At 40.5% G+C, this 288,358-nt stretch overlaps 5 protein-coding genes and 1 pseudogene across 19 annotated transcripts; 2 read left to right on the top strand and 4 right to left on the bottom strand.

Annotated features, from left to right (window-relative positions):
• Positions 1 to 43,160: 43,160 nt before the first annotated feature.
• Positions 43,161 to 57,153, bottom strand: LOC309651935 (putative G-protein coupled receptor 160 pseudogene; annotated as a pseudogene). Its single transcript has one exon. The product of its transcript is annotated as a putative G-protein coupled receptor 160 pseudogene (transcript).
• Positions 57,154 to 86,251: 29,098 nt separating this feature from the next.
• Positions 86,252 to 114,954, top strand: ALAS2 (5'-aminolevulinate synthase 2). The gene is made up of 11 exons (XM_082445181.1): positions 86,252 to 91,880; positions 96,851 to 97,046; positions 97,693 to 97,815; positions 98,666 to 98,776; positions 101,179 to 101,401; positions 101,957 to 102,141; positions 104,752 to 104,931; positions 107,411 to 107,575; positions 108,151 to 108,419; positions 110,592 to 110,754; positions 114,669 to 114,954. The coding sequence occupies exons 2-11, from the start codon at positions 96,881 to 96,883 to the stop codon at positions 114,830 to 114,832; spliced, it is 1,749 nt and encodes a 582-aa protein (XP_082301307.1). The 5' UTR covers positions 86,252 to 91,880; positions 96,851 to 96,880; the 3' UTR covers positions 114,833 to 114,954.
• A 980-nt stretch (positions 114,955 to 115,934) lies between these two features.
• Positions 115,935 to 128,729, bottom strand: APEX2 (apurinic/apyrimidinic endodeoxyribonuclease 2). 2 transcript variants are annotated; one of them, XM_082445182.1, is made up of 6 exons: positions 128,443 to 128,729; positions 127,368 to 127,451; positions 126,570 to 126,750; positions 125,881 to 126,027; positions 125,065 to 125,134; positions 115,935 to 117,210 (listed from the first exon to the last, which is right to left on the bottom strand). In XM_082445182.1, exons 1-6 carry the CDS (start codon positions 128,597 to 128,599, stop codon positions 116,302 to 116,304), a joined length of 1,548 nt encoding a protein of 515 aa, XP_082301308.1. In that variant the 5' UTR covers positions 128,600 to 128,729; the 3' UTR covers positions 115,935 to 116,301. The 2 variants fall into 2 exon arrangements, with proteins under 2 accessions (XP_082301308.1, XP_082301309.1); XM_082445183.1 differs by having other exon boundaries at positions 128,450 to 128,579.
• Positions 128,730 to 136,035: 7,306 nt separating this feature from the next.
• Positions 136,036 to 204,253, top strand: PFKFB1 (6-phosphofructo-2-kinase/fructose-2,6-biphosphatase 1). Of its 6 annotated transcripts, none has more exons than XM_082445184.1 (14): positions 136,036 to 136,197; positions 169,350 to 169,475; positions 173,272 to 173,365; positions 174,209 to 174,275; positions 175,589 to 175,663; positions 176,106 to 176,162; positions 178,072 to 178,193; positions 181,112 to 181,319; positions 184,067 to 184,213; positions 187,679 to 187,783; positions 191,969 to 192,098; positions 194,866 to 194,928; positions 195,990 to 196,054; positions 196,405 to 196,728. In XM_082445184.1, exons 1-14 carry the CDS (start codon positions 136,101 to 136,103, stop codon positions 196,462 to 196,464), a joined length of 1,416 nt encoding a protein of 471 aa, XP_082301310.1. In that variant the 5' UTR covers positions 136,036 to 136,100; the 3' UTR covers positions 196,465 to 196,728. The 6 variants fall into 6 exon arrangements, 4 of the variants coding, with proteins under 4 accessions (XP_082301310.1, XP_082301312.1, XP_082301311.1 ...); XR_014258453.1 differs by lacking the exons at positions 136,036 to 136,197; positions 196,405 to 196,728 and adding exons at positions 202,823 to 203,058; positions 204,112 to 204,198 and having other exon boundaries at positions 173,257 to 173,365; XR_014258454.1 differs by lacking the exons at positions 136,036 to 136,197; positions 196,405 to 196,728 and adding exons at positions 202,823 to 202,992; positions 204,112 to 204,189 and having other exon boundaries at positions 173,257 to 173,365.
• On the bottom strand, positions 198,135 to 217,730 carry TRO (trophinin). Of its 8 annotated transcripts, none has more exons than XM_082445111.1 (13): positions 207,114 to 217,730; positions 206,444 to 206,532; positions 205,001 to 206,155; positions 204,248 to 204,352; positions 204,069 to 204,132; positions 203,730 to 203,809; positions 203,212 to 203,303; positions 202,442 to 202,521; positions 202,306 to 202,348; positions 201,827 to 201,889; positions 201,164 to 201,278; positions 198,535 to 200,372; positions 198,135 to 198,359 (listed from the first exon to the last, which is right to left on the bottom strand). In XM_082445111.1, the coding sequence occupies exons 1-12, from the start codon at positions 207,214 to 207,216 to the stop codon at positions 198,546 to 198,548; spliced, it is 3,816 nt and encodes a 1,271-aa protein (XP_082301237.1). In that variant the 5' UTR covers positions 207,217 to 217,730; the 3' UTR covers positions 198,135 to 198,359; positions 198,535 to 198,545. The 8 variants fall into 8 exon arrangements, with proteins under 8 accessions (XP_082301237.1, XP_082301243.1, XP_082301239.1 ...); XM_082445117.1 differs by having other exon boundaries at positions 200,265 to 200,372; XM_082445113.1 differs by having other exon boundaries at positions 205,001 to 206,041.
• A 27,296-nt stretch (positions 217,731 to 245,026) lies between these two features.
• LOC309651914 (G2/mitotic-specific cyclin-B3-like) lies at positions 245,027 to 287,898 on the bottom strand. The gene is given in 10 exon segments (XM_082445128.1): positions 245,027 to 248,354; positions 264,207 to 264,299; positions 265,674 to 265,772; positions 266,716 to 267,453; positions 267,455 to 268,303; positions 268,306 to 269,884; positions 275,541 to 275,638; positions 280,461 to 280,547; positions 282,797 to 282,928; positions 286,561 to 287,898. Coding segments are annotated over 9 exon segments (3,651 nt in total). The 5' UTR covers positions 282,893 to 282,928; positions 286,561 to 287,898; the 3' UTR covers positions 245,027 to 248,342.
• Between the last annotated feature and the right edge of the window lie 460 nt (positions 287,899 to 288,358).

The following is a 288,358-nucleotide window of genomic DNA, read 5'->3' as shown; positions in this document are numbered from 1 at the left end:
GTGGCCTTTCCTTTGTTTTGCTTAGAGAAGTCCCTTTAACATTTCTTGTAAATTTGGTTTTGTGTTGCCTAACTTGTTTAGTTTTTGATTTTCTGTGAAACTCTTTACCTCTCCTTCAAAATCCTTTCAACACTGAATATATCATGCCACTCTTCTGGCCTGCAGAGTTTCTGCTGAAAAGTCAGCTCAATGTCTAATGGGAGTTCCCTTGTACCTAACTAGTTGCTTTTCCCCTGCTGCTTTTAATATTTTCTTTTTATCTTTAACTTTTGCCATTTAAATTACAATGTATCTTGGTGTGGTCCTCTTTTGATTGATCTTATTTGGGACACTCTGTGCTTCCTGGACCTGGATGTCTGTTTCCTTTCTCAGATTAGAGATGTTTTCAGCTATTATGTCTTCAAATATATTTTCTGCCCCTTTCTGTCTTTTCCTTCAGAAACCCCTATAATGTGAATTTTAGTACACTTGAAATTTTCCCAGAGTTCTCTTAAACTGTCCTTATTAAATTTTTTTTTCTGTTCAGCTTGAGTGCTTTCCCCTACTCTGTCTTTCAGTTCACTAATCCATGACTCTGTATCATCTAATCCACTGTTGACTCCTTCTAGTGTATGTTTTATTTCAGTTATTGTATTCTTCAGCTCTGTTTGGTTCTTCTTTATATTTTCTCTTTCTTAACTTCTCACTGTGTTCGTCCATTCTTCTCCTGAGTTGTCTGAGCATCTTTATGATCATTACCTTGAAATGTTTATCAGGTAGATTGCTTATCTCCACTTCACATAGTTTTTCTTCTGAGGTTTTACCTTGTTCTTTCTTTTGCAACATATTCTGTCACCTCACTTTGTCTAATTTTCTGTTTTTATTTCTATATATTTGATAAGTTGGTTCCATTCCCCAATCTTAGAGAAGTAGCCTTATGTAGGAGATGTCCTATGGGGTCCAGCATCACACTCCCCTATGGTTACCAGAGCTATATGCTCTAGGGGTGCCCTCTATGTGAGCTGTGTTATCTCCTCTGTTGTGGTGAGCTGACTACTGTGGGTGCACTGGTAGGTATTGTTGACCTATGGTTTGGTTGGTTGCCAGGCTCTGCCTAGTGTGGAGGCTGCTGGCTGCTGTTGGGCAGGGCTGGGTCCTGGCACAGCTGGTTGCACATCTGAGAGAGTTCTTGTTCTGGTGTCAGCCAACTGGTGGGCAGACCTGGGTCACAAGGCTGCTGGTTGTGAAACCCTGGTGGTCTTAGGGCTAGTGCTGGCCCACTGGTGGGTGTGCCTGGTCCTGACACTGCTCCCTGTGGGACCTTGGTGCTCCTGGGGCTGTTGTCTGCCTGCTGATGTGTGGTGCCATAGCCCAGGAGGTCCTGTGGCTGGTAGCAACCCACCAGTGGGTGAGGCCATGTTCTGGCACTAGTGTTGGCCCACTAGTGGGTGGATATAAGTCTTGAGGATCTTACTACAGGGGGTTCCAGACCTGGTTTCAGCCCACTGGTTGGCAGGGCCAGGGCCCAGGGAGTCTTGGGGCTGCTGCCTGCCCTCTGGTGTGTGAGGCCAGTCCCAGGGCTAATGCTGACCTGCTGATAGGTAGAACGCATCCTGGAGTCTGTGGCTGTGGGACCCTGGGGTCCTGGAGCTGAAGTAGGCTTGATGATGAAAGGGGCTGTGGCCCATGGCATCCCATGGAAGATGCCCACCCACTGGTGTGTGAGCCTAGGTCCCAGAGCTGGTGTCAGCCTGCTGGTGGTCAGGGCTGTGTCCCAATGGCTGGCTGTGGGGCCCCAGGATCCTGGGGCTAGTGTCAGGTCACTGGTGGGAGGGGCCAGGTCCTGAGCCCTCTAGTGGATAGGGCCATGTCCTGAGGCAGCTGGGACCTCAGGGGTTCCTACAACAGCCAGTCTGCTGGTGGTTGGAGCTGTTTCCCCACCTGGCTAGCTGCTTGGCCTGGGGCATCCCAGAACTAGTGCTGATTGGCTGGTTGTCATGGCTGGGTCTTGGCCCTAATATGCTAGAGAAGGGATTTCAAAAGGGGTTTTGCCAGCAGCAGTTCTCTCCTGGTAGAATGAGCCCCTCAAAATGGCTACTGCCAGTGTCTATGTCTCCAGAAATAGTCCTAGTGGCCTCCTGCCTCTACAGGAGCTCTCTAAGATCTTAAGTTTGTCTGACCCAAGCTCCCTCCAAATTACTGCTTTTGCACTGGGTCTCAGAGCATGTGAGATTTTGTGTATACCCTTTAAGTACGGAATCTCTATTTTCTGCAGCCCTCTGGTCCTCCCAAAACTAAGCCTCACTGACCTTCAAAGTCAAAAGTTCTGGGGGTTCATTTTCCCAGTGCAGGACCTCTGGGCTCAGGAGTACAATGTGAAGGTCAGACCCCTTGCTGTTTTGGGAAAACCTCTTCAATTGTAATTATCCTCCTATTTGTGGGTCACCTACCCAGTGGTATGGTCTTGAGGTCTTGAGTATATTGTGTCTCTGTCCCTCCTACCCATCTCCTTGTGGTTCCTTCTTTATATCTTTAGTTGTAGAAGATTTTTCTGCTAATCTTCCGGTCGTTCTCATCAATATTTTCTCTGTAAATAGTAATTTTGGTGTGCCTATGGGAGGAAGTGAGCTCAGGGTCTTCCTAATCTGCCATCTTCAAATATGTGGAAATTAAAGAACACAGTCCTAATTAACCATTAGGAAATTATAAGAGAAATTAGAAAATACTTAGATAGAAGTAAAAACAAAAACACAATATACCAAAATGTATGCGATGTAGCAAAAGCAATCATAAGAGGAAAATTTATAGTGGCAAATGTCTACATTAAAAAAGGATGTCAAATCAATAACCTTACTTTACACCTTAAGGAACTAGGAATAGAAGAGAAAAATAAATCCAAAGCTAACAAAAGGAAGGAAATACTAAACATAACAGCAAAGATAAACAAAATAGAGAACAGAAAAACAATAGAGAAAATTGATGAAACTGGAAGTTTGTTCTTTGAAAAGGTGAACAAAATTAATAAACCTTTAGAGTAAAAGAGAGAAGATAAAAAAAAAGTAAAATAAAAAATGAAAATGAGAACATTACTACCAACCTTACAGAGGTAAAAAGGATTATGAGAACAACTCAACAACAAAAAACAAATAAATAATGAGCAAATGACTTCAATATAAATTTCTCTGAAGAAGATATACAAATGACCAACAAGCATATGAAAAGATGCTTAACATCACTGATATTAGGGAAATGCAAATCAAAACTTCAATGATATCACCTCATATCTACTAGGATTGCTATGATGAGAAATAACAATTGTTGGCAAGGATGTGAAGAAATTGGAAGTTTTGTACATAGCTAGTGCAAATGTAGAATGGTACAGCTGATGTGGGAAACAGTTTGGTTGACCTAAAAAAATTAAGTGTAGAATTATCACATGACCCAGCAAATCCACACCTAGGTATATACCCCAAACAATTGAAAACAGGTGTTCAAACAAAAACGTGTACATGTAGGTTCATAACAGCACTATTTATAATAGCCAAAATGTGGAAACAACACAAGTGTTCATCAAAATGTGGTATATTCATTCAATGGAATATTATTCAGTCATAAATATGAATGATGTACTGATATATGACATAAAGTGTATGAACCTTGTAATCATTTTGCTACATAAAAGATGACAGACACAAAAAGTCACATGTTGTATGATTCCTTTTATATGAAACATCCAGAAAAGATAAAGCCTTAGATATAGAAAGCAGTTTAGTGGTTACCAGAAGCTGTGGGAGAAGGATTGGAGTGTGACTGCTAAATGAATTCAGGGTGTCTCTTTTGAGGTAATGAATATGTGGAACTAGATAGAGGTGATGGTTGCACAATGTGAATATACTATATGTTATTGTATCGTATACTTTAAAATGATTAATTTTATATTATGTGAATTTTACCTCAAAAATTATAGGAGACTACATATATTTATGCAAATAAATTAGAAAACTGAGATGAAATGTATAATTTCCTAAGGAAATATGGATTATTAAAATTGACTTCATTAGGGATATAATGTTTAAGCATTGAATTTTCACACAGGAAATAGAAAAAGATATCAAAGCAAAAAGCACCAGGTCACATGGTTTCACAAGGGAATTCAATGAAAATTTCAAAGACCAATCAGGTCAAATTCTCTATAAATTGTCTCAGAAGATTGAAAAGGAAGGAAAACTGTTTTTATTCCAACTAAGAAAGAGTAAGCACACTTCACCCTTTCTTTCCCACTGAATGCAACTAACAGTTATCTAAGGACTCTTTAAATAAATAGTAAGCCTGCCACTTACAATTGGGGAAGAAAACCAGAACTCAAAGTATAACTGGACTGGTGGTGGGTTTCCAATTTTTTTCCTTCAGTATCTCCCAGTCTGGACTCAAACACAGCCTAAAATTGTGCACTGGTGTGGAAATAAAGGGCTGAAGGAAAGGTTACTGTTTCTGGTCTGAAGAGCAGGAAAGGGAAACCCTATGGGTCAGAAACAGTAGGTGATATCCTCTGTTTATTTTTCCATAAACTCCCACTCTATTTCCTAGGGAATTTTGTGGCATCAGTAGCAGCAATAGTAGCAATGTCTAGCCAGGCAACAAAACTCCAAGGGAGGTAAACCCTTCTCTTTGACCAGAATAACAATTGTCCAAAGAACATGGGGGTAATCCCTGTTGCTTTTAATTTTTCTCTTTTCTCTTGATGCTTGATCCCAGAGGCAGATGTAGTAGATGGGAAGTTCATAGCAGAGTGGGAGAAATTAAAGCCCTGGCTTTCTAGTCAGAGGACCATTGTTGGGGGGAGTGTTCTCCTGAGAACCATAAAGAGTCACAGAGATAATGGAGATGAGAGAGCTCAATAAAACCATCTCATAAATTTGTGTATGAGCTTCTGACCTTAAGCAACTTACCAAAGGCTTTGAGCACCAAACTATGGGGTAGACCACTACCCACAGCCTAGAAAAGCTGTTGGATGGCACACATGCATGACAGATTGGAATAACACTACAAAGGCTTTAAAAGTTAAATTATATTGGAAGCACAGCTCACATATCATAGTCCATTTATGGGCTGATATAACAAAAATAGCATAGACTGGGTGTCTTAAATGACAAACATTTATTTCTCCCAGTTCTGGAGGCTGGAAAGTCCAAGATCAAGGTGCTGGAAGATTTGGTGTGTGGTGAGGGCCTGCTTCCTTGTTCATAGGTGGCCATCTTCTCTCTCGCTCTGTATCCTCATGTGGTAGAAGGGGGTGAGAGAGCTCTCTGGGGAGTCTTTAATAAGGGTATTAATTCTATTCATGAGGGCTCCACTTTTGTGGCCTAGTCACCTCCTAAAGCCCCCACCTTCAGATACCCTCACACTGGTGATTAAGATTTCAACACATAAAATTTGGGAGGACACAAAATTGCAGTCCATAGCATCACAGAATGCAAGTAGAAACTTGCCACCTGAAACTAATTGGGTCAATCTTGTGTTAAAACATAAACAAAAATCAACATTCTTCATAGGATTTAAACAAGACCTAGAATCTTATAACATACTATTAAAAATGTCCAGGATTCAATCCAAAATTACTTGAAGGATAATCTCAACATCTCACAAGGGAAAAGACAAGAGTTATCACCTCTGGGGTGACACAGAATATTGAAATTATCAGAGAAATGCATATATAATCTGGTCCCAAATTTTAAAAGTACCACCCAACTAATTGCTTTTGATTCACATCCTAAGGCATTATATCCTAAGGCATATAATGTTAAATTGAGAGCTAAGGGAGAGCCATTTCTAAAGGAAATATTACAAAGAAAAAGAAGCTTTAAGTGGATGGTCTCATTCTGGATGTCCTTTTTCATAGACTGAGGAATTCAAAGGGTAGGACTGAATTCCCTCAAATGAGCTCACAGGAAACTGACTAAAATTTTAAGGAGCAACATCACCGGGAAAATCCTAAAGCTGGGTGTTTAACGTGAACTCTAGAGTATGAAGGGTTGTTTTCCTAGGATAACTATCATTGCCTCACTATAAGCAGGACCCCAATCCCATGAAAGCAGTTGTTAAAGCATGACACATTAAGAGACAGTTGGAGGGATCCTGATAGGCTGAGTGGAGAAGTGAGCCATGATGACCCCTCCCCACATACTGAACTAAACTGGTATTTAGCTGCTGAGGATCAACTCAGCTCAGCCCTTTCTATTCCTACTCTTTCTCTGTCACAAAAGGTGATTACATCAAAAGGTGCTCCCAAAAGGTGATTACATAAACTCACTTATACCCTTCCCAGGTGCATTTGACTTGTTTCATAGGGATGGAACTGTAATGGCGGAGCTCAGGAGCAATGGGAAGCTACTTCGGACAGGCTGGCAATTATAGGTGTGGTTTTGTATAATTCCCCTGGATTTCTGGGGATATTCAGGTCCTTTGCAGCCCAAGGGCATGTAACATCCTGGTTTATTGTTTATTTGGGGGACAGTGATAATGCTTTGATAGCGATAATAGGGGGAGTGGTTCCAAAGGGCAAACCCCCAGGGTTGTACTTCTGGATTTCCCCGTAGTTTACCTCCTTGCTGACCCTCTGAGGTCAGTAACCAGGCACAGCTTTTACAATAGACCTGAAACGGTTTAGTGAAAGTGGATGTATCCATTTCCTACTGCTATTGTAACAAATTACCACAAACTTGTTGCCTTCAAAGGACAGAAATGTATTCTTTCACAGCTCTGGATGTCATAAACTGCAAGTTTCACTGGGCTGAAATCAAGGTATGAGCAAGGTTGTGGCCCCTTCAGAGACTCTAGAGAAGAATCTGTTTCCTTCCCTTTCCCAGCTTCTAGAGCTATATTCCTTGCATTCCTTGGCTCACACTTTGATGTCATTATCTAAGCAATCTTTATCCAACCGAGATCACAAGGAATTTCTACTGTGTTTTCTTCTAGAAATTTTATGTTTACTTTTGGATTTATGATCCATTTTGAGTTACATTTTGTACAAGAAACTTTGTTGAAAACTAATTGACCATAGTTGTGTGGGTCTATTTCTGGACTCTGTATTCTGTTTCATTGATCTTTATGTTTGTGCTTTCTCTAACACCATGATGTCTTGATTCCTATAGCTTTATAGTAATTCTGGAGATCAGGTAGTGATGGTTCTCATATTTTCAAAACCCTGTTGGCTACTCTAGTTTCTTTGTCTTTCTACATAAATTTTAGGAGAAGCTTGCCAAATTCTACAAAAAATCTTGCTGGGATTTTTATTGGAACTGCATTAAACATGTAGATCAGTTTACCATGAATTGATATCTTAAAATTTTTGAGTATTCCAATTGGTGACCATAATATATCTTTCCAATTGTTTAGGTAGTTGTAGTGTTCGGTATACAGAACCTATATTTTAAAATATTTATACCTAGGTAATTTATGTTTTTGGTGTTATTATGAATGGTAATGTTTTATAAATTTCAATTGTTTTCAGTACATTTTCAATTGTTCCTTGCTAGTATATCAAAATTTAACTGTTTCTTGGGTATTGACCTTGTGTCCAGTGACTGTTGGGTTGAGGATTTGCCCTGATGTATGGGAGAAAGTATTCAGTCCTTCATCATAAACTTTGATGTTAACTCTAGTTTTTTTTTGTAGATGACCTTCATCAGACTGAGGTAGTTTTCTCCTATTCCTAACTTGCTGAGGGTGTTTTTTAAAAAAATCGTTAATGGTTTCAGTTTTGATGAAGACTTTTTCTGCATTGCATTAGTTTTCTATTGCTGCATAACAAATTACCACAGACTTAGCAACTTAAAACAACACCTATTTATTAGTTCACAGTTTTGTAGGTCAGAAGTCTGGCACACTGCAGCTAGGTTCTCTGCTCAGAATCCTGCAAGCCTGAAATCAATTTGTCAGTCAACTCAGTTCTCATCTGGAGGATTTGAAGAAAAAGTCACTTCTCAGCTCTTTTTGTTATTGACAGATTTCAGTCCCTTGAGCTTATAGGACTGAGGTTCCTATTTTCTTGTTGGCTGTAGGCTGGGGATTGCTTTCAGCTCCTAGAGGCCACTCTCAGGTCCTTTCCACATATACCACTCTACGTTCAAGCCAGTGACAGTGTGTCAAGTCCTTCATATGCTATGAATATCTGACTTTCTCTTCTTGGACCAGCCAGAGAAAATGCTCCGTTTTTAAAGGGTTCTTGTGATTAAGTCAAACCCACTTGGGTAATCTTTTATTCAAGTCAACTGTGCCATATAACATAACCAAATTATGGGAGTAAAATCCATCAAATTGACCATTTAAGGGACTATGGAGGGCTTGTACATGTGGAGGTGTGCTAGAAATCTTTGGAACCATTTTAGAATTCTGCCTACCATACTACACTACATTACAGATATGAAAAGAAATATTTTTCACCTTTAGTCTGTTGATGTGGTGAATTATATAGATTGATTTTCAAATGATGAATGATTCTTGCATTGTTAGGATAAACCTCAATTAGCCATGATGTATTACCCTTTTTTGTATTGTTGAATTTGATTTGCTCATATTTTGTTGAGAATTTTTGGGTCTCTGTTTATGAGGATCATAAGTGTGTATTATTATGTTTTTGTAAATTTAATGTCTAACTTTAGTATCAGGATAGTTCTGGCCTCAGAAGATAACCCTGGAAGTTACCCTTTCTTTCTATATTCTGGAAGAATTTCAATGGAGTTGGTGTCATTTCTTCCTTAAATATTTGGTAGAATTAATCAGTGAAGCCATCTGAGCCTGGGGTTTTCTCCGTTTGGAGGTTTTTGTGTTTTTGTTTTCTTAAAAGAAACTAAAAATTCAATTTCTTTAATAGATGTAGTACTATGCAGGTTACATATTTTTGAGAGTGAGGTTTGGTAACTTGTACCTTTTAAAGAATTTGTGCATTTTATCAAAGTAATTGACTTTTAGGATAAAGTTATCATGACGTCTGTTCTTTATCTTTTAATGTTTAGAGTAACTGAGTCAATTTCTCTTTTTCAATTTTTGATATTGGCAGTTTGGGTGTTCTCTTTTTTTGAGGTCAATCTGTGTAGTAATTTATAACTTTTATTAATTTCTAATAAATCAATTTTTTGTTTTATTGAAATTTTATTGTTTATTATTCTTGCTTAAATATTTTCTGATTTTGTTTTTATTATTTCCAATCTGTTTTTTTTTAACATCTTTATTGGAGTATAATTGCGTTACAATGGTGTGTTAGATTCTACTTTATAACAAGTGAATCAGCTATACATATACATATATCACCATATCTCCTCCCTCTTGCATCTCCCTCCCACCCTCCCTATCCCACCCCTGATCTCCCTGTGCTATGTGGCTGCTTGCCACTAGCTATCTATTTTACATTTGGTAGTGTGTATATGTCCATGCCACTCTCTCACTTCGTCCCAGCTTACCCTTCCCCCTCCCTGTGTCCTCAAGTCCATTCTCTACTTCTGTGTCTTTATTCCTGTCCTGCCCCTAGGTTCATCAGAACCATGTTTTTTTTTTTTTTTTCAGATTCCATATATATGTGTTAGCATATGGTATTGTTTTTCTCTTTCTGACTTACTTCACCCTGTATGACAGACTCTAGGTCCATTGACCTCACTACAAATAACTCAATTTCATTTCTTTTTATGGATGAGTAATATTCCATTGTATATGTGTACCACATTTTCTTTATCCATTCATCTGTCGACAGACCCTTAGGTTGCATCCATGGCCTGGCTATTGTAAATCGTGTTGAAATGAGTATTGTGGTACATGCTTCTTTTTTTTTTTCACAGTCTCCCACTTTTATTATAGTCTTAATGTTCTCACCCTCTGACTTCACTGGAGCGACTTTCCTATAATATTCATGTAAACGGTATTGGGGGAAGATCAGTGCCTTTCTTAGGAGTTTTTAGAAAACATCTTTATTGGGGTATAATTGCTTTACAATGGCGTGTTACTTTCTGCTTTATAACAAAGTGAAGTACCTATACATATACATATATCCCCATATCTCCTACCTCTTGCATCTCCCTCCCATCCTCCCTTTCCCACCCCTCTAGGTGGTCACAAAGCACGGAGCTGATCTCCCTGTGCTATGCAGCTACTTGCCACTAGCTATCTATTTTATATTTGGTACTGTATATATGTCCCTGCCATTCTCTCACTTCGTCCCAGCTTACCCTTCCCCCTCCCAGTGTCCACAAGTCCATTCTCTACCTCTGCGTCTTTATTCCTGTCCTGCCCCTAGGTTCATCAGAACAATGTTTCTTTTTTTTTTTTTTTAGATTCCATATATATGTGTTAGCATATGGTATTTGTTTTTCTCTTTCTGACTTACTTCACTCTGTATGACAGACTCTAGGTCCATTGAACTCACTACAAATAACTCAATTTCGTTTCCTTTTATGGCTGAGTAATATTCCATTGTATATATGTACCACTTTTCTTTATCCATTCATCTGTCGACGGACCCTTAGGTTGCTTCCAAGGTTTGGATATTGTAAATAGTGTTGCAATGAGTATTGTGGTACGTGCTTCTTTTTTTTTTTTTCTCCCAGTCTCCCACTTTTATTATGTCTTAATGTTCTCACTCTCTGACTTTACTGGAGCAACTTTCCTATAATATTCATGTAAATGGTATTGGGGGAAGATCAGTGCCTTTCTTAGGATTTTTTATAACATCTTTATTGGAGTATAATTGCTTTACAATGGTGTGTTAGTTTCTGCTTTATAACAAAGTGAATCAGTTATACATATACATATGTTCCCATATCTCTTCCCTCTTGCATCTCCCTCCCTCTCACCCTCCCTATCCCACCCCCTAGGTGGTCACAAAGCACCGAGCTGATCTCCCTGTGCTATGCGGCTGCTTCCCACTAGTTATCTATTTTACATTTGGTAGTGTATATATGTCCATGCCACTCTCTCACCCTGTCACATCTTACCCCTCCCCCTCCCCATATCCTCAAGTCCATTCTCTAGTAGGTCTGTGTCTTTATTCCCGTCTTGCCACTAGGTTCTTCATGGCCTTTTTTTTTTCACTTAGATTCCATATATATGTGTTAGCATACTGTATTTGTTTTTCTCTTTCTGACTTACTTCACTCTGTATGACAGACTCTAACTCCATCCACCTCACTACAAATACCTCAATTTCGTTTCGTTTTATGGCTGAGTAATATTCCATTGTATATATGTGCTACATCTTCTTAATCCATTCATCCGATGATGGACACTTAGGTTGCTTCCATGTCCTGGCTATTGTAAATAGAACTGCAATGAACATTTTGGTACATATCTCTTTTTGAATTATGGTTTTCTCAGGGTATATGTCCAGTAGTGGGATTGCTGGGTCACATGGTAGTTCTATTTTTAGTTTTTTAAGGAACCTCCATACTGTTCTCCATAGTGGCTGTATCAATTTACATTCCCACCAACAGTGCAAGAGGGTTCCCTTTTCTCTACATCCTCTCCAGCATTTATTGTCTCTAGATTTTTTGATGATGGCCATTCTGACTGGTGTGAGATGATATCTCATTGTAGTTTTGATTTGCATTTCTCTAATGATTAATGATGTTGAGCATTCTTTCATGTGTTTGTTGGCAATCTGTATATCTTCTTTGGAGAAATGTCTATTTATATCTTCAGCCCATTTTTGGATTGGGTTGTTTGTTTTTTTGTTATTGAGCTGCATGAGCTGCTTGCAACTCTTGGAGATTAATCCTTTGTCAGTTGCTTCATTTGCAAATATTTTCTTCCATTCTGAGGGTTGTCTTTTGGTCTTCTTTATGGTTTCCTTTGCTGTGCAAAAGCTTTTAAGTTTCATTAGGTCCCATTTGTTCATTTGTGTTTTTATTTCCATTTCTGTAGGAGTTGGGTCAAAAAGGATCTTGCTGTGATTTATGTCATAGAGTGTTCTGCCTGTGTTTTCCTCTAAGAGTTGGATAGTGTCTGGCCTTACATTTAGGTGTTTAATCCATTTTGAGTTTATTTTTGTGTGTGGTGTTAGGGAGTGTTCTAATTTCATTCTTTTACAAGTAGCTGTCCAGTTTTCCCAGCACCACTTATTGAAGAGGCTGTCTTTTCTCCACTGTATATGCTTGCCTCCTTTATGAAAGATAAGGTGACCATATGTGCGTGGGTTTATCTCTGGGCTTTCTCTCCTGTTCCATTGATCTATGTTTCTGTTTTTGTGCCAGTACCAAACTGTGTTGATTACTGTAGCTTTGTAATACAGTCTGAAGTAAGGGAGCCTGATTCCTCCAGCTCCATTTTTCGTTCTCAAGATTGCTTTGGCTATTCGGGGTCTTTTGTGTTTCCATACAAATTGTGAAATTTTTTGTTCTAGTTCTGTGAAAAATGCCAGTGGTAGTTTGATAGGGATTGCATTGAATCTGTAGATTGCTTTGGGTAGTAGAATCATTTTCACAATGTTGATCCTTCCAATCCAAGAACATGGTATATCTCTCCATCTATTTGTATCATCTTTAATTTCTTTCATCAGTGTCTTATAATTTTCTGCATACAGTTCTTTGGTCTCCTTAGGTAGGTTTATTCCTAGATATTTTATTCTTTTTGTTGCAATGGTAAACGGGAGTGTGTTCTTAATTTCACTTTCAGATTTTTCATCATTAGTGCAAGAGATTTCTATGCATTAATTTTGTGTCCTGCTACTTTACCAATTCCATTGATTAGTTCTAGTAGTTTTCTGGTAGCATCTTTAGGATTCTCTATGTATAGTATCATGTCATCTGCAAACAGTGACAGCTTTACTTCTTCTTTTCCAATTTGGATTCCTTTTATTTCTTTTTCTTCTCTGATTGCTGTGGCTAACACTTCCAAAACTATGTTGAATAATAGTGGTGAGAATGGACATCCTTGTCTTGTTGCTGATCTTAGAGGAAATGTTTTCTGTTTTTCAACATTGAGAATGATGTTTGCTGTGGGTTTGTCATATATGGCCTTAATTATGTTGAGGTAGGTTCCGTCTATTCCCACTTTCTGGAGAGTTTTTATCATAAATGGGTGTTGAATTTTGTCAAAAGCTTTTTCTGCATCTATTGAGATGATCATATGGTTTTTCTTCTTCAATTTGTTAATATGGTGTATCACATTGATTGATTTGCGTATATTGAAGAATCCTTGCATCCCTGGGATAAATTCCACTTGATCATGGTATATGATCCTTTAAATGTGTTGTTGGATTCTGTTTGCTAGTATTTTGTTGAGGATTTTTGCATCTATGTTCCTCAGTGTTATTGGCTTGTAGATTTCTTTCTTTGTGACATCTTTGTAAGGTTTGGTATCAGGGTGATGGTGGCCACGTAGAATGAGTTTGGGAGTGTTCCTCCCTCTGCTATATTTTGGAAGAGTTTGAGAAGGATAAGTGTTAGCTCTTCTCTAAGTGTTTGATAGAATTCACCTGTGAAACCATCTGGTCCTGGGCTTTTGCTTGTTGGAAGATTTTTAATCACAGTTTCAATTTCAGTGCTTGTGTTTGGTCTGTTCATATTTTCTATTTCTTCCTGGTTCAGTCTTGGAAGCGTGTGCATTTCTAAGAATTTGTCCATTTCTTCCAGGTTTTCCATTTTGTTGGCATAGAGTTGCTTGTAGTAGACTCTTAGGATGCTTTGTATTTCTGCCGTGTCTTTTGTAACTTCTCCTTTTTCATTTGTAATTTTACTGATTTGACTCCTCTCCCTCTTTTTCTTGATGAGTCTGGCTAATGGTTTATCAATTTTGTTTATCTTCTTAGAGAACCAGCTTTTAGTTTTATTGATCTTTGCTACTGGTTTTTTTCTATTTCATTTATTTCTGCTCTGATCTTAATGATTTCTTTCCTTCTGCTAACTTTCGGTTTTGTTTGTTCTTCTTTCTCTAGTTCCTTTAGGTGTAAGTTTAGATTGTTTATTTGGGATTTTTCTTGTTTCTTGAGGTAGGCTTGTATTGCTATAAAATTCCCTCTTTGAACTGCTTTTGCTGCATCCCATAGGTTTTGGAACATCGTGTTTTCATTGTCATTTGTCTCTAGGTAATTTTTGAATTCCTCTTTGATTTCTTCAGTGAGCTCTTCGTTATTTAGTAAAGTATGGTTTAGCCTCCTTGTGTTTGTGTTTGTTACTTTTTTTCCCTGTTATTGATTTGTAATCTCATAGCCTTGTGGTCAGAAATGATGCTTGATATGATTTCAATTTTCCTCAATTTACTGAGGCTTGATTTGTGACCCAAGATGTGATCTATCCTGGAGAATGTTCCGTGCGCACTTGAGAAGAAAGTTTAATCTGCTGTTTTTGGATGGAATGTCCTATAAATATCAATTATATCTATCTCGTCGACTGTGTCATTTAAAGCTTGTTTTTCCTTATTAATTTTCATTTTGGATGATCTGTCCATTGGTGTAGGTAAGGTGTTAAAGTCCCCCACTATTATTTTGTTACTCTCGATTTACTCTGTCATAGCTGTTAGCAGTTGCTTTATGTATTGAGGTGCTCCTATGTTGGGTGCATATATATTTATAATTGTTATATCTTCTTCTTGGATTGATCCCTTGATCATTATGTAGTGTCCTTCTTTGTCTCTTGTAATAGTCTTTATTTTAAAGTCTATTTTGTGCGCTATGAGAATTGCTACTCCAGTTTTGTTTTGATTTCCATTTGCATGGAATATCTTTTTCCATCCCCTCACTTTCAGTCTGTATGTGTCCCTAGGTCTGAAGTGGGTCTCTTGTGGACAGCATATATATGGGTCTTGTTCTTGTATCCATCCAGCGAGCCTGTGTCTTTTGTTGGAGCGTCTAATCCATTCAAGTTTCAGGTAATGATTGATATGTATGTTCCTATTACCATTTTCTTAATTGTTTTAGGTTTGTTTTTGTAGGTCCTTTTCTTCTCTTGTGTTTCCCACTTAGAGAAGTTCCTTTACCATTTGTTGTAGAGCTGGTTTGGTGGTGCTGAATTCTCTTAGCTTTTTCTTGTCTGTAAAGTTTTTGATTTCTCCATCGAATCTGAATTACATCCTTGCCGGGTAGATTAATCTTGGTTGTAGGTTCTTCCCTTTCATCACTTTAAGTATATCATGCCACTCCCTTCTGGCTTGTAGAGTTTCTGCTGAGAAACCAGCTCTTAACCTTATGTTAGTTCCCTTGTATGTTATTTGTCATTTTTCCCTTGCTGCTTTCAATAATTTTTCTTTGCCTTTAATTTTTGCCAATTTGATTACTTTGTGTCTCGGCGTGTTTCTCCTTGGCTTTAACCTGTATGGGACTCTTTGCGCTTCCTCGACTTGGGTGGCTATTTCCTTTCCCATGTTAGGGAAGTTTTCGACTATAATCTCTTCAAATATTTTCTCTGGTCCTTTCTCTCTCTCTTCTCCTTCTGGGACCCCTATAATGTGAATGTTGTTGCGTTTAATGTTGTCCCAGAGGTCTCTTAGGCTGTCTTCATTTCTTTTCATTCTTTTTTCTTTAGTCTGTTCTGCAGCAGTGAATTCCACCATTCTGTCTTCCAGGTCACTTATCCGTTCTTCTGCCTCAGTTATTTTGCTATTGATTCCTTCTAGTGTAGTTTTCATTTCAGTTATTGTATTGTTCATCTCTGTTTGTTTGTTCTTTAATTCTTCTAGGTGTTTGTTTAACATTTCTTGCATCTTCTCGATCTTTGCCTCCATTCTTTTTCTGAGGTCCTGGATCATCTTCACTATCATTATTCTGAATTCTTTTTCTGGAAGGTTGCCTATCTCCACTTCATTTAGTTGTTTTTCCTGGGTTTTATCTTATTCCTTCATCTGGTACATAGCCCTCTGCCTTTTCATCCTGTTTATCTTTCTGTAAATGTGGTTTTTTGTTGCACAGGCTCCAGGACTGTAGTTCTTCTTGCTTCTGCTCTCTGCCTTCTGGTTGATGAGGCTATCTAAGAGGCTTGTGTAAGTTTCCTGATGGGAGGGACTGGTGGTGGGTAGAGATGGGTGTTGCTCTGGTGAGCAGAGCTCAGTAAAACTTTAATTCACTTGTCTGCTGATGGGTGGAGCTGGGTTGTTTGGCCTGAGGCGACGCAACACTGGAGCTTACCTGGGCTCTTTGGTGGGGCTAAAGGCGGGCTCTGGGAGGACTCAGGCTAAGGAGTACTTCCCAGAACTTCTGCTACCAGTGTCCTTGTCCTCACGGTGAGCCACAGCCATCCCCCACCTCTGCAGGAGACCCTCCAACACTAGCTGGTAGGTGTACTTCAGTCTCCTATGGGGTCACTGCTCCTTCCCCTGCATCCCGATGTGCACAATGCTTTGTGTGTGCCCTCCAAGAGTGGAGTCTCTGTTTTCCCCTGTCCTGTCGAAATCCTGCAATCAAATCCCGCTAGCCTTAAAAGTCTGATTCTCTAGGAATTCCTCCTCCCGTTGCTGGACCCCCAGGTTGCGAAGCCTGATGTGAGGCTCAGAACCTTCACTCCAGTGGGTGGACTTCTGTGGTCTACGTGTTCTCCAGTTTGTGAGTCACCCACCCAGCAGTTATGGGATTTGGTTTTATTGTGATTGCGCCCCTCCTACCATCTCATTGTGGCTTCTCCTCTGTCTTTGGATGTGGGGTATCTTTTATGGTGAGTTCCAGTATCTTCCTGTTTATGAGTGTTCAGCAGTTAGTTGTGATTCTGGTGCTTTCGCAAGAGGGCGTGAGAGCATGTCCTTCTACTCCACCATCTTGAACACTGTACTGTTGTTTTTGGGTGGAATGTTGTATAAATATCAATTAAGTCTGTCTTGATTAATGTATCATTTAAAGCTTCTGTTTCCTTATTTATTTTCATTTTGGATGATCTGTGCATTGGTGAAAGTGGGGTGTTAAAGTTCCCTAATATTATTGTGTAACTGTCAAGTTCCCCATTTATGGCTGTTAGCATTTGCCTTATGTGTTGAGGTGCTCCTATGTTGGGTGCATAAATATTTACAACTGTTATATCTTCTTCTTGGATTGATCCCTTGATCATTATGTAGTGTCCTTCTTTGTCTCTTGGAATAGTCTTTATTTTAAAGTCTATTTTGTCTGATATGAGAATTGCTACTCCAGCTTTCTTTTGATTTCCATTTGCATGGAATATCTTTTTCCATCCCCTCACTTTCAGTCTGTATGTGTCCTTAGGTCTGAAGTGGGTCTCTTATAGACAGCATGTATACAGGTCTTGTTTTTGTATCCATTCAGCTAGTCTTTCGGTTGGGGCATTTAATCCATTTACATTTAAATAGTTATTAATATGTATGTTCTTATTACCATTTTCTTAATTGTTTCGGGTTTATTATTGTAGGTCATTTCCTTCTTTTGTGTTTCCTGACTGGAGAAGATCCTTTAGCATTTGTTGTCAAGCTGGTTTGGTGGTGCTGAATTATCTTATCTTTTGCTTGTCTGACAAGATTTTAATTTCTCTGTCGAATCTGAATGAGATCCTTGCTGGGTAGAGTAATCTTGGTTGTAGGCTCTTCCCTTTCATCACTTTAAATATGCCCTGCCCCTCCCTTCTGGCTTGCAGAGTTTCTGCTGAAAGATCAGCTGTTAACCTTATGGGGATTCCTTTGTATGTTATTTGTTGTTCTTCCTCTGCTGCTTTTATTATTTTTTCTTTTTCTTTAATTTTTGATAGTTTGATTAATATGTGTCCTGGCATGTTTCTCCTTGGATTTATTCTGTATGGGACTCTCTGCACTTCCTAGACTTGATTGACTATTTCCTTTCCCATATTAGGGAAGTTTTCAACTATAATCTCTTCAAATATTTTCTCACTCCCTTTCTTTTCCTCTTCTTCTTCTAGGACCCCTATAATTCGAATGTTGGTGCATTTAATGTTGTCCTAGAGGTCTCTGAGCCTGTCCTCAATTCTTTTCATTCTTTTTTCTTTATTCTGCTTTGCAGTAATTATTTCCACTATTTTATCTTCCTGGTCCCTTATCCGTTCTTCTGCCTCAGTTATTCTCCTATTGATTCATTCTAGAGAATATTTAGCTTCATTTATTGTGTTTTTCATCATTGTTTGTTTGCTCTTTAGTTCTTCTAGGTCGTTGTTAAACGGTTCTTGTATTTTCTCCATTCTATTTCCAAGATTTTGGATCATCCTTACTATCAGTACTCTGAATTCTTTTTGAAGTATACTGCCTATTTCCTTTTCATTTGTTTGGTCTGTTGTGTTTTAACCTTGCTCCTTCATCTCTGTGTGTTTCTCTGTCTTCTAATTTTGTTTAATTTACTGTGTTTTGGCTCTCCTTTTTGCAGGCTGCAGGTTCGTAGTTCCTGTTGTTTCTGGTGTCTGCCCCCAGTGGTTAAGGTTGGTTCAGTGGGTGTGTAGGCTTCCTGGTGGAGGGGACTGCTGCTTGTGTTCTCTAGGATGAGGCTGGGTCTTGTCTTTGTGGTGGGCAGGACTGTGTCTATTGGTGTGTTATGGGGTGTCTGTGACCTTATTATGATTTTAGGCAGCCTCTCTGCTAATGGGTGGGGTTGTGTTCCTTGCTAGTTGCTTGGTATGGGGTGTCCAGCACTGTAGCTTGCTGGTCATTGAGTGGAGCTGGGTTTTAGCATAGAGATGGAGACCTCTGGGAGAGCTTTCGCCATTTGATAGTACATGGAGCCGGGATATCTCTGGTTAACCAATGTGCTGAACACGTCTCGCCCCCCTCAGAGGCACAGGTCTGACTCCTGGGTGGAGCACGAAGACCCTTTCAGCCACATGGCTCAGAAGAAAAGAGAGAAAATAAATAAATAAATAAATAAATAAATAAATAAATAAATAAATAAAGGAAAGTTATTAAAATCAAAAAAATAATTTAAAAAGTTAAAAAAGTAATAAAAAAAGAGAAAAGAGAAAAGAAAAAAATAATGGACAAACAGAACCCTAGGACAAATGGTAAAAGCAAAGCTATACAGACAAAATCACAGAAAAAAGCATACACATACACACTCCCAAAAAGAGAAAAAGGAAAAAAAATATATATATATATAAAAAGGAAGAGAACAACCAAATCAATAAACAAATCTACCAATGATAATAAACTCTAGATACTAAACTAAGATAAACATAAGACCAGAAACAAATTAGATGCAGAAAGCAAACCCCAAGTCTACAGTTGCTCCCAAAGTCCCCTGCCTCAATTTTGGGATGATTCATTGTCTATTCAGGTATTCCAGATATGCTGGGTACATCAAGTTGATTGTGGAGATTTAATCCACTGATCCTGAGGCTTCTGGGTGAGATTTCCCTTTCTCTTCTTTGTTTGCACAGTTCCTGTGGTTCAGCTATGGATTAGGCCCTGCCTCTGCATGTAGGCCACCTGAGGGCATCTGTTCTCCACCCAGACAGGATGGGCGGGTTAAAGTAGCAGCTGATTTGGGGGCTCTGGCTCACTCAGGCTGTGGTGAGGGAGGGGTACGGAATGTGGGGTGAGCCTGAGGTGGCAGAGTCCGGCGTGACATTGCAACAGCCTGAGGCACGCCATGTGTTCTCCCAGGAAGTTGTCCCTGGATCATGGGACCCTGGCAGTGGCGGGCTGCACAGGGTCCACAGAGGGGAGGTGTGGATAGTGACCTGTGCTTGTACACAGGCTTCTTGGTGGCTGCAGCAGCATCCTTAGCATTTCATGCCTGTCTCTGGTGCCCATGCTGATAATTGCAGCTCACTCCTGTCTCTGGAACTCGTTTAGGCAGTGCTGTGAATCCCGTCTCCTCAGGCACCCTGAAACAATGGTCTCTGGCCTCTTAGGCAGTTCCAGACATTTTCCTGGACTCCCTCCTGGCTAGTTGTGGTGCACTAGCCCCCTTCAGGCTGTGTTCACGGAGCCAACCCCAGTCCTCTCCCTGGGACCTGACCTCTGAATCCAGAGCCTTAGCTCCCAGCCCCCACCCGCCCCAGTGCATGAGCAGACAAAACTCTCAGGCTGGTGAGTGCTGGTTGGCACCGATCCTCTGTGTGGGAATCTCTTCTGCTTTGCCCTCTGCCCCCCTATTGCTGTGCTCTCCTCTGTGTCTCCGAAGCTTTCCCCCTGCAAACCCCCGTCTCCACCAGTGAAGGGGCTTCCTAGTCTTTGGAAAATTTTCCCCTTCACAGCTCCCTCCCAGAGGTACAGGTCCTGTCCCTATTCTTTTGTCTCTGTTTTTTCTTTTTTCATTTGCCCTACCCAGGTACGTGTGGAGTTCCTTGCCTTTGGGGAAGTCTGAGGTTTTCTGCCAGCGTTCAGTAGGTGTTCTGTAGCAGTTGTTCCACATGTAGATGTATTTCTGATGTACTTGTGGGGAGGAAGGTGACCTCCACCTCTTACTCCTCCACCATCTTGAAGGTCTTCTCCCATGCTTCTTTTTCAATCATGGTTTCCTCAGTATATGCCCAGTAGTGGGATTCCTGGGTCATATGGTAGTTCTATTTTTAATTTCTTAAGGAACCTCTATACTGTTCCCCATGGTGGCTGTATCAATTTACATTTCCACCAACAGTGCAAGAGGGTTCCCTTTTCTCCACACCCTCTCCAGCATTTATTGTTTGTAGATATTTTGATGTTGGCCATTTTGACCGGTGTGAGGTGATACCTCATTATGGTTTTGAATTGCATTTCTCTAATGATTAGTGATGTTGAGCATCCTTTCATGTGTTTGTTGGCAATCTGTATATCTTCTTGGGAGAAATGTCTACTTATGTTATCGGCCCATTTTTGGATTGGGTTGTTTGTTTATTTGACATTGAGCTGCATGAGCTGCTTGTATATTTTGGAGATTAAACCTTTGTCAGTTGCTTCGTTTGCAACTATTTTCTCCCCTTCTGAGGTTTCTCTTTTTGTCATGTTTATGGTTTCCTTTGCTCTACAAAAGCTTTTAAGTTTCATTAGGTCCCATTTGTTTATTTTTGTTTTTATTTCCATTTCTCTAGGAGGTGGGTCAAAAAGGATCTTGCTGTGATTTATGTCATAGAGTGTTTTGCCTATGTTTTCCTCAAGAGTTTTATAGTGTCTGGCCTTACATTTAGGTTTTTAATCCATTTTGAGTTTCTTTCTGTGTATGGTGTTAGGGAGCATTCTAATTTCATTCCTTTACATGTAGCTGTCCAGTTTTCCCAGCACCACTTATTGAAGAGGCTGCCTTTTCTCCAGTGTATATTCTTGCCTCCTTTATCAAAGATAAGATGACCATATGTGTGTGAGTTTATCTCTGGGCTTTCTATCCTGTTCCATTGGTCTATATTTCTGTTTTTGTGCCAGTACCATACTGTCTTGATTACTGTAGATTTGTGGTATAGTCTCACGTCAGGGAGCCTGATTCCTCCAGCTCCGTTTTTCTTTCTCAAGATAGCTCTCACTATTCAGGGTCTTTTGTGTTTCCACACAAATTGTGAAATGTTTTGTTCTAGTTCTGTGAAAAATGCCATTGGTAGTTTGATAGGGATTGCATTGACTCTGTAGATTGCTTTGGGTAGTATAGTCAGTTTCACAATGTTGATTCTTCCAATCCAAGAACATGGTATATCTCTCCATCTGTTTGTATTGTCTTTAATTTCTTTCATCAGTGTCTTATAATTTTCTACATACGGTCTTTGGACTACTTTGGAAGGTTTAATTCTAGGTATTATATTCTTTTAGTTGCAATGGTAAATGGGATGGTTTTCTGTAATTTCTCTTTCTGATTTTTCATCATTAGTGTATAGGAACGCAAGAGATTTCTGTGTATTAACTTTGTATCCTGCTACTTTACCAAATCCATTGATTAGCTCTAGTTGTTTTCTGGTAGCATCTTTAGGATTCTCTATGTATAGTACCATGTCATCTGCAAACAGTGAACGTTTTAATTCTTCTTTTCCCATTTGGATTCATTTTATTTCTTTTTCTTCTCTGATGGCTGTGGCTAACACTTCCAAAACTATGTTGAATAATAGTGGTGAGAGTGGGCAACCTTGTCTTGTTCCTGATCTTAGGGGAAATGGTTTCAGTTCTTCACCATTGAGGACGATGTTGGCTATGGGTTTGTCATATATGACCTTTATTATGTTGAGGTAAGTTCCCTCTATGCCCAGTTTCTGGAGAGTTTTTATCATAACTAGGTGTTGAATTTTGTGAGACACTTTTTCTGTGTCTACTGAGATGATCAAATAGTTTTTTTCTTCAGTTTGTTAATGTGGTGTATCACATTGATTGATTTGCGTGTATTGAAGAATCCTTGCATCCCTGGGATAAATACTATGTGATCATGGTGTATGATCCTTTTGATGTGCTGTTGGATTCTGTTTGCTAGTATTTTGTTGACGATTTTTGCATCTATGTTCATCAGTGATATTGGCCTGTAGTTTTCTTTCTTTGTGACATCTTTGTCTGGTTTTGGTATCAGGGTGATGGTGGCCTCGTAGAATGAGTTTGGGAGTGTTCCTCCCTCTGCTATATTTTGGAAGAGTTTGAGAAGGATAGGTGCTAGCTCTTCTCTAAATGTTTGATGGAATTCACCTGTGAAGCCATCTGGTCGTGGGCTGCTGTTTGTTGGAAGTTTTTTAATCACAGTTTCAATTTCCGTGCTTGTGATTGGTCTGTTTTTATCTTCCATTTCTTCCTGTTTCAGTCTTGGAAGTTTGTACTTTTCTAAGAATTTGTCCATTTCTTCCAGGTTGTCCATTTTCGTGGCATATAGTTGCTTGTAGTACTCTCTTATGATCGTATGTATTTCTGCACTGTTAGCTGTTACTTCTCCTTTTTCATTTCTAATTCTGTTGATTTGAGTATTTTCCCTTTTTTTCTTGATGAGTCTGGCAAGTGGGTTATCAATTTTGTTTACCTTCTCAAAGAACCAACTTTTAGTTTTATTGATCTTTACTATTGTTTACTTCATTTCTTTTTCATTTGTTTCTGATCTGATCTTTATGATTTCTTTCCTTCTGCTAACTTTGGGGTTTTTTTTTTTTTGGTCCTTCTTTCTCTAACTGCTTTAGGTTTAAGGTTAGGTTGTTTATTTGCGATTTTTCTTGTTTCTTTTTCTGGTATTGCTATAAATTTCCTACTTAGAAAAGCTTTAGCTGCATCCCATGGGCTTTGGGTCATCGTGTATTCATTGTCATTTGTTCCTAGGTATTTTTTGATTTCCTCTTTGATTTCTTCAGTGATCTCTTGGTTATTTGGTAGCATAATTTTTAGCCTCCATGTGTTTGTATTTTTTCCAGTTTTTTTCCTGTAATTGATATCTAGTCTCATAGCGTTGTGGTCGGCAAAGATACTTGATACAATTTCAATTTTCTTACATTTACTGAGGCTTGATTTGTGACCCAAGATATGATGTATCATGGAGAATGTTCCATGAACACGTGAGAAGAAAGTGTATCCTGTTGGTTTTGGATGGAGTGTCCTATAATATCAATTAAGCCTATCTGGTCTAATGTGTCATTTAAAGCTTGTGTTTCCTTATTGATTTTCATTGTGGATGATCTGTCCATTGTTGAAAGTGGGGTGCTAAAGTCCTCTACTATTATTTTGTTACTGTCGATTTCCCTTTTTATGGCTGTTAAAATTTGCCTTAGGTATTGAGGTGCTCTTATGTTGGGTGCATACATATTCACAATTGTTATATCTTCCTCTTGGATTGATCCCTCAATCATTATGTAGTGTCCTTCTTTCTCTCTTGTAATATTCTTTATTTTAAGTCTATTTTGTCTGATATGAGCATTGCTACTCCATCCTTCTTTTGATTTCCATTTGCATGGAATAACTTTTCCCATCCTCTCACTTTCAGTCTCTATGTGTCCCTAGGTCTGAAGTGGGTCTCTTTCAGACAGCATATATATGGGTGTTGTTTTTTTATCCATTAAGCCAGTCTGTGTCTTTTGGTTGGAGCATCTAATCCTTTTACATTTAAGGTAATTATCGATATGTATGTTCCTATTACCATTTTCTTAATTGTTTTGTGTTTGTTATTGTAGGTCTTTTCTTACTCATGTGTTTCTCTCTCAGAGCAGTTCTTTTAGCATTTGTTGTCAAGCTGGTTTGGTGGTGCTGAATTCTGTTAACTTTTGCTGTCTGTAAAGGTTTTAATTTCTCCATCGAATCTGAATGAGATCTCTGCTGGGTAGAGTAATCTTGGTTATAGGATTTTCCCTTTCATCACTTTAAATATGTCCTGCCACTCCCTTCTGGCTTGCAGAGTTTCTGCTGAATGATCACCAGTTCACCTTATGGGGTTTCCCTTGCATGTTATTTATTGCTTTTTCCTTGTTGCTTTTAATATTTTTCTGTGTCTTTAATTTTTGCCAATTTTATTACTATGTGTCTCGGTGTGTTTCTCCTTGGGTTTATCCTGTGTGGGACTCTCTATGCTTCCTGGACTTGACAGACTATTTCCTTTCCTATGTTAGGGAAGTTTTCAACTATAGTCTCTTCAAATATTTTGTCAGACCCTTTCTTTTTCTCTTCTCCTTCTGGGATTCGTATAATTCGAATGTTGGTGTGTTTAATGTTGTCTCAGAGGTCTCTGAGACTGTCCTCAATTCTTTTTATTCTTTTTTCTTTATTCTGCTCCACAGCAGTTATTTTGGCCATTCTATCTTCCAGCTCACCTATCCATTCTTTTGCCTCAGTTATTCTGGTATTTATTCCTTCTAGAGTATTTTAAATTTCATTTATTGTGTTTTTTATCACTGTTTGTCCTTGTTAAACGTTTCTTGTGTTTTCTCCATTCTATTTCCGATATCTTGGATCATCTTAACTATCATTACTCTGAATTCTTTTTCGAGTAGACTGCTTATTTCCTCTTCATTTTTTGGTCTGCTGGGTGTTTACCTTGCTCCTTCATCTGCTGCATATTTCTCTGTCTTCTCATTTTGTTTAACTTACTCTGTTTGGTGTCTCCTTTTCACAGACTGCAGTTTCCTAGTTCCCGTTGTTTCTGGTGTCAGCCCCCAGCGGCTAAGTTTGGTTCAGTGGGTTGTGTAGGCTTCCTGGTAGAGGGGTCTGGCCCCTTGTTCTGGTGGGTGGGGCTGGGTCTTGTCTTTCTGGTGGGCAGGGTTGCATCCATTGGTGTGTTTTGGTTTGTCTGTGAACTTAGTATGACTTTAGGCAGCTTCTCTTCTAATGGGTGGGTATGTGTGCCTGTCTTGCTACTTGTTTGCCATGGGGAGTCCAGCATTGGAGCTTGCTGGCTGTTGGGTGGAGGTGGGTCTTAGTGTTGAGACAAAGATCTCTGGGAGAACTCTCGCCAAGTGATATTATGTGGGGTCAGGAGTTTTCTCATGGTCCAATATCCTGGACTCGTCCCTCACACCTCAGAGTCTCCGGCCTGACAGCCAGCCAGAGCACCAAGATGCTGCCAGGCACACCGCTTAGAAGAAAAGGAAAAGAAAGAAAAGAAAAGAAAAGAAAGAAAACAAAAACGTAAAAACGAACAGACAGAACCCTAGGACAAATGGTAAAAGCAAACCTATGCAGACAAAATCTCACCAAGAAGCATACACATACACACTCACAAAAAGAGAAAAAGGGAAAAAAATGTATATATAAAAAAGGACGTGAGCAATCCAACCAATAAACAAATCCACCAGTGATAATAAGCGCTAAATACTAAACTAAAATAAACATAAAACCAGAAAAAAACTAGATGCAGAAAGCAATCCGAAAGTCTACAATTGCTCCCAAAGTCCACCTCCTCCATTTTGGGAACATTCGTTTTCTATTCAGGTATTCTTCAGATTCAGGGTTTATCAAGTTGACTGTGGAGATTTAATCTGCTGCTCCTGAGGCTGCACGGAGAAATTTCCCTTTCTCTTCTTATTTCTCATAGCTCCTGGGGTTCAGTTTTGGTTTTGTCTCTGCCTCTGCCTATAGGCTGCCCTCAGGAGTCTGTTCCCCACCCAGACAGGAGGGGGTTAAAGCAGAGGCTGATTAAGGCTCTCTTGCTCAGTCAGGCTGGGGGTAGGAAGGGGTATGGTAGTCATAATTGGAATGCGGGTTGAGCCTGAGGCGGCAGAGGCCGCCATGACATTGCAACAGCCTGAGGTGCACCATGTGTTCTCCCAGGGAACTTGTCCCTGGATCATGGGACCTTGGCAGTGGCATGCAGCACAGGCTCCTGGGGGGGGGTGTGGATAGTGACCTGTACTTGCACACAGGCTTCTTAGTGGCAGTGGCAGCAGCGTTATTCTCTGGGGTCTGAGCTGATAGCCAAGGCTCACACCCATCCCTGGAGCTCGCCCTGGCGGTGCTCTGCCTTCTGTGGACACCCTGGGAAGGAATCCTGTCTCCTTGTGAACCGCAAAACAAAGGTTTCTTGCCTCTCCGGCAGGTCCAGACTTTTTCCTGGACTTTGTCCCAGCTGGCTGTGGTGTACTAGCCCACTTCAGGCTGTCTTTACACAGCCAACCCCAGTCTTCTCCCTGGAGTCTGACTTCCAAAGCCTGAGCCTCAGCTCCCGGCCCCCACCCACCCCAGCAGGTGAGCAGGCAAGCCTCTCAGGCTGGTGAGTGCTGGTCAGCACCAATTTTTTGTGCAGGAATCTCTCCACTTTGCCCTTTGCACCCCTGTTGCTGCACTCTCCTTTGTGGCTCTGAAGCTTTTCCCCTAAACACCCCCGTCCCTGCCAGTGAAGGGGCTCCCTAGTGTGTGGAAACTTTTCCACCTTCACAGCTCCCATCCCTATTCTTTTGTCTCTGTTTTTTCTTTTGCCCTACCCAGGTACGTGGGGATTTTCTTGCCTTTTGGGAAGTCTGAGGACTTCTGCCAGGGTCCAGTAGGTGTTCTGTAGGAGTTGTTCCACATGTAGATGTATTTTTGATGTATTTATGGGGAGGAAGGTGATCTCCATATCTTACTCCTCTGCCGTCTTGAAAGTCTCTTCCAATCTTTGGTTTTCTTCTCATTTAGTTTGCTCTTTTTTTCTTCCTTCATAAGATTAAATCAAAGATAATTAATTTGACATCTTCTTAATCTTCTTATATAAAAGCATTTATGATACAAATTTCGCTTGATGCACTGGTTTAGCTGAATTCCATAACTTTTGATATATATGCTTTTAAAATTCAATTCAAAATCTATTCATATTTCTTTGTGATTTCCTCTTTCAAATATGGGTGTTGTTTAATTATCAAATATTTGGCTGTTTTTCAGACACTCTTCAGTCATTGTTTTCCAGCTCAATTCCATTATACTATAGGACACACATTACATACTGTCAATTGGTTTAGATTTGTTAAGTTTATTTTATGGCTCAGAATATGGTTAATCTTGGTGCACATTCCCTGTGCACTTGAAGAAAAGCATATATTCTGCTGTTGCAGGTTAGCGTGTTCTAAAAATGTCAATTAGATACAGTTAGTTGACAGTGTTGTTCAGTATTTCTCTATTCTTACTGATTTTCGCTTTACTTGTTGTATAAATTGAGAGAGGAGTGTTGAGGTCTCCAGCTATAATTGTGGATTTGTCTACTTCTTATAGTTCTATTTGTTTCATGTATTTGGAAGTATTTTTTAAGGGCATATACATTTAGTATTGTTAGGTCTTCTTGGAGAGTTGATCTCTTCATCATTATATAATGTGTCTCTTTATCTCTGAGAATATTTCTGGTGTTGATGCTGATACAGACTGAATGTTTGTGTCTCTCCCATCCCCTGCCAAATTCGTATGTTGAAATCTAATCCCAGTGTGATAGTATTTGGAGGTGGGGGCCTTTAGGAGGTGATTAAATCATGAAGGCAGAGACCACATGAATGGAATTAGTGCCCTTATAAAAGGGACCCCAGAGAGATCCTTCATTCCTTCTACCATGAAAAGATACAGAGAGAAGGTGGCTATCTATAAACCAGGAAGCAGACCCTCACAACACAGCAAATCTGCCAGTACCTTGATCTGGACTTTTCAGCCTCCAGAACTGTGAGAAATAATTGCTTGTCATTTAAGACAGATAGTGTATGGTGTTTTTGTTATAGCAGCCAGAATAGACTAAGACAGAAATTAATACTGAGAAGTGGGGTGTTATTGTAACATATACCTACAAATGTGGAAACTTCTTTGTAGCTGTGTACTGGGTAGAGGATGAAAGAGTTTTGAGGTGCATGCTAGAAAAAGCCTACATCTTCCTGAAAGGAACTTTCAAGGCAATTCTGGTGAGGGCTCAGGAAAAGTTAGGAGAGTGGTAGAAAAAGCCTCAGTCTTCTTAGAGAATACCTAAGTAGTCCTAAACAGAATGCTGGTAGAAATATGGATGGTAAAGACCATTCTGATGAGGTCTCAGCTGTAAATGAGGAACATGTTACTGGACAATGGAGGAAAGGTAATCATTGTCATAAAGTGGCAAAGCACTTGGCTAAATTGGGTTTGTGTTTTAGTGTTTTTTGGAAGATACAACTCATAGGAAATAAAATTGGATATTTAGCTGAGGCAATTTCTAAGCAAAGTGCTGAAAGAGTGGCTTGGCTCCTTCTGGCTATAATAAAGTGTGAGAAGAGAGAAATGCCTTAAAGATGGAATTGTTACTGAAACCACAGAAAAACAAAGGATCATAAGAGACTACTACAATCAACTCTATGAAAATAAAATGGCCAACCTAGAAGAAATGAACAAATTCTTAGAAAAGTGCAACTTTCTGAGACTGAACCAGGAAGAAATAGAAAATATGAGCAGACTAATCACAAATATGAAACTGAAACTCTGATAAAAAAAATATCCAACAAACAAAAGTCCAGCACCAGATGGCTTCACAGGTGAATTCTACCAAATATTTAGAGAAGATTTAACACCCATACTTCTGAAAGTCTTCCAAAAAACTGCAGAGGGAGGAATACTCCCAAGCTCATTCTACAAGGCCACCATCACCATGATACCAAAATGAGACAAAGATATCACAAAAAAAAGAAAATTACAGGCCAATATCACTGATGAACATAGATGAAAAAATCCTCAACAAAATATTAGCAAACCAAGCCCAACAACACATTAAAAGGATCACAAACCCTGAACAAGTGGGATTTATGCCAGGGATGAAAGGATTCCTCAATATATGCAAATCAACCAATGTGGTACACTACATTAACAAATTGAAGAATAAAAACCATACAATCATCTCAATATATGCATAAATATCTTTTGACAAAATTAAACCCTATTTAAGATAAAAATTCTCCAGAAAGTGGGCATAGAAGGAACATACCTCAACATAATAAAGGCCATATACAACAAACCCACAGAAAATATCATTCTCAAAAGTGAAAAACTGAGAGCATTTCCTCTAACATCCGAAAGAAGACAAGGATGTCCACTCTCTCCACTTTTACTCAACATAGATTTGTAAGTCCTAGCCATGGCACTCAGAGAAGAAAAAGAAACAAAAGAATCCAAATTGCAAAAGAAGTAAAACTGTCACTGTTTGCATATGATATGATAGTATACATAGAATATCCTAAATATGCTACCAGAAAATTATTGGAGCTCACAAAAGAATTTGGTAAGATTGCAGGATACAAAATTAATGCACAGAAATCTCTTGCATTCCTATACACTAACAATGAAATATCAGAAAGAGAAATCAAGGAAACAATCCCATTTACCATTGCATCAAAAAGAACAAAATACCTAGGAACAAACCTACCTAAGTAGGAAAAGACCTGTACTATTAAAAGTATAAGATACTGATGAATGAAATCAAAGACGGAGGACCTGTCAGATGGCAGAGGAGTAAGACGTGGAGATCACCTTCCTCCCCACAAATACATCAAAAATACATCTACATGTGGAAAAACTCCTACAGAACACTTACTGAACACTGACAGAAGACCTCAGACTTCACAAAGGGCAAGAAACTCTCCATGTACCTGACCGTGTGGCTGACAGGGTCTTGGTACTCTGGCCAGGTGTCAGGCCTGAGATTCTGAGGTGGGAGAGCCGAGTTCAGGACATTGGTCCACCAGAGACCTCCTGGCTCCACATACTATCAAACTGCGAAAGCTCTCCCAGACATCTCCATCTCAATGTTAAGACCCAGCTTCACTCAATGACCAGCAAGCTACAGTGCTGGACACCCTAGGCCAAACAACTACCAAGACAGGAACAAAACACCACCCATTAGTGGAGAGGCTGCCTAAAATCATAATAAAGTCACAGACACCCCAAAACACGCCACCACACATGGTCCTGCCTACCAGAAAGACAAGATCCAGGCTCATCCACCAGAACACAGACACTAGTCCCCTCCACCAGGAAGCCTACACAACTGACTGAACCAACCTTAGCCACTGGGGACAGATACCAGAAACAATTGGAACTACAAACCTGTAGCATGCGAAAAGGAGACTCCAAACACAGTAAGTTAAGCAAAATGAGAAGACAGAGAAACACACAGCAGATAAAGGACCAAGGTAACAACCCATGAGACCAAACAAATGTAGAGGAAATAGGCAGTCTACCTGAAAAAGAATTCAGGGTAACGATAGTAAAGATTATACAAAATATTGAAACTAGAAGGAAGAAAATACAAGAAGCGTTTAACAAGGACCTAGAAGAACTAAAGAGCAAACAAACAATGATGAACAAAACAATAAATGAAATTAAAAATTCTCTAGAAGGAATCAATAGCAGAATAACTGAGTCAGAAGAAGGTATAAGTGACCTGGAAGATAAAACAGTGGAAATAACTACCACAGAGTAGAATACAGCAAAAAGAATGAAAAGAATTGAGGAGAGTCTCTAAGAACTCTGGGACAACATTAAATGCACCAACATTCGAATTATAGGAGTCCCAGAAGAAGAAGAGAAAAAGAAAGGGACTGAGAAAATATTTGAAGAGATTTTAGTTGAAAACTTCCCTAATATGGGAAAGGAAATGGTCAATCAAGTACAGGAAGTGCAGAGAGTCCCATATAGAATAAATCCAAGGAGAAATATGCAAATATACATATTAATCAAACTATCAAAAATTAAATACAAAGAAAAAATATTAAAAGCAGCAAGGGAAAAACAACAAACAACATACATGGGAATCCCCATAAGGTTAACAGCTGATCTTTCAGCAGAAACTCTGCAAGCCAGAAGGGACTGGCAGGACATATTTAAAGTGATGAAAGGTAAAAAGCTACAACCAAGATTGCTCTACCCAGAAAGGATTTCATTCATATTCGATGGACAAATTAAAATATTTAGAGACAAGCAAAAGCTAAGAGAAATCAGCACTACCAAACCAGCTTTACAACAAATTCTAAAGGAACTTCTCTATGCAGGAAACACAAGAGAAGGAAAAGAACTACAATAACAAACCCAAAACAATTAAGAAAATGGTAATAAGAACATACAACTTGATCACTACCTTAAATGTAAATGGGCTAAATGCTCCAACCAAAAGACACAGACTGGCTGAATGAATAAAAAAACAAGACCCGTATATATGCTATCTACAAGAGACCCACGTCAGACCTAGGGACACATACAGACTGAAAGTGAGAGGATGGAAAAGATATTCAATGCAAATGGAAATCAAAAGAAGAGTGGAGTAAAAATTCTAAAAACAGACAAAATAGACATTAAAATAAAGACTATTACAAGAGACAAAGAAGGACACTACATAATGATCAAGGGATCAATCCAAGAAGAAGATATAACAATTGTAAATATTCATGCACCCAACATAGGAGCACCTCAATACATAAGGCAAATGCTAAGAGCCATAAAAGGGGCAATCGAGAGTAACACAATCAAAATAGGGGACTTTAACACACCACTTTCACCAATAGACAGATCATCCAAAATGAAAATAAATAAGGAAACACAAACTTTAAATGATACATTAAACAAGATGGACTTAATTGATATTTATAGGACATTCCATCCAAAAACAACAGGATACATTTTGTTCTCAAGTGCTCATGGAATATTTTCGAGGATAGATCATATCTTGGGTCACAAATCAAGACTTTGGATATTAAAGAATATGGAAATCATATCAAGTATCTTTTCCGACCACAACTCTATGAGACTAGATATCAATTACAGGAAAAAATTTGTAAAAAATACAAACACATGGAGGCTAAACAATACACTACTACATAACCAAGGGATCACTGAAGAAATCAAAGTGGAAATCAAAAATTACCGAGAAACAAATGACAATGAAAATGCGACGATCCAAAACTTATGGGATGCAGCAAAAGCAGTTCTAAGAGGGAAGTTTATAGCAATACAATCCTACCTCAAGAAACAAGAAATATCTCAAATAAACAACCTAACCATACACCTAAAGCAATTAGAGAAAGAAGGACAAAGAAACCCCAAAGTTAGCAGGAGGAAACAACTCATAAAGATCAGATCAGAAATAAATGAAAAAGAAATGAAGGATACAGTAGCAAAGATCTATAAAACTAAAAGCTGGTTCTTTGAGAATATAAACAAAATTGACAAACCATTAGCCAGACTCATCAAGAAAAAAAGGGAGAAGACTCATATCAATAGAATTAGAAATGAAAAAGGAGAAGTAACAACTGGCACTGCAGAAATACAAAGGATCATGAGAGATTACTACAAGCAACTGTATGCCAATAAAATGGACAACCTGAAAGAAGTGGACATATTCTTAGAAATGCACAACCTGCTGAGACTGAACCAGGAAGAAATAGAAAATATGAACAGACCAATCACAAGCACTGAAATTGAAACTGTGATTAAAAACCTTCCAACAAACAAAAGCCCAGGACCAGATGGCTTCACAGGTGAATTCTATCAAACATTCAGAGAAGAGCTAAAACCTATCCTTCTCAAACTCTTCCAAAATACTGCAGAGGGAGGAACACTCCCCAACTCATTCTATGAGGCCACCATCACCCTGATACCAAAACCAGACAAAGATGTCACAAAGAAAGAAAACTACAGGCCAATATCACTGATGAACATAGATGCAAAAATCCTCAACAAAATACTAGCAAACAGAATCCAACAGCACATTAAAAGGATCATACACCATGATCAAGTGGGGATTATTCCATGAATGCAAGGATTCTTCAATATACGCAAATCAATCAACGTGATACACCATATTAACAAATTGAAGGAGAGAATCCATATGATCATCTCAATAGATGCAGAGAAAGCTTTTGACAAAATTCAACATCCATTTATGATAAAAGCTCTGTAGAAAGTAGGCATAGAGGGAACTTTCCTCAACATAATAAAGGCTATATATGACAAACCCACAGCCAACATTGTCCTCAATGGTGAAAAACTGAAACCATTTCCACTAAGATCAGGAACAAGACAAGGTTGCCCACTCTCACCACTATTATTCAACATAGTTTTGGAAGTTTTAGCCACAGCCATCAGAGAAGAAAAAGAAATAAAAGGAATCCAAATTGGAAAAGAAGAAGCAAAGCTGTCACTGTTTGCAGATGAGATGATACTATACATAGAGAATCCTAAATATGCTACCAGAAAACTACAAGAGCTAATCAATGAATTTGGTAAAGTAGCAGGATACAAAATTAATGCACAGAAATCTCTTGCATTCCTATACACCAATGATGAAAAATCTGAAAGTGAAATTAAGAAAACTCTCCCATTTACCACTGCAACAAAAAGAATAAAATATCTAGGAATAAACCTACCTAAGGAGACAAAAGACCTGTATGCAGAAAGTTATAAGACACTGATGAAAGAAATTAAAGATGATAGAAATAGATGGAGAGATATACCATGTTCTTGGATTGGAAGAATCAACATTGTGAAAATGACTCTACTACCCAAAGCAATCTACAGATTCAATACACTCCCTATCAACCTACCACTGGCATTTTTCACAGAACTAGAACAAAAAATTTCACAATTTGTATGGAAACACAAAAGACCCCGAATAGCCAAAGCAATCTTGAGAACGAAAAATGGAGCTGGAGGAATCAGGCTACCTGACTTCAGACTGTATTACAAAGCTACAGTAATCAAGACAGTTTGGTACTGGCACAAAAACAGAAACATAGGTCAATCGAACAGGATAGAAAGCCCAGAGATAAACCCACGCACATATGGTCACCTTATCTTTCATAAAGGAGGCAAGCATATACAGTGGAGAAAAGACAGCCTCTTCAATAAGTGCTGCGGGGAAAACTGGACAGGTACATGTAAATGTATGAAATTGGAACACCCCCTAACACCATACACGAAAATAAACTCAAAATTGATTAAAGACCTAAATGTAAGGCCAGACACTATCAAACTCTTAGAGGAAAACATAGGCAGAACACTCTATGACATAAATCACAGCAACATCCTTTTTGACCCAGCTCCTAGAGAAATGGAAATAAAAACAAAAATAAGCAAATGGGACCTAGTGAAACTTAAAAGCTTTTGCACAGCAAAGGAAACCATAAAGAAGACCAAAAGACAAACCTCAGAATGGGAGAAAATATTTGCAAATGAAGCACTGACAAAAGATTAATCTCCAAGATATACAAGCAGCTCAATAACAAAAAACCAAACAACCCAATCCAAAAATGGGCAGAAGACCTAAATAGACATTTCTCCAAGGAAGATATACAGATTGCCAACAAACACATGAAAGAATGCTCAACATCATTAATCATTAGAGAAATGCAAATCAAAACTACAATGAGATATCATCTCACACCAGTCAGAATGGCCATCATCAAAAAATCTAGAAACAACAAATGCTGGAGAGGGTGTGGAGAAAAGGGAACACTCTTGCACTGTGGGTGGGAATGTAAATTGATACAGCCACTATGGAGAACAGTGTGGAGGTTCCTTAAAAAACTAAAAATAGAACAACCATGTGACCCAGCAATCCCACTACTGGGCATATACCCTGAGAAAACCATAATTCAGAAAGAGTCATGTACCAAAATGTTCATTGCAGCTCTATTTACAATAGCCAGGACATGGAAGCAACCTAAATGTCCATCATTGGATGAATGGATAATGAAGATGTAGCACATATATACAATGGAATATTACTCAGCCATAAAAGGAAACGAAATGGAGTTATTTGTAGTGAGGTGGATGGAGTTAGAGTCATCATACAGAGTGAAGTACGTCATAAAGAGAAAAACAAATACAGTATGCTAACACATATATATGGAATCTAAGGGAAAAAAATGGTCATGAAGAACCTAGTGGCAAGGCGGGAATAAAGACACAGACCTACTAGAGAATGGACTGGAGGATATGGGGAGGGGGAAGGGTAAGCTGTGACAAAGTGAGAGAGTGGCATGGACATATATACACTACCAAACATAAAATAGATAGCTAGTGGGAAGCAACCGCATAGCACAGGGAGATCAGCTCTGGGCTTTGTGACCACCTAGAGGGGTGGGATAGGGAGGGTGGGAGGGAGGGAGATGCAAGAGGGAAGAGATATGGGAACATATGTATATGTATAACTGATTCACTTTGTTATAAAGCAGAAAGTAACACACCATTGTAAAGCAAGTATACTCCAATAAAGATGTTAAAAATAAAAAAAATAATAAAAAATATCCAAAAAGATGATTTTCCTAGCTCAAGGGTAAAAATCTGAAACCTCCAGTGGCATAAAATAGTGAAGTTATGAATATTTAAAAATAAGTAGGTATTACGTTGGATAAGAAACCCACCGCACACACTTTGGTTTCTCTTAGTTGTCTTTCCTGATTGTTTTTTGTCACAGGTACTTTCTGAAAAACAAGGTAAGAACTATAACCAGTTTCTGGTGAATCAAATTTCATCTCATATGACAACATATCCATTTTATACTATAGTGTAACACTAGGTGATGCTAGACTATGAAATGGTACATTAAAATTAACAAGCTAGAAGAGATTTCTGTAGAATAATTGTTAAGAAAAAATAGATCTCCTTCCAATTTCTAGTTCATTTAAAGTGTTTTCAAACCCAGTCGTGTAGAGACATAAGTGCAAATGTTCATTGTGACACTGCTTATAATATCAGCATTGTTGTTAATAGCTGAAAATCAGAAACAATTAAATGTCCAAAAGCAGGAAAGTGGTTAAGTTATAGTGCATCCATTCATACAATGCGATTTTGTCAGCCATTAACAATGATGATATAGTTGTATTTATACTGATATAGAAGGATGTCCCTGACATCATGTTTGTTTGTTTATTTATTTATTTATTTAAAATTTGAGACTTTGGATCCTTTTTTATTTTTAAATTTTTATTTATTTTTTATATTTTCACTTTCTAAAGCATTCACAAGAAATGTATTTATTTTGTGGAAAACAACTATTTTATTTGCAAGTAAGTAACCTAGAGAATGCTACTACGAGACCAAGGCACATCTCCTGCTTTTGCATTCAGTTACTTCTGACTTCAAAACAAAGACTTGAAATGGACTGTGATGCTGTAAATGAGATTGCCTTTAAACTACTAAAGAACATCTAAAGCGTCGTATCCACTAGCATTTTCTAGGCCAATAGAGCTGATTAGCTAATAAACATAGCCTACGTTATACAACCCTGGGCCTTGTCTCATCTCACCCTTTTGAATGTACTTCATATAAGATATCCCACTTAATGAGTTCTATTATTGTCAGAGTGCTTGGGATGAAAAGGTCTCTCCTTGATAGTGTATGGTTTTGACACTTGAAACTGCTATCTTACTACAGAAGCTTTTTCCTTACTGCACTTGATTTTAGAAAGAGAGCAAATTCTTTCATCAGAAGAGAAATGAGATTTTAAACGCTTCAGGATTGAGAAAGACCCATAAAATATAAATCATTTTCACCATGCTCCTGATACCTGAAAGAAACTTCTCATCAGAATGCTTATCCTATTTACCAGTTACAAAGCTCATTCTTTTTCCTCTGACCATTCGATATAAGCTTAGTGCTGATGCCTGTGGAAGACAAATGAGAACAGGCCCATGCTCTGCAAAACTGAAACCTTGCACGTTCAAGTACATGGCAAAATAAAATTACATTTATAAAAGACTCTGACCAAGGGTCTCTCACTAAATGACATTCACAAAAGCACCACACAAAAGTCCTAGGGTCTAGGTCTGTGTGAAAAGGCAGGATTTTAGATTAGTTCAGGCCATAATGAAATCTGCCTGCTTACACTGTAACCAAAGAAGTTTCAGTTGAGTCCAGCAGAGATTTTCCATAGCACATTCTATTTGGAGATAGGCATCAGGACCACCTGTGGGGTTTTTGTTAGTTTGATTCACATGCACATGCCAGGTCCCCATCCTGAGAGGTTATCTCAGGTAGGCACAGGTTGTTCTGATACCCAACCACTATCCAAACAATTACTTGTGTGCCTTCTATGTACAAGCAGGTACTTTGCCAAGGATACTTAGGGACTCAACCAACAGGTAATTCCCGAGCACAATCAAGAACCCATCCTCTTTGAGGATGACAGTGTTAAGCTATTGCAGTGACAGGAATGTAGCAATGAATGCGGACCAGGAAAATAGAAGAGGCTCCTTAAAATGAATGGCATCTGAACTGGGCCTTGGAGGATGGGAAGAATATTAATAGGATGGGTGTGACAAAGGGAGAGAACAACAGGAGCACAAGCAGGGTGAAGAGGAGTCTTCAAGGAGACAAAGCTAGTAATACAATGTGGCTGGGGCTTCCTGGAGAGGAGTTTGTGGGAGACAAAATATGCATGAGAAGGTAGAGCTAGGTTATCAAGGGCCTTGAATGTCATGCTGAGAAGTCTGTCGGAATAGGTACTTGAGCCTAAGAGACATGCTCATGCTCGGATCTACATTTAGGAAAAGGATTCTAATGGATGAATGGAGTAGGAGGAGAATGAGAGCACAGAGACCATGGAGGGAATTTCTGCAATACATTTAGCAAGAGGTAATGCAGGCCTGAATTAGGATTGTGGAAATGTAAAGGAAGGCATATATGCGATACACATCAGAAGTAGGATAGGAGGAGTCATGGAGGAAATGACAGAGACATTTAAGTTTACCCCAAGCACCCAGGACAGGTGGGGTCTGAGGAGCCAAGTTTTAGTGAATAGTTGCATGAAGGGGATGAGAAATAACAGGCAGTGAAAGCAGATTACAGCTGGGAGGTAAAGGGGGAGAAACGATCCATTAACTTGAGAGAAGAATAAATTAGTTAGGAGAGAGAAAGAGCACCTTATCAGGCTAATGAAAGAACAAGTGAATAAATAGAATCTGAAGAGACGAGGAGGAATATTAATTACAGAGCATCTTCAACAAAACAGAATGGGAATGCATGTGTATATTTACAACAGAGAATTATGTAAATCTCCTTAATTGTAAAAGCAGATTAAGCTGGTATTTTATATTCTCTTAAGCCCTAGCTTCCCTCTCAACTCCATCCCTCCATGCCTTAGAGCTTTTCATTTATGTGAACCTCAACAACAACAAAAGTTTTCACCCCTAGTACATATCCCATACCTAGAATTGTAATATGATGTTTATTCTAAGGCAGCTGCAGAAACTAAATTAAGCAAGTCCACCCAAGCAAGTATGTGCTCCCAAAGTTCCAACACATTTGAAATAAAGGCTCGTTCATGTTCGCTAAAACAAATGAAACACTGTAGAATCTTATGAGCCATAGGATACCAAATCAATTTGGCTGCTGAATTACAATTACTTTCCAAATTAGCAAGGCAAAGGTACTCATGTGTTAACTTCTCTGTGTCAATGGGATAAATAATCTACACTTTTCTGTAGCTCAGTTTCCCTCATAAAATGAAGTTGAACTAGGCATTGAGCTCTAAGTTGTTTTCCAGGTCAAAATTTATATTTATAATAGAATCTATATAAGTATAAAACAATTTAAACAACTTCACTTTGTTTCAACTCAGTTAATGGGATTTGAACAGACAAAAGATTGATAGGTAACCATCATCTGTAGAAAAACATGAGTGCATGTGTATCTTCAATTCTTTAAAACAGCTTAGATTTTAACATCCAGTTGGAATATAAAACTGCTCGGGATTGCTTGGTATACAACACGAGCAAAGTTTCGTAAAATGCATGCAACAGATTAGGCCATTTTTGGAAAGGGTTGTCCCTGCATTTTTGAATGTATCTTTTAAATGGAGGATAATTTCAGAAGTTAACATTTTGCCATGGGTTATAAAAACAGGACTAATGACCATTATTTTGTTCAATGACAGTTTCATCCGAAATAAGGTCTCCCAAAGCAGTTCTGTGTCTTAGAATGTATATAATTAAAGGCGATGTGAATGACCCAAATCTATAGTCAACCTAAGAGAAAACATTTTTCAAAAATTATGCCAAATGTTCTAGTTGTCTTATGAATTGACACTACTTTAAACAATGACCTGACAAAGAGACAGCTCCTACCAGCTTAAAAAGGGGGTGGAGTAGATTTTATAGAATTCTAATTTTTAAACATAGGTGGGGCTCCTGGTTCTGTTTCTCTCTCATTAGTCTCGCTTCTGATGCTCCCTTGGAATTCTAGCATTAGGATATCAAATCTTTTCCAATTCAGGTACAGAAGAGAAAAAGGCAGAGATATGTTCCCGATAAGCCAATTCTGTTCATATCTACACATTTTTTCACTCTCAATTTCTTGCTACTACTTGGCAATCTGAAATATAAAATGAATGGTCTTGGCAAGTAAGAGAGACTAATACAAAAAACATGTGTCTTTGTGTTTGCACTTTCTAGAAGGCTTATACTTATGTACAAGGGCACAGATTTACAGGAAAAGTGGTGATGTAATTTGTAAAGATGTAAGGTTGAGCAAAAAAGAGCAGTACTCCTGAACATGCAAAGATATTCAACGAAAAAGGCCAGCATCTAAGAGAGCAAGTTACATGAGTTATACCTAGCTACAATTTACCCATCCAAGTAGCTGCCCAGGATCTGGGACTATCACCACCTGCGTACAGGTTCCAGGAGGAGGACAGGGATCGATAATCATTTCACTTTTTGCTCACAAAAGGGACAAGTGAGCACTACTTAGTCATTAACTAATAGGATTCATACATAAAGACTTAACAAGGTTCCTTTAATCCTCTCCTAGTAAACTATACCTCAATTAAAACAATACTATGCTAATGCCACAAGTCATTAAAATTCAAGCTCTTCCATTCAAGCACCATTAAAGCTTTGCAAAATCACCAGACTACCCCATCCTCAATTTCATTTTCACTTTTCCTAGCCAGAAATCAAGAATCTCCTTCTAGCCAATAACACATCATTATACTCCTGAAAATTTATTCTCCATCTAAAAATAAGGGAGGGGGGTAAGATGATTATTCCCTGCTCCTATGACTAGAGAAAAGTCTAAGACCTAGCTTTTCCTGATAACATTTTCACTAAGTCTTTTTCTGTGCTTCCTTACCACCTTTTGTGAGATACTGCATACCATGGCTAAGGGCTCCAGCTCAAAAGCCACTGCAATCAAGTAAGAATACTTTTTTGAAGGTTTCCTGGAATGATACATTTCTTTTAATTGCAGGGCACCAATTGGATAATGTAACTTAGGCAGTGGATGAACTAGAGAGAGGCTATCTGACCATATTCCTACCTCTGCATCCTGAGACTCCTGAAAGACAGGGTTTCTCTTACTCCTTTTGGACTGGGGAGAATGGTGATTGTCCTCTTTATTATGATTCCTTCTTCTTTTCCTGAAAATAAACCACAAGAGAGAGGAGAAAATATCACCCAACAATTGATCTTTTGGACACTTAATTTGCGAGCCAGTGTCATATATATATGTGAAATCTTGTCAGAGAAAATACAAGTCATCATCTGCTACTCCAATAATTTAAAGTCGGAAGCACACTTCACCCGGCATGAAGAAGGAAAATATGAAACAGGAACTCTAAGTTGAAAAGTCAAGCTGTAAATTTCATTTCTAAACATTAGCTTCATAATTTTAAATGACTCGTTTCCTGAAGTTACAATTCCAGGTTAAGTGATTTTTTAAAAATTTTATTTATTTATTTATGGCTGTGTTGGATCTTCATTTCTGTGCAAGGGCTTTCTCCAGTTGCGGCAAGCGGGGGCCACTCTTCATCGCGGTACGCGGACCTCTCACTATTGCAGCCTCTCCTGTTGCGGAGCACAGGCTCCAGACGGGCAGGCTCTTTAATTGTGGCTCATGGGCCCATTTGCTCTGCGGCATGTGGGATCTTCCCGGACCAGGGCTCGAACCCGTGTCCCCTGCACTGGCAGGCAGATTCCCAACCACTGCGCCACCAGGGAAGCCCCCAGGTTAAGTGATTTTTAACCCCTTCTACATAACACTTAAGACAGGTGTGGCTGCCTGTGTCTATTTACTGTTAATGCTCCTGTGAAAGTGGTATAGGGACAGACAATGGAGAGACGCTCCAAGTGTGCTGTTAGCCAATTATTGTTGCCGTACCAACTACTATTATGACATAATGGTTACTTCACTAGATTGTCATCATGAGATTGTGACTGATTACTAACTTGAAATAAGGCCTCTCAAAAATGTTTTTAATGGTTGGTAAGATTACATCTTCAGCCCCAATTCCCCTCTCAGAAAGTAATCAGATTGCAGCATTTGACAGTACAGTTCTTGCAGACACCCTATAATTGAACAGACATTCTTCCAAGCCATCTACTTAGAGAGTACTTTTAAGTTTATGGTACCCCTAAGGATGGCTGAGTCTACCCATTTTTATAATTTCATTTCTCTTCAATCTTTCTCCCATCTCTGGGAGACTGAGTACTGATAACATAAACCAGTGATTTCAAACTCTTTGTTAAAGTAAAAGAAATTCCTTTCTTAACAAAACAAACATACAAACATACAAACAAAAAAAAAGCAGCAATAAATAAGAGAAAAAAGAGGAGTCACTGCATGGAGAACACAGGGTCTTTAACCACACCCTCCCCTGGATCCCCCTCCCTGCGCTACCCATTAGCTTAGCCTGATTTCTTAAAACTGAGGAAACAGCAGGCCCAAAGAAGCAAAGTGACTCAGAGTAAAATAAAAGGCTGGTAGAGCTGGAACTGCAAGGGAAGTTCTCTTGAGCCCTGGCCCAAGGGCCTCCACAAAGCCCTACAGGAGGAAAACTTTAGTAAAGAACTGCACGTCCAATCAAACGATGTCTTTATGATAAAGAATTTGTCAGGATAAATTAATTCAGATAATTTGTGTGCAGTGCTGTTAAGAAAACTTTTTTTTTTTGGTAGAAAATATGTGCTATTTTTTCAGATGTATGAGCATGCCAAGGAACCTTCAGAAATGTTAGCTGGACTTGGTAAGAGAAAGACCATTGCAATCAGTTCAGACTTCATTTGTACATACTGCTTATTGTCCAGTGACTGTGTTCCTAATTCCAAAAGCATGTCCGTAATTGGGCCCCTACGTTCATATTTAGGACCAGAGAACACACTAGTACCAGCCGAAGCGTGGCGATATTGGCCGAAGAAGCAAAGCGGGATGATGGTGAGGACCAGAGATGGACCGGTACAGGCCACAGTTGCCCTGACAAACCTTCCCGGCACTGCAGCCTTCCTTAGTCCGGCCCCCCGGAACCATAGCAACAGGGGCAGGAAGTCCTGGTGCCCCGGAAAGTCGCGAGCCCGGGGGGCGGGGCTGTGCGCCGGGGGGCGGGTTCTGGGCCTGCGCGCCTGTGCCCAGTAACGTCAGTGCTAGTCTCCCCGCCCGGGTCCGCTAGAAGTTTGCTCCCGGGCCCTGTTTCGAACTCTCGGCTAAGGGACCTGACCGGTGGTGTCCGGGTCCCGTCGCCCACTGCCCCAGCCCCTCACGTGCGGGACCGGTACCAATCCCCTGGTCATTCTCCTCCCGCCCACCCCTGGCCTGTGAACGCCCTCGTCCCGTGGCACACTGAACTGTGCTCCTGTCAGCCCTCACTCTTCTGATCCGTCCCGGCGACCTCAGTGCCCGCGAGGCTCAGCCGGTCACCCCGGAGCCTCTCCGACCTCAGCGATGTTCTTCTCCTCCCCACCCGAGCATCCCCCTGCCCACAGTCACGCCCTGGGTATCAGGAAGACCGCGGCCCTCATGGTGTATAGCATTCCTCCCTCTCATCACCCCCAACACGACGTCCTGTCCTCCAGCTCCCTCGCTCTAGTGCTCCTGCATTGATAGCCCCAACCTCCTGGAAACCGCCAGCTCACCGACCACACATCCTTCCACACCATCCGCCAGGCCCCTCCTTACTCCGCTGACCCAGGGCTGGAAACTGTCCCCCACAAACACACCTCCTGTGCTCCTTAAACCCTCCTCCCCACTCACCCCCTGCCTGTATCTGAGCACCTCAGCACTGAGGACGAAACTTTGAAACTTTACGGAATTGTTTTATCTTAAATCCATGACCAGGGGAGAATTGCTTTTCATTTTCACTCTCACCTACAATACTACATTACACACTAGCAACCCTCCTCCATTCTAATGACCACCAGTCTCCCCCCAACCCCCAATAATTCGTGGAGAAGACAGAAGCAGTCCCGTGGATTTTTCAAGCTTCCCATTCCCATTCTGCCTGTTTCTACCCTGGCACTCTGCTGCCCCTCTGAAGGAAGTGACCAGATCCCATGTGAGGCCAAGCCCTTCACCTGGATCCCATATCCTTTCTCCTTCTCGAGGAGTGGGCCTTTGCAATGATCATCCCTTTTTCTTGAATCGTCACGTTCCCCATTTCTTCTGGATCATTCCATCATCTACAAAGTGGGCAGAAGGATGGCTGCAGTTTAGGAATTTAGCCTTCTGGAACTGATCCTGGTTCCTGCCGTGGTGGTGAGACCCCTAGGGCCTTCATTCCCTGTAGCGGGAATGTGGAAATTGGTTGAGTCCAGAGCCAGGGGTTCTACCATGAAGGAAACCTAACCTGTCTAAGGGGCTTAGATGACCCTGCAGCTGAGGCTGTGGAGTCAACACCCTGCGCAGGGGTGGGATGGAGGATGCGACCCAGATTCAGAGGGGTCTGCAGATGCCAGCAGAGTGAGCTGAGGCTGAGTTGGCCAGGGAGCACCAGGACCCGACCAAGAGGAGAGAGACAAAAATGCAAGTTTCATCAGCCCCACCCATGGGCGGTGCAGGTCAGCATCACCAGCTGGACCCGGGAGAGGAGAGTCATCCTTCCCTCAGAAACCACCAAGGATACTGTGAGCAGCGTTAAGAATTTCATAGACCTCCACCCCTTCCCACATCACCCAGGAGATTTGTAAACCATACATACGCCTTCCCCACCTTGGAAAGGAGCAGGGAAGTGGGGTGGAAATCTGAGAGACTGAGCATTTCACCAAAACAGACAGCATTGTTTTAAATGAACCATTCACATGATAGCATCAGATTGCACTTACCAGATTAGATATAAATTCAGTGGGTTTTTTTTTTTTTTTGTCACTTACTATCCACTCCAGAGAGCGGGCACTCATGATAAAGATCAGATCAGATCGGCCAGAGAGAATAAGTTAACCAAAGTGCCCATGCCGTCTGAGGAGTGCGAGTGAGTCTGTGATTTCAGCACACCATCCCCACCAACTCCTCCTCTGCCCACCATCTCATCGGTCCATGTTTGAGGAGATTGGGGCATCCTCGCCTCATCCTCCCCTTTAACTGAGGACAACGTTTCACATACCATAAAGAGACCCCCCCCCGCCAAAAAAGGGAGCACAGAGGGAAGAACAGACCAGACAGACACACAGAGTGGAGTAACAGATGAGAGTTGTCACTGAGGTGAGCAGGGCCTCCTCAAGGCCATCCTTGCCCTCCATAAGCGATGTCAGGCTCCATTCTCCTTTAACAAACAACACAGGCCCCATTTTCCGAGGCCTGAGGCATGGAGCTTGGCTTCAGAAAATGGTTGTAGCACTGTGTACTGCTGGAGAAAATCACGGAACCACACGTTAGAGCCACTGTGCTTTCATAGTCTTCATTGTCTCCCGAGATCGCAGTGCTGTACACAATGCTTTCTTTGTGACTCCCGCACCTCCCCCAGTCCCTTCTGAAGGCTCCCAAGATTTCACCTCCCTCCTTAAATTCTCTACCATGCATCTATCTCTTCACTCTTAGCCAAAGCACATTCCCATTCTCAGGTGAGATCCAAGCGTGCAGGGAGGGGGAGGGAGAAGTGCCTCAGTGCTGGACAGGAGTGTGGGATTCTGTTGTCTTGGCAACATTCTTCTGCTCATCCTCACTGGATCACTCATCTCAGGCGACAGCCCAGCTGGAAGGGCCAGGACCGATGGGAGATTCTTCTCTCCATCTTGCTGTCTTTCTGTGACCAGAGGCTGAGATAAAATACCGGTGTTGGTTACCAGGGAAACTGAAGCTTAATCCATCTGACTCAAGAGAAAAAGAAACCAACAAAAGAGTGGAAACTAAGACACAGGATGTATTGTGGGAGGCCACGCACAGACATGGAATTGTGATTCTCAATAGATGCGCTTCTCCCAAGTGTCCTGTGCATGCACAAACATGTGTACTCACGAGCACCCCTTCCAGCCCAGAGCAGCACAGTGACTGTGGCATAAGGTTCACAAGGGGGAGGCAATGAGGCAGGAATGGAGGCAAAAGCCAGATCTTGAGAGAGGAGGAGGAGGCACTACCTATCCTTTGATATTATTGCCTATCATTTATCTCAACGTTTTAAAAAAAATAATAGACTTTATTTCTTTTAGTGGTTTTAGAGTTACAGAAAAATGAGCAAGAAGTACAGATGATTCCCAAATCCTCCCACCCTCACCTCCATATCCAGTTTCCTCTATTAGGAACATCTTGCATTAGTGTGGTACACCTGTTACAAGGGATGAGCCAATGTTGATACCTTATTACTAGCTAAAGTGTATATTTTATATTCGGTTTCACTCTTTGACTTGCACTCTCTGGGTTTTGACAAATGTATAATGTATAATGACGTGTATCCACCATCATAGCTGGTGAGTAAATATCATTTGAGTAAATATCGAGGAGCACAACTATTGGATCATATGGTAAGTGGATGTTTAATGTTGTAAGAAACTGCCAAACTGTCTTCCAAAGTGGCTGTACCATTTTCCATTGCCACAAGCAATGAATGAGAGTTCCTGTTAACCCACATCTTCAACCACCATTTGATATATTCAGTGTGTTGGATTTAGCCATTCATATAGGTGTGTAGTGGTATCTCACTGTCGTCTTAATTTGTAGTTCCCTAATGATACATGATATTGAATATCATTTCATAGGCTTAATTGCCATCTGTACATCTTATTTGGTGAGGTGTCTGTTCAGATCTTTTGCCCATTTTAAAACTGTGTTGTTTTCCCATTTTTGAGTTTTAAGAGTTCTTTGTATATTTTGGGATACCAGTCCTTTATCACATATTTTTTACAAATATTTTCTCCAGTCTGTGACTTGCCACTTCATCCTCTGAACAGTGTCCTTCACAGAACAGAAATATTTAATTTTAACAAAGTCCAATTTATCAATTTTTTTCTTTTGTGGGTTGTGCTTTTGGTGGTGTTTTTAAAAGGTCATTCATTGCCAAAACAAAGTCACCTACATTTTCTCCTACGTTGTCTTCTAGGAGTTTTATGGATTTGCATTTTACATTTAGGTCTGTGATCCATTTAAAGTTAATTCTTGTGAAAGTTGTAAAGTCTGTGTCTAGATTTTTTTTTTTTTTTGGCATGTGATGTCCACCAAGTCTTACGTTGACGTTGCATTAGGTTCAGAGTCTTATCTACAATTATTTACAACTATTTATTTAGAGAAAACTCTACACTAAACCAACTTCATCTAAAAGAAAGTGCAGCCCTCTTCCAAACAGCTTAGGAACAGAAAAAGCAAACATATCCTCTCTTCAGATAAATCAGGCTGGAAATTTACCTAGTGATAAACCGAATGAGCAAATTGATGGTGAGACGGTTGTTCAATACAGCAGCAGACTTAACCTACACTTCCAAAAAAAAAAAAAAACTGACCCCCAAATTGTACCTTTTTGAACACGGCTTTAGATGTTGCACTTCCTGCTCCAGGATGCATATGAGTTGAAAAGCATCATTCACGTGGATATGTGGCTCTTAGGTCATGTGGTACTAGGGACTTTCTAGTTATTTGCTCTTGGTCAGTAGGAGGAAGCCCAATGATCTACCACCTGGAAAGATGTGTAAAAAGCCTGGTTGCATCTGAAATATTTTGTTTATGAGCTGGAGACAAATATGTCACAGAAAACTCAAAGGAGGCAATGGGCCCAGAAGAGACCACAGAGGATCAGAATTTCAAAATTAGGGAAAAAGTCCTTTCAAAGGGTCCCTCATAGGATGATGCTGAAGCTTTTTAGTGCCATGTGGACTGTAGTTCAGTTCATGGCCTATGGAGGATCTCAAAACATAGTTTTTGGATGGATAGATGGATGGAGTCATGATATCATGCAGGCATGGATGGATCGCTGGACACTTAAATTCCTAGCTTCTCTGATGAGGTCACAAGGGTGCTTTCCAGTCCCTGTTAATTTACATGTTTTATATTTGCTTTTAAGCTTAAAGTAATAATCATTGGTGTTCACCAAGAAGAAGTTCTCTGTGCCAATCTAGTTGCCCATCAGAAGAATATTGTGATCTGGGCTGAGTGCCTATCAGAGGACGCTACAGAAAACCAGTTAATCAATATAATCCGTCATGCATCATGAAAAGTAGAGATACACATCTATAAGCTAATGTATATGCACATGCTCTAGTATCTATGAAGCCAGTGTGACAATTTTATTCATTTCATCCCACAGGGGAACACCCAGGCACAAGGACTGGTGTCTGAAGTTTCCCAGCTAAGAGCAGGAGCCACAACATGCCAGGGTTCACCACTGTGGGGAGGAATCTCTGATTCCCACTGCGGGGAGAGTGTACCACCTGCCTGTCTCTGAAGGCACTTCTTCTGTCCAATGCCTGGTTTTGGGTTTAGTTTAGTCATTCACTCAGATTATATCTTTTTTTCCCATGTTTGAGTCACTGCTCCTAAGTTCTGACCTTCAGTGGAACCCAGGAGGGTTTTAGTGAGTTTTAGGACACACTAATTTAAAATAATCCACTCACCATCTTAGTATTTTATAACTTCAAATAGAATCTAGAATCCAAAAATGTATTCAGACCACCAGCTTGACACAACTTTCAATTGAGCTTTATCCTCCATAAACTCCCATGAGGAGATTCTGCTTCTGGCTACCATGGAGTAAGCCCAGTACTGCCTATCTCTCCTGCTGATTACAACTAAAGACTCTAGACAAATACACAAAGCATGTATGTACCTGAGGAGTCAGAAAAGTAGGCAAAATAGATGAACTGTGGTAAAGAATCAAAACATGGAATCCATCCAAATGACCCAGACTTGTCTAACCTACCTGACTTCCCTGTTTGGATGACTCAACATGTCTGAAACAGATCTCTTGGGTTTGTTGTATATTGTTTGTTTTTTACTAATATCCATCAGCAAGTCGTATTGATTCTATATTCAAAATATATCCTGAGGGCAGCTATTACTACCACCATTCTACAAGGAATTCCCATTTTCCTTTGAATGAAATCCATTCTCCTTAGCGCGGCCTGCCAAACCCTACACTTTCTGGCTTCTGCCTACCTCTCCAACCTCTCCCCTCATTCAGTACAATCTAGCCACACTGGTCTTTAACTGTTCCTTCATCATTCCAAACTTGTTTCCTTCATAAGGCTTTTCAATTTTCTGTTTCTCTGATGTGTTATTTTTCTATTGATGCTTTCAAATTTTCCTTTCAGGCTTTGACTTTCAGCTTGTGCTTTTCTTTGTTTCTCCTGCTTAGAGTTATTTATTTCCTTGATCAGTAATTTAATCATTTTACCAAATTTGGGAATTTTTTGGCCATTTTTTTTCAAAAAATCTCTTCTGCCCCTTCTGTTTCTCCTGTCCTTCCTGTATTACAATTGCACATATGTTGGGATGTCTGATATTTTCCAACAGATCTCTGAGGCCTTGTTCACTCTTTAATCTCTGTTCTTCAGATTGAATAATTTCTATTGATCTATCTTCAAGTTTTGTGATTGTTTCTTTTGTTTGTCTGTTTGTTTTATTGAAGTATAGTTGATTTACAATGTTGTGTTAGTTTCAGGTGTACAGCAAAGTGATTGTGATTGTTTCTTTTGCCATCTCAATTATGCTCCTGAGCAAATCTAGTGTTTGGTTTTTTTTTTTATTTCAGTTATTACACTGTACACCTCTAGAATTTCAATTGTTTTTCTCTCATAGGTTTTTATTTCTTTGTTGATATTCCCGATTTTTGACCCAGATCCACAATTGTTTTCCTTGAATTTTTAAACATTTATTTCTTAAATTGGTTTGACATATTTATAATAACTGCATTGAAGACGCTATCTGCTAAATTCAAAATCTAGTCTCACATAGAGTCAGATTCTATTGACTCATTTATTTTCTTGACAATGGGTTATACCTTCCAGTTTTTTTCACTATTCTTGTTAATTTTTTGAAAGATGAACGTTATAGATAAAATGTTCTAGTGACTTTGTTTTGTGTTTCCGAACGTTGTTGGCTTTTTTTGTTTTGTATTAACGGATAATTATCGTGACCTCACCTGGACTCATACTGCTAAAACTGTCTCCCACATCCTGTGTAGGTAGTGATATCTCCACTTGGCTTTTTTTTTTTTGCCTAGAACTTTGGCAGTCTCCCCTTCACCTGTGTAGTTTTGTATTCAGCCAATCATCTGGGTAGAGTTTATGTTCATACACCTCAATCCTAGGGTTGCCAGATTAACATACCAGATGCCCCATTAAATTTGGATTTCAGATAAGCAATGAATACTATTTTAATATCTTTAAAATTCAAATTTAACTGGGCATTCTCTATTTTTATTTGCTAAATCTTGCAACCCTACTCAAGCCATAAGGTCGCCTCTCTCTGCCACACAAGTGGCATGTGGGTTGAGGAATACATCCAAATGCACAGCAACATCCACCCCTCACAAGCTGTCCCAGACTTTCAATTTTTGCCTGGCTCCCTGGGGTCTCCCGCATGCATGCATATTTTAGCAGTCAGAGGGGTGGAGAATTTAACTTCTTGGCCCTTTCATGACTCTTCACTTCCAAACTCTCCCTGTAAAATTTCTATCTGGCCTGCCAACATCCCCAGATTGAGTCCACCACCTTTATACAGTAAAGGTGTGGATTTTTACCTTCTGAGCTGGAGTGTAAGGATGAGACCACCCCCAGGAAAAAGGCCACAAAGTCACCTTCTTACCCAACACAGTAGCAGTGTTTCATAAAGAAACACTTCTCAGGTTATTGTCTGTCAGTGCCATGAAATAGTTGTTTTCAATAATTTTGCCCAGGTTTTTACTTGTGTTCTGTGAACATGAATTGTGCAAACTCCTCACACCACCATTCCTGGAAGGAGAATCTCCACAGGGTCGATTTTTAAAGACAAACAGAAAGCCCAGATAAGTGAGTCAATCAGTGCTACTTGAGTACCTACAATGTGCCTACATCCACTTAACTGGATGTCAGAGGTACATAAGAGTGATGCATTGTGGTCACTGTCTTCAATAAGCCTACGGTTGACCTGGGAAGTCGTCTGTAATGACATTGTACATTGCTAAAACAAAGTACAGTTTTTCTGAGCAGAAAGGTTTTGCAGTTGCTTATGAGTGAAGGTGGATTTTAAATTACCAAAGCCTGGTATATGCGGCCCTAAGCTATTCTGGGTACTGAAAACTGTGATTCTCTCTGTGTGAGATGGCCAAAAAAGGTCAAAGTTGTAGCCATGCAAAGTATTCACAACTCAATACAGGAGCCTCTCTAGCACCTAGGACCTACACAGATAATATCTACATTAGAATTTACAGAAAAAATCGGGTATTCCTTCTATCAGAGCCATCACAAAGATAAATTTGTCTTTGTAATGTAAGCAAATAGTTATGCCCACCATGTTCCAGGGATATTCTAGAAGTGGGAAACGAAAGAAGAATAGATCCTAGTCCCTGGCATCTGGGATCTCACAATCACTTGGGGCAGACAGACATATAAACAGAAAAGCAGTGGAAGTGCAAAGAAAGGACACAGGGGAAGGGGACCCTGTAAGAAAACACACACAGAAGTTGTGGCCAAAGAAGCAGGAGGAAGGCAAAGAGTGAAGTTTCGTTTTGAGTTTGAAGGAGCTCACCTGCACTCATCCAAGGTCACTGAGCACTGAGGTCATGTCCTTGATTATGCTGTTGTAAGCCTGAGTGACATCTACAACCACTCACTGAAGAACTAAAGTAACCTGATGGCAGTGTTATATTCATCAAACAAGTATTTATTGAAGCCCAACTCTGTTCATCAGTCATTTTGTATTTAGGTTTATGAAAGGGAAAAAGTGGAGAATACAATGGTATCAGAGTATTCTGGACAAAATATGGGGATACAAGCCATCACCAATCACTACCACCCCTAACCGCATTCTCATGAACATAAATTTAAGCAGAGACTTTCTATGTTCACTCATTTTCAATATATTATTTCCTATGAACAAACTGAACCTATAATAATAGCTATAGTGTTTTGGGTGAGTAACATGTGTCACCATCACTCATCTGCTGGGTACCAGGCTCCAGGCACTGGGTCAAGCAGGACCTGGAGACACAGCGATGATTCTTTCAGGGAAACAGTATTTGAATAGCTCATAGTCTAGTAAGCAGACAGCCACAAATTAAATAGTTGAAAAATAAATGTGATGAGAGCTGTGGCAGGAGTGAGCTAGGGACTCTCAGAACACAGAGAAGAACCATGTAATCCAGGTGGTCTGGAACAGCTTCACAGAGGGAGTAATATAATATTACTACTCACATTTACAGATGAGATAACTGAGGATCAGAGAGGTTAATTCATTCACTCAGCATTATATACCCAGACAGTGATGGAGACGGTTATCCACCTAAGCCTGTTTAAACGCAAGTACTATGAAAATGCACCATACATTACAAGAATCCTTCCCTCTTTTAAAAAAAAAATTATTTATTTATTTATATATGTTTGGCTGAATTGGGTCTTTGTTGCTGCGTGTGGGCCCTCTCTAGTTGCAGCGAGCGGGGCCACTCTTCATTGCGGCGCACAGGCTTCTCATTGCGGTGGCTTCTCCTGTTGCTGAGCACGGGCTCTAGGCACCGAGGCTTCAGTAGTCATGGCACGCGGGCTCAGTAGTTGTGTCTCGCGGGCTCTAGAGTGCAGGCTCAGTAGTTGTGGCCCGTTGTGGCACACGGGCTTTGTTGCTCTGCGGCATGTGGCATATTCCCGGACCAGGGCTCAAACCCGTGTCCCCTGTATTGGCAGGCGGATTCTTAACCACTGCACCACCAGGGAAGTTCCCTTCCCTCTGATTATTATCCTCTTTTTCAATCCACATTCACCACCTCTACTTCAGCTTGGTCCTGCTTTTCCTTTGATTCTTGCCTTCCTATTTTTTATTTTGAGATTTTATTGCAACAGTTGTAAATCCACATGCAGTTGGAAGAAGTAATACCGAGAAGATTTTGTAAAACTACAGTACAACATCACAAATTGATATGGGTGCAGTCCACTGATCTTATTCAAATTTCCCAGTTGTACTCCTTTGTGCGTGTGTGTGTGTGTGTACTTAGTGCTATACAATCTTATCACATGTGTAGGTTTGTGTATCCAACACCACAATAAAGATACTGAAGTGTTCCTTCATCACAAGGATTCCACCTATGATTCTTTGATAATGACACATATTTCCCCACCATACCAACCTTAAACCCCTTAACCTGGCAGCTACAAACATGTTTTATGTTTCTAAAATTTCGTCATTTCAAAAATGATGCAATAATGAAATCATACAGTGTGTAACCTTTGGGGTTGTCTTTTTTTTTTCCTTCAGCATAATTCCCCGAAGATTAATCCAAGTTGTTGAGTGTATCAAGAGTTTGTTCTTTTTTATTTCTGAGTAGTACACTGTGAAATAGATGTATCACAGTTTGTTTAACCATTCACCTGTTGAAGGACATCTGGGTTGTTTCTAGTTTGGGGCTATTACAAATAACACTGCTATGAACATTTGTATAACAGATTTTTGTGTAAACATAAATTTTTATTTCTCTGGGGTAAATGCCTGAGAATAAAATTGCTAGGACCTATGGAAATTGCATAATTAGTTTTGAAGAAACAGCCAACCTGTATTGCAGAGTGGCAGTATCATTTTACACTCCTATGGAAAATGTATGAGAATGAGCGATCCAGATTATCCACATCTTTACCAGTGTTTGGATTGTCACTAGTTTTTATTTTGGCCAGTCTGATAAGTGTGTAGGGCTATCTTTTTGTCATTTTCATTTGCTTTTCTCGTGGCTAACAGTGTGTAATATATTTTCATGTGTGTGTGTGTGGGGGGGGGTCTTTTTTTGCCATTTTATATCCTCTACAGTGAAATAGCCATTCATATCTTTTGTCTATTTTCTATTTGGTTTATTTTTTAACTTTGCTTTTTAAAGAATTCTTTATGTATTCTAAATACTAATCCTCCTTCAAATATGTGGCTTGCAAATATTTTCTCCCGGTCTGTAGCTTGTCTTTTCATCATATTCACATGAGTTTTCTCAGAGCAAAAGTTTTTAATTTTGATGAGGTTCAATTTATCATTTTTCCTTTTATGTATCATGCTTTTGGTGTCAAGCCTAAGAACTCTTTTCCTAGCCCTAGACCTCAAAGATTTTTCTATGTATTTGAAATATTTTTATTGTTTTATGTTTTACTTTTATATCCATAATCTATTTTGAATTAACTTTTATATATTGTGTGAAGTTTAGGTCCAGATTCATTTCTTGAGCCTATGGACATCTGATTGCTCTAGAATCATTTATTGAAAAAGCTATTCTTCTTCCATTGGATTCCTTTTGTACCCTTCTCAAAATTCAATTCAGTGTATTTGTGTGGTTCTATTTCTGGACTCTCTATCTATTCCACTCACATATGTATCTATCCCTCAGCAAGTGTCACACTGTCTGGATTACTGTAGTTAAATAGTAAGTCTTAATATAACGCCTATTTTACTCTTAATCAAGATTATTTTAGCTGTCCTTGGGCCTCTGAATTTCCATATAAATTTTAGAATAGATTCATCTATATCTACAAAACATCCTTCCTGGGATTTCGATAGGAATCACATCAAACCTATAAGTCTGTTTGGAGAGCCTTGACTTCTTTTCTAGTAGAACCTTCCAATCCATGAACATGGTAGGTCTCTCTGTTTAGGTCTTCTTTAGTGTCATTCGTCAATATGTTATGATTGTCATCATGTGGATCCTGCATATGTTTTATCAAGTGTATAGGTAAGTGTTTCATTTTTTTGGAGTGATTTTAAATGGTAATGTGGGTTTAATTTTGGTTTTCACTAATCATTTTTAGTGTATAGAAATGCAATTATTTTTTAACCTTGATAAAAATGTTTATTTAAAGTCATATTTTAAAGATGGCAGTGAATCTCAGATTTACAGAACAGTTTGCAACCAGCAGTGTTTTGGGTAACAGAAATATCAACATGGCCAAAAGGTTAATTTTTTTCACTTTAGTGTTAATAACAAACTAATATTTGTAATATAAAGTGTTACTGAGCAGGTATAAACACTGGAATTATTTTGTTTTGCTTTTAAAATCACTATTTAATAAATAATATCATAGCCCCAAAAGGTACATTCTGAAAAGTTATGAAAATTAGGGGAGAGGAAGATTCAGTTCCATTTTTTCGCATGTCTCAGTCGTCATTCTTTCCTGTTTGTTAAAGTATGATTTTTGTTGTAGTTGTAAGTTTTGATTCATTTTAACATGACAACATATTAACAAATTAATTTTTCCCAGCTTTACTGAAATATGAACGGCATATAATAAATTATTTTTTGTGTAGGCTTTTCAGTTTGCTCAAGATTATGAATTGTAAGTGGAATGAAGCAGCATTTCCAGTTGATAAGTGGATCTACAGGTAATGCGGTATCTCCCAAAGTAAGCTTGTGGCAATCAAACCAATAAACTGCAGCAATGAGAAAACTATTGAGAAAATACAGGCAGGGAATGTTCATCTCAGTGTAGGCTGGAATGTGTACTTTAAGTAAAAGGATGGTTACTTGAAGTAGTGCAAATGGCAACCGGGTACCAAGAAAACAGATACTAGCTTGGTCAGGAATACTCGTTTAGAGCTCACAGTGTAACTAGCAGAATGAAAGGGAAAATATAGGATAGTCTCATTCATATAGGAAGTTATCCTAATAGCCTGTACCAAGGTAATGACTTCTGACCAAGAGGTTATAAAAGCCACAGATAAAATCATCACCATGGAAAATGACAGACAGTAACTGAACACTGAAGTAGAAAGGACATTGAAAAGAATAAACATTCTGTGCCTTCAGGCTTTGGTAGATAGCTGCATCTCCCAAAAGATAAGCAAGGACTGAAATATAAATTCAAATTACTGTGAAGAAATAAAATCATTTTTGACGATTAAATGGAAGCTTGGCAGTTTTGGAGAGATTCAGGTAATAACTTGTACAAACTCTCAGGAAAACTGTATAATAGAAAAAGCCATAAGTAAAGGAAATAATTTGAGTAAATAGGCAGATGTGGTATTTAGTAAACCTAATGTCTAAAAGTACAAGACTCCATGAAGTATGATAGCATGGAAATGTTTACCAAAAATAAAAGACGAATGCTAGTGAGATGCAAAAAAAGAAAAGAAAACAAACAAACAAAAAACCTGTAAAATTCTGTTATGTGTTTTTTTCTTCTCATTCCTAGCTGGAAGATATTTAATAATATGTTCCCAAGTATAATCAAGAATAACAAACAGCTGACATCTAGGGTCTGGTTGGTTTGATTGAAGTGGCAGTGAAAAGAGCAGTCCTCTAAAGAAAAAGTAGTCATGTTTTTTAAATTTCAAAAGGCCTGCTGAAATACATATGATAAAACACTGCTTTATTTTATTTTCCATGCTTTGCTTTCTCCAGTGGGTCTTTCTGATGATGTTTATGTTTTATTTCAGCTTTACTGCCTTCAATTATCTTACTTTTGATTCCTTGCATTTCATTTTGCTACACCACAATGCCCAGTGAATAAGTTCCGAGTCACTTGCACAAGTGTGGAGGAAGGCAGTGCATTTCCTCTTAGCTATACTTTTCCCAGCAGGCCAGCTCCACCTGGTTGCATCCCCCTGAATGTGGAGGAATGGCCCTGCAGCCACCTCTGGACACCACCCCAGACATAGCTTCTCTGGCTGGTGCTGGGCTTCCCAGGCGCTGGGGGCCTGACCAGATGTGCCATGAGGTCACTGCCCCAGCACCAGCAGCCCTAGACCCCAGGTGACTGACCCAGGGAGGGGCAGGAACCCCTCACACCCTCTTGGCTCTGTCCTGCCCACCCCGTGCAGTGCCCTGGAGCAGAGGCAAAGGTGTGGGCCAGGGAGCAGGGCCACTAGGACCAGTTACAATCCTGTCCAAGTTCTGAGGGTTCTGAGGGCTCTTGACCAGGAAGTGCAGGCCTAGGCTCCAAGCCACAATTGACTTCTGAGTGCTGATTTTATATCCACAGACCTGATTTAACTCAATTTTTGTTTTTGCTTTTTGTTTTGGGGGTTTGTAGGTGCTTGGGAGTGTTTTTTTTGTTTAGGTTCTTTTTTGTAGTTTTCTTGCTATTTTCTATGTAGACAATGTCATCTGCAGATACGGGCAGTTTTATTTCTTCATTTCCCATCTATATGTTTTTCATTTCTTTTTCTTATCTTACTTATTTTAGGGGCTAGAACTTCCTTTTTTTGAATAAGAGTGGAGAGGTTGGTCATCCTTTCCTTGTTCCCAATCTTAGTGGTAACCATTCAGTCTCTCACTATTAAGTATGAAGTTAGCTGTAGGGTTTTTGTCGATGTTCTTTACCAAGCTTAGGTAATTCATCACTATCCCTAATGTTCTGAAAATTTGTTATCATGAATTGGTGTTGGATTTTGTCAATAATCTTCTCTGTTCCTGGATGTAATCATATTATTTTTGTTCTTTAGCCTTTGTGGACTACATTAATTGATTTTTTGAATGTTGAAACAACACTGCAAACCTGGAAAAACTCTCACTTGGTAATGATGTATAATTTTTTTATACAGTGTTAGATTTGGCTTGCTAATATTTTGTTAACAATTTTTGTGCTTATATTCATGAGAGATTTGATACATAATGGCTTTTTTGGTATTGTCTTTGTCTGGTTTTGGTGTCAGGTTAATATTGGCCTCATCAAATGAGTTGGGAAGATTTTCCTCCTTTTAATTTTTGAAAGAGGTTGTGTGGATTGGTGTGACTTTTTTAACTGATTCATATAATTTTCTATTTAAATCATCTGGGCCTGGAAATTTTTTTTTTCACACATACACACTGTATTTTATTTTTACAAGAGATGAATAGGCTGACACCAAGCATTGTACATGGATGACCACAACAAAAGCAACAATGATTGCAATTACCAAACATGAGACACACTCATACTATGTCATAATATTGACATTCAGTCCAGTAATCCTCCACTGTAACAGCTCCTTTACTTTGCAGTGAAAATTGATTTGTATATTCTTTGCCTCTGAGTCCTTGTGGGATTTTTTTTTTTAATTCAGACAGAGAGTCACAAAAATCATACTCATCCTCATCAGTTCACTCAGTCCCATGTAATTAATTTTTTTTCATCTTGATCATTTGTTAGCACTTTTATGAGTTCATCAGTTTTTCATTAGAGTTCTGAAAATGCTTATTCATTCAATTCAGCAGTACAGTCAGTTACCAGAAACCTGTACTTGTCAGAGTCTTTTCCATGAATTTCTTGAAGATGAAACCCTTTTATATGAACATATTTGCAAAAGCATCAGAGTACACCCAGAACTGTCTGTAAATGACAAAAGACTTAAAAATGACCACCGTTAAAGATTTGATGAAAGTTCATAATAATGCAGTTGACAAGAAAATTCGTTATTTCTGAGATATACATTTTAAAGTAATAACTAGGATTATGACTTATAACATTATACCAGAACATATAAGATTTTTAGAAATTTCATGTAATGTCTAAAACATTTATATTAACATATTTCCATACAAATAACCCAATGAAAGTTTAGTATTAGTTGTTTTGTTTGTTTTTTTATACTGCAGTTTCTTATTAGTCATCAATTTTATACACATCAGTGTATACATGTCAATCCCAATCACCCAATTCAGCACACCACCATCCCCACCCCACCACAGTTCTCCCCCCTTGGTGTCCATATGTCCGTTCTCTACATCTGTGTCTCAACTTCTGCCCTGCAAACCAGCTCATCTGTACCATTTTTCTAGGTTCCACATACATGCGTTAATATATGATATTTGTTTTTCTCTTTCTGACTTACTTCACTCTGTATGACAGTCTCTAGATCCATCCACGTCTCAACAAATGACTCAATTTTGTTCCTTTTTATGGCTGAGTAATATTCCATTGTATATATGTACCACTTCTTCTTTATCCATTCGTCTGTTGATGGGCATTTAGGTTGCTTCCATGACCTGGCTATTGTAAATAGAGCTGCAATGAACATTCGGGTGCATGTGTCTTTTTGAATTACGGTTTTCTCTTGGTATATGCCCAGTAGTGGGATTGCTGGGTAATATGGTAATTCTATTTTTAGTTTTTTAAGGAACCTCCATATTGTTCTCCATAGTGGCTGTATCAATTTACATTCCCACCAACAGCGCAAGAGGGTTCCCTTTTCTCCACACCCTCTCCAGCATTTGTTGTTTGTAGATTTTCTGATGATGCCCATTCTAACTGGTGTGAGGTGATACCTCATTGTAGTTTTGATTTGCATTTCTCTAATAATTAGTGATGTTGAGCACCTTTTCATGTGCTTCATGGCCGTCTGTATGTCTTCTTTGGAGAAATGTCTATTTAGGTCTTTTGCCCATTTTTGGATTGGGGTGTTTGTTTCTTTAATACTGAGCTGAATGAGCTGTTTATATATTTTGGAGATTAATCCTTTGTCTGTTGATTCGTTTGCAAATATTTTCTCCCATTCTGAGGGTTGTCTTTTTGTCTTGTTTATGATTTCCTTTGCTGTGCAAAAGCTTTGAAGTTTCATTAGGTCCCATTTGTTTATTTTTGTTTTTATTTCCATTACTCTAGGAGGTGGATCAAAAACGATCTTGCGGGCCTCCCTGGTGGCGCAGTGGTTAAGAATCCGCCTGCCAATGCAGAGGACACGGGTTCGAGCCCTGGCCCGGGAAGATGCCACATGCTGTGGAGCAACTAAGCCCGTGCACCACAACTACTGAGCCTGCGCTCTAGAGCCCGTGAGCCATAACTACTGAAGCCTGCGTGCCGAGAGCCCATGCTCCGCAACAAGAGAAGCCACCACAATGAGAAGCCCGCTCACCGCAATTAGAGAAAGACTGTGCGTAGCAACGAAGACCCAATGCAGCCAAAAATAAATAAAATAAATAAATTAAAAAAAATAGTGAATAGTTTAAAAAAAAAAACGATCTTGCTGTGATTTATGTCAAAGAGTGTTCTTCCTATGTTTTCCTCTAAGAGTTTTATAGTGTCCAGTCTTACATTTAGGTCTCTAATCCAATTTGAGTTTATTTTTGTGTATGGTGTCAGGGAGTGTTCTAATTTCATTCTTTTACATGTAGCTGTCCAGTTTTCCCAGCACCACTTATTGAAGAGACTGTCTTTTCTCCATTGTATATCTTTGCCTCCTTTGTCATAGATTAGTTGGTCATAGGTGCGTGGGTTTATCTCTGGTCTTTCTATCCTGCTCCATTGATCTATATTTCTGTTTTTGTGCCAGTACAATATTGTCTTGATTACTGTAGCTTTATAGTATAGTCTGAAGTCAGGGAATCTGATTTCTCCAGCTCCGTTTCTTTCCCTCAAGACTGCTTTGGCTATTCGGGGTCTTTTGTGTCTCCATACAAATTTTAAGATGATTTGTTCTAGCTCCGTAAAAAATGCCATTGGTAATTTGATAGGGATTGCATTGAATCTGTAGATTGCTTTGGGTAGTAGAGTCATTTTCACAATGTTGATTCTTCCAATCCAAGAACATGGTATATCTCTCCATCTGTTGGTATCATCTTTAATTTCTTTCATCAGTGTCTTATAGTTTTCTGCATACAGGTCTTTTGTCTCCCTAGGTAGGTTTATTCCTAGGTATTTTATTCTTTTTGCTGCAATGGTAAATGGGAGTGTTTCCATAATTTCTCTTTCAGATTTTTCATCATTAGTGTATAGGAATGCGAGAGATTTCTGTGCATTAATTTTGTATCCTGCAACTTTACCATATTCATTAATTAGCTCTAGCAGTTTTCTGGTGGAAGTTTTAGGATTCTCTATGTGTAGTGTCATGTCATCTGCAAACAGTGACAGTTTTACTTCTTTTCCAATTTGTATTCCTTTTGTTACTTTTTCTTCTCTGATTGCCGTGGCTAGGACTTCCAGAACTATGTTGAATAATAGTGGTGAGAGCGGACATCCTTGTCTCGTTCCTGATCTTAGAGGAAATGCTTTCAGTTTTTCACCATTGAGAATGATGTTGGCTATGGGTTTGTCATATATGGCCTTTATTATGTTGAGGTAGGTTCCCTCTATGCCCACTTTCTGGAGAGTTTTTATGATAAATGGGTGTTGAATTTTGTCAAAAGCTTTTTCTGAATCTATTGAGATGATCATATGGTTTTTATTCTTCAATTTGTTAATATGGTGTATCACATTGATTGATTGGCGTATATTGAAGAATCCTTGCATCCCTGGGATAAATCCCACTTGATTGTGGTGTATGATCCTTTTAACGTGTTGTTGGATTCTGTTTGCTAGTATTTTGTTGAGGATTTTTGCATCTATATTCATCAGTGATATTGGTCTGTAATTTTCTTTCTTTGTAGTGTCTTTGTCTGGTTTTGGTATCAGGGTGATGGTGGCCTCATAGAATGAGTTTGGGAGTGTTCCTTCCTCTGCAATTTTTTGGAAGAGTTTGAGAAGGATAGGTGTTAGCTCTTCTCTAAATGTTTGATGGAATTCACCTGTGAAGCCATCTGGTCCTGGACTTTTGTTTGTTGGAAGATTTTTAATCACAGTTTCAATTTCATTACTTGTGATTGGTCTGTTCATATTTTCTGCTTCTTCCTGGTTCAGTCTTGGAAGGTTATACCTTTCTGAGAATTTGTCCATTTCTTCCAGGTTGTCCATTTTATTGCCATAAAGTTGCTTGTAGTAGTCTCTTAGGATGCTTTGTATTTCTGTGGTGTCTGTTGTAACTTCTCCTTTTTCATTTCTGATTTTATTGATTTGAGTCCTCTCCCTCTTTTTCTTGATGAGTCTGGCTAATGGCTTATCAATTTTGTTTATCTTCTCAAAGAACCAGCTTTTAGTTTTATTGATCTTTGCTATTGTTTTCTTTGTTTATATTTCATTTATTTCTGCTCTGATCTTTATGATTTCTTTCCTTCTACTAACTTTGGGTTTTGTTTGTTCTTCTTTCTCTACTTTCTTTAGGTGTAAGGTTAGATTGTTTACTTCAGATTTTTCTTGTTTCTTTAGGTAGGCTTGTACAGCTATAAACTTCCCTCTTAGAACTGCTTTTGCTGCATCCCATAGGTTTTGGGCCATCGTGTTTTCATTGTCATTTGTCTCTAGGTATTTTTTGATTTCCTCTTTTTTTTTTTTTTTACCATGGTGTGTTAGCTTCTGCTTTATAACAAAGTGAATCAGTTATACACATACAATATGTTCCCAAATCTCTTCCCTCTTGCATATCCCTCCCTCCCACCCTCCACATCCCACCCCTCTAGGTGGTTACAAAGCACCGAGCTGATCTCCCTGTGCTATGTGGCTGCTTCCCACTAGCTATCTATTTTACATTTGGTAGTGTATATATGTCCATGACACTCTCTTACCCTGTCACATCTCACCCCACCCCCTCCCCATATCCTCAAGTCCATTCTCTAGTAGGTCTGTGTCTTGATTCCCGTCATGCCACTAGGTTCTTCATGGTTTTTTTTTTCCTTGTAATTCATTTCTAATCTCATAGCGCTGTGGTCAGAAAAGATGCTTGATATGATTTCAATTTTCTTAAATTTACTGAGGCTTGACATGTGACCCAAGATGTGATCTATCCTGGAGAATGTTCCGTGTGCACTTGAGAAGAACGTGTAATCTGCTGTTTTTGGATGGAATGTCCTATAAATATCAATTAAATCTATCTGGTCTATTGTGTCATTTAAAGTTTCTGTTTCCTTATTTATTTTCATTTTGGATGATCTGTCCATTGGTGTAAGTGAGGTGTTAAAGTCCCCCACTATTATTGTGTTACTGTCAATTTCCTCTTTTATAGCTGTTAGCAGTTGCCTTATCTATTGAGATGCTCCTATGTTTGTGTATATATATTTATAATTGTTATATCTTCTTCTTGGATTGATCCCTTGATCATTATGTAGTGTCCTTCCTTGTCTCTTGTAACATTCTTTATTTTAAAGTCTATTTTATCTGATATGAGTATAGCTACTCCAGCTTTCTTTTGATTTCCATTTGCATGGAATACCTTTTTCAATCCCCTCACTTTCAGTCTGTATGTGTCCCTAGGTCTAAAGTGGGTCTCTTCTAGACAGCATATATATGGGTCTTGTTTTTGTATCCTTTCAGCAAGCCTGTGTCTTTTGGTTGGAGCATTTAATCCATTCACGTTTAAGGTAATTATTAATATGTATGTTCCTATGACCATTTTCTTAATTGTTTTGGGTTTGTTTTTGTAGATCCTTTTCTTCTCTTGTGTTTCCCACTTAGAGAAGTTCCTTTACCATTTGTTGTAGAGCTGGTTTGGTGGTGCTGAATTCTCTTAGCTTTTGCTTGTCTGTAAAGCTTTTGATTTCTCCATCAAATCTAAATGAGATCCTTGCCAGGTAGAGTAATCTTGGTTGTAGGTTCTTCCCTTTCATCGCTTTAACTATATCATGCCACTCCCTTCTGGCTTGTAGAGTTTCTGCTGAGAAATCAGCTGTTAACCTTATGGGCATTCCCTTGTATGTTATTTGTCGTTTTTCCCTTGCTGCTTTCAATAATTTTTCTTTGTCTTTAATTTTTGCCACTTTGATTACTATGTGTCTCGGCGTGTTTCTCCTTGGGTTTATCCTGTATGGGACTCTCTGCGCTTCCTGGACTTGGGTGGCTATTTCCTTTCCCATGTTAGGGAAGTTTTCGACTATAATCTCTTCAAATACTTTTTCTGGTCCTTTCTCTCTCTCTTCTCCTTCTGGGACCCCTATAATGTGAATGTTGTTGCGTTTAATGTTGTCCCAGAGGTCTCTTAGGCTGTCTTCATTTCTTTTCATTCTTTTTTCTTTAGTCTGTTCTGCAGCAGTGAATTCCACCATTCTGTCTTCCAGGTCACTTATCCGTTCTTCTGCCTCAATTATTCTGCTATTGATTCCTTCTAGTGTAGTTTTCATTTCAGTTATTGTATTGGTCATCTCTGTTTGTTTGTTCTTTAATTCTTCTAGGTCTTTGTTAATCATTTCTTGCATCTTCTCAATCTTTGCCTCCATTCTTATTCCGAGGTCCTGGATCATTTTCACTATCATTATTCTGAATTCTTTTTCTGGAAGGTTGCCTATCTCCACTTCATTTAGTTGTTTTTCTGGGGTTTTTTCTTGTTCCTTCATCTGGTATATAGCCCTCTGCCTTTTCATCTTGTCTATCTTTCTGTCACTGTGGGTTTTGGTCCACAGGCTGCAGGATTGTAGTTTTTCTTGCTTCTGCTGTCTGTCCTCTGGTGGTTGAGGCTATCTAAGAGGCATGATGGGAGGCTCTGGTGGTGGGTAGAGCTGACTGTTGCTGTGGTGGTCAGAGCTCAGTAACACTTTAATCAACTTGACTGTTGATGGGTGGGGCTGGGTTCCCTCCCTGTTGGTTGTTTTGCCTGAGGCAACCCAACACTGGAGCCTACCTGGGCTCTTTGGTGGGGTTAATGGCAGACTCTGGGAAAGCTCACGCCAAGGAGCACTTCCCAGAACCTCCGCTGCCAGTGTCCTTGTCCCCACAGTGAAACAGAGCCACCCCCCGCCTCTACAGGAGACCCCCCAACACCAGCAGGTAGGTCTGGTTCAGTCTCCTCCAGGGTCACTGCTCCTTCCCCTGGGTCCCGATGCGCACACTACTTTGTGTGTGCCCTCCAAGAGTGGGGTCTCTGTTTCCCCCAGTCCTGTCAAAGTCCTGCAATCAATTCCCACTAGACTTCAAAGTCTGATTCTCTAGGAATTCCTCCTCCCGTTGCCGAACCCCCAGGTTGCGAAGCCTGACGTGGGGCTCAGAACCTTCACTCCAGTGGGTGGACTTCTGTGGTATAAGTGTTTGCCAGTCTGTGAGTCTCCCACCCAGCAGTTATGGGATTTGATTTTCCTCTGATTGTGCCCCTCCTACCATCTCACTGTGGCTTCTCCTCTGTCCTTGGACGTGGGGTATCCTCCTTGGTGAAGTCCAGTGTCTTCCTGTCGATGATTGTCCAGCAGCCAGTTGTGATTCTGGCGCTCTCGCAAGAGGGAGTGAGAGCACGTCCTTCTACTCTGCCATCTTGGTTAATCCCTGGGCCTGGAAATTTTTTTTTAATTAAAAATTCAAGTTCTTGAATAGTCTTAGTGCTATTCAGATGTCTATTTATTTAATCTTATTTGAGTTTTGATACTTTTTGGTTTTCGAGGAATTGGTCCTTTTCTTCTAAATTGTTGAGTTTATGAGCGTATTCATAGTATTCCCATATTATACTTTGTAATAGCTGGAGACTCTGGAACCATATCCTCTGTTTAACTCCTGGCACTGGTGATTTGTGTCATCTCTCTGGTAGTTTTGTCAGTCTTGCTAGAGGGTTGTCAATTTCAGTGACAGTTTTGAAAAAATAACAGTTTCTTTGATAGTGTCTGTTGTTTTCCTATTTTCAATTTGATTTCCATTCTGATGTTTATTATTTCCTTTTTTGTGATTTCTTTTGGTTTATTTTTCTCTTTTTTCCTAGTTTCTTGGGATAGAAACGTTTACTTGAGACCTTTTCTCTTTTCTTTATCCTGCTCTGCAGTAGTTATTTCCACCATTTTATCTTCCAGGTCACTTATCCTTTCTTCTGCCTCAGTTATTCTGCTATTGATCCCATCTAGAGTATTTTTAATTTCATTTATTGTGTTTTTCATCATTGCTTGGTTCCTCTTTAGTTCTTCTACGTCCTTGTTAAATGTTTCTTGCATTTTGTCTATTCTATTTCCAAGATTTTGGATCATCCTTACATCATTATTCTGAATTCTTTTTCAGGTAGACTACCTATTTCCTCTTCATTTGTTAGGTCTGGTGTGTTTTGACCCTGCTCCTTCATCTGCTGTGTGTTTTTCTGTCGTCTCATTTTGCTTATCTTACTGTGTTTGGGGTCTCCTTTTCACAGGCTGCAGGTTCGTAGTTCCCGTTGTTTTTGGTATCTGTCCCCAGTGGCTAAGGTTGGTTCAGTGGGTTGTGTAGGCTTCCTGGTGGAGGGAACTAGTGCCTGAGTTCTGGTGGATGAGGCAGGATCTTGTCTTTCTGGTGGGCACGTCCACGTCTGGTGGTGTATTTTGGGGTGTCTGTGGCCTTATTATGATTTTAGGCAGCCTCTCTGCTAATGGATGGGGCTGTGTTCCTGTCTTGCTAGTTGTTTGGCATAGGGTGTTCAGCACTGTAGCTTGCTGGTCATTGAGTGATGCTGGGTCTTGATGTTGAGATGGAGATCTCTGAGAGATTTTTGCCGTTTGGTATTACGTGGAGCTGGGAGGTCTCTTGTGGACCAGTGTCCTGAAGTTGGCTCTCCCACCTCAGAGGTACAGCCCTGATGCCTGGCTGGAGCACCAAGAGCCTTTCGTCCACATGGCTCAGAGTAAAAGGGAGAAAAAATAGAAAGAAAGAAAGAAAGAAAGAGGTTATAATATAGTGAAGTAAAATAAAGCTATTATAAAGCAAAGCTATACAGACAAAATCTCACCCAGAAGCATATACATATACACTCACAAAAAAAAGGAAAAGGGGAAAAATTAATATATCCTGCTCCCAAAGTCCACCTCCTGAATTTGGGATGATTCGTTGTCTATTCAGGGATTCCACAGATGCAGGCACATCAAGTTGTTTGTGGAGTTTTAATCCGCTGCTTCTGAGGCTGCTGGGAGAGATTTCCCCTTCTCTTCTCTGTTCGCACAGCTCCTGGGGATCAGCTTTGGATTTGGACCCGCCTCTGCGTGTAGGTCGCCTGAGGGCGTCTGTTCCCCGCCCAGACAGAACGGGGTTAAAGGAGCAGCTGCTTCGGGGGCTCTGGCTCACTCAGGCTGCGGGGAGGGAGGGGTACAGAGGAGGCGGGGCGAGCCTGCGGCAGCAGAAGCCTGCGTGACGTTGCAGCAGCCTGAGGTGCGCCATGCGTTCTCCCGGGGAAGTTGTCCCTGGATCACGGGACCCTGGCAGTGGCAGGCTGCACAGGCTCCCGGGAGGGGCGTTGTGGAGAGTGACCTGTGCTTGCACACAGGATTTTTGGAGGCGGCAGCAGCAGCCCCAGCGTCTCACGCCCGTCTCTGGGGTCCGCGCTGATAGCCGCGGCTCGCGCCCGTTTCTGGAGTTCGTTTAGGCGGCGCTCTGTATCCCCTCTCTTTGCGCGCCGCGAAAAAAATCGGCAAGAAAAAGTCTCTTGCCTCTTTGGCAGCTGCAGACTTTTTCCCGGACTCCCTCCCGGCTAGCACCGAAGCCCGAGCCTCAGCTCCCAGCCCCCGCCTGCCCCGGCGGGTGAGCAGACAAGCCTCTCGGGCTGGTGAGCGCTGCTCGGCGCCGAGCCTCTGTGCGGGAATCTCTCCATTTTTCCCTCTGCGCCCCTGTTGCTGTGGGATCCGCGCTGATAGCCGCGGCTCACGCCCGTTTCTGGAGTTCGTTTAGGCGGCGCTCTGAATCCCCTCTCCTCGCGCACCAGGAAACAAAGAGGGAAGAAAAAGTCTCTTGCCTCTTCGGCAGCTGCAGACTTTTTCCCGGACTCCCTCCCGGCTAGCTGTGGTGCACTAACCCCTTCAGGCTGTGTTCACGCCGCCAACCCCAGTCCTCTCCCTGTGATCCGACCGAAGCCCGAGCCTCAGCTCCCAGCCCCGCCCGCCCCGGCGGGTGAGCAGACAAGCCTCTCGGGCTGGTGAGTGCTGGTCGGCGCCCAGCCTCTGTGCGGGAATCTCTCCGCTTTGCCCTCCGCAGCCCTGTGGCTGCGCTCTCCTCCGTGGCTCCGAAGCTTCCCCCCTCTGCCACCCGCAGTCTCTGCCCGCGAAGGGGCTTCCTAGTGCGTGGAAATCTTTCCTCCTTCACAGTTCCCTCCCACTGGTGCAGGTGCCGTCCCTATTCTTTTGTCTCTGTTATTTCTTTTTTCTTTTGCCCTACCCAAGTACGGGGGGAGTTTCTTGCCTTTTGGGAGGTCTGACGTTTTCTGCCAGCGTTCAGTGGGTGTTCTGTAGGAGCAGTTCCACGTGTAGATGTATTTCTACTGTATCTGTGGGAAGGAAGGTGATCTCCGCGTCTTACTCTTCCGCCATCTTCTCTCCTCCCCCTCTCTTTTCTAATATAAGCATTTAGTGCTATAAATTTCCCTGTCGGCACTGTTCCAGCGACTTCATTTTTATTCTGTTCCATGTATATTTTATTTCCTTTGTGATCTCCTTCTTGAGCCATGGACTATTTATAAATATGTTGTTTCATTTCAATGTGTTCAGAGATTTTTCCTGTTGTCTTTCCATTATTGATTTCCCGTTTTGTTCCATTATGGTCAGAGGACACACTCTGTATGAATGATATCATTTCTTTTCAACTTGTTAAGGTTTGTTTCATGGCCCAGGATAAATGTCTATGTTGGTGAATGTTCTGCGGGAACTTGAAAAAAAATGTATCCTGCCTGTTATTGACTGGAGTGTTCTATATATGTCAATTAGATCGTGTTTTAGTTGACTGTTTTTTCAGATCTACAATATTCCTTTTGATATTCTATTTATCAACAGTTGTTTTATCAGTTGCTCAGAGGACTTTGATTTGTCTAATTCTCCCTTGATGACTCTTCTCTCTTTTCTGCTCTTGGGGAAGCTGTTCAGGTAGACAGCAGGTCTGGATGGCACCAGGGCTGAGGGTCAATTTGCTAGGACAAATTAATTAATACCTACTTAGCTTCAATAGTGTACAAAATACAGCTCCTACACAGCTCTTTCCATTATTTCTTCAAATATTCTTTCTGCCACTTTCTCTCTCTCCTCCTTCTGGGATTTCTGTAATACATGCATTGGTGCTAACGATGGTGCACCATAGTTCTCTTGGTCTCTTTTCATTTTGCTTCATTATTTTCTCCTTCTGCTTCATTATTTTCTCCTTCTGCTAGTCAGAATGGATGATCTCAAGTGCCTGACCTTCAAATTTACTGATTCTTCTGCGATTTTAAATCTGCTATTGAAAACCTCTACTGAATTTTTTTAAAAAATTCTTTCACCTCTTTTTACTTAATGTGGCCACAAGAACATTTAAAATTACCTATGTGGCTCGTGTTATATGTTCCTGTGTGTATGTGTGTGTGTGGTGTGCATGTTTATTTATTTTTAAGAGCAATTTTGGCTTCACAGCAAAATTAAGAGAAAGGTACAGAAATTTCCCAATTACTCCCTGCCTCTACATATGCATAGCTTCCTGCATTATCAACATCCCTAACCAGAGTGGTACATCTGTTACGGTTGGTGAACTCGCATTGTCACATCCATCATAAGCACCCAAAGTCCATAGTTTGTATGAGGGTTCACTTGGTACTGTGCATTCTATGGGTTTGGAAAAATGTATAAATGACATGTATCCATCATTATAGAACCATATAGAGTGTTTTCACTGCCCTAAAATTCCTCTGTGCTCCACCTATTCATGCCTCTCCACCTGAAACCCTGGCAACCACTGATCTTATTGTCTCCATAGTTTTGCCTTTTCCAAAATATCATGAAGCTGGAATCTTACAGGTGTGTAGCTTTTTCAGATTGGTTTCTTTCACTTAGTAATATGCATTTAAGGTTCCTCATTGTCTTCTCATGGCTTGACAGTTCATTTCTTTTAAGCACTGAATAATATTCCATTGTCTGGATGTACCACAGTTTATGTTTCCATTATACCTACTGAAGGTTGAACTTGAAGGTTGCCTCCAAATTTTGGCAAACATGAATAAAGCTGCTATGAACATACATGTGCATGATTTTTTTGTGGACATAAGTTTTTAAATTCTTTGGGTAAATACCAAGGGGTGTGATTCCTGGATAATATGTTAGAGTGTGTTTAGTTTCATAAGAGATTGCCAAACTGTCTTCAAAAGTTGGCTATACCATTTGTATTTCCACCAGCAATGAATGAGAGGTCCCATTGCTGTACATTCTCACCAGCATTTGTTCTTGTCAGTATTCCAGATTTTGCCCATTCTAATAGGTGTATAGTGGTATTTCATTGTTTTAATTGGAATTTTTCTGATAACATATGATGTGGAGCATCTCTTCCTACCTTTATTTTCCATCTGCATATCTTCTGAGATGAGATGTCTGTGAAGGTCTTTGGCCCATTTTTTTGATTGAGTTTTTTGGTTTTTTATTGTTGGGTTTTAAGTGTTTGTATATTTTGGATAACAGTCCTTTATCAGATATGCTTTTGTAAATATATTCTCTCAGTCCATGGTTTGTGTTATCATTCTCCTGATAGTGTCTATTGCAGAGAAGATGTTTTAAATTTTAATTAGGTCCAACTTATCAATTGTTTTTAATGGATTGTGCCTTTGCTGTTGTATCTAAAAAGTCACTGCCATATCTAAAGTCTTCTAGACTTTTTTTCTTACATTATTTTCTATGAGTTTTACAGTTTTACATTTTACATTTAGGCCTACAATCTATTTTAGTTAATTTCTGTGATGTAGTGAATTTTTCATTTGTTATCTGACATTCCAGCTCCAGAATTTTATTGGTTCCTTTTCACAGTTTCAATCTATTTATTACAATTTTCTATTTTGTGAGACATTGTTCTCCAGATTTCCTTTAATTCTTTATTCATAGTTTCCTTTATCTTTTTGAGCATATTTAAAGCACGTATTTAAATGCCTTTTCTAGTAATTCCAATATCTGTTCTTCCTCAGGGACCGTTTCCACTAATTATTTATTTTGTAAATGGTACTGTGGACAAAGAATGTCACCTGCCATATCAGTAAACAAAGGATGTTGCAGCCATCAAGCCATAAACCACTGCAGATGCCCCCCACCCTGAAGGTGTACCCTGAGGGGATTCAGGATGGAGAAAACAGGATACTGCTCCTAGACAGTTAAGGTGCACATCAAAGGAATGATTTCAATGAGCCCCAACTCTTGCATCTTCCCATACATAGAAAAGTGCCTAATTCATTAACTTGAGATGTCTGTTTTTTCCTTCCAACTACCTAGTGTTTTTTGGCAGAAACTCCTATATATCCTGGCTCCTTCCTTACCTCACTGGAGTAGTCCCTGAGAGCTGAGAGGCTGTCTCCCAGGCTTAAGTCCTCATTATGTCTGCTGAATAAAACATATTTCTCAACTGTTAGCTTGTGCGATTTTTTTCAGTTGACAGTACATAGGTTCTTATCTCTTCTCATGCTTTGAAATTTTTGTTGAAAACCACATTTGGAATGTTATAAAGAGGCAACTCTGGAGATGAGATTCTCCTCCCTTTCTTGAGTTTATTGTTGTTTGTATTTTTAGGAACTTTAAAAATTATTTTTGAGAGACTCTACCCTTTGCCATATGTGGTCATTGAAGACTCTATCTCATTACCTTTGTTCATTAGCTTTTATTAGTTCATTTATTTGTTCATTAGCTTTTATTTCATTAGCCAGTGTTTTCACATAGAACCCCTTAAATGTCTGGATAAAAAAAAAAAAAACTCAGTCTTTTCAGGTAGGCTATGTGTGTGTATTTGGGCACAACTTCAACATTTACCTAGGCAGATTACAACTCTGCATTCACCTTCATTTCTTGTTTATACACACACACACACACACACACACACACACTGCACATACATAAAAAGAGAGAAAGAGAGAGAGAAGAATTTAGTATAAGGAATTGAAGCATATAACTTGTAAGACAGAACAGCAGGCTGAAAATTCAGGTGAAAGATGATTTTACAGTCTTGAGTCTGAAATGTGCAGGAAAGGCCATCAGGTAGGAAACTCAGGCAGGATTTCTATGCAGCAGACTTGAGGAAGAAAAAAAGCTTGTTCAGGAAACGTTAGACTTTGCCCTTAGAGCTTCGCTTTGGATGATACCCACCCAAATAATGAAGAGTAATCTGCTTTACTCCAAGTCTACTAACTGTAAATATTAATCACATCTAAAAATATCTTCACAGCAACATCCAGACTGGTGTTTGGCCAAACAACTGGGCACCATAGCCAGGCATGTTGACAAAAAATATTAACTATCACAATTTGCATGTAAATGTTTTTGAGGAACACTGTCCCCAAAGTCACTTCTCTGACATGAGAGAGATCAGAATTAGGTGAAAAAAAGGTAAGTCCTTTGCATTAGACCTTCAGGGAGCCACCAGACATTTCCAAATGGACAATCACAATTCTTTGAGAACAAGGATCTGCTGCTTTCACCAGCACCAGGAAACCACACTGGGAACATGGGTTGACATCAAACCCGGGAGGTGGGGTGGGACAAAAGTAAGTTAAAATGTCACAATTCACTCCTACCAGGTTTTAGTCACCTTTTTCTTGTTTAAGCATTTGATTGGTTGCTATAAACCTTTGACTGTTTTCCAGACATCTGAAAAGTTGATTTTGACGTTCATTTTACCAGTGTTTTTGTAGAGGGATGGTCCGTTGGAACTCCCTACTCTGGCATTTTTGTTGATGTCACTACTATCAAGATGCATTTTAAGGAACATTTAAAAAAAAAAAAAAGAATGTTTTTAAAAGAAAGCTTATCCTCCATAGAATGCAGTGTATTTTTCACCATCAGTCGACCACAGTCTGGAAATTTTTACAGTAGTGGACTTACTCATAACCATAGTACTGACTAGAATTAATATGATTTGTTGAGCATTTTACTCTGTGCAATTGATGCCCAAATTGCCTCACATGTGTGATCTCCTTTGATCCACACAGACACTGAAGCAATATGTTCTATTTAACCTAAGAACAGAAGAGGCAGATCATATAGGAACGTTCCCTATTTTATTGAATAAGAAACTGAGGATTAGCCACTGACACAATATCAAAAGGAGAAAATCTAGCAAAATTAGGTTTGTCACTCAATTTGGGACAAGTCAACTTCTTGACCCTTCAGTTTCTTCATTGTAAAATGGGAACAAGAATATCTACATTCTAGGAAAGTTCTGAAGGTATAGTGGTATGACATATGTTCAATTGCTAGCAGACATGTGCTCAACTAATATTTAGACTAATATTTAAACTAACAATGATAATGAGGATTAGGGCTGCTATGTTCTCAGCCTCCACTATGAAAGTCCAGCACTAAATAGCTAATTTCATTAAATAAACTGCCAAATTGCACTGACTGTACAGGAGAAATAACAAGTCATTTCATGTTGTCATTCATCAGAATATTGCAATATGGACCTAGCCTCAAAGGAAATTTATGTTTGAAAATTAATATTCAGGCATTGAGATGTAACACAGGGCCCAAAGAGTTGGAATATTGTTGCTTAATTTGGTGAAAAATCTAACCTTTCTAATTCTCAGTTTACAATTTACTGTAAAAAGACATCATAAGAAATCATTGGAGAAAATCTGAAAACCAAAAGCAAATACTTTGAAAAGACCAATATAATTGACAAGCCTCTATCCAGGCTAGCTAAGAAAAAAAGAGGATATAAGTTGCTAATATAAGAAATGAAAGAGAGGAGATCACTACAGATCCCATAGGCACTGAAAGGGTAACAGTATATAATGAACAACTCTATGCCCACAAACTTGATAACCCTGACCAATTCCTAAAAAGACACAATTATCCACAAGAAGAAATAGACAATCTGAATAGGCTTCTATTTATTAAAGGAGTTAAATTAATTATTAATACTTTCCAAAGCAGAAAACCACAGGCCAAGATGGGTTGGCCATTGAATTCTAACAAATATTTGAAGAAGGAATTATACCAGTTCTGTAAAAGCTACTCCAGGAGATAGAACAAGGTAGAATACTTCCTAACTCATTCTATGAGGCCAGCCTTGTTCTAATACCAAGCCCAGGCAAAAACATTATAAAAAATATACACATCAATATCTTTCATTAACACAAATGCAAAATCCTCAATAAAATAGTAGTAAATCAAATACTATAATTTATAAGAACAGTGCATATATCATGAACATGTGAGATTTTGAATTTACCAAGAGAAAAGTGACTCATTCCCTACAAGAGAAACTCCATAAGACTGGGTTTCTCAGTAGAAACCTTACAGGTCAGGAGAGAGAATGATGTATTCAAAATGTTAAAAAAAAAAATGCCTACCAAGAATACTTTACTTAGCAAAGCTGTCCTTTGCATATAAAGGAGAGATAAAACTTTGCTAGCCAAACAAAAAACGAGGTAATTAATCACCACTAAACCTGCCTTTACAAGAAATCCTAAAGGGAGTCTTCAAGCTGAACCAAAATGATGCTAATTAGTAACATGTAAACCTGTAAAAGTATAAAACTCACTGGTAAATGTAAGTATATAGTCAAACTCAAAATACTCCAAAACTGTAATGGCAGTGTGTAAATCACATTTAACTCGAGTGTAAAGGTTAAAAGACACACACACACAAATAAATTAAAAATAACTTTAGCTAAATAATTTGATAATGGATACACTAAGTAAAACAATATAAATCGTGACATCAGAAACATAAACGTGATGGTAAAGTAAAAGTATAGAGTTTTTGTATGCAATCAAAATTAAATTGTTATTGCCACACAGCTCGCAGTGCCATGTTGGCAGGGGTGTCTGGAATGACTCTGTTTCAGAGGAGAGAAGACAAGATGGTGGAGTAGAAGATCTTGAGTTCACCTCCTCCCACAAGAACATCAAAATCACAACAAACTGCTGAACAATCAACAATAAAGAAGACTGGAACCTACCGAAGACAAAGAAGAAATCACAATGAGATGGTAGGAGGGGTGGACTCACAATATAATCAAATCTCATACCCCCTGGTGGGTGACCCACAAACTGGAGAATAATTATATCACAGAAGTTCTCCCATGGGAGTGTGAGTTCTGAACCCCATGTCATGCTCCCCAGGCTGGGGGTCTGGCTACAGGAGGAGGAGCCCTAAAAGCATTTGGCTTTGAAGGTCACCAGGTCTTGTTCGCAGGAGCTCCAGAAGAGTGGGGGAAACAGAGACTCCAATATTGGAGGATGAACACAAGGTCTCATTTGCACTGGGACCCAGGGCAAAAGCAGTGACTTTGTAGGAGCCTGGGCCAGACCTACATGCTGGTCTTGAATTTATTCAGGTATGCAAGAGTGGTTCAAAATTTGAAAATCAATTGATGTAATCTGTCCTATCAACAGTCTGAAGAAGATAATTGCATGAATATATATGAATATATATATATGCAGTAATTGTATTGAACAAAATCCAATGCCCATTCAGCAAAGTAGGAACATGGGAACTTCCTCAATTTGACAAGTTCATCTACAAAAACCTACAGTTAATATCACATTCAGCAAGATGGTGGAATACCATCCTTCCTACCATTCTCTTCCCACAGAGGTATAGATTTTCATAATCACCCCAGCATAAGAGTACCTTTGTGGAAGTCCTGGAGTCCAGAGAAGTTCCAGCACACCAATGGAGCAAAAAAAATCCAAGAATAGACACACTGAAGCGGGTAAGAAGCACAGTTTCACCTGACCCACATCACCCCTCCCCCAAGGCAACACAGCTCATTGCCAAGAGAGATCCCGTCAACACAATTTCTCCCACAAGGGAGAGTGAAAACATAGTGAGTGAACTTATGGCTTCCCCAGCAAGAAGTCCACTTCTTTCTTACCCCACCCAGAATACTGAGGTAGGTGGAAGAGTTTGGGTGCAGGGAAAAGAAGTGGGGACTCACAACAACCAGCGCTCAGAATTCAATAATGGGCCATAGATCCTATTGTCAGCTTCACAGACTGCAACAGGAGGCATACTCATGAGTCACTTGGTATGCCTCACCTTCAGAACACTCCCTCTCCCAACTGGCCCACAGGAATTCCCAAAACACAGCTCTATTCAGCCTCCCCTGTGTCCAGCTCCCATTGCTTGACTCCACAGATGGCCAGTGTGATCCTCTGCAGACAGCTTGAGAAAACATGTCAACGGCCATCTCAACTCTGAAGAATTGGGAGAAGGCACACAAACTTGAACATTTCAGGGCACTTCACTATAGAAAACAAACAGGAGGCTCTCAGCACCTTGCCTGGTATTGTGGGATCAAGAGAGGCATAAAATCTTAGGAATTCCCTCCTCCTAAGAGGGAACAAGAAGTGCAGAGTTGATGCATCCATAGAAATGGTCTGAAAGTGCCTCAAAATCCATAGCTGGGCTGACTGGTGAAGGTGTTTCTCTCCTATAGCCAGTCAGTAAGAACTGTAGGAGGTGACTGCATCTTCAAATGTGAAAACAGCAACACAGGACTTCAAGGTTAATGGAAAATCAAGAAAGCATGATACTACCGAAGGAACATAATAATATTCCAGTAACTGACCCCAAAGAAATGAAGAGCTATGAACTGTCTGACAAAAATTCAAAATAGTTGTTTTAAGGAAGCTGGTGAGCTACAAAAGAACACAGATAGATAACTCAGCAAAATCAGGAAAACCATACATGAACAAAATTGGAATTTCAATAAAGAAATAGAAATAATGAAAAAGAACCAAAGAGAAATTCTAGAGCTGAAGAAAACATCGAATAAAGAAAAATTCCATAGAGAACACCAAAAGCAGACTTCACCATGCAGAAGAAAAATCTGTGAACTCAAAGACAGGTCATTTGAAATTATCATGTCAGAGGACAACAAAGAGTGAAAGGATCAAAGATAGCCTACAGGATTCATCAGACACCACGAGGGAACTAATATACAGATTATGAGAGTCCCAGAAGCAGAAGAGAGCAAGAAAGAGATGTAAAGTTTACTTAAAGAAATAATGGCTGAAAACATTCCAAATCTTGAAAGAGCTATTTATGGATATCCAGGAACATGAAGGTCAAAGGTGCCCAAAGAGGTTCAACTCAAATTGAATTTCACCAAGACACATTACAATCAAACTGTAAATAATCAAAGACAAAGAGAATTTTGAATTCACCAACAGAAAAGTGATTCATTCCATACAAAAGAAACTCCATAAGATTCTAGATTTCTCAGTAGAAACCTTGCAGTCCAGGAGAGAGTGAGATGATACGTTCAAAATGCTGAAAGAAAAAAAAAAGCCTACCAAGAATACTTTACCCAGCAAAGCTGTCCTGTGGAAATAAAGAAGAGATAAAACTGCCAGCCAAACAAAAAGTGAGGTAATTAATCACAACTAAACCTGCCTTTACAAGAAATTCTACAGGAAGTTCTTCAAGCTGAACCAAAATGATGCTAATTAGTAACATGTAAACCTATAAAAGTATAAAACTAAAAGTATAAAACTCACTGGTAAATGTAAGTATGTAGTCAAACTCAAAATACTACAAAACTTTAATGGTGGTGTGTAAATCACATTTAACTCGAGTGTAAAGGTTATAAAAACAAAAGAATTAAAAATAACTATGCTGGGAGGACCTTCAAGATGGTGGAGGAGTAAGACGTGGAGATCACCTTCCTCCCCACATATACATCAAAAGTACATCTACATGTGGAACAACTCCTACAGAACACCTCCTGAACACTGGCAGAAGATCTCAGACTTCCCAAAAGGCAAGAAACTCACCCCGTACCTGGGTAGGGCAAAAGAAAAAAGAAAACACAGAGACAAAAGAATGCGGACTGGACCTGCCCCTCTAGGAGGGAGCTGTGAAGGAGGAAAAGTTTCCACAAACTAAGAAGCCCCTTCACTGGCAGAGACGGGGGGATGGGCGTGGGGGGGAAGCTTCGGAGCCATGGAGGAGAGCACAGCAACAGGGGTGCAGAGGGCAAAGTGGAGAGATTCCTGCACAGAGGATCGGTGCCGAACAGCACTCACCAGCCTGAGAAGCTTGTCTGCTCAGCCACTGGGGTGGGTGGGGGCTGGGAGCTGAGGCTCGGGCTTCTGAGGTCAAATCCCAGGGAGAGGACTGGAGTTGGCTGTGTGAACACAGCCTGGAGGGGGCTAGTGCACCACAGCTAACTGGGAGGGAGTGCAGGAAAACGTTTGGAACTGCCTAAGAATTAAGAGACCATTGTTTCAGGGTGCACGAGGAGAGGAGATTCAGAACACCACCTAAATGAGCTTCAGAGATGGGCTTGAGCCATGGCTATCAGTGTAAACACCAGAGACGGGCATGAAATGCTAAGGCTGCTGCTGCAGCCACCAAGAATCCTGTGTGCAAGCATAGGTCACTATCCACACCTCCCTCCCTGGAGCCTGTGCAACCCACCACTGCCAGGGTCCCGTGATCCAGGGACAACTTCTCTGGGAGAACACATGGCACACCTCAGACTGTTGCAACGGCACATGGGCCTCTGCCCTCACAGGCTCGCTCCATATTCCGTACCCCTCCCTCCCCCCAGCCTGAGTGAGCCAGAGCCCACTAATCAGCCACTTCTTTAACCCCCTCCATTCTGGGTGAAAAACAGACGCCCTCAGGAGACCTACATGCAGAAGCGGGGCCAAATCCAATGCTGAACCCCAGGAGCTGTGCAAACAAAGAAGAGAAAGGGAACTTTCTCCAGGCAGCCTCAGGAGAAGCGGATTAAATCCCCACAAGCAAGTTGATGTACCCTGCATCTGTGGAATAACTGAATAGACAATGAATCATGCCAAATTTGAGGTGGTGGACTTGGGGAGCAACTGTAGACTTGGGGTTTGCTGTATGCAACTGACTAGTTTCTGATTTTTATGTTTATCTTAGCATAGATTTAGCACTTCTTATCATTGGTGGATTTGTTTATTGGTTTGGTTGCTCTCATTTTTATTTGTTACTTTTTAAAATTTTTAATAACACTTTTTTAGTTTTAATAACTTTATTTTTTTCTTTCTTTTATTTCTCCCTTTTCTTCTGAGTCATGTGGCTGACAGGGTCTTGGTGCTCCATCTGGGTGTCAGGCCTGAGCCTCATAGGTGGGAGAGCTGAGTTCAGGACATTGGTCCACCAGAGATCTCCCGGCTCCACGTAATATCAAACAGTGAAAATCTCCCAGATATCTCCATCTCAATGCTAAGACCCATCTCCACTCAACAATCAGCAAGCTACAGTGCTGGACACCCTATGCCAAACAACTAGCAAGACAGGAACACAACCCCACCCACTAGCAGAAAGGCTGCCTAAAATCATAAGGTCACAGACACCCCAAAACACACTACCAGAAGCGGACCTGCCCACCAGAAAGACAAGATCCAGCCTTATCCACCAGAACACAGGCACTAGTCCCCTCCACCAGAAAGCCTACACAACCCACTGAGCCAACCTTAGCCACTGGGGGCAGACACCAAAAACAACGGGAACTACCAACCTGCAGCCTGGGAAATGGAGACCCCAAACACAGTAAGTTAAGCAAAATGAGAAGACAGACAAACACACAGCAGATGAAGGAGCAACGTAAAAACCCACCAGACCAAACAAATGAAGAGGAAATAGGCAGTCTACTTGAAAAAGAATTCAGAGTAATGATAGTAAAAATGATCCAAAATCTTGGATTTTTCTTTGTATTTAATTTTTGATAGTTTGATTAATATGTGTCTTAGTGTGTTTCTCCCTGAATTTTTCCTGTAGGAATGGGACTCTCTGTGCTTCCTGGACTTGGTTGACTGTTTCCTTTCCCATATTAGGGAAGTTTTCAACTATAATCTCTTCAAATATTTTTCAGTACCTTTCCTTTTCTCCTCTTCTTCTGGGACCCCTATAGTTCGAATATTGGTGCATTTAATGTTGTCCCAGAGGTCTCTGAGACTGTCCTCAATTCTTTTCCTTCTTATTTCTTTATTCTGCTCCGCAGTAGTTATTTCCACCATTCTATCTTCCATGTCACTTATTCGTTCTTCTGCCTCAGTTATTCTCCTATTGATTCCTTCTAGTGTATTTTCCATTTCAGTTTTGTGTTCTCCATCACTGATTGTTCTTTAGTCCTTCTAGGTCTTTGTTAAATATTTCTTGTATCTTCTCAATCTGTGCCTCCATTCTATTTTCGAGGTCTTGGTTCATCTTTACTATGATTACTCTGAATTCTTTTTCAGGTAGATTGCCTATTTCCTCTTCATTTATTTGGTCTTGTGGGGTTTTACCTTGCTCCTTCTTCTGTAATATATTTCTCTGTCATCTCATTTTGTCTAACCTACTGTTATGGTCTCCTTTCCTCAGGCTGCAGTGTCTGTAGTTCCTCTTGCTTTTGTTGTCTGCCCCCAGTCAGTGAGGTTGGTCCAGGGGCTTGTGTAGGCTTCCCAGTGGGAGGGACTGGTGTCTGTGCTTGGGGGTGTGGAGCTGAGTCTTTTCCCTCTGAAAGACAGGGCCACATCAGGTGGTGTGTTTTGGGGTGTCTGTGATCTTAGTATGACTTTAGGCAGCCTGTCTGATGATGGGTGAGGCTGTGTTCCTGTCTTGCTGGTTGCTTGGTGTGAGGTGTCCAGCACTGGAGCCTGCAGGTTACCTCCGGAAGTACGCACACCGATTAATATTCCCTGGGCCCAGGTATTCTCTGGTGGTCCAGTGTCCTGGACTTGGCACTACCACCTCAGAGGCCCAGGCCTGACCCCTGGATGGGGAACCAAGTGCCCACAAGCTGCCCAATGTAGCCAGAGATAAAAGAAAGAACAGAAAAGAAACCCAAGGCAAAGAGCAAAAACAACAGCAAACAAACAGCAGCAACAACAACACAACACACACACAGAGAATAAAATAAAATAAAAAAATTTAAAAAAACAAGAGAACAAACAAAAGAATTCAAACATGAGAACAGTCAATAAGGCCTTAACCAACAAAAATAAAAAATGAAAAATAAAACAAAAACAGATAGCAAACAAACATCAAGAAAAGTGAAGAAAACAAAATATACACATATAAACAATCAAAAAAATAAAGAAAAAATAAAATGAAAAAACAAAGAACAAAACAAGTAAAACTAGAAAATATATATATATTTAAAAAATAAAAATAAATGATAAAAAAATAATAAAAGGAACAACACCAACAACTGAACAAAATGAAACAAACAAAAAAAGAATAATAGAATTAAGAATATTTTCCTGGGCCCTCCTCTGTCAGTGTCCTTGCTCCCTCAGTGAGCCACAGCCAATCCCCACCTTCCCATGAGGACCTCCAATACCTCTAGGTAGGTCTCTGGACCTGCTGTGGGCACTGTGGGGCCAGCTCAGACTCTGACCTGGCTTGACTCCCACATGTATGTTCCCTCAAACTCCAGTGCTGTGAAGGCTAGATCAGTCTCAATTGTGGGAACACTCATTGTCTATTCAGGTATTCCACAGAAGCTGGATTTACCAAGCCAATCTTGGGGATTTAATCCATGGCTTGTGCAGCTGCATGGAAAGATTTCCATTCCTCTTCTTTAGTCGCATGGCCCCTGGGGCTCAGTTCTCGTTTTGACCCCACCTCTGCATGTGTGCCACCCTCAGGCATCTGTTCCTTGCCCAGGTGTGAGTGAGTGAAACAGTAGCTGCTTGGGGCACACTTACTCAGGCCAGGGAGGGGTACGGCGGCCATAACTGGGGTGTTCATGAATTTCCTGTAGCAGCAGGGACCAGCAGGCAGTTGCAACAGACTGGGGCATGCTCACTCTGGTGGGAGTGCCTGGCAGTGCCTGCAGAGGCAGGAGCTGGCATGTGGGGACAGTGGTGGCCCCGCCCCCCTCACGCCTCTCAGCAATGGTGCCCCACTTTCCAGGCAGTGCATGCTTCCTCTAGGGGCATTCCCAGCTGCGCATCCCTTCACTCCTGTCCCCACTGCTATATACGTGCAGCTTACAGCACTCCTCTGCCCGGATCTGTTCTCCCAACCCCACGCTTTAGCACTCAGCCCCAGCCAGCATCGGCAGACTCTCATCCCAGGCAGGGGAGCCCAGGGCTGATTCCCAAGGAGGCTTTGGGATGGGCAGCACTCAGGCCCCTGGAGCCCACATGGGCAGAGGAGACCCTGGCCTGAGGGATGAGCGTGCCCGCTCAGATGGGAGCCCTTCCCAATGCCCATGGAGGCTGAAGAAGCTGGCAGGTGGGGAAAGGGGTTATAATGGCAGTTCTGCCCCTTGTATGCCACTCGAAAATGATGCCTTTCTTTTATGGTGTCCCAGGTTTTTTCTGCAGACTTTCCCGGTTGTGCAGCTCCTTACTCTTGTCCCTTCAGGCTATCTTTTCACAGCCAACAGCTGTCCCCTCCCTGGGTCCGTGCTCCAAACCCCAATTTCCAGCACCCAGCCTCCCTTCGCAACAGGTGACTCATGACTCAGGCTGGAATGTGCAGAGCTGCAGTGTAGACCATGCAGTTCTTACTTTTTCCTGCCTTCCACAGATTGTCCACTGCATTCTCCTTTGATTCCCTGAAGGTCCTTTTCTGTCCCAGCTGATTTCCCCACCATGAGAGAGATTTTCTGAGTGTGAGGACCTCCCCTCACCTTCAGCTTCCCACCAGGGTTGTTGGTCCCTTTTTTGATTCCTCTTTTCTTTTTTTCTTCTTTCTTTCATCCTAGTCAGTTGTAAGGGGATGTTTCTTGTCCTTTTAGGTGTCCAAAGTCTTCCACTAATGTTCAGCAGGTGCTCTATGAGAACTGTTCCGTTTGTAGATGTATTCTTGATATACTTGAGGAGCGACGAATTCCGCATCCTCCTATTCCACCATCTTGACTCCTCCCCTCTCTTGTTTCTTGATGTAGGCATTTATCAGTATAAATTTCCCTCTTATAACAGTTTTCGTAGAAACACATGGGTTTTGATGTGCTTCAATTTTAGTTTCAAGATATTTCTTGATCTCGCTTTTAATTTCTTCTTTGACCCATCAATTGTTGCTGAGCATGTTGTTGTTTTTGTTGTTGTTGTTAACATCTTTATTAGAGTATAATTGCTTTACAATATTGTGTTTCTGCTGTATAACAAAGTGAATCAGCTATACGTATACATATATACCCATATCCCCTCCCTCTTGCATCTCCCTCCCACCCTCCTTATCCCACCCCTCTAGATGGTCACAAAGCACCGAGCTGATCTCCCTGTGCTATGCAGCTGCTTCCCACTAGCTATCTATTTTACATTTGGTAGTGTATATATGTCCACTGAGCATGTTGTTTAATTCCCAACTATCTGTTAATTTTCCAGTTTTCCTCCTGCCATTGATTTCTAATTTCATACCATTGTAGTCAGAAAATATACTAGCTATAATTTCAATCTTTTTTAAAATTTGGTAAGACTTGTTTTGTGACATATTATATAATCTATCATGGAGAATGTTCTGTGTGTGCTTAAGAAGAATATTCTGCTGCTCTTGGATGGAATATTCTGTACATGTCTGTTAGTTCTATTTATTCTGTAGTATGGTTCAAATACAATGTTTCCTTATTTATTTTCTGTACAGATGTCCTATCTGTTGTTGAAAGTGGGGCATTGATGTCTCCTACTATTATTGTATTGCTGTCTATTTCTCTTTTCAGAACTGTTAGTATTTGCTTAATATATGTAGATTCATATATATTTACAATTGTTATATCTTCTTTTTAATTTAATTTATTTTATCTTATTTTTTATTGGAGTATAGTTGCTTTACAATGTTGTGTTAATTTCTACTGTACAGCAAAGTGAATCAGTTATACATATACATATATCCACTCTTTTTAAGATTTCCTTCCCATTTAGGTCACCACAGATCATTGAGTAGAGTTCCTTGTGCTATACAGTAGGTTCTCATTAGTTATCTATTTTATACATAGTAGCATATATATGTCAATCCCAATCTCCCAATTTGTCCCACTCTCCCTTCCCACCTTGGTAACCATAAGTTTGTTCTCTACATCTGTGACTCTATTCCTGCATTGCAAATAAGTTCATCTGTAGTATTTTTCTAGATTCCACATATAAGCTATATTATACAATATTTGTTTTTCTCTTTCTGACTTACTTCATTCTGTATGACAATCTCTAGGTCCATCCACTTCTTCGCAAATGGCACTATTTCATTCCTTTTTATGTCTGAGTAATATTCCCTTGTATATATGTACCACATTTTCTTTATCCATTCCTCTGTCAATGGACATTTAGGTTGCTTCCATGTCCTGGCTATTGTAAATAGTGCTGCAATGAACATCAGGGTTCATGCATCCTTTACAATCGTTATATCTTCTTGATCCCTTTATCATTACATAATTACCATATTTGCCTTCTGCTACTATTTTTTGCTTAAAGACTATTTTGTCTGATATACATATAGCTACCCCTCCTCCCTTTTGGTCTCCACTTGCATGGAATAACTTTTGTCATCCCTTTACTTTGAGCCTATGTGTGTCCTTAAAGTTGAAGTGAGTCTCCATAGGCATCATATAGTTGGGTCCTATTTTTTCATCCATACAACCACACTTTGCCATTTTATTAGAGAATTCAATCCATTTACATTTAGAGTAATTCTTAATAGGTAAACGGTAGGTAAAGACTGACTAATGCCATCCTATTAATTGTTTTCTGGCTATTTTGTAGCTTGATTGTTCTTTTCTTCCTTTCTTGCTGTCTATCATTGAGGATTGATACTTTTCCAAAGTGATATTGTTTGATTCCCCTCTTTCTATCTTTTTTTGTAACTGCTTTGCAGTTAACAAGGAGGCTTACATAAATCTTCTTATATATATAACAGTCTATTTTATACTGATAACAATTTAACTTTGATTGCATGCAAAAACTATATACTTTAATCCCCTTTCCTTTTATACTTTTTATGTCACTATTTTAATCTTTTTTTATTGTGTATCCATTAACAAATTGTTGAAGCTATAGCTATTTTGGGTACTTTTGTTTTTTAACCTTTATGCTAGAGTTAACTAGTTAACACATCACGATATTACAGTATCAAGCTGTTTCGAGTCTAATTATATGTTCACTTTTGCCAGTGTGTTGCTTATTTTCTTATGTTTTCATGTTAGTAATTAGCATTCTTTTGTTTCAGCTTCAAGAACTCCTTTCAGCATTTCTTGTAAGGTAGCTTTAGTGGTGATGAAATCCCTCAGCTTTTGCCCAGGAAACTCTTTATCTCTCTTTCATTTCTGAAGGACAACTTTGCTGGCTAAAGTATTCTTGGTTGGCAGTTTCTTTTAGCACTTTGAGTATATCATCCCACTCTCTCCTAACCTGTAAGTTCACTGCTGAGAAATCCACTGATAGCCTTATGGGTGTTCCCTCATTGGAGAAATTTTTTTTTCCTGTTGTTTGTAAAATTCTCTCTTTGTCTTTGGTTTTAAACAATTTTATTATTATGTATCTTGGAGAACATTGTTTTGGACTGAAATTTTGAGGTGACCTATTAGCTTCATGAACCTGAATATCTATATCCCTTCCCAGGTTTGTGAAGTTCTCAGCCATTATTTCTTTAAATAAGCTTTCAGCCCTCTCTCCATCTCTTCTTCTGGGACTCCAGTTAAGTATAACATTTCTTTTGATGGTATTTCATAATTTCCATAGGCTTTCTTCATTCCTTTTCATTCATTTTTTTTTCTTCTCTGATTGGATAATTTCAATTGATCTGCCTTCTAGCTCACTGATTCTCTCTTCTGTTTGTTAAAGTGTGCTGTTGGAGTTCTCTATTGGATTCTTCCATTCAGTGATTGTATTTAGCTCCAAAATTTCTGTTTGTTTATTTTTTTATGTTTTCTATCTCTTTATTGAACTTCTCCTTTTGTTCTTGCACTGTTTCCCTGACATCATTAAATTGTTTATCTGTGTTCTCTTGTAGCTTTCTGAGCATCTGTAGAATAATTATTCTGAATTCTTTGTTGAACACTTCCTTGAGCTCTATTTCTCTGGGGGCAGTTGTTGGTGGTTTACTGTATTCCTTTGGTAGAGCTGTATTTTCCTGATTTTTTTCATAATTCCTGTAACCTTGACTATGTATCTGCACATTTGAAGGAGTAGTCAACTCTTCTAGACGTTATGGACTGACTTCAGTAACAGAAGCATTTCACCTATGAATAGAGGCACACTGTATCATGCTGTGACTTGGGTCTAGTGGTCCAGGGCGCCAAGTATGGGGGTTTGTGGTGGCACTGCATCTGGGAAGCATGATGTCTCTTCAGTTTAGGCCAATTTGGTCCACAGCACTGACAACTATGTGGTCCTTGGTGAGCACAGAACAGTGTGTGGGGGGGTACGCAGTGGATGCAAGGACTATTGGACTCCTTAGTGGCACCTCCAGATCTAACAGCTAGGGACCAGGGCAGGCAGTGGTGCTGGTCAGAGCCAGTGGTGTGCACACACTCAGCTGCAGAGGCTAGCTGCAGACACCTGTGCCTGCACACTTTTTCCTTAAGCATGTGTGCTTCAGTGGAGGCTGATGGTGGGAGTTGGGCTAGGGACATGCAGGTACACAGCTAGAAGGGCTAGCTATGGGTAGGTGTGATGTTGCCAGCCAGTGATTAGTCTAGGCCCACAAACAGCTGCAGGGGCTGTGGCGTTCCATGTGATCACCTGTGGCTCCAACTCTCCCTGCCCCTCTCACCCTGGGCATGTGTACTGCAGTGGAAGCTGATGGCTGATGACAGGATCCAGGCTGGAAGCATGCAGGCACACAGCTGAAGAGGTTAGCTATGGGTGGGTGTGGTAGTGCTGGACAGTGACAGAAGACAGGGTCTGATCTGGGCTCAGAAGCTGCTCCACAAGCCCTGGTTTTTGGTGTGCCCACTGTGGCTGCACGCTCTTCCTCAGGGTATGAAAGCTACAGTGGAGGCATCAGGCTAGTTCCATGTAGATGCACAGATGGAGGCCCCAAGCAGAAGCACAGTGGTGAAAGTCACCCAGGGTGCTTAGGCTGGCATTTTGCACTCATGCAGATGCAGAGGCTCAACACGGCTATGGGTGTGGCTCCTGGGCTCTGGCAGTAGCAGGGAGGGACTCAGGCAGCTGGCAACTTATACTTGCATAGCTTCAGGATCCTGGATGGCTGTTGGTATGGTTCCTGGGTTCTGGCAGGGGTGGGAGGAGGAAAGGAGTGGGAAGGAACTCAGATGGCTGGCATCAGCAAATGCAAATACCTGTGGAGTGAAAGCTGGTGAAATATGCAGGCAATCCACAGCAACTGTGCTGGCTGTTGGTTTCCTCAGTGGTGAAATTTGCTGAATTCGTCTGCAGAGTAGGTCTTTGTGAACTATGATTGCTCCTGCTGCATGTCTGCTAATAATAGCCTCTGCTTTTCTTCCTTGTTCTTAGCTGGCTCTATACATTTCAGCTTTTCTGGTCTAGGTGGAGTGAACCAAAGTGGGAACTTTCTGCAATGCCTCAAGAAGCTGGATAAGCTGTTTGCTCACCCCTACTCTTCATTTCCTAGAGAGAGGAACTCTTTCTTGGTGGAAGTTCTTTCTTGGTGCTGAACAATGCTGCTTTGGGAGATGGGATGTTGCAGGTGGAATGAAGTTGTCTTCTATCTCTGCTTGTGTGGTTCTCAAAAATTCTCAGTTTTTTGTTCCACTGTGTTGCTAAAATTCCTAGGTGGACTCTAGAGGTTTTCCAGAGCTGTTTTTATTCATGGATAGCTGTTCAATCATTGAACTTTTTGGGGGGTGTGTTGGGGAAGCAGGGTTCTCCTGCATTTCAGTTTTCCCCAGAAACTAATGGCTGATTTTTCATCAAAAACCATGGAGGCCAGAAGGCATACTTAAAGTGTGAAAAGAAAAAAATAGTCAACTAAGAATTCTGTATCTGCCAAAACTGTTCATCAGAACTGAAGGAGAAATCAAGACAGCCCCAAACAAACAAAATCAGAAGAATTTGTCACCAGTAGACTTGCCCTACAAGAAATGCAAAACGGAGTCCTTCAGGCTGAAAGGGAAGGATGCTAGATAGCCATACACAGAAATAAAGAACACTGGTAAAGGTAATTAAATAGGTAAATATAAAATTCAGTATTATTTTATTATTGGTTTGTAACTTTTCTTTTTTACTACATGATTTGAAAGACAAATTCATAAAACAATAATTATAAGTCAATGCTAGTGGATACACATTGTATAAAGATGTAAGTTATGACAATAACATCATAAAGGGGAAAGGACAGAGGTGTCTAGGAGTATAAGAGCAGAGTTTTGCATGCTACTGAAGCTGTTAGTATTAATTCAAACTAAAATGTTATGAATTCAATATGTTACTTATAATCCCCAGGATAACCACGAAGAAAATAACTCAAAAATATACAAAAAGGAAAATGAGAAAGGAACCAAAATGGAACACAACAACAAAAAATCAATTAAACACAAATGAATGCAGTAATGGAGGTAATGAGGAAGGAAAAGCTATAAGACATATAGAAAAAAATAGCAAAATGGCTGAAGCAAATTCTTCCTTATCAGTAATAAGTTTAAATGTAAATAGAGTAAACTCTGTAATCAAAAGGCATAGATTGACAGAATGGATGAAAAAATTATGATCAAACTATATGCTGCCTACATGAGACTCATTTTAATCAAAAGAAACTGGTAGGTTGAAAGTGAAATTATGGAAAGAATACTCCACGCAAATAGTAACCAAAAGAGAACTGGGGTAGTTATACAAATATCATACTAAACAGACTTTAATTCAAAATGTGTTTCAAGGTACAAAGAAGGACATTACATATTGATTAAAAGGTCAATTCACCAAGGAGCTGTAATTATAAACATACACACAACTAACAAGACCATCACAAAATATATGAAGCAAAAACAGGCAAAACAGAAGGGAGAAATAGTTCTACAATAATAGTTCTATACTTCAATACTCCACTGTCCTTAATGGGTAGAACAACAACCCATAAACAGAAGATCAATAATAGAGAACTTGCAAAACACTATAAACCAACTAGAACAAATAACATATACAGAATGCTCTGCTGGCAATAGCAGAATACATATTTTTCTCAAGTGCACATGGAGCATTCTCCAGGATACACCATAAATTGAGCCTCAAGTCTCAGTTAATTTAAAAAGAATAAAATCATACAAAATATCTTCTGTGGTGACAAAGGAATGAAACTGAAAATCAATAACAAGTGAAACTGGAAAATTCACAAATATGTGGAAATGGAGCAACACACTATTAAACGATTAGTAGGTCTAAGAATACATCACAAGGGAAATTAGAAAATACTTAGAACTGGATTAAAATGAAAATACAACCTATCAAAACATATGGGATGCAGCAAGGCAGTGCTCAAACAGAGATTTATAGTTATAAAAACATATTTTTAGAAAGAAACAATATATCAAACCAATAACCTAACTTTACACCTTAAGGAAATAGGAAATTAAAATAGCAAACTAAATCCAAAGTTAGCAGAGGGAAGGAAATAATAAATATTAGTTATAATATTGTAAATTAAGTATACTTCAGTTAAGTAATTAATTAAATTTTTTAAATGGTGTTGGCAAGTTTATGAGAGAACAGACACACATACTCTTTTTTTTAGTTTTACAATTTTTATTTAGTTTTATTGAAATACAGTAGATTTACAATGTTGTGTTAATTTCTGCTGTACAGCAAAGTGATTCAGTTATATATATAAGTTTTTTTTCATATTCTTTTCCATTATGGTTTATCATAGAATATTGATTATAGTTCCCTGTGCTGAATAGTAGGACCTAGTGGTTTACTGCATCTGCTAATCCCAAACTCCCACTCCATCTCTCTCCCACCCTCCCCCACTTGGCAGCCACAAGTCTGTTCTCTATGTCTGTATGTTTCTCTTTCAATAAAAGTTCATTTGTGTCATATTTTAGATTGTACATATAAGTGATATCATATGGTTTTATCTTTCTGTGTCTGACTTACTTCACTTAGTATGATAATCTCTAGTTCCATCCACATGGCTGCAAATGGCATTATTTTGTTCTTTTTTTATGGCTGAGTTGTATGCCATTGTATATATGTTCCACATCTTCTTTATCCATTCATCTGTCGATGGACATTTAGGTTGTTTCCATGTCTTGGCCATTGTGAATAGTGCTGCTATGAACACTGGAGTGTATGTATCTTCTTGAATTATATTTTTGTCCAGATGTATGCCCAGGAGTGGGATTGCTGGATCATATGGTAGTTCTATTTTTAGTTTTCTGAAGAACCTCCATACTGTTTTCCATAGTGGCTGTACCAACTTACATTCCCACCAGTAGTGTAGGAGGGTTCCCTTTTCTCCACCCCTCTCCAGCATTTGTAATTTGTAGACTTCTTTTTTTTTTTGAAGATTTTTTTTTTGATGTGGACCATTTTTTTTAAGTCTTTATTGAATTTTTTACAATATTGCTTCTGGGTTTTTTTTATGTTTTGTTTTTTTGGCCAAGAGGCATGTGGAATCCTAGCTCCCCAACCAGGGATTAAACCCATACTCCCTGCATTGGATGCACTGGACCACCAGGGAAGTCCCTGTAGACTTCTTTTTTTTTTTTTTAACATCTTTATTGGAGTATAATTGCTTTACAATGGTCTGTTAGTTTCTGCTTTATAACAAAGTGAATCAGTTATACATATACATATGTTCCCATATCTCTTCCCTCTTGCATCTCCCTCCCTCCCACCCTCCCTATCCCACCCCTCTAGGTGGTCACAAAGCACCGAGCTGATCTCCCTGTGCTATGCGGCTGCTTCCCACTAGCTATCTATTTTACATTTGGTAGTGTATATATGTCCATGCCACTCTCTCACCCTGTCACATCTTACCCCTCCCCCTCCCCATATCCTCAAGTCCATTCTCTAGTAGGTCTGTGTCTTTATTCCCATCTTGCCACTAGGTTCTTCATGACCTTTTTTTTTCCCCTTAGATTCCATATATATGTGTTAGCATACTGTATTTGTTTTTCTCTTTCTGACTTACTTCACTCTGTATGACAGACTCTAACTCCATCCACCTCACTACAAATACCTCCATTTCGTTTCGTTTTATGGCTGAGTAATATTCCATTGTATATATGTGTCACATCTTCTTTATCTATTCATCCGATGATGGACACTTAGGTTGCTTCCATGTCCTGGCTATTGTAAATAGAGCTGCAATGAACATTTTGGTACATGACTCTTTTTGAATTATGGTTTTCTCAGGGTATATGCCCAGTAGTGGGATTGCTGGGTCGTATGGTAGTTCTATTTGTAGTTTTTTAAGGAACCTCCATACTGTTCTCCATAGTGGCTGTATCAATTTACATTCCCACCAACAGTGCAAGAGGGTTCCCTTTTCTCCACACCCTCTTCAGCATTTATTGTTTCTAGATTTTTTGATGATGGCCATTCTGACCGGTGCAGACACACATACTCTTATGCACCATTAATGGGGATGTATAGCAAATGTATAGGGCAAATTGGCAGTATCAAAAATTTTAATGTCTATATATCCTTTGACCCAGGAATTTTTTTTTGATGCTACTATATAAAAAATATCCTCCCATAAGCCCAAAGATATTTATTGCAACATTATTCATAATGGAGGGGGGAAATCCCTGGAAGTAACTTAAATTTCCATTAATAAGTGAGTGTTTAAATAAATTATGTTAACATTCAGATTCTTGAATAGTATGACTCCACGAAAAATAAAGAATTTATATGGAAAGACCTACATGGCATATTGCCATGTGGTCAAATGGAAAAAAAGGAAATTGCAGATCATTATAGAGTATGATTCCATTTATGTTAATATACTATTAATGATGATAATCTGCTCCACAGATGAAATTGCCTGGTTACGACATAGTCCTACTGCCTTAGGATTGAGAAGGAAAAGAGAAGATAGTGAGGAGAAGAAAATTACAAAGGGATAAGGAGTTGGTAATAAAAAGAGGAAATAGAGAACTTCAAATTTTTAACTGTATATCCTGAAAGGGAGAATAGTGCTTAAAGAGTATAGGTTCTGGAACCAGACTGCCTGAGTTCATAGTTGGACTCTGAACTTACTATCTGGGTAATTATCAGTTAGTTGTCTCACTTCTCTGAGCCCTAGTTTCTTCATCTGTAACATGGGAATAATAGTACCTTTCTCATAAGGTCCTTATGAGGATGGGCTAAATTAATCCATGTAAAGCACTTAACAGAGGTGCATAGTAAGCACTCAATCAACATTAGCTGTTATTTCTTTGGACCAGGCACTGTGTTGTGTTTTCTGTACATGATGTTATCGAATTGTTACAATGACCTGGATGTCATCTATGGAAGCTAACTGTTACAGAGCCCTTCCCTTTTGTGCTACAGTTGCTTCTGACTTTTACTGCCCTCCTTTTATAGTTGAGGAAAATGAGGGTCAGAGAGATAGATGGTTTTGCTCAAGGTGCCATAGCCATATAGGGATGGTCTAATTCCAAAGCCCAGCAAACTCATTTTACTACTCCAGAGGGAGAAGGGAAAGAAAATAGAGAGGGGAGAGCCGGTGCTGGGTGAGGGGGGAGACAAGAGGGGACTGCATTGGGTTTTATCTCTAGCAAGGGCTTGAGATACCTTTGGGGCCAATGCAGGGCCAGGCCAGCAGAAGGCGGGGTGGGTGGAGCTAAGCCAAGGGAGAAGGGATAAAAACCAGGTCCTGACCCACAGCACTCAACCCGTCGTTCGTTCGTCCTCAGTGCAGGGCAACAGGTAAGTGTTGCTTTCAGCCTGGTGCCCTCTTTCTTGGTCTGCTTGCCCACCTCAAGGCTGTATATGCTGACTCTCTGGCTTGACTAGATCTGACTTTGTATGTTCCTTAGAATCTGTCACTCTGTCATTTTCTGTTCCCCCCCTATGTCTCTTCCTGTCTTTCCCAGTTTTCAGCTTTCCTTTGTCTTTTTTCCTCCTTGTTTCCTCTCCTCTGTTAGTTTTCAAGATCACTCACTTTACTTCATCATTCTCTGACACTCTAGCTTTCTCTTATTTTTCCTTCGTCTGAGGTCTATATGTATCTTTTCCTCTAAATCTCTCTCTCCCTTTCCATCTCTTTCTTCTACTCTGCATCTCTCAGTCTCGCTGTTTTCTATCTCTTCCATTCCTTCTCTGTCTCCCAGGAAGAGGTCTTGGTATTTTTTTTTTTTTGGCAATTCTCCATTCCTCCCTCACTTTGACTCCTTCTCTCTCCTTGGCTGACAGCAGAGCTCAGTGGGTCAGACCCCAGAGGGCCAGAGGTAGGGAGAGAAAACAAAGTGAATGTGGGGTGGTGGGAATGATGAATTGGGAAGGGAGAGATTTGAGGGAATTGAGAGATGAATAATTAGCAGAAATAAGGAGAGACGGTGGGAGAAGAATGGGGCCCTATGCTGAAAGTCAATTGATTTGTTTTCTCATCCTAATTCACTGTGAGGCAAATCATTCACCCTTTGAAAAAAAGGGCTTGGCCTATGATTTCCACAACCTCTTCTAAGTTTGATTTCATGGTCTTCTAAATTTTTGTTTCTAAGAATTTCTGATTCTGATTCCAGGAATCTAAAATTCTTTATGATTCTTCCATGATGGGGAGAGGGTGCTAGGAAGGGAAGTAAATCCTGATGCTTCCAACTCCTGAAGAGAAGTTACCACATCCCCTCCAGACTTAACTGATTCTTTCAAAGCAGGCCACAAAGGGGAGAGAGGGATCGAGGAATGCTGCAATGAGTGGTTTCTGGCTCTCTGCTGGGGTAGAGCTGTGGTTGGCCCCTCTGATCTCTGGGACTGCAGATTGGCTGCTGACACGAGAGAGGATTTTAAGGTGTAGGGAAAATCTTCTAGTAATGTTCTATCACTTGGCCCAAAATTTCACAGTTTTCTCCTTGGGTAAAAGCATTGTTTTAAGAAGACCCTGGCAAAGATTGGTGCATAAGTTGTTAAATAATGGAATGAATGAATGTACGAATGAATGAATGTTCACCAGTGCCTGAAATTCCGCTTCAGTTAGAAATCTGTTCCTGTGGTAAAGGCATTGGTTACAACTCAAAATCAAGTGTCCCAGAAAGGGACCTGTTAGTGTAGGAGAGTAGATTTAGGCCTGGAGTCAGGCTCTCAATCAGGATAATGTGTAGTAATATTAGAATCATAGATCCACAGTGGTTAAGTTAGTAGGCTCTGGAACCAGATTGACTAGGTTCAAATCCTGGTTCTCCTACTTAGTAGCTCTGTGACCTGAACAGGTTACTTAATCTTTTGGGCCCTCAGTTTCCTCATCTTTGAAATAAAGTTGATATTAGTATATAACTCACAGGGTTGTCATGAAGATTAAATAAGTCAATGTATGTGAAGCATTTACAAAGGGGTATGGCACAGTGAGAACTCTGTGAGTGTTTGACTGTTAGAACCAGACGGAATCTATGGAGCTATCTAGTCCAATGTTTTTGGAGAAACTGAGGCCCAGAGAGGGAAAATACAGAGCCCAAGTTCATATAGTAAGTTGTAACAGAATCAGGACAAGAATCAAGATTGAGACAAGAATCAGCTTTCCAGACCTTTTCTGGTGTATTCATGATGTTACTTCCCTTGGCTATACCTTCACTTTCCCTACATAGAAAATGTAGAATATAAAAAATAACAGATAACACTTTTTCAGCATTTACTCTAGGATAGGCACTCTTCTATATACTTTATATAGATTATCTTACTGAATCTTCACAACATCCCTGTGAAGTAGATTGTCCTTGTTATTATCTACATTTTAAAGATATAAGACATAGAGCAGAGACATGACTTTTCTAATGTCCCAGAGCTAGTGAGTGGTAGAGCCAGGATTCAAATGCAAGTAGTCTGGCTCCAGAAGCTGTGCTCTTAATACCCTAAATTGCCTAAAATACTCCTTTGATTCGATTTTACTCACTCCAGTCTCATGATAGGTAGTAAGATAGAATGGAAACAGAGCCCAAGATGGGCAGGCAGAGTGAGGCAGGGCAAATTCCAGGAAAGGAGTGTCAGAACAGAGAAACTGGAACTGAAGCTTGAAAGAACTTGATAATTCCACAAATTCCAAGAAGTAGCCTATATTTTCCCAGGTCCCTGAGAATATCATGGCTAAAAGCCCTTTAGAGATGATGTGTGTACTGAACTTCTGTTTTTATACCTGGGGGTGGGATTCACCATCATCCCAAGGCAGGACTGGACTTTGCTTCCAATCTTGGGGGTTTTTCTTCACATTACATACCCCAATGTTGTCATTATTGTTGTTAATGTTGGGAAAGGAATTTGCAGGAGCCTGGAACCTGGCCATCTGCTTTGCCTCCTCTCCCTGGGCCATCCGCCCCCCTCACCACCAATAGCTAGGGTCAGCCCCAGCCAGATGCACAGACATGATTCTAGAAAGGAACTCCTCTCCTCTTCCACACCCTGGTCTCAGCTTGGGGAGTGGTCAGACCCTAAACGTGATAAACTCTGGGAGCCTTATCTGTGGTCTGCAGGCTCAGTCCCAAGCACTTTAGCTTTTGCAGGAAGGCAGGAGAAGGGAAACTCATATCTCCAGATATAAGGTAGGCATCAAATCCAATTCATTACCTATCATATGAGGTAGACATAAATACCTTACATTTGACAGTTGATGAAAGCTGAGACCCAAAGAGGGGAAGTGACTTCCCAAGAACGTCCAACAAGGAGCTGGGGAGCTGGAATTGAAATAAGAAAAGCTAAGATTTTCTTTTAGGCACTTTCCTAAAGTCTTAACATGAGTTTCATTAGTCCTTTCAACACCCCTTGGCCTTTTCCAATTTCAGGACCCACACACCCTACCCCACATACCAACTTATGCTCTTATGACAGCCTGTGAGAGTTGGAGGGGGGTTGCTCTGGGGTGGAACAAGGGGAAGAGGTTGCTTTGTGAGTTAGGAGGAGGGTGTTTGCTCTATGAGATCTAGAAGGGAGGGGTGTTGCTCTGTAAGAGGTGAAGGAGGTTGTCATATGATGACATGGCCACGAGCTCCTCCTGTTCACTTTTCCCCCCACAACATAAAGCCTTAAATACTAGAGGTGCTGTTAGGTTCTACTAAGTAGCTCTCCTGGTGGTGGGAGGGCCTTAGTCTTGCCACATTCCTCCATCTCTCTCCCATTATCCTGTCCCATATCTTGTCTCACCCTCTGATGCTGGATCTCTAGTTTGTCCTTTTTCTTTTAATCTATTTCTCCCTCTTGCTATCTCTAGCTCTCTTTGTCTTTATATGTCTCAGCCCTCCCTCATCCCAACCCCCAACCCACAATAGCCATCTCTCTGTCTCTATCCTTTGATCTTAGCTCTAACTCAGTCTCACTCTCATCTCCTTCAGTAGGGAGGGCCAAGATCCTCTTCCCCTAACTCTTCTTTGTTGTTCTCCCCCACCCACACAATCTCTGATAGAATTTCTCCTTTACCTTTGTGCCTGACTGACTCTCTGCCTCTGCTGGATTCTCTCCTCTCCTGCTCTCAGTATTCTGAGTCTTTGTATATTCTTCCATGCTTCTTGATTTCGCCTCATATCCCTTTTTTGTCCCTCTGTCTATCTGTCTCTAACTCTACCTCTGCTCTGTTTCTCTCTCTCTCTTCTCTCATCTTCTCTCTTTCATTCTCTCTTTCTCTCATCTCAGTCTCTTTCCCTACCTTCTGTATTTCCCATAATCCTCTTGTCCTCTGCTTTTCTGGATCAGTCCTCTTCTCCTTGTTCTTATCTCTACCTGTCCCCTTTCCTCTGGCTTTGATCTTTCTCTCTCCCGCAATTTCTGTTGTAACTCCACTACTACCATTGTACCTTTGTTCTCTATTACTTTCCTCCTTTTATCTTTCCGAATTTTTCTTTCTTTATGACTCTTCCTCTATTCTCTTTCCTCCATTTAAGTCCCTGCTCATTCATTAATTTACTCCCAAATTCAATAAATATTTATTGAATGCCTACTATGTGTATTTTTTTTAATTATATTCTCCCCACCCTGATTCTCTCCTCTGTCTTAGCCTCTGCCTCTTTCATTCACCCATAGACTTGTTACCCAGATTCCTTGGGTCTTGCTTTCACCTACATCTCTATCTGCTTTTCCAAAATCCAGGAGAAAATCCAAAGGCAGTAAAATACCTGTCTGGTGGCACATGGTGCCCTTTTGTCCTATTCCCTGAATCTACTTAAGCTGATACCTATGGCCTCAAGCTCCTTGTCTCTCTGACTGGGCCTGCTCAGGAAACACTCTGAGTGAAGCCTCATGAGCCCTGGTCAATGGCATCTGTCTGCATTAGCAAGTTGAATCTTCATTTGGCTGAGGCCAATATTCTTAGAGAGAGTCTTAGCCTTAAGTGTTGATCAAAGGGTTGGTGGGTTGTCAACTCTCATCCTGCCACACACAATCACACTTCAATGATCCTTACTATCACAGAGGGGGTCAGTGGCAGAGTCTGAATCAGAATTCAGGCTTTCTGACCTCCAGTGGGAACTCTTTTCTTCACCTCTTTTGTCTAATGATCAGTTTCCTGTTTCTTCCTCTCTGATGCCTTATTAGTACATTTTAATATTTGGAAAGTTCTTACCCTGAAATGACAATAAAGGCATCTCTGGGGAGGGAGGCAAGCTGGGTGAGAAGCTAAAGGCAAAGGATCAAACACAAGAATGACCCTTGGCTTTCAGCCAGGTCTTCATGGTGGAATCTCATCTCTTCCACATCTTATGCAGAACTTCGGGCTCAAGAGGGTGGCAGCAGCCATGTTGCTACAGCGTTGCCCAGTGCTTATCCGGAGCCCCACAGCCCTCCTGGGCAAGATGATTAAGACTCACCAGTTCCTGTTTGGTATTGGACGCTGTCCCATCCTGGCCACCCAAGGAACAACCTGTTCTCAAATCCACCTTAAGGCAACCAAGGCTGGAGGGGGTAAGAAGTCACTGCTGGCAAATGGGGGAGAATGTCTGGGTCCTAGAGATAAGGTTCCAAGTCATACTGGTCATCGTTACCTAATAATTGGAAGGGTTCATGTGAAAAGTATCAAGGAAGAATGAGCTTGCCTAAAAATACACTGGCCTCTGACTTCTGGCAGTATCTCTAAAAGGAGTTTCACTCTCATGCCCCTCACATTCTATATACTCCAGTCACGCTGAAACTACTTAAAGTTGTCTGGATTAACTCTGTTTTCTTAAGTTTCTGTGTCTTTGCACCTGTCAAATGACTCTCTCCCATTATCTTTACTAGAGTATCTCATACTTCTCATGCAACATTTAACTTGGCCATCATCTCCTCTATGAAGTCTAGCTAGACTTCCAGCCTGTCCAAATCCAATTCTGGGTCATGTCCCTTTCCTCTTCTAGCCCATGTCCTCCCTCCCATCCCAGCACTGTTCATAATGTGTCTTCAGTATGTGCCATTCCCAACAACTCAGGAACTCCCCTAGGGACCAGATACATCCATCTCTGTGTCTCTACCATAGCCTGAGATAGAGCTTTGAGATATAGTACTTCTTAGTGACCACTGTTAAACTTACAGCTAGAAGCTCACTGCCACTTACTCTCTTAACTTTGCATAGACTCTCCATCTTGGGCCAAGAGCCACTGTCCCTTCATGCTGTTGGAACTCCAGGATGGGAAGAGTAAAATTGTGCAGAAGGCAGCCCCAGAAGTCCAGGAGGATGTGAAGACTTTCAAGACAGGTTGGAGTTAAGTTCCACCTCATGTAACCTCTACACCTAATGCTTGATTTCACTTTATTACGATCCTGAGCTAGGCAGCTCAGGGCAGCTAGTATACATTTCATGATGGAAGTCCAGTCTTTTCCAGGGGAACCATGGTACTCAATAGCATAGACTGTGCACTGAAATGCACCCTCCCCAACACACATACATGCTTCTGTAACTTTTAGCTATTAGTCTAAAATGAGCCTTCTAGAGTTCTGCCTCCTCTCTCCCAAGTGGCTAAATGGATTCCAACAGGCTGGGCTCCCACATTTAAGCAATACCACTCTATGACAATCTGGATTTGCATAAAAGAGTGAGTTTTGGAAGCAGGTACATTCTTTAGAAGGGTATGGAGCCCAGGTGAACTCAATTGGTGCAGACCACTGAAGGCCACACTTGAGAGTTGGCCACACTTGAGAGTTGGCCATACAGTCAACATCTTTCGTAGACCCTTTTGGGATATAATTAAGAGTAAAAATTTCAAAATTGAATTTTAATGACTTTCAGAAACGAAGAGTAAGGTACACTGTCCTGCATCTACCTTCCATGTGCAAGACTCAGCATTGCTGCTCCAGTTATCTCACCCAAGGGAAAGTCCTAGTGAAGAGAAGTGTAATTCAGCCTATGGATGGTTTTCTGACATATAAGTCTCCACTTGGGGAGATGAGAAAGGGCTCACTTTGCAGAATATTTCTTCTCTCTGCACAAGGCTTCCCTACTTCCTAACCTTGAATTTTTATATGTTGTATTGTGTTTAAAGAAGATATCACATGCTTTCCTTTTCCCCCCTTTTTTCATGGCCAATGAATCCCATACTCCTTCTCAGACCTGCCCATCTTCCTGGCCTCAACCAGCCTGAGGAAGCCATTCTTCAGTCCCCAGGAGTCAGAGAAAAATTCAGAGAAGGTCACGCACCTGATTCAGAACAACATGGCTGGTGAGTTTGCTGAGGAGGAAGTAAAAGGGGTAGGAATATGGAAGGAATGCTGAAAGGGCTTCTGACACAGTAGAGGCAATGGCAAGGAAGCACTTTAGAGCCAAAGGGAGTCTGAGTTTAAATTTTAATGCTGACACTTGTTGTATCTGCATGCTTTAGAAAGTAATCACTTACCTCCAGTGAGATTTTAATAACTCAAGTTATTATGAGAAGGAAATAAAATTACACTTATGGAAGCGCTTCTAACTTGTTATGAAGCTTCATTAAATATTAGGTGTATTCCTATTATTTCTTCTCCATGTTTCCCTCAAAAACTCTCATCCTTCGCAGAGAGCCTTTTTCCCCTCTCTTATATGTGTTTATATTCATTTTTCATAATAGAATTTGTTTTATTTTCCCAGTATAAAAAGAATATAAAAAGGGAAATTTAAAGCACTCAGAGTTCCACCATCCACCATTAGCTTTTTGTCATACTTTTTCCAGATATTTTCCTATGACTAAACACACACACACACACACACACACACACACACACACACACACACACACACACACAAAACTACACTTCCCTCCACACACATGTTTTTATTAGAAATGTGATCTTACTCCACCTGGAGTTTGTTATTACGCTTTGTCACTTAACAATATGTCATGGGCATTATTCCATGTCCCTAAACATAGAGCTGCATAATAATTATTAATGGTTGAAATGTGTTCTGTAGCATGAATGCAACATCATTTAGTTAACCAAGCACCTATATTTCAGGTAATTGTTTCCAATTTTTTGTGTGTATTCTTCCACTCTACATTGTATGTTGGTTTTACATACATATAAATATATCCAAAGATAATATATAGTATTATCTTAGACTTAGTGTGGCTGTACTAGAGAGTATTTAGCTATTCCTCTATTGGGTTGCTTCCAATTTTTCCTATTACAAACAGAGGTGCAACAAACATCCTTGAGTGTACCTTTTCATGTACATAGGTAAGTGTTCCTCTAGAATAGACACTAAGAGGTGACAATTCTCAGGACATAGGGGTGTGTACATTTTCAATATTAATAAATATTGCCAATTAGTCCTCCAAAGTGGTGTACCAGTTATCAAAGAGAATCCATATTCTCACACGCTCTCCAGCACTTAGTATTATCACATTTTAAAATCTTTATCAATTTGATGAGTGAAAATTTGTTTTTGCAGTTTGATTTTCCCTGATTAAGCATCTTTTTCTACATTTATTGAATTGTCTGTTTATATTCTTTGCCCACTTTTCTATTGGGTTAAAACTTTCCATAGTAATTGTGCAGAGTTTCTAAAAAATAAATTCTGGATATCAATTTTTCTGTTAAACATGCTGCAAATATTCCCCTAGGTATGTCAGCATGTGCATTTTAAAAACTTTTGGTACATATTTCCAAACATCCCCGCAGCAAAGATGTTTCCAATTTACACCCCTACCATATAAGTTGCCATCTGAAACAATCATGATTTTTGTCTCATGGATAGAGTTCTGGAGTTCAACAAGCCCACTGGCATACATTATTTCAATTTATCCTAAAAGTAGGGTTGCTCCATTTTGTAGTGGTAATGGTTAAAGAAGTAGACTCTAGGTCACTTATTTGTAGGCCACTTATGTGCCGTATGACCTTGGTCAAGTTACCTAACCTCCATAAGCCTCTGTTTCCGCACTTGTAAAATGGAGATACTAATAGAACTTTCCATATAGGGTTGTTATGAGGAATAAATAAAATAATATTTATATGTTCCTAAGAGAGGGTATTAGATGTAATAGGCACTTATTAAATGTTGGCTATAATAATATTATTTAAAATTATTATTATTATTATTACTACTACTACTATATTACAATAATCACAATACTACTACTATGTGCCAGACACTAGTTTGGGTGTACTACATTCTGTTTGTCATCAGATGGTCACAGTTCTGCATGGAAGATATTATTAATCCCATTCTACAGATGAGGAAATTAAAACTAAGAGGATTCATGACTTGCTCAAGATCACACAACTAGGAAGTGCCAGAGCTATGACTAGAAACTAGACCTATCAATATTCTTCCACTGAAACTAGAAGTAGTGATTCTAGTAAGGAGGGTGCCATACTAACCTTGGGAAAAGAGATGAGGCCATGCCAAGTGTAGGAAGCCTGAGTGAATGTATAAATAAATTACTAAGTGAATGAGCCAGTGAGTAAGCAAAGGGATGGTTGAATGAAATAGTAGAGAGTTAATGTGACCCAGTAAGTTAATGACTGATCAAATAAATGAATAAATGGAAAGAGAATTGGAGAACACCAAATCAACAGCATGAATAAAATATGGACTAGCCAGGAAGTCATTTAAAATGAATTCTTCTCATCCACATTTCTACTCCTGCAGGAAACCATGTCTTTGGTTATGACCAGTTTTTTAGGAACAAGATCATGGAGAAGAAACAGGACCACACCTACCGTGTTTTCAAGACTGTGAACCGCTGGGCTGATGCATACCCCTTTGCTGAACACTTCTTTGAGGCATCTGTGGCTTCAAAGGATGTGTCTGTCTGGTGCAGTAATGACTACCTGGGCATGAGCCGGCACCCTCGGGTCTTGCAAGCCACACAGTGAGTAGTAGGGTCTGAGCCATGAGCTGTGGGGAGACATCCAGAGAAGAGCCAAAGCCACGCATGGAAAGAAAAGGCAGAGCTGACAGTGGAAACCTTGTTTCCACGCAACACCCCTTTTGTCCAAGGTCCTCCAGCAAATCTAATCCTCAGACATGGACTAAGTCAACAAGCCATGTTTTCCAAACTCTTTGGTGTCCAGTGCTACAAAGGAAAGGATGAGAACCCGAGCAAGGCCCACTCTCTATGAGTTCTTACTCTGGCTGCAGAATGAGTATTACCAGAGATGATGTGCGAACTCCTCTAGAAGGTCTTCCAAGCTAATCAAGCTCAACCTGGCTTCTCCCTCCATCCCTGAGTGCTTTCAGCCTGAGAAGGAAGGTCCATTTCTCCCCATTGTCCCCAGCCTCCCCTCTACTTGGTCATATAGGACACAGCTCATAGAGAATCACTAAGTCAATACTGACCCCCTTCAAGGAAGAGAAACCTCCCCAGTTCCTCAGAATCTGACAAGAGTTTCTTCTCCTTGTCCCCCCTCTGTTTTCTCCTGGTCAGAGAGACCCTGCAGCGTCATGGAGCTGGAGCTGGTGGCACCCGCAACATCTCGGGTACCAGCAGGTTTCATGTTGAGCTGGAGCAAGAGCTGGCTGAGCTGCACCAGAAGGACTCAGCCCTGCTCTTCTCTTCATGCTTTGTGGCCAATGACTCTACTCTCTTCACCTTGGCCAAGATCTTGCCAGGTAAGCCTGGGGCCTGAGCTTTGTTCAGTGGGTGGTATCCTGCACTACAGCATCCAGGTTTACTGCTTCCATCACTCCTTCCCTGTCTTCTGAGTTCACTTGCTCCCATTGCCCTTCCTTCTAACCAACCTTGCATCTCCTCAACACTTGATGACTATATCGCAACGTCACAGAAGGGTAACATCATAAATTTATCATTTCCCAACTCAACTGCACTCTTAACACTTATAAACAGTCCTTTTATGTCCCTACATCAACTTTTTCAAACTTTCTTCCCCCTTCTAAAACCTGTAGCTACCTCCTCCTTCACTCTTAGCAAATAACCTCATATCTTACAACACAAAGAAAACAGAAGCCACCAGACAGGAGCTCCTTTAACTTATAGCCACCAAATCCACAAATTCATCTGACTGTTCATGTACCCTTCTTTCATTCTTTCCTTCTACAAATTGAAAGCGCATCTCTCCTTCTGCCTAAAGCCAATCCCTTCACTTATACACTAGATTCCATCTGAATCCCATCTTCCCACTCCCCCATTCTCTAGCCAATAATGTCTTCAACTAATATGCCTGTCATCCTTCCATCATAGCCCAACCCTGGATGAATATAACTCTCTACCTTCTTTATGTCAATCCTGGTCTTATATAATTGCTCAGATGGGAGCCACTAAAAATTCATGATCCCCAACCTCTACCAGGTCCTCTATGCTGCCTGGCAATCCTGTTTTCATAGTCAGCTCTCCAAGTCTCCAAGGTAACTTTGCCAAACCCCGCTCTCCTCAGCCTTCTTACACCTTCACCTCACCTTCAACCACAGCAAATGACTTCACCTCCTACCACACGGAAAATAGAAGACCCCACGCAGTAATGTCCTCAACTTCTTGCCTCAAACTACTTATAGACTCATGAGCATTCCCCCATGTCCTCTCCTCTCTCCTTCTCTCCTGTCACAGTAGAAGAGGTGCCCTTTTTCTTGTTGACTAATTCTTACATTGGTGCTCTGTGTCCTCTACCTCTTCAGGAACCTTGATCTATGAGTTCTCTCTCTCCCTCCTGTATCTTTAGCCTCTCCCTCTCTTTAAAAATGTTGAAGTCTTTTGCATCTCAAAAAAAAATTTCTCTCATCACTCTCTAGATACTGCCCTTCTCTCTCCTCCTTATAACAGGCAAACTGCTTGAGAGAAGTCTCCACACTTGTTATCCACTTCCTCACTTCCTGTCGATTTTTCAGCACACTGTAAACACCTCCACTGCTTCTCAGAAACTTTTTCCGAGATCACACATAATCCCAGCTAAAGCCAACATCTTTGGGAATGTTTTCAGTGAACCCCCTCTTCAGCCATTAGAATTCAACTTCTTTCCATTTCCTCTGCAACCATCCTCACCTAGACCAACATCATTTTCTTGATTTCACCTTTGCCCTCCTACAATATATTCTTCACAACAATCAGATCATATTTTTAAAATGCAAACCTATCTTTGTTACTCTCCTGCCCCAAACCCTTTAATAGATCCCCACTGCCCTTAGGACCAAATCCAAACTCTTTATAATGCTTTCTAAAGCCCTCAAAATCTGGCCTCTACCTATGTCTTCAGGCTCATCTTTTGACACCCCTCCTCTCACTCTTTCATTCAGTAATATATTAATTCATATATTCATTCACTCACTTAAAAATCAGGAATTTGGTTTTTTATCCATTCATTCAGGAAAGGTTTGCTTAGCATCTAAAGTACACTTAGCCTTAATCTGGGTACCAGAGACAGAAAAATAAAAAGATGTGGCTCCTGCTCCCTAGAAACTCCCAGTCTACTTATCTTTCACAGCAGGTCCTCCAGGAAGTCATGCCTGATTTCCACAGGTAGAAGTGATCCCTTACTCTAATGAAAGGCCACAGTTCCTTGATGTCAGTGCAGTTTTTGGGGCCCAGGAATCAACTCCATCCACCAACGTCCCATCTCTACCTGTTCTCCCAGCATTGTCCAGTAAAAAGCCCTGCATTCCTCAGGTCCTAGAGAAAGGTCTTCCCCTCTCTGGACCTTAGCTTCCTCACTTGTACAGTAAAGGGATTAGATTCCATGGTCACCAATGGCCCTTCCAGCTCTGACTTGTCATGAGCTTATGATTCAAATTGTGAAAGTCTGATGAGTGTCTACCCTGTAACTATAAGCAGAGTGATGATACCTGGAAGAGGTGGGATTTCATCTAGATCAGGAAGAATCTAGCATCAGTCCAAATCAGCAAACATTCCCTGGGATAAACTCCTTTCCAAGGCTTAATCTTGGTGTCTAGGAGAAGGAACATAGGCCCGCCCTGTCCTCAGGAAACTCTGGAGCTTCTTGGGAAATTCAAATTTCCTCCACCTCAAGATAGTCAAAGGCCAGACCAGAGTTAGAAATGCCTGGAGGGAAGAGTGTAGGGGTCAGAATTTCAGGGCAGAGGAGTTCTTCCAAGAGAGGAAGAGATGTTACAAAGGCTTCCAGAGGATGGAGAAGCAGAGCAGAGTCTTTAAAGGGAGGAAAGGGTTGGCTCTCTGTCCCTGCCAGGTCAATCCTGAGGTTGAAGTGTGAACACTGGGACAGAAGCTTAAGCATTATGCATCTGGTTCTTCAGGGTGCGAGATTTACTCAGATGCAGGCAACCATGCTTCAATGATCCAAGGTATCCGCAATAGTGGAGCAGCGAAGTTTGTCTTCCGGCACAATGACCCTGACCACCTGAAGAAACTTCTAAAGAAGTCCAACCCTGAAACACCCAAAATTGTGGCCTTTGAGACTGTTCACTCCATGGATGGTATGTATATGTGTGAGTGTATGTTTACTAAAGTTGGTCTCACAAAAACTATGATGATAATGATAACAGCTAACATTTATAGAGTGCTTATTATGTGCCAAGCAAAATTATTAGTATTTTACATGTATTAATTCACTTAATCTTCACCATGATTCTATGAGGTAGGTGCTATCATTATTTCTGTTTATTTATAAGAGGAAACTGAGACATAAACAAGTGAAGTGACTTGCCCTAGGTCACACAGCCAGTAAATGCCAAAGGATGGAGGCAGCTATTACACTGATCTCAAAGGTTAAGAAACTAAAGTGCAGAGACAGTACACAATTTGTCTTGGTTGGCTCAGTAAATTGGTGCCAAAGTGAGTACCTGAACCCTAGGATGTACGATTCCAATTCCTTCACATGACACTCCCTCCATTAGAAGTGCAAATCAGTCATCCCAGTGTCTGGTTTCTGCAACAGAAAATTTCACAAACCATTGCCTGGGAGATTTTTCAGGGTCCAATATCTTCCTACCTCTTTTCTTTCCCCAACTGAAACAATGTTCAAATCATTCTATTGTTGTCCCTTTTAAGCAGAAATCATGGGTTTTAGGCATAACCTTCTGGATTTACTAAAAGGAAGAGGTCCTCACTTCATTTCAACTTGTCACTTTTCCAAGTGAAACAAAGCAGAGTCCACTGTATTCTCTGATTTAGCCAATGTAAGTGCCATCACATCAAGCAATGGTGATGCACAGGCTGTTGCACCAAACTATCCATGTTCAAGTCCCAGCATGACAACTTACTAGCTTGGGCAAGTTTCTTAATTGCTCTGTGTCTCAGTTGCCTTACCTTTAAAAATGGAGATGATAATAATAGAGTAGCTGCGAGAATTTAAGTAAGTTAATTTATATAATGAACTTATTGTCATGCCCTCTTTCACAGTTCTACAACTAACAATGATTATATTTCTACCACCGAGACTACTCTAATTCATTCTTTTTTTTTTTTTTTTTTTTTTTCGGCCACACTGCACGGCTTGTGGGATCTTAGCTCCCCGACCAGGGATCAAACCTGCGCCCTCAGCAGTGAGAGCACAGAGTCCTAACCACTGGACCAGTAGGGAATTCCCTCTAATTCATTATTTCTGTAGTGAAAGCCATGTTGGAACCATTCTACTTCCTTACATTTGCAAATGAATGGTTCCTTATTCTTTTGGTGGAGACCCTGCCTAAACTGTCAACCATAGGGCTGAATTCCTCCCACTGAAATGATGTTTGAGCCATCACACTGTCCTCTTTGTCTTGGGCTCCAACTCCTGTGGTTTTCTCCCCTCCTGTTGTCCCAGCTCATATACTTTAATCCAGGCCTGGAGTCCCTGTTCCCACCAGAAGAAGTTTCTTCTGTATTCCAACTCCCTGTACCATTAGTTTCCAGGGATAGGGAATGGCAGAAGTGTGGTTCTTGTATATGTAGACTGGCCAAAAAGTCTATACATGAGATTCACAGCCATTTGAAGACCTTATAAACGACTATCAGCATAGAAGATGTCTAGAATAACAGGGAAAAATGGTAAATCTGCATGGAAAATGTACAGGAACATACAGATTACTTCTAATTCACTTTCATTCAGTATACTGAGACTGAGTCTGTGGGTGGGGGCCCTCAGGTAACAACATTGACAGAGATGAGAAAGAAATATATTCCCACAGAGACACAGAAAAGACAGAAACAGAGGCACAAAGAAACTCAGAAAGAGACAAAGATATAGAGAAAAAAAGTCTGAAGTCAGAAAGGTAGATAAAAAAGGGACACAAACAGTAAGAAAGAGAGAAGTGAGAGAGGAAGGTGAGGGAGGGAGTGAGAGAGACACTGACAAAGAGACAGAGGGAGGAAGGGGAGAGGAGAGAGAAAAACAAAGGCAGAGATAGAAAAATAGAGACACAGAAACAAAGATGAAATAGCCACAAAAAGAGAGATAGTGACAAAAAGCCAGAAAGACAGAAATAGGGAGGACCAGTGAAGAATAACAATATTGACAGGGCTGCCAACAGTAGTTGGCTGAGGGGGTGAGCAGGATCTAAAATCAGGACTACATTAACTTGGAGCAAAAGGTTACTGTTTTTCAATTTATTTAAACAAAGGCATCATATAGGCTAGTGCCAATCCTAGATGGAAATACACAGACTTGTATGGAAAAAAAAAGAAGCAGAGAGAGGCTGGCAAATAGCATAAACAAGACGACAGATATCAGAATGAAGTAAAAATAGAAAGAGAGGCAAGCCTTAATCACAGGCTGGGGAAAACACACACACACACAGCTTGGGTGGGAGTGGGGTGAAATTCGTCAACACATATAAAGAGGTTTGGCATAGCCCCAACTGACAGTGCACACCCACCTCCTTTCCCAACCTAAAGTAGTCATGGGTCACAAATTCCATGCTGGAGATGGAGCTGGGGAAGGGTTATGATCTACCTCTATTTGTTGGCTTTGCTCAGGTGCCATCTGTCCCCTTGAGGAGTTGTGTGATGTGGCCCACCAGTATGGGGCTCTGACCTTCGTGGATGAGGTTCATGCTGTAGGACTGTATGGGTCCCGGGGTGCCGGAATTGGGGAGCGTGATGGAATTATGCACAAGATTGACATCATCTCTGGAACTCTTGGTGAGTGAGTCCCTTGGGTTGACCTTATATACAATCCAGAAAGGAAGCCCCTAGAAGACCCTTTTCTTCCTCCTCCCCACAACTGCAGGAGCTATTCGGGTAGAATTTACAGCCCCAGGCTATGGAACTCCTGGATTCTCTCCTCCCACTCCCACCCCACTGCAGAGTTGCTGAGAAAGTCTGGGAGGGTTTTCTGAGAAGACCCCTGAGCCAGGCCAAATAGCCAAGTTCAACTCAGTGAGTGGAGAGTTGTGGTTCTAAACTCCTCCCCCACCCCAGCCCTAAGCTTCATTTTAGCTCCACTTTTGGGCCTAACCAGTTGATGGTCCCCACCCAGCTCCTGCGTATCTAGTCATTGCATATGGCAGGGCTTGAAAGTCCTATCTCAAAGCAGCAGAATTATCAGCTCTGTCTGCCTTGTCATGGACAGGGGAGATGAACAGAGGCCTGTGAAGGGAGTCTGGAGCTCCAGCTTTTGGTATACCTCCTTGTGTTACCTGGTGCATGACTCTGTTCCTTGGGGGATTGATAATGGGGTCTGTGCATATCCTCCTCATTCTCCTCCTTGTCTCCAGGCAAGGCCTTTGGCTGTGTGGGCGGCTACATCGCCAGTACCCGTGACTTAGTGGACATGGTGCGCTCCTATGCTGCTGGCTTCATCTTCACCACTTCACTGCCTCCCATGGTGCTCTCTGGGGCTCTGGAATCCGTGCGGCTGCTCAAGGGAGAGGAGGGCCAAGCCCTGAGGCGGGCCCACCAGCGCAATGTCAAGCACATGCGTCAGCTACTAATGGACAGAGGCCTTCCTGTCATCCCATGCCCCAGTCACATCATCCCCATTCGGGTGAGAGCCCCACACTGCCCATTGCCTTCTTCACCTATCTCTTCTGGGAGCCTTCTCACACCCAGCAAACCGACACCTGTCCCTGCCAATTCTGCTTTCTTGTTAACCATCCTCCTTATTGCCAGTTTTGTTACCCTTTTTGAAAAATTATCAGTCATTCTGGATTAGCCAGTCTTTTTTTTTGTTTGCATTATCTCATGCTTATTTTGCATTAGCTATTATCTCATGCTTATTAGACTGTCCTGACCCTCAGTTTTTTCAAACTGTGGATCAAGACCATTAATGTTTGGTGGGTTATGATTAGCATTAAAAAATAGAAGAAATAGAATAGGAAATGTTGGAGCACATCACACATAGTAAGGGTATCGTCTTATAAGAAATTTGTTTCAGTTGCATATATGCACGTTTATGTGTATGTGTGTATAGTACGGTCATGGTGTGAAATGTATTTCTTAACGGAGAACTGAAGTCAGAAAATAGAGAATCAAAAGCCATGGGGCTAGCTGCTACTTTGGATTCCCAACTATGTGTGTGTTTACTGCCTTTAAAAATGAACCGCTATTGTATGTATGTGCCACATCTTCTTTATCCATTCATCTGTCGACGGACACTTAGGTTGCTTCCATGTCCTGGCTATTGTAAATACAGCTGCAATGAACATTGTGGTACATGACTCTTTTGATGGACCTAGAGACTGTCATACAGAGTGAAGTAAGTCAGAAAGAGAAAAACAAATGCCGTATGCTAACACATATATATGGAATCTAAAAAAAAAAAAAAAAAGAAGGTTCTGAAGAACAGAGGGGCAGGACAGGAATAAAGACGCAGACGTTGAGAATGCACTTGAGGACATGGGGAGGGGGAAGGGTAAGCTGGGATGAAGTGAAAGAGTAGCATAGACATATATACATTACCAAATATAAAATAGATAGCTAGTGGGAAGCAGCTGCATAGCACAGGGAGATCAGCTCGGTGCTTTGTGACCACCTAGAGGGGTGGGATAGGGAGGGTGGGAGGGAGATGCAAGAGGGAGGAGATATGGGGATGTATGTATATGTATAGCGGATTCACTTTGTTATACAGCAGAAACTAACACACCAGTGTAAAGCAATTATACTCCAATAAAAATGTTAACCAAAAAAATGGACCGCTAATTCTTTCTTAAATGACATCTATTTGTGTGTGTCGGTAAGCTGGGGTATGGTAAGGACAATTTTTTGTGACCTTTATGGATGAGAATGGTCACTGTTCTTGGGCTAACCCAGTGTTCCCTTGAAAGACTGCTTTTGTAAATATGTTTTTTTAATTAACCCAGTGACAGCACCCCAGAGGTGGCTAGGGAGGGGGGTTTATCTTCTTACCCAGAACCACCCCAAATTAACATACTAGCTAAGTATGCTTGCTCTGCCAACAGCTTCAAGACAAGGTCCCTAGTGCCACCTCCACGTCCTTTCTTTTTTTTTTTTAATTGCAGTATAGTTGACTTACAATATTGTGTTAGATTCAGGTGTACAGCAAAGTGATTCAGTTATATATATATATATTTCAGATTATTTTCCATTATAGGTTATTACAAGATAGTAATAGTTCCCTGTGTTATATATTTAATAGTTCCCTGTGACTATAGTTCCTTGTGTTATGTAGTAAATCCTTGTTGCTTATGTATTTTATGTATAGTAGTTTGTATCTGTTAATCCCATACTCCTAATTTATCCCTCCCCTCCTCCCTTTCCCCTTAGGCATCCATGTTTGTTTTCTGTGAGTCTGTTTTCTTTATAGATTCATTTGTATTATCTTTTAGACTCCACATATAAGTGATATCATACAATATTTGTCTTTCTCTGTCTTACTTCATTTAGTATAATATTCTCCAGGTCCATACATGTTGCTACAAATGGCAATATTTCACTCTTTTTTATGGCTGAGTAATATTCCACTGTGTGTGTGTGTATGTGCTGCTATGAACATTGAGGTACATGTATCTCAAATTTGCTGCCTCTGAGCAACTCCTTGATGGAAATTCTAGACCTGCCACTGACTAAGCCTCTTATGAAAAAATATGTCCCAAAATTCAGTGGTGTTCCTTGATCTGGCTCCCTCCACCTACTTTATGGAGCTAGTGATAGTGATACCAGGGTGGCAGATACTGACAGCCTTTTCTCCTGAGCCCAGGTGGGTGATGCAGCGCTGAACAGCAGGATCTGTGATCTCCTGCTCTCCAAGCATGGCATCTATGTGCAAGCCATCAACTACCCAACTGTTCCCCGGGGTGAGGAGCTGCTGCGCTTGGCACCCTCCCCACACCACAGCCCTCAGATGATGGAAGACTTTGTGGGTAAGTCCTCAACATGGGTGCCTACAGTACTCTCCTTCCCTTCAGCCCCAGTATGTGAAGAAGTTGAGAATGGATGCCATTCAGTTTAAAAATATATTCCTGGAACATCTATTATGTGCCAGACCCTACACTAGGGTCATAAATGAATGAGAAACAGTCCTTATACTCATAGGGCTTCAGTTTGGTTGAGGAGATCATAGCAGATCCAAACAATGACTTCAAGGGCTGATCAAAGTTCAACAAAGACAATGTATGGGGGAGTTGTGGGAGCAGAGAGGAGCGGCCTGACCCAACCTGTGGGATTCAAGACAGGCTTCCTAGTGGAGGTGACACCTGAGTTGAGTCTTACAAAGCTGTGTGGTATTGGACCAAGAGAAGAAAGAAGGTGTAGAAGGGGTATTCCTAGCAGAAGGAAGAGCATGAAGAAAGGCAAGGAGGAGGGTGAGAAGTAGCCTGGGACTTATCAAGAACAATAAGCAGGTGTTACTGGAATGTAGGGTAGTAAGAATGGAGTGGTGGAGGGGAGTGTTTATCTATGAACCTGCAAAGACAACACAAGATTTAGAGGCTTGTAGAGCTGAGTAGCTTGGGTTTTATCCTGAAAGATGCCAGTTTAGACGCTCCCTGGTGGTCTAGTGGTTAGGATTCGGTGCTCTCTGAAAGATGTCAGTTTAGTCAATTCACCTAAAGTTTACTGGATTCCTGCTGGGTGCAGGGCCTGGCATAGAGCAGGTTCTCATTCTAGGTCTGTTGGGTGAAAGACACATAGGCAGTTGATGGTATAGCAAAGGAGACAGACATAAACATGGATCGTACTGGTCCAGTGTGATGATTCCAGTACTCTGGGAACTGGAAGGAGAGTGCTCCTTTATGGCTAGAGAGGGTATAGGAAGGGTGAAATTAAAGAGGCTTTATTGGTAAGGAAGTCCTGCTGCACCTTGAAGTACATGTGGTATGGTGTAAGGACATTCCAGAATAAGGGAATTCCACGAGCATGGACCTAGAGATAGGAAAACAGAGGGCATGCATGGGCAACAGTCATTCTGTTTGTCTGGAGCATAGGCAGAATGAGTCCCGGGAAGACAAGACAGGTAGGCGCCATTCATTCATTCATTTAAAAACATCAAATAATGCTAGCCAACATTTATTAAGTACTTACCATGTGCCAAGAACTGTTCTAAACACTTTACATGTATTAACTCATCTAATCCTCATGGGGTAGAGATGGTATTATTAGTATTTCCATTTTATACATGTAGAAATTGAGGCATAAAAATATATAATAACTGGTCCAAAGTCACACAGCTATTAGATTTGAACTGGAGAGTCTGTTTCTACATCCATGCTCATACCACTAGATCTATATACTACCTCTGTGAGCTAATGATCTAGACTTCTGGACCTTTTGCTCAGTCCTCTCACTTGCTCCAGGCTTCAATTATAGACCTCTCAGTACTCTCAGTTCTCCAAGTGTCCATTTATGCTGGGCTTTTGCAGAAAAGAAATATGAGAGGCATCCACCATGACTCCACCAGTCAGTCCTTCAATGTCATAGCCAACCCATCATGAAATCTTGCAAATGTTCTCTACAATCGCTCTCAAATGTCTTTTCTCCACTGCCACTTCTTTAAGCCATGTCAATGTGATTTCTTCCTAACTAATTTTCCTGCTTCTCTCTTGCTTCCTTCTAATCCCTTATCCATATTGACCACTAGAGGGATTTTTCTAAAAATCTGACCATATAGCTCTCTTGCCTAAACCTCTTCATTTTTCCCTATTGTCTAGACTAGAGCAGTGGTCTCCAAGGTGAGGTATGCAAGATGATCCATAGGGTAAGGGGATTTATTAGAATTTTATGTTTACTTTTTATCTTAAAAAATAGGAAATTAAGCATGACTGATATTGATCTCTAATATATAGAGTGACAATGATATATGTATATAGTATATAAAAATACATACATTGGAGGTACATACTACAACTTTTATACTAATAGGATGTATAAGCCCCCAAATTGGAGACAACTGGCCTGGAGAACAGTCAAAGCTCCTTGGCATGGCATTCAGTGCCTTCAACATGGTGATCTCTATGCCCTCACTTCTTGCCCACATTCATTTTGTTTCTCCAGCTACACTGAATGATTTATAGTTCCCTCATTTTGCTATAGCCTCTTACCTCTGAGATTTTGCTAATGATGCTCCCTTCTGATTGGAATGCCCTCCCTCACCCTTTACTCTGGTTTACTTCTTTTCATCTTCTAGACTTAATCAGGCATCCTTTCATTCATTCTTTCGACACATATTTATTATCTACTGTGTGCTAGACACTGTTCTACGTGCTGGGGATCCAGTAGTAAACAAAACAGACACAAATTCCCTATCCTTCTGGAACTTACATTCTAGTGGAAGGAGATAGTCAAAAAACACTTTAAAAAGTAAGTGCAAATTAAATAGCATGGTAGTTCTAAGCACTATGGAAAAAAAATAGAGCAGGAAAAAGGGGATAGAACGTGCTGGTTGGGGGGGTACATGGGCTAGCTTGGAGGAGGGTTGTAGCACTAAATGGAGTGTTATGGGTAGAGACCACCAAAGTGACACTTGAGCAAAGATATGAAGGAGGTGAAGGAGTTAGCTGGGCAGAAATCTAAGAGAAGGCCATGCCAGGCAGAAAGAACAGCCTAAGACAAGGAAGACCCTAACACAGCAGTATTCCTTCTGTATTTGAAGAACAATAAGTAGATGAGTGTGGATGGAGTGGTGTGAGCAAGAGGGAAAGAGACAGAAAACTGAGGAGGGGCAATGTGGGCTAGACTGTGTAGGGTTTTATAGGCCACTGGAAGGGTTATGGCTTTAACTCCGAAATGGAGAGCCTTCTGAAGGATTTAAGCAGAGGAGTAACATATCTGATTCAGGTTTTAAAAGAATTTCTCTGACTTCTATGTCGAGAATAGACTGAAAGAAAGACTGGGAGCAGGGAGATCCATTAGGGGGCTACTGTAATATTCTGGGTTAAGAAATGATGGTGGCTCAGACCTGAAAATAGCACTGTAGGTGATGAGACGTGGTCAGATTTTGAAGGTAGAGCCAATGGTATTTGTTGATAGACTGGATGTATAGTAGGAGAGAAAGGGAAAAATAAAGGATGGCTCAAACATTTTTGTACTGAGCAACTGGAATTGCCATCAACTGAGATGGGTAAGGCTGAAAGTAGGGTAGACTTGGTGGAGAGTATGGAGATCAGTAGCACAGTTGTGCTCATGTTAAGTTACAGATGCCTACTAGATATCCAGGTGGAGATATAGAAAGGCAATTGGATATACAAGTCTAGAATTCAAGATATAGCTTTGGGCTAGAGATGAAAATTTCAGAATCATTCAGCATACAGATGGTATTTAAAGCCATAAAACTAGATGAGATCACACAGGGAGTAGGCATGAAAAAAAGCCAGGGACAGAGACACAACTGAGGTACTTCTGACAGCAAGGTCAGGTTCTGTCCTCTGGGCTCCCACTCCCTCTAGGAAAAACCCTTGCCCCAGGCTCCCAGGTCACAATACTGACGACACTGTGTGGGTAGTGTCAGTGTCATCTTCCTCACCAGGTTAGGAGTTTCCAACTAGATGGATTCACTTCTTGAGCCACAGCATGTCCTGTACTTAGGGCTTGGTTCAGGCCAGGCCAGTATAGCTTCAAATTATGTCACATGAGTGCTTCTCAAACTTTTATACAACACAGCACCCATACACAAATGCTAACATTCATAGCACACAGTGGAGCAAACTGAGGAGGATACTTCTGGTTCCAAGACATCTCAAAGGGTTGAGGGGATCAATATCTTGGCACATCTGTAATGTGACACAGGGATTAAGACCTACTCTAACCAATTATTTCCCTCCCTTCCCCTCACTACCTTCAGAGAAGCTGCTGGCAGCCTGGACTGAGGTGGGGCTGCCCCTCCAGGATGTATCTATAGCTGCCTGCAACTTCTGTCGCCGTCCTGTGCACTTCGAGCTCATGAGTGAGTGGGAACGTTCCTACTTTGGGAACATGGGGCCCCAGTATGTCACCACCTATGCCTGAGAAACAAGCTGCCTTGTATCCCCACCACACCTGCACCTCTCTTGGGGCTGGGCCGCCTCCTGTCCTCTGCTTTGTTGTGTGCCTCTAGCTGACTTGAGCCTGAAAATAAAGAGCAAAGTGTAGCATTTGTAGCCCTTTGTTTGACAGAGAACAGACAACTACATTATACCTGACCCCTTCAGACAAGTGGCAGAGACATGAGGAAACCACTGATCACCTGTTGGTCTGACTGTCCCATTTTACTGATAGCGAAACTGAGATCCAGAGAGAGGAAGAGGCCAAAAACTACACAGTGAGTTACACAAAGATCCAGGACATTTGGCAGGTTTATATCAAATGGCTCTTTCCCCATGGTTTCAACAAAAATCCAGGGATTGACTCTTCATGCATAGGCCCAGAAACTCAGGCCCCAGGTAGCCTCTGAAGCCAGGAGGTGGAATCAGCCCAAACCAATCTGCCTGGAGGAAAGGACTGGTTCCCCAAAACTCTGGAGGTATTTTCCAACAGAGAGAATGGATGTCCTCCTCAATCCATTATCCTTTTTGCTTCTGACAGCACCTTACAGAACAAGACTTATCAGTTCTGTTTCCCAAGGTGAGAAAGAGGCTTGGCTATAGCAAGCAACTTGTTCAAGGCAATGCTCCCAAACTTTCTAGGTCATAATACACTGAAAACATTTGCATGGCACGCTTGGGTGAATTAATGGTATTACTTGTCTAGGAGGCAATCTTTCCTGACACTTGTGCAATTCCTGGTCCTGCCTGGCAACTCTAGGGTTGAGGGACCCATTTCTTTCCACCCTGTAACCCATTTGTGGCAGCTGTGAGACACATCAGTTGAGAAACATTGGTTTAAAGCTACACAGCCCACCTGAGCTTTCTGCCCCACCACACCCACCTCCCTTGCTGATCCAACCTCAGCAGTGCAGGGAACCCCAACAACTCAACAGAGCACCTTAATGGTGAGCACCACTCCTCCTTCCTCCCCTCTCCCTGGAAGTTATATCATCAGGTTACAGGCAGCTGGCAAACCCGGGACTGAGATAACATCTCTGACTCAGCTTTATGGAGCACATCCAAAATGTCCACATAACATGGTGCACTACAACAAAGACACGGACTTTATTTAGGCACAGATACATTTCCCAGCAAGGAAGGAAGGGGTTTAAAATCACAACTTCCTGGGGCAACTGGTTCTTCTGTAATTCTGAGAGAAAGGTGGGAAGTGGGGTGGGGGACTGGGTCACAGTATTAAGGCAAAAGAAGCTCACCAGTGAGGAGGAGCTAGGCAGGAAGAAAAGAGAGGAAGGGAGGCCTTGGAGGAAGAAGAAAAAGAGGAAAGGGAAGGGTCCCTGAGGAGGTGGAGGAGGAAGAGGCGGTCCTGAGGAAGGAGGAGGTAGCTTAGGAGGAAGCTGGCCTCAGACCATGTACAAGGTTAACCATGCCAGACATCCCTAGGCCTGGGTTGGTTCAGTTGGGCCTGCTCCAGAGGAAGAAGCTGCAGCGGGAGGAGGGGTCAGTGGGAGGACCCTGGGGCCTGGCACACATGTAGAAGTGGCGGCCCAGGTTGGGTCCTGGCTTCTTCACAGTTCGCATTACACACGGCTCCCTGTGGCCCCCACACAGGGGCATGGGCAAGGGCCCCCCCAGCAGAGACTTCCAGAATGAGGTCCGTACCTCCTTTTCATTCTTGGCCTCTGAAGCCTTGGCCCGCCCCGCCACCACACTGGCCATCACGTCCTCTTCTGAGGTCTTTGGGGTCACGAGGGTGCCCAGGCTAGGAAGCTCCAAGTTAGGAGAAGCTTGTGGACGACTGGAGGATGGCTGGAAGTAGCTCATCAGGTTTTTTTGGCCTCTACTGGAACCAGCTTGACTTGGCCGAGACCTGGTCGAGCGCACACGGGCTTTGTTTTGGCGCATCTGTACCGGTGTTTGATTGCTGAGCTGCAGCGCTGACTGCCTGAACACAGGATCTTGTTCGAGACGAACTAGGAATCTAAGGATCTTGAGCTGGGTGCCTGCAAACTCAGGGAGGAAGCGGGTGCACAGAGGTGGGCACTGTTTTGCCGGCACAGAGGACACGCTTAAGACTGCACCCACGGGGCAGTGGTCAGAGCCCATCACCTCAGGCAGCAAGAAGGAGGCCTGAAAGGTGTCCATGACCAGGGTCCTGTCCCCCAGCACGTAGTCAAGCCGAGAGCCATAGTTCAGATGGCGGGCGCCACTGACTGTGGACCAGCAGGTGAAGGCCCCCTTCTGCTTTGGGTGGAAGTATCGGTAGCTATCAATGAAGGGTCCCGTATGGGAACCAGCCTGGCACCCCAGGTTACTGAGCAAGTGGTCCATCCACTTGCGACCTGGGTCCTCTTCAAAGCATTCCTGGGGAAAGGGGAAGGAGACAAAGAAAGAGGCAGAACTAGATGCCTAGAACTGGAAGGGACTTAGATTAACTGCTTCATTTTACAGACAAGAAAATGTGGTTGTTTCAAAGAAAAATGCTCAAGGTCATACAGTCCAGAACTGGCTGAGCTGAGATTCACTTTCCACCCTTACTGATTTAAAAGGCCATGCTTCTTTTTCCCCTCTGCATCAGGCTACCTCTACCTTGCACTGGGCCATAAATTCCAGATCTGAAAGCTTGCTGTTAATTAATCAAAGCAATTCTCAGAACTGCTCATCAAGAGAATGGAAAACAGCAAGTTAAAAGTGGTTACCGACCAGAGCCTACCATCAAGCCTCTTAGATAGCCTCAACCACCAGAGGGCAGAGAGCAGAAGCAAGAAAAACTAAAATCCTGCAGCCTGTGGACCAAAAACCACAGTTACAGAAAGATAGAGAAGATGAAAAGGCAGAGGGCTATATACCAGATGAAGGAACAAGAAAAAACCGCAGAAAAACAACTAAATGAAGTGGAGATAGGCAACCTTCCAGAGAAAGAATTCAGAATAATGATAGTGAAGATGATCCAGGACCTCGGAATAAGAATGGAGGCAAAGATTGAGAAGATGCAAGAAATGATTAACAAAGACTTAGAAGAATTAAAGAATAAACAAACAGAGATGACCAATACAATAACTGAAATGAAAACTACACTAGAAGGAATCAATAGCAGAATAACTGAGGCAGAAGAACGGATAAGTGACCTGGAAGACAGAATGGCGGAATTCACTGCTGCGGAACAGACTAAAGAAAAAAGAATGAAAAGAAATGAAGACAGCCTAAGAGACCTCTGGGACAACATTAAACGCAACAACATTCGCATTATAGGGGTCCCAGAAGGAGAAGAGAGAGAGAAAGGACGAGAGAAAATATTTGAAGAGATTATAGTCGAAAACTTCCCTAACATGGGAAAGGAGATAGCCACCCAAGTCCAGGAAGCGCAGAGAGTCCCATACAGAATAAACCCAAGGAGAAACACGCCGAGACACATAGTAATCAAAGTGGCAAAAATTAAAGACAAAGAAAAATTATTGAAAGCAGCAAGGGAAAAACGACAAATAACATACAAGGGAACTCCCATAAGGTTAACAGCTGATTTCTCAGCAGAAACTCTGCAAGCCAGAAGGGAGTGGCATGATATACTTAAAGTGATGAAAGGGAAGAACCTACAACCAAGATTGCTCTACCCGGCAAGGATCTCATTTAGATTTGATGGAGAAATCAAAAGCTTTACAGACAAGCAAAAGCTAAGAGAATTCAGCACCACCAAACCAGCTCTACAACAAATGCTAAAGGAACTTCTCTAAGTGGGAAACACAAGAGAAGAAAAGGACCTACAAAAACAAACCCAAAACAATTAAGAAAATGGTCATAGGAACATACATATCGATAATTACCTTAAACGTGAATGGATTAAATGCCCCAACCAAAAGACATAGACTGGCTGAATGGATACAAAAACAAGACCCATATATATGCTGTCTACAAGAGACCCACTTTAGACCTAGGGACACATACAGACTGAAAGTGAGGGGATGGAAAAAGATATTCCATGCAAATGGAAATCAAAAGAAAGCTGGAGTAGCTATACTCATATCAGATAAAATAGACTTTAAAATAAAGAATGTTACAAGAGACAAGGAAGGACACTACATAATGATCCAGGGATCAATCCAAGAAGAAGATATAACAATTATAAATATATATGCACCCAACATAGGAGCACCTCAATACAAAAGGCAACTGCTAACAGCTATAAAAGAGGAAATCGACAGTAACACAATAATAGTGGGGGACTTTAACTCTTCACTTACACCAATGGACAGATCATCCAAAATGAAAATAAATAAGGAAACAGAAGCTTTAAATGACACAATAGACCAGATAGATTTAATTGATATATATAGGACATTCCATCCAAAAACAGCAGATTACACGTTCTTCTCAAGTGCGCACGGAACATTCTCCAGGATAGATCACATCTTGGGTCACAAATCAAGCCTCAGTAAATTTAAGAAAATTGAAATCATACCAAGCATCTTTTCTGACCACAACGCTATGAGATTAGAAATGAATTACAGGGAAAAAAACGTAAAAAAGACAAACACATGGAGGCTAAACAATACGTTACTAAATAACCAAAAGATCACTGAAGAAATCAAAGAGGAAATAAAAAAATACCTAGAGACAAATGACAATGAAAACACGACGACCCAAAACCTATAGGATGCAGCAAAAGCGGTTCTAAGAGGGAAGTTTATAGCTATACAAGCCTACCTAAAGAAACAAGAAAAATCTCAAGTAAACAATCTAACCTTACACCTAAAGAAACTAGAGAAAGAAGAACAAACAAAACCCAAAGTTAGCAGAAGGAAAGAAATCATAAAGATCAGAGCAGAAATAAATGAGATAGAAACAAAGAAAACAATAGCAAAGATCAATAAAACTAAAAGTTGGTTCTTTGAGAAGATAAACAAAATTGATAAGCCATTAGCCAGACTCATCAAGAAAAAGAGGGAGAGGACTCAAATCAATAAAATCAGAAATGAAAAAGGAGAAGTTACAACAGACACTGCAGAAATACAAAACATCCTAAGGGACTACTATAAGCAACTTTATGCCAATAAAATGGACAACCTGGAAGAAATGGACAAATTCTTAGAAAGGTATAACCTTCCAAGACTGAATCAGGAAGAAACAGAAAATATGAACAGACCAATCACAAGTAATGAAATTGAAACTGTGATTAAAAATCTTCCAACAAACAAAAGTCCAGGACCAGATGGCTTCACAGGTGAATTCTATCAAACATTTAGAGAAGAGCTAACACCCATCCTTCTCAAACTCTTCCAAAAAATTGCAGAGGAAGGAACACTCCCAAACTCATTCTATGAGGCCACCATCACCCTGATACCAAAACCAGACAAAGACACTACAAAAAAAGAAAATTACAGACCAATATCACTGATGAATATAGATGCAAAAATCCTCAACAAAATACTAGCAAACAGAGTCCAACAACATATTAAAAGGATCATACACCACGATCAAGTGGGATTTATCCCAGGGATGCAAGGATTCTTCAATATACGCAAATCAATCAATGTGATACACCATATTAACAAACTGAAGAATAAAAACCATATGATCATCTCAACAGATTCAGAAAAAGCTTTTGACAAAATTCAACACCCATTTATAATAAAAACTCTCCAGAAAGTGGGCATAGAGGGAACCTACCTCAACATAATAAAGGCCATATAAGACAAACCCACAGCAAACATCATTCTCAATGGTGAAAAACTGAAAGCATTTCCTCTAAGATCAGGAACAAGACAAGGATGTCCACTCTCACCACTATTATTCAACATAGTTCTGGAAGTCCTAGCCACAGCAATCAGAGAAGAAAAAGAAATAAAAGGAATACAAATTGGAAAAGAGGAAGTAAAACTGTCACTGTTTGCGGATGACATGATACTATACATAGAGAATCCTAAAACTGCCACCAGAAAACTGCTAGAGCTAATTAATGAATATGGTAAAGTTGCAGGATACAAAATTAATGCACAGAAATCTCTTGCATTCCTATACACTAATGATGAAAAATCTGAAAGAGAAATTATGGAAACACTCCCATTTACCATTGCAACAAAAAGAATAAAATATCTAGGAATAAACCTACCTAGGGAGACAAAAGACCTGTATGCAGAAAACTATAAGACACTGATGAAAGAAATTAAAGATGATACCAACAGATGGAGAGATATACCATGTTCTTGGATTGGAAGAATCAACATTGTGAAAATGACTCTACTACCCAAAGCAATCTACAGATTCAATGCAATCCCTATCAAATTACCAATGGCATTTTTTACGGAGCTAGAACAAATCATCTTAAAATTTGTATGGAGACACAAAAGACCCCGAATAGCCAAAGCAGTCTTGAGGCAAAAAAATGGAGCTGGAGGAATCAGACACCCTGACTTCAGACTATACTACAAAGCTACAGTAATCAAGACAATATGGTACTGGCACAAAAACAGAAACATAGATCAATGGAACAAGATAGAAAGCCCAGAGATTAACCCATGCACTTATGGTCAACTAATCTATGACAAAGGAGGCAAAGATATACAATGGAGAAAAGACAGTCTCTTCAATAAGTGGTGCTGGGAAAACTGGACAGCTACATGTAAAAGAATGAAATTGGAATACTCCCTAACACCATACACAAAAATAAACTCAAAATGGATGAGAGACCTAAATATAAGACTGGACACTATAAAATTCTTAGAGGAAAACATAGGAAGAACACTCTTTGACATAAATCACAGCAAGATCTTTTTTGATCCACCTCCTAGAGTAATGGAAATAAAAACAAAAATAAACAAGTGGGACCTAATGAAACTTCAAAGCTTTTGCACAGCAAAGGAAACCATAAACAAGACGAAAAGACAACCCTCAGAATGGGAGAAAATATTTGCAAATGAATCAACGGACAAAGGATTAATCTCCAAAATATATAAACAGCTCATTCAGCTCAATATCAAAGAAACAAACACCCCAATCCAAAAATGGGCAGAAGACCTAAATAGACATTTCTCCAAAGAAGACATACAGACGGCCACGAAGCACATGAAAAGCTGCTCAACATCACTAATTATTAGAGAAATGCAAATCAAAACTACAATGAGGTATCACCTCACTCCTGTTAGAATGGGCATCATCAGAAAATCTACAAACAACAAATGCTGGAGAGGGTGTGGAGAAAAGGGAACCCTCTTGCACTGTTGGTGGGAATGTAAATTGATACAGCCACTATGGAGAACAATATGGAGGTTCCTTAAAAAACTAAAAATAGAATTACCATATGACCCAGCAATCCCACTACTGGGCATATACCCAGAGAAAACCGTAATTCAAAAAGACACATGCACCCGAATGTTCATTGCAGCACTATTTACAATAGCCAGGTCATGGAAGCAACCTAAATGCCCATCAACAGACGAATGGATAAAGAAGAAGTGGTACATATATACAATGGAATATTACTCAGCCATAAAAAGGAACGAAATTGAGTCATTTGTTGAGACGTGGATGGATCTAGAGACTGTCATACAGAGTGAAGTAAGTCAGAAAGAGAAAAACAAATATCATATATTAATGCATGTATGTGGAACCTAGAAAAATGGTACAGATGAGCCAGTTTGCAGGGCAGAAGTTGAGACACAGATGTAGAGAATGGACATATGGACACCAAGGGGGGAAAACTGCGGTGAGGTGGGGATGGTGGTGTGCTGAATTGGGCGATTGGGATTGACATGTATACACTGATATGTATAAAATTGATGGCTAATAAGAACCTGCAGTATAAGAAAACAAACAAAACAACTAATACTAAACTTTCATTGGGATATTTGTATGGAAATATGTTAATATAAATGTTTCAGACATTACATGAAATTCCTAAAAATCTTATATTTGTATTTGTATGGAAATATGTATGGAAATATGTTAATATAAATGTTTCAGACATTACATGAAAAAAAAAAAAAAAAAAAAAAGTGGTTACCTCCAGGAAGTAGGGCTGAGGTTAGGAGTTAAGAAGCCTGTTGCCTTTTCATGTAAACCCTCTGGTACTATTTGGCTTATCTTGTTGTGTGTGTCAAAGCCTTCACTGACCAACCCCCCTTCCTGAGCTGAGGGACTCCAGGGTTTCAGGTCTGAATACTTCCTTTGGCTCTGATCCCTAATTCATCATCCATGCAATCCACTCACCCACTCATTCAATGCAACAAATGTTCAAAGAACACTGATTATGTGCCAGGCATGATACTAGAGACAAAGTGGGACCATGATCTTATCTTGGGGACCAACAAGGCTTCCTTTCAGGAAGTGATCTGGAGCTGAGAAGTGAAGGCTGAGCAAGAGTAACCCAGGCAGAGGGTGTTACAAATTGAGAGAACTACTTCTGTGATGGGTCTGTGGAGGGAGGGGACAGTATACCCAAAAGACTTGAGGGGCAACCGGACTGACTATCAAGAGATGATGGTCACTTAGACTAGGGTGGTGCCAGAGGAGACAAAATGAAATTAAGAGATGATTTGGAGCTAGAATCAACAGTACTCACTGACCAATTGAATGGGAGAGGTGGGTAGAGAAGAAGAACACTAACACAATTCCCTAGCTTCTGGTTGGAGCAACCAAGAGGACGATGGTACTATTTAGGGAGATGAGACTAGAAGAGCCGGTCTTGTGGGAAGTAGACATATTCTGTTATTTTGGAAAGATTGTGTTTCTCATGTGATCTGGTATTATTAGTTCTCTTTCCTTGGGAAAAAAAGAATGTAGGAAGTGCACTCGAGATATCTAAGATATTTCTAAACTAAGAAGAGAAGGCATAAAGGTATATAACACTATCACAGGAAGCAGCAAAAACAGACTAAGTAAACACGGATAAGGAATAAGGTAGGGAGGATTGAAGGCTTGCAGTCTGTAGTGTACACTCCCTTCCCCACCGCCACCACCACCACCACCACCACGTCTCTCATTATCCCATTTCTGCTCATTTTCCCAGCTGGGAGACACATCTATGTTCCTGTGGCTCTTCTGCAAACTAATCAAGGAATCTTCCTACAGCCTCTTCTTTGAGCCAAGCCTACTGCTGAGTTGGACTGTGCCAGTATAAGTTACTTATCCCTCCCCTTATGAGGCAAGCTATGATGAGAACTGACTTGGAGATTCTAGGGCAGTGGTCCTCAAGCCTGAATATACAATAAATCAGCCTGGGAGCTTTTAAAACATACTGCTACCCTGGCCCCACACCCAATAGATTCTGATTTAATTGGTCTAGGGTTGTACCAAGGTATTGACATTTTTGTAAAAGCTCCTTGTACTAACGTACTTTCAGGGGTTGAGAACCATTGGCCTAGAGGGACTCAGAGATGAGAGGTTCATACAAGAAAAGAAAACAGAGGGAGGGGATGCCTACCAATTCAGGGGACAGTGAGAAAAGCCAAAATGAGAATAACTTTTGCAATGGGCAGAGGAGACGACCTGGCTGGAGTGGATGGAGTGTGTAGCGGTGCTGAGGATGGAAACGGAGACTGGGCACAGACAAGAAAGAGTTTTGAATGCCAGGCCTGTGTGTTTTCTCTGCATCACAAAGGTAATAGGGAGGTGTTGAAGGTCCATGAGCAGGAAACATAGTATATTAGGGAAATGATCAAGGCAATGTGGAGTTCCAGGCCCTTGAAATCTGACTGAAACTCTCCAGCCCCATCTCCTGCTACTCACCTTCCTTCTCTGTCACCCCCTAACAAGAATGGGACTTGTAGTTCCCAATGCACACCAGCCGAATTCTCACCTTGCAGCCTTTGCTCATCATGCTAGAATTCTTTGCTCCCCACCCCAAAGCTCTGTTCTACTCATCTTTTAAGATTCAGCCATTTTAAGATATCTCCCCCGATGTCCTGGCTGGCCCGAATCCTATTTCCGGGCTCTCCTAACCTCCTGGGCTGCTGTCTCTGCCTCAGCCCTGAAAACACCATTCTATAATTGACTGGTCATGTGTCCATACCCCACCACCATGCTGAAAGCTCTGAGGGGTCGAGCCAGAACTGACTACTAGTTGAGTCCACAGCACAATCCTCAGTGCTTTGAGAATAGAATTTCAAACTAAGCTCTGCTTTTCCATGAAGGAAGCTTGCCCCTGGGCCAAAAAACCAGCATTGATTGGCTGGCTAAACAGAACCATAGTCAGGAGTGAGGTCAAAGGCCTAGAGGGAGCCTTACCAGGTTGACTGCATCCCAGTGGTCAATAGGGCGGTGAGCTGTATTCAGGTCCCCCAGAATGATAACATGGCTGAAAAACATAAAATGAATGTCCAGAAAGGGAAGCAGTAGTCCTGGCCCATCTACTTTCTCCTGGGCCCAAGATCTCAGATAGGCCACCTGCCATATAGAGGTCAAGGTGGGATCCAATGGCAAGTCATAATAACCTGCCTCTCCAATTTCAGTATAACCTTGACGCCTTTTACAACTGACCAACCCAATTCTGATCTCCAAAGGTAACCCTGTTCCCTGTTTGACATGATTGTCTCACTTATCTCTACCTAATGGCATCTTTCTGGTCCTTCAAAGATGAGCTCAGGTACCACTCCCTCTAGGAAGCATCCCTCGATTACGCCAACCTACCCTCACTTTCCTGTCCCTCCCTGGGATAAGACTTTTCATTTGTTCCCAAGTACGTTACCTTCCTCATCTCATTTCATCCTTAAAACTATACTCTGAGGTAGGGATTCATACACTTATTTTACAAAAGAGAAAATAGAGGCAACACTAGCCTTCGGGCTCACAGTGAGTAAAAGGAGGAGCTGGGATAGGTGCTCAGAGGTATCTGAGTACAAAACCCATATTTGTGTTACTTTACCTGGTCCCCACAGCTCTTATAGACAGCAGGGCCTATTCTGGTGGGCATGCTGGTGTCTACAACTAGGCTATAAATGAACTCAAAAGACAAAGATCCCATATCCCTCTCAGTGGACCTTGACACGGGGCTGGGCACCCAGGACAAGCTCAAGGAAGCCTTGCTGCCCAGGTTTGCAGTACCTGCCAGCTGCCAGGAGGGCTTCTGCTCGGATCTGCAGCAAGCGATAGAAGCGCATCTTAAAGGCGAGCCGCTCAGGCTTCCCAGGGTCCGCATGGGGGCAGTACACGTTGATTAGGGTCAAGGTCTTCTCCTTCCCTTCCCATGTGCTGGGGAGAATAGAACCGGCCCCCCAAAAAGGGGTCACTTTCAAGCCACCCTTCCCCTCCCCACACCATGTGGTTTCCACTTAATGATTGTCTGTGGGATGGAAGTGAAAGAAAGGGATAGAGAGACATGAACAAGCTGGCATACACAGGACTTGAGGACTGACTACATCTAGGATGACACTCAGGTAAACCAGGTGATGGTCCTGCCATTCACAAAGATAGGACACAGAAAGAAGCAACCTGGGGCAGTAAAGTTGGCTAACTTGCTTCTGAGGCACCTGTGGTAAAAAAGAGAGCTAGTCCTCCCGGCCAGGCTCCCTCTCCCCCCGCCCTGCCACAGAAATAGAGAACTCAAGGCTCAGAAGAGAATATGATTTGTTCAGGGTCACATAGCAGGTTGCCTTGCCAGGACTGAAGTCTAGGAAAGGCAAGTTTGGGAAGTTTTCCATGGTGAATGCATGTTTATAAGGCAAGCCTTAGAATCACCACATTCACAGAGTTGAACCAGCGATGCTCGGTGACAGGCGGATGTGGGCTATTACCAGATCTTGTGTTGTGTGAGGAGGGCCCGGCCCTCACTATCCAGAGCTCGAAGCTCCTCTTGGGTGAAGTCATCCATGTTTCCGTAGCAACCCACGTCCCCATTCTGAGTGGCAAGTAGGCCACTCAGGCCTTCTTCAGCAGCCACTGGGGTAGCACTGTCCTTACAGAAGGTGGCTACACCTGGAGACAGAGAGGGTACTCTGAGCAGGCCTGGCAGCCAACAGCCTATTGCCCCTGCAGAGGTCACCCGACTCATCTTCATCAAGTGCGGCTCTCTTGATGACTCCCCCAACTCAAGGGCCATGGATGCCTGAGGCAACTCTACTCAAACCCTGGAGTTTCAGTTCCTTCATCTAGAAAAGCTGCAGATTAATAACAGCTAATATTCTAAGTGCTTTACATGGTAGGTGCTCAGAAAATGTTAGCTATTATTATTATCACATGGATTAATTAGTTTAGTCCTTGTAATAGCCCTAAGAAGTACACATTATCCCCCTTTTCCAACTGAGGAATTTGAGGCATAAAGAGGTTAAGTAGCTTGCCAGAGGGTACGCAGCTAGGAAGTGAGTTAGGATCCAAACTCAGGCAGTCTGGCTCCAGAGCTCATACAACTAACCATCACACTACTGTGTTTCTGAGATCCAATATTATACATAAAAACTATCCTTCATATAACCTGATATGGCTTTAGCTCTGTGGATGAAAAGCCTACATTTCTTATTACCTTCTCATTAAATATTGAAAACCCTTTCCCACCTGTCTCCATCACTTTAAAGTCCCCAGAAAGCCCCATTTACCAGAATAGCCACTACGGTTGCGGCTGAAGCTGAAATAGGAGTTACAGCCCTCAATGATAGCCAGGGGCTCTGTCAGCACATCCCCTGGAAAAAAAAACATGTAAGATTACATCAGAGATAAAACTAGGACCCAGGACACAGAAAGGCTTGGAATTACAGCTATAGGCTAATTTCTTGCACACATCAGAGCCAGGGTAGAAGGGAATATCAAGTATCTATGATAAGAAGAGAAGCTAAAAGAGTGGGGACTAGAGAGAGAATTGTTATCAGAATTACGAGAAAGGGGAAGACTACTGAATGGGAGGTGAAGAATTACGTGGGAGGAGGCTAGGTGACTAGGTGGCTGGAGGAAGTTGGGGGTGGGAAATGGACATATGGGAGAGAGAACTGGGAATCTGAGCTGGGAGTAGGAGGTAGGAGAGGGAATTCAAGGATTTGAACTGAGGATGGAGGGAAAGTAGGTAATGGGTCTTAGAGGGAGATGGGTGGGAGAGGGAAGGAATCAGGGGATTGAGCTGTGGGGGAGAGGGAATTAGAGGGTCTAAGTTTGGGGTAGGACATGAGGTAGAAATGATGAGAAGCTCTCAGTTGGGGAGGAGAGATGGCGGTAGAGATAAGGGGAACTGGGGATCGGAGACAGAAGTTTAAAAAGGAGGAAATTAGGGAGTCTAAACTGGGGGCAAAGATGGTGTGAGAATTAAAGGATATGAACTGGGGTCAGAAAAGGGGAATTGGGGGTGTCTGACTTGGGAGTGGGAGATGTAAAGTGTGTGGCGGGAGGAAATTTGGGGGACTGAGCTGTGTCAGGAGAATGAGCAGGAATTAGAGGATCTGAAAGAAGATGGAGATTGCAAGGGGGAGGGAATTATGGTTCTGCTGAGGCCAGGAGATGACGTTGGAATTAGGAGATCTAGCTGGAGTGCGAAATACAGAGGGGGGATCGGGATTCCAGACGGGCTCTAAGGGGAGGACTCTAAGGATAGAGAAATGGGAAAGTGAAATGATATGGAGCAGAGAGCAAAAGTTAGCGGAAAAGGGAAAGTGTGGTAGGGATCCTGAATCCTTGAGCGCTCACTGGTTACTTTGGTCTCCTGAAGACAGACGATGTCAGCATCCAGCTTGTCCAAAATGCGCCCCATGGCCATGGCGGTACAATTGCTGGGTTCCTCGTATCCCACCCCTTGCACGGGGCTCCGAATCCCATTGATGTTCCAGCTCACCACGCGCAACATGCTGACAGCTAACTGCAATGCCTTTAAGCCCGCGCCCCACGTAGGCGCGAGCAAAAAACCGAAAACGAAGTCCGCCAGGCCTGGCCTTCCGCGCGCGCACTTGCGCAGGCGTTCTTGTGCGTGCCGCAAAAGCGTCGGACACACATGGGGCGGGGATTCAAGCCCTTCAGTTTTCATTGGCGGGAGAAGCGGAAGCTGCAGGGGGCGGTGAGGTCGCTTAGGGGCAATGAATAGTGGGAGGAAGGCCAGTGGTTGGGTTCCTGTCCCTACCACCCAACAATGGATTACGTGCCTGAGTCTGAGTGCGTTTCTGCTCTGCTGAAAAGTCCCCTTGGTGCTTTCGATTACTTACAAACGAGATTTTACCACTTTTTAAGTGGCGGAACCTTAAGCGGAACCGCGCAGCGACCGAAGCCCCGCCCCCAGTGTTCAGACTGCAACCCTGAGTACGAGGAGGGCTGCGGCACCCAGCGACTAGGGAGTGGCTGGCGTAACCGCGCTTGTAAATGTGGGAGGGGGAATGCGCGAAGGGAACTTTGCGGCCGGAGGAGGGAGCAATAAGAAATAAGAAACGCACTCCATTTTGGAAATTAAGATCTTGCTGGTCGTCGGTCATCGTTTGCAAATACTTTCTCCCAGTCCTTAGGTCATCTTTTCATTTTGTTTATGGTTTCCTTTGTTGTGCAAAAGCTTTTAAGTTTGATTAGGTCCCATTTGTTTATTTGCTTTATTGCTTTTGCCTTGGGAGACTGATCTAAGACGATATTACCAGGAGTTATGTCTGAAAGTCTTTAAACCATTTTGAATTTATTTTCATGTATGGTGTGAGTCTTCTAACTTCATTGATTTACATAAGGCTGTCCAGCTTTCCCAGCACCACTTGCTGTAGAGACTGTCTTTTCTCCGTTGTAAGTTCTTGCCTCCTTTGTCCAAGATTAATTGAAAGTAGGTGTGTGGGTTTATATCCAGGCTTTCTATTCTGTTCCATTGATCTATATGCTTTTGTGCCCAAAGAATCTTAATTAAAAATGTTTAAAATGGTAAATTTTTATGTTATGTATATTTTACCATAATTAAAAATAATAATAATAAAAGGAATGAGGAACCATCACCTCTACCTAGTTCCAAAACATCACCCCAAAGGGAAACACATACCCATTACGCATTAAGCAGTTAGTCCCTATGCCCTCCACTGCCAGCACCTTTATGGCATCAATTTGCTTTCTGTTCCTGTGGGTTTACCTATTTTTGATATTTCATATAAATGAAATCTTTGCAAAATGTACTAAATACCACTTAATTGTACACTTTAAAATTGTTAATTTTATGTTCAAATTTACCTCAATTTTTTAATGCATATACACACTACAATATATAAAATAGAGAAACAACAAGGACCTACTATACAACACAGGGAACTTAATACTCTGTAATAACCTATATGGGAAAAATCTGAAAAAGAATAAACAGTATATGATGTATTTTGCTGTACACCTGAAACTAACACAACATTGTAGATCAACTATACTCCAATATAAAATATTTTTTTTAAAAAGGGGGGGAATAATGAAATGTTCTATGTGTAGTGATATGGAAAGATCCCAAAACATATTGGGCAGTGGCAGGCTGCAGAATAGTGAGTATTGAACCTTTTCAATAAACCACGGGGAAAATGAGGGGAAAAAAGAAGCACTCTAACGGAGTAAGATTTAGAAGAGGGCCTCTGGCTTTATTGGGCTGGGGGAGGGGGATGGGGAAGCTGTATCAAGCCCACCCTGTAGTCATTATTTGTCTTGGGCCTTATAGCATCCCTTAGGATGTGGCCTGACAGGTGCTTTCTCTTTGCTCCATTTCTCAGATGATTAAAGTCAAGGCCAAGAGAGTTTAAGTGGGCTACCCAAGTTCCAGAGCAGCACTGTCTTCCAATATAACCCATGGCTCTTCCATATGCATTATCTCATTTCATTATCAGGGCAACACTGTAAGGGGCATTGAGGCTAAGTAAGAGAGGTTCAGTGAATTCACCCCAGTATCACAGTATCACAGAAGCAGTAGAGCCAGGATTCAACCCCTGTCTTAATCAGCCCAAGGAATACTTTCCTGAGTAAGTTTTTTCTAACCTCCCCAGTTAGATCTTTTCCTCTGGGCCCCCCACACCACCCTATGGTCCATTCTGTCACAGCACTTACAATGCACAGCTACCACTGATTTCTATTTCTGTCACTAGACTGCTAACAGCTTGAGAGCAATGACCATATCTGATTCATCTTGTTAGCCCCATCCCCTAATATAGCGCATAACACATATTAGGAGTTAATAAATATTTGTTGAATGAATGAACAAATAAAGGGCAATAGCAAGAGCATCAACAGGTTAGTGACTTGTTTTTGATAACATAAAAATAGAAATAATAGACATGCCCAATGTCCAGGGAAAAGCATAACTTCGCATCCTTAGGTTCCTCACCCAGAACTGTGGCATAATTACTTTTCCCCCAGAATTCCATAGCCTTAAAACCATCATTCTCAGTGTCTGCAAAAAAGGCCCAAAGAGACGCTTTTCCTCCTGGAGGACTTAAAGGTTACATTCCAGTTGTTGCCATCAGAAAATAGCCCTGCAATTAAAATTAAGATGTTGGTGCTTTAAGCTTTTCCATGTTTTGGTGGTTATTGGCTTAGGATTGAGTCCCCAGAGTGGAATAATTAGGACAAAGGAAATGAACATTTTTATTGCTCTTGCTTCATATTGCCAAATCACTTTCCAGTAGGGGATCATGCTGATTTACACTGAAGACCAATCTGAACCAGCCCTAAGGAAATCCAGATCTTGCCTGTTTACATTGCTGGTTTTCATTTCCCCATTCTGCAGTAGCTTGTTAATATTAGTTCTGACCTTTGGGGCAAGGCGAACACATGGTTGGCCTGAAGAGAAAAGGCTCTGGGTGACTCAGGAACTTCTTTGGCAGCTGATATTTCAACAGCGGGCACACACCCCCTCTTACCAAGGGCACTTCCCCAGCCTTCCCAGGGAAGCAACGAGTGCCTCCAGGCTCCCTGCTTGATGCCACTCTCTGGACCTGCTTTGGGGGTCTAAATGCAAGAGAGCCGTGTGTCGTGTGTTGGATAACTAGCGATGGAAGAAAAAATCTCTAGGAGAACAGGTAGGTGAAACAGAAGGAAAAATAGATAGGAGTTAACACAAGCCCAAATCCATTCTTTAGGCTCTCTGGAAAGTTTTCTTGGAATAGGTGGTCACTCAAACTGTTCACTAAAGTGTATGGGAAGTTGGGGATAACATGATTTCTATATCTCATTATCTATCATCCATTCTGGCCTGCCTTTGTGGAACACTGGCCCAAAGGGCAGTTCCCTAGCACTTTAGAAGTCTCTCTAACATGGTCTAGTCCAGTTTTGAATGAACTGGATGATAGAGATTGTATCTCTTACCTCCCAACTGGTGTATAAAGTAGGGCTGGTTTGCTGTGGCACTTTGAACAAGGCTTTTAGCTCCTCTGGGCTTCAATAGCCTCCTCACCAAAATGAAATTGAAGTCCCTCCTATTTCCCTCAGAGGACTGTCACAAGGTGAAGAGGAGTGGGATGACAGGAACTAAAGCTCTTCTGAAATATTTCAGGACTTCCATGCTCTGTCTTAGTGATCCTACTTTTTCTATAGCCTCCACAGGCAATACCACCCATAACCATCTAGCTGCTCTTCTCCCTGAGTGACTATGGTCTGTGGAGGGCTACTCCTAGGACTAGGATAGAGCAAACCTTCGGCCCCAGGCATGGGGCTGAAAGTAGTGGGGGGATGGTGGGCCAGGGCAGTGGCCAAGAAGGAAGTGGATCCTAGGCTGCTGCCGCAGAAGGCCTGATATTCACATATAGACACCTGACCTGTAAGCATGCAATCTCCCCTCCTCACCCTAACACAAATGCATTCACACCCACACACTCCAAGAATTACCAATAAGAAGACCCCATTTGTGATTTTGATACCCATCAGTACTGTCTTGATACTGCTTTTAATGAGATTCTCCCATACACCCCATACTTTGGGAGGATGGTCAGGATCTGTGGGCCTCAGGTAGTCACACTTTATGCTTTTCCTCCATAGAGCTAACCCCAAATTAGAATTTGTGACTCAGCTCTTGGTCTTGAGTGAGTCTCTGATACTGAGTGAACAATTTTTTCTGTAACCAGTTAATTGGAACTTTTTTTGGGGGGTGGGGACTTCATTCTTTTGTTCTTTCTGTTCTGCCCCGTTCAGGGTTGAGAAACTTTCTAGATCCTACTACCACCTTCTACCTTCAGACCAAGTTAGTTCCCCCACCCAGTTCCCTGCATAGCTCTCTTTTATAAAATTTACCTTGTTGAATGGGGATTATTTGTACACATGTTCATCTCATCTAGGGCAGAGAGATGTAGATTGAGCAAGTCTCCTCTGTGCCAGGGCCTGAGCTGGACACCTGGAAACAGATCACAGATAACTGAGATCCAGTCCCCATCCTTAAGGAGCTCACAGTCTAGTAGGAAAGTAGACCGGTAAAAGATGGATACTTGCTCAGATAAGCAGAAGCATATAGGCAATGTGGGAACCAAAGCCAAGGCTTCTCAGAGGAGGTGAGCATTGAGCCTGGCCTTGAAGAGTGAGTCAGATTTCACTGAGAATGGAAGGGAAGAGAAGGCATTCCAGGCTGAGCAAAGGCCCAGAGGCAAAAAAGTACACAGTAAGTTTGGGGGCCTAGTGAGTCAGCTGGAACAATTTAACCACAGGGGTCTAAAGAGAGACATGACTGGAGAGACAGGTTTGATTGAGAAGAGCCAGGGCTGAGGCCTTTCCATAAAGCTTGTTTAGTTTTCCTACTTCTGGGGATCAGAATTGATAACAGTGGTTAAAACACACACACACACACACACACACACACACACACACACACACACAGACACAGAGCTAGTTTCAGGTAGTTTTAAGTTGGGTTTTCAAGCCTGGACCCCAAGTTTACCCTTTCAGACCTTGTCAAAAACCCGCTAAGCTCCTATCTCAGATTTCCTGCTGCTAAATTTATCTTTCTGCCTCTTGGCAGGGTCATGAGGACAAAACTGTAAACATAGAAGAGGGGTTCACGTGACTGGATTGATTACCTCGGACAAGCCACTTCCCCTCCCTAGACCTCAGTTTCCCTGTGAGTCTAGTGAGAATGTTTGGAAGGAGCAACTATGATAAGGAATATGTTTCTTTGTGGGCCATGGGAAACATACATGTAAAGGGTTATTATTCAGATTATTAGCCTTAGCAGAGTGATACCAGTTAGGAGACTTATTAGGATTAAGAGAGTTGCATCTCTTCCAAACTCTAGTTCTAAGACTCTAAATGTTCTGAGCTAATCTAGAAGACCACATTCTTAAATCAAGCTTGATTGATCAGTTAACCAAAGAAATACCCTGGACTGGAGAAATCAGATCCCCAGTGTTCTATTTCTGACTTGGTGACTTAATTTACTATAGGACCTTAGGAAAATACTTCCCTCTCTAGGCCTCCATCTTCTTACCTGAGAGGGTTGGATGCAATGATTTCTAGGGGACTTCTGTATCACAAAACCAAAAAAGTAAAAGTGAATTCATCTTTCTAATTGATTGGCATGAGCTCTTTATTTATTATAAATGTTAACCCTTTGTCATAATTTTGTAAGTTTCCTTTACTGAGAGTTTCCTGAATGCTCAGCGTTACACCAGAAGTTGCAGATTAGCCAAAGAGCTAACTGACCTTTTACTTCACAAACGGAATCAGAGTGTTAGGTAATATATAATGCATATTTTCCAGGTTACTTTATATGTGTTAACACACTGAATCTTCAACAACCCTAAGGGAGTAGGTACTCTTATGAGATGAAAACACCACAGCACTGAAAAATAAAGTCTTCTACTCAGGGTCTCATAGCAAGGGGCAGAGGTGGGATTCCACTCCAGTAGTGTGACTCCAGAGCCCATTGCTTTTAACCACTGTGATCCACTGCCTCAGTAGATTCATTTAGAGGGGCAGGCTTTGAAATGTATTGAAAGTTTGGTATGATTTATACACAACAACTGGGGGGAATCTAACCCTTATGTAGACTAGAATTCTGAGAATGTATTTTAGGGAACTTCTTAAAAGGCAAAGTGGAGCTGAGAGCATTGGAGGTCAGGGATTAGAGATTGCTACCCCCATGAGATTGCCCCAGTGTTGCCCAGCTCAGTGGAAGAAATTGAGCTCCCTTGTAGCCAATCACTGGAGGTTCATCAAGGGGTGGGAAGGTTGCAAAAGAATGAAGTAAGAGCACACTTGGACATCTTCCAGGTAAGCTATGCTGTTAGATGAGCACTACACATAAAAGCTTCAAAACAACCAGGGGGATGGGGGAGGGTAAAGCAGAGACATCTGGGTAGGATGGCTCTGGCCTATGGACTTGTCCTACTTTGAGGCCATTGCTCCCAACTCACCACACTCTGCCTGCTGCAGCCTCCCCCCTAAGCCTCCATCCCCATGACTTGGCATGAAGAACTTTAGTCTGGTTCTGGGTCAGATCACAATGCCTTTCTCCCTAGGGGACCTGATGGCAGTTGGCAGTCATGTGAACAGTGCTTATCATCTCTCCCCCTAGCAATGGCTGCATTCACTTCTCTTCCCAAGGTGTCCGATTTACTCTGATTTATTTAGCTTTGGCTGGAGAGAGCATAAAGATGATCAGATAGTGCCCATCTCTTCAAGAGTGTCCTGGGCAGCACATTTTAGGAGAGAGAGGCCCTTCGGTAGGAAAGGTAGCAGAATTCAGGGAAGACAAGGGTTGCAATGCCATTTGCGGGGGAGGGCATTGAGGCAGTAAACCTTCCACTTCCAGTTCAGACCTAGGATTGCTAGCTCAAAACATTGCGTTTTTCAGTAGGGACTTTGTGTTTGTACTTGGGAATCTTGCATTTCTGATGTGGATCTCTGTTTCTGGGTTGGAACTTGACATTCTACTTAGGCCTGTTTTTTATTTCGAAGCTATGAAAGCTGCTGAGATCTGCCTGCATCACCTTTGCCTCCCCATCCCACACAGGATATAAGCACATGATCTTCGGTCTTTTATTTGCATACTCTACTAGTCCTGTCTTCATTGGAGGGAAGTGACTGGCCAGACCTGGGCTGTCTTGCTGGCTGCCTTCCTTGCTGGGCTCCAACTTATCTCCTATGTACACAGCCCTTGGAGTTCAGAGGCCTCTGCTGACCTCTGTCCAACCTCTCCTCTGCACCCAAGCCCCCACTGGTACATACAGGAGCAGAGGCAGACAAGGCAGGCAATGACTAGGAGACAGGAGAGGGGCTGGAGACAGGCTGCTAGAGGGCTCAGAACCCCAGCACACCTCCCTGTCACAACTCTGTCCACCACCTGCTGTGACCACAGCAACAGAAGAGACAGCTAATAAGACAAAGTGAGGCCCGGTACCTTGTGGACAGTGGTGTCATTAGCTGCGACGCCTAAGATGTCTCGAGAGATGGGAGAACTCACCCAAACCAGATTGCAGAAGATCTGGATTCCACACAACGGTGGCAACAGCAGGCTGCAACGCAGGAGGGGCTGTAAGTGGGGTTTGCTTCCGTGGGCTTCAAGGTGGTGGTGGTAGAGTGGATGTAGAAGAGCAAAGGACATGCCCCCCAACCACCCCCTCCCCAACCTGAAAGTTGGAATAGATGAGCAGCTGGATGAAATAGCTGTAGGATAGATAACAAGAGGCTAATGTCAAAAAGGTAGAGAAAGAAAGACAGAAAGAGAGAGATGAAGACAGAGAAAGAATGAGGATTATATAAAGACCATCTTAATCAGAGGGATTTTTGACTAGTAATTTTTTCTTTCTTATCCAGAGCTTGTTTGGAATACTTCTTGTTTGAAATTTGACGTTTCTAGTTCAGTGTTAGCCTAAATGTTTTATTTTGGTGACCTCAGTGAAATGTCTGAAAATTAGTACTGTCTGATAGTGCTTGGGTGAAATAAGGTGATGGTTCCTGGCATTGTTTCTCAGAGGACAGGTGCTGGGTACACAACAGTACCATATCATTGGTCGGTTTTGCTCCTCCCCTTTCTCAGGCCTCTTCTAATAAGCCTCTGACTGGGTTGGGAAAGGCTGGGTGTCCTGTCTCCTTCATTGCCTTCTTGGCACATATGAACACTTCTGCTGCTCTGGGGATTTGAGGGAGAAAACATTCAGGGAAAGCCTGCTGGTGTAATGTTCACTTTGAAAATTTAAGAAAGAGCAGGTTCAAAGGGGAAGCAAACAAAACCTGTAAAATATATATTTTTAAGTAGAGTATACCATTTCCCATAGATAACAGGGTACAGTTGCGGATCAAGGTACTGCCAGCCCAAGAATTTTGGCCTGAGGAGCCATAAGGTGTGCAGAGATAAGACAGCTGTGGAGTGTGGGACCCAGACATCTCAAGGACCAGCTGACCAAGCTTCCACTATGCTAATGCTAGAGGAGGTCCAGGCTCAGGGCTAGTGAGGGGAGGATCCAGGAAGATGTAGGATGTTAAATATACTATGCAGAATGGAGGGTGTGGATAGAGGGAGAGGGGTAAAAACCAACCTCCTGTTCTTCTTCCTCCTCCTCTCCCCCAGCAGTTTCAATCTCTCATCTGGTGATCTAGGAGCCTGGATGAGACTGAGAATTATACCCCACCCTCACTCACCAAGCCACTCTTTATCCTTTCTAAGGGGCTGTTGGGTTTAGCTGGCAAGCAGGCAAGCCACTCTCTGCATACCTGGGTCCTCCATTGTTAGGACCCTTATATTCCTGGGAACTCTGTCTTTCAGGTTGGAGAAATAATAGATATAAATCACCTATTATAGTGTTTGTCATATAGAGGGTGCAAAATAAATATGTGCTCACTTTATTTCTGAGCCTGTCTTTCCTCAGCTGTAAGACAGAATTAATACCTACTTCCCCATATTGTTGAGGTGATTCAGTGATTCAGACTGCCTAGCTTTGAGTCCCAGCTCTGCCACCTCCTGCCTCTGTGACCTTGGACAATTCTCTTAACTTACCTGTCCCTCCATTTCCTCATCTGTCAAAAGAAGTTAGTAATAGTGTTGTTGTGAAGATTAGAGAGCTAAAGCATATAAAATGCTTAGAAGAATGTCCAGTGCATAGTAAATACTCAATAAATATTATTATTATTATTATTATTTAAACAAGAAGGTGGGTGTGTGGTCTTTTTGCCCATCATATCCCCAGCATCAAGCCCGAAGCCTGGCACATAGCAGATACTCAGTAAATGGTCGCTCTGTGCTACTTCCACTCTACCCCTCACCATAGCCAAGCATGGGGCTCTGTGTATACAAGACAGTAACTCATTAGTGATTGACTGAATTATGTCAGACCGCAGATATAATAAACTTAGATAGTGCCCTGGGCAATGTCTGCCTCACCTCCCTTGCTGAGGAGGCCAGGCTATTTACCCCAGAAAGATCTGAATTACCTCCTGCTTGGAGCATCCTCTCTAGAAGACCTGCCCACCCCAACAGTGGGCAGTGGGGGAGGGGAGGCACACAATCACTTAATGAGGGTTTTGAGGATTAAATGCATTAACGTGTGTAAAGTGCTTGAACAGCTGTGTATATTCATCTGTGACTTGGATTTTTGCATTCAGTGTTATGTTTTTTTGTGCCATGTATAATATTGTTGCATGCAGTTGTAGTTTGTTTATTCTCCTTGCTGTGTAATATTACATTTTGTGAATATCCCATGATTTACTTATCCATCTTACTATTGATGTACCTTTAGGTAGTTTCGTTTTGGGTTATGAACAATTATGTAATGAGGATTTTTGTCTCCATAAATTTTGGAATCAGTTTTTCAAGTTACACACACACACGCACACACACACACACAACTTTTGGGATTTTGATTGGAATTACAGTCAATCTGTATATCAATTTAAGGAGAATTAACATATCGTGATATCGAGTCTTCTGTAAACATGGTGTGCCTCTCTATTTAGACTTTTTTGATGTTATTTGAGTGAAGTTTTATAAGTTAAAAGGGCTTATACATCATTATAAGACTTTTTTTGCTTATTTTTGTTGCTATTGTATACCTTCTTAGAAAATTACATTTTATACCAAGTTATTGCTAATGAGTACAAATATAATTGTGGGGTTTTTGTATATTGCATTTGCAACTAGCAAACCTGATAAACTTTCTTATTATTTTTGATAATTTATATGTAAATGACAGTTTTCTTTTTTCCCTTCCAATCCTTATTTTTTTAAATCTCTTTTTCTTATATTACTGCACTGCTGGGATCACCTACCTTCGATACATGCACACCAACGTCGAATAGAAATGTTAGTACTGTGCATGTTTATGTTGAACCTAATTTTAAAGGTAATGCTTTTAAAGTTTCACCATTGAGTAAGTTTGCTATAATTTTTTTTTGTAGATACCATTAACAGGTTAAGAAAGTTCCAATTTGTTCTTAGTTTGCCAATAGGATTTTTTTTCTCCTATCTACTTTATTTACTATTATTATTATCCAATAATAATTATTTAACAAAAGATTTACCTTCTTAGCAATTTTTAATGTGTACAATATTATTAACTATAGGCACTATGCTGTACAGTAGATTTCTAAGATGTATTTTTCTTGCATAACCAAAACTTTGTATCATTTGACTAATACCTTCTCATTTCCCCTGCCCCATCCCAGCCCCTAGCAACCACCATTCTATTTTTTGCTTTTATGAGTTTGACATTTTTAGATCCTTCACATATGTGGTATCAAGCAGTATTTGTCATTCTGTTCTTGGTTTATATCACTTAGTATAATATTCTCCAGTTTCATCCATGGTGTTGCAAATGGCAGGATTTCTTTCTTTTTAAGGCCCAAATAATATTCCATTACATATATGCATGTATATGTACATTTTCTTTATCCATTCATTCACCAGTGGGCACTTAGGTTACTTCCATATCTTGACCATTGTGAATAATGCTGCGGTGAATATGAGAGTGTAGGCATCTCTTTGAGATCCTGATTTCAATTTCTTTGGATATATACCCAGAAGGGAGTTTGCTGGATCACATAATAGTTCTCTTTTTAATATTTGGAGGATTCACCATACTGCTTTCCATAGCAACACCGATTAACATTCCCACCAACAATGTATGAGGTTTTCCTTTATTTCCACATCCATGTCAACAGTTGTATTTCATTTTTTTAGGATAGCCATCCTAACTAGTGTAAGATGATATCTCACTGTGGTTTTGATTTGCATTTCCTTGATAATTGATGATGTTGAGCATCTTTTCATATACCTGTTGTCCATCTGTATGTCTTCCTTATAGATAGAAGAAATATCTATTCAGGCTCTTGCCCATTTTTAAAGTAGGTATTTGGTTTTTGGCTGTTGGGTTGTAGTAGTTCCCTATATATTTTGGATATTAACTCTTTATCAGATATAAGGTTTGCAAACATTTTCTACCATTCCACAGGTTGGCTTTCATTTTGTTGTTTCCTCTGCTGTACAGAAGTTTTTAATTTGATGTAGTCCTACTTATCTATTAGGATTTTTTAAAGATGAGTAGATGTTGAATTTTATAAGCATGTTTTCTGTATCCACTGAGATGACAGGTTGATTTTCTATTTTAATCTGTTAATGTGAATTGCATTAGAGATTTTTCTTGTTTGGAACTTATCTTGCAATCCTAGGATAAATAAAAACTGCTGGATTTAGTTCATTAATATTTTGTTCAGGAATTTGGCATTTTGTTTATGAATGAGAGTGACCTGTACATTTTCCATTCTCATAGTTGCAGTTCCCTGTTTGACTTTTGTGTCATAAAATGAAGTGGGAATTATTTCCTTTCATTCTATTTTCTCACAGAGTTTGTCCAAGGAACTATTTTTTCTTTAAATATTTAGCACAACTTCCAGGTAAAAACATCCGGGCTTGGTGTCTTCTTTGTAAGAAAAATTTTAATGGATACAGCCTTTTAAATAGCTATAGAATCATTCTAGTTTGTTATTTCTTCTTGTCAGTGTTGTTAAATTATGGTTTTCTAGGAATTTTTCTATTTCATGTCATTTTTCAAATTTATTTGCATAAACTTCTTATCTCCGTATTTTAAAAAACCTCTGTTGCATTTGCCATTATATCCTCTTATCCTTGTTTATTTGTACCTTCTCTTTCTTCCTCTTGATCAATCTTGCCAAAAGTTTGTCACTTTTATAAGTTTTTTAAAATAGTCAACTTTTGGCTTTCTGATTCTTTCTGTGATGTCCTTTGTTTTTTATTTAGCTATTTTCCTTATCATTATTCTTTTCTTTTCACTTTACTTGGATTTATTCTGTTGTTCTTTTTTTAATTTCTGGAGCTGGATGCACAGCTTATTAATTTTCAGACTTTCTTCCTTTTGAATATAAGCATCTGATTCTATTATTGGCCTACTAAACAGGGCTGATATTCCACAGATGCACAATTGTATGGACATATGAATTTTAAAAATATTTCCTGACCATTTGGTAAATAGGCACTGCTCCAGGCTTTCTTAGTTTCTCCATCACTTACCCAGTTGCCCTGGCCACCTCAGTCCCTTTCCTAGGACTGCTAAGACCTACAGATTATCATCGAGCAACTAAAGGGTTAATGCCTGACACAGAAGGAGGCTTCTACCAATTGGTGCCAAGCCCTTGGGCCAGCTTCTGTTTTGACAGATCAGTGCCCTTGCCATTTCCAGTTTAATTCCATTCTCCTTAGAGAACAAGCTTTGTACAATTTCAATTGTTTGAAATCTATCGAGATTTGCTTTATGGACCAACGTGTGATAATTTTTGGTAAAAATTCCATGAGAACTTGAAAAAATGCACATTTTACAACTGGGTTCAGAGTACTATATACTTCAATTAAGTCATGTTTGTTAATCTGGCTCAAATGCTCTATATTCTTCCAGGATGTTTTCTGCTTGTTGATATGGAAAATTTGTTAATGTCTCCTTGTAACTATGTCAATTTTGAAGCTTTGTAAATAGTTCCAAATTTAGAATTGCTACATATTTCTGGTATATTGAATACTTATCAATGTGTAAGGAAATTATTTCTGGTAATCTAGTATCATTGGCATTTTGTCCTACAATTTTTTCCTGATATTAATATATATGTATATATATTTGCTTTATTTAGCTTTATATTTGCCTGGTATATCTTTCTTACACTTTTTAAAAATGTTTTTAACCATTTTTATTGAAGTAAGTTAATTTACAGTGTTGTGTTAGTTTTAGTTTCAACTGTACAGCAAAGTGATTCAGCATATGTATATATGTATTCTTTTTCAGATTCTTTTCCATTATAGGTTATTACAAGATATTGAATATAGTTCCCTGTGCTATACAGTAGGCCCTTGTTGTTTATCTATTTTATATATGTTTGTATATGTTAATCCCAAACTCCTAATTTATCTCTCCCCCTTACCCCTGCTATCCCCTTTGGTAACCATGTTTGTTTTCTATGTTTGTGAGTCTATTTCTGTTTTGTAAATAAGTTCATTTGTATCATTTTTTTAGATTCCACTTATAAGTGATATCATATGATATTTGTCTTTCTCTGTCTGACTTACTTCACTTAACATGATAATCTCTAAGTTCATCCATGTTGCTGCAAATGGCATTATTTCATTCTTTTTTATGGCAGAGTAATAGTCGATCATATATATGTACCACATCTTCTTTATTCATTCATCTGCTGATGGACACTTAGGTTGCTTCCATGTCTTGGCTATTGTAAATAGTGTTGCTATGAACGTTGGAATGCATGTATATTTTCAAATTAGATTTTTCTCTGGATATATGCCCAAGAGTGGGATTACAGGATCATATGGTAACTCTATTTTTAACTTTGTAAAGAACCTCCATACTGTTCTCCACAGTAGTTGCACCAACTTACATTCCCACCAACAGTATAGGATGTTTCCTTTTTCTCCACATCCTCTCCAGCATTTATTATTTGTAGACTCTTTAATGATGGCCATTCTGACTGGTATAAGAAAAATGTTTTTGATAGAGATATAATTCACATACCATAAAACTCACCATTTTAAAGTGTACAACTTAGTGATTTTTAGTATATTTTCATGGTTGTATACCATCATTACTAATTCCAGAACATTTCATCACCCCCAAAAGAAACCCCATCCCCTTTAGTGTCGTTCCAGATTCCCCTGTCCTCTCAGCCACTGGCAACCACTAAAATCTACTTATTTTTTCCATAGTTTTGCCTATTCTGGACATTTCACATTAATGGAATCATACAATATGTGGCATTTTGTAACTGACTTCTTCCATTGGGCATAACATTTTCAAAGTTAACCTATGTTGTAGCATGTGTAGGTACTTCATTCCTTTTTATAGCTGAATAGTATTCCATTATCTAGATACACCACATTTTGTTTATCCATTCATGAATTGATGGAAATTTGGTTTGTTTCTGCTTTTGGCTATTATGAGTAATGCTGTCATGAACATTCTTGCACAAGTTTTTGTGTGCACATATGTTTTCATTTCTCTTGAATATATACCTAGGAGTGGAAATGTTGAGTCCTCTGGTAATTCTATCTATAATGTTTTGAGGAACTGCTAAACTGGTTTTCAAAGTGGCTTCACATTTTACATTCCCAAAAGCAACATATGAACATTCTAATTTCTCTATATCCTCACTAACATTTTTAAAATTATAGTCATCCTAAGTGTGTATGAAATGATATATCACTGTGAGTTCCATTTGCATTTTATTAATGCCTAATGATGTTGAACATCTTTTCATGTACTTACTGGCCATTTGTATATCTTCTTTGGAGAAAAGTCTATTCAGATTCTTTGCTCGTTTTTTTTTTTTTAACATCTTTATTGAAGTATAATTGCCTTACAATGGTGTGTTAGCTTCTGCTTTATAACAAAGTGAATCAGTTATACACATACAATATGTTCCCATTTCTCTTCCCTCTTGCATCTCCCTCCCTCCCACCCTCCCCATCCCACCCCTCTAGGTGGTCACAAAGCACCGAGCTGATCTCCCTGTGCTATGCGGCTGCCTCCCACCAGCTATCTATCTTACACTTGGTAGTGTATATATGTCCATGACACTCTCTTACCCTGTTACATCTCACCCCACCCCCTCCCCATATCCTCAAGTCCATTCTCTAGTAGGTCTTTGCTCGTTTTTAAACTGGGTTATTAGTCTTTTTATTTGGGTTGATTTTTCCTTTTTATATTCTTGGAACTAGACTCTTGTCAAATATATGGTTTGCAAATATTTATTCCCATTCTGCGAGCTATCTTTTCACTTTCTTGATAGTGTCTTTTGAAGCACAAAAGTTCTTAATTTTAATGAAGTCTAATTTACTTATTTTTTCTTTTGTTGTTTGTGCCTTAGGTGTCATGTCCCTGAAGCCATTGTCTAATCCAAGGTCACAAAAATTTATGCCTAGGTTTTCTTCTTCTAAGACATTTATAGTTTTAGCTCTTACATTTAGGTCTTTAACCCATTTTGAGTTAATTTTTGCATATGGTGTGAGGTAGGAGTCCAACTGCATTCTCTGCATGTGGATTTTCAGTTGTTCCAGCACCATTTGTTGAAAAGACTTCTTTCTACCACTGACTTGTTTTGGCAGCCTTGATGAAAATCAATTGACCATAAATTAGAGAGTTTATGTCTGAGTTTTCATTTCTGTTTCAATGGTTTATATATATATATCCTTATGCCAGTACAACACTGTCTTTATTACTATAGTTTTTAAAAATTAAGTTTGGAAATTGGGAAGTGTGAGTCCTCCAACTTTGTTCTTTTTCAGGATGATTTTGGCTCTTCTAGGCCCCTTGAATTTCCATATGAACTTTAGGATCAACTTGTCAATTTCTGCAAAGAAGTCAGCTGAGATTTTGATAGGGCTGTGTTGAATCTGTAGACCAGTTAGAGAATACTGACATCTTAACATTAAGTCTTAGGTCCATGAACATGGGTTGTTGTTCCATTTATTTAGGTCCTCTTTAATTTCAACAGTGTAAGTTTTCAGAGTATAAGTTTTGCATTTCTTTTAAGTATTCCTAAGTATTTTTGACGCTATTGTAAATTGAATTGTTTTTATTAATTTCATTTTGCTTGTTCTTGCTTCTTTATGGAAATATAATTTTTTATATATTGATCATGTATCCTGCAACATCGCTGAACTCATTTATTAGTACTAATAGATTTTTAGTGGATTTCTTGGAATTTTCTACATGTAAAATCATGTCATCTGCAAATAAAGATAGTTTTATTTCTTTTCTTTTTTTTTAATTTAATTAATTTATTTATTTAGCATCTTTACATATACATATATCCCAATATCTCCTCCCTCTTGTGTCTCCCTCCGCAATCTGGGGGTCTTTTACTTCTTTTTCTTGCCTAATTACCCTCACTAGAACTTCTAGTACAATTTTGAAAAGATGAAGTGGTAATAGACATCCTTCTCTTGTTTCTGATTTTAGTGGATTAACATACAATCTTTCACCATTAAGTGCAATATTAGCCATGAGTTTTTCATAGATGTCCTTTATCTGACTGAGGAAATTCTCTTGTATTCTTAGTTTGTTGTGTGGTTTTATTATGAAGGAGTGTTTAATATTTCAATTGCCTTTTCTATGTGCACTGAGATGATCATGTGGTTTTGGTCCTTTATTCTAGCGATGTGGTGTATTACACTACTTGATTTTCAGAGGTCTAATTAACACTGCATTCCTATAATAAAGCTAACTTGGTGACAGTGTATAATCTTTTATATTTTTCTGGATTCAATTTGCTAATATCTTGTTGAAGATTTTTGCATCTATATTCATAAAATATTGGGCTATAATTTTATTTCTCTCTGATATCTTTGTCTGCCTTTGGTATCACAGAAATACTCAAGGAATGAGTTAGGAAATATTCCTTCCTATTTTATGAAACAGCTTTTGAAGAATTGGTGTTAATTCTTTAAATGTTTGGTAAAATTCTTCAGTAAAACCATCAAATCCTGGACTTTTCCTTGTGGCAAGTTATTTTGGTTACTTAATCAATCTCTTTACTTGCTATAGATCAATTAGATTTCTTCTTGAGTCAGTTTTGGGAGTTTGTATTACTTTAATAATTTGTCCATTTCGTATAAGTCATCTACTGTGTTGGCATACCGTTGCTCATAGCACTCCATTACAATTATTTTTATTTCCATAAAGTCAGTAGTAATACCCATCTTTCATTCCTGAATTTATTTATTTATTTACTTTAACGTTTTTATTGGAGTATAATTGCTTCACAATGGTGTGTTAGTTTCTGCTTTATAACGAAGCGAATCAGCTATACATATACATATATCCCCATATCTCTTCCCTCTTGCGTCTCCCTCCCTTCCACCCTCCCTATCCCACCCTTCTAGCTGGTCACAAAGTGCCGAGCTGATCTCCCTGTGCTATGCGACTGCTTCCCACTAGCTATCTATTTTACATTTGGAAATGTATATATGTCCATATATACACTACCACTCTCTCACTTCGTCCCAACTTACCCTTCCCCATCCACATGTCCTCAAGTCCATTTTCTAGTAGGTCTGCGTCTTTATTCCCATCTTGCCCCTAGGTGCTTCATGACCATTTTTTATTTCTTTTAGATTCCATGTATATGTGTTAGCATACTGTATTTGTTTTTCTCTTTCTGACTTACTTCACTCTGTATGACAGACTCTAACTCCATCCACCTCACTACAAATAACTCAATTTCGTTCCTTTTTATGGCTGAGTAATACTCCATTGTATATATGTGTCACATCTTCTTTATCCATTCATCTGTCAATGGACACTTGGGTTGCTTCCATGCCCTGGCTATTGTAAATAGAGCTTCAGTGAATATTGTGGTACATGACTGTTTTTGAATTGTGGTTTTCTCAGGGTATATGCCCAGTAGTGGGATTGCTGGTTTGTATGGAAGTTCTATTTTTAGTTTTTTGAGGAACCTCCATACTGTTCTCCATAGTGGCTGTGTCAATTTACATTCCCACCAACAGTGTATGAGGGTTCCCTTTTCTCCACACCCTCTCCAGCATTTATTGTTTGTAGGTTTTTTGATGATAGCCATTCTGACTGGTGTGAGATGATATCACATTATAGTTTTGATCTGCATTTCTCTAATGATTAATGATGTTGAGCATTCTTTCATGTGTTTGTTGGCAATCTGTATGTCTTCTTTGGAGAAATATCTACTTAGGGCTTCTGCCCATTTTTGGATTGGGTGGTTTATTCTTTTGATATTGAGCTGCATGAGCTGCTTGTAAATTTTGGAGATTAATCCTTTGTCAGTTGCTTCATTTGCAAATATTTTCTCCCATTCTGAGGGTTGTCTTTTCATCTTGTTTATGGTTTCCTTTGCTGTGCAAAAGCTTTGCAATTTCCTTTAGTCCCATTCATTTTTTTGTTTTTAATTTCATTTCTCTAGGAGGTGGGTCAAAAAGGATCTTGCTGTGATTTATGTCATAGAGTGTTCTGCCTATGTTTTCCTCTAAGAGTTTGATAGTGTCTGGCCTTACATTTAGGTCTTTAGTCTATTTTGAGTTTATTTTTGTGTATGGTGTTAGGGAGTGTTCTAATTTCATTCTTTTACATGTACCTGTCCAGTTTTCCCAGCACCACATATTGAAGAGGCTGTCTCTTCTCCATTGTATATTCTTGCCTCCTTTATCAGAGATAAGGTGACCATATGTGTGTGGGTTTATCTTTGGGCTTTCTAAACTGTTCCATTGATCTATATTTCTGTTTTTGTGCCAGTACCATACTGTCTTGATTACTGTAGCTTTGTAGTATTGTCTGAAGTCCAGGAGCCTAAATCGTTCAGCTCCGTTTTTCTTTCTGAAGATTGCTTTGGCTATTCGGGGTCTTTTGTGTTTCCATACAAATTGTGAAATTTTTTGTTCTAGTTCTGTCAAAAATGCCAGTGGTAGTTTGATAGGGATTGCATTGAATCGGTAGATTGCTTTGGGTAGTACAGTCATTTTCACAATGTTGATTCTTCCAATCAAAGAACATGGTATATCTCACCATCTATGTATCATCTTTAATTTCTTTCACCAGTGTCTTATAGTTTTCTGCATACAGGTCTTTTGTGTCCTTAGGTAGGTTTATTCCTAGATATTTTATTCTCTTTGTTGCAATGGTAAATGGGAGTGTTTTCTTAATTTCACTTTCAGATTTTTCATCATTAGTGTATAGGAATGCAAGAGATTTCTGTGCATTAATTTTGTATCCTACTACTTTACCAGATTCATTGATTAGCTCTAGTAGTTTTCTGGTAATATCTTTAGGATTCTCTATGTATAGTACCATGACATCTGCAAACAGTGACAGCTTTACTTCTTCTTTTCCAATTTGGATTCCTTTTATTTCTTTTTCTTCTCTGATTGCTGTGCCTTAAACTTCCAAAACTATATTGAATAATAGTGGTGAGAGTGGACAACCTTGTTTTGTTCCTGATCTTAGTGGAAATGGTTTCAGTTTTTCACTATTGAGGACGATGTTGGCCATGGGTTTGTCATATATGGTCTTTATTATGTTGAGGTAAGTCCCCCCTATGCCTACACTGTGGAGGGTTTTTATTATAAATGGGTGTTGAATTTTGTTGAAAGCTTTCTCTGCATCTATTGAGATGATCATATGGTTTTAATTCTTCAATTTGTTAATATGGTGTATCACATTGATTGATTTGTGGCTATTGAAGAATCCTTGCATTCCTGGGATAAACCCCACTTGATCATGGTGTCTGATCCTTTTAATGTGCTGTTGGATTCCGTTTGCTAGTGCTTCGTTGAGGATTTTTGCATCTATGTTCATCAGTGATATTGTCCTGTAGTTTTCTTTTTTGTGTTATCGTTGTCTGGTTTTGGTATCAGGGTGATGGTGGCCTTGTAGAATCAGTTTGGGAGTGTTCCTTCCTCTGTTATACTTTGGAAGAGTTTGAGAAGGATAGGTGTTAGCTCTTCTCCAAACGTTTGATAGAATTCGGCTGTGAAGCCATCTGGTCCTGGGCTTTTGTTTGTCGGAAGATTTTTAATCACAGTTTCAATTTCAGTGCTGGTGATTGGTCTGTTCATATTTTCTAATTCTTCCTGGTTCAGTCTCGGAAGGTTGTGCATTTCTAAGAATTTATCCATTTCTTCCAGGTTGTCCATTTTATTGGCATATAGTTGCTTGTAGTAATCTCTCATGATCCTTTGTATTTCTGCAGTGTCAGCTGTTACTTCCACTTTTTCATTTCTAATTCTATTGATTTGAGTCTCCTCCCTTTTCTTCTTGATGAGTCTGGCTAATGGTTTATCAACTTTGTTTATCTTCTCAAAGAACAAGCTTTTGGTTTATTGATCTTTGCTATCGTTTCCTTCATTTCTTTTTCATTTATTTTTTATCTGATCTTTATGATTTGTTTCCTTCTGCTAACTTTGGGGTCTTTTTGTTCTTCTTTCTCTAATTGCTTTAAGTGTAAGGTTAGGTTGTTTATTTGAGATGTTTCTTGTTTCTTAAGGTAGGATTGTATTGCTATAAAATTCCCTCTGAGAACTGCTTTTGCTGCATCCCATAGTTTTTGGGTTGTCGTGTTTTCATTGTCATTTGTTTCTAGGTATTTTTTGATTTTCTCTTTGATTTCTTGAATGATCTCTTGGTTATTAAGCAGTGTATTGTTTAGCCTCCATGTGTTTGTAATTTTTACAGATTTTTTCCTGTAATTGATATCTAGTCTCATAGCATTGTGGTCAGAAAAGATACTTTCAATTTTCTTAAATTTACCAAGGCTTGGTGTGTTACCCAAGATATGATCTATCCTGGAGAATGTTCCATGTGCACTTGAGAAGAAAGTGTATTCTGTTGTTTTTGGATGGAATGTCCTATAAATATCAATTAAGTCCATCTTGTTTAATGTGTCATTTAAAGCTTGTTTTTCCTTATTTATTTTCATTTTGGATGATCTGTCCATTGGTGAAAGCGGGGTGTTAAAGTCCCCTACTATGATTGTGTTACTGTCAATTTCCCCTTTTATGGCTGTTAGTATTTGCCTTATGTATTGAGGTACTCTTATTTTGGGTGCATAAATATTTAAAATTGTTATATGTTCTCTTGGATTGATCCCTTGATCATTATGTAGTGTCCTTCTTTGTATGTTGTAATAGTCTTTGTTTTAAAGTCTATTTTGTCTGATATGAGAATTGCTACTCCAGCTTTCTTTTGATTTCCATTTGCATGGAATATCTTTTTCCATCCCCTCTCTTTCAGTCTGTATGTGTCCCTAGGTCTGAAGTGGGTCTCTGGTAGACAGCATATGTACGGGTCTTGTTTTTGTATTCATTCAGCCAGTGTATGTCTTTTGATTGGAGCACTTAATCCATTTACATTTAAGGTAATTATCGATATGTATGTTCCTATTACCATTTTCTTAATTGTTTTGGGTTTGTTATTGTAGGTCTTTTCCTTCTCTTCTGCTTCCTGCCTATAGAAGTTCCTTTAGCATTTTTTGTAAAGCTGTTTTGGTGGTGTTGAATTCTCTTAGCTTTTGCTTGTCTGTAAATGTTTTAATTTCTCCATCAAATATGAATGAGATCCTTGCTGGATAGAGTAATCTTGGTTGTAGGTTCTTCCCTTTCATCACTTTAAATATGTCCTGCCAGTCTTTTCTGGCATGCAGAATTTCTCCTGAACGATCAGCTGTTAACCTTTTGGGGATTCCCTTGTATGCTATTTGTTGTTTTTCCCTTGTTGCTTTTAATATTTTTTCTTTGTATTTAATTTTTGATAGTTTGATTAATATGTGTCTTGGCATGTTTCTCCTAGGATTTATCCTGTATGTGACTCTCTGTGCTTCCTGGACTTGATTAACTATTTCCTTTCCCATATTAGGCAAGTTTACAACTATAATCTCTTCAAATATTTTCTCAGTCCCTTTCTTTTTCACTTCTTCATCTGGGACCCCTATTATTCGCATGTTGGTGCGTTTAATATTGTCCCAGAAGTCTCTGAGACTGTCCTCAATTCTTTTCATTCTTTTTTTTTTATTCTGCTCTGCAGTAGTTATTTCCACTATTTTATCTTCCAGGTCACTTACCCGTTCTTCTGCCTCAGTTATTCTGCTATTGATCCCTTCTAGCGAATTTTAAATTTCATTTATTGTGTTGTTCATCATTGTTTGTTTGCTCTTTAGTTCTTCTAGGTCCTTTTTAAACGTTTCTTTTATTTTATCTATTCTATTTCCAAGATTTTGGATCATCTTTACTATCATTATTCTGAATTCTTTTTCAGGTAGACTGCCTATTTCTTCTTCATTTGTTAGGTCTGGTGGGTATTTACCTTGCTCCTTCATCTGCTGTGTATTTCCATGTCTTCTCATTTTGCTTAACTTACTGTTTTTGGGGTCTCCTTTTCACAGGCTGCAGGTTGGTAGTTCCTGTTGTTTTTGGTGTCTGCCCCCAGTTGCTAAGTTTGGTTCAGTGGGTTGTGTAGGCTTCTTGGTGGAGGGGACTAGTGCCTATGTTCTGGTGGATGAGGCTGGATCTTGTCTTTCTGCTAGGCAGGTCCACGTCTGGTGATGTGTTTTGGGGCGTTTGTAACTTTATGATTTCAGGAAGCCTCTCTGCTAATGGGTGGAGTTGTGTTCCTGTCTTGCTAGTTTTTTGGCATGGGGTGTCCAGCACTGTAGCTTGCTGGTCGTTGAGTGGAGATGGGTCTTGGCATTGAGATGGAGATCTCTGGGAGATTTTCACCATTTGATATTACATGGAGCTGGGATGTCTCTGGTGGACCAATGTCCTGAACTTGGCTTTCCCTCCTGAGACGCACAGCCCTGACCCTTGGCTGGAGCACCAATAGCTTGTCATCCACATGGCTCAAAATAAAAGGGAGAAAGAAAGAAAGAAAGAAAGAAAGAAAGAAAGAAAGAAAGAAAGAAAGAAAGAAAGAAAGAAAGAAAAAAATAATAAAAGAAAATAAGATAAAATAAAAGATAAAAAATAATTATTAAAAAAATTTTAAGTAATTAGAAGAGAAAGAAATAAAGAAGAGAACAAGCAAACCAGAAAACAAATCCACCAATGATATCAACTGCTGAAAACTATACTAGAAAAAAACAAATGAAACAAAAAAAAAACAAAAACAAACAAAAAAACGGACAGACAGAACCCTAGGACAAATGGTAAAAGCAAAGCTATACAGACAAAATCACACACAGAAGCATACACATACACACTCACAAAAAGAGAAAAAGGGAAAATATATATATTTATCGTTGCTCCCATAGTCCACTTCCTCAATTTGGGATGATTCGTTGTCTATTCACGTATTCCACAGATGCAGGGTAAATCAAGTTGACTGTGGAGATTTAATCCACTTCTCCTGAGGCTGCTGGGAGAGATTTCCCTTTGTCTTCTTTGTTCGTACAGCTCCTGGGATTCAGCTTTGGATTTGGCCCTGCCTCTGCGTGTAGGTCACCTGAGGGCTTCTGTTCTTCACTCAGACAGGATGCGGTTAAAGGAGCAGGTGATTAGGGGGCTCTGGCTCACTCAGGCCAGGGGGCTGGAGGGGTACGGAGTGCAGGACGAGCCTGTGGCGGCAGAGGCCAGAGTGACGTTGCAACAGCCTGAGGCACACTGTGTGTTCTCCTGGGGAAGTTGTTCCTGGATCATGCAACCCTGGCAGTGGCAGGCTGCACAGGCTCCCGGGAGGGGAGGTGTGGTTAGTGACCTGTGCTTGCACACAGGCTTCTTGGTGGCTGCAGCAGCAGCCTTAGCGTCTCATGCCCATCTCTGTGGTCTGTGCTGATAGCCGTGGCTCACGTCCGTCTCTGGAGCTCCTTTAAGCGGCGCTCTTAATCCCCTCTCCTCGCGCACCAGGAAACAAAGAGGCAAGAAAATGTCTCTTGCCTCTTCGGCAGTTCCAGACCTTTTCCCAGACTCCCTTTTGTCTAGCCGTGCTGCACTAGCCCCCTTCAGGCTGTGTTTACGCAGCCAACCCCAGTCCTCTCCCTGGGATCTGACCGAAGCTGGAGCCTCAGCTCCCAGCCCCCGCCCGCCCCGGCGGGTGAGTAGACAAGCCTCTCGGGCTGGTAAGTGCTGTTTGGCACCAATCCTCTGTGCAGGAATCTCTCTGCTTTGCCCTCTGCACCCCTGTGGCTGCGCTCTCCTCCATGGCTCCGAAGCTTCCCCCCTCTGCCACCCACAATCTCTGCCCGTGAAGTGGCTTCCTAGTGTGTGAAACCTTTCCTCCTTCACAGCTCCCTCCTACTGGTGCAGGTCCCGTCCCTATTCTTTTGTCTCTGTTTTTTCTTTTTTCTTTTGCCCTACCCAGGTACGTGGGGGGTTTCTTGCCTTTTAGGAGGTCTGAGGTTTTCTGCCAGCGTTCAGTAGGTGTTCTGTAGGAGCTGTTCCACATGTAGATGTATTTCTGATATATTTGTGGGAAGAAGGTGATTGCCGCGTCTTACTCTTCTGTCATCTTGCAGCTCCTCCCCATTCCTGAATTTATTCATTTGAGTTTTTTCTCTCTTTTTTTCTTGGTCAATCTAGCTAAAAGTTTGTTGAGTTTGTTAATCTTTTCAAAGAACCAATTTGGGGTTTGTTGATTTTCTTTAATGCTTTTCTATTCTGGATCAAATTATAATATCCCTCCTTATGGTTCACATACTTGTGAATTTCCCAAAGTTCTTTTTGATGTTAATTTCTAATTTCACTCCATTATGACTGGAGAACAAACTTTATATGATTTCAATACTTTTACGTTTACTGTAGCTTATTTTATGACTTAGACTATGATGTATCCTAGAGAATGTTTGATGTGCACTTGGGAAGAATGTATATTCTACTGTTTTGAGGTGGAGTGTTTTATAGATGTCTGTTAGGACTGGTTTGTGTACAGTGTTGTTCAAGTCTTCTGTTTCTCTGTTTATCTCCTGTGTAGTTGTCCTATTCATTATTGAAAGTTCCATCTTAATGTCTCCAAATATTGTCATCAAATTGTCTATTGCTTGCTTCAATTGTCAGTTTTTGCTCCACATATTGTGGGGCCCTCTTCTTAGACATAATTATAATATATTCCTTACGGATTGACCCTTTTGTCATTATATAATGTCCTTACATATCTCTAGCAATGTTTTTTAGCATCTGTTCTTAGTATAGCCACTCCAACTTTCTTCTGGTTGGTCTTTGCATGATATATTTTTTACATTCTTTTACTTTTCATCTATCTGTGTCTTTGAATCTAAAGTGTATTTTCTGTAGGCATCATATATTTGGATCTTGTTTTTAATCCAGTTAGACATTTTCCACCTTTTGATTGGGTTGCTTGATCCATTAACATTTAATGTTATTATTGATGTAGTTGGATTTAAATGTGCCACTTTTAAATTTTCTATATAGATTATGTCTTTTTCCTTCTATTCCTCCTTTCTTTTGCATTAAGTTAATGTTATCTAGTTTAATATTTAATTCCTTTAATAATTTTTTCACTGTATATTTTTGAGATATTTCCTTAGTGGTTGCTCTAGGGCTTTCCATATACATCTTAACTATTAGAATCTACTTTAGATTTATACTAACTTAATTCCAATAAGATATAGAAATGTTACCACTATGTATCTCTATTCCATTTTCTTTTTTGTGCTATTATTTCATACATATCATATCTTTACATGCTAAAAACCCAACAATATATTTTTGTAATTCTTTATTTTATTTATTTTTATTTTTGGCTGTGTTGGGTCTTCGTTTCTGTGCGAGGGCTTTCTCCAGTTGTGGCAAGCGGGGGCCACTCTTCATCACGGTGCACGGGCCTCTCACTATCGCGGCCTCTCTTGTTGCGGAGCACAGGCTCCAGACGCACAGGCTCAGTAGTTGTGGCTCACGGGCCCAGCTGCTCTGTGGCATGTGGGATCTTCCCAGACTAGGGCTCAAACCCATGTCCCCTGCCTTGACAGGCAGATTCTCACCCACTGCACCACCAGGGAAGCCCCTAACAATATATTTTTATAATTGTTATTTTATATAATTTTATGTTTTAAAGAAGCTGAGAAAATTAAGGAGAGCACATATATATTTATAAAGTTTTTTTTTATATTTACTGTCTGATTCTGTTCATTTTTTCTATGGGTTTGAATTAACTTCTTATGTCATTTCCTTACTCTAATATAACTCTTTGCTTTGTGACTTGGTTAGGCTATTTTAGTGAATTCTATTTCTCTGCAGTGTGAAGCCTTTGGTGTTACTTCTTGGAGGGCATAGACTTTGGGCTCACTTTGACTATCTCTTTCCCTGATTACTAAGCTGTCAGTCTCATCTGGTATTACACTCTGGGATCCACTAATTATTAGCTGATTGCTATTATTTTTTATATTGTCCCAAGGCGTACATTGCTCAGCAGTGTTATCTAATTAAACTCTGGCAAAAGTTGTCTTTGAGGTTAGCTCTGACCCAAGGAGGGCTCTTCTTAATTGGTTCTTTCTCTGGTTCTCTCTGGTGAACTAGCTGGTCTATGGTTTAGCTTGTTGCTCTTAATTAAGTGGACCTATTGTTTTCAAGAGCACCCTTAGGCTCTTGTCTTATGGATTGCTTCTCTCCATGGGCAAACCTTCTGATCCACTGCTGTGGGTGCTGGGTGGGGCAGTGGCCTCTGGTCTTCTCTGTTTGCCTATCTTGGTGTAGTACTTCTGGCCTCTGAGCAAGTTGGAGTAAGGGTGATCAGGAACTCAGTATTCTCAGCCTACTGCACCTGGGGTATAACCTTCATCCTCTGAGTAGGGACTGGATGGGGGAAGGGCATCTCCAACCTCTGAGCTACATTTGCTACTGCAACTTGGAGCTGGAAGGGATGTGAGGTGCTGACTATCTGCCCCTCCCACTGAGGTACCATATCATTTGATTGGGTGAACTCTCTGAGGGGGAAGGGAGCCCCATCTTTTTGGTCACACACACACCTGGAGTGGAGGTTCCATTAAACTAAACTTGGGGAGCAGGAGTGAGGATCATGGCAAAAATGCCACAGATTCTCACTGTTCTTACTGAATTTTGGTTGATTTTTTTGAATAAATGCTTCATGTGCTGTATCCCATTAAGATAATTTTCAGAGACTTTAAAAGGTTATTTTTTTAAATAATATTTGACAGTTTTGCTTTTTTCACTGAGGAGTGGGTTCTCAGAACTCCTAATGATGGAAGTAAAAGTCTCACAATTGATTTTTTTGTGTTGATCTTGTTCCTTCATCCTTGCCGAACTCACTTGTTAGTTCTAAGAATTTTTATACTTTTGGGGAATTTCTATATAGATAATCATGACATCTACAAATAGGAAATATTTTATTTATTCTTTTCTAAACCGTATGCCTTTTATTTCCTTTTACTGCCTTATTGCAGTGGTTAACACTTCCAGTACTATGTCAAAAGAGTAGAGAGAGTGAACATCTTTACATTGGTTCTGATCTTAGGGGGAAAGTATTGTCTTTTACTTTTTTAAAATTTATTTATTTTATTTTATTTATTTTTGGCTGCATTGGGTCTTCATTACTGCATGCAGGCTTTCTCTAGTTGCAGAGAGCAGGGTATACTCTTCGTTGTGGTGCATGGACTTCTCATTTCAGTGGCTTTTCTTCTTGTGGAGCACAGGCTCTGCACACGGGCTTCAGTAGTTGTGGCTTGTGGGCTCTAGAGTGCAGGCTCAGTAGTTGTGACACACGGGCTTAGTTACTCCGTGGCATGTGGGATCTTCCCAGACCAGGGATCGAACCCATGTCCCCTGAATTGGCAGGTGGATTCTTAACCACTGTGCCACCCGGGAAGTCCAAGTCTTTCACTTTTAAGGGTAATAATGACAATAGGTTTTTGTTGTAAAGATTGCTTATCAAGTTTAAGTAATTCATTTCTATTCCTAACTTGCCAATAATTTTTATCACTAATTAGTGTTTAATATATGAAGTGTTTTTTCTACATGCATTGACATATTTTTCTTCTTTAGCTTATCAATATTGTGGGTTGCATTAATTGATTTTTTTGAATGTTCATCTAGCCTTACATACTTGCACTGAATGCCACTTAGTCATTGCATATAATTCTTTTTATGCAATGTTGGATTCTATTTGCCAACATTTTCTTGATGATTTTTATATTTAAGTTCATGAGAGACATTGACCTATAGGGGTTTTTTGGATACTCTATTCGTATTGTTTTGGTATCAGGGTAATTCTGACCTCATAAAATTAGCTGGGAATCCTCCCTTCTCTTTTTGTTTTCTTGAAGTTATTGTGTAAAATTTGTGTTAATTCTTCTTTAAATGGGTGGTAGATTTCTCACATGAATACATCTGAGCCTAGAGATTTCTATTTCTGGAGATTTTAATTTTAATTCAATTACTTTAATGATTATAGGACTATTCAGATTGCCTATTTCATCTTGGTTGAGTTGTGGGAGGTTGTGGTTTTCAAGGAATTGGTCTATATATTCTAAGTAGTCAAATTTATAAGAGTAAAATTGTTTGTAGTATTCCCTTACTGGCTTTTAAATGACTGCAGGATATGTAGTGATATAACTTATTTTATTTCTGATAATGGCCATTTGTGTCTTCTCTCTTTTTATATTTGTCAGTCTTGCTAAAGGTTGATCCATTTCCTTTATCTTTTTTAGGAATCAGCTTTTTATTTTATTCATTTTCTCTATTGTTTTTCTGTTTTCATTGATTTCTGCTCTTATCTAATATTTCTTTCCTTCTGCTTGCTTTTGTTTATTTTGGTCTTATTTTTCTAGTTTTTTAAAAGTGGTAACTTAGATTACTGATTTGAGACTTTTCCTTTTTCCAATGTAAGGACTGTAGTGCTATAAATGCCCCTATCAGTACTGCTTTAGCTGCACCCCTCATATTTTGAGAAGTTGCTTTTTAACTTTAAATCAGTTCTATGTGTATTTTCAAAATTTCTTTTGAGACTTCTTTTTTCAGTCATGGATTATTTAGAAGTATGTTCTTTAATTTCCAAGTGTTTAGAGACTTTGCTGTCTTCCTTCTTCTGTTGATTTTTACTCTGATTCAATTAGGATCAGAGAATACACTATGTTTAATGTCAATCACTTTTGATTTACTGTATTGTTTAATGGCCCAGGACATGGAAATGTACCATGAGCACTAGAACAAAATATTTATTCTGTTGTTTCTGGGTGTAGTGCTTTATAAATGTCAATTAGATACTGCTGATTTATTGTGCTGTTTAATTCTTCTATACTGTTGCTGATTTTCTGTCTAATGATCCTATTAATTCCTGAGAGTGTATGTTGGAGTCCTCAGATATACTTGTGCATTTGTCTATTTCTCCTTTTAGTTTTTGCTTCATTTATTTTGAGGCTCTGTTGTCTGGTATGCATACACTTTGGATTATTATCTATTCCTAAGGGATTGATCTTTTATCATTATGTAATTCCCTTTTGTATGTAGTAATTTTCTGTGCACTGAAGTCTAATTAACTGAATAGTAACAGCTACTCTTGCTTTTTTTAATTTAATGATTTCATGGTATATTCTTTTTTCTTTATAATATATATTTATTAACCCACTTAAACATGAAAATAATAAACCTACTACATGATAACATAAATAGCACATTTTTCATAAAAATAACTTTATTTCCCCTCAAAGAAGGTAAAGAAAAATTGTTTTATGAATTTGCAAATCTCTTTTATGTCTGGCTTAATAGAAGATAGATGTATTTTCATACCTTCTGCATTCAATCTGTTGCAATGTGTTATCTTGGTTGAAATATATGAAGAAAATTTGTCCTCCTATACCATAGCTTGGGAAAACAGCAATATGCTAATAGCCTTTATTTTTAGATAATTGTACTTTTCTTTGATATTACATAAAAATTAGACAATTGGTAGTTGCTTTCTTATATTGTGGCAAGAACACAACATGAGATCTAACCTCTTAACAATGTTTTAAGTGCATAATAAAGTATTATTAATTATAGGTACTATTACAGTAGATCTCTAGAACTATTCACCTTGTATGACTCAAACTCTATACCCATTGAATAGCAACTCCTGATTTCCTGGCAACAACTATTCTACTCTCTGCTTTTGAGTTTGACTCTTTTAGATATCTCATATAAGTGTAATCATGCAGTATTTGAACTTCTGGAACTGGCTTATTTCACTTAACCTAATGTACTCCAGGTTCATCCATGTTGTCACATATGACAGGATTTCCTTATTTTTTAAGGATGAATAATATTCAATTATATGTATATACCATATTTTCTTAATGCATTCACCAGTTGATGGATATTTAGGTTATTTCTATATCTTGGCTATTGTGAATAATGCTTCAATGAACATGGTAGTGCAGATAATTTCTTGATGATCCTGATTTCAAGGATAGTCTCTTAAACAAATGGTAGTGGGGAAACTGGATATCCACATGGAAAATAATAAAATTGGACCCTTATCTTACAACATACACAAAAATCAAGTCAAAATTCATTAAATATTTAAATATAAGACCTGAAACTGTACAACTCTTAGAAGAAAACTTAAGGAGAAAGCTTCATGACATTAATCTAGGCAGTGATTTCTTGGATATGACACAAAAAGCACTAGCAACAAAAGCAAAAATAGACAAGTGGGACTACATAAAACTAAAAAGCTTCTGCATGGAAAAAAAACTTAACTGTATTTGAGTGGATCTATTTCTGGTTTCTCTATTCCATTCTTTTGATCTATATGTCTATCCTTTGCCCATACTACACTGTACCTTTATAATAAATCTTAAAATCAAGTAGGAAGTTTCCTCCAAAATTGTTCTTATCTTGCAATTATTTTAGTCAATCTAGCTCCTTTTACTCTCCATATTTTCAGAGTACAGGTATTTTTCCTCTTTAGGTAGGTTTATTCCTAAGTATTTTATTATTTTTGATGCAATGGTAAATGGGATTGTTTCCTCAATTTCTCTTTCTGATCTTTTGCTGTTAGTGTACAGAAACGCAACAGCTTTTTGTATATTTATTTCATATCCTGCAACTTTACTGAATTCATTAATGAGCTCTAGTAGTTTTCAGGTAGCATCTTTAGGATTTTCTATGTATAGTATCAAGTCTGCAAACAGTGACAGTTTTACTTCTTGTCCGATTTGGATTCCTTTTATTTCTTTTTCTTCTCTGATAGCCATGGCTAGGACTTCCAAAACTATGTTGAATAAAAGTGGTGAGAGTGGACATCCTTGTCTTGTTCCTGATCTTAAAGGAAATGCTTTCAGCTTTTCACTGTTGAGTATGATGTTAGCTGAAAGTTTGTCATATATGGCCTATATTATGTTGAGGTAGGTTCCCTCTATGCCCAATTTCTGGAGAATTTTTATCATAAATTGTTGTTGAATTTTGTCAAAAGCTTTTTTTGCATCTATTGTGGTGATCATATGGTTTTTATTCTTCAATTTGCTGATGTCATGTATCGCACTGATTGATTTGCAGATATTGAAAAATCCTTACATCCCTTGGATAAATCTCACTCGATCATGGTGTATGATCCTTTTAATGTGTTGTTGGATTTGGTTTGCTAGTATTTTGTTGAGAATTTTTGTGTCAGTGTTCATCAGTGACATTGGCCTGTAATTTTCTTTCCTGTGGTATTTTTGTCTGGTTTTATTATCAGAGTGATGGTGGCCTCATAGAATGAGTTTGGGAGTGTTCTTTCTTCTGCAATTTTTTGGAATAGTTTCAGAAGGATAGGTATTAATTCTTCTCTAAATGTTTGATAGAATTCGCCTGTGAAGCCATCTGGTCCTGGGCTTTTGTTTGTTGGGAGTTTTTAAATCACAGTTTCAATTTCATTACTTGTGATTGCTCTGTTCATATTTTCTATTTCTTCCTGGTTCAGTCTTGGGAGATTGTACCTTTCTAAGAATTTGTCCATTTCTTCCGGGTTGTCCATTTTACTGGCATATAGTTGCTAGTAGTAGTCTCTTATGATCCTTTGCATTTCTGTGGTGTCAGTTGTACCTTCTCCTTTTTCATTTCTAATTTTATTGATTTGAGCCCTCTCTCTGCTTTTCTTGAGTCTGGCTAAATGTTTATCACTTTGTTTATCTTTTCAAAGAAGCAGCTTTTAGTTTCATTGACTTTTTCTATTGTTTTTTTTGTCCCTATGTCATTTATTTCTACTCTGATCTTTATGATTTCTTTTCTCCTACTGACTATGGGTTTTGTTTGTTCTTCTTTATCTAGTTGCTTTAAGTATAAGATTACATTGTTTATTTGAGATTTTTCATGTTTCCTGAGGGAAGATTGTATTGCCGTAAACTTCCCTTTTAGAACTGCTTTTGCTGTGTCCCATAGGTTTCGGATCTTCTTGATTTCATTTTGATTTGTCTCTAGGTATTTATTGATTTCCTCTTCAATTTCTTCAGTGATCCATCGGTTGTTTAGTAACATATTGTTTAACCTCCATGTGTTTGTGTTTTTTACAGCTTTTTTTTTAAATTGTAGTTAATTTCTAATCTCATAGAGTTGTGTCGGAAAAGTTGCTTGATATGATTTCAATTTTCTTAAATTTACCAAGGTTTGCTTTGTGGCCCAGCATGTGATCAATCCTGGAGAATATTCCATGTGCACTTGAAAAGAATGTGTATTCTGCTGCTTGTGGGTGGAATGCTCTATAAATATCAATTAAGCCCATCTGGTCTAATGTGTCATTTAAGACCTCTGTTTCCTTATTGATTTTCTGTCTGGATGATCTGTCCATTGATGAAAGTGGGGTGTTAAATTCCCCCACTATTATTGTGTTACTTTCAATTTCTCCTTTTATGGCTGTTAGTATTTGCCTTATAAATTGAGGTACTCCTATTTTGGGTGCATATATATTTACAATTGTTATATCGTCTTCTTGGATTGATCCCTTGATCATTATGTAGTTTCCTTCTTTGTCTCTTGTAAGAGTCTTTATTTTAAAGTCTATTTTGTCTGGTATGAGTATTGCTACTCCAGCTTTATTTTGATTTCCATTTGCATGGAATATCTTTTTCCATCCTCTCACCTTCAGTCTGTGTGTCCCCCCAGATCTGAAGTGGGTCTCTTGTAGACAGCATATATAGGGGTCTGTTTTTTTGGTATCCATTCAGCCAGTCTATGTCTTTTGGTTGGAGCATTTAATCTGTTTAAATTCAAGGTAATTATCAATATGTACATTCTTATTGCCACTTTGTTAATTGTTTTGGATTTGTTTTATTAGTGTTTTTCTTCCCTTCCTCTTTTGTTCTCTTCTCTCTGGTTTGATAATTATCCTTAGTGTTGTGTTTGTATTCCTTTTTCTTTTTTGTGTATGTATCTATTGTAGACTTTTGTTTTGTGGTTATCATGAGGTTTTGATATAGCAGTCTCTATATATACTATATACAAGATTGTTTTAAGTTGCTGGTCTCTTATTAATTTCAAATGCATTTCCAATGCATTTGTAGTCTCCTCACAATTTCTGGTTTTGATATCATTTGTGTGCAGATGATTTCCTACTTTTACTGTATGTTTGCCTTTACTGTTGAGCTTTTCCATTTGTAATTTTCTTGTTTCTAGTTGTGGCCTTTTCTTTTCCACCTAGAGAATTTCATTTAGCATTTGTGTTAAAGCTTGGTTTGGTTGTGTTGAATTCTCTTTGCTTTTGCTTTACACTTTTGATTTCTCTGATGAATCTGAATGAGAGCCTTGCTGGGTAGAATATACTTGGTTGTAGGTTTTTCCCTTTTATCACTTTAAATATATCCTGCCACTCCTTTCTGGCCTGCATGATTTCTGCTGAAAAATCAGCTGATAAGTTTATGGAGATTCCCTTGCATATTATTTGTTGCTTTTAATGTTTTTTCATTGTCTTTAATTTTTGTCAGTTTAATTAATATGTGTCTTGGTGTGTTCTTCCTTGGATTTATCCTGTATGGGACTCTGTGCTTCCTGGACTTCGGTGACTGTTTCCTTTCCCATGTTAGGGAAGTTTTCAGCTATTATCTCTTCCAATATTTTCCCAGGCCTTTCTCTCTCTTCTCCTTCTGGGACTCTTATAATGTGAATGTTGTGCATTTAATGTTATCCCAGAGGTTTCTGTGACTGTCCTCATTTCTTTTCATGCTTTTTTCTTTATTCTGTTCCACAGCAATGATTTCCACCATTCTGTCTTCCAGCTCACTTATCTGTTCTTCTGCCTCATTTATTCTGCTATTGATTCCTTCTAGTGAATTTTTTATTTCAGTTATTGTATTGTTCAACTCTGTTTGTTCTTTATATCTTCTAGCTCTCTGTTAAACATTTCTTCTACTTCTCAGTCTGTGCCTCCATTCTTTTTCCAACATCTTGGATTATCTTTAGTATTATTACTCTGAATTCTTGTTTGGGTATTTTGCCTATCTCCACTTCACTTAGTTGTTCTTCTGGGGTTTTATCTTGTTCTTTCGTCAGGAACATATTCCTCTGCTGTCTCATTTTGTCTAACTTTCTGTGTTTGTGATCTCTGTTCTGCAGGCTGAAGGATTGTCATTTCTTTTGCTTCTGGTGTCTGCCTCCTGCTGGGTGAGGCTTGTCTAGAGGCTTGTGCAGGCTTCCTGGTGGGAGGGACTAGTGCCTGACCACTGTTGGTTGGAGCTGGATCTTGTCCCTCAGGTGGGCAGGGCTGTGGCAAGTGGTGTGTTTAGAGGTGGCTGTGGGCTCAGGAAGACTTTAGGCGGCCTGTCTGCTGATGGGTGGAGCTGTGTTACTGCCCTGTTGGTTGTTTGGCCTGAGGCCTCCCAGCTCTGTAGCCTACAGGATGTTGGGTAGAGCCAGGTCTTGCTGCGAAAATGGCAGCTTCCAGGAGAGCTCATGCCAATGAATACTCCCCAGAGTCTCTGCCTCCACTGTCCTTGTTCCCACAGTGAGCCTCAGCCACCCCCTGACTCCCCAGGAGACCTTCAAAGACCAGCATGTAGGTCTGAACCAGGCTCCCCTCTGAAGTCACTGCTTTTCCCTGGGTCCTGGGGCACATGAGAACTTGTGTGCACCCTCTAAGAGTAGAGTTTCTGTTTCCACCAGTCCTGTGGAGTTCTTGTGATCAAGCCCCACTGGCCTTCACAGCCAAATGTTCTGGGGGCTCCTCCTCCTAATGCCAGACCCCCAGACTTGTAAGCTTTATGCAGGGCTCAGAACTCTCACTCCTGTGGGAGAACCTCTGCAATATAATTATTTTCCAGTTTGTGGGTCACCCACCTGGTGGATATGGGATTTGACTGAATTGCGAATGTGCCTCTCCTACCATCTTTTTGTTGCTTCTTCTTTGTCTTTGGATGTAGAATATCTTTTTTGGTAGGTTCCTATCTTTTTTTTTAATGGTTGTTCAGCAGTTAGTGGTGATTTTGGTGTTTCTGTGAGAGGTGGTGAGCTCAAGTCCTTCTACTCCACCATCTTGTCTCCAACCCCCGTAACCAATCTTCTTTTATGGAGGAACCCTGAAGTATGAACAGGTGGTTTCACGCAATTCTAAGGTACAGCTTTCTGGAGGGACAGGAATAGACCAGCAGTTCACTGAGTTCTCATTACCAGGTTCAGTGACACCCCTTGCTCTTCACCACTTCTTTTGGTTCTCCACAGCATACCTTTTCTGGCCCATTTCATGAAAAGGAAAGGTATCATGGAAAATATCTTAGAGGGTAGTTGAAGGCACTAGTGAATGCAGGTCAATGAATACCTGCAGTTGAACCATCCAATTCTGCCTGGCTCATACCTCTTTGGGTTCCCAATGGGCAGTGTTCCCTCTGTTGTCTCTGCACCCTGGAATAATGTGACAAGGTAGCTCCGATACCATCTGTGCAGGTTTCTCTCTGTTCTGGCTGCTGCAAACTAGCTGCTGCACTCTCCTCCAAGGCTCTGAAGCTCTCCCCCTGTCCTGGCTGATCTCCCTGCAGGTGAGGGGACTTTCCAGGGTGTGGGACCTTTTCCTCTTTCACAGCTCCCTCCCAGGTGTGCAGGTCCTGCCCCAATTTCTTTCCCTCTTTCTTTTTTTCTTTTTTCTTTTGTCCTACCCTGTTACATGGAGATTTTCTTGCCCTTTCAGGAGTCTGAGGTCTGAGTCTGCCAGCGTTCAGTAGATATTCTGTGAGAATCATTCCACATGAAGGTGTATTTTTGATGTATTTGTGGGAGGAGGTGAGATTCATATTCTACTGCTCTGCCATCTTGATCTGCTCTCTCATTCAAGAATTTTTATAATAGATAATTTTAGACAATTCCATCGTCTGTGTCATCTCATCATTCATGTCTTTTGATGGTCTTTTTTCATGTGAGTTGAGATTTCATAGTTATTTGTATCTTGATTGATTTTAGTTTGTATTGTGGACATTGTTAATATCATTTGAGAACAAGAGTATTGTTTTTATCCTATGGAGGTTGATATTTTTGTTTTACCCTTCTGTGTATTGGGGTTCCAACATCAGTTAAGTTTTTGAAACTTTCATAGTACTATTTAGACCAGTACGGTGTGTGCACCACATAGTGGTCAGTGTGGGACTTGGGATGATTCACTTTACAAATCTTTGGTAGGCTAATTAGGGTCACATCAAAGCACTCACAGATCAAACGTGAACCCAGCGGTTCAAAACCACTTTTTGCAATTTCTTTTCTAAACTGCTCCCTCTCCCATAGTTTTTCAGTACTTTCCATTTCTCTATGCTCCCATTTTCTGTCCTCTGTTCAGAAACCAGCCACTTTCTTGTTAGTATCACTTCCAGAAACAAGTTGCAGGAGAGAGAGAGGAAAAATTAGTATGAAGTTTAGTTTTGTCCCCTTGATGACATGGCTCCACCTAGAGAAAGGACCTTATCCCTGAGATTTTTGATTCCTGGAAGTTCCCTTTATGGACCACTCTTGCTTCTGGACTACTTTTGCTGTCACTACTCCCACTGTGGGACCAAAACAGAAGTAGAGTAAATAAAAACCTGAGGAATTTCTCACATTCTCACATTCTCACATTTAGGAGTTCTCTTTTCCACTCCTTAGGCCATAACATCAAGGCTTCTCCTGTATTGCACTCTGTCTGTTAAACAATGCTCACCTCTGGGTTTCATATCATGTCCAATTCAGGCTTAGGATGCTAGAGGGAAAAAAATAATGTTGAACTCATAACTGTTTAGGTGGTATTTCAAACTCTAATTTTTTCCCAATCCATCTGCCTATATTTACTTTTCAGTTTTCAAATAGGTGTCCATGAATTCTATCAAGGTTTTATATTCGAGTTAGTTAGTGAGAGATAAAAGAAGGTCCCAGAACTGGACCCAGCTGCATGTGTTTTGTAGATGGCTTCTAGTTGATTCTTGCTTTTTTGTCCACTCTGACAATCTCTGTCTTTTAACTGGTGTGTTTAGAAAATTCACATTCAAAGTGTTTATTAATACAGTTGGATTAAAATCTACCATCTTGCTGTTTTTCTATTCATTGCATTTGTTCTTTGTTTGTTCTCTCTCTCTCTCTTTCGACATTTCTTATTTTATTTGAGTATTTTTATGATCCCATTTTATCTCCTCTATTTACTTATCATTTATATATCTTTTTTAAAAAAAATTTAGTGGTTCCTTAGGGTTTACAATGTACAGTTTAAAATAGTTGGGTTCATCTTCAAATAACATTATATTGTTTTGCATGTAGTCCAAGTACCTTACAATAGAATATTCCCAATCTTACTCCCTTCCCTTGTGTCACTATTGTAATCATTTAATTTTTACATTTGCTATAAATACCCAATACACTGTTACTATTATTGCTTTAAACAGTCAGGTTGTTTTAATTGGAAATATAGTTGACATACAATATTATGTTTCAGGTTTACCACATAATGACTTAACATTTGCATATATTATGAAATGATCACCATGATAAGTCTAGTAACCATCTGTCCCCATACAAAATTATTATTATTACAATATTATCAACCATATTCCTTATGCTGCATATTACATCCCTGTGGCTTATTTATTTTATAACTAGAGGTTTGTACCTCTCAATCCTCTTTACCTATTCACCCCCCACCTCCCCTCTGACAACCATCCATTTGTTCTCTGCATCTATGGGTCTGTTTTCATTTTGTTTTGTTTGCTTTTTTATTTTTTGGATTTTGCATATAAGTGAGATCATATGGTATTTGTCTTTCTCTGTCTGACTTATTTCACTTCACATAATACCTTGTAGATCCATCCATGTGGTCGCAAAGGTCAAGATTTCATTTTTTATGGCTGAATAATATTCCATTGTGTGTGTATACATATAACATAAATTATATATATATGTGTGTATATATATATATATATATATATATATATATATATATATATATATATATATATGACAGACCTTCTTTATCCATTCATCTATTGATGGACACTTAGACTGCTTCCATATCTTGGCTATTTTAAATAATGCTGCAATGAACAGGGGGGTACATATATCTTTTGTGATTAGTGTTTTTTGTTTTCTTCAGATAAATACCAAAAAGTGGAATTGCTGGATCATATGGTAGTTCTAGTTTTAAGTTTTTGAGGAAACCCTCACTGTTTCCATAGTGGCTGAACCAGTTTACAATCCCACCAACAGCACACGAGGGTTCCCTTTTCTCCACATCAGTCAGTTATTTTTAGAACAATTAAAAATATGGAAAATAAAAAGATATATTTTGCCTTCAAGTATTCCTTTTCCAATGCTCTTACTTTAATTATGTAGATCCAATTTCTGACCTATATCATATCCCTTCTGCCTAAATAATGTCCTTTAATATTTCTTATAAGACACGTCTGCTGATGATGAATTTCCCATTTTTGTTTGAAAAAAAGTCTCTATTTTGTCTTTATTTTTGAAGGACATTTTTGCTGAATTTAGAATTGGATTGGCAGGGTTTTTACTTTTAATATTTTAAAGGTTTCATTCCACTATTTTTGGCTTATTGACTCTGATACGAAGTCTCATGTAATTCTTCTTGTTCCTCTGTAAGTAAGGTGTTCCCTCCACCCTTTTTCCCTGACTGCCTTCAATATTTTATTTTGCCTGATTTTCTGCAGTTTGAATTTGATATGTCTGGGTGTGGTGTGGCTCTTTTAAAATTTTTACTTACCCTGCTTTGTGTTCTCTAAGGTACTTGGATCCGGGGTTTATATCAATTGTTAATTTTGAAAATTTTCAGCAATTATTTCTTCAAATATTTTTTTCTCCATTCTCTCTCTCTTCTCCTTCTAGTATTCTAACTTGATAGTGTCCCAAAGCTCTTGGATGTTTTGTTCTGTTTTCTTTTTTTACCCTTTGTTTTTTCTCTGCATTTCAGTTTATGTACTTTCTATTGTTCTAGCTTCAATTTCACTTATTCCTCAGCTGTGTCTAGTTCACTAATAAGCACACTGAAGGCATTCTTCAGATCTGTTAATATGTGTTTTCTCTTGTATTTACATATGATTCTTTCTTATACATTTTATCCCCTGCTGCTATCTTATCTGATCTTGCATGTTGTCTAACTTTTCCAATATAGAAAAGTATTTAACATATTAATCGCAGCTATTTTAAATTGCCTGTCGGAAATTCCAACACGTGTCATAACTGAGTCTTGTCCCGATGATTTTTTTGTCTCTTCAGACTATGTTTTTTTCTTTCCTTGATTCTTCCCTTTGTGCTGCTCTCTGGAGGCAACTTACCTCTTGCATTCTTTAAAAATAAAGTCTGCTATTATTTTACTTGATTTATTTTAGCCTTGTAGTGGAGAATAGGGGACTAGGGACATACTATGTTATTTTGATTAAGGCTCAGTCTTAGGTAGGCTTATCCTGAGTCATAGAGGTGTGACTTTCCCAAATGTTCCTGCCCCTCCTCTAAATATAACTGTGGGCCTAGCACATATTCCTATCCCTCCTGGGTTAGAGCATTTTTTCAAATTTTCTCCTTCACCTGTGGTGAGTTTCCACCTGTGCCCTCAGTTCCTATTGCCATTCCTTCTGCAGAGCAAAGCTTGTTTTCCCTAGGGGAGATAGAGTAGATTGGTCTGGGCAGAGCTTTAGTGGCGTTGGGTATTCCTCTCTGCTAGCTGCAGTGAATTTCCACCAGTGCGCTCAGACTACAGTTTTATTGCCTTTCCCTGTGAAGGTTAAGGCCTTTGTTCCGCAGTGTATGAAGGCAGAATGCTTTGGGCACAATTTCAGCAATGGATGCTGTTCTATTTCCCTCCCCAAACCAGAGCTATAGGATATCTTTCTGTGGGTTCTTCTCATTCTTCCCTGCCAGCACCTGGTGGAGTTCCTAGGGGGAAAGTCTGCAAGAGGATTCAAAACCACCTATGTCTGCAGCCCACAGGGGTTTCACAATCTCACACTAACACACAACCAACTTTTAGCAATTCATTAACAAATTTTAGCTGTATCTTCTTATGACTTTACATATTATTCAGTAGTGTCTGCAAAAGATAAGCAAGTACCTGGGCCCTGTTGCTCCCTGTAGATGCCTGTGTCTACAGATTTTGGGTTAGCTTTTTGCACTGCAATCTCAGTTTGCTCATGAATTCAAGAGAGGACAATTTGCAATTTTCCAGTTTTTTTTTTCCTTGTTATAATGGTGGGCGAGATGCTCATTCCAATTCTACATCTCTGAGTTGATACCAGAATATCATGTGAACCTGGGGATAAGATTTGAGGCTCTGTTTGTCTTCCAGCATCCATACCCCAGTTTACAAATTCCCCCACGATGGTGATAATGGTGGGTTTACCAGCTCGAGGAAAGACCTACATCTCCACGAAGCTCACACGATATCTCAACTGGATAGGAACACCAACTAAAGGTATGTCCCTGAAACCCTTTGTTCTACAGCCCTCTATAGGCCAATAAAGGGCAAAACCACGAGTACAGGAATGTCTCAAACCATTATTACCAGTATTAGGACTAATACTATTACTGCTGCTGCTGCTGGTTTACTACTACTACTACTAGCACCACCATCACCACCACCACCACCACCACCAACACCACTAACCTCATAAATTTTTACAATTTCTTAAGTACGTAATCTGTGCCCAATACGGTGATAGGTGCTAAGCATAAGAAAACTAGAAAGATTAAATATCTGTTTTCAAGGAGCTCTATTTTTGTAAGACTTCAAAAAAACCCTATGAGTAACATACTACTTTTATTACCTTTATTATTACTTCTACACCAATAATACGATTCTTATTAGCATTACCATTTCTTGACAACGTTAAGGTTTTCTTTAAACTTGAGGGGTGTGTGGAGTCAAGCACGTCAAGGCCCCAGCCTGGAGTCCCCCACAAGGTCTTCAGTAAAGCAGGGCACTTTAGCTCACCTCTCCTGTCCAGAAGGCGTCCGCTCTCTCCAAGCCTCTCCTTAGGTCTGAGCCTGTCTGCTCCCCCTCCCCAGCCGGAAGTGATCCTGCCTCTTTCCGCCTCCAGAGGGGTCTCCTTCCCTGCCTGTCAGCCTCCTCCCTCACTCCCTACGTCCAGCTTTCCTTTCTCCCCAATGTGATCTCTTTTCTGCTTACTACCTCTTATTCAGCAATCATTCTTTTCTATTCTCCATTTGATTTCTCTATCCCCCACCCTGTATCCCCATTCCTATTTGATTCCTCTGTTCCCCGTAGGAGGACTGTGTTTCTCTGGGCTCCCACACCAATGCTTCCTACAGACCCCTCTATGCCAACCTTAGTTACGTAGTGTGTTGTTGTAGTGTGTTGTGTGTCTGGGTCTCTCTCCCCAGGAGCTGCTCTGGGGTAGGGGACTAAATCATATTAATTTCTATTGCTTAATAGGACCAAATTAAGACATTTAGAGTCTCTAAACTCTAAAAGTTAGGGTGCCCCCTGCATCATATGTAATTCAGAATAAAATCAGTAAATGTAAGAAAGTCTACCAAAAGTTCTTATTTATCCCCCAATGACTATATTGATGCTTTTAACGTATATCAACTTAGCTGAAAATTTTTACTGGGACTGTGTTCCTCCTTTACTGGTACACTGGTACACAGGTGCTTAGCCCCTCTCTCTTGTGGAATGGAGCACTGCTCCGCAGTGTGGAAAACAGTTCTTCTTGGGCAATCACTTACTCACTCAGTCAGTAATTATTTGTTGAGCACACAGTTGTGCCAAGGCCCTTGTTGGATGTTGGATCCCTGCCCTCAAAGAACTCACATCTATTTTTTTTTAACTTTATTGGAGTATAATTGCTTTACAATGTTGTGTTAGTTTCTGCTGTAAAACAAAGTGAATCAGCTATAAGTATACATATATCCCCATATCCCCTCCCTCTTGCATCTCCTTCCCACCCTCCCTATTCCACCCCTCTAGGTGGTCACAAAGCACAGAGCTGATCCCCCTGTGCTATGCGGCGGCTTCCCACTAGCTATCTATTTTATATTTGGTAGTGTATATATGTCAATGCCACTCTCTCACTTCGTCCCAGCTTACCCTTCCCCCTCCCCGTGTCCTCAAGTCCATTCTGTACGTCTGCGTCTTTATTCCTGTCCTGCCCCTAGGTTCTTCAGAATCTTTCTTTGTTTGTTTTTTAGATTCCATATATATGTGTTAGCATACGGTATTTGTTTTTCTCTTTCTGACTTACTTCACTCTGTATGACAGACTCTATTCTTAAGTTCTAAAACACCCATGTAGGAAGGACTAGTATTATCATCATTCCACAGTTGATGAAATTAATGCCCAAGAGGTGACGTGTCTTGTCTAAAGGCACATGGTCACTAAGTGATGGAACCAGAATATGAACCCACATCTGGTTGATTCCAAAGCCTGACACTCACTGTGGCAGGTCTGATACTTGGTGCTACTGATGGGAAGAAGAAAGAACCCACATTGGCCCTGTACTCTCCTCCACGCTCTTCCTCTTATTTCCCTTGACCATACCAACACCTTATCTCTCTGCCCCCTTCCTTCCCTCTCTCCAAGTATTCTCCTCCCCTTCTCCCATTTCTTCTTTCTCTTCATGTACTTTCTCTTTCTCTAATTCACTGGTGAAGAGTTCCCCAGTGGTTTTCCATGTGCCAAAACCCATACTATGTATGCACTGGAGATGCAAAACTGGATGAGATTCACAACGTGTCCTTGAAGATTTCTCCATCTGGCTGGGATGCATGAGAATACAACATGTCACTGAAGAATCCCAGAGCAGGGTACTGAGGGGCCTCACAGAGGAAATCACCTTCTAGAAGGCAGTGAAAGCTTCCAGATAGGGTGTATTTGAGCTGGGTGTGTCCTGTGGGAGGAGTAGAACATTGGCAGAAGAGAAGGGAAGAAGGAGTAGTTCTTGTAGGACTGCAGGCTCTGAGCAGCCTCTGCTGAGCATAGGGGCACATGGGACAGTGGCAGATGGGTCTCTGCTCTAATGCACCTGCTTCCCACCTGCTCCACTTGCACAGAGGCCCTCAGAGCCATGTTTCAAATGCAAAGCTGACCATATCTATAGCCACCAAGGGTTCCCTTGGCCTGCAGGTTTAAATCCAAGCTCCTTAGCCTATCATTCAAGGCCCTCCACAGTCAGCCCCGGACAGCCTCACAGGCCTCAGTCACAGTGGATGACTCATGTTCTGCCTCCTGCCAATGCCATACCTTTGTTCAAACTCTTCCTCTACCTGGAATGTCTTTGTTCCCCTCTCCCACACCCCATGCCTGCTAATAAAAGGCCTGCCTTCCTGTAAAGACTGGTACAAATGCTGCTTTTCCCAAGAAACCATCTTAGATCACCCCAAGCTTAGTTAGTCTTTCCTTCCTCCTTGCTCTTTTGCATGGCTCTGTCAGAGCACTTAACAAACGGGGTGAGAGCTCTCTGTTTACTGGCTTACTGTTTACTCTCTTTCCTACATGCTAGATTGTGAGCTCCTTGGGGCCCCATCATGCAGATCTGGTTCATCTCTGACACCCCAGAACTCATGTCCTGATTCACAGAATAGACATGAGAAACTATTTATTGGATGAGTGAAGAAAATATTACATTACCTCTTTGCCTATTATCCCCTCTTTCCCCCTTTCCTTCCTTCCTCTCTGATTTTTCACCATTACAAATGAGAAAGTGTGGCCTAAAGAAGGCAATAAATCTAGATTCTCTGTCTTGATACAGAAAATGTAATAACATTGGACTAGGTTTCAGGAGGCCCAGTCTAGTTATGTCCCCATCTGACTCAATGTTTGCCCCTTGATGACTGATTTTACTCCCTGGGTCCCAATTTTTTTATCTTTCCAATGCAGTAATGTACAGAACACAGTAATTATGTATATTAATACTATGGGCATTAAAAGTTTTGGAGTTTATGATAAAATTGAATAGTGGAAAGATCACCAGCTTTGGAAGCAAACAGTCCTGGGTTTGAATCCCAGCTCTCCACTTATTAACTATGAGAGTTACTCCCTTGATTTCCTCATTTATAAATGGGAATGATGATTCCTACTTTTCAGGGTTGTTGTAAGGAGTAAATGAGCTGGTAGCCATAATATGAAGCTTTGTAAACATATTATATAGCTACAAACTATACCTTCTTTTACCTCTGAGCTACCTCCCAGAAAGGACATTATTTTGCCACTGGGATCTTCCCAACCTCTTCACCAGGGCTCCTGCTTTCAGTGTTTAATTTAGGCCAGTATCGACGAGAGGCAGTGAGCTACAAGAACTACGAATTCTTTCTCCCAGACAACATGGAGGCCCTACTTATCAGGAAGTGAGTACCTAATATTTTAAAGACCTGTGCTGCCCCCTGGCTGAGGGAGACCTTTGTTCAAATGATGGGGGAGTAGGACAGAGCAACTTGGGTTAACAAAGAGTTCATCTAGACTCTCAAAGGGTGGTTAGGACAGCCCTTCTACTCTCTTAACCGAAGCTTATTTCTGGTCATATCCATCCCCTGCTTAAGAACGTTTAACAGTTTCCTACTTCTGACAAGAGAGAGTGGAAACTTAGCCTAGAATTTAAAATAAGAGTCTCAGTAGCTTGGCCCACTCCAGTCTCATCCATTCAACCTCAAGTTGTCTCTCCTCTACAAGACTCTGAGCACTTCCAGAACAGAGCCTGGGTCTCATTTTTTGATCCATATCCTCTTAATAGAATTCAGCAAAGAGTAATCACTAAACAGATTTTTGCCAAAAGCATAAATACATTTCCACATTCTTACCTGTGCTTGCCCTGTTACATATGCCAGGAATGCCTTCTCCTTCACAGACCATATATTCAGGCTCTTCTTGGGTTCAAGAACCAATTCAGCTTGAGCGCTATTAGTTCAAGGTTTGGAGCCCTTAATATTATGGCTCTGTCATTAGTCAACTTTTCCTGGGTATGTTACTTTATACCTGCACCTAAGATGTCTACACAGAGCCATTTTCAACTGTGTGACCTCTCTGTGCTTGTCATAGTACCTAGAATATAGGACACCCTTTGTAGATATTCAACAGATGAATAATTTAATGTAGGACATCTGAGAGATAGTGCAAAAGATAATGCAGAAAAATAGAGAGGAACCCATCTTGGGTATAATGGTTGTTTCTGTTCCTTTCTTCATCTTTTTCAGGCAATGTGCCCTAGCAGCCCTGAAAGATGTCCATAACTATCTCAGCTGTGAGGAAGGTCATGTTGCGGTAAAGAAATTTGCATTTTCTCTTAGGTTTCTGCTGGGATGGAGAAGAGCTAATATATATTGAGCACTTACTATGTTCTAAACATTGTTCTAAGCACTGTGCACATATTTATTTAATTCCACCCTCCCCCACGAGATAGGTATTGTTATTATACTCCGTTTTATAGCCCAGAAGAATGTCGTGCAGAGAGATTAAATAATTAAATATTTTACCAAGGCGGCAGGCCAGAACTGGAATACAGGTTGTATAGCTCCAGAATCTACACTCCTTTTTTCTTTCTTTTTTTAAAAAAAATTATTTATTTGTTTTTTTGTTTGTTTGTTTGTTTATTGGCTGTGTCAGGTCTTAGTTGCAGCACATGAGATCTTCGTTGAGGCATGCAGGATCTTTTGTTGCAGTACGCGGAATCTTTCATTGCGGTGCATGAGCTATTCACTGCGGTGCACAGGCTTCTCTCTCATTGTGGCATGCGGGTTTTCTCTTCTCTAGTTGTGGCACACAGGCTCCAGGGTGCATGGGCTCTGTAGTTGTGGCACGCGGGTTCCAGAGAGTGTGGGCTCTGTAGTTTGTGACACGCAGTCTCTCTAGTTGAGGCACGCGAGCTCAGTAGTTGTGACACATGGGCTTAGTTGCCCCGCGGCATGTGGGATCTTAGTTCCCTGACCAGGGATCGAATCTTCATCCCCTGCATTGGAAGGCTGATTCTTTACCACTGGACCACCAGGGAAGTCCCCAGAATCTACACTCTTAACCAGTATACACTACCACTCCATCCCCAAGAATTCAGCAGGACTACACTAGAATTTGACTGCAATACAAACACTTTTAAGTTCTAGAGATTTAGCTAAACATTTAATCAATTTAATCTCATAGACCTTTGGGATTTGCAAATTCTAAAAGGGCTTCAAAGAGCTCCAAAGTGATAGGGAAGGAGGAAGCTTCACCTAGGAGTTGAGAGAATCAGTTCCAGCTCTGCTTTGTCAGAGTTTGTGACAGTTTTTCTCTCTGTGACGTTGGTTAAGGCAAACCCTTCCTCTAAGCCTCAGCTACTTTACCTGTAAAATAACCCTAATAAAACCCCACCATTTTCCTCTTGCTTTATTATGTCTACAGAGTCTGCTACATTTCTGGGCAGGCAGTGAGGGCTCAATGAGTGCTTGAGAAATTGATATAAGCCATTTCCAAATCCTTCAAAACCCTGTTCAAGTTTTATCCCCTTCTGGAAGCCCTCCACTTAGCACAGGGATGGTCAAAGAGTAGGCATTCCATCAGAGCCAGATTCAGAGCAAACCAATCTCATCGTATGCCTCTAGGTTTTTGATGCCACCAACACTACCAGAGAACGACGGTCACTGATTCTGCAGTTTGCTAAAGAACATGGTTACAAGGTAGAGTAACTCTCCAACTCTTACCTAGAGCCTACTCATTTAACAAACACCAAAGAAAGGCAAACCAGGGGATGCAGAGATGTCAAATCAGCGATCATAGGGTCAGCATTTTAATTTAGTTGTAGGGCTTTCCAGATCACAGTTAGAAGCAGCAAAACAGAACAGAACAGGAAAGAAGAGGTGCCACATTAGGCAATGGAAGATAATTGCTGACAAGCTGATACTGTGGGGGTGGGTATGAGGAAGGAGGAGAGAGAACCACTACAATTCAGGGCCAATCTGCCTCATAAAACTCAGAATCCTGAAAGCACCACTGTATAAAATTATGTTGTCAGAGATACCTCTAAAGATGACTCAGAGCCATTGAGAAGGGGTCAAGCTATGTTTGACTCCTACCAAACATAATTCCTTGCTGGAAATCTTTCTTCTGTTTCTTTTATAGGTCTTTTTCATCGAGTCCATTTGTAATGACCCTGACGTCATTGCAGAAAACATCAGGGTAAGGAGCACCAGTCACCTTTCCTTCTTATTTTGTCTCAGATTTGGATCATACCTAGAAATACCTCTGTGCAGTTAAAGGAGGTATTCTTCCCTGAGCTTCTCCTCCCACTTACTATAGGAAGTATTCCCTGACCACCCTGGCATACAATGATTCTGTGAAATTCCTTTAAGTATTGGAGAGGAAACTAAGGTTCCAAGAGGAGAAGTAAGTTGTCAAGGGTTCATACAGCCAGGAAGAGGTGGAACTGGGACTGGACCTCAAGCCTGGATGTCTGCCTTGAAAGCTCTTTTTCCTGTCCCACAATTGATATCAGAGCTATCACTGCTCTTTTCTACAGTTTCTAGGCATGTGGTCTAGATTTAGATCACTCACTACATTTTATTGTTCCCTATTTCATTAAATTACTGTATCTTAGGGACAGAGGAGACCTTAAAGGTCACATCCTTCAACACTTCATCAGAAACTTGAAATCTTAGCTAATTGTGCAGATTTTCTCTTTGTACCTCCAGTGTGGAAGCTCATTCCCTTCATTAAGTGCAGTCCAATCAAGCTGAAATCTGCCTCCCTGTAATTTCCACTCATTGGTCCTAATTTTGCCTCTTGAGGCATAGAATATGTCCAAGTCCTCTCTTTCCTTTTCATCCATCCACCTATCCATCCATTTGTTGATTAAACATAAATTGAATACATACACCTGGGCTGAAACATTCTGGGTACTAGAGACAGAAATAGATAGAGAAGAGCCTGGCCCTTGAGCTCACAATCTAGTGAGGGAGACTGACAATTTTATAGACATAATTCTGTGAGATCAGTGCTGAGATGAAGAAACAAAGGAGGCTGTGGCCGCACAGTGTTGAGGACCTAACCTTGCATGGGAAGGCTTCTCAATGAAGGTAATAGCTGACCTGCATCTTGAAGAATGCATAGGAATTTGGCAAGTAAAGAATGGAAAATAGGGGAATAGCATATACTAAGTATGGCATCTATGGGGAACTAGAAATAGCTTAGGTTGTCTAAAGCAAAGTGTGTGGAGGTCTAGAGGAGCAAAGGGAGAGGAGGATGAAGAAATCATTTGGGGCCTAATCATAACAAGCCATGAGTCACCTGCTAAAATATTTCATACTTTGTCCTAAAAGATGTGAGGAAATGGTGAAGGGTTTCAAGCAGAGGAATTCCGTATTCAGATGTGCATGTTAGAAATATCCTTCTGGCTGCTAGTATGGGAAAGTAACTAGACTATAGACAGTAACCAGTCACAAAGCTAGAGTGAGCATCCAGGAAAGAGATAATGGAGGCCAGTTGGAGAGATATTTAGAAGATACAGTGGGGAAGATTTGGTACCTTCTAAGAGGTAGGGGATGATAGAAAGAGACACATCTAGGATGACTCCCAGATTCATTTTAGGCTCAGGTGACTTGAGTAGATGATAGTGACATTCACTGAGATGGGGAATGTGGGTGGAGAAGGTAGATATATTAAGGGATTAGGAGTTGCCAGCCCCTCAGAAATCTAAAGCCAATATATGCCATGTTATCCCAGTAAACACTCAACACATGTAAGCCATTATGACCCCCGGCCAAGATCCCCTGTTCCTCTTCTTCAACCATTTCTCACACCACAATTTGCAGGCCACTTATAAATGTTTCTCTTAAACAGTGTGTGAACTGAATATAATGTAACAGACCTTGTTTGAGCACACACGGATAAGGAATGAGGAGTTAACACAGTTCAGATTCTCTTCAAATGACTGATTTTGTAAACTTGGGCAAGACCCTTTCTCCAAGTCTCAACTTCCTCATCTTTATGATGAGGAATGTTGTACTCAGTGATCTCTAAGGGCTCTTCCCAAGGGCACTGTCAGAGTCTCTGTCTCCCGTGGTTCTTTTGTCTTTCTCCCTTCTTCCAGCAAGTGAAACTTGGCAGCCCTGATTACATAGACTGTGACCATGAAAAGGTTCTGGAAGACTTTCTAAAGAGAATCGAGTGCTATGAGGTCAACTACCAACCCTTGGATGATGAACTAGACAGGTAAGAACCCAGAACCCCAAAGTAAAGGTCAGGATCCTTAGCCCGGTTTTGATGTCTTGTAGGACCTGGAGGAATTCCTTCCTTCTCTGGGCCTCAACTTTATTTGTAACATCAGGAAACTGTACTTGATTTGTCTTCAAGGGCCCTCCCAGCTCTAATTATCCATGAGATGGTGATTCCTTGATGTGTAAGGTGTTCATAAGAGGCTTGAAGTAGTGTTTTCCTGAACAATATGGACATATTAGGACCCTGATCTCAGGGGGGGAAATGCCTCTCTCCTGTGGTTGTTGCTATTATGTTTTCAAAAGTATTCTTCACACATGGATGACATTTCAGTTTCCAAACATGTTCACCTTTTTTGTTTCATTGAATCCCCTCGGCATCCCTGTTAAGGAGGCTGAAATAGGTCTTATGATCATAAATTTTCAAGAAGAGGAAATTGCATCTTAGAGAGCTGAAACCGCTTGCTCAAGCTTCCACCACAAGTCAGAGGGTAGAGCTAGGATTCTAACCACATATTCTGTCTCTTAATCATGTCTGTTTTCACAACATGCATGCACCTTCAATCAATAAGTATTTGGATTCTTTGGGCTATGGTGTACATCGGGGGTGTAAATAAGGGAAAGAGAGGTAGGTTCTATCCTCAGGTAGCTTCCATAGTGCTTTGACATATGGGAAGATACATGAAAAATATGAAACTTTCATTCATAATACCAACTAAAGATTGGAGAGGTGTTAGCTGGCAGTACAGGGAAGATGTGAGTTTTAGACGTAGGGTATACCCAGAACCTCACTTTCTTTCAAAATGGATTGTGATGAGAAGAGACCCTGGTCACTCAGACCCTTTGGGCTCCAAGTAACAAGTATAAGGAGGCTGCTAACAGTCATCACCACCCTAAGACGTTTAAAGAGCATCATTCCAACTTTGTCCAACCAAAGTCTCCAGAGGTGAGCATTGTTACTGCCTCACTTCTTAGATGGGGAAACAGACCCAGGGCAGGGCAAGGGCTTACCTGAGGCCACACAATGAGTGAGTAGCAGAATATATACTCAAATTCTTGTCTTCAAACTTCCATCATGGTTATCCTCCTCCCACATCCCTATATCATAAAAAGTGTCACATGAGGCTTAGACACTCAGGGCAAGGGGCAGGACCTTGTGTACAATTGTGAATATTGTTCACTGTGCCAGGTCATGGGTACACTTACTTTTCTCACCAAGACACATGTACTGGAGTGGGGGAAACTTTTTCAAATTTCCACAAAGACACTGTATGAATAGTAGCATATGGTGGAAGAAGTTTGAAGGAGGGGAGCTAAAATGAAAGAACAACATTGAGAAAGCCCCTAGCCTTTGGCCTAGACTGCTGCAGGTACTCGGTGTTTGATGAATCAGTTTGGGTCTGAAGACAACTGATTCTGAAAGTTGGTTTTATCTAATCGTTTTTCCATCAACAGACATTTACAATCCATGCATCAAGGCCCCCCCCTAAGCTGTGCCCTAGGAACCCAAAGAGGGAAGGGCTATCTATCTCTGTTCTGATAGAATGCCCACTTGGTTGAGGAAGACAATGAGTATGCAGTTGACCAGAATTGTGGGGATGGTAAAGCAAGTGGGGTGGGGGAACACAGAAGAGGGGACCCAGTCCAACTTGGAGGAAAAGGTCTGGAAGAGCATGTTTACCCAGCAGGTAGACTAGACATGCGTTTAGGGCACCAGCAAGGTAGAGTCCACCAAAAATAAGAAAAAATATTCTTGAAAGCTTTTAATAGTTTGTATTTCAAAAACAGCATCAAGGTAGTCAAAACAGAAAAAAATATAACCAGAACTCAGTAGAACTTCTTCATATTATAATATAGCTTATAATTTTTATTTTAAATTACACATGATGGGGGTAAGCATTAGCTACTATAATACTTTTGATGTGAAGTACATTTAAATGACTTCACATAATCCTGGGCTCAAAGAAAACTGTCTAAAGAGAGTGAATGTACTGGTTCTTGAAGGATGGATGCATAGGAGCTCAACTTTGGAAATCAGGCAAATAACATCTTTTCAAGGAAAGAGAACAGTACCTTGTAATGGCCTAGTTAAATCTGAATAAAAGTAGAGGAGTACAGAGAATATTTAAGCAAAAATATTAAGGCTAGAATGAATCAGAGAAGTTATGAGCATGGACATGGAACACTGAGGTGAGGCAAAGCAGGACTAGTGTGTGAAGGCACCTAGAATGTCAGACTAAGCTACGGAATTTGGAAGTTCTCCTAGAGCCACTCAGGACCTAGTGCCAGGAACAAGACAACAAGGCTACATCAGATATTTCCTACTTAGGTTCTGAGAGTCATAGATGAGATGGTTGGAGTTTGACATTAGGCAAATCAATTCCTCTCTCTGTGTTTCAGTTTCCTCACCTATCAGAGATAATAATCTCTGCTTCCTAGGATGGTTATGAGGATTTATGCACTTTGAAGCCCCCACCCCTGCCAGATGCACACACACACACAAAATGGTCAGCAAATGCAAGTGGCCTGTGAGATGTTGGAGACAGTCAGGGACACAAAGGATTACTGTTTCTCTCTGAGTATGTCAGCAGTGTGAACCACAAAAGAGGGAACCCTAGATGACTGAAGTGTGAGGAGTGAAAGTAAAAAGACAGTCTGGCTCAAACTGAGATTGAGGAAAGGAGACAAAAGGAGATGGTAGCAGGCAGTGAGCTCCTCAGAGTGGCCATGAACCAAGTCTCTAGAACAGGTACCCAGAACAGGGCAAGGCATAGCACCTTGTTAGAGGAAAGGTAGGTGAGAGCTGGGTTATGGAGGAGGCTTGAAGGCAGGGTGTGTGGTTGGGGCTTTCTCTTGGGATCAGCCTCTCCACCATCAGCCCCTGAGCTGCCCTTGCTCCTGCTTGGGCTGGCCCAGCCACCTGTCCTACATCAAGATCTTCGACGTGGGCACACGCTACATGGTGAACCGAGTGCAGGACCACATCCAGAGCCGCACAGTCTACTATCTCATGAACATCCACGTCACACCCCGCTCCATCTACCTATGCCGGCACGGTGAGAGTGAACTCAACCTCAGAGGCCGCATCGGAGGTGACTCTGGCCTCTCAGCTCGGGGCAAGCAGGTAGGGATGGCCCCATGCACTCAGAGGTGTTGGCTGAGCTGGTCCAGGTGGGCTGCGGGTTGGTGGGGTGGCTGCTGCCTGGGTCCTGAGGATGGGGGTACTCAGTGGCAGGATAAAGGCAGGTTCTGGTCACTCTTGCTCTTCCACCCCATCAGCCACTCAGTTTTGACCCATTGAATAGCTCCCAAGTGCCAACAGCATCTGCAAGTCCGATGGCTTGGTCCTGGTGCTCCAGGCCTTCCCAGATCTGGCTGCTCCTCCAGCCCCATTACAATAAGCACCCTCTCTCTTGCTTGACTGGTCCCCTCATCTTTCTCACAACTCTGTGCTTTTGCTTGTGCAGATTCCCCACCGAGGCTGTCCTCCTCTGTCCCCTCTGTCAGCTGGTGACCATCATTTGCACAGATAGCTGCCTTAAAGTGCCCCACCTTTGAATCCGTCTTCTCCTCCATTACTCAGGGCTGATGCTACTCCCCCAATCCCCCACTACAGGTCATCACAGGGTCAGCACTTGTCCCCCACCAGTTACCGCTTCTTTTCTGCCCTCCCTCCTCCACCCCTTCCAGGACCCATCTCCTGCTCCATGAGCTGGTCCAGGAAGCCCTCCCCCTGTCCTTTCCTGCTCTCCTAGGCAGGTCACCTGGGCTCCATCCCCACCCAGTTCTGGCCCATCTCTGACCCTCACGGTGGGAGTCTCTTCTTTGTAGCTGAGAATAGTGAGCTGCACATTATGGGTGCTGGCCAATTAAAGAGACACATTTTCCCATGTTTGGCCCTGTCCCTGGGCTTGTTAACACAGTTATTGTTCTTGCTGGGAGGATGGCTTGGGGTGGAACAAGTGGGAAAATAAGGTGCAGGAGGGAGGGAGTGTCCTCTTTTATTGGACACCTCTGCACATTCATGGCACCATCTGCTTCCACATGTGTGGCCTCATTTAATCTTCACAACAGCTCTGTGGGGTGGCCATTACCGTCACTGATTTATGGATGAGGAGGCTGAGGCCCACACAGGAACAGAGAGTGGCCCCTGGTCACACAACCAGTAAAGGACAGAGCCAGGACTGAAAACCAGGCCTTCATGCTTGCTCCTCAGCCTCCCCCACTGCAGAGCTGGCAGTGTCACAGGCAAGGCATCGCACTGGAAGGCCTGGTCCTCCTGGATCATTTTTTCTTACCTTCAGACTGGTAGCCTCCCCTCGAGGTAGACTCTGACCTCTGACTCTCGCCTCTCTCGCAGAGTCAGAGACCACTGGAGGAGCCAACCTAGCCCGTGGCACCACCTACAGCCAGGGGTCTCTTGGTTAGGGCTGTCCGTGGCTTTGCCTGCACAATTTAGCACCCAGTTTGGACACATGGCCATCTCCACCCAACATGCCTCCTTGAACACAAGTGTGCGCATGTACATGCACACGCCTGGCCCCAACCTTCATGATAAAGGGCACAGTGCACCATGCATTGTTTACAAAGCACTTTCCCATCAACTGTCACCCACCACCAATCACAGTAGCTCTCACTTACTATGTGCCAGGGAGCGCTCTGGGTTCTCCCCGTCCACTATCCAACGTGACACTCACAGAGACCAGGCTGAGTGAGCTAATGCTGTTTGCATTTTATAGGCAGGAGATATGAGGCCAGAGACGGCCAGGGACATGTCCCAGGCCACACAGGCATAACCCCCATTGCCTGTCTCCCAGTCAGCACTCCTTCCACCAGAGAACACTGACTGCTGACTCATAATCCATAATTAGAATGTGTGTACACAATGCCTATATTTGTACATAAAAATGTGTGCCTGTATCTGTACATTTGTGCAGATGTTCCTCACACACCATCTGTGATGAATAACATGCCTATATGCAGAAGAAAAGCGAACCACTTGCTCATCTGGGCTCCCACAAACCTAAAAGTGGTTCCTTTTGGTGCTGTCACTGTTTCCCTCACTGGACTGGCCATGTCTTAATAACAGGACAGCCCAGTACCCAGCACATGGCCACACACACTCAGTAAATGTTTGAATGCCCTTAGAACCTGGGTACCAGGTCCCCTGCTCAAACAATGAGAATTCACAGGGTCAAAGAGAAATGTACCCCACATCCCACCCCCATACACTTCCAGACCACACTCAGAGTACCCAGAACACTAGAATTTCCTGCCCAGAGTCTGCTTCCATTACTTACACGGGCACATCCCAGAGTCTGTTCACCTGAGAAAAGGCCACGTCACAGAAGTGTTCACCCCTAGGCAAAGGGGTGGCCAAGGGGTTACTGTTTGTGTGTCATGGAGATTGGTGGAGATATGGTATGGACAGAACTTGTTCCTGTGACTGGATTATCCATAAACGTGTACTCAAGGCACCTAGGAGTGCAGGATGGAGCAGAAATGGGAAAAGGAGGGAAGTAGACTATGAGTGGAGTGCTTCCATTTGTACTTTTGTCCCAGGCTCCACAAATGTTAGAGGTGGGTTGTTTGAATGAATGAACAATCAAGTAGGGGGTTCTGTGAGCACACACACACACACATATGCACATATACACACATAAATACACATATTCTTCTCTATTCCCTTGGTCCTTAGTCACATGGACAAGAGTATGACTTTTTATAAATTGGGAATATTTAAACTCTACTTTTGCTTGTTCATCATCACTCCATTATTTGTGGCAGATCTGAAATTCTTCTCATGGTTACCCTGTCTTCTTTCATCTCTCTTTCTCCCCTGCTCTCCTCCTTTGCACCCTTACTCCCCAGTATGCCTATGCCCTGGCCAACTTCATTCAGTCCCAGGGCATCAGCTCCCTGAAGGTGTGGACCAGCCACATGAAGAGGACTATCCAGACAGCTGAAGCCCTGGGTGTTCCCTATGAGCAGTGGAAGGCCCTGAATGAGATTGATGCGGTGAGATGGAGGGGGATGGATTTCCTGGTGGGTGGTGAGGCTTGACTCTAGGCTTATCCCCTGGATTGCCTCTACTCTGGCTCATATGGGGAACCTAATTAATTCAACAAACATTTTTTACGCTAAACACTGTTCTGTGTCTTGGGGATCCAGTGAAGGCCAGAACAGACAAGGTATTTACTCTCATGGAGCCCAAAGGCAGACTGTGAATAAGACATTGCATTGCATGTGACAAAAGTTTGTGAGAGGGGAAGTACAAGGGACTATAGAGTCTCAGAAGGTGAGGGTACTCTTGACAAGACAGTGGTGGAAGATTTAGAAGGAAAGCTTCCTAGAGGAAGCTGGAGATGAGACAAGAAGCAGGCAAAATGGGCTGGGGTGAGGGAATAATTTTAATTCGAGAAATAGGGAACAGTTCATGTGAAAGCCCAGAGGTGAGAAGAGAGCATGACATGTTTAGGGAACTGAGGAAAAATAGCAGAGAGTCTGGGACAATGAGTGTGAGGTCTGGAGAGAAGGGAGATGAGGTTGGAAAGGAAGACAGCTTATAGGGCTTTATAGTCCATGTTGAGGGATTTGGATGCTGCCCTAAAAATGGGAAGCCATTGATGTGGTCTAAGTCAAGGAAGAGTGGCCTGAATGTGATTCACATTTTCTTAAAAAAAACGACCACTCTGGTCATGTGTGGAGACTAGGTGAGAAGAAGGCCAGAATGAGAATGCATACAAGTATGGAGATGGCTGCATTAGTCTAGGCAAGAGGTGAGGGTGTGATGGCCAATATGTATATTGGAGATGAAATGAAGAAGAAAAATTTGGTAAATATTTCACCTGACCCTCGTGACATGGCAGTCTCTCTTTAGAGTCAGGTTTTTCCATGAGCTTTTTGAGAAGGTGTTTCCTCTCCATTGTCTCACCTGCACTATAGGTACACTGATCTCAGGTTAGACACTAAAGTAAAAGCTTCACCACAGATGTAGATAACTTGTGTGTAGGTAGGTTAATCTGATTGCCTGCTAGATAAATACAGAGAAGTATGTTTGTGTATACATAATACATATATGCTTAACTGTAGATGTACAGAGACACACATATTTAGAAAAGGGATATACAGCATTGTTATACATATCACATATATTTGTTATAAAATACATGCAAGCAACAGTTCATCATAATTGTTCAGTTATTGTTTGTTTCTGGCCCACATGTGGTGTAAACATTTATTGGATACCTACTCCATTTCAGGCTCTGGAGTAGTGCTGGAGACAGAGATTTGTTCCTGTCTTCACTGGGTTTTCAGAAAAAAACAGGGTAGACAGAGGAATGCAAAATAGCGTGTGTGATACAGGCTCTGATGAGTTAGAATGTGGGCACACAGATGTTGGGGCAAGGCATCTGACCCAGCCATGATCTACCTAGAGGAAGTGATGCCTAGCTAAAACCTAAGGGGTGAGTAACAGTGAGCCAGATAGAGAGGATCAGGGATAGTATGTCACGCAGAGAAAGCAGCATAAGCAAAGAGGGAATTCTGTGTGTGTGTGTGTGTATAGAACTACTAAGGTCATAGCAGTGGAGATGGAGAGGGAAGAAAAAGGAATAGATCTGAGAGAAATTTAACAGGTAGAATCTCAGAAATTAGCTATGAGGGGATGGGTAAGGAAGAAGGAAGAATTTAGAATGATGTCTAATTTTCTGGTTGCTTTTCCATTCAGTAATATATTAATAATTAGATATATTAATCTAATAATATTAGATTAAATTAATCTATTTAAATTGCTATATAATCAAAATAATATTAATTAATATAATAATATATTCCATTGATTGAGTTTTCAAAATGTGCCTTGTACATTCTGTACTAGTCTCTTTTACATATATTATCTCTAATATTCAAACTACTGTTGTGAGGTAGTTATAATTATCCTTATTTTGCAGATGAGGAAAATAAAATTCAGAGAAGTTAAGCAATTTTCCTTAAGTCAATAAAGAGTCAGTGGCCACTTCCACAGGCAACAGGCTCCCAGCATGCCTCAGAATAGAAAGTCAAAGCCAATCTGGAAGGACCTTGTGTATATACAGGGTGTACTTTCTCCTATGGACAGTGTCAGTTGCAGGTTTGACACTGCCTGTCTTCTTGTAGGTTGGGGCAGGGGTGAACCTAAACCCTAAGGGAAGCTTGGTTGACAGCTCAAAAGCACATTGCTCCCCTACAGGAAGGTCTACTTGGAATCTACACAACCAAAAGGAAATCTTACAAACCCAACATCACTTCCCACCTCTACCAGCAGCCACCTCACTTCTGTGGATTTCTCAGTGGGAACTCATTCTCTGAGCCCTTGATTGCTTCTTTGGGTGTGGAGAGTGTATCTCCCCAAGGACCACTCTGAAACTGTTAGGAATTTACTAATTCTTGCCTTCTGAGAAGTCTGTGGACACCTGTTTCTTTATTTGCCAGAGGTCCTGGAGCAGAGGTGTGGGCAGGAGGAATGGGAAATGCTATAACACAAGAAAGCACTGCTGTGGATGTGTGCACATACGTGCGCCTGCCTACACAGTCACAGACATCCACCATAGGTATGTTTACACTCACAGACCTGCACTTTACAGACACATGGACCCAGTAGTCAAACACAGGTTCCCTCTCAGATGCATCTACCAATCATATTTGCACCACTCATGCACACACATACACACTTACAGAGAGACACACCTAGAGATACATATCACACTCACCGTAGACACACATGTAGTCTTTGCATATATCTACATCACATAGACACATAGAGGCATACCGGGGACATATAAACAGTACAGACACATAACCTCAATCATATTACCACAGATTCACGCAGACCTCAGACATAGGTACACAGATACTCACACATATAATCAGGGACATACACACTCACAGATACACATACCACAGATACACTGAGACCCACATGGAGAGACAGACCACAGAGACACCCATGCAGGCACATTCTTAGATGATCAGACAGTCTGTATACACACACACTCACACCAATACACTATACATATGCTGAGACAAATACACAACCAACAGCATAGGACCTTAAACATACCACAACTACACACCATAAGCATGCTGCACACACACAGATAAACACAGTCACAAATCCCCACAAATTTATAAAAATACACACTCATATATACAATGTACACCTATAAACCTATTGGGACAACCATAGAGAAACACCACAGATACCCACCATACACTCAGCCTGAACACACCTATACACATGCACTCATTCTCACATCCACACAGCTACACACCTTGTGCATACATACACACATACATTGACAACAGACGCAGACCTAGAGCTGTGTTCACAGAAACCCAGGTGCTTGTGTGCTAACGTTCCACAATCATTGGCTTCAGAACTATGGTAAAGGCTGTGGGGATTTCAACTTGTGAATACTTTTGTTCCCAAATAATTTTTCTCAGGGTGTCTGTGAGGAGATGACCTACGAAGAAATCCAAGAACACTACCCTGAAGAATTTGCACTACGAGACCAAGATAAATATCGCTACCGCTATCCCAAGGGAGAGGTAAGGTTTGGAGGGGTGGCCAGACTCTTAGGACTCCTCCCCAGTATCTCTATTCCAACTACCAGGATTCCATATTTTCCCAGACAGCTTTAAAAACAGGATAAAGCAAATTTTTCAGCATCTTCCATCCCACAAGGCACATGATTATCTGGCCCTTGGCTGTCTCATTCTTAGCTATAGGCAACAGATTCCTCTTTTTTTAAAAGCTACACATTTGCCTGATTATTTTCCTGTCTTCTTTCAGGAGGGTTCACTTTGTCCTAGACTTTGTCTTTGATATCCTTACACTAAAGGTATTTGAAATAGTTCAATATACTCTAATTTCCTGACATTTTATTGCCAAGTTGCCTAAAGCTCCAGCCTCTCTGGACTGTGGGTTGGAGTCCCAAGGGACAATGGCTAACGGTTTATCCAACTTCTTTACCACCACATGAACCAGACTATCAATTCCCTATTCCCATGTGAGGTAAATCCTCGTTGTTTTCAACCCAGTCTCCATTTAGCCAGTTCCACATGTTAGAATATTTATTAGTCATACTCCATTTCTGATACAGATCCCAGGGAACAATGATCAGAAAGCAGGATATCAGAGAAGAAGAAACAATAGATATCCTGTGTTACAAAGCACTTTCACATTTGTATTTTCATCCTCAAAAATGACATTATGAAGTCAGTCTGACTTTGCCCTCATTTTCCTTTATATATTTTGAAGCTATGTTGTTAGAGGCATACAAATTTAAAGCAATTATATCTCCTTAGTGAATTGTATATTTTATTATTACATAGTGAGCAAGCCTCTTTCCCACTAATAATGCTTTTTGCCTAAAAGTGTATTTTATATGATATTTATATAGCTATATAAGATTTCTTCTGGTCAGTATTTGCCTAGTTCATCTTTAGTCATTTACTTTCAACTTCTCTGTGTATTTTTGTTTTGTTTCTTATAGACAGTGTATAGTTGGCTTTTATTGGTTTTAATAAAAACTGAAAACGTATGTCTTTTGAATGGTAAATTTGGTACACTTACTTTTATTGTAATTACTGATTTATTTGAACTTCTTTCTATTCTCTTATTTTGAGCTCTCTAGGCTTAGTTTATCTTTTCTCTTTTCCTCCCTTCTTTAGAATTGATAGAGTTTTTACATCTATATTTGACTTACACAATCTCTTTCCATTCTTTTAGAGTTACTCTTAACATTTTAATATGTGTGATTGACAAAATCTAAAAATCAATATCTCCACCCACCCCCTAAAACGATATAAAAATGTTACAACTCTGGTCACTCCCTCTCTTAACTTACATGTTAATTGTTGTTTTGTATTTTACTTCAAACTTGTGTCTTATCCCCCAAATGAATTATTACTGTTATTAATAAATTTATTATTGTAAGCACAACTTACTAAGTAGATGTTGACTGAATTAATGCTTACTGAAGCACTTCAATTTACAACAATCTATCAGAATATATCACTATTTGTTCCTATAATATCAACATATTATATTTTTTAAGTTAAATCAATATTACCAGAGTAGAATTATTATAAATGTTAGACAAAATAGAGCTACTTCCAAACGAGTAATAAACTTTGTACCCACATAGATGGATTTTTTTTCTTTTTTAAAAATTTTGTTGGATTATAGTTGATTTACAATGTTGTATTACTTTCAGGTATACAGCAAAGTGATTCAGTTATACATATACATATATTCATTCTTTTTCAGATTCTTTTCTCATAAAGGTTATCACATAATATTGAGTAGAGTTCCCTGTGTTATACAGTTGGTCCTTGTTGGTTATCTATCTTATATATAGTAGTGTGTGTCTGTTAATCCCAAGCTCCTGATTTATTCTCCCCCCCCCCAATTTTCCCCTTTGGTAACCATAAGTTTGTTTTTGATATCTGTAGGTCTGTTTCTGTTTTGTAAATAAGTTCATTTGTATCATTTATTAAAAATGAGATTCCACATATGTGTGATATCATATGATATTTGTCTTTCTCTGACTTACTTCACTTAATATGGTAAGTGAAGTGAAGCATCCATGTTGCTGCAAATGACATTATTTCATTCTTTTTTATGGCTGAGTAATAGTTCATCATATATGTATACCACATCTTCTTTATCCATTCATCTGTTGATGGACATTTAGCTTGCTTCCATGTCTTGGCTATTATAAATAGTGTTGCAGTGAACATTAGGTGCATATATCTTTTAGAATTATGGTTTTCTCTGGATATATGCCTACGAGTGGGATTGCTGGATCATATGACTGTTCTATTTTTAGTTTTTAAGGAACCTCCATACTCTTCTAGATGGATTTTATATAGTGGAAAAGGGGTAAAATCACTTATCCAATTAAAATATAATTCTTATTAGCTAAAAAATAATATTGTATACAGTCAGTGTTTATTTAGATTTAATCACATATTTACCAATTCCCTTGATCATTCTTTCTCCTTACAGCTCAAGTTTTCCTTCTGGGTTCAATGTCTATCTTCCTTTAGAAGTTTCTTTAGGAGGATCTGTTGGTAGTAGACTCACCTTTCTTTTTGTCTAAAAATGTCTTTGGGAGGGATGGTCCTTAATCCTAGATGGTATTTTGGCAAGGTATAAAACTCTAGGATGACAGTTTTCTCTCGGCACTTTGGAGAAATTATCCCCACTGTCTTCTGGCTTCTAACATGGTTAAGAAGTCTCCTGCAAGTCTAATTGTCATTTCTTTTCTCTCTGGCTGCTTTTAGGGTCTTTGGGTCTCTATTGCTTTTAAGTTCCACTCTGATATGTCTAAATATTAATTTCTTTTCATTTATCTTGCTTAGGGTTAATTGGACTTCCTGAATCTGAGGACTAGGATTCTTCATCGATTCTAGAAAATTCCCAGACATTATATCTTTAACTATTCCTCGCTCATATTTTCTCTATTATCTCCTTGAAATGCAATTAGATGTGTGCTAGTCCTGTCTCTATCCTTTATGTCTCCTAACTTCTTCTTATTTTCAATCTCTTTGCTACATTCTGAGTAATTTCTTCAGCTCTATCTTCCAGAACAGTATTTCTTAAATTGTATCTAATCTGCTGTTTACTCTATGCATTGAGTTTTCCATTTTAATGACTATACCTTTCATTTATAGAAATTCTACTTAGTTCTTTTTCAAATCTAGATCATATATTCAATAGCAACTTATTTCTTCCTTACATTTTTGATTCAATCCTTTATTTCTTTCAAAATCTCAAGCATATTCGTTTTATATTGTGGATCCTTTATCTTAAGTTGTTAGGGTTCTTGTTGTTTCTGCTTATTTTTACTCATGATAGCTTATTTTCCTTGCATGTTATGTGAGCTTCAGTTTGATGAAAATTTATCCGTGGGAATCTCATTCAGTCTGAGTTGAGAGAATCCAGAGAGAATTTCCATTTGCTTCTTCCAGACACTCTTGGCAGCTAATGACTTGAAATCACTTTTTATTAAACTCTCAGCTTAGCATTTTCTAAAACACAGAGGTAGTATAATTCTGAACCACAAATCTACCTGAGGATAGGCTTGTGGTTATACATTCTTACAGGAGGCTTTTCCTAATTTTTTCCACCAAGAGTCAGGCAGAGACAGATATATTTTCTTACTGTTTCCCTTTGCCTGTGGATATATTTTTTAGTTTATACTTTTGCTGAGGATGTAGTCCTTTGAAGGTCTCAGATTTTTGTGAGAATCTCAGTCCCAAATCCCCACTTCGTATACACCTAAGGCCTTGTCTCATGTTTTAAAAGCTCAAAGCTCTTGGATACTGTGATTGGCAAATGCCCTCATGGGAGTTGTGGCTTCTATATCCATTTATCACTCTTTTTTCCAGTTTTTCTTCATTTTGGAACCATATATTCATAATGTTTCCTTCATTTTCTTGAAAGATCAGCAGTGCAGACATTTATTTTATCCAGATTTTCTAGGGAATTTCAGTGGAAATTTTATTATTGTTATTGTTATTTACTCCACTATATTGGTTGCCCCATTTAATAGATGAGAAACTAAGGCTCTGAGAAGGAAGTGAGTTGCCTAAGGTCATACTGCTGGACCAACAACTGAACTGGCACCACAACCAAGTTTTCCTGATTCCTAGTGTAGAGTTCTTCTCCTCTGGGCAAATGTGCCTCATCTCCTCTTCTTACCCAAGTGTTTCTCTCCCTTTTAGTCCTATGAGGATCTGGTCCAGCGTCTGGAGCCAGTTATAATGGAGCTAGAACGGCAGGAAAATGTATTGGTGATCTGCCACCAGGCTGTCATGCGGTGCCTCCTGGCCTACTTCCTGGACAAGAGCTCAGGTACCACTGTTCTCTCTGTTCCTGGCACGGGACCTGCATGTGAGTTGAGACCCTAACACCAGAAATTGGTGGTTTATATCTTAATAGTTAAGAGCACAGGATCTAGAACGAGGGTGCATGTGTTCAAGTTCTTGCTCTGTCACATAATACCTTTGGCAAATTACTTTAACCTCTCTGTTCTCAGTTTCCTTATCTGTAAAATGGGGAGAATAATGATGAAGTTTAAATAAATGAACATATGTAACATAAATAGCTTAGAACAGTTCATGACACAAAGTATGGGCCATATGTGTTAGCTGCTATTATTAATATCAGTGTTATTCTGAGATAACATTTTCAAAGACAACCTTAACAGTCTGCCTCAACCTGAAAAAGCTGAGCCAGTATTTGTCTGCGGCATGCTGTTCTCAGGTGGAATGGGACCTCTTGTGGCCGCTTGATTTTGATTATAGGTTTCTGTCTTTGCTATAGGGATGATTTCCCCAAGATATTGATGTTTTCATTTACAATTTTTAAATGATAATTTCTTTTTATAAAAAACATCTAGGTATTTTAATTTACCGAGTATCTACACTGACTACAAATACTGAAATGCAAACTAAGGCAGCTGGCCTGGCAAGGGACTGTTGTGTCACCTTCAGGTGGGAGAAAAACATCTAGGTATTTTAATTTACCGAGTATCTACACTGACTACAAATACTGAAATGCAAACTAAGGCAGCTGGCCTGGCAAGGGACTGTTGTGTCACCTTCAGGTGGGAGAGTCCATTTCTGACATGGATGCTGAAGCATTGACATCTCCAGGATACTGGAGGGAGGGAGTGTGAGGACAATGCAAAGTCATATTTGAAGTGTACAATATCCTGCAGACTTGGATCTTCTCTATGATGCTAGCTTCCAAACAAAGGGCACTTGTAATATGGAGTCATCTAGAATTGGAACACTTGGGACTTGAAAACTTGACATTGAACAAGTAATTTCCTCTGCTTGGTCCTCAATCTCTTCAATGGAAAAAAGATGACAGGGGTTGGGGTGGTGCTGCTAGATTTCTGATACTGTCCACATCTCTACTGCTCAGTACTATTTTTGAGACTGTGAGGCCAGCCCTGTAACCCCAACTGTGCAGAAGAGGAAATGGAAGCTCTGAGGGATGGAGGAATTGCCCAAGATCACAGGGCTCAGTGGGGGCAGGGAGAGGTACCAATCTCAGGTGCATTCCAGAGGCCCCTCACTTCAGACACATGTGAGGTGCATGGGAAACGCATGCATCTCTCGTTTGCACACTGCTTTACCCACTTACTACCCACTTTCATGCACAGGTCATGCCAGCTTCTCACAGCTGTCCTAAGAGCTGGGCCAGGCAGGGCTGGGCACATGCTCTTTCCCCTATCACTCAGGTGAGGAAACTGAGACCCAGAGAGATGGTGTGACTGAGAACTCAGACCCATAAGACCTCAGAGCTGGGTCCAATCCTGTGCTATGAAAGATAGGAACTTCGGGGACCAGAAAGAGAAAAGACAAGGCTGAGGTCACATGTCCAGGCAGTGGCAGAGTTGGGTCAGAGACCTCAGGCAAGTCGCTTCCCTTCTCTGAGTCTATTTTGTCATGTGTGCAGTGAGGAACAGTAACTCCCGCAGAGTATCAGTGAGGGTGGAATGAGATAGTGCACCAAAAGCACTGGGCCCAGCACCTGAAGATGATGGTGACAAAAGCAAGGAGGAGGAGCAGACTGGTTGCCCAGGAAATTGCCAAATCTTATGTGTCAGGAGGCTGAGTGGGCAGTGGCAGGCCTTAAAAGCCTAGGGTGAACCTCAGGGGCAGGGAGGCCGTGAGGGGTGGGGTTCTGGCTCAATGAAGGGAGATGGGGAGCTGTATAGGTTGCCTGAGTGGTCAGGAGGGTGGGTGTCTGCAGAGAGGAGTGAGGTGGGGGTGTCACCCCACAACACTGTGAGCCCCTCGAAGGCAGTGGCAGCAGACTGCAGTGGGCAGAGCACACATTTGGCCTCAAAACATCCTGGGCTCGAGTCCCAGCACTGCCACTTCCTGGCTGTGGGACGTGGGGCAAGTGTCCTCCCTCTCAGAGCCTCAGTGTCCTCATCCATGGAATGGTCCTGATCATCACCTCCCATCAGGGCTGTCTGGTGAATGTCATCAAGGCCATACGAGTAGTGGCATGCGAATATTCAGAACGACTTTATACATAATCCTCAGTAACTGGAAACAAGTGAATTGGTGAATGCTTGTCCATTGACAAGTGTCCCAGGAGTCAAAGGGCACAGGCCTGGGCTGGGGAGAAAGCTGTGGGAGTTGCCAAGGTGCACGCACACCTCAGCCAAGGCCCCGGCGCATAGTAGGGCCTCAGAAAACACTTGCTGAGACCTGTTGTGGGCCTTTGTGGTGGGGGAGCCCGTGGAAGGGCTGAGGTTGGGGCCGGGAGGGAGGCCTGCCTTGGTCTTATGTTTGCCCTGTGGGTGAGGAGGTCGGCCACCTCCGAGGTGACCATCCTCAGCTTCTGGGGGACCCAGGGTCTGTCTGTGATCCCCAGGGCCCTCTTTCCTCCCTGCTCCTGAGGCCGCCTCTCTGCTCTCTTCCTCCCTCCCCACCCTGCTCTCAGCACTGTCTCTGCAGAGTGTGGGGGAGTAGGGCCCAGGTGAAGACAACCATGGGAAAGGGGGTGGAAGGGGAGAGTGCTGCAAGCCTGGAGGCCTGGGGAGGTGGTGCCTTCCCCAGCACCCTGTCTCTGAGGGCTGCTCTCTCCTCCTTTCTAGATGAGCTGCCGTATCTCAGGTGCCCTCTGCACACAGTGCTCAAACTTACACCTGTGGCTTACGGTGAGTGCCCCACCTTCATCTGGGGAAAAGCACATAGACACCATGAGCATGCCTGCAGTGCCTAGCATTTGCCCAGCAGAGTCCTGAGAGAGATTTCCTTGGTGGGTAGTTGGATGTCTTGGTAGAGGCAGGACTGGTGGTAGAAAGATGAGAATGGGGAAGGACTGAGGTGGCCTCTAAATCTGGGACCTGGCCCCAGCTTTCTCTGTCTCTACCAGAGGGCCAATCATACAGCACAAAACTGTAGAAGAGGGGGTCCCCAAAAGGGACCAGATGAATAAGCGTACGTTGGGGCCAGATTTGAAGAAAGGGTTCAAAGACCAGCCCGGGCAGTTGAGACTCTCTTTGGAGGCATTAATCAGCTCTGGAATGTTCATGAGCAGTGAAGGGAAAGAATTAAATCTCTTCTGGGGTATTAACAGGGCAGATGGTGTACTGAAGCCTGGATTAGGGTTCAATCCACAGGGATGGAGCTAAGGGGGCTTCCATAGGCACTGGGCCTCCTCTGCCAGCTCCAGGCCCCAATGATACCACCCTCCTCTTTCTTCAGGCTCCCTAGAACTCCCTTGTGACCTTCCACACCTCTGATGTTGCCATAACCGCATAGTTCTAGAAATAAACTTTACCTGGGACTGGTCGCCGCAAGGCAGAGGCCCCAGGACTCTTCCACCACTTTAGCACCTAACACAGCTGGGAGGATGCATGGAGCTCCATTGTTATTATTAGGTTTCTGTCTCACAGACAAGAGCTGGGGAGGGGTGCAGAAATCATCTCTTGCCATCTCTCATTCCCACTGACAACTGGGCAAGGGAGGCTCACAGAAATCTGAGACTATTAGGGGCAGAGCTGGGGGGATGCCCCGTTCCTGTCTCTTAGGCCTAGTGTCTTCCCCTGACATCACACACGTGGTCTAAATTCCCCTCCCTAAAGGGCAGTCACAGTCTGCACACAGCGTGGAGCTGGGGGTGTCGGTGGTGACGGGTGGAGGAGGGAATGACACCTCAGGGAAGACCTGTGCTTACCCGGGTGGCTTATGGATGAACGGGTTGTTCTTTTCTGAGGCTGCAAAGTGGAGTCCATCTACCTGAACGTGGAGGCTGTAAACACACATCGGGAGAAGCCTGAGGTAGGTGAGGGACTCTGTGGCCTAAGCTGGAACGTGGTGAAAGCACCCTCCCCTGCAGAAAGGCAGCCCCAGTCCCACAGAGCTTGGGTGTTTCCACCAACAGGTAGAATAACCAGCATCCAGAAATGCAGGAACCGCAGCCCAGACCCGAGGCACCATAGACACGCACAGCTAGAGCAACCCTGCCTAAAAGGCCTCTGGCTGAGGTTCCCCCAGGCTTGCCTGAGAAAAGGGTCAGGATCCAGGCCTGGCTGAAAGAGGGGAGCCTGGCAGTGAGGACAAGAGGCAGGGAGGGGCGGGGGCTCCACACTCTGGCTGCTTCCTGCTAATACTGGGTTCTCTCCTCTCAGAATGTGGACGTCAGCCGGGAACCTGAGGAAGCCCTGGACACTGTCCCTGCCCACTACTGAGCCCTTTCTAAAACATAAAACTGCCTCTGTCCTCGCTATCTTTCACGTTTAGGAGCTACTATTGTTGCCCTTCTCTTACACTGAGAACACTCTGGAGTTGGCCTCACTGGAAGAGACCTGCTTCCAGTGAAGAAACCCTCATCAGCTCCAAAACAGGTCTTGATTTCTAGCTACAACCAAGGAGCTATCTAGGTCAGGATGAAACTTTTTCCTTCTTAATTCCTATTCCCTGATCAATAAAGACTTCTCTTACTGCCTACAAAAGGGGAAAGGAGGTCATTGTGAGGCTTTCCCCACAAGATCCTCTTAAGATCCTGACCCTATGAAATGGCTCTGGTGCTGTCGGGGTATGGACTGGGTGAGAACTTCCTAGAGAGAAGCGCTTTGGAGTAGTACCTCCAAATGTGAGGGTGGAGATAGGTCCATGTGAGTGCTTATGGCCTTGTTCCTTCATGGGCAACATGGCTGGGAACATGACACCTTCATCCCTACATTCAAAGAAGAATCTGCACTCAGACCACAGTTCTCCTTCCTTCTCCAACTCTTGTTCCCATCCTGAGTGATTTCACTGTCCATATAAATGATTCAGACAATACCCTGGTCTCCTAGTGCCCTGCCCCCTCAACTTCAGTGATCATCTTCCCTTCAGCCACTCACTCCTTGGTTGGCATCATCTAGACTTCTCTCCAGTCTGACTTCTTAAATACAAGCATCCCACTATCTGACCACTGGCCCCCCAGTCCTCACAACTCTCTGTGTCATCCACAGGATCCCTAGCAGCATGCCTCCCACACAGCAGGCATGTATGTAGTATATCTTGAATGAACAATATTTGTTCTTGTACTGCATCAAGAGTATAGTTCTTTGATTCCTCCATTATCTCCCAATCCACCAGTCCTCTTCCTCTTCACTGTTCTTCCATACCTGGCCAGCTTGGATCCTACATTCTATCTCTTCAGTCAATCTCCATGCAGCTACTGTGGGCAGATAGCAGCAACCCAGTTGTGAAGAGACAGACTCATACACCCCCTGCCTTTGTTTGTCCTTCCATCACAACCGCCAGCAAGACCCAAACCTTGGATAATCCATATCGCCTTTTTTATTGGGATCACTGCTTGAAGCAAATCTACATTTATCTCCTTCTAGAGCCACCCTTAAATCCTGTTCAAAGTCAAGGTCACCCTCTATTCTCTGGTATTCTATCCATCCCACCTCCCCAAGGATGGGTTGATTCAGTCAGTTCCTGACTATTCCATATCTATATCCTGTCCTTCTCTATTGGCTTTTGCCCCCACAGTCTATGCAACATGTCCAGGTCTCTCTCCTATCCCAAGAAAATCCTCCCTTGTTCCTATGTCCACCTTTAGTTACGTCCCTCTATATCCCTCCCATTCTTACACAAATATCTCAAAATGAATCTATACTTACTCTCCAGAACCCTCTCCCTTTGCTTTCTGTTCCAGGCTTTCCCCTTCTAGATCCTGACTTAAGGTATTATCCCCTTGCCTGCTATGCTTTCCCCACGTCTCTACCCCACTGAAGTCATACTTGCCTTTTAGCCTAAAGCTGGAGCCCACCTTCCCCAAAGAGCTATGCTGATCTCTAGCTCTTCTATGAACCCAAAATGTCACTCACAACAACTTAGGCACATTAAGACAGAACAAACTGCATTCATTTTTCAAATTTAATGTAACTCATATCAAATATGACAGGACACAGAAAGCAAACAACAAAGCAGGATTGGCAAACAGATTTTTTTCATAGCGTGTCACCCTCAGCTGATTGGTATATCTGCTTAGATTGCTGTGTGGACAAAGATTCCAAGGATGTACCTTGGCTCCATGGGAAGGACTGCTGCAATTCATTAGCGGTATCTGTAAACATGCGAAATAAATCTGAAAACAAAACACCAAACAGAAACACATTTTAGCACCAAGTATACTATTTTCTCATACTTCCTTCATTGTACTCATCTCCCCACCCTGCCCTCCCACCTGGGGGTTTCTTATAACATCTCCCAGCTCTTATACCCATCCCCATCGGCCTTGGCTGTGGAATTGTTGTAATTACCTGAAACCTCACTAGCCATAGGAGAAGCTACAGGCACCAAGGCTGGTGGATCCACCACCAAAGCCAGCAGCATTGCTCGGTCCACCGCCATAGCCAACACTACTGCTTGGTCCACCGTTGCAGTCAGCATCGGTGCTCAGTCCACTGCCAAAGCCAACAATAGAAGTGGGTCCACCAATAAAGCCGGTGCTGGTGAGGGGTTCACCAGTAAAGCCAGTGCTGGTGTTGGAACCACTGCCAAAGCCAATGATGGTGCTCAGTCTTCCGTCGAAGCTGGTATTAGGCCCACCGCCAAAGCCATCACTGATGCTGAGGCCACTACTAAAGTCAGCACTGATGCCAAGTGTGCTGCCAAAACCAGCATTGGTGCCCAGCCCACCACCAAAGATATCACTGGAGATCAGTCCACCACCAAAGCCAGAGTTGGTGCTCAGTCCAGCACCAAATCCAGGGCTGGTGCTTAACCCATCACAAAAGCTGAAACCAGCACTGGTGCTGAGTCCATCACCAAAACTGGCACTGGTAGGACCACTAAAGCAGGTGCTGGTACTAGGAGGCCCACCAAAGCATAGGTTGGTGTTAGACACACTGCCAAAGCAGAAGCTGGTGCTGGGGGCTCCACCAAAGCCAATGCTGGTGCTGGGAGCACTGCCAAGGTCAGTAGTGGTTTTAGGTGCCCCACTGAAGTCAGTACTGGTGCTGAACACACTGCCAAAGCCAGAGTTGGTGCTGGGTGCACTGCTGAAGCCAGTGTTAATGCTGACAGCACTGCTAAAACCAGCACTGGTGTTGAGTGCACCACCTAAGCCAAGACTGGTGCTGAGTGTACCACCAAAGCTGGCACTAGTGCTGGGAGAATCACCAAAGCAGAAGCTCGTGCTTAGTGTACCACCAAAGTCAGTGCTATTGCTGAAAGAGCTACCAAAGGAGACACTGGTACTGAGTACACCATCAAAACCAGTGCTGGTGCTAGGAAAGCCACCAAAGCAGATACTGGTACTGAGTGTGCCACCAAAGCTGGCACTGGAACTGGGAGAGCCACCAAGGTAGACACTAGTGCTGAGTGTGCCACCAAAGCCAGGGCTGGTGCTAAGTGCACCACTAAAGACTGCACTGGTGCCGAGTGTACTGCCAAAGCTGGTGCTCATACTGAGTGCATTACTGAAGCCAGCAGGGGTACTGAGCATGCTTCCAAAACCAGAGCTGGCTCCACCACTGAAACTTGTACTGGTGTTGAGTGGGCCACAGAAACTAGAGCTGACCCCACCACTGAAGTTGGTACTGGTGCAAGGTGTGCCACCAAAGCTAATGCTGGCTTCACTGCTGAAACTAGAGCTGGTGCTGGCTGCACCACCAAAGCTAATGCTGGCTCCACCACTGAAAGTGGAGCAAGTGCTGGGTGTGCCACCAAAGCAAATGCTGGCTACGCTGCTGAAGCTGGCACTGGTGCTGCATGTGCCACCAAAGCCATTACTGGGGCTGGGTACACCACTGAAGCTAATACTAGCACCATCGCTATAGCTAGCCCTGGTGCTAGCTCCTCTGCTGAAGTCAATGTTGGTGCTGGCATTTGCATTTTCTTGGGCTCTGGCCTCAATTTCAAGTGAAAATCTGCCCCAGGCCTGAGCATCATCGCCTAGCTCTTCCCTTGTTAGGCAGTCGATATCCATGTCATCCCAATTCCAGGGCCCAGCCACAGCTTCCTCTCCAATCCCCATTTGGGCTCTTGCCTCAGCCCTGGCCTCAGCCTCAGCTACAGCCACAGCTGCAGCTTGGACTTCCATCTCCACTGCCTCCCGATACTGCACGGCCCAGTCCTTGGGGTCTTTCTTCTGCACCTGAAATGAGAATTACAATCATTATACGAAAAATAACATTTGTAATTATGTATTAAATACCTACCATGGGCTTTGTATAAAACTAATAGTAGCATTAAAAAAAAAGTCTTAGCTGTTGGGACTCTATCATGGGTCAGTCCTGAGATCCAATTTCAGTTCGATAACTTAGGTGCTGTGTGACCTTGGACAAGCTACTTAATCTCACTGAGCCTAAGTGTCTTCATCTGTAATATGGGAAACGATAAGAGAGTATGTTGTGGATTGAATGTTTGTGTCCCCCAAAATTCATATTTTGAAGTACCAACCTCGAATGTGACCATATTTGGAGGTAGGCCTTTATGGAAGTAAAGTTTAATGAGGTCATAATGGTGGGTCCTTGATCCAATAGGATTAGTGTCCTTATAAGAAGAGACCCTCTCTCCACCATGAACACAGCAAGAAGGTATTCAGCTGCAAGCCAGGAGGAGAGGCTTCACTAGAAACTAAACCTGCTGGACCTTGATCCAGGACTTCCAGCCTTCAGGACTATGATAAAATAAATTTCTGTTGTTTAAGCCACCCAGTCTATAGTATTTTGTTATGGCAATTGAGCAGACTAATACGAAGTATGAACAATGAATGAAACAATGTAAACTTTATGCCAAGCAGCATTCGGGGACATAAATGAAGTTCCATATGCTTATATATGAACTGCAGACTGCCCTATACCTGCCCATCCCTGTACACTGCCTACCCCAGCCAGGGACATCCTGTACCCTTAATATGCCAAGTCAGGGCAGCTCTCCTATTACCTTGCATGCAAACTTGAGAACTTTCATCTTGCTAGTCTCATGGTAGGAGCGCAAGCCCCAGAAGAACTCATATTCAGGTGGTCTGCTGTTGGGGACCCTCTTGTATTCCAGGTACCTTGAAGAAAGGAAATGAAACTTGCTTCTAACCAAGCAAACCTGTTGTCTAACCACTTGGGACCAGGTGGCAACCTCCTCCAAAGAAAAACTAAACTCAGCTCCTGGAGAAGGATTTCCAAGGCCCTCCTTCCCTAGACTCACTCCAAAACACAGTTCATGGTCTTGACCTCCAATACTGAGCCATTTCCCATTGGCCCTGTGCAAAGTAGTCACTTGGTGTTGCAGGGGACGCATGTATAGGGCATGGTGTCACAGGGAGGCCAAAGTATCCTGCCACCTGTGAGGAGTAAACCCAAGTTTCTATCGGGTGTGTTGTAAACAGAGGAGCCATTCTTTGGGCATTCTGCTCTGAGCACACCCCGTAGCAAGGGCCTTGTGTTTGGTCTGGCCCAGCCCTGGTATGGTCCACCATGGACTCAGTTCTAGGGAACAGGATGCCCATACCTCTAAAGGTAGTGTAAGAAAAGGGCAATCGAGCACTTTCTGGACCCGACCGGCATGCTCAGAACACTTCATGGCCTGACAAAGCCCCAAAACACCACTTACTTCTGCTTCACAAACTCGTCTGTGATGAGCTTCCTCACTTCCCCAAAGAGCGAATGCCTTACCCTGACAATGGGAAAAATAACCCATGAACCAAGATCAGAACTTCCCACATGAGGGCAGAGGCATTTCCCAACATGGAAGAGACCTCTTTAGCACATGAGGCCATCTCAATGAACTCAGGAAAGTAATGAACACATGGTCACTAGAAGCAGGCAGTTGAGGCTAGATGGTTCTTTATCAGGGGTGCCCTGAAGGTTTATCTTATATATCAGCTTAGAACAGAAAAAGGACATAGGAGAAAGGGGAAGCAGAGAGTTCAGGACCATTTCCCCATCCACTCAGGTCAGAACACTGGACCCTCTACCCAGTCCAGCAACCCCGCCCACTCCACCAGACCACCAGGCTGATGCAATCCTGGGACCATCCTCTCTTCCCAAAGGACAACACGGACAGCAAGTGCTGACAGAGCCCAATCATACCCAGGGTGCAGCCCCAACTTGCGCAGCACGTCCCAGATGACAGCTGCAAGGGGAGGCAAAAGGAAACAGGGATAGAAAATGAACATGTGGAATTCCGACCATGACCCCCCATTCAGCTGCCAGCCCAGCAACTCACCCTCATTGGCCTTGTTGCCATTCATAAAAATGACACTCAGAATAACCATGAGAAGACCTAGTTTGGGTGTGTCCTTGGTCCTAGGGGAATAATGGGACAGAGAGAAGGTTTACATCCAGCAGCCATCTGCAAAAAAATACACACCAGCCAGCCTACTAGGCTAGCTTCTCCCAGATTCTTCAGATATGAGAGAATTCTGCCCAGTCTATGCTTCAAGCTCTATGTGACCCTGGGCAAGGCACTTAGACTCTCCTATTCATAAAATGGGAAAATCACATTCTCCTCTCCCCAGGTTGCTGAGAGGATAGAATTGTACTTGTATTTGTCAACCCAGTACAACCCGGACACCCAACCAATGTGAGTCCCTTCTTTCTCTTCCAGACCCCTCAGCTCCAAAAGAATTCTAGGCACGGCCCCACTGATGTTCCTGCCCTTCAACCCTCATGATTCACCCATACCAGGAAGCCCTCCCTTGAGAACCACTCTACCAAGGTCAATAGGAAGAGACAAGCAACAACAGGGAAGCTTCTGGAGATACAGAAAACTTGACAGTAGGAATGACCTGCCTCAGGCTTCTACAACCTCCAGTCAATCATAATCAGGCACCACTACTATGTGTAGGGCTCCAACTACGTGTGGGATATGGAAAAGGGGTTTTTAGGCTCTGTCTTTCCTGACTTCCTAGGGGATGCGGGGAGAGGACAGGGGTGGAGTAGTACCATGGACAAAAGCAGAAGCCTCCCTCCCATCCCAGCCCTTTCCCAGCTTACGTTCCCAGGATGCCTGCAGAGGATTCCTGAATGCTGATGAGAATATACAAGCTACTTTGTTTATCAATTTCCTTCAGATTGACTCGAAACATCTGCCAAGTAAAAGAATAGCCTGTGAGGTCACAAAATTCAGCCTAGGCAGTGAAATAATGCATGTAAAGCACTTAACTAACACAGCAAACAGGTAACAAATGTACTATTGTTATCAAAATAGTCTTTATGCTTAGTGAGACTCTAGGGAGACAGAGAATGGGGGATGGAAGGGAGAGGTGAGCATCTGAAATATACTACAGGACATATCCAGCAGTAGACAGAAGCCAGGACTAAGCTGGGTGGCTTGGGTCCTAGTTGTACTTGCTGTGTGACCCGAGGCTAGTCTACGTCCCTCCCTAGGCCATCATCTGCTCATTTGCACAGTGATAGGGCTGGATTAGGGAGTCTCTGTGGTCCCCCCAAAGGGACGTGTAAACCTTTGTTCCATTCAAGACTTCCCCATCCCACAGAGGATGTCCCTTCACCTTCTCCAGAGCATAGCTTGCTCGTTCAATGATCTCTGGGAAGTATTCATCATATTCTTGGATGACATCCTTCAGCATGTCTGCAGGAAGGGAGAGGTGGGAGCAGCTGGGCTGAGAAGGGGCCACAGAGCTGCAGCCCTTTGCCAGCCCTATGGGGTTAGTGTGGTCTGAGTCCTGAACTGTGTTAATGGGAGATGCCAGCCATGACAGAGTGTGAAAAGGGCAGGGGAGGATAGATGAGAGAATGAAGAGGCCATAAAACTAAATGGTTACCCCCAGGGCAGGGAGGAGAGGGGAGTAGAAAGGAGATCTCAGGGAGGAGGGTTGGTATGACTCTACCTGAGCGCTTGATGGGGATCTTTGTCTGGTCCTTAACCAACAGGTATTTCACCAACTTATTTGCCTGGGAGAAGAGGAATACATGGGGACATCTCAATATGTTTTCATAAAACTTGGAAGAATGACAGAGAAGAGGGCAGGTGAAGAAGAGAAGAGACTGGGCAGCATTGGATTCTTACCCTTTCTTGCAAAATGGCCACATCTCGGGATAGCGGAGGCCTCCGGCCCCATGGAATCCACCTATAATTACCACCACCTCTCTCATCCCCGTTCAGATGCTTGGACTGCATCATCAGAAAGAAGGAAGGTCCAAAATCACCAGGTGAAAGAGATGGCTCTGTCTCCTCACGCTGACTGTTCCTGAAAGTCCCCTAAACCCTCCCTGTAGGGGTCCTTACCTTACCATTAGCCACACTGAGTTCTAGATTTGTCTTTCACTGCCTTCCGGGCAGGAGTTTCATTTCCCTGCCAAGACAGGAGCAACCCAAGGGCAGGGTCTGGTTCTTCTTCTTCTTTTGGCCACCACTGGCTCTACTAGCTGTACCCCTTCAACAAGTCACTTCACCTCTCTGGGACTTGGTTTTCTTATCTATAACACTGGGACCTAGCTGGTAAGAGTTACCTTAAAACATAAAAGCATAACCTGTGTGACTATACCCAACACAAAGCCTGGTGCATGCTAACTACTATGTATTGATAAATACAAGTTGATTTATATCCAGTTTGTAGCTAAGTGTATGGATGTCTTATTTCCCCACCAATCTGTGAACTGCCAAGCAGCAGGAACTATATCACATTCTTCTCAGCATCTCTCACAGCCAATGTGAATGCGGGGACTGGCTCAGTAAACTTAAAAGAACAAGTGAACAAACCAGAAGGATAGGAATGGAAAAGAAGTACAGAGTTAAGGATGGTGATGTCACAGATCTCACCTTTCGGTTCCTCTTGTCCCGGGTCCTGGTTGTGGGCTCCAGACTCAACTGAGCCAGGTAGTCATCTGCCAGGGCCTGGACAGCAGCAACAACCTGAGTCTCAAGGACACTTATGTTGATCTGAGGGGTAGACATCTTGGCCTGGGCCCCTTTGTCAATTTGAGTCTGGCTTTCAGTTGTCCGGGCTTTAGTGTCAACCTTCCAAGCCCTGTACCCTCTCTTGACCCGGACGGTGGCTGCTAGGGCTTGTTTTGTGACCATTTGACTGGCAGGTGGGGCCTCAGATATCTCACAGGCAGAATTTGGGCCCTTATAGGCAGCCTTCTTGCCCTTGGATTTTTTGGGCCAGATAGCTGCTGCTGAGGCCTCAATCTGCCTGGTAGCTGTCTCAGTGGCATCTGGGGCCTCTAGGAGTTCAGTGTCAGTATTTGTGCGCTTAACAGTTGCTTTCTTGGCTTTGGAGGCTTTCTTAGTTCGGATGGAGGTAATTTGGCCTTGGGTGGTAGCTGTGTAGGTGGTGGATGGAGCCAGTGAGATCTCAGTGGCACTAGCTATGGCCTTATTGTTAGCCTTCTTAGCCTTGGGAGCTTTCTTAGGCTTGATGGAGGCTAACAAGGCTTGAGAATTGGCTGACTCAGTGGCAACTGGAGCCTGGATAGTCTGTGGGATGACTGGCACGTTTAGGGCCTGCAAGGGTAACTTGATCTGTGTAGTAACACTCTCACTGCCAGTTGGAAATTGGGAGCCTTGGGCTGCCTTATCAGTAACTCTCTTTGTCTTGTTGGCTTTCTTAGGCTGAGCGGTGAATGAAGAAGCCTGAGTATTGGCTGCCTCAGTGGTAGCTGAAGCCTGGTTGATCTGGGGGATGATTGGAAGGTTTAAAGCCGGAAAAGTTATTTTAGGCTTGTTGGTGGTAATCACATTGGCAGATGGAACTGGAGGGGCAGCGCGTACTGTCTTAGTGATAGCCTTAATAGGGGCCTTCTTGGTCTTGCTTTTCTTAGGCCGGTTGGCAACTGGTGGGTCCATAGCCAGGGGGTCCTTTGTTGATGACAAGAGGGTATGCATCAGCAAGACACTGTCTTCTTCTGTTGTCTCAGCCTGTACATCTGGAGGGAAGTGAAGCCCCAGGCTCCCAGGGGGAGGCAGAGGGCCCTACACACTTAAGATTATAACATGCTGAGCCATCTGGCCTACCTACAACCCACCCTTTCTATAAAACCTCCCCCTCCTCTGAATGGTGACTGATTGAAGGGGACGGTGAAGGAAGAGGAAGGGAGCAAGAAATAGGCAGGTTTTCTTCACCTCCTCCTCCACCATGCAGGGGAGGACTGAAACAGGTTAGGCAGGAAATTATGTGACTACAGAGTGGTAAGGGCTCAACAGCCTTAAATGAACTCAGAATAGGGCAGATGGCCTGCCAAGAATGCAGAGGGGCCTCACCTGGAACGGGGTCATCTTATAATCGGAGTCATTTCTCCTATCCATTTTTCTGGAAGGCCGAGAAACAGCTGAGACTGATGGGAAGGGGCCTGAGTCAGGAAAGAATAAGAGGGAGGTGGACATTCATCAGGTCTCCTGCCAATCCTGAAGGAGGGGGTTCTGATCAAACCTTGGGCCCCAAACCCTTCAACTACTGGGTTCTCATACCTAGAAGCCCAGACCATCTGGCTTCCAAATCCTACCTCCTTTTGCCTCCAAGAAACCGCAAGTCAGCTCTCGACCCCACCCCTTTACCCTACAAACACCCTTACGGCAACTTGCAACTCGGTAGTGTGCATGCACATCAACCAGAGGCGTGAGGGCAACCGCAGGCGCTCAGCGCGCATGTGCTTTGGTGGACTGGACAGCCCGACCACCTCAATCTCACATAAGCCCTCTGCCCTCAGAGCAGCAGAACATCTTGACGCCACCCCTGACCCACTCTTTCTAACTGCATCTCGTCTCATTCCAACCCTTCCCCCAACACCGGTCCCTCTCCATCCGCTCTGCAGCACCTCTTCGTTCCGCCCCTTCCCCAACACCATAAACCTCTCCTCTGCAGTACAGCCACGCAGCGCACCGCCCCTTCCCGAAACGCCCCCTCCCTCCGCTCTGCAGTACTTCTCCGCACCTCCTCTTCCCTTTATATGCCCCCTCCCTCCGCTCTGCAGTAAGTGCCTGCACCGCCCCTTCCGCAACACCGCACCCCTACTTCCATGTCTGCAAGTGACCATCCCGCCCTTACTGCAACATGGTTACCCCACCCACAAATCCTATGGTATTAGGCTTTTGTGTAATCCTTCTCAAACGCTACCAGGTTCTGTCCTTTTCTTTTCAAACCGGTATCAACCGGGTCCTAGCCCCTCTTTTCTCCCCTCTGAGCCAGGTCATTTCAGATGTATAATAAGGATTCTGCCCCTTACTTTTTCTAGCTCCCAATCTCTACTTTCTGTGGCCCAAACCAGGTCCTGCGACCTCTCTCCAGTTTAAACGAAGCCTCCTATTGCCTATCTCCCTGCCTAATTGGATGGTGTTCCATTCTTTCTACGGCCTGAACTATTTCTCCATCTCTCTTTTCTGTAGTCCCAACCGGGTCTGCATCCCTCCTTTCTGCAGCCCGAACAGAGTCCAGATCTCTCTTTCCGTTGCCCAAAGGGGATTCTGCCCCCTCCTTTCTCCCTTGCAAACCGAGTCCAGGCACCTCTAAATCCGACCACTTCTATGCGGTTAGCTCCTGAACCTCTAGCAGGTTTCCTTCAAACCCTAGGGGTGTGTGGAGTCAAGCACGTCAAAGCCCCAGCCTGGAGTCCCCCACAAGGTCTTCAGTAAAGCAGGGCACTTTAGCTCACCTCTCCTGTCCAGAAGGCGTCCGCTCTCTCCAAGCCTCTCCTTAGGTCTGAGCCTGTCTGCTCCCCCTCCCCAGCCGGAAGTGATCCTGCCTCTTTCCGCCTCCAGAGGGGTCTCCTTCCCTGCCTGTCAGCCTCCTCCCTCACTCCCTACGTCCAGCTTTCCTTTCTCCCCAATGTGATCTCTTTTCTGCTTACTACCTCTTATTCAGCAATCATTCTTTTCTATTCTCCATTTGATTTCTCTATCCCCCACCCTGTATCCCCATTCCTATTTGATTCCTCTGTTCCCCGTAGGAGGACTGTGTTTCTCTGGGCTCCCACACCAATGCTTCCTACAGACCCCTCTATGCCAACCTTAGTTACGTAGTGTGTTGTTGTAGTGTGTTGTGTGTCTGGGTCTCTCTCCCCAGGAGCTGCTCTGGGGTAGGGGACTAAATCATATTAATTTCTATTGCTTAATAGGACCAAATTAAGACATTTAGAGTCTCTAAACTCTAAAAGTTAGGGTGCCCCCTGCATCATATGTAATTCAGAATAAAATCAGTAAATGTAAGAAAGTCTACCAAAAGTTCTTATTTATCCCCCAATGACTATATTGATGCTTTTAACGTATATCAACTTAGCTGAAAATTTTTACTGGGACTGTGTTCCTCCTTTACTGGTACACTGGTACACAGGTGCTTAGCCCCTCTCTCTTGTGGAATGGAGCACTGCTCCGCAGTGTGGAAAACAGTTCTTCTTGGGCAATCACTTACTCACTCAGTCAGTAATTATTTGTTGAGCACACAGTTGTGCCAAGGCCCTTGTTGGATGTTGGATCCCTGCCCTCAAAGAACTCACATCTATTTTTTTTTAACTTTATTGGAGTATAATTGCTTTACAATGTTGTGTTAGTTTCTGCTGTAAAACAAAGTGAATCAGCTATAAGTATACATATATCCCCATATCCCCTCCCTCTTGCATCTCCTTCCCACCCTCCCTATTCCACCCCTCTAGGTGGTCACAAAGCACAGAGCTGATCCCCCTGTGCTATGCGGCGGCTTCCCACTAGCTATCTATTTTATATTTGGTAGTGTATATATGTCAATGCCACTCTCTCACTTCGTCCCAGCTTACCCTTCCCCCTCCCCGTGTCCTCAAGTCCATTCTGTACGTCTGCGTCTTTATTCCTGTCCTGCCCCTAGGTTCTTCAGAATCTTTCTTTGTTTGTTTTTTAGATTCCATATATATGTGTTAGCATACGGTATTTGTTTTTCTCTTTCTGACTTACTTCACTCTGTATGACAGACTCTATTCTTAAGTTCTAAAACACCCATGTAGGAAGGACTAGTATTATCATCATTCCACAGTTGATGAAATTAATGCCCAAGAGGTGACGTGTCTTGTCTAAAGGCACATGGTCACTAAGTGATGGAACCAGAATATGAACCCACATCTGGTTGATTCCAAAGCCTGACACTCACTGTGGCAGGTCTGATACTTGGTGCTACTGATGGGAAGAAGAAAGAACCCACATTGGCCCTGTACTCTCCTCCACGCTCTTCCTCTTATTTCCCTTGACCATACCAACACCCTATCTCTCTGCCCCCTTCCTTCCCTCTCTCCAAGTATTCTCCTCCCCTTCTCCCATTTCTTCTTTCTCTTCATGTACTTTCTCTTTCTCTAATTCACTGGTGAAGAGTTCCCCAGTGGTTTTCCATGTGCCAAAACCCATACTATGTATGCACTGGAGATGCAAAACTGGATGAGATTCACAACGTGTCCTTGAAGATTTCTCCATCTGGCTGGGATGCATAAGAATACAACATGTCACTGAATAATCCCAGAGCAGGGTACTGAGGGGCCTCACAGAGGAAATCACCTTCTAGAAGGCAGTGAAAGCTTCCAGATAGGGTGTATTTGAGCTGGGTGTGTCCTGTGGGAGGAGTAGAACATTGGCAGAAGAGAAGGGAAGAAGCAGTAGTTCTTGTAGGACTGCAGGCTCTGAGGAGCCTCTGCTGAGCATAGGGGCACATGGGATGGTGGCAGATGGGTCTCTGCTCTAATGCACCTGCTTCCCACCTGCTCCACTTGCACAGAGGCCCTCAGAGCCATGTTTCAAATGCAAAGCTGACCATATCTATAGCCACCAAGGGTTCCCTTGGCCTGCAGGTTTAAATCCAAGCTCCTTAGCCTATCATTCAAGGCCCTCCACAGTCAGCCCCGGACAGCCTCACAGGCCTCAGTCACAGTGGATGACTCATGTTCTGCCTCCTGCCAATGCCATACCTTTGTTCAAACTCTTCCTCTACCTGGAATGTCTTTGTTCCCCTCTCCCACACCCCATGCCTGCTAATAAAAGGCCTGCCTTCCTATAAAGACTGGTACAAATGCTGCTTTTCCCAAGAAACCATCTTAGATCACCCCAAGCTTAGTTAGTCTTTCCTTCCTCCTTGCTCTTTTGCATGGCTCTGTCAGAGCACTTAACAAACTGGGTGAGAGCTCTCTGTTTACTGGCTTACTGTTTACTCTCTTTCCTACATGCTAGATTGTGAGCTCCTTGGGGCCCCATCATGCAGATCTGGTTCATCTCTGACACCCCAGAACTGATATCCTGATTCCCAGAATAGACATCTGAATGAAATATTACATTACCTCTTCTTTTTAAAAAAATCTTCTTGGAGTATAGTTGCTGTACAATGTTGTGTTAGTTTCTACTATATAGCAAAGTGAATAAGCTATACATGTACATATATCCCCACTTTTCTGGATTTCCTTCCCATTTAGGTCACCACTGAGAATTGAGTAGAGTTCCCTGCGCTATACAGTAGGTTCTCATTAGTTATCTATTTTACACATAGTATCAAAAGTGTATATATGTCAATCCCAATCTCCCAATTCATCCCACCCCCTGTTCCCCTTGGTATCCATGTTTGTTCTCTACGTCCGTGTCTCTATTTCTGCTTTACAAATAAGATCATCTGTACCATTTTTCTAGATTCCACATATATGCATTAATATACAATATTTGTTTTTCTCTTTCTGACTTACTTCACTCTGTATGACAGTCTCTAGGTCCATGCACATCTCTACAAATGACCCAATTTCGTTCCTTTTTATGGCTGAGTAATATTCCATCATATATATATGTACCACATCTTCTTTACCCACTCCTCTGTTGATGGACATTTAGGTTGATTCCATATCCTCGCTACTTTAAATAGTGCTGCTATGAACATTGGGGTGCATGTATCTTTTTGAATTAGAGGTTTCCTCAAATATATGCACAGGAGTGGGATTGCTGGATCATATGGTAACTCTATTTTTAGTTTTTTAAGGAACCTCCATCCCAATCCATTACCACCAACAGTGCAAGAGGGTTCCCTTTTCTCCACAACCTCTCCAGCATTTATTGTTTGTAGAATTTTTGATGATGGTCGTTCTGACCAGTGTGAGGTGATACTCCATTGTAGTTTTGATTTGCATTTCTCTAATAATTACTGACACTGAGCATCTTTTCATGTGTTTGTTTCCCATCTGTATGTCTTCTTTGGAGAAATGTCTATTTAGGTCTTCTGCCCATTTTTTTGATTGGGTTGTTTGATTTTTGATATTGAGCTTCATGAGCTGTTTGTATATTTTGTAGATTAATCCTTTGTCAGTTGCTTCGTTTGCAAATATTTTCTCCCATTATGAGGGTTGTTTTTTCATCTTGTGTATGATATCCTTTGCTGTGCAAAAGCTTTCAAGTTTAATTAGGTCCCACTTGTTTATTTTTGTTTTTAATCTAGGAGGTGGATGAAAAAAAGGTCTTGCTACAATTTATGTGAAAGTGTGTTCTACCTATGTTTTCCTCCAAGAGTTTTATAGTATCCAGTCTTACATTTAGATCTTTCATCCATTTTGGGTTTATTTTTCAGTATGGTGTTAAAGAATGTTCTAATTTCAGTTTTTTATATGTAGCTGTCCAGTTTTCCCAGCACCATTTACTGAAGAGACTTCCTTTTCTCAATTGTACAGTCTTGCCTCCTTTGTCATAGATCGACTGTATCTGCATGGGTTTATTTCTGGGCTTTCTATCCTGTTCCATTTATCTATATTTATGATTTTGTGCCAGTCCCATACTGTTTTGATGACAGTAGCTCTGTAGTAATGTCTGAAGTCAGGGAGCCTGATTCCTCCAGCTCCACTTTTCTTTGTGAAGATTGCTTTGGCTATTCGGGGTCTTTTGTGTCTCCATACAAATTTTAAGATTTTTTTGTTCTAATTCTGTGAAAGATGCCATTGGTAATTTGCTAGCGATTGCACTGAATCTGTAGATTGCCTTGTGTAGTAGAGTCATTTTCACAATACTGATTCTTCCAATCTAAGAGCAAGGTATGTCTTTCCATCTGTTTGTGTCAAGTTTGATTTCTTTCATGAACATCTTATAGTTTTAGGAGTACAGGTCTTTTGTCTCCTTAGTTAAGTTTATTCCTAGGTATTTTATTCTTTTTGATGCAATGGTAAATGTGATTGTTTCTTTAATTTCTCTTTCTGATCTTTCATTGTTAGTCTATAGAAATGCAAAGGTTTCTGTATATTAATTTTGTAACCTGCAACTTTATTGAATTCATCGATGAGCTCTAGTAGTTTTCTGGTAAGGTCTTTAGGATTTTCTATGTAGCATCATGTCATCTGCAAACACTGATAGTTTAATTTCTTTTCCTATTTGGATTCCTCTTATTTCTTTTTCTTCTCTGATTGTCATGGCTAGGACTTCCAAAACTATGTTGAATAAAAGTGGTGAGAGTGGGCATCTTTGTCTTTTTCCTGATCTTAGAGGGAATGCTTTCAGCTTTTCAACCTTGAGTGTGATGTTACCGGTAGCTTTGTCACATATTGCCCTTATTTTGGTGAGGATTGTTCCCTCTATGTCCACTTTCTGGAGAGTTTTTTTATCATAAATGGTGGTGAATTTTGTCAAAAGTATTTTCTGTATCTACTGAGATGATCATATGGTTTTTATTCAATTGGTTGATGTGGTGTATCACACAGATTGATTTGTGGATATTGAAAAATCCTTGCATCCTGGGATAAATCCCACTTGATCATGTTGTCTGATCCTTTTAATGTATTGTTGGATTCACACTGCTAGTATTTTGTTGAGGATTTTTACATCTATGTTCATCAGTGATATTGGCCTGTAATTTTTTTTGTGTGGTATCTTTGTCTGGTTTTGGTATCTGGGTGATGGTGGCCTTGTAGAATGAGCTTGGGAGTGTTCCTTCCGCTGCAATTTTTTGGGAAGAGTTTCAGAAGAATAGGTTTTAACTCTTCTCTAAATGTCTGACAGACTTCAACTGTGAAGCCATCTGGTCCTGGATTTTTGGTTTTTGGAAGATTTTTAATCACAGTTTCAATTTCATTACTTGTGATTGGGCTGTTCATATTTTCTATTTCTTCCTGATTCAGTCTTGGAAGGTTGTACCTTTCTAAGAACTTGTCCATTTCTTCCAGGTTGTCCATTTTTGGGCATATAGTTGCTTGTAGTACTTTCTTATGATCCTCTATTTCTGTGGTGTCAGTTGTAACTTCTTTTTCATTTCTAATTTTATACCCCAAACACAGTAAGATAAGCAAAATGAGAAGACAGAAAAACACACAGCAAATGAAGGAGCAAGGTAAAACACATCAGACCTAACAAATGAAGAGGAAATAGGCAGTCTACCTGAAAAAGAATTCAGAATAATGATAGTAAAGATGATCCAAAATCTTGGAAATAGAATAGACAAAATGCAAGAAACATTTAACAAGGATCTAGAAGAACTAAAGAGGAACCAAGCAACGATGAAAAACACAATAAATGAAATTAAAAATACTCTAGAAGGGATCAATAGCAGAATAACTGAGGCAGAAGAACGGATAAGTGACCTGGAAGATAAAATAGTGGAAATAACTACTGCAGAGCAGAATAAAGAAAAAAGAATGAAAAGAACTGAGGACAGTCTCAGAGACCTCTGGGACAACATTAAACGCACCAACATTCGAATTATAGGGGTCCCAGAAGAAGAAGAGAAAAAGAAAGGGACTGAGAAAATATTTGAAGAGATTATAGTTGAAAACTTCCCTAATATGGGAAAGGAAATAGTTAATCAAGTCCTGGAAGCACAGAGAGTCCCATACAGGATAAATCCAAGGAGAAACACGCCCAGACACATATTAATCAAACTATCAAAAATTAAATATAAAGAAAACATATTAAAAGCAGCAAGGGAAAAACAACAAATAACACACAAGGTTTGAGTGTGTGATTTGAGTCCTCTCCCTTTTTTCCTGATGAATCTGGCTAAAGGTTTATGAATTTTATCTTCTCAAAGAACCAGCTTTTAGTTTTATTAGTCTTTGCTATTGTTTCTTCATTTCTATTTCATTTATTTCTGCTCTGATCTTTATGATTTCTTTCTTTCTACTAACTTTGGGTTTCATTCTTTCTCCTTTCTCTAGTTGCTTTAGGTTGCTTTCTCTAGTTGCTTTAAGCTGTTTATCTGAGATTTTTCTTGTTTCTTGAGGTAGGATTGTATTGCTATAAACTTCTCTCTTAGAACTGCTTTTGCTTAATCCCATAGGTTTTGTATCTTCGCGTTTTGATTGGCATTTGTTTCTAGGTATTTTTTGATTTACTCCTTCATTTCTTCAGTGATCTCTTGGTTATTTAGTAGCATATTGTTTAGCCTCCATGTGTTTGTGTTTTTATAGGTTTTTTTCCTGTAATTGATTTGTAATCTCATAACATTGTGGTCAGAAAAGATGCTTGATACGATTTCAACTTTCTTAAATTTACTGAGGCTTGATTTGTGACCAAAGATGTGATCTATTCTGGAGAATATTCTGTGTGCACTTGAGAAGAAAGTGTATTCTGCTGCTTTCTGATGGAATGCCCTATAAATATCAATTGTCTGTCTGGACTAATGTGTCATTTAAGGCTTGTGTTTCCTTATTAATTTTCTGTCTGGATGATCTATCCATTGCTGTAAGTGGAGTGTTAAAATCCCCCACTATTACTGTGTTACTGTCAATTTTCCCTTTTATGGCTGTTAGCATTTGCCTTATGTATTGAGGTGCTCCTATATTGAGTGTATAAATATTTACAATTGTTATATCTTCTTAGATTGATCCCTTGATCATTATGTAGTGTCTTTCCTTGTCTCTTGTAGCATTGTTTATGTTAAAGTCTATTTTATCTGATATGAGTATTGCTACTCCAGCTTTCTTTTGATTTCCATTTGCATGCAATATCTTTTTCCATCCCCTCACTTTCACTGTGTATGTGTCCATAGGTCTGAAGTAGGTCTCTTGTAGATAGCATATATACAGGCATTTTTTTTTTGTTTCCATTCAACGAGTCTATGTCTTCTGGTTGGAGCATTTAATCCATTACATTTAAGGTAATTATCAATTGGTATGTTCCTATTACCATTATCTTAATTGTTTTGTGTTTGTTTTTGTAGGTCTCTTTCTTCTCTTGTGTTTCCTGCCTAGAGAATTTCCTTTAGCATTTTTTGTAAAACTGGTTTGGTGGTGCTGAATTCTCTTAGGTTTTGCTTGTTGGTAAATCTTTTGATTTCTCCTCTGAATCTGAATGAGATCCTTCTTAGGTAGAGTAATCATGTCTTTATGCTTTTCACTTTCATCACTTTAAATATGTCCTGCCACTCCCTTCGGGCCTGCAGAGTTTCTGCTGAAAAAATCAGCTGATAACCTTTTGGGGATTCTTTGTATGTTATTTGTTGCTTTCCCCTTGTTGCTTTTAATATTTTTTCTTTGTATTTTATTTTTGTTTGTTTGATTAACATGTGTCTTTGTGTGTTTCTCCTTGGGTTTATCCTGTATGTGACTGTCTGTACTTCCTGGACTTGGGTCACTATTTCCTGTCCCATGTTAGGGAAGTTTTTGACTATAATCTATTGAAATATTTTCTCAGACACTTTCTCTTTCCCTTCTTCTTCTGGGACACCAATAATTCAAATGTTGGTGCATTTAATGTTGTCCCAGAGTCTCTGATACTGTCCTCATTTCTTTTCATTCTTTTTTCTTTTTTCTGCTCCATGGCGGTTATTGGCACCATTCTATCTCCCAGTTCACTTATCCTTTCTTCTGCCTCAGTTATTCTGCTATTGATTCCTTCTAGTGTATTTTTCATTTCAGTTATTATGTTGTTCATCACTGATTGTTTGTTATTTAGTCCTTCTAGGTCCATGTTAAACATTTCTTGCATCTTCTCAATCCATGCCCCTATTCTATTTCCAAGATCTAGATCATCTTTTTTTTTTTAACATCTTTATTGGAGTATAATTGCTTTACACTGGTGTGTTACTTTCTGCTTTATAACAAAGTGAATCAGTTATACATATACATATATCCCCATATCTCTTCCCTCTTGTGTCTCCCTCCCTCTGGCCCTCCCTATCCCATCCCTCTAGGTGGTCACAAAACACAGAGCTGATCTCCCTGATCAGCTGATATCTCATGTGCTATGCGGTTTCCTCCCATTAGCTATCTATTTTATATTTAGTAGTGTATATATGTCCAAGCCACTTTCTCACTTTGTCACAGCTTACCCTTCGCCCTCCCCATATCCTCAAGGCCATTCTCTAGTAGGTCTGTGTCTTTATTCCCGTCTTTCCCCTATGTTCTTCATGACCCTTTTTTTCCCTTAGATTCCATATATATGTGTTAGCATACGGTATTTGTTTTTCTCTTTCTGATTTACTTCACTCTGCATGACAGACTCTAGGTCCATCCATCTCACTACAAATAACTCAATTTCGTTTCTTTTATGGCTGAGTAATATTCCATTGTATATATGTGCCACATCTTCTTTATCCATTCATCTGTCGATGGACATTTAGGTTGCTTCCATGTCCTGGCTATTGTAAATAGAGCTGCAATGAACATTTTGGTACATGACTCTTTTTGACCTATGGTTTTCTCAGGGTATATGCCCAGTAGTGGGATTGCTGAGTTATATGATAGTTCTATTTTTAGTTTCTTAAGGAACCTCCATACTGTTCTCCACAGTGGCTGCATCAATTTACATTCCCACCAACAGTGCAAGAGTGTGCCCTTTTCTCCACACCCTCTCCAGCATTTATTGTTTCTAGATTTTTTGAAGATAACCATTCTGACCGGTGTGAGATTATATCTCATTGTAGATTTGATTTGCATTTCTCTAATGATCAATGATGTTGAGCATTCTTTCATGTGTTTGTTGGCAATCTGTATATCTTCTTTGGAGAAATGTCTATTTAGGTCTTCTGCCCATTTTTGGATTGGGTTGTTTGTTTTTTGATATTGAGCTGCATGAGTTGCTTGTAAATTTTGGAGATTAATCCTTTGTCAGTTGCTTCATTTGCAAATATTTTCTCCCATCCTGAGGGTTGTCTTTTGGTCTTGTTTATGGTTTCCTTTGCTGTGCAAAAGCTTTTAAGTTTCATTAGGTCCCATTTGTTTATTTTTGTTTTTATTTCCATTCCTCTAGGAGGTGGGTCAAAAAAGACCTTGCTGTGATTTATGTCATAGAGTGTGCTGCCTATGTTTTCCTCTAAGAGTTTTATAGTGTCTGGCCTTATATATAGGTCTTTAATCCATTTTGAGCTTACTTTTGTGTATGGTGTTAAGGAGTGTTCTAATTTTATACTTTTACATGTACCTGTCCAGTTTTCCCAGCACCACTTATTGAAGAGGCTGTCTTTTCTCCACTGTATAGTCTTGCCTCCTTTATCAAAGATAAGGTGACCATATGTGCATGGGTTTATCTCTGGGTTTTCTATCCTGTTCCATTGATCTATATTTTTGTTTTTGTGCCAGAACCATACTGTCTTGATTACTGTAGCTTTCTAGTTTAGTCTGAAGTCAGCGAGCCTGATTTTTGCAGCTCCATTTTTCGCTCTCAAAATTGCTTTGGCTATTCGGGGTCTTTTGTGCTTCCGTACAAAGTGTAAAATTTTTTGTTCTAGTTCTGTGAAAAATGCCAGTGGCAATTTGAGCAGGGATTTCATTGAATGTGTAGATTGCTTTGGGTAGTAGAGTCATTTTCACAATGTTGATTCTTCCAATCCAAGAACATGGCATATCTCTCCATCTATTTGTATCATCTTTAATTTCTTTCATCAGTGTCATAATTTTCTGCCTACAGGACTTTTGTCTCCTTAGGTACGTTTATTCCTAGATATTTTATTCTTTTTGTTGCAATGGTAAATGGGAGTGTTTTATTAATTTCACTTTCAGATTTTTCATCATTAGTATATAGGTATGCCAGAGATTTCTGTCCATTAATTTTGTATCCTGCTATTTTACCAAATTCATTGATTAGCTCTAGTAGTTTTCTGGTAGCATCGTTAGGATTCTCTATGTAGAGTATCATGTCACCTGCAAACAGTGACAGCTTTACTTCTTCTTTTCCTATTTGGATTCTTATTATTTCTTTTTCTTCTCTGATTGCTGTGTCTAAAACTTCCAAAACTATGTTGAATAATAGTGGTGAGAGTGGGCAACCTTGTCTTGTTTCTGATCTTAGTGGAAATGCTTTCAGTTTTTCACCATTGAGGATGATGTTGGCTGTGGGTTTGTCATATATGGCCTTTATTATGTTGAGGAAAGTTCCCTCTATGCCTACTTTCTGCAGGGTTTTTATCATAAATGGTGTTGAATTTTGTTGAAAGCCTTCTCTGCATCGATTGAGATGATCATATGGTTTCTCTCCTTCAGTTTGTTAATATGGTGTATCACATTGATTGGTTTGCGTATATTGAAGAATCCTTGCATTCTTGGGATAAACCCCACTTGATCATGGTGTATGATCCTTTTAATGTGTTGTTGGATTCTGTTTGCTAGTATTTTGTTGAGGATTTTTGCGTCTATGCTCATCAGTGATATTGGCCTGTAGTTTTCTTTCTTTGTGACATCTTTGTCTGGTTTTGGTATCAGGGTCATGGTTGCCTCATAGAATGAGTTTGGGAGTGTTCCTCCCTCTGCTATATTTCCAAAGAGTTTGACAAGGATAGGTGTTAGCTCTTCTCTAAATGTTTGATAGAATTCGCCTGTGATGCCAGCTGGTCCTGGGCTTTTGTTTATTGGAAGATTCTTAATCACAGTTTCAATTTCAGTGCTTGTGATTGGTCTGTTCATATTTTCTGTTTCTTCCTGGTTCAGTCTCGGAAGGTTGTGCATTTCTAAGAATTTGTCCATTTTTCCCAGGTTGTTCATTTTATTGGCATATAGTTGATTGTAGTAATCTCTCATGATCCTTTGTATTTCTGCAGTGCCATTTGTTACTTCTCCTTTTTCATTTGTAATTGTATTGATTTGACTCTTCTCCCTCTTTTTCTTGATGAGTCTGGCTAATGGTTTATCAATTTTGTTTATCTTCTCAAAGAACCAGCTTTTATTATTACTGATTTTTGCTATTGCTTCCTTCATTTCTTTTTCATTTCTTTCTGATCTGATCTTTATGATTTCTTTCCTTCTGCTAACTTTAGGGTTTTTTTGTTCTTCTTCCTCTATTTGCTTTAGGTGTAAGGTTAGGTTGTTTATTTGAGGTGTTCCTTGTTTCTTAACGTAGGACTGTATTGCTAAAATCTTCCCTCTTATAACGTCTTTTGCTGCATCCCATAGGTTTTGTTTCATCATGTTCTTATTGTCATTTGTTTCTAGGTATTTTTTCATTACCCCTTTGATTTCTTCAGTGATCTCTTGGTTATTAAGGAGTGTATTTTTTGGCCTCCATGTGTTTGTATTTTTTACAGATTTTTTCCAGTAATTGATATTCAGTCTCACAGTGCTATTCTCAGAAAAGATACTTGATATGATTTCAATTTTCCTAAAATTACCAAGGCTTGATTTGTGACACAAGATATGATATATCCTGGAGAATGTTCCATGAGCACTTAAGAAGAAAGTGTATTCTGTTGTTTTTGGATGGAATTTCTTATAAAGATCAATTAAGTCCATCTTGTTTAATGTATCACTTAAAGCTTGTGTTTCCTTAATGATTTTCATTTTGGATGATGTGTCCATTGGTGAATGTGGGGTGTTAAAGTCCCCTACTATGATTGTGTTACTCTCAATTTCACCTGTGATGGCTCTTAGCATTTGCTTTATGTATTGAGGTGCTCCTATGTTGGGTGCATATATATTTACAATTGTTATATCTTCTTCTTGGATTGATCCCTTGATCATTATGTAGTGTCCTTCTTTGTCTCTTGTAATAGTCTTTGTTTTAAAGTCTATTTTTCTGATATGAGAATTGCTACTCCAGCTTTCTTTTGATTTCCATTTGCATGGAATATTTTTTTCCATCCCCTCACTTTCAGTCTGTATGTGTCCCTAGGTCTGAAGTGGGTCTCTTGTAGACAGCATATATACGGGTCTTGTTTTGGTATCCACTCAGCCAGTCTACATCTTTTTGTTGGAGCATTTAATCCATTTACATTTAAGGTAATTATCAATATGTATATTCCTATTACCATCTTCTTAATTGGGTTTGTTATAGTAGGTCTTTTCCTTCTCTTGTGCTTCCTGCCTAGAGAAGTTCCTTTAGCATTTGTTGTAAAGCTGGTTTGGTGGTGTTGAATTCTCTTACATTTTGCTTAACTGTAAATGTTTTAATTTCTCTGTCAAATCTGAATGAGATCCTTGCTGGGTAGAGTAATCTTGGTTGTAGGTTTTTCCGCTTCATCACTTTAAATATGTCCTGCCACTCCCTTCTGGCTTGCAGAGTTTCTGCTGAAAGATCAGCTGCTAACCTTATGGAAATTCCCTTGTGAGTTATTTGTTGTTTTTCCCTTGTTGCTTTTATTATTTTTTCTTTGTATTTAATTTTTGATAGTTTGATTAATATGTGTCTTGGTGTGTTTCTCCTTGGATTCATCCTCTATGGGACTTTCTGTGCTTCCTGGACTTGATTAACTATTTCTTTTCCCGTATTATGGAAGTTTTCAACTATAATATCTTCAAATATTTCCTCAGATACTTTCTCTCTCTCTTCTTCTTCTGGGACCCCTATAATTCGAATGTTGGTGCATTTAATGTTGTTCCAGAGGTCTCTGAGTCTGTTCTCTATTCTTTTCATTCTTTTTTCTTTATTCTGCTCTGCAGTAGTTATTTCCACTATTTTATCTTCCAGGTCACTTATCCGTTCTTCTGCCTCAGTTTTTCTGCTCTTGATCCCTTCTAGAGAATTTTTAATTTCATTTATTGTGTTGCTCATCACTGTTTGTTTGCTGTTTAGTTCTTTTAGGTCTTTTTTAAACGTTTCTTGAATATTCTCCATTCTATTTCCAAGATTTTGGATCATCTTTACTATCATAATTCTGAATTCTTTTTCAGGTAGAGTGCCTATTTCCTCTTCACTTGTTTAGTCTGGTGTGTTTTTACCTTGTTCCTTCATTTGCTGTGTGTTTCTCTGTCTTCTCATTTTGCTTAACTTACTGTGTTTGGGGTCTCCTTTTCACAGGCTGCAGGTTGGCATTTCCCGTTTTTTTTTGGTGTCTGCCCCCAGTGGCTAAGGTTGGTTCAGTGGGTTTTGTAGGCTTGCTGGTGGAGGGGACTAGTGCCTGTGTTCTGGTGGATGAGGCTGGATCTTGTCTTTCTGGTAGGCAGGTCCACGTCTGGTGTTGTGTTTTGGTGTGTCTGTGGCCTTATTATGATCTTAGGCCTCCCTGCTATGGGTGTACCTCTGTTCCTGTCTTGCTAGTTGTTTGGCATAGGGTGTCCAGCACTGGAGCTTGCTGGTCATTGAGTAGATCTGGGTCTTGGCGTTGAGATGGAGATCTCTGGGAGATTTTCGCCATGTGATATGACGTGGAGCTGGGAGGACTCTTGTGGACCAATGTCCTGAACTTGGCTCTCTCACCTCAGAGGCACAGCGCTGACTCCTGGCTGGAGCACCAAGAGCCTGTCATCCACACGGCTCAGAATAAAAGTTAGAAAAAAAAAAAGAAAGAAAGAAGGAAGAAGATAAAATAAAATAAAATAAAGTAAAATAATATTAATTAAAATAAAATAAAGTTATTAAAATGAAATTAATAAAGAATTATTTTAAAAAATTTAAATATAAAAGAAAGAAAGAAGACAGCAACCAAACCAAAATACCATTACACCAATGATAACAAGTGCTAAAAACTATACCAAAAAAAACCCACTAAAAAAGTGGACAGACAGAACCCTAGGACAAATGGTAAAATCAAAGCTATACAGACAAAATCACACACAGAAGCATACGCATACACACTCAGAAAAAAGCGGGAAAAAATATATATACCTTTGCTCCCAAAGTCCACCTACTCAATTTGGTATGATTCGTTGTCTATTCAGGTATTCCACAGATGCAGGGTACATCATGTTGATTGTGGAGATTTACTCCACTGCTCCTGAGGCTGCTGGGAGAAATTTCCCTTTCTCTTCTTTGTTCACACAGCTCCCGGGGTTCAGCTTTGGATTTGGACCCACCTCTGTGTGTAGGTCGCCTGAGGGCGTCTGTTCTTTGCTCAGACAGGACGGGGTTAACGGAGCAGCTGATTTGGGGGCTCTGCTCACTCAGGCCGGGGGGAGGGAAGGGTACGGATACAGGGCGAGCCTGCGGCAGCAGAGGCCACCATGACGTAGCACCAGCCTGAGGCAGGTCATGCATTCTCCTGGGGAAGTTGTCCCTGGATCACGGGACACTGGCAGTGGCGGGCTGCACAGGCTCCTGGGAGGGCAGGTGTGGATAGTGACCTGTGCTTGCTCACAGGCTTCTTGGTGGCGGCAGCAGCAGCCTTAGCATCTCATGCCCACCTGTGGGGTCCGTGCTGATAGCCGCACCTCGCGCCCATCTCTGGAGCTCCTTTAAGTGGTGCTCTTAATCCCCTATCCTCACACACCAGGAAACAAAGAGGCAAGAAAAAGTCTCTTGCCTCTTTGGCAGCTCCAGACTTTTTCCCGGACTCCCTCCCAGCTAGCCGTGATGCACTAGCCCCCTTCAGGCTGTGTTCATGCAGCAAACCCCAGTCCTCTCCCTGGGATCCAACTGAAGCCCGAGCCTCAGCTCCCAGCAGCTGCCTGCCCCAGTGAGTTTGCAGACAAGCCTCTTGGGCTGGTGAGTGCTGGTCGGCACCGATCCTCTGTGCCAGAATCTCTCTGCTTTGCCCTTTGCACCCCTGTTGCTGCACTCTCCTTTGTGGCTCTGATCATTCTCCCGCAACCACCCCCTGCCCCCACCAGTGAAGCGGCTCCCTAGTGTTTGGAAACTTCTTCTCCTTCACAGCTCCCTCCCAGAGGTGTGGGTCACATCCCTATTCTTTTGACCCTGTTTTTTCTTTTGCCCTACCCAGGTATGTGGGGATTTTCTTGCCTTTGGGAAGTCTGAGGACTTCTGCCAGGGTTCAGTAGGTATTCTGTAGGAGTTGTTCCACATGGAGATGTATTTTTGATGTATTTATGGGGAGTAAGGTGATCTTCATGTCTTACTCCTCCACTGTCTTGAAGGTCTCTTCCTATCTGGTTTTCTTCTCATTTAGTTTGCTCTTTTTTTCTTCCTTCATAAGATTAAATCATAGATAATTAATATGAGATCTTTTTAATCTTCTTATATAAAAGCATTTATGGTACAAATTTCCCTTGATGCACTGGTTTAGGTGAATTCCATAAGTTTTGATATATATGCTTTTTAAATTCAATTCAAAATGTATTTATATTTCTTTGTGATTTCCTCTTTCAAATATGGGTGTTGTTTAATTATCAAATATTTGGCTGTTTTTCAGATACTTTTCAGTCATTGTTTTCCAGCTCAATTCCATTATACTGTAGGACACACTTTACATGCTGTCAACTGGTTTAGATTTGTTAAGTTTATTTTATGGCTCAGAATATGGTTTATCCTAGTGCACATTCCCTGTGCACTTGAAGAAAAGCATATATTCTGCTGGTGCAGGTTAGAGTGTTCTAAAAATGTCAATTAGATCCAGTTAATTGATAGTGTTGTTCAGTACTTCTCTATTCTTATTGATTTTCTCTTTATTTGTTCTATAAATTGAGAGAGCAGTGTTGAGGTCTCCAACTATAATTGTGGATTTGTCTACTTCTTATAGTTCTATCAATTTTGTTTCATGTATTTTGGAAGTTCTTTTGTTAAGGGCATATACATTTAGTATTGTTAGGTCTTCTTGTAGAATTGATCTCTTCATCATTATATAATGTGTCTCTTTATCTCTGAGAATATTTCTAGTGTTGATGTTGATACAGACTGAATGTTTGTGTCTTCCCCATCCCCTGCCAAATTTGTATGTTGAAATCTAATCCCCAACATGATAGTATTTGGAGGTGGGGACCTTTAGGAAGTGATTAAATCATGAAGGAAGAAACCACATGAATGGAATTAGTGCTCTTATTAAAGGGACCCCAGAGAGATCTTTCACCCCTTCTACTATGAAAGGATACAGAGAGAAGGTGGCTAGCTATAAAACAGGAAGCAGACCCTCACCACACAGCAAATCTGCCAGCACCTTGATCCTGGACTTTTCAGCCTCCAGAACTGTGAGAAATTATGGTTTGTCATTTAAGCCACATAGTCTATGGCATTTTTGTTATGGCAGCCAGAATAGATTAAGACAGAAACTAATACTGAGAATTGGGGTGCTATCATAACATATACCTACAAATGTGGAAGCTTCTTTGCAGCTGTGTACTGGGTAGAGGATGAAAGAGTTTTGAGGTGCATGCTAGAAAAAGCCTACATTTTCATGAAGGGAACTTTCAAGGCATTCTGGTGAGGGTTCAGAAAAAAAGAGGAGAGCTCTAGAAAAAGCCTCAGTCTTCTTAGAGAATACCTAAGTAGTCTTAAACAGAATGTTAGTAGAAATATGGATGGTAAAGACCATTCTGATGAAGTCTCAGTTGTAAATGAGGAACATGTTACTGGACAATGGAGGAAAGGTAATCATTGTTATAAAGTGGCAAAGCAGTTGGCTAAATTGGGTTTGTGTTCTAGTGTTTTTTGGAAGATACAACTCATAGGAAATAAAATTGGATATTTAGCTGAGGCAATTTCTAAGCAAAGTGCTGAAAGAGTGGCTTGGCTCCTTCTGGCTATAATAAAATGTGAGAAGAGAAACATGCCTTAAAGACGGAATTGTTACTGACACCACAGGAATACAAAGGATCATAAGAGACTACTACAATCAACTATATGACAATAAAATGGCCAACGTATAAGAAATGAACAAATTCTTAGAAAAGTACAACTTCCCAAGACTGAACCAAGAAGAAATAGAAAATATGAACAGACTAATCACAAATACCGAAACGGAAACTCTGATTAAAAGATATCCAACAAACAAAAGTCCAGCAACATATGACTTCACAGGTGAATTCTATCAAACATTTAGAGAAGAGTTAACACCCATACTTCTGAAAGTCTTCCAAAAATTGCAGAAAGTGGAATACTCCCAAGCTCATTCTACAAGGCCACCATCACCATGATACCAAAATGAGACAAAGATATCATAAAAAAAGCAAATTACAGGCCAATATCACTGATGAACATAGATGAAAATATCCTCAACAAAATATTAGCAAACCAAGTCCAACAACACATTAAAAGGATCATACACACTGATCACGTGGGATTTATCCCAGGGATGCAAGGATTCCTCAATATATGCAAATCAATCAATGTGCAACACCACACTAACAAACTGAAGAATAAAAACCGTATGATCATCTCAATATATGCAGAAATATCTTTTGACAAAATTAAACCCCATTTAAGATAAAAATTCTCCAGAAAGTGGGCATAGAAGGAACATACCTCAACATACTAAAGGCCATATATGACAAACCCACAGAAGATATCATTCTCAAAGGTGAAAAACTGAAAGCATTTACTCTAAGATCAGAAACAAGACAAGGATGCCCATTCTCTCCACTTTTACTCAACATAGATTTCGAAGTCCTAGCCATGGCTATCAGAGAAGAAAAAGAAAGAAACGAATCCAAATTGGAAAAGAAGTAAAATTGTCACTGTTTGCACATGACATGATACTATACATAGAAAATCCTAAATATGCTACCATAAAACTCTTAGAGCTCATCAATGAATTTGGTAAAGTTTCAGGATACAAAATTAATGCACAGAAATCTCTTGCATTCCTATACACTAACAATGAAAGATCAGAAAGAGAAATCAAGGAACCAATCCCATTTACCATTGCATCAAAAAGAATAAAATACGTAGGAACAAACCTACCTAAGGAGGCAAAAGACCTGTACTAAGAAAAGTATAAGATACTGATGAAAGAAATCAAAGATGGAGGACCTTCAAGATGGCAGAGGTGTAAGAAGTGGAGATCACCTTCCTCCCCACAAATACATCAAAAATACATCTACATGTGTAACAACTCCTACAGAACAGCTACTGAACACTGGCAGAAGACCTCAGACTTCCCAAAGGGCAGGAAACTCCCCATGTACCTGGCCGTGTGGCTGTCAGGGTCTTGGTGCTCTTCCCGGGTGTCAGGCCTGAGCCTCTAAGGTGGGAGAGCAGAGTTCAGGACACTGGACCACCAGAGACCTCCTGGCCCCATGAAATATCAATTGGCCAGAGATCTCCATCAGCTAAGGCCCAGCTCCACTCAATGATCAGCAAAATCCAGTGCTGTACACCCCATGTCAAACAACTAGCTAGACAGGAACATAATGCTACACATTAGCAGTGGCTGCCTAAAATCATAATTAGGTCACAGACACCCTAAAACACACTACCAGATGTGGTCCTGACCTCCAGAAAGAAAAGACCAGCCTCATCCACCAGAAAACAGGCACCAGTCCTCTCAAAAAGGAAGACTATACAACCCACTGTACCAACTTAACCCACTTGGGGCAGACACCAAAAACAATGAGAACTATGAACCTGCAGCCTGCGAAAAAGGAACCCCAAACACAGTAAGTTAAGCAAAATGAGAAGACAGAGAAATACACAGCAGATGAAGGAGAAGGTTAAAAACCCACCAGACTAAACAAATGAAGACAAAATAGGCAGTATACCTAAAAAGAATTCAGAGTAAATAATAAAGATGATCCCAAATCCTGGAAATAGAATGGAGAAAATACAAGAAACGTTTAAGAAGGATTTAGACGAACTAAAGAGCAAACAAATAATGATGAACAATGCTATAAATGAAAATAAAAATTCTCTAGAAGGAATCAATAGCAGAATAACTGAGGCAGAGGAACGGACAAATGACCTGGAAGATAGAAGAGTGGAAATAACTACCGCAGATCAGAATAAAGAAAAAAGAATAAAAAGAAATGAGGACAGTCTCAGAGAATTCTGGGACAACATTAAATGAACCAACATTCGAATTATAGGGGTCCCAGAAGAAGAAGAGAAAAAGAAAGGGACTGAGAAAATACTTGAAGAGATTATAGTTGAAAACTTTCCTAATATGGGAAAAGAAATAGTCAGTCAAGTCCAGGAAGAACAGAGAGAGCCATAGAGGATAAATCCAAGGTGAAACACACCAAGATATATATAATCAAACTATCAAAAATTAAATACAATAAAAAATATTAAAAGGAACAAGGGAAGAGCAACAAATGACGTACAAGGGAATCCCCATAACGTTAACAGTTGACCTGTCAGCAGAAATTCTGCAAGCCAGAAGGGAGTGGCAGGATATATTTAAAGTGATGAAAGGGAAAAACCTACAACCAAGATTACTCTACCCAGCAAGGGTCTCATTCAGCTTCGATGGAGAATTTAAAAATTTTACAGACAAGCAAAAGCTAAGAGAATGAAGCACCAGCAAACCAGCTTTACAACAAATGCTAAAGGAACTTTTCGAGGCAGGTAACACAAGAGAAGGAAAAACCTACAAAAACAAACCCAAAACAATTAACAAAATGGTAACAGGAACATACATATCGATAATTACCTTAAATGTAAAAGGATTAGATGCTCCAACCAAAAGACACAGACTGGCTTAATGGATACTAAAACAAGACCTGTATATATGCCGTCTACAAGAGACCCACTTCAGACCTAGGGACACAAACAGACTGAAAGTGAGGGGATGGAAAAAGATATTGCAAGAAAATGGAAATCGAAATAAAGCTGGAGTAGCAATTCTAATATAAGACAAAAGAGACTTTAAAATAAAGAATATTACAAGAGACAAAGAAGGACACTTCATAATGATCAAGTGATCAATCCAAGAAGAAGATGTAACAATTGTAAATATTTATGCACTGAACATTGGAGCGCCTCAATACATAAGGCAAATGCTAACAGCCACAAAAGGGGAACTCAACAGTAGCACAATAATAATAACGGATTTTAACACCCCAGTTTCACAAATGGACAGATCATCCAAAATGAAAATAAATAAGGAAACAGAAGCATTAATGGACACATTAAACAAGATGGACTTAATTGATATTTATAGGACATTCCATCCATAAACAACAGAATACACTTTCTTCTCAAATCCTCATGGAATATTCTTCAGGATATCTCATATCCTGGGTCACAAATCAAGCCTTGGTAAATTAAAGAAAATTGAAATTGTATCAAGTATCTTTTCCGACCACAGCAATATGAGAGTAGATATCAATTACAGGGAAAAAATGTAAAAAATACAAACACGTCATGGCTGAACAATATGCTACTAAGTAACAAAGAGGTCACTGAAGAAATAAAAAAATACCTAGAAATAAATGACAATGAAAACACAACTACCCCAAAACTATGGGATGCAGCAAAAGCTGTTATAAGAGGGAAGTTTATAGCAATACAATCCTACCCCAAGAAACAAGAAAAGTCTCAAATAAACAGCCTAACCTTAAACCTAAAGCAATTAGAGAAATAAGAACAAAAAACCCCCAAAATTAGCAGAAGGAAAGAAATCATAAAAATCAGAGGAGAAAAAATGAAAAACAAATGAAGGAAACAATAGCAAAGATCAATAAAATTAAAGCTGGTTCTTGGAGAAGGTAGACAAAATTGATAAACCATTAGCAAGACTCATCAAGAAAAAAAGGGAAAAGAATCAAATCAACAGAATTAGAAATGAAAAAGAAGTAACAACTGACACTGCCGAAATACAAAAGATCATGAGAGATTACTATAAGCAACTATATGCCAATAATAAGGACATTCTGGAAGAAATGGACAAATTCTTAGAAAAGCACAACCTTCTGTGACTGAACCAGGAAGAAATAGAAAATATAAACAGACCAAACACAAGTGCTGAAATTGAGACTGATTAAAAATCTTTCAACACTCAAAAGCCCAGGACCAGATGGCTGCTCAGGCGAATTGTATCAAACATTTAGAGAAGAGGTAAAATTTATCCTTCTCAAACTCTTCCAAAATATAGCAGAGTGAGGAACACCCCCAAACTCATTCTAAAAGTCCACCATAACCCTGATACCAAAAGCAGAAAAAGATGTCACAAAAAAAGAAAACTGCAGGCCAATATCATTGATGAACATAGATGTCAAAATCCTCAACATAATACTAGTAAACAGCATCCAACAGCACATTTAAAGGATCAAACACCATGATCAAGGGGGTTTTATCCCAGGAATGCAAGGATTCTTCAAAATGCGCAAATCAATCAATGTGATACACCATATTAACAAATTGAAGGATAAAAATCATATGATAATCTCAATAGATGCAGAAAAAGCTTTTGACAAAATTCAACGCCCAATTATGATAAAAACCCTCCAGAAAGTAGGCATAGAGGGAACTTGCCTCAACATAATAAAGGCCATATATGACAAACCCACAGCCAACATTGTTCTCAATGGTGAAAAACTGAAAACATTTCCTCTAAGACAGGAACAAGACAAGGTTGTCCACTCGCAGCAGTATTATTCAACATAGTTTTGGAAGTTTTAGCCACAGCAATCAGAGAAGAAATAGAAATAAAAGGAATACAAATTTGAAAAGAAGAAGTAAAACTGTCCCTGTTTGCAGATGATATGATACTACACATAGAGAATCCTAAAATGCTACCAGAAAACTACTAGAGCTAATCAATGAATTTGGTAAAGTAGCAGGATACAAAATTAATGCACAGAAATCTCTGGCATTCCTATACACTAATGATGAAAAATCTGAAAGTTAAATTAAGGAAACACTCCCATTTACCATTGCAACAAAAAGAATAAAATTCCTAGGAATAAACCAACCTAAGGAGACAAACAACCTCTATGCAGAAAACTATAAGACACTGATGAGGAGGAGATGGAAGATGGCAGAAGAGTAAGATGTGGAGATCACCTTCCTCCCCACAGATACATCAGAAATACCTCTACACGTGGAACTGCTCCTATAGAACACCCACTGAACTGCTGGCAGAAGAACTGAGACATCCCAAAAGGCAAGAAACTCCCCAGGTACCTGGGTAGGGCAAAAGAAAAAAGAAAAAACAGGGACAAAAGAATAGGGACAGAACCTGCACCAGTGGGAGGGAGCTGTGAAGGAGGAAAGGTTTCCACACAATGGAAGCCCCTTCCCAGGCAGAGACTGCGGGTGGAGGAGGGGGGAAGCTTCGGAGCCACGGAGGACAGCGCAGCAACAGGGGTGTGGAGGGCAAAGCGGAGAGATTCCTGCACAAAGGATCGGTGCCCACCAGCACTCACCAGCCCGAGAGGCTTGTCTGCTCACCCGCCGGGATGGGTGGGGGCTGGGAGCTGAGGCTCGGGCTTCGGTCGGATCGCAGGGAGAGGACTGGGGTTGGCGGCGTGTACACAGCCTGAAGGGGGCTAGTGCTCCACGGCTAGCTGGGAGGGAGTCCGAGAAAAAGTCTCGAGCTGCCGAAGAGGCAAGACACTTTTTCTTGCCTCTTTGTTTCCTGGTGCGCGAGGAGAGGGGATTCAGAGCGCTGCTTAAAGGAGCTACAGAGACAGGCGCGAGCCGCGGCTACCAGTGCGGACCACAGAGACGGGCATAGGACGCTAAGGCTGCTGCTGCAGCCACCAAGAAGCCTGTGTGCAAGCACAGGTCACTATCCACACCTCCCCTCCCGGGATCCTGAGCAGCACGCCACTGCCAGGGTCCCGTGATCCAGGGACAATGTCCCCGGGAGAACGCACGGCATGTATCAGGCTGCTGCAACATCACGCCGGCCTCTGGCGCCGCAGGCTTGCTCCGCATCCGTACCCCTCCCTCCCCCCGTCCTGAGAGAGCCAGAGCCCCCGAATCAGCTGCTCCTTTAACCCCGTCCTGTCTGAGCAAAGAACAGACGCCCTCAGGCCACCTACAAGCAGAGGCGGGTCCAAATCCAAAGCTGAATGCCAGGAACTGTGCAAACAAAGAAGAGAAAGGGAATTCTCTCCCATCAGCCTCAGGAGCAGCAGATTAAATCTCCACAATCAATTTGATGTACCCTGCATCTGTGGAATACCTGAATAGACAACGAATCAACCCAAATTGAGGAGGTGGACTTTGGGAGCAAGATATATTAATTTTTCCCCTTTTCCTCTTTTTGTGAGTGTGTTATGTGTATGCTTCTGTGTCATATTTTGTCCGTAAAGCTTTGCTTTCACAATTTGTCCTAGGGTTCTGTGCATCTGTTTTCTTTTTCTTTTTTTTTTTTGGTTTTTACTTTTAAAAATTTTTTCTTAATAATTATTTTTTACTTTTTATTATAACTTTATTTTATTTTATCTTACTTTATATTATTTTATCTTCTTCCTCTGTTTCTTTTTTTCTCTCTTTCTTTCCCTTTCTTTCTTTCTTTCATTTTTTCTCCATTTTATTCTGAGGCATGTGGATGAAAGGCTCTTGGTGCTCCAGCCAGGAGTCAGTGCTGTGCCTCTGAGCTGGGAGAGCCATCTTCAGCACACTGGTCCACAAGACACCTCTTAGCTTCATGTAATATCAAATGGCGAAAATCTCCCAGAGATCTCCATCTCAACACCAAGACCCAGCTTCATTCAACGACTAGCAAGCTACAGTGCTGGACACCCTATGCCAAACAACTAGCAAGACAGGAACACAGCCCCATCCATTAGCAGAGAGGCTGCCTAAAATCTTAATAAGGCCACAGACACCCCAAAACACACCACAAGATGTAGACTTGTCCACCAAAAAGACAAGATCCAGCCGCATCCACCAGAACACAGGCACCAGTCCCCTCCACCAGGAAGCCTACACAACCCACTGAACCAACCTTAGCCACTGGGGACAGACACCAAAAACTACGGAAACTACGAACCTGCAGCCTGCGAAAAGGAGACCCCAAACACAGTAAGATAAGCAAAATGAGAAGACAGAAAAACACACAGCAGATGAAGGAGCAGGGGAAAAACCCAGCAGACCTAACAAATGAAGAGGAAATAGGCAGTTTACCTGAAAAATAATTCAGAATAATGAGAGTAAAGATGATCCAAAATCTTGGAAATAGAATAGACAAAATGCAAGAAACATTTAACAAGGACCTAGAAGAACTAAAGAGGAACCAATCAAGGATGAAAAACACAATAAATGAAATTAAAAATACTCTAGATGGGATCAATAGCAGAATAACTGAGGCAGAAGAACGGATAAGTGACCTGGAAGATAAAATAGTGGAAATAACTACTGCAGAGCAGAATAAAGAAAAAAGAATGAAAAGAACTGAGGACAGTTTCAGAGACCTCTGGGACAACATTAAATGCACCAACATTCGAATTATAGGGGTCCCAGAAGAAGAAGAGAAAAAGAAAGGGACTGAGAAAATATATGAAGAGATTATAGATGAAAACTTCCCTAATATGGGAAAGGAAATAGTTAATCAAGTCCAGGAAGCACAGAGAGTCCCATACAGGATAAATCCAAGGAGAAACACAACAAGACACATATTAATCAGACTATCAAAAATTAAACACAAAGAAGACGTATTAAAAGCAGCAAGGAAAAAACAACAAATAACACACAAGGAAACCCCATAAGGTTAACAGCTGATCTTTCAGCAGAAACTCTGCAAGCCAGAAGGGAGTGGCAGTACATATTTAAAGTGATGAAGGACAAAAACATACAACCAAGATTACTCTACCCAGCAAGGATCTCATTCAGATTTGATGGAGAAATTAAAACCTTTACAAACAAGCAAAAGCTGAGAGAGTTCAGCACCACCACACCAGCTTTACAACAAATGCTAAAGGAACTTCTCTAGGCAAGAAACACAAGAGAAGGAAAAGACCTACAATAACAAACCCAAAACATTTAAGAAAACGGGAAGAGGAAAATACATATCAATAATTACCTTAAATGTAAATGGATTAAATACTCCCACCAAAAGACACAGACTGGCTGAATGGATACAAAAACAAGACCCGTATATATGCTGTCTACAAGACACCCACTTCATACCTAGGGACACATACAGACTGGAAGTGAGGGGATGGAAAAAGATATTCCATGCAAATGGAAATCAAAAGAAAGCTGGAGTAGCAATTCTCATATCAGACAAAATAGACTTTAAAATAGAGACTATTACAAGAGACAAAGAAGGACACTACATAATGACCAAGGGATCAATCCAAGAAGAATATATAACAATTGTAAATATTTATGCACCCAACATAGGAGCACCTCAATACATAAGGCAAATACTAACAGCCATAAAAGGGGAAATCGACAGGAACACAATCATAGTAGGGGATTTTAACACCCCACTTTCACCAATGGACAGATCATCCAAAATAAAAATCATTAAGGAAACACAAGCTTTAAGTGATACATTAAACAAGTTGGACTTAATTGATATTTATCGGACATTCCACCCAAAAACAACAGAATGCACATTTTTCTCAAGTGCTCATGGAACATTCTCCAGGATAGGTCATATCTTGGGTCACAAATCAAGCCTTGGTAAATTTAAGAAAATTGAAATCGTATCAAGTATCTTTTCCGACCACAATGCTATGAGACTAGATATCAATTAGAGGAAAAGATCTGTAAAAAACAGAAACACATGGAGGCTACACAATACACTGCTTAATAACCAAGTGATCACAGAAGAAATCAAAGGGGAAATCAAAAAATACCTAGAAACAAATGACAATGGAGACACAACGACCCAAAAACCTATGGGATGCAGCAAAAGCAGTTCTAAGAGGAAAGTTTATAGCAATACAAGCCTACCTCAGGAAACATCTCAAATAAACAAGCTAACCTTGCACCTAAAGCAATTAGAGAAAGAAGAAAAAAAACCCTAAAGTTAGCAGAATGAAAGAAATCATAAAGATCAGATCAGAAAGAAATGAAAAAGAAATGAAGGAAACGATAGCAAAGATCAATAAAACTAAAAGCTGGTTCTTTGAGAATATAAACAAAATTGATAAACCATTAGTCAGACTCATCAAGAGAAAAAGGGAGAAGACTCAAATTAATAGAATTAGAAATGAAAAAGGAGAAGTAACAACTAACACTGCAGAAACACAAAGGATCATGAGAGATTACTATAAAGAACTCTATGCCAATAAAATGGACAACCTGGAAGAAATGGACAAATTCTTAGAAAAGCTCAAGCTTTCAAGACTGAACCAGGAAGAAATAGAAAATATGAACAGACCAATCACAAGCACTGAAATTGAAACTGTGATTAAGAATCTTCCAACAAACAAAAGCCAAGGACCAGATGGCTTCACAGGCGAATTCTATGAAACATTTAGAGAAGAGCTAACGCCTATCCTTCTCAAACTCTTCCAAAATATAGCAGAAGGAGGAACACTCCCAAACTCATTCTATGAGGCTACAATCACCCTGATACCAAAACCAGACAAAGATGTCACAAAGAAAGAAAACTACAGACCAATATCACAGATGAAAATAGATGCAAAAATCCTCAACAAAATACTAGCAAACAGAACCCAACAGCACATTAAAAGGATCATACACCATGATCAAGTGGGGTTTATTCCAGGAATGCAAGGATTCTTCAATATATGCAAAACAATCAACGTGATACACCATATTAACAAATTGAAGGAGAAGAACCATATTATCATATCAATAGATGCAGAAAAAGCTCTTGACAAAATTCAACACCCAGTTATGATAAAATCCCTGCAGAAAGTAGGCATACAGGGAACTTTCCTCAACATAATAAAGGCCATATAGGATAAACGCACAGCCAACATCATCCACAATGGTGAAAAACTGAAAGCATTTCCACTAAGATCAGGAACAAGACAAGGTTGCCCACTCTCCCCACTATTATTCAACATACTTTTGGAAGTATTAGCCACAGCAGTCAGAGAAGAAAAAGAAATAAAAGGAATCCAAATAGGAAAAGAAGAAGTAAAGATGTCACTGTTTGCAGATGAAATGACACTATACATAGAGAATCCTAAAGATGCTACCAGAAAACTACTAGAGCTAATCAATGAATTTGGTAAAGTAGCAGGATACAAAATTAATGCACAGAAATCTCTGGCATTCCTATACACTAATGATGAAAAATCTGAAAGTTAAATTAAGAAAACACTCCCATTTACCATTGCAACAAAGAGAATAAAATATCTAGGAATAAACCTACCTAAGGACACTAAAGACCTATATATAGAAAATTATAACACACTGATGAAGGAGATTAAAGATGATACAAATAGATGGAGAGATATACCATGTTCTTGGATTGGAAGAATCAACATTGTGAAAATGACTCTACTACCCAAAGCAATATACCAATTCAAAGCAATACCTATCAAACTACCACTGGCATTTTTCACAGAACTAGAACAAAAAATTTCACACTCTGTATGGAAACACAAAAGACCCTGAATAGCCAAAGCAATCTTGAGAACGAAAAATGGAGCTGGAGGAATCAGGCTCCCTGACTTCAGACTATACTACAAAGCTACAGTAATCAAGACAGTATGATACTTGCACAAAAACAGAAATATAGATCAATGGAACAGGATAGAAAGACCAGAGATAAACCCACGCACATATGGTCACCTTATCTTTGATAAAGGAGGCACGCATATACAGTGGAGAAAAGACAGCCTCTTCAATAAGTGGTGCTGGGAAAACTGGACAGCTACATGTAAAAGTATGAAATTAGAACACTCCTTAACACCATACACAAAAATAAGCTCAAAATGGATTAAAGACCTAAATGTAAGGCCAGACACTATCAAACTCTTAGAGGAAAACATAGGCAGAACACTCTATGACATAGATCACAGCAAGATCCTTTTTGACCCACCTCCTAGAGAAATGGAAATAAAAACAAAAATAAACAAGTGGGACCTAATGAACCTTAAAAGCTTAAAAGCTTTTGCACAGCAAAGGAAACCATAAACAAGACCAAAAGACAACCCTCAGAATGGGAGAAAATATTTGCAAATGAAGCAACTGACAAAGGATTAATCTCCAAGATTTACAAGCAGCTCATGCAGCTCAATAACAAAAAAACAAAGAACCCAATCCAAAAATGGGCAGAAGACCTAAATAGACATTTCTCCAAAGAAGATATACAGATTCCCAGCAAACATATGAAAGAATGCTCAACATCATTAATCATTAAAGAAAGGCAAATCAAAACTGCAATGAGATATCATCTCACACCAGTCAGAATGGCCATCATCAAAAAATCTAGAAACAATAGATGCTGGAGAGGGTGTGGAGAAAAGGGAACCCTCTTGCACTGTTGGTGGGAATGTAAATTGGTACAGCCACTATGGAGAACAGTATGGAGGTTTCTTAAAAAACTAAAAATAGAACTACGATACGACCCAGCTATCCCACTTCTGGGCATATACCTTGCGAAAATCATAATTCAAAAAGAGTCATGTACCAAAATGTTCACTGCAGCTCTATTTACAATAGCCAGGACAGGGAAGCAACCTAAGTGTCCATCAGCAGATGAATGGATAAAGAAGATGTGGCACATATATAAAATGGAATATTACTCAGCCATAAAAAGGAATGAAACTGAGTTATTTGTAGTGAGGTGGATGGACCTATGGACTGTTATACAGAATGAAGTATGTCAGAAAGAGAAAAACAAATACCATATGCTAACACATATATATGGAATCTAAGAAAAAAAAGAAGAAAAAAGAAGAAAAAATGATCAGAAGAACCTAGGGGCAAGACAGGAATAAAGATGCAGACCTACTAGAGAATGAACTTGAGGATATGGGGAAGGGGAAGGGGAAGCTGTGACAAAGTGAGAGAGTGGCATGGACATATATACACTACCAAACTCAAAATAGATAGTTAGTGGGAAGGAGCCGCATAGCACAGGGAGATCAGCCCGGTGGTTTGTGACCACCTAGCGGGGTGAGATAGGGAAGTTGGGAGGGAGGGAGGCGCAAGAGGGAAGATTTATGGGAACATATATATATGTATAACTGATTCACTTTGTTATTAAGCAGAAACTAACACACCATTGTAAAGAAATTATACTCCAATAAAGATGGTAAAAAAAAAGACACTGATGAAAGATATTAAAGATGATACAAACTGATGGAGAGATATACTGTGTTATTGGATTGGAAGAATCAACATTGTGAAAATGACTATACTATCCAAAGCAATACACAGATTCAATGCAATCCCTATCAAAGTACCAATGACATTTTTCACAGAAGTAGAAAAAAATTTCAGAATTTATATGGAAACACAAAAGACTCTGAATAACCAAAACAATCTTGAGAAAGGAAATCGGAGCTGGAGGAATCAGGCTCCCTGACTTCAAACTATACCACAAAGCTACATTAATCCCGACAGTATGCACTGGCAAAAAACGGAAATATAGATCAATGAAACAGGATAGAAAGCCCAGAGATAAACCCACGCACATATGGTCACCTTATTTTTGATAAAGGAGGCAAGAATATACAATGGAGAAAAGACAGCCTCTTCAATAAGTGGTGCTTGGGAAACTGGATAGCTACATATAAAATAATGAAATTACAACAGTCCGTAACACCATACACAAAAATAACCTCAAAATGGATTAAAGACCTAAATGTAAGGCCAGACACTATACAACTCTTATTGGAAAACATAGGCAGAACACTGTATGACATACATCACAGCAAGATCCTTTTTGACCCACCTCCTCGAGAAATGGAAATAAAAACAAAAATAAACAAGTGGGACCTAATGAACCTTAAAAGCTTAAAAGCTTTTGCACAGCAAAGGAAACCATAAACAAGACAAAGAGACAACCCTCAGAATCAGAGAAAATTGGTGCAAAGGAAGCAACTGACCAAGGATTAATCTCCAAAATATACAGGCAGCTCATGCACCTCAATATCAAAAAAACAAACCCAATCCAAAAATGGGCAGAAGACCTAAATAGACATTTCTCCAAAGAAGATATACAGATGGCCAACAAACACATGAAAGGATGCTCAGCATCACTAATCATTAGAGAAATGGAAATCAAAACTACAATGATGTATCACCTCACACCTGTCAGAATGGCCATCATCAAAATTTCTACAAACAGTAAATGCTGGAGAGGGTGTGGAGAAAAGGGAACCATCTTGCACTGTTGGTGGGAATGTAATCTGATATAGCCACTATGGAGAACAGTATGGAGGTTCCTTAAAAACTAAAAATAGAACTACCATACAACCCAGCAATCCCAGTACTGGATGTATACCGTGAAAAAACCATAATTCAAAAAGAGTCATGTACCAAAATGTTCATTGCAGCTGTATCTACAATAGCCAGGACATGGAAGCAACCTAAGTGTCCACTGACAGATGAATGTATAAAGAAGATGTGGCACTTATATACAATGGAATATTACTCGGTCCTAAAAAGAAACGAAATTGAGTTATTTGTATCGAGGTGGATGGATGTAGAATCTGTCATATGAGTGAAGTAAATCAGAAAGAGAAAAACAAATACCATATGCTAACACATATATATGGAATCTAAAAAAAAAAAGGGTTCTGAAGAACCTAGGGGCAGGACAGGAATAAAGACACAGACATAGAGAATGGACTTGAAGACACAGGGAGGGGCAAGGGTAAGCTGAGACGAAGTGAGAGAGTGGCATGAACATATATACACTACCAAATGTAAAATAGATAGCTAGTGGGAAGCACCTGCATAGCATTGGGAGATCAGCTCGGTGCTGTGTGACCACCTAGAAGGGTGGGATATGTAGGGTGGGAGGGAGTCGCAAGAGGGAGGGGATATGGGGATATATGTATACGTATAGCTGACTCACTTTGTTATTCAGCAGCAACAAACACAACAATGTAAAGCAATTATACTCCAATAAAGATGTTTAAAAAAATACATCTGTCACAAAAACCATCTCAGAAACAAAAATGATTATTGAAAGGGAGAAAAAAATCACATTTTTTCCTTAGAACCAATAAATGCGTTTCAATTAATCATTAAAAAAAAAGTGGAAATAGCCTAAATATCCATCAGCTGATGAATGGATAAACAGAATGTCGTATATCATTATATTTTTCAGCCATAATGAAGAATGAAGTACTAATACATGGCACAACATGGGTGAACCTTGAACACATTATGCAAAGTGAAAGAAGCCAGGCACAAAGGACTACATATTTTATGATTCCATTTATATGAAATGGCCAAAATAAGCAAATCCTTAGAGACAGAAGATAGATTAGTGATTGCCAGGGCCTGGGAGGAGGGGAGAAGGGGAAATAACTGTTAATGGGTACTGGGTTTCTTTAGAGGAGGATGAAAATATTCTACAATTAGGTAGTAGTGATGGTAGTACAACTTTGTGAATATACTAAAAAAAAAAAAACCACTAAATTGTACAGTTTTTAAAAATCCTATAATTCCCTTTAAGGGCACATTTTCTAGTTACCTCTTGTGATGAGTGAAGCATATCTTTTAACTTTTGAAGCCTTCCTGAATGTATATGCTTCTGGACACCTGTACAAAATGGACCTTCTTCGTGTTTCTTGTCTTTGTCCCATGTTCTTCTGCAGACACAGCTTCAATGTCTTCTATCTTGGTATCTTAGTCCATTAATTATGACTGCCAAATGGTGATGGAGGCCCAAATAGAGGAGTTGAGAATGTATCATGGGCCACTTTGTATAATAACTTATTTCAGGTCATATTGTAATGACTACAAAATACCCTAAATTTAGGAATTATGTTTTCTTCTTTCCTTCTCTTCTGCTTTCCTCTATGGACTGAGAAAATGTAATTGTCATAGCCTCTGGTTAGTTTTAATCACATGAAGTAAACCCAGAAGGCCCAAAATTGCATTCCTAATGCCCTTTAGCTCTCTCTGCTTCACCATCTACAAATATGTAGCTTGTGTTTGATTTCTCTCAAGCAAGGCTTCCCAAAAGTGTCTGATCTACCAATCTCCAATAAATGGGTTGACTTGAAGATGGTAAGAGCTTCATGTTTTACCTTTCTCACTGCCGCTAACATTTTACCAAAGGTCTACTGTTAATAGATGTTCTAAACCAGCCATCCTCAACCCTAGATACACATTCAAATAACCTGGGAAATAATTTTTGAATATTGATGCCTGAACCCCAGACCCAATTAATTGGTATAGGTTGGGGCCTGAAAATTGATATTTTTTAAAAGTTCCCCTGGGCAACTCCAGTGGGCAGCCAGGGTTGATGAAAACTGCACTAAGAAAGACTTCAGTATTTCTTAAATTTAGATTTACTAATTATATTTTTAACAAGCAATATAAAGTTCTAAAAGACAAATGGTACTTACTACAAAGCTTTTTAAGAAAGCAATTTCTTGCTCTACCCCTTCCCATCCCTGATCTTCATTCCCCAGAGGCAACCACATTCAACTCTTCTTGTAAAAAATAAATTTATTTATTTATTTATTTTTGGCTGCATTGGGTCTTTGTTGCTGCACACAGGCTTTCTCTAGTTGAGGCGAGCGGGGGCTGCTCTTCATTGCGGTGCACGGGCTTCTCATTGTGGTGGCTTCTCTTGTTGTGGAGCATGGGTTCTAGGCACGTGGTCCTCAGTAGTTGTGGCACACGGGCTCAGGAGTTGTTGGGCACGGGTTTAGTTGCTCCACAGCATGTGGGATCTTCCCGGACCAGGGCTTGAACCTGTGTCCCCTGCATTGGCAGGCAGATTCTTAACTACTGTGCCACCATGGATGCCCCATATTCAACCCTTTTAACTATTCCCTTAAACTATTTACATCTTTTATCATTATACTGATATTTCTTATTTATTTTCAATTTTATTTATTGTGAGTTGACTTCCTACTACAGAAGACGATATCTACCTCTCCTCTTCCAGCATTCTGCACACAAAAGTTTCCCTTCCACCTTCCCAGCATAGTTATAACATGGTTTGGGGTTAAAGCAATATTCAGTGTTGACATATTTATGACTATGTAAATATAATAAAATGGCAGACTTAAGCCCTAACCTATCAGTAATTACCTTAAATATAGACAGTTTAAGTTCACCAATTGAAAGACAGAGATTAGCAAAGTGGATTAAAAAATTTAATCAAACCATATCTTGTCTACAAGAAACTCACTTCGAATACAACCACAGAAAAGTAAAAGAATGGAAAAATATGTACAACACATTATGTCTTTTTAAAAAGCAGAACTGACTATATTAACATTAGACTCCAGAGCAAAGAAAATTACTAGAAACAAAGAGGGACATTATATAATGATAAAAGGATCAGTTCACCAAGAAGAGATATTGAGGCAGAAAAAGCATCTGCAAAATCCAACATTCATTCATGATTTAAAAAAAAAACCCTCAGAAAACTAGAAATAGAAGGAAATTTCCTCAACTTGGTAAACAGTACTTACAAAAACTTACAGTTAATATTGTATTTAATTGTGAAAGACTGAATGCTTCCCCTCTAAGATCGGGAACAAGGCAAGGATGTATGCATCTCACCACTCTCATTCAACATTCTACTGGAAGTTCTAGCCACTGAAATAAGACCCAAAAAATAGAATAAATAAAAGAGATACATATTTTTTAAAAGAAAAAATAAAACTGTCCCTATTTGCAGATGTCTATACTGTATGAAATCCTAAGGAATCTAAAACAAAACAAAACCCTCCTAGAACTTATGAGTTCAGCAAGGTTTCAGAACACAAGATCAACACTTAAAAATCAATCACATTTCTATATGTTAACAACATACTTGTGGAAAGAAAAATTTAAAACACAATACCAGGGACTTCCCTGGTGGCACAGTGGTTAAGAATCTGCCTGCCAATGCAGGGGACATGGGTTCAATCCCTGGTCCGGGAAGATCCCACATGCCGCGGAGCAACTAAGCCCGCATGCCACAACTACTGAAGGCCGCGTGCCTAGAGCCCGAGCTCCGCAACAAGAGAAGCCACCACAATGAGAAGCCCGTGCACCACAACGAAGAGTATCCCCTGATCGCCTCAATTAGAGAAAGCCTGCGGGCAGCAACGAAGACCCAATGCAGCCATAAATAAATAAATTTATATATATATATTAAAAAATATACCATTTATGGTGTGTGCTAAAGAAAATTAAATAGATATAAACCTAAAAGCATGTACAGGATCTGTATGCTGAAAATTACAAAACGCTGATGAGAGAAATCAAAGACCTAAATAAATGGAGAAACATATGTTCATAGATTGGAAGACTGAGAATATTGTAGATGTCAATTCTCTCCGAATAGATCTATAGGTTTAATGCAATTCCTACTGAAGTTTTTTTGGAGACACAAAAAAGCTTATTCTAAAATGTATATGGAAAGGTACAAGCCCTAGAATAGCAATATTAAAATAAAATTTTAAATAAGACATACCTAATTTTTAATTTTTAAAATATTAAACTAAAATAATCTTTAAAAAGAAGAGTAAATTGGGAGGGATCTTACCTGATGGCTTACTATATAGCTGCAGTAATCAAGGTAATTATTGTCTTAGCAGGGAGATGGGCATAGATCAACGGAACAAAATCAAAATCTCATATAGACTCACACAAATACAGCCAGCTGATTTTTGACAAAGATGCAAAAGCAATCCAATGGAGGAAGGATAGCCTTTCAACAAATGGAGCAATAGGATATTCATAAGCAAAAAAATGAACCTTGACCTAAACCTCAAACCTTACAAAAATCAACTCAAAATGGATCAAGGAGTGAATGTAAAATGTAAAACTCTAAAACTTTTAGAAACAAAATATAGGAAAAACTCTTTGGGACCTAGGACTAGGTGAAGAGTTCTTAGACTTGACATGAAAAGCACAGTCCTTAAAAGGAAAAATTGATGAATTGGACTTTATCAAAATTAAAGACATTTGTTTCATTGAAGGACTGTTAAGAAGATGAAATGGCAAGTTACAGACTGGGAGAAAATATTTGCCAGCCACATACCCAGTGAAGGCCTTATATCTAGAATATATAAAGAACTCTCAGAACTCAACAATAAAAAAAAGAGGAAACAATCCAACTAGAAACTTGGCAAAAGACATGAACATTCATTTCACCAAAGAGGAGATACGGATGGCAAATAAGTGTCTGAAAACATATTCAACACCACTAGCCATTAGGGAAATGTAAATTAAGACTGCAATGAGATATCAGTTGAAATAAAAAATAGTGATAAATAACACATGCTGGTGAGGACACAGACAAATTGGATCTCTATACATTGCTAGTGGGAATGTAAAATGGTGCAGCCAGTCTGGAGAAGAGTTGGGGGTAGAGTGAATATGTACAAAGAGGTAATATTAGGGGGTTCTTTTGTGGTGATGGGAACCACTTCTGTATCTTGCTTGTGGTAGTGGCATAGAACCACACACACACACACACACACACACACACACACACACACACACGGTTTTTGTTAATGGTGAAAACTGAATGTGGTCCGTAGTCTAATTAAGAGTAATGTACCAATGTCAGTTTCCTAATTTTGATATTACTCTACAGCTGTGATATTGGGGGAAGCTGGGTGAAGGATGAACTTGTACTATTTTTGCAATTTCCTCTAAGTATATAATTATTTCAAAATAACTTTTTTTAACTTTAAGAAATACATCCCCAAAAAAGTCTTTTTGGTCTTGTAAATATCCCTCAGTGGGGAAAATCCTTAAGCAATTGCTTTCCAGCTATAGCTTTATCCAGCTCATTTTGTTAGGTCATTTCCTGCCCTGAGGGCATGTTGGATTGTATCAGGGGTGCTTCAGGAGACAGAAGGAGGGAGTCCCAGGAAAATGGGGGAGGACCTCACAAGGAGGGGTGCACGTACCAACCACCACCTTCTCTTCAAATGCTTGTCCAACATTAGCCAGCCCTGTCTCAATATCTCTGCCGAGGTCCATTGGCCTAATCCACACACAGAGGTGGCAAGACAGAAGTTAGCCTGCAATTCACAAAGTTTGCTCTGTTCCCACATCTGCCTGATGCTTGCTGGGTGCCTAAATTTCTCCTATGAAGAACAGGAGTCATGCCATTGTGCTGTAGTAGCTGGGAATAAATGGGCTAAAGAAAAATTCAAAAGTATCATAATTGTAGTGATGCCAGAAGGGGAAATCTTCTCACTGTGTGTGTCCCCCCATCCTATCCTTCCCCAGATTCAGTTCCTAGGAGACCCTCACAATTTAAACAAGTGCTTTACATAGTTATGAATACCTGAATTGTAACTATATCAAAACATTATATGAAATGCTTTATGCATAATATAACATTCCTTATTCACAGTTGGAAGGAGGTATGGTAGTTGGCATATGGAGGTTTGAAACACAGCTCATTTTCATTGCCAGAATTTATTTTTGTTATACTATCCCATGAAGTCTAAAAATAAAGATATGATTGTAAAATTATAATAACCTAGAATAAAGAGGATAAAATACTATTTGTGAGTCTGTGCCTTGTAAATATTTATCAGTGCTTAATTTGTACAATACATGCACAAAAACAAAAAAAATAATAAAAAGTATCATAATTGCAAGCTTGGATGATTAGAGCAGCTTGGGATTGCTGAAGGATTTAGGGTCTGAGCTTTTTTTTTTTTTTTTAATTTTATTGAAGTATAGTTGATTTACAATGCTGTGTTAATTTCTCCTGTACAGCAAAGTGATTCAGTTATACATATATATACATTCTTTTTCATACTCTTTTCCATTATGGTTTATCACAGGATATTGAATATCATTCCCTGTGCTATACAACAGGACCTTGTTGTTTATCCATTCTATGTATAATAGTTTACATCACATCTGCTAATCCCAAACTCCCACTCCATCTCTCCGCCCTCCCCCATCCCCCTTGGCAACCACAAGTCTCTTCTCTATGTCTGTGAGTCTGTTTCTGTTTCATGGATAAGTTCGTGTCATATTTTAGATTCCACATAAAAGTGATATCATATGGTATTTGTATTTCTCTTTCTGACTTACTTCACTTAGTGTGATAATCTCTACTTGCATTCATGTTGCTGCAAATGGCATTATTTCATTCTTTTTTATGGCTGAGTGATATTCCATTGTGTATATGTGTATGTACGTGTATGTGTGTATACACACACACACACACACACACACATAGGGTCTGAGCTTTTCACAGAAAGGCACCTGAATCGGAGACAGGAGTCTCCAAATTCTTTAGCACTCAGCAGGCTCCTCCTGTCAGTCTAGACTTTTGCTTCTAAGACACCAGGCTTTAAGAGTCACTGAGAAGCTGTTCCCCTGCCGAACAGACAGAAACACATAGCAAACATCATCCCATTTTTCTTGAGGGGTACTTGTGAATGTCCCAACATCAAGGCAGGAGAAACCCCACCGTTCAGAAGGATTCTGGTTCCGACAACAGCAGGCCATTAATTTGGAGACAGAGATCACTGTTACAACTGAATGCCAGAGGCGGGGAAAATGTCTAACTGCTGACACAGTCTCAGCTACTGGTGGCTAAAACCAGGCCACACAGATTTTGAGGAGGGAACAAGAGTTTGTCTGGGGAGACTAAGGGTGAGGGGCTGAGGAAAGGGAAACATGTGCATTGTGACCAGCAAGAACTTTCTGGTGAGCAGTATTTCTTACACTCAAATTGCTGTTTTATAGAGCCTGGCCATGAATGGAGCTGGTACATGAAAAAGCAGAGAAGCACCTGTGAAATAAAGCAAGAAGCTCTTTGACAGAAGGTGTTAAAGGAGCCTGGGGAGACATACTCGCTGACAGCTTGATGGATGCATAGGTGTGATGGTCCCTTCCTTCAACACTAATTGCAAAGTCATGGGCATTAAGGAACGCACACAAGATGGGTAATTATCACAAACATGATTTTCAAAGACTAGGAAGGATACGATCAGAGGAAAACCCTGAAGTGATCACAGCCACTGAGGATCATTATTCGTTTGCTGAAGCTAATGACAGGTTGGCTCTTAGAAACTAGTGGGGACGGGGCTTCTGGTGGGAAGAGAAGAGAGTATTCAGTTTCTTGTTAAGCAAAACCTGTCCCCCAGAAACAGCTAAAACGTCCTACTGCGGTTGAATTTAAGCTACAATACACAAATGTTTTATGATACGGTCCTTTTTCATGATACTACTGACTTGGAATGTGCTTGTGTTGGTTTAGAGTTTCATTTCTGCCCTTAGGTTGGCATACAGACTGTGCTTTTCAGTAAAATGGCAGCATTTGTCAAAGTGTGATTGTGAATTCTGTCCAGATGTGTTAAGCACAACTGTCCTTAGAGAGCCTACTCTGCGGGGTCAAGGGGACAAAGCCACCTTGCCCGAGGAGAGAGGAGACTTCTGAGGAAAGCGCTGTGGATAGCTATTCGAGTGGAAAGGCACTCAGGAGAGAGGAAGCAGATAAACAGGGAAGGAAAGACCCCCACACATGCTCGGCTGCTCGGAGATGAGTGCCAGAACCTAGCGTCCATTGGCATGCAGACATGGCAATCCTCAGGCTGGCCCTTGGCCTAGGGTCACGCTGTAGAGCAGGCTGGGAGTATCTCCCTGGCTCTTGATACTCCTCTCTGCCCTATTTTGAGACTCTCCCATTTTAGGCTTTCTGACTTGCTCTCCAAAGTGTTCTATGACCTGGGTCAAGAGGAGGACAAGGGGAACATTTGGAACAAACTCTTTCACACGGAGATGTGACCCAGCATGATTCCTTACCCCCACTCCTGCCCCCACTCTTACCTTTAAATTCTCACTGAAGTGAGCAAAAATGTGTTGGGGATCTAGGCAAATATGCAATACAGCCCCTTTATTCACCTGATCCCTAAAATGGATATCTGACTGTGATTGTTCTAGCTCAGACTCTCTTTGCCCTGCTCTGGTAAGAGAACCCCTTTATCCTGCAGAGAACCTATCATCCTTGCAGTTTGGTTGGAGCTGAAACCATCTGCCCCTCCTGACCACAGGGCTGGGCCTCCTGTGACCTAAACTGGCCAGACAGCATCCACCTCCCTCTTAGGCATAGTGCTTGAACGAAGGGAGGGCACAACAGAGAGCAAGACTTCAGGTACTAAACTAGCTATGGAAGCCAAAACTTGACCCCATGGGTAATCAGATTGGGAAGAGACGTTAGGATATACTGGAAAGAGACAAACACAGAGTTCTAATCTGAGAGCATCCAGGGGAGAAGACATATCGTCATGGTAGATATCCAGGCTGAAGAAATGAGACAAAAGTCTAGTTCTGTGAAATGGACTAGAAAGATCCAGAACCAATTTAGAAGCAAGCAGAGCCCAACGCTGAGCCCAGAATGTTAAAGCGGGGCTCCAGAAGTTTTCACTGCGAAGAGACAGTGTTTGTTATAGAGAATGAGGCAAGATTTAGCCTTGAGGTGGGAATTGAGGGGTCCTTTTAGGAGAAAATGATAATAGTGACTAGAAAGCCAGCTGGAAATGTCACTGCTACAATCTTGACACCTCCTTCAGTTCTATGTATGCCACTATTAGAACTGGATTTTGTTTTTAGCAAAGGGCTATTTCATTCCTTATAAGAAAATGTCCTATTAGTATATGGGCCATCATTTAAATGGTTATCAGCCATTTATACCTTAGTATGAATTTGCTTACATATTTCCTTCTTGAGAGTGGATTTTGATGGAGGCTGGAAGAAATTATTCATATAGCAGAGTCTTACTGAGAGGCTAAGGGCCAGGCACTGTGCTACACCCTAGGGATACAAATATGAAGCAAAGCACATGTGCTTCATCCCTGAAGAATTTTATAGCCCTCCAGATTGAAGGTTGAAAGGAAGCCACTAAAAAGAAAAAGATGTGCAACAGGGAACCTGGATACAGTATAGAGAAAGGTTTCATTTTCTAGTGTTTCCAAAGGACTCATTTCTCCATGGAAATCCCACAGATGATCCTCGCCATCTTCCCACAGCCGTTAGCCTCAACTCTTCAAGTAGCATCAGGGCTTCTTGTTCCATGCTTACTGTCAGGAGTAGAGATGCTGGGAAGATCATTTTGTCCAATAGCCTTTGACTTATTAACAAGGAAAACCAGGACCAAAGAGATAAAGCAACTGGAAGAAATTATGATGGGAGTTCATGACAAAAGTTCATGGGTTTCTCCAAACTTCTTGTCAACACCTTTTCACTGAACCTGCTGTATAAAAATAAATAAATAAATAAAATTTAAAAAAAAAGGGTGGTGATGGTGGGATGAATTGGGAGATTAGGATTGACATATATACACTGATATGTATAGAGTAGATAACTGATAAGAACCTGTTGTATAAAATAAATAAATAAATAAAATTTAAGATTGGAACCAATATGGTGGCGTAGAAGGACGTGCTCTCACTTCCTCTTGTGAGAACACCAGAATCACAACTAGCTGCTGGACAGTCATCGACAGGAAGACACTGGAACTCACCAAAAAAGATACCCACATCAAAAGACAAAGGAGAAGTCAAAATGAGATGGTAGGAGGGGCGCAATCACAGTAAAATCAAATGCCATAACTGCTGGGTAGGTGACTCACAGGCTGGAGAACACTTATACCACAGAAGTCCACCCACTGGAGTTAAGGTTCTGAGCCCCATGTCAGGCTTCCCAACCTGGGGGTCCGGCAAGGGGAGGAAAAATTCCTAGAGAATCAGACTTTGAAGGCTACTGGGATTTTATTGCAGGACTTTGACAGAACTGGGGGAAACAGAGACTCCACTCTTGCATGGCACACACAACGTAGTGTGCACATTAGGACCCAGGGGAAGGAGCAGTGACCACAGGGGAGATTGAACCAGGGAGACCTACCTGTTAGTGTTGGGGGGGTTCCTGCAGAGGTGGGGTGTGGCTATCGCTCACCATGGGGACAAGGACACTGACAGCAGAAGTTCTGGGAAGTACTCCTTGGTGTATGCCCTCCCAGAGTCCGCCATTAGCCCCAACAAAGAACCCAGGTAGGCTCCAGTGTTGGGTTGCCTCAGGCCCAACAAACAACAGGGAGGGAACCCAGCCCCACCCATCAGCAGTCAATCGGATTAAAGCATTACTGAGCTCTGCCCACCAGAGCAACAGTCAGCTTTACCCCCCACCAGAGCTTCCCATCAGGAAACTTGCATAAGCCTCTTAGATAGCCTCATCCACCAGAGGGCAGACAGCAGAAGCAAGAAGAACTACAATCCTGCAGCCTGTGGAACAAAAACCACATTCACAGAAAGAGAGACAAGATGAAAAGACAGAGGGCTATGTACCAGATGAAGGAATAAGATAAAACCCCAGAAAGGCAACTAAATGAAGTGGAGATAGGCAACCTTCCAGAAAAAGAATTCAGAATAATGATAGTGAAGATGATCCAGGACCTCGGAAAAAGAATGCAGGCAAAGATCGAGAAGATGCAAGAAATGTTTAACAAAGACTGAGAAGGATTAAAGAACAAACAAACAGAGATGAACAATACAATAACTGAAACGAAAACTACACTACAAGGAATCAATAACAGAATAACTGAGGCAGAAGAACGGATAAGTGACCTGGAAGACAGAATGGTGGAATTCACTGCTGCAGAACAGAATAAAGAAAAAACAATGAAAAGAAATGAAGACAGCCTAAGAGACCTCTGGGACAACATTAAACGCAACAACATTCGCATTATAGGGGTCCCAGAAGGAGAAGAGAGAGAGAAAGGACCCGAGAAAATATGTGAAGGGATTATAGTCGAAAACTTCCCTAACACGGGAAAGGAAAGAGCCACCCAAGTCCAGCAAGCACAGAGAGTCCCATAAGGATAACCCAAGGAGAAACATGCTGAGACACATAGTAATCAAACTAGCAAAAATTAAAGACAAAGAAAAATTATTAAAAGCAGCAAGGGAAAAACAAGAAATAACATACAAGGGAACTCCCATAAGGTTAACAGCTGATTTCTCAGCAGAAACTCTACAGGCCAGAAGGGAATGGCATGATATACTTAAAGTGATGAAAGGGAAGAACCTACAACCAAGATTACTCTACCCAGCAAGGATCTCATTCAGATTCAATGGAGAAATCAAAAGTATTACAGACAAGAAAAGCTGAGAGAATTCAGCACCACCAAACCAGCGCTACAACAAATGCTAAAGGAACGTCCCTAAGTGGGAAACACAAGGGAGGAAAAGTACTTACAAAAACAAACCCAAAACAATAAGAAAATGGTCATAGGAACATACATATCGATAATTACCTTAAACGTGAATGGATTAAATCCTGCAACCAAAAGACAGAGACTGGCTGAATGGATCAAAACACAAGAGCCATATATATGCTGTCTACAAGAGACCCACTTCAGACCTAGGGACACATACAGACTGAAAGTGAGGGGATGGAAAAAGATATTGCATGCAAATGGAAATCAAAAGAAAGCTGGAGTAGCTATACTCATATCAGATAAAATAGACTTTAAAATAAAGAATGTTACAACAGACAAGGAAGGACACTACATAATGATCAAGGGATCAATCCAAGAAGAAGATATAACAATTATAAATATATATGCACCCAACATAGGAGCACCTCAATACATAAGGCAACTGTTAACAGCTATAAAAGAGGAAATCAACAGTAACACAATAATAGTGGGGGACTTTAACACCTCACCTACACCAATGGACAGATCATCCAAAATGAAAATAAATAAGGAAACAGAATCTTTAAATGACACAATAGACCAGATATATTTAAATGATATTTATAAGACATTCCATCCAAAAACAGCAGATTACACTCTCTTCTCAAGTGCACATGGAACATTCTCCAGGATAGATCACATCTTGGGTCACAAATCAAGCCTCAGTAAATTTAAGAAAATTGAAATCATATCAAGCATCTTTTCTGACCACAATGCTATGAGATTAGAAATGAATTACAGGGGAAAAATCGTAGAAAACACAAATACATGGAAGCTAAACAATACGTTACTAAATAACCAAGAGATCACTGAATAAATCAAAGAGGAAATCAAAAAATACCTAGAGACAAATGACAATGAAAACACAATGATCCAAAACCTATGGGATGCAGCAAAAGCAGTTCTAAGAGGGAAGTTTATAGCTATACAAGCCTACCTCAAGAAACAAGAAAAATCTCAAGTAAACAAACTAACCTTACACCTAAAGGAACTAGAGGAAGAAGAACAAAAAAACCCCAAAGTTAGCAGAAGGAAAGAAATCATAAAGATCAGAGCAGAAATGAATGAAATAGAAACAAAGAAAACAATAGCAAAGATCAATAAAACTAAAAGCTGGTTCTTTGAGAAGATAAACAAAATTGATAAACCATTAGCCAGACTCATCAAGAAAAAGAGGGAGAGGAGGCAAATCAATAAAATTAGAAATGAAAAAGGAGAAGTTACAACAGACACCGCAGAAATACAAAGCATCCTAAGAGACTACTACAAGCAACTCTATGCCAATAAAATGACAACCTGGAAGAAATGGATAAATTCTTAGAAAGGCATAACCTTCCAAGACTGAACCAGGAAGAAACAGAAAATATGGACAAACCAATCACAAGTAATGTGAAGACAGTAAAGATTAAAAATCTTCCAAAAAAACAAAAGTCCAGGACCAGATGGCTCCACAGTTGAATTCTATCAAACATTTAGAGAAGAGTTAACAACCATCCTTCTCAAACACTTCCAAAAAATTGCAGAGGAAGGAACACTCCCAAGCTCATTCTATGAGGCCACCATCACCCTGATACCAAAACCAGAGAAAGATACTACAAAAAAAGAAAATTACAGACCAATGCCACTGATGAATATAGATGCAAAAATCCTCGACAAAATAGTAGCAAACAGAATCCAACAACACATTAAAAGGATCATACACCATGATCAAGTGGGATTTATCCCAGGGATGCAAGGATTCTTCAATATACGCAAATCAATCAATGTGATACACCATATTCACAAATTGAAGAATGAAAAGCATATGATCATCTCAATAGATGCAGCAAAAGCTTTTGACAAAATTCAACACCCATTTATGATAAAAACTCTCCAGAAAGTGGGAATAGAGGGAACCTACCTCAACAGAATAAAGCCCATATATGACAAACCCACAGCAAACATCATTCTCAGTGGTGAAAAATTGAAAGCACTTCCCCTAAGATCAGGAATGAGACAAGGATGTCCACTCTCACCACTATTATTCAACATAGTTCTGGAAGTCCTAGCCATGGCAATCAGAGAAGAAAAAGAAATAAAAGGAATACAAATTGGAAAAAAAGAAGTAAAACTGTCACTGTTTGCAGATGACATGATACTATACATAGAGAATCCTAAAGATGCCACCAGAAAACTACTAGAGCTAATCAATGAATTTGGTAAAGTTGCAGGATACAAAATTAATGCACAGAAATCTCTTGCATTCCTGTACACTAATGATAAAAAATCTGAAACAGAAATTATGGAAACACTCCCATTTACCATTGCAGTAAAAAGAATAAAATACCTAGGAATAAACCTACCTAGGGAGACAAAAGACCTGTATGCAGAAAACTATAAGACACTGATGAAAGAAATTAAAGATGGTATCAACAGATGGAGAGATATACCATGTTCTTGGATTGGAAGAATCAATATTGTGCAAGTGACTATATTCCCAAAGGAAACTACAGATTCATTGTAATCCCTTTCAAATTACCAATGACATTTTTTAAGGAACGAGAACAAATCATCTTAAAATTTGTATGGAGACACAAAAGACCCCGAATAGCCAAAGCAGTCTTGAGGGAAATAAACGGAGCTGGAGCAATCAGACTCCCTGACTTCAGACTATACTATAAAGTTACAGTAATCAAGACAAGATGGTACTGGCACAAAAACAGAAACATAGATCAATGGAACAAGATAGAAAGCCTAGAGATTAACCCATGCTCGTATGGTCAACTAATCTATGACAAAGGAGGCAAAGATATACAATGGAGAAAAGATAGTCTCTTCAATAAGTGGTGCTGGGAAAACTGGATAGCTACATGTGAAAGAATGAAATTAGAACACTCCATAACACCATACACAAAATTAAACTCAAAACAGATTCGAGACCTAAATGTAAGACCAGACACTATAAAACTCTTAGAGGAAAACATAGGAAGAACACTCTTTGACATAAATCACAGCAAGATCTTTTTTGATCCACCTCCTAGAGTAATGGAAATAAAAACAAAAATAAACAAATGGGACCTAATGAAACTTCAAAGCTTTTGCACAGCAAAGGAAACAATAAACAAGATGAAAAGACAACCCTCAGAATGGGAGAAAATATCTGCAAACGAATCAATGGACAAAGGATTAATCTCCAAAATATATAAACAGCTCATGCAGCTCAATATTAAAAAAACAAACAACCCAATCCAAAAATGGGCAGAAGACCTAAACAGACATTTCTCCAAAGCAGACATACAGATGGCCAAGGAGCCCATGAAAAGCTGCTCAACATCACCAATTATTAGAGAAACACAAATCAAAACTACACTGAGGTATCACCTCACACCAGTTAGAATGGGCATCATCAGAAAATCTACAAACAACAAATGCTGGAGAGGGTGTGGAGAAAAGGGAACCCTCTTGCACTGTTGGTGGGAATGTAAATTGATACAGCCACTATGGAGAACAGTATGGAAGTTCCTTAAAAAACTAAAAATAGAATTACCATATGATCCAACAACCCCACTACTGGGCATATACCCAGAGAAAACCGTAATTCAAAAAGACACATGCACCCCAATGTTCATTGCAGCACTATTTACAATAGCCAGGTCACGGAAGCAACCTAAATGCCCATAGACAGACGAATGGATAAAGAAGTTGTGGTACATATATACAATGGACTATTACTCAGCCATAAAAATGAACGAAATTGAGTCATTTGTTGAAACGTGGATGGATCTAGAGACTGTCATACAGAGTGAAGTCAGAAAGAGAAAAACAAATATCATATATTAACGCATGTATGTGGAACCTAGAAAAATGGTACAGATGAACCGGTTTTCAGGGCAGAAGTTGAGACACAGATGTAGAGAACAAACGTATGGACACCAAGGGGGGAAAACTGCGGTGGGTTGGGGCTGGTGGAGTGCTGAATTGGGCGACTGGGATTGACATGTATACACTGATGTGTATAAAATTGATCACTAATAAGAACTTGCACTATAAAAAATCAAACAAACAAAAAAACAACTAATACCAAACTTTCTTTGGGTTATTTGTATGGAAATATGGTAATATAAATATTTCAGACATTACATGAAATTTCTAAAAATCTTATATGTTATGGTATAATGTTGTAAGTCATAATTCTAGTTATTACTTTAAAATGTATATCTCAGAAATAACTAAATTTCCTTGTCAATTCCATTATTACGAACTTTCATCAAATCTTTAACCATGGTCATTTTTAAGTCTTTTGTCATTTACAGACAGCTCTGGGTGTACTCTGACGCTTTTGCAAAAATGTTCCTATAAAAGGGTTTCACCTTCAAGGAATTCATGGAAAAGACTGACAAGTACAGGTTTCTGGTAACTGACTATACTGCTGAAATGAATGAATAAGCATTTTCAGAACTCTAATGGAAAACTGATGAATTCATAAAAGTACTAAGAAAAGATCAAGATGAAAAAAAATTAATTACATGGGACTGAGTGAAGTGATGCAGATGATTATAATTTTTGTGACTTTCTCTTTGAATAAAAAAATATCCCACAAGGACTCAGAGGCAAAAAGTATACAAATCAATTTTCACTGCAAAGTAAAGGAGCTGTTACAGTGGAGGATTACTGGACTGAATGTCAATATTATGACATAGTATGAGTGTGTTTCGTGTTTGGTAATTGCAATCATTGTTGCTTTTGTTGTGGTCATCCATTTACAATGCTTGGTGTCAGTTTATTTATCTCTTGTAAAAAATAAAATACAGTGTGTGTGTGTGTGTGTGTGTGTGTATGTAAAAATTAAAAAAAAATTAAAAATTTTAAAAAAAAAGGAAAGAAGAAAAGTCTGAAGTCAATAATCTAATCTTCAACCTCAAACTATGAAAAGAAGAGCAAATTAAACCCAAAGCAAGAAAAGGGAAATGATAAAAATTAGAGTAGATATCAATAAAACTGAAAACAGAAAAACAGAGAAAACAAATGAAAGGAAAATCTGGTTCTTTGCAAATATCAATAAAAATGATAAACTCCTAGAAAGACTGATAAACAAAAAGAGAGAAGACACAGATTACCAAATATCAAGAATGAAAGACAGCATAATGAGGAAATGCTATGAACATAAATACAACAACTTAAATGAAAGGACCAATTCTTTGAAAACCACAAACTTCCAAATGTCATCTGACATGAATAGATAACTTGAATAATCTCATAACTATTAAAGAAATTATATTCTTAGATATAATTCTTCAGACAAAAGAAAAAACTTCAGGCCCAGATGGTTTCACTTGCGAATTCTACCAAACATTTAAAGAATAAATAACATCAATTCTACACATCTCTTCCAGAAAAAAGAAGAGAAGGGAATACTTCCCAAATTATATTTTTCACATCTTTATTGGAGTATAATTGCTTTACAACGTTGTGTTGCTTTCTGCTGTATAACAAAGTGAATCAGCTATATGTATAGATATATCCCCATATCCCCTCCCTCTTACATCTCCCTCCCACTCTCCCTATCCTACCCATCTAGGTGGTCACAAGGCACCAAGCTGATCTCCCTCTGGAATGCAGCTGCTTCCCACTAGCTATCTATTTTACATTTGGTAGTGTATATATGTCAATGCTATTCTCTCACTGCATCCCAGCTTACCTTCCTGCTCCCCGTGTCCTCAAGTCCATTCTCTACGTCTGCATCTTTATTCCTGTCCTGCCCCTAGGTTCTTCAGAAGCTTTTTTTTTTTTTTAGGTTCCATATATATGTTTTAGCATATGGTATTTGTTTTTCTCTTTCTGACTTACTTCACTCTGTATGACAGACTCTAGGTCCATCCACCTCACTACAAACAACTCAATTTCATTTCTTTTTATGGCTGAGTAATATTCCACTGTATATAAGTGCCACAACTTCTTTATCCATTCATCTGTCAATGGACACTTAGTTGCTTCCATGTCCTGGCTATTGTAAATAGAGCTGCAATGAACACTGTGGTACATGACTTTTTTTTTTTTTAACATCTTTATTGGAGTATAATTGCTTTACAATGGTGTGTCAGTTTCTGCTTTACAACAAAGTGAATCAGCTATACATATACATATGTTCCCATATCTCTTCCCTCTTGCGTCTCCCTCCCTCCCACCCTCCCTATCACACCCCTCTAGGTGGTCACAAACCACTGAGCTGATCTCCCTGTGCTATGTGGCTGCCTCCCACTAGCTATCTATTTTACGTTTGGTAGTGTATATATGTCCATGCCACTCTCTCACTTTGTCACAGCTTACCTTCCCCCTCCCCATATCCTCAAGTCCATTCTCTAGTAGGTCTGTGTCTTTATTCCCGTCTTACTCCTAGGTTCTTCATGACCTTTTTTTTTTCTTCTTAGATTCCATATATACGTGTTAGCATACGGTATTTGTTTTTCTATTTCTGACTTACTTCACTCTGTATGACAGACCCTAGGTCCATCCACCTCACTACAAATATCTCAATTTCGTTTCTTTTTATGGCTGACTCTTTTTGAATTATGGTTTCCTCGGGGTATATGCCCAGTAGTGGGGTTGCTGGGTCATATGGAGTTCTATTTTTAGTTTTTTAAGGAACCTCCACACTGTTCTCCATAGTGGCTGTATCAATTTACATTCCCACCAACAGTGCAAGAGTGTTCCCTTTTCTCCACACCCTCTCCAGCATTTATTGTTTGTAGATTTCTTGATGATAGCCACTCTCACCGGTGTGAGGTGATACCTCATTGTACTTTTGATTTGTATTTCTCTAATGATTAGTGATGTTGAGCATCCTTTCATGTGTTTGTTCACAATCTGTATATCTTCTTTGGAGAAATGTCTATTTAGGTCTTCTGTGCATTTTTGGATTGGGTTGTTCAATTTTTTGATATTGAGCTGCATGAGCTGCTTGTATATTTTGGAGATTAATCCTTCGTCAGTTGCTTCATTTACAAATATTTTCTCCCATTCTGATGGTCGTCTTTTCGTCTTCTTTATGATTTCGTTTGCTGTTCAAAAGCTTTTAAGTTTCATTAGGTCCCATTTGTTTATTTTTGTTTTTATTTCCATTTCTCTAGGGGGTGGATCAAAAAGGATCTTGCTGTGATTTATGTCATAGAGTGTTCTGTCTATGTTTTCCATTAAGAGTTTTATAGTGTCTGGCCTTACATTTAGGTCTTTAATACCTTTTGAGTTTATTTTTTTATACAGTGTTAGGGAGTGTTCTAATTTCATTCTTTCACATGTAGCTGTCCAGTTTTCCCAGCACCATTTGTTGAAGAGACTGTCTTTCCACCATTGTATAGTTTAGATCTATCCTGGAGAATGTTCCATGAGCACCTGAGAAGAAAGAGTATTCTGTTGTTTTTGGATGGAATGTCCTGTAAATATCAAGTAAGTCCATCTTCTTTAATGTATAATTTAAAGCTTGTGTTTCCTTATTTATTTTCATTTTGGATGATCTGTCCATTGGTGAAACTGGGGTGTTAAAGTCCCCTACTATCATTGTGTTACTGTCGATTTCCCCTTTTATGGCTGTTGGCATCTGCCTTATGTATTGCGGTGCTCCTATGCTGGGTGCACAAATATTTACAATTCTTCTTCTTGGATTGATCCCTTGATCATTATGTAGTGTCCTTCTTTGTCTCTTGTAATAGTCTTTGTTTTAAAGTCTATTTTGTCTGATATGAGAATTGCTACTCCAGCTTTCTTTTGATTTCCAGTTGCATGGAATATCTTTTTCCGTCCCCTCACTTTCAGTCTGTATATATCCCTAGGTCTGAAGTGGGTCTCTTGTAGACAGCCTATATATGGGTCTTGTTTTTGTATCCATTCAGCCAGTCTATGTCTTTTGGTTGGAGCATTTAATCCATTTACCTTTAAGGTAGTTATCAATATGTATGTTCCTATTACTGTTTTCTTAATTGTTTCAGGTTTGTTATTGTAGGTCTTTTCCTTCTCTTGTGTTTCTTGCCTAGAGAAGTTCCTTTAGCATTTGTTGCAAAGCTGGTTTGGTGGTGCTGAATTCTCTTAGCTTTTGCTTGTCTGTAAAGGTTTTAATTTCTCTGTCGAATCTGAATGAGATCCTTGCTGGGTAGAGTAATCTTGGTTGTAGGTTTTTCCCTTTCATCACTTTAAATATGTCCTGCCACTCCTTTCTGGCTTGCAGAGTTTCTGCTGAAAGATCAGCTGTTAACCTTATGGGGATTCCCTTGTATATTATTTTTTGATTTTCCCTTGCTGCTTTTAATATTTTTATTTTGTATTTAATTTTTGATAGTTTTATTAATATGTGTCTTGGCATGTCTCTCCTTGGATTTATCCTGTATAGGACTCTCTGCGCTTTCTAGAGGTGATTGACTATTTCTTTTCCCATGTTAGGGAAGTTTTCAACTATAATCTCTTCAAATATTTTCTCAGTTCCTTTCTTTTTCTCTTCTTCTTCTGGGACCCCTATAATTCAAATGTTGGTGCATTTAATGTTGTTCCAGAGGTCTCTGAGACTGTCCTCAATTCTTTTCATTCTTTTTTCTTTATTCTGCTCTGCTGTAGTTATTTCCTCTATTTTATCTTCCAGGTCACTTATCCGTTCTTCTGCCTCAGTTATTCTGCTATTGATTCCTTCTAGAGAATTTTTAATTTCATTTATTTTGTTGTTCATCATTGTTTGCTCTTTAGTTCTTCTAGGTCCTTGTTAAATGTTTCTTGTATTTTCTCCATTCTATTTCCAAGATTTTGGATCATCTTTACTATCATTACTCTGAATTCTTTTTCAGGTAGACTGCCTATTTCCTCTTCATTTCTTTGGTCTGGTGGGTTTTTACCTTGCTCCTTCATCTGCTGCATATTTCTCTGTCTTCTCATTTTGTTTAACTTACTGTGTTTGGGGTCTCCTTTTTGCAGGCTGCAGGTTCGTAGTTCCCGTTGTTTTTGGTGTCTGCCCCCAGTGGCTAAGGTTGTTTCAGTGGGTTGTGTAGGCTTCCTGGTGGAGGGGACTGGTGCCTGTGTTCTGGTGGATGAGGCTGGATCTTGTCTTTCTGGCAGGCTGGGCCACGTCTAGTGGTGTGTTTTGGGGTGTCTGTGAACTTAGTATGATTTTAGGCAGCCTCTCTGCTAATGGGTGGGGTTGTGTTCCTGTCTTGCTAGTTGTTTGGCATGGGGCGTCCAGTACTGGAGCTTGCTGGCCATTGGGTGGTGCAAGCTTTGAGACAGAGATCTCTGGGAGAGCTCTCGCCGACTGATATTATGTGGGGCCAGGAGGTCTCTGGTGGTCCAGTGTCCTGAACTCGGCTCTCCCACCTCAGAGGCTCAGGCCTGACACCAGGCCGGAGTACCAAGACCCTGTCAGCCACACAGCTAGTTCAGAGAACCAGCCAGTGAAATGGAGTGGACAGTCGTACTGGAAGGAGAAGGCGCCCCCCGGGAGGAGGATGGTGCGGCAGGTGCCCCTGTTTCCCCAAATTATTTAAAAAAGCCACTCTCATTCTCATACCAAAACCAGAAAAAGACAGTACAAAAATATTTTATAAAAGAACACTACAGACCAACATCCATCATAAACATAGATGCAAAAATCCTCAACAAAATATTAGCAAATAAGCTTTGCAATATATAAGGATAATATGCCAGAATGAAGTGGAGTTTATCCCAGGAATATGAGCCTGCTTCAGTATTTAAAAATCAATGTAATCCACCACATCAACAGGCTAAAGCCAAAAAAAAAAATCTTATCAATAGATGCAGGAAAAAAGCATTTGACAAATTTAACATTGTCATGATAAATATATATCACCAAACTAAGAATGGAAAGTAAATTTCTCAACATGATAAAAGGTAGCGACAAAAACTCTACAGTTAAGATCATACTAATGGTGAAAGATTAACTGCTTTATTCTGAAGATCGGGGACAAGGCAAGGCTGTCCACTCTTACTGATCCTATCAACATCATAACGAAGTCCTGCACAGTGCAATAAAACACAAAAATGAAGTTAAAAGTATACAGACTGGAAAGGGGTCAAACTGTCTCCATTTGCAAATGACATAATTGTCTATGTAGATAACTTCAAGAAATCTACCAAAAAAAGAACTCCTAAGAATTAATAAGTGAGTTTTAGCAAGATCATAGAATACAAGGTCAACACACAAGTATCAATATTTCATATTGGCACTGTACAAATGGAAACCAAAAAAATTTTTAAATACCATTTACAATAGCTACAAAAAAAGAAAATATTTTGGTATAAATCTAACAAAACGTGTACAGGATCTGTATGGTTCTTTTAAAAAAATCAAAGAAAATCTAAATACATGAACTACATTCATGGTTCATGGGTTGGAAGATTCAACATAGAAAAAAATGTTGATTCTATTCAAATTCACCTATAGATGTGTATTGGGGGTCCCCAAGGCCACCCCCAGGTACAATGATTCCTAGGATGACTCACAGGACTCAGCACATAGTCACACTCATGGCTATGATTTATTATAGCAAAATATACAAAGCAAAGAGAAAAGGAGCATGGGCAAAAATTGGTGAAAACCGGAAGCCAGCTTCCAAGAGTCCTATTCCCGCAGAGTCTCTCAGGATGCAGTTAATTCCTCCAGCAATAAGATGGAACAATACGTGTAAAGTGTTGTGTAACAGGGAAGCTCATTAATGACTCAGTGCTTAACATTTTACTGGGAGCTGGTCACATAAACACTCTGCCTAACATGGACCAAAATTCCAGACTCGCAGAAGGAAAGCAGGTGTTCAGAATAAACCATATTGTTTGCACAAAGAGTTTAGGCACAGTTATCATTAGGGGGGAATTTTACAGCAGTGTAGGGAACTGCTTACCAATCAAGTTCCCAGATGCTAGCCAAAGGGCAACCTTGCAAACAGGCCTTTCTAAGGCTAGCAGCATCATGCCTGTTATGTTAACTCTTTTCTGCACAAGATGTAATTCAATTCCAATCAAACCCTCAGCAGGATTTTTTAGTAGATATAGACAAACTGATTCTAAAATTTGTCTAGAAAGGCTAAGACACTAGAATAGCTAAAACAATTTTGAAAAAAAAGACAGAATAGAGTTGGAAGAATCATGTCACCTCGTTTTAAGACTTACTATAAAACTATAGAAATAAAGGCTGCGATACTGGCAAAGGGATAGACACAGATCAATGAAACAGCATATAAAAATAAGTATAGAAATAGACCCACACAAATAAGGCAAACAGATTTTTGGCAAAGGTGCAAAAGCAATTTAGTGGAGAAAGTATATTTTTCCACAAATGGTATTAGAACAATTAGACATCCATATGCAAAACAATGAAACTTGACTTCAAAACCCGTATACCTTATACAAAAATTAACTCAAAATGGATTATAGATTTAATGTTAAAGCTATAAAACTTTTAGATAAAATATGGGAGAAAATATTCATGACCTAGGTTTAAGCAGAGTTCTTAGACATGACACAAAAATTGCAATCCATAAAGAAAACATTGAAAAACTGGACTATCAAAATTAGAAATTTTTGCTCTGTGAAAGACACAGATAATAGAATCAAAAGACTACAGACTGGTAGGATATATTTGTAAATCACACATCCAACAAAGGATTTGTATCCAGAACATGTAAAGAACTCTCATAACTTGACACAAAGAAAATAAACTACCCAATTTAAAACTGGGCAAAAGACACAGACACTTCATCAAAGAGGATATACAGATGACAAGTATGATGTTCAACATCATTGGCAAATGCAAATTAGAACTATGGTGAGATTCCTCTACACATCTATATGGCTAAAGTTTAAAAAAAAAAAAAAAAAACCCAGTGCTGACCAGGAATGCAGAGCAACTAGAACTCTCATACATTGCAGGTGAGAGTGCAAGATGATACGGTCACTCTGTAGCACTTTCTCATTAAGTTAAACATACATTTATCATATGACACAGCAATCCCACTCCTGGGTATTGATGTTAGGAATGAAAACTTATACTCACATAAAACCCTGTAAATTAATGTTTATAGATGTTCTTTTCACAGTCTCAGAAACTGGAAACAACCCAAATGGCCTTCAATGGGTGAAGGGTTAAACAAACCTTGGTACATCCATACCATGGAATACTACTCAGCAATAAAAAGGAATGAACTATTGATACACACAACTTGGACAGATCTCAAGGGAATTATGGTGAGTGATAAAAGTCAATCCCAAAATGTTACAAAGGACAAAAAGAGAAAAACAAATACCGTATGCTAACACATATATATGGAATCTTAAAAAAAAAATGGTTCTGAAGAACCTAGGGGCAGGACAGGAATAAAGATGCAGACGTAGAGAATGGACTTGAGGACACGGGGAGGGGGAAGGGTAAGCTGAGACGAAGTGAGAGAGCGGCATTGACATATATACACTACCAAATGTAAAACAGATAACTAGTGGGAAGCAGCTGCATCGCACAGGGAGATCAGCTCAGTGCTTTGTGACCACCTAGAGGGGTGGGATAGGGAGGGTGGGAGGGAGATGCAAGAGGGAGGGGATATGGGGATATATGTATACATATAGCTGATTCACTTTGTTATACAGCAGCAACTAACACAACAATGTAAAGCAATTATACTCCAATAAAGATGTTAAAAAAAAAAAGCGGGGGATAATAAACACACACAAATGTTAACACTGTTTGTAGGTTGTGGGATCATAAGTAATTATAATTTCTTACTTTGCTATAATAAATGGGAATTTTGTGCAATAAAAATAATAACAAAAGCTTTTTTAAAAAAAGATTCAGTTCATCATTCCAGCTGCTAGAGATATTTTATCTGTTATCCATTTATTTCCTATCCCTACTCCCAGTTTCATGCCATCTGTGAATTTGATGAGATGATCTTCTCTGTTCTCATCTACATCACTTATAGAAATATTGATCAGAACAAAGTCCACTGGCAGTCTACTAGAAATCTCTTTCTTGCTTGGTAATGATCAGCAATCTTTGTGATCAATTTTACTTATTTAAGATTTACTCAAATTCTACTCTTATCTAATTTACTATTTTGCATCATTTCCGTAAGATGACATTTTCATGCTTTGCTGATGTTCAAATATACCATGTCTACCACATTTCCCTGGTCTGTCACTCCAAAGTGAGCCTGAACCATTACTCTGGTACTTAAAGGATATTAAACTATATTACATTTTCTTCCCAATTATATAGTAAGACTCTGCTGGGCATATACTATGCCTTATATTTCCTTGCAAACTCCACAGCAATCCTTTCAATTCCATTCATTCAACAAATATTTATTGACACCTACTACGTCCAGGTACTATTCTGGGCTATCCTTTGTTAGTATAAAATGATAATTAAGTATTCATAACAATATTCCCTCAACATCCAACCCTCAACAAACAGCCATCTGCCCTGTTTGGGGCTACAATGTCCTTCCTATTACCCATCCCATCCAAAGCTTGAAAGACTTTGTCACTAACCCCTATCCAAATCACAAGATATACTTTTACAGGATTTTGAGAATGATTAAACTGCCATACCATCATTGCCTTTTCTAGAAATATCTCTCCTTCCACTGGGTTCTCCGAGTGTCTTATTAATAACATTCTTATAGTACTTAGTATATTCTACTTTGTATTGTTCTTATCTGCCTGCTTGTCTTATCTTGTCCCCTAGGTCATAAGCTCCTTGAGGGCAGGAATCATGGCTTATTCAGCTCTGTAGACCCAGTAAATTTTTACTATGTTTGGGACCTGGCAATGCTGAATGAATAATTGATAAAGAGAACAGCAGCCCCTTAAGGCAGCAGTTGTTAGGCTTACCTGCACCTCCACCAACCAGTCCACGAGAATGGCCCTCATGTCACTGTTGATATCAGTCTGCCTGGTCATGTATTTTTTAAGTATGAACTTTTCCTGGCAGCAAGAATAAAGAAGTGTTAACAAATAAACTCTTCTTGTAGTTCAAAAATTGTAACTTGGGAAAAAATATTTGCAACTAATATCTCAGAAAAAAATTGTAACCTAACATAAGTAATTTCCTCAGGGTTCTAAATCATTATTTTCAGCTGGTATCAGATAGGGGCAGAGCAAAGTATCCTTTTCCAGACAAGTTTCAGTTATCCTTAGGAAATGGACACACATGATATTTAAGTGTCAGGGTGGATATTGAGGAGCCCAGGAGAATATGGAATATGGGCAGGAAGACACCTATGACTATAGATGAATACCAAAGAGATTCTGCCCCTTCTTTGCAATTCAGTCTAAAGCACAATACCAGGCTGTGTAGAGGAGTCCTTCTCAAACTTTAACATGCATATGTGAAAGATACTTGGGGATCTTTAAAATTCACATTCTAATTTAGAAGGTCTGAGGTGAGGCTAGGTTTCTGCATTTCTTTCTTTTTTTTTTGAATTTTATTTTGTTTATTTTTTTATACAGCAGGTTCTTATTAGTTATTGATTTTATACATATAAGTGTATATACGTCAATCCCAATCTCCCATAAGACCCCCAAGTGAGACCAATACTGCTGAGCTAAGGCTCGCACTTTTAGTATAGTAAAATTATCTCTTGCTTCCTCCAAGGTATACTAGAAAAGGTACAGGCTCTGGAGTCAGTTAATCTATTGCTGTGTCTCTAGAGAGAAGATGAGATATTCATCCTTCCTCTTATGCATGGCCTGCTAAAATTCTAGTTAGTAGATAACCTTGGTCCCATCTGTTCCACTGAGAGACAGAAGAAAATTTGGAATTGATGAATATTAGTGGTAAAAGAGACTGGCAGATTTCAAAGGAGAAAGAAAATTTCACCAGGTTGGAGAGCTGGAATAAAAGGTCTGGTTTTACATATGATGCCAGAAACTTGCATAGAGAAGGGAAAAGATCCCTAAGAGCAGTCACTCAGAAAAAGCCCGCTTGACAATTTTGTGTCTGAGATTACATCCTCAGCAATTAGAGGTGTAGGTTTATGGTCTCCAAGGTAATTAGACTTTAGTTCATATCCCAGATCTACCACATACTATTTGTGTTGACTAAGCAGTTTCCCCCAACTATGAAAAGGAGATAATAATACCTACCATCATGAAGTTATTGGGAAAATTAAACAAGATAATGTTTATAAATCCCTTAGCACAATGTTTAACTCATAGTATGCTACCAGTAGATGTCAGTTGCTGCTATTATTGTTTTCATCATCATTATTACCTCCCCTTTAAACGTGCATTTGAAGGATGTGTGATGAGAAAATGAGAACTGGAAATCATTGCCCCTCACCCTCACCACCTACACACCTCTCTCTCCTTCATGTAACTAAAGATATCCTTAATATATATTGAGTTGAAAAATGGATCACTGTGGTCCTTGTCAACATCCTCCAGTGGGGTCATCTGCTTGGAAATCACCAGAAAGACATATTAAGAGAAAGATTCCAAGAAAAGCTTAGCACACATACATAAAAAATGACTCCTTTCTTCCCACTGTCATCTTCTCCTAAGGTTCCTCAAGCCTTATATGTCCTGGGCCATAACAGAGCACCCCTTGGTCCTGTAATCCTCATACTGTTGAGTAACCAAGAAATGCTTAGTCCTCCTGTACACACCTGCTCTGCCCTAAGAACCAGACACTATTTTTACAGGTAAGCTCAAGATTCTCCAAGAAAGACATTCTTGTCTTACTCTTTCAAATTGTGTCACCTGTCTTCTTAGGTCCCTTGTTATGTCTCAGTGCTTTGATCTGGCCCAGTTCATCTTCCTGTTAGCCCTTTCCTCCCTTCTACACCTTTAACCAGGTTGTTCTGCCTACAAGAGGGGTCTTTCTTCTCCTGCTTGCCAAATCTCATCCCTTAGTCCTTCCAATTTACAACTTAAAAACCATCTTCCTTGGAAGATGTCTCTGTGAACTTAACCCGTCTTTGGCTAAGGTCCAATGTAATGCAGATTGCAATCACTAAGAAAGGCAATTTCCTGAAAGAAATTGTCTAACCACTACTGAAAAGCGTATATATACATACATACATACATACATACATACATACATATATATATATATATATATATATATATATATATATATATATATATGTGTATATTTACACACACACACACACACACACACACACACAGTATTCCAGACCCTTGGGGGTATTCCTGGAATAAATACTTTCTAATTGCTCAGGTACATCACTACGCCAATCACGAAGTCAAGAGATTCTACAAGGCCAACTTGATTTAATACCAATTGCTTAGGAAGGCAAAAAAAATCTCTTTGCTAGCAGCCACCTCCAGGACAACAAAGAACACTTCATCTAATTTAAGAAGAAAGAAAGCAGAATACCTCCTTCTCTGATCTCTTGTCCTGAGATGAGAAAGGTTTATTGGAACTGGATTCACAAGTACTGAACTGGCTTGTGGTACTGAACTTGCCCACACTGGACACGGTGACAGTGCTGGACAAGCCTGTTCTAGAGTCAGGGGCAGTGGTGGACACATGTGGGCTGGTTTCAACTTGGAGGTTGATGAAATCTTTGAGAAATGTGTCTTCTTTGTGAGTGAGATTCTTTTGCAAGGCCAATGGCTCCTTGGAAGACAAGTCTTTCTCACTGCTGGGCTTCTCCTGCAAGGCCAAGGGCTCCTTCAGGATAGCCTCCTCCTCAATTGTGGGATTCTCCTGCAAGGCCAAGGGCTCCTCGAAGAGGGTCTCTTTCTCACGCGTGGGCTTCTCCTGCAAGGCCAAGGACTCCCTCAAGACGATTTCCTTCTCAATGCTGGGATTCTCCTGCAAGGCCAGGGGCTCCTTCAGGATAGCCTCCTCCTCAGTTGTGAGATTCTCCTGCAAGGTCAAGGACTCCCTCAGGATGGTCTCCTTTTCAATGCTGGGCTTCTCCTGCAAGGCCTGTGGCTGCTTAATAAGGGACTCCTCTTCACTGGTGATGTTTTCTTGCAAGGCCAACTGCTTTTTCAAGAGGAACACCTCCCCCTGAGCAGTGGGCTTCTTCTTTAAAGATAATTGCCCCTCTATGCTCACTGTCACCTCAGTGGAGAGCTCTTCCTTCAGAACCAATGGTTTCTTGAAAAAGGAATTCCTCTTCAGTGGTGGTTTTCTCCTGCAAAGCCAACAGTGCCTTCAAGGAGTCCTCTTTGTTATTAGTCTTCTTCTGCAAGGCAAAAGACTTCCTGAAGAGGGACTCATCTTTGTTGGTAGGTTTAACATGCAATGAAAATGGCTCCTGAAAGGGGAATTCCTCCTCAGTGGTAGACCTCTCCTCCAAGGTCAACTCCTCCTTAATATATGATTCTTCTTCAGTGGTGATATTCTCCTGCAAGGCCAATGGCTTCTTTGAGAGGGACACCTCTTGCAGAGTGGTGTGTCTCTCTTTCAGTACAGATGGATCCTGGAAGAGGAACTCCTCTTCAGTTGTAGACTTCTTTTTAAAGGGCAACAGCTCCTTAAAGAGTGACTCCTCTTCAGAGGTAGTCTTCTCTATGACCAGTGGCTTCTTTAAGAGGAACGTCTTCCCCTGAGTGATTTGCCTCTTTTTTAAAGATACCGGTGTCTTGGTAAGAATTGCCTCATCAGTTGAAGACTTCTTCCTAAATGACACTGGCTCCATAAAGGAGGAGTCCTTACCTTCACCAATCATATTCTGCAAGTCCAACTGTTCTTGGAAGATAGGCATCATCATTTGAGTGGTACACTTTTTCTTCTTTATAGATAATGACTCCTTGGTAGAGACTGCCACATCTGTGGTATGTTTCTTCCTAAATGACACTGGCTCCATAAGAAATTCATCTTTACTGTCTATATTCTCCTGCAATGCCCATAGCTTCTTCAAGAGGGCCAAATCCCCCTGAATGGTGTGCTTCTCTTGCAGTGCAGATGGTTTCTTCAAGAGGGACTCCTCCTCAGTGGCAGGCTTTTTTTTTTAAAGGATAATGGCTCCTTAATGAGTGACTTCTCTTCAGAAATGATCTGCAATACTAGTGGCTTGGTCAAACAGGACATCTTACCCTGACTGGTACACTTTTTCTTTAAAGATAACAGCTTATTAGAGGAGGTTGCCTCCTCAATGGTACGCTTCTTGTTAAAAGCCAAAGCCTCCTTTAAAAGGGACTCCTCAGTTGGAGTCTTTTGCAAGACCAACGGCTTCTCCAAGATGGACACCTCCTCCTGAGTGGTGTGCTTCTCCTGCAATGCTGATGGCTCTTGGAAAAGGGACTCCTTAGGGGTAGGTTTCTTCTTAAGGGATAACGGCTCCTTAATGAGTGACTTCTCTTCAGAGGTGGTCTTCTGTAATACTAGTGGCTTCTTCAAGCGGTACCTCTTCCCCTGAGTGGTACGCTTCTTCTTTAAAGGTAATGGCTTCTTGGAAAGGGTTGCCTCCTTAGTAGTATGCTTCTTCTTCAAGGAAATTGGGTCCATAAGAAATTCATCTTCACCATCCTTTTTCTCCTGCAACGCCCCTGGCTTCTTCAAAAGGGTAACCACCCCATCAGTGGTGTGCTTCTCTTGCGACACAGACAGCTCCTGGAAGAGGGACTCCTCCTTAGTGGTAGGCTTCTTTTTAAAGGACAATGACTCCTTAATGAGTGCCTTCTCTCCAGAGATGGTCTTCTGCAATACTAATGGCTTCCTCAAGTGGGCTATCTTCCCCTGAGTAGTGCACTTCTTCTTTAAAGATAATGGCCTTGTGGTGAGGGTTGTCTCTGTTGTGGTAGGTTGTTTCTTAAAAGCCAATGATTCCTTAAAGATGGAACCCTCTTCAGTGTTGATCTTCTCCTGCAAGGCCAATGATTTCTTCAAGATGGACACCTCTTGTTCAGTGGTGTGCTTCTTTGGCAATGCAGATAGTTCCTGGAAAAGGCACTCCTTCTCAGTGGTAGACTTTCTCTTAAAAGACAACAGCTCCTTAGCGAGTGACTTCTCTTCAGATGTGATCTTCTGCAATACTAGTGGCTTCTTCATACAGGACACCTTCCCCTGAGTGGTACACTTTTTCTTTAAAGATAACAGCTTCTTGGTGGGGGTTGCCTCCTCAGTTTTAGGCTTCTTCCTAAAGTTCGTGGGCTCCATAAAGAAAGAATCCTCTTCAACATTGATGTCCTGCAAGGCCAACTCCTCCCTCGTGCAGGACTGCTTCCCCTGATGTGTGCACATATTCTTTAAAGATAATGTACCCTTGTTGATGGCTGCCTTCTCAGTTTTATGCTTCTTCCCAAAAGTCATTGGCTCTACAACATCACTGTCAGTCTCCTCCTGCAAGGATAGTGGCTTCTCCAAGAGGGACACCTTCCCCTGATTTGTGCTCTTCTTTAATGACCTCTTGATGAGGCTTGTATCCTCAGTAGTGGGTTCCTCTTTTAAAATGAATGGCTTTTTGAAAAGAGATGCCTCCACGATAGTGGGTGTCTTGGAGCTGGTAGGTATCTCCAGAATGAGCGGCTTATCTATAATATTTGGTACGATGGTGGTTGAGACTACTACTGGTGAGAGTTCCAGCTTATACCTGTAAAGGAAACAATGTCTGGGTAAGAAGAATGTAGTTCTTAGAATCCTCACCTACCATCTTGTTTTGTCAGTATACTTACTAAATGTATGGAAGTCGAAAGGGCTTCAACCCCAAGAGACAGACTAGAGGGTAAAAATCAATGGGTACCATAGTAAATCAACTAAGTAGCACACAGTATAGTTTCTATGACCTAGGTCCCTATACTTTTCTAAAAAATTTTCCCTGAAATCATGTTATTTATGCTTTCTCATATATGATTTATTAACTTTATTTATATACAAAGGCTTTTATTATAATACTTACCACATTGTATGAGTGATTGGCTTATATATGTCTCCCTCACTAGCTGCATTTATTTGTCTTTGTCTATCAGTACCAGGTATCTGATAAAATTCAGGTTGAAATTAATATTGTTTGAAGGCTTATGAGAGAGGATTATAAGAGAGAGGCTTATAAAAGGCTTATAAGAGAGAGTTGGGCTGGTACTTAACGTTCATGGTATCTAACCATATTCCTTTCACTCTAGGCTATTTACAAGATGTTTTCCTAGTGGAGATAATAAAAAAGACCAAACTAAACATTTGTTCACATGTGTCAGATGCAAAGCTTTGTTTTGAATAGGACTGCATATCCAATCAGAGTGACTAACCTGGTGTGACCAAATCTCTGGATAACTAGAAATCAGAATAAGAAAAGGGAGAGAATTAAAGGTAAATACGATCAGTCTGAACAAGAGTAAGTACCTTCAAAAGACTAGATATTATATGATTCCTTTTATATGAAACATCCAGAGGAGACATATCCACAGAGATATATCCATAACAGAAAATAGGTTGGTGGTTACCTGAAGCTGGGAAGGGGTAGGGAGGAGGGTAGAAAGGGACTGGGAAAGAGAAGGGACTATGGGTATGAGTTTCTTGGCAGGGGGGTGCTGAAAAAGTTCTAAAATTAGATGGTGGTGATGGCTATACAACTCTATAAATATAATTTTGTTTTAAATTACTGAATTGTTAAAAAAAAGAAAAGAAAGTGCCTCAAAAGGTTCCATCTGACCAGATAGGTTCCAGGTGCCTCCTGATGAGAACTTTTAGAAGTAGTCTTCAGATAGTCTAGTTATGATAGAGCATGCATTCTGAGTCTAGACTGCCTGGATCCAAACCCTGGCTCATCCATTTACTGGCTGGGTGACCTTGGGCAAGTTAATGCTCTATGCTTCACTTTTTTCACCTGTAAAATGAGGGTCATAATATTACCTCCTCTATAGAATTATTGTAAAGATTTGAGCAATTGATATGCATAAAAACACTTAAATCATTGTTAGAACAATTACATGCCAATAAATCAGATAATTTAGACAAAATGGACAAATTCTTAGGGAGATACAAACTACCAAAACAGACTCAAAAACAGAAAATCTGAACAGAGCTATAACAAGTAAAGACACTGAATTAATAATCAAAAACTACCCACAAAGAAAAATCTAAGCCCAGATGCCTTCACGGATGAATTCTACCAAACATTTAAAGAAGAACTAATACCAACATTTCATGAACTCAGGAAGAGGTAAGAATAGTTCTCAAGTCATTCTATGAGGCCAATATTATTCTGATACCAAAAACAAAGACATCAGAAGAAAACTCAAGTCTGATATATCTTATGAACACAGATGCAAAAATCCTCCACAAAATACTTGCAAACCAAATCCAGCAGTATATAAAAGGATTATACACTGTGACCAACTGGGATTTATCCCAGGAATGCAAAATTAGTTTAACATCTGAAAATCAATTCATGTTATCACACCATATTAATGGAATAAAAACGAAAGCTACATGACCATCTCAATAGATCTAGAAAAATCATTTGACAAAATTCAATACCTTTTCATGATAAAAGCACTCAACAAACTAGGACTAGAAAGGAGATTCCTTAACTATGAAAGGACATCTATGAAAAACCCAAAGCTAGTATCATAGCTAATTGTAAAAGACTGATGTTTTCCTCCTAAGATCAAGGAGAACACAAGGATGTCCAACTCTCTTTTTGGGGGGTGGAGGATTTGTCATGTAGTAGTGAATAACTAATATAGCATTGCTGACGCTTTAGAACTGAACCCCTCTGTTCTTTGAATAAAGTACAAACTCTTTGCCATGGTCCATAAGGCCCTGGTGATCTTGCTCCTGCCTGCTTCTCCAAATCCATCTCTTAAAAAACACTGGTATAGGAAGTAGGTATTTAGTGTCTATGATATCTAAAGCCTGGGGTGATCAGAGTAGGCTTCCTCAATAGAGTGACCAACTGTTCTTGTTTGTCTAGGACTGAGAGGGTTCCTGGGATGCAAGACTTTCAATGTTAAAACTGGGAAAGTCCTAGGAAAACCAGAATAAGTCGGTCATTCAACTCTTGGATGGTAAGGATGTTCAACTCTGAACACTTCTATTCAACACAGTACTAAAGGTTCTAGCCAGGGCAATTAGGCAAGAAAATAAAATAAAAGGGATCCAGATTGGAAAGGAAGAAGTAAAACTACTTATATCAGCAGATGACATAGCCTTATACATAGAAAATCCTAAGGAACCCACACACAAATACTATTAGAACTAATATACAAGTTCAGCAAAGTTCTATGATTCAAGATCAATATACAGAAATCACATGTATTTCTATATCCTTGCAATGAACAACATGAAAATGAAATTATGAAAACAATTTCATTTACAATAGAATCAAGAAGAATAAAATGCTTAGAAATAAATTTAACAAAAGAGGTAAGAAATTTATACTCTGAAAACTACAAAAAAATGTTAAAAGAAATTAAAGATCTAAATAAATGAAAAGACATCCCATGTTCCTGGATTGGAAGACTTAGTATTAAGATGGTAATACTCCCCAAATTGACTTACAGGTTCAAGGCAACTTCTGTAAGAATCCCAGCTGGCTTATTAGTAGAAATTGACAAGCTGATTCTAAAATTTATATGGAATTGCAGGGAACCCAGAAGAGCCAAAACAATCTTGAAAAAGAGGAACAAAGTTGGAGGAATCACACTTCCCAATTTCAAAACACACTACAGAACAACAATAATCAAGATAGCATAGTACTGGCATAATGAAAGACATGTAGGTCAATGGAATAAAATTGAGAGTTCAGAAATAAACACATTTACAGTCAGCTGATTTTCAACAAGGGTGCCAAGACAATTAAGTGGAGAAAGATTAGTCTTTTCAATAAATGGTGCTGCGGCAACTGGATATCTATCAATACATGCAAAACAATGAAGTTAGACCCCTAACATACACCAACAATAAAAATTAACTCAAAATGGATCAACAATCTAAGTTAAGAGCTAAAACTTTAAAACTCTAAAAAGAAAAAAATCTTAAAAGTAAATGTTCATAACCTTGGATTTGGCAATGGTTTCTTAGATTATGATACCAAAAGCATAAGCAACAACAAAAAAAATAAATTGGATTTCATTACAATTAAAAACATTTATGCCTCAAGGAACACCAAGAAGAAAATGAAAAGACCTACAGAATGGAGGAAAAATACTTGCTAATCATATATCTGATCAGGGACTTGTATCTAAACTATATAAAGAATTCTTACAACTCAATAATAAAAAGATCAATAACCAAATATTTTAAATCAGCAAAGGATCTGAATAGACATTCCTCCAAAGAAGATATGCAAGTGGCCGATAAGCACATGAAAGATTCCCAAATCATTAGTCACCAGAGAACTGCAAATCTAAACCACAATGAGATACCATCCCACACTCACTAGAATGGCCGTTAAAAAAACAAAAAACAAACAAACAAACAAACAAACAAAAAAACCTCCCAGAAAATGGCAAGGATGTGGAAAATTCAAAACCCTCATCCACTGCTGGTAGGAATGTAAGATAGTGTAACCACTATGGAATACAGTTTGGCAGTTCCTCAATGAGTTCAACATAGAATTACCATATGACCCAGCAATTACATTTCTAGTTATATATGCAAAAGAATTAAAAACAGGTGTTCAAACAAAAACTTGTACACAGGTGTTCATAGCAGCACTATTCACAATAACCAAAAGGTGGAAACAATTCAAACATTCATCAACTGATGAATGGATAGACAAAATATGGTACATCCATACAATGGAATATTATTTGGCAATAAAAGAGGATGAAGTACTGATACCTGCTACAACATGGATGAACCCTTAAACATTATGCTGAGTGAAAGAAGCCAGATACAAAAGACGATACATTGTACAATTCCATTTCTGGGAAACGTCCAGTATGGATAAATCTATAGAGACAGAAAGTAGACTAGTGGTTGCCTACAGGTAGGGAGGACTGAGAGGTGGCAGCTAAAGGTAGAGTTCCTTTTGGGGTTGATGAAAATATGCTAAAATTCACTGTGGTGATGGCTGCATAACTCTGTGAATATACTAAAAACCACTGAATTGTACATTTTAAGAGGGTGAATTGTGTATGTGAATTATATCCTAATAAAGCTGTTACCAAAAAAAAAAAAAACCACTTAGAATAATGTGTGATTACAGTAAACTCTCAATAGATGTTAGCTATTAGCTCTAGCACTATTATTAGGGTCCATTTCACTGAACTCTGAATGAGGACAAGAATGTTTATGGCATTTTGTGAGGATTTCCCTGCTAAAGTCAGAATGGTGAAAGAAATTCAAAAGAAAATAACACAGGGAATTAAGGTCAAAATACACACGCAAATCCCAGGAATTTCATTTCAGCAAGAAACTGAGTAGGGCTAAATGCTAATCTTCTGGTATGATTTCTTTCTGCTGGGTAATTAGCAAAGTGTCCTGTGGACCTGGCATGTTAATTTTTTGGAGTTCCCCAAACTTTTCCCCTTACCATTTGGAACCCATGCTTAGCCAGGTTATAGCTATCTAGCTGATCTATTCTATTCTTCCAGAAAGAAGTAATTCCCACTGGAATGAGGAGAGGATATAAAAAGGTCTCACTCCACTTTATAACTCTTCTTCTAATAGAAATTTTCCTAGGAGTAAATCCTTTTCCCGATCCTAGATGAGAATACTCCTATCTACTTGCAGAACCTGTGATCAGTTCCCTATAACAGCTGGAAAACACACATTTTTGGCCTAAGGAGATAGTAATTTCTCTACAGTAACAAGGAACAAACCTCCCCCTAAGGGTTCTAATGGGATAAGCAGACTGGCAAGCTATCAGCCAGCTGCTGAGAATCCCCTGAAAAGTTAAGTTGCCTCCACACTCTCAACCACAGAGTAGCTCAGTCAAGGACTGAAGTACTAAAATAGAGAAAAGATGAGCACAAGACCTTTTGGCAAATTCCTCAATGACAACAGCTCTTTCAATATGCACACACCATGTAGGTGGGTGACAGAGGGAAAGAGGAAGAGGGAGAGGGAGAGGGAGAGGGAGAGAGGGGGGCAGAGAGAGGGAGAGAGAAAGATTGGGGGTGGTGGTGAGATGAGGCCTGTAATTCTTCAGCAATTTAGTCCATCTAAGCACCCAGAGTTAATGTAGTACTCACCACTGTAGCTCACTAAAAATGTTCTCAATGGGGACAAAAGGCAGTCAAAAGGATGTCACACCCTCTCCTTTACCATATAAAACAATGCCATCTGAGTCCCCTCGTACTCACCCACAAGCAGGTGTGTTCCTGTTTTTCTTCTTGGAAACATCTTTAACAAACTCATTACTGGCTTCCTTCTTGGGCTTGGCAGGTTGACTTTGAGAAGGCTGCAAGAAAAAAAAAAAAGGTGGGGGGGCTGTTCTGGAGGAGGAAGCAAGGAAATGAAGAGAGAGAGAGAGAGAACCTCAAATTACCAAATAGGTGGTTCTCATAGGAAGGTCCTGACACACATCCACACCCTGGACACCTTGTTTGGGTGTTCCCAGGAACATTGATCAAAACAGCTTCCAACCAGTATGGTACTGGTGCCAACTAGTCATGATGGAAGCTGGCAGTACAGTAGTCCTGGTGCATATTAGCTAAATAGCAGCCCTAAGTGATTTCAAGATACATTTGATGTAGTTTTGATCTCCAATGTCAGGTATACTGGCTGGCAAATTCTCAAAAAGATGTTTTGTAAACATCACATTCCATTTTGACCCCATAAGATATTTAGAGGGGGGAAAAGGCAATATAACTGGCTTTGCTGCCTGAGTATACCAAGATCAACTAGCTTTTCAGGATAGACCTCTAATACAACACTACCTGTGATACATCTATCCCATCTCACTGAGGGGATATTTATTTAACATGGGGCTCTGGGGAGCTCCACCAGAAACTCTAATCATGACTAATTCTATTAAACAGTAGAAGAGATCATGGGAATGTGAATAATGTCAATAAAAATAATCTTAAAGGTTATGCCTTTAAAATGAAACAAACTGAATCTAATTGTATTCCAAATAAATACCATAACCACACTGAAGGACAAAAGAAAGAAAACAGAAGGAAATACAAGATAATAAACAACTAATCCAAGTAAACACAGACTATACACCCTCACCATATACATCCTCAGTCAGGATGCGTTTGTGGGATGGTGGAGAATATTGCAAATAAATCTGGAACTCTTTTTAGTAGGTGTGTTTATTATGGTGGTGTGAAAGAAGTAATTCTGAAACTCTTTTAGATGTATTATAGTATTGAGTAAATGTGTTGATGATCTTGGGAACCATGGTTCTCATTGTAGAGAAGGAACATATAAACACGGATTGAGGAATACAAGAAAGAACCCTGTACGTTTTGGAATGGGAGCTGTGTGGACTCATGATTTCTTAAATAGGTATATGTGTATATACATCTGAGTATACAGGAGTGTATGTATTTGTATATATAGATATATGTGTATATATATATATATATATGTTTAAGTACAGATATGTGTGTATCTATATGTATATATACATGCAGACATTTCCTAACTCTGTCTGCAGAAAGGGCAGAAAAAGCAGACACCCCAGTAGCACACCTAGCACTGAGATCTTGGTCTCTAATACCATTCCCCACTAAAAGGAACAGGAATTCTTCACAGAAATGGTTGACTCCATGGCAATAAAATAGGTACAAGAACATCCTGGAACATCCTGTTATGCTGGAAAGAAAATGCTCAAAAAAATGATGATAGTATGTCACAAAGACACAGTAGTCAGATTAAAGGGGACCCTAGTGACCAAATCTGGGACAATTTGAGCACCAAAATAATAAAATACAATACTGAACAACAAACCACTGAAAAAATAGGAATTCATAAGTCTATACCAATAATAAATAAACAGGGAAGAAGGGAGGCCTCTGCTTGTAGACTGGTAAATGGGGAACAAGTGCTAGAGTTGGAAAAATCATCATAAAGATTGTGTTAGGCAAAAATCATCAATGAATGCTAAATCTAGGGGACATTTTGATGAAGAGTGGCTATTTGGAGGCTCTTAAGAGTGTGTCCCACAGATTATTAGTTGCAAGAGGAAAAAAAAAACAGTAATTATACAGCGGAGAAGCCAGACAACATCTTGACTGGGTGATCAAAATTAACCTCACCAATGAGGGACAGATGGATGTCGTGTGCCTCCAGATGTGATACTCTAAGGACAGAACATCACCTACACAGTACTCCAGCCAAGCGTATATAACATCAATCTAATCACATGGAAACATCAGACAAACACAAAATGAGGAATGTTCTATTTTTAAAATGGGGGGTTGGGTCGGACTGTATTCTTCAAAAATATCATAAAAAACAAAGAAAGGCTATGGAAGTGTTCCAGATTAAAAGAAGCTAGAGACATGACAAGTAAACGACCCTAGACTGGATCCTTTACTGGAGGGGGAAAAATGCTTATAACATTGACTTTACAAAGTCAATGGAAAAAAATTGGAATATGGACAACAGATTACATAAAAACACTATATCAGTGTAAATTTATAAAGTTGTTGACTGCACTGTGTTTATATAAGACTATTTCTCTGAGGAGAAATAGTATATAGAGACTCTTTCTCTATATACGCTGAAATACCCTAAGTATTTCATGGTAAAGGACCATGATGTACGTAAGCAGATAGGATAAAATGTTAGTAATACGTGAATCTAGGTAAACAGCATATGTGTGTTCTTTGTACTGTTTTTTATTTTTGCAACTTTTTATAAATTTGAAATTATTTCCAAATGAAGTATAAAAGAATTATGCCTTTGTATCATCGTATCATAATAAGCAACTACAATCCAACAGGGAATTCTTTCTTAGGCCCTCAGGTTGTTGTCCACTTCTGCTCTTCAAAGAGCTTGACACAGTTTGCATTTTAATTTCACCTAAAGTTTTACAGACTCCTTGTGTGTCCAGCTGAGATCCAGAATTGGAAAAGATGTGCGTTCTTGGCAGGAGAGAGGTGGAGACCCTAATCCCCAGGGTGAAACTTTCAACCTGCCATGTGTGAAGGTTCAAAGCACTAATATTTTCAGATCTAAGCTCAAGGGGACCTTTACCAGTATCTCCCCATAATTCTTTCACCAAAAAATAGGAAAATAGAGATGACAATCCTACTGACAAAAAATAATTTAGGAAATAGACTTTATCTCCTCATCCACTGGCTTTGGACCAGCTCTAACAAATCAAAAGTCCTTCCCATGCTGAAAGGATAAAGGAGAGGGGGGAAAAGAACACTCACAGCAGACTAACTAATTAAAACAGATCAGCTCTTTTGGCAAGCCAGGACCTCACTGTGGTGAATGTTGAGGAGAAGACAGATATGGGGACATGTAAATGAAGTAATACTGACAGGAAGAAGCAAATCGTCATACAGGGAATCCCCAAAGTTCAGAGAGAAAGGAGTCCTCAACCCTCAAAGAAATGAGCTCAGACGTCTGCAGAAATGCCCAACCCTGGAATGGCTTAGGTACACTGTAATGATGGAACTTTGTCTGGAAAGCACCAAAGACCATTCAAGGTGACCAGAACTTGAACGCAAAAGGGATACGGGCTTTCTGAGCTTCTGAAAAGCTAGAGGCAGAGATACTGCTCAGGGATGCCTTGCTTCCCCAACCCTGGACAGGACAGGTATGTGGCCTAACAGATGTTGAATTCAGTTGGAGAATCAGGAGGGTCCTAGCATGTGTTTCCTATTAATTTATTTGTGTTTGTTCTCTATGAATGATGATATAAACTTCACGAAAAAAAAAGGACTGAGACATGGCAGGAAAGTTTTTCATATGTGGTTAGACTTTGCTTTGCACTGTGTCACTGGACTCCCATCAGGGACTCTGGAGGCCAAGGGAAGCTACATTAAGATGGGCTGCATCTGCTCCTGATTTGTGTGGCTACCTTATTTCAACCAAGTTTCTACAGCCATGGTTAAATAAGTCAGGAAATGAATCTAACCTTACAGGTCTGTGTGGGAGGTAGCTCTTTCAACCAATCTAGAGTAAATCTGATTATGCAGGAAGCTGTAACACAATCATACATGTTGTAATCTGCATAGGGAAAAGACTGTTTTAGTACAAAGGTGGTCACATAGCATCTAAAGAGCAGAGATACAAAGGGGAGAACTTTGCCAATGCTTATCCAATCCTGCCCAAGGGGGTAAAATATTATCTAGCAGATGTAAGAATTCTGGTAGCCACAGAAGGACACTATTATAGAGGGCAGGATAGAGTTCACTAGGGTTCTCTGTATCCTAGATGAAACAGACTTCAAAACCAACACTGGGCAAGTCTTTATCTGTGAAGTGGACATAATTATAGTATCTGCCTCAAAGGATTTTATGAGGATTAAGTGAGTGGATACAGGGAAAAATGCTTAGAATAGTGCCTGACACGTGGTAAACACTCAGGAGGCATCAGTTACTATTATTTTCTAAGACCAAAGATTACCTCTGACTCAATTCTATATTCAGTTAGTAACTTTCTAACTAGTAAATTTGATTTTCTTTGCTGGCGCCTTAATAACACCAGAAGGGAGGTAACTCGGAAGTGAACTCAAGAATTCTAGCCAAAATTGAGTTTCTAGATCTCCATAGTTGAAAACCAGATCATGGAACTGTGGTCATCAACGGTTCTGTACATCAGAGGACATTTTTGATTGTCACTATGACTGGGGTGCTTTTGGAACTTAATGCTAGGGACCAGGAATGCTGGCTGAAGTCAGTCGTACACAATAGAAAAACTTTCCTGTTCAAAATGCCCACCGTGCTTGAATTGATGAACACTGCCCTAGACTACAATGAATCTACCAGAGTACTTGCCTCCAAGGCCTACGCAACCAGCTGAGCCACCTCTGGACTTTATCTAAATGCAAGACCCCAAAGTTCTCATATTTGTCTACAATTTCATATCTCATAATCACTCTGCTGCTTCCAGAGAGCTCCATCAATTAATCCAGATGGTATGTGCCAGCAGAAGAGCCACTGCAGTTTCTGAAACTGGGTCATTGATTCCAAATAAAATTGGCTCTCAACATTCTAGAGAGGGTCAGAGTTTGGTAAACTGGAAAGGTCCCTCAAGGAAGAGGTTGTCTAAACCTTATGCGACACCATGGCAGAGGATTGGACTGGCATACTCACGTTGGTGAGATCTTCAAAAGCTGACCTCTTTTTCAGTGGTCCCTGAGGTGAAGATGGAGATATCTTTGCTTGGTAATTCTCCTCTCTCTAAAAAAGTAAAAGAGGTAAATGCGTATATCCAATTGTGAGCAGTCTTTTCAGGGACTTCAGGTCATCTTTGGGGCTCAGGCGGGGAATGGCTGAATCTCCAAGCAACTGCAGACGCCTATAATAAACCCCAATAAACTACAACAAAAGGAAATTTTGGCACCCACTGCTTAGAGAGTCCCTGAAGGAGATAATCATTGATGATAGGGACAAGGCTGGGAGGAGAAAAGATGACTGTCAGTGTAACTCTCAGAATGAGCAAACTAGCTTGGTGAAGCCAATTTTCTCTCTTACTCCTCTCCTATTTATGGCTATACTAGCCAAGATTAACCATCACCACCCCCACCACCCTGCAACTCCCACTCATTCCTTTAATATGGACGTTCCCAGGTAAATTAGTTCAATAATTTAACAAAACTTAAGTGTCTCTTACGTTAAGTAGTTGATTTAAGACATTCTCAATAAGGACAATAACACACGTACCTAGATACTGATCCAGGATCAGCTCTTTATTAGCTATCGACCTCGCACAAGTCACTTAGTTTCTGAGACTCAATTTCCTCATCAGTAAAATTGGGATAATGACCTACCTCATTTGAGGATCAAATAAGAGAAAACATGTTTTTTAAAAATCTATATAAACTGTAAACGGGCAGAAATAGTATTTTAAAAGTATATAGTCCAATATGTTTTTAAACCTCATAGGGAAAATTCTGTACTTTAAGAAAGGAGTTTGGTAATTCATATTAATCCCTTTTAGTGTATACAAGGGAGAGATGGGGGAAAGGAGGAAGGGTGAATATTTTGGATCAAAGGGAGTTTCCTTTCTAGGTAGTGTTTATCTACACATGCCTTACCCCACTCCCAAATGAGCAAGACTATCTCTGTGGGGTTAGAGGTTAAGGTAAATCACGCTGTAGGGTTTTTCTGTTCCCTAACAGTTTTTATTTGGTGAAAGTCTCCTAAGTATCAGATTTCCTTTATGAATTGAGAACCCTGCCCTACCTATGTCAGAGAGTTGTTAATAATATGAAGCAGAACATTGAGGTCTGACCATTTATTTTCCCTGTTCTCTATTTACATCATGGACAGTTAGTACATGACACAGTAAGTGATTAGAAATTTAGAGAACTGGATTCATATTACAATAGAACAATCTAGCACAGTGGAGCAATCCTGAAAGAACTGAGAAGAATTACTTCTGTTTTTTAATTGATTAAGCTAAGAAATAAGTAAACTATTAGTCTCTTATCTAGTTCATGATAAATAATCCTAGTGGAAATAATTAGCAAAAATAAATTAGTATTTTCTCTCAAATTGGCTAAGAAATTAACTGTTGGCCTGTTATCCAATTCCTACTTAATATTACTGGTAGAAATAACCAGCCCCAAATAAAATCAATGGGTAAAACTGAACTCAATAAAATTTATATTTGCAAAATGTGCCCTGAGAGAGTTGGATTTGGAAAAATAATGGCCACAAAAGAAAACTTACAGTGGCAGAACTCTAATCAGAAAATTTGATATGGACAAAAATCTGATCAATGTATCAAATCTTTCTTGCCAAATTTACATAGGAAAAACACATTTGGCCCCTCTAAGAAAATCATTTCAGTGAGACAAAAATGAAAATGATTAGAAAGTGTTTATCTGTGCTGAGAGAAAACCAATCAAGGAAAATAAATTGGCCTAATGATGTTTGCTCCAGGAAATACTCTCTTAATGACAATTCATCAGGTTAGTAAAATTCTGATTAAAATATGAATGATGAGGAACATAGAACATCGCAGGGTCGGAATGACAAACTATCCACAAGGTCAAAACAGCAGGCTCAAAATGGGCCCATTCTTCAAATTTAATAGCTGTAAAAAGCATTATAATACGTTTGTTGACCTAATCTTCATACTCTCCCCAGGATGTACCAAGCAGCCACCTGGCAAGGTGCTTTGAGCATCTCAGAGAAAGTAAGAGTATAGATGTGATCACTAATGAGAACTGAGTATTTTTTGCTTTGGAAGGTTATGGAGAACGGCCTTCATCTTAGCCATGCATTTACGGGAAAGAAGAGTTGACACTTTCTCCCTAAGTCCTAATTTGCTGGTCTTCTCCAACTACAAGGTCTGCCACCCTTTCCCACTTTCTCAGATTAAACCACACATATTTCAAAAGATGTAGGGATGAGGATAGGGACTGAACAAACGCAGGAAGAGCTTATTTGAAACACTGTTGGGAGGGACAGCTTGCTCTAACCTTTTCAGATGGGCCATGATCACTGGGCACAATTTTGCTGGACTGAGATTTCTTAGTCTCACGTCTGGAGCGCTGGGGTGGTAGTGGCAGTGGCATTTCTTATGGATTCAGCAGCATCTATCCAAGGCAGGGCTGCAATCAGAAAAGGACTCTTTAAAACACCATTCACCAGAAATATCAGAATTCTCTGGAGATCCTTGAGAAAACCCAGTCTCTCTATAGCATCCCTAGGAGAAAACATACTTTGATTTAAGCAGATCTGGGCTCAAATCTTGGTTCTACCACACTTAACCATGGGCAAGTGACTTAAACTCCCTAGGCTTCAGTTATCTCATCTGTAAAATGGAGATAAGTATACGTACCTCTGCAGGGCACTGTTCAAATTAAATGAGATACTCTATGTAAAAAGCTCAGTACAGTGCCTGCCACCCCCTGTGGGCACTGGGACTGTGGCCTAGCCCCTAGTTTAGCCTAGGAACACTGGGGACAAATTAACAGTTTTGCATTGAAAATAATCAAGAACATGACAGATCATATAGTATGGAGGCTCGCTGGTAGGGTTAATGTTCTTTAAAAGGCATGGGGTCCTGGCCACAGCAATTATAATGATGCTACAGAGAAGGCAAAAGAATACACTGCACACACACACACACACACACACACACACACACACACACGTATGCACAATAGGCCAGAGGGTATTCAAAGGCTGCATTCAATCAAGAAACTGTAATCCAGTTCCAGACACCCAGTAAGAAAAAAATCAAATCAAATCAAAAGATAACAACAGAAGGAACTAACTTGTTGAAAATCACTTGACATAAAAATTTAACAGTCATTACAGACCTTGGGAGAGTCCTACCTTCACCCCATCTCAGTGTGGGATCCCATTCTACATTCCTTAAATTTCTTTTAGTTTGTGAGTTCCCAATAGTATGATATACTTATGTATCTTACAAGCAAATACATAATTAGGAGGAATCAGCTCTTGGATATCCAAGAGACCCTTCCCACTCAAATACAACTGCCCTTCCAACCCCACCCATATTCAGTGTCCAAGTTCAACTGCATTTGACAAAGAACAGGCTTCCATAAGAGAGACCCTAAAGGCAATGCACCAGATACTTCAGGCAATGGAGATACAAACACAAATAAATCATGTATCTTACCCTAGAAGTATTCACAGGCACAGCTCTAACAGTAACATAAAAATATGACAAATGATTTAAAAATGGTAGATAAAAAGTACTTTAGAAACATAATGGAAAGTCAGTAATCTTGTGGGAGATTCCATCTGGACTTAAACGACAAAAAGGTTCCCAAGTAGACAGGGGAGCTTTCCAGGCAAAGAAAGCCTGAGCCTAGGCGGAGGCTTGAACATGCAGAGCACAGCAAGTCTGGGAACATCCAAACTTGCCTGGAGTGTGGAGTATAAAGAATGCGTTGGGGAGGAGTTAGAAAGAGGCTGCAAGCTAGGCTGGGGCCACGCTGGTAAGACTGCAGAGAAGACTGCAGTTTGAGGGGAAGGTTTAAGAAAGAAGAAAGGCTAACTTGGGCTTTGCTTTGGATGGAGAATATTAAACATTTTGTTGGCAAGGAAAAGTCAGTACAAGTATGTGCCTTCACATTTACTATGTCAGTTAATCCTCCCAACAAAACTGTGAGGGTAAGCAGGGCAAGTACAATTCTTTCCATTTTATAGTCCCAGATGAGTTAAGTGACTTACTACACAGGACAAATTATTAAGCAGCATAGAATACCCAGCTCTTTCCAGGGCTCTTTTCTAAAATACCATGAAGTCTCTCTGATTGTATGCAAAAAAGATTCCAAAATAGCCCACAGCCCAAAGTGAAAGGCCATAGTGTGGTAGTATAAGGAGTAATGAGGAGTTAGAATGAACACAGACTTTTTTTTAAGAAGCAACTGGGCTCCTAAATCAGCCAACTTAGCATCTTAGAGCCTCAGTTTCCTCATTTGCAAAAGAGCTATACCACCTCTTACTTGCAGAGGTATTGTGTGGCTCAAATGTAAATTTGTATGTGCAAAGCTTAACCTGGTAAGTACTCAGAATAAATGGTGCGTCTTATTCTCCTTCTCTTCCTCCAAATCCAAACCTATTTTCCATCTCATCCCTCAAAACTCAGCCAAGCAGCAATAAAGCTAAATTGAGTGAACCCACCCTTAACTGCACTGTATGAAAACCACTCACTCCACTATTATTATTCACATCTCATACAATTTTTTATGGATGACCAAAGACTCATGTTCTGAAATCTTTATCTTTCAAGCGGAAAGAAAAAATCAAACTGGAGTCAACAGGCCAGAAAACTTTCAGCTGATGACATCACAGGTTGACTAAACCTCAGAGAAAATAAGGTTTTTCAGATGATGGTCATGTATCACCTTCATTATCCTGAACAATAATCACTTGCTTTGGGGGACACAGACACCGACTTAAGTAACTAATTTCCCCGCCACTAGGTAGGGGGAGGGGATTGACACCACCAGAAACATGCTTTCATAAAAGGACACTCTGCAGAAGACTCTCAACTTCTACCACCTACAGAACCCTTAGCCTTACTTGGACAAAAAAATTAAAATCCTTTCTACTTTCCAGACTTTCCATCTCCCCTACATACACACTGATGAGTGTTGAAGACTCTATTGGGCATCCCAGGGCTGGTGCTGAAACCCACACAGGGGCAAGTTGGCTTGTTTAGAAGCCCAATTGCTCAGAGTCCAAAACTGTAGATCAAGACAATCTCAGGAAACAGCAGCGACTTCTTTTCATATATAAAGGCAGGTTACAGACAGCAAGACACTGGGGAGAGAAAGCAGCATGGTGTCAATGAAAGCAGCACTGAGCTGGGAAGGATGCCTAGGCTCTAGTTCTAATCCTGCCCTAGCTGGCTGAGTGACACTGGACAGGTCCCTTTTCCCTCTCCAGGCCTCCTTCCCCCACCTAATAAAATGAGATAGTGGGACCAGAGTCTCCTCGACATTTAGACCATGGTCAATGGACCAGCAATATTAGCATCACCTGGGAGCTTGTTAGCAATTTAAAATCTCAGGCCCCGAGGTAGGCCTTACCAAATCAGGAAGTGCAAGTTAATAACCCCAGGTGATCTGTAGGCACTTTAAAGTTTAAGAAGCACTGTTCTAGGATGCCTTCAACTTCTGACATTCTAGGATTCCAAGAGGACCATAGCAGAGAGCAGTGGAAAGCCAGAGTTGGAGAGGTTTGAGGTGGTGATGATAGAAGAGAGCCAGTGGAGACGACAAGGGAGGAAGGACACATGTGTCCATCTTCCTTCATATCCTTCAACCTGTAGTTCAAAAGACATCCCTCAAGTAGCATTCTCTAGCTTAAATATGTCTTGCGGATGAAATTGATCCTGCACAGTTTCGCTTGTGAAAAGACGTTACGTAAATGTACTCTGATTCAGGCATGTGTACTGGTAGCTCCATTTAAAAGCTGAGACCCAGTTTTGGTTTTTTGTTGTTTTTGCTTGTTGGTTTTTTTGGTTTGTTTTTTTGCTTTGCCATCTCACCCACTAATACACACTCCCTCCCCAACCTCGTACAGGGCTCTCTCCGAAGACTGCTGACTGACAGGAAAAAGCAAAGATTTCGTGTCAGGGATCCCATGCATCCCGGCAAAAGAAGACAGTGAGTTACAAGGGACTGCAGTGAGGCTCAAGGACCCACCCGCGTGCGACACAACCGGACATTCAAGCGGGCAGTACAAGTTCAAAGGTGCCTACCTCATATCGAGATTGAGGGCAGAAGAGGAAAGACCACGGACGCAGTCCTAGCCCAGGAGAGGCCCGGGAAATGACCGGAGCTCCGCGTCGCAGCAACCGGCGTCCGTCTCAACTTACCCCCTGCTCTCTCCAATCAGCCCAGCAGAGAATTTTGAAAATTACAGCCCAGGAGGCAGATCAGTGGTGATTGGCCAGCAGGGGCAAATCAGCGTGCAGTTGAGACTTGAGCTCGCCTAGCAAGGAGGGGCGGGGCTGGGTATTTTTAAACTGAACTCTGCAGCTAATTGACTTCACAACGGGGCGTGGTTTCCTGTACCCCTGGTTGCACTGGGCTGGGCTGACAAGCGGGAGTACTGGGTCTCTTTAAAGACTCGTTTTCATTTAAATAATCCTGCTGGAGGATGGCGAGAGCCGCTGCATTATGTAGTGAATTAAAACATTAATATTAATAAGCTTTTGGGAATTCCCTGGCGGTCCAGTGGTTAGGACTCGCCGCTTTCACTGCCCTGGCCCAGGTTCAATCCCTGGTCGGGCAACTAAGACCCACAAGCCCGCGCGGCGCGGCCAAAAGGGGCCTTTGTGAGGGAAGCAGAGCAGAAATTATTGCCCTTATTTTATGGATAGCCCCCAAAGTTCAGAGAGCTAATAGTAGCTAACATTAACTGAGCGCTAGCTCTGTGCTAATTGCTACAAATTGTTTAATTGTTTTCAACACTGTCCAAAAAGGTAGGTACTTTTATTATTGCCGTTTTACAGACAACAAAACTGTAGCTTGCTAACTGCCCAAAGTCACAGTGCTACATTGTGGCAAAGCAAGTAATACAACCGATATGCTCATTCATTTCATTCCTACATTAATTCATTCATTCAACAAATAATTATTGAGCACCTGCTTTGTTCCAGGAGCTAAAAAATATATATATGAGTAACTGACAAAAGACTTGAAGAGTGTATAGCCCTGCCCTGTCTTCTGAGGAGGGAAAGAGAGAATGGAGATGCCAGGAATAAAACCTAGGAAGTCCTGCATATACAACAGATACTCTACCACTAAACTACATCTTTACACTTATTATTAGTCCATTCTCCTTTTAGTATCTCATAGCTTCTACATTAAATGGAAAATAGTCACATGATCCCAGGCCCTCTTCTCTTTTTAATATCCCTAGGTTATCACATCCAGATCCATGACTTTAAGTAGCATCTAAAAGCTGGCCCTGAACTCCAGACTCATAAATCCAAATGACTACTCCACATCTCCACTTGGATGTCTAATAGACACCTCAAACTTAACGTATTCACAACCTTCACCAAACCTGATCCTTCCTCCAATGTCCCCCACTTCAGAAACTGGTACCACATCAAGCCTGTTAATCAAGCCAGAAACCTGGGTATCATCCTTGATTCAAACTCTTTTCCACCACCTTACCCTACCAAATCCAATCCTTCAGCAAATCCTGTTGATTCTACCTCAAAAATATATTTTATATCCATCCGCTTCCCTCCATCTCTACTACAACCATAGTCTCTCTATTGGACCACAGTCAAAAGCCTCCAAGCTGCTCTCCCCCTTTCCAATCTGGCTCTTCTCTAATGCAAATACAATACAATATGATCAGTCTTTTAAAAAAAAATATGTATCATGTCCCTCTCCTGCTTTTGTGGTTTCCCACAGAACTTAAAATAAAATCCAGACTCCTTACCCTGGCCTACAAGTCCCACCTATCTCACTAACCTTGTCTCATACCACTCTCTTTCTCATTTACTCCATTCCAGCCATAATGATCTTCTTCCCAAACTT

Source organism: Balaenoptera physalus (genome assembly GCF_965194825.1).
Source record: "Balaenoptera physalus genome assembly, chromosome: X".
Lineage (NCBI taxonomy): Eukaryota > Metazoa > Chordata > Mammalia > Artiodactyla > Balaenopteridae > Balaenoptera > Balaenoptera physalus.
This window is presented reverse-complemented; position numbering and strand designations above follow the sequence as displayed.

Excerpts from the sequence above, each read along its gene's own strand:
- PFKFB1 (XM_082445184.1), top strand. The coding sequence starts at position 136,101 with ATGTCTCGAGAGATGGGAGAACTCACCCAAACCAGATTGCAGAAGATC. Across the intron at positions 176,163-178,071 it reads TCATTGCAGAAAACATCAGG|CAAGTGAAACTTGGCAGCCC; the intron begins GTAAGGAGCACC and ends CCCTTCTTCCAG. Across the intron at positions 196,055-196,404 it reads CACATCGGGAGAAGCCTGAG|AATGTGGACGTCAGCCGGGA; the intron begins GTAGGTGAGGGA and ends CTCTCCTCTCAG.
- ALAS2 (XM_082445181.1), top strand. The coding sequence starts at position 96,881 with ATGTTGCTACAGCGTTGCCCAGTGCTTATCCGGAGCCCCACAGCCCTC. Across the intron at positions 97,047-97,692 it reads GGCAACCAAGGCTGGAGGGG|ACTCTCCATCTTGGGCCAAG; the intron begins GTAAGAAGTCAC and ends AACTTTGCATAG. Across the intron at positions 104,932-107,410 it reads GACTGTTCACTCCATGGATG|GTGCCATCTGTCCCCTTGAG; the intron begins GTATGTATATGT and ends GGCTTTGCTCAG.
- TRO (XM_082445111.1), bottom strand. The coding sequence starts at position 207,216 with ATGGTCACTTGCAGACATGGAAGTAGGGGTGCGGTGTTGCGGAAGGGG. Across the intron at positions 202,349-202,441 it reads TGGCAACAAGGCCAATGAGG|CTGTCATCTGGGACGTGCTG; the intron begins GTGAGTTGCTGG and ends CTCCCCTTGCAG. Across the intron at positions 201,890-202,305 it reads AAGTTGGGGCTGCACCCTGG|GGTAAGGCATTCGCTCTTTG; the intron begins GTATGATTGGGC and ends TCCCATTGTCAG.
- APEX2 (XM_082445182.1), bottom strand. The coding sequence starts at position 128,599 with ATGTTGCGCGTGGTGAGCTGGAACATCAATGGGATTCGGAGCCCCGTG. Across the intron at positions 127,452-128,442 it reads TCAGGAGACCAAAGTAACCA|GGGATGTGCTGACAGAGCCC; the intron begins GTGAGCGCTCAA and ends TTTTTTTTCCAG. Across the intron at positions 126,028-126,569 it reads CTCACACAACACAAGATCTG|CACATGGGAAGGGAAGGAGA; the intron begins GTAATAGCCCAC and ends TATTCTCCCCAG.